The 276639-nt window shown below is 52.7% G+C and overlaps 15 protein-coding genes and 2 long non-coding RNA genes across 23 annotated transcripts in view; 9 read left to right on the top strand and 8 right to left on the bottom strand.

Annotated features, from left to right (window-relative positions):
- LOC101426390 (orphan sodium- and chloride-dependent neurotransmitter transporter NTT5-like) overlaps positions 1 to 4460 on the top strand; it is a 7491-nt gene extending 3031 nt beyond the window's left edge. The window contains exons 5-9 of the mRNA XM_058279144.1: positions 1 to 109; positions 2263 to 2449; positions 2810 to 3011; positions 3100 to 3259; positions 3597 to 4460. The exon at positions 1 to 109 is cut by the window's left edge and continues 130 nt beyond it. Coding sequence (XP_058135127.1) covers positions 1 to 109; positions 2263 to 2449; positions 2810 to 3011; positions 3100 to 3259; positions 3597 to 4383 — 1445 coding nt within the window. The 3' untranslated portion in view covers positions 4384 to 4460. The remainder of the gene's footprint in view (positions 110 to 2262; positions 2450 to 2809; positions 3012 to 3099; positions 3260 to 3596) is intronic.
- Positions 4461 to 49215: 44755 nt separating this feature from the next.
- On the bottom strand, positions 49216 to 84669 carry TRPM4 (transient receptor potential cation channel subfamily M member 4). 4 transcript variants are annotated; one of them, XM_058280560.2, is made up of 25 exons: positions 84514 to 84669; positions 84184 to 84251; positions 80082 to 80256; positions 79424 to 79604; positions 79166 to 79329; positions 78433 to 78616; positions 73161 to 73222; positions 72819 to 73010; positions 72424 to 72523; positions 67556 to 67668; positions 66939 to 67268; positions 66351 to 66485; positions 61128 to 61257; positions 60847 to 60992; positions 59779 to 59891; positions 59419 to 59493; positions 55909 to 56340; positions 51588 to 51720; positions 51338 to 51512; positions 51039 to 51216; positions 50521 to 50714; positions 50177 to 50309; positions 49957 to 50029; positions 49773 to 49878; positions 49216 to 49543 (listed from the first exon to the last, which is right to left on the bottom strand). In XM_058280560.2, exons 1-25 carry the CDS (start codon positions 84535 to 84537, stop codon positions 49539 to 49541), a joined length of 3621 nt encoding a protein of 1206 aa, XP_058136543.1. In that variant the 5' UTR covers positions 84538 to 84669; the 3' UTR covers positions 49216 to 49538. The 4 variants fall into 4 exon arrangements, with proteins under 4 accessions (XP_058136543.1, XP_058136544.1, XP_058136545.1 ...); XM_058280561.2 differs by lacking the exon at positions 59779 to 59891 and having other exon boundaries at positions 66982 to 67268; XM_058280562.2 differs by lacking the exon at positions 55909 to 56340 and having other exon boundaries at positions 84514 to 84668.
- A 1495-nt stretch (positions 84670 to 86164) lies between these two features.
- On the top strand, positions 86165 to 89607 carry HRC (histidine rich calcium binding protein). Its single transcript, XM_004479067.5, has 6 exons — positions 86165 to 87998; positions 88074 to 88144; positions 88468 to 88536; positions 88776 to 88830; positions 89286 to 89322; positions 89472 to 89607. Exons 1-6 carry the CDS (start codon positions 86378 to 86380, stop codon positions 89506 to 89508), a joined length of 1890 nt encoding a protein of 629 aa, XP_004479124.2. The 5' UTR covers positions 86165 to 86377; the 3' UTR covers positions 89509 to 89607.
- Positions 89608 to 89783: 176 nt separating this feature from the next.
- PPFIA3 (PTPRF interacting protein alpha 3) lies at positions 89784 to 110339 on the bottom strand. 2 transcript variants are annotated; one of them, XM_058280564.2, is made up of 30 exons: positions 109954 to 110339; positions 105549 to 105803; positions 105182 to 105283; positions 104690 to 104854; positions 104264 to 104338; positions 103662 to 103736; positions 103102 to 103323; positions 102058 to 102204; positions 101832 to 101966; positions 101616 to 101699; positions 101361 to 101492; positions 100918 to 100980; positions 100690 to 100769; positions 100276 to 100420; positions 99608 to 99795; positions 98382 to 98604; positions 97563 to 97726; positions 97302 to 97429; positions 96148 to 96241; positions 95754 to 95835; positions 94900 to 95100; positions 93547 to 93609; positions 93361 to 93387; positions 92170 to 92345; positions 91817 to 91914; positions 91495 to 91670; positions 91342 to 91410; positions 91056 to 91227; positions 90598 to 90669; positions 89784 to 90517 (listed from the first exon to the last, which is right to left on the bottom strand). In XM_058280564.2, the coding sequence occupies exons 2-29, from the start codon at positions 105786 to 105788 to the stop codon at positions 90611 to 90613; spliced, it is 3585 nt and encodes a 1194-aa protein (XP_058136547.1). In that variant the 5' UTR covers positions 105789 to 105803; positions 109954 to 110339; the 3' UTR covers positions 89784 to 90517; positions 90598 to 90610. The 2 variants fall into 2 exon arrangements, with proteins under 2 accessions (XP_058136547.1, XP_058136548.1); XM_058280565.2 differs by lacking the exon at positions 93361 to 93387 and having other exon boundaries at positions 109954 to 110246.
- Positions 110340 to 111162: 823 nt separating this feature from the next.
- Positions 111163 to 114384, bottom strand: LIN7B (lin-7 homolog B, crumbs cell polarity complex component). Its single transcript, XM_058280559.1, has 6 exons — positions 114321 to 114384; positions 114023 to 114141; positions 113741 to 113812; positions 112949 to 113158; positions 111591 to 111754; positions 111163 to 111271 (listed from the first exon to the last, which is right to left on the bottom strand). Exons 1-6 carry the CDS (start codon positions 114355 to 114357, stop codon positions 111250 to 111252), a joined length of 624 nt encoding a protein of 207 aa, XP_058136542.1. The 5' UTR covers positions 114358 to 114384; the 3' UTR covers positions 111163 to 111249.
- Positions 114385 to 114453: 69 nt separating this feature from the next.
- LOC131274258 (uncharacterized) lies at positions 114454 to 118192 on the top strand. The gene is made up of 2 exons (XR_009181469.1): positions 114454 to 114756; positions 115311 to 118192. It is a non-coding gene; the product is annotated as an uncharacterized lncRNA (long non-coding RNA).
- Positions 118193 to 120208: 2016 nt separating this feature from the next.
- SNRNP70 (small nuclear ribonucleoprotein U1 subunit 70) lies at positions 120209 to 141341 on the bottom strand. Its single transcript, XM_058280558.2, is given in 11 exon segments — positions 120209 to 120804; positions 120806 to 121007; positions 121118 to 121205; positions 125781 to 125882; positions 129070 to 129151; positions 131310 to 131372; positions 131526 to 131590; positions 137610 to 137664; positions 137791 to 137853; positions 140149 to 140305; positions 141042 to 141341. Coding segments are annotated over 10 exon segments (1299 nt in total). The 5' UTR covers positions 140296 to 140305; positions 141042 to 141341; the 3' UTR covers positions 120209 to 120372.
- A 9909-nt stretch (positions 141342 to 151250) lies between these two features.
- Positions 151251 to 154674, top strand: KCNA7 (potassium voltage-gated channel subfamily A member 7). The gene is made up of 2 exons (XM_004448105.3): positions 151251 to 151829; positions 152595 to 154674. The coding sequence occupies exons 1-2, from the start codon at positions 151266 to 151268 to the stop codon at positions 153402 to 153404; spliced, it is 1374 nt and encodes a 457-aa protein (XP_004448162.1). The 5' UTR covers positions 151251 to 151265; the 3' UTR covers positions 153405 to 154674.
- A 3316-nt stretch (positions 154675 to 157990) lies between these two features.
- Positions 157991 to 160498, top strand: NTF4 (neurotrophin 4). The gene is made up of 3 exons (XM_058280556.1): positions 157991 to 158077; positions 158877 to 159004; positions 159585 to 160498. Exon 3 carries the CDS (start codon positions 159597 to 159599, stop codon positions 160233 to 160235), a length of 639 nt encoding a protein of 212 aa, XP_058136539.1. The 5' UTR covers positions 157991 to 158077; positions 158877 to 159004; positions 159585 to 159596; the 3' UTR covers positions 160236 to 160498.
- A 107-nt stretch (positions 160499 to 160605) lies between these two features.
- Positions 160606 to 164748, top strand: SAXO3 (stabilizer of axonemal microtubules 3). The gene is made up of 5 exons (XM_004448124.4): positions 160606 to 162189; positions 162455 to 162655; positions 162753 to 162914; positions 163596 to 163723; positions 164185 to 164748. The coding sequence occupies exons 1-5, from the start codon at positions 161926 to 161928 to the stop codon at positions 164555 to 164557; spliced, it is 1128 nt and encodes a 375-aa protein (XP_004448181.2). The 5' UTR covers positions 160606 to 161925; the 3' UTR covers positions 164558 to 164748.
- Positions 164748 to 166180, top strand: LHB (luteinizing hormone subunit beta; the record flags this gene model as incomplete). The annotated part of the gene is made up of 3 exons (XM_058279143.2): positions 164748 to 164855; positions 165464 to 165631; positions 165863 to 166180. Coding segments are annotated over 3 exons (519 nt in total), but the record flags the coding sequence as incomplete, so codon positions are not given.
- Positions 166181 to 166225: 45 nt separating this feature from the next.
- On the bottom strand, positions 166226 to 177756 carry RUVBL2 (RuvB like AAA ATPase 2). 2 transcript variants are annotated; one of them, XM_058280553.2, is made up of 15 exons: positions 177624 to 177756; positions 174908 to 174962; positions 173849 to 173904; positions 173406 to 173547; positions 171259 to 171388; positions 171115 to 171181; positions 169946 to 170052; positions 169770 to 169863; positions 169305 to 169428; positions 168935 to 169029; positions 168729 to 168847; positions 167352 to 167471; positions 166898 to 167027; positions 166426 to 166540; positions 166226 to 166346 (listed from the first exon to the last, which is right to left on the bottom strand). In XM_058280553.2, exons 1-15 carry the CDS (start codon positions 177633 to 177635, stop codon positions 166321 to 166323), a joined length of 1392 nt encoding a protein of 463 aa, XP_058136536.1. In that variant the 5' UTR covers positions 177636 to 177756; the 3' UTR covers positions 166226 to 166320. The 2 variants fall into 2 exon arrangements, with proteins under 2 accessions (XP_058136536.1, XP_071065480.1); XM_071209379.1 differs by lacking the exon at positions 173849 to 173904 and having other exon boundaries at positions 177624 to 177655.
- A 412-nt stretch (positions 177757 to 178168) lies between these two features.
- Positions 178169 to 194242, top strand: GYS1 (glycogen synthase 1). Of its 2 annotated transcripts, XM_004448108.4 has the most exons (16): positions 178169 to 178510; positions 179847 to 180028; positions 181955 to 182146; positions 182937 to 183122; positions 183342 to 183486; positions 184240 to 184357; positions 184680 to 184800; positions 185015 to 185121; positions 186290 to 186349; positions 186440 to 186518; positions 187909 to 188022; positions 188266 to 188392; positions 191732 to 191827; positions 191979 to 192142; positions 192541 to 192621; positions 192770 to 194242. In XM_004448108.4, the coding sequence occupies exons 1-16, from the start codon at positions 178393 to 178395 to the stop codon at positions 193088 to 193090; spliced, it is 2211 nt and encodes a 736-aa protein (XP_004448165.1). In that variant the 5' UTR covers positions 178169 to 178392; the 3' UTR covers positions 193091 to 194242. The 2 variants fall into 2 exon arrangements, with proteins under 2 accessions (XP_004448165.1, XP_004448167.1); XM_004448110.5 differs by lacking the exons at positions 178169 to 178510; positions 179847 to 180028 and adding an exon at positions 181454 to 181606.
- Positions 194243 to 195459: 1217 nt separating this feature from the next.
- On the bottom strand, positions 195460 to 197054 carry FTL (ferritin light chain). Its single transcript, XM_004448112.5, has 4 exons — positions 196740 to 197054; positions 196422 to 196568; positions 195960 to 196085; positions 195460 to 195771 (listed from the first exon to the last, which is right to left on the bottom strand). Exons 1-4 carry the CDS (start codon positions 196839 to 196841, stop codon positions 195619 to 195621), a joined length of 528 nt encoding a protein of 175 aa, XP_004448169.2. The 5' UTR covers positions 196842 to 197054; the 3' UTR covers positions 195460 to 195618.
- Positions 197055 to 199591: 2537 nt separating this feature from the next.
- BAX (BCL2 associated X, apoptosis regulator) lies at positions 199592 to 203290 on the bottom strand. The gene is made up of 6 exons (XM_004448113.5): positions 203167 to 203290; positions 202532 to 202583; positions 202300 to 202446; positions 201840 to 201975; positions 200261 to 200365; positions 199592 to 199823 (listed from the first exon to the last, which is right to left on the bottom strand). The coding sequence occupies exons 1-6, from the start codon at positions 203258 to 203260 to the stop codon at positions 199719 to 199721; spliced, it is 639 nt and encodes a 212-aa protein (XP_004448170.1). The 5' UTR covers positions 203261 to 203290; the 3' UTR covers positions 199592 to 199718.
- An 85-nt stretch (positions 203291 to 203375) lies between these two features.
- LOC139436888 (uncharacterized) lies at positions 203376 to 228170 on the top strand. The gene is made up of 2 exons (XR_011646392.1): positions 203376 to 203606; positions 225976 to 228170. It is a non-coding gene; the product is annotated as an uncharacterized lncRNA (long non-coding RNA).
- Positions 228171 to 247226: 19056 nt separating this feature from the next.
- Positions 247227 to 256941, bottom strand: DHDH (dihydrodiol dehydrogenase). The gene is made up of 7 exons (XM_058280551.1): positions 256810 to 256941; positions 256304 to 256415; positions 255507 to 255670; positions 252947 to 253199; positions 249470 to 249594; positions 247635 to 247788; positions 247227 to 247381 (listed from the first exon to the last, which is right to left on the bottom strand). The coding sequence occupies exons 1-7, from the start codon at positions 256897 to 256899 to the stop codon at positions 247266 to 247268; spliced, it is 1014 nt and encodes a 337-aa protein (XP_058136534.1). The 5' UTR covers positions 256900 to 256941; the 3' UTR covers positions 247227 to 247265.
- Between the last annotated feature and the right edge of the window lie 19698 nt (positions 256942 to 276639).

Here is a 276639-nt window from a genome sequence, read left to right as displayed (position 1 = left end):
CCTTCTGGGTGGCCCTGGTCAACCTGCTCACCTCGATGCTGGCCGCGGCCACCGTCTTTCTAGTGCTGGGGTACTGGACCTCCACCAGCGGCCACGCCTGTGTCGAGAAGTGAGTGAGCCCAGCCTTGCGAGTCCCAGGCGACGCACCCCCACCCCGGCTTTACCGGTCCCCAGCCTCGTGCTCCCTCAAACTCAGGACCTCGCCATTGGAAGGGATAAGAACGTCCCATTTACTCTCAGAGAAAACAATCCAAGGGGGAGTACATACTCTAACAGGCACCACTCCATAGGTATGGCTTGGAGAAGAGACTGTCCGGCGGTTTCCAAAAGTTGAAGATGGACTGGAGAAGATCTGGGGATCAATTATTCAACTCTCCTAGGGGGCTGGTAGAACATTCTGGGCCACAGTCAGGGGTTGCCGGCTTAGGCTGCGTATTGCAATCCTTCGGGGAGCCTCAGAAAACGCTTACATTTGGGCCCCACCCTAGTGATTATAGTTTGCTCGGTCTGGGGTGCGTCTAGGCATTGGCTCCTCCAATGAAAGCAACAGCTCAAAGGAAAAGGACAAAGGCCTTGAACGGCACAAACCATCAAGACCGACACAAGAAGAAACAGAAAAATCTGAACAGCTCTATTTCTGAGTTGAACAATTAAAATCATAATTTAAGACCTTCCAACAAAGTAAGTTCAGGGCCTATATGACCTCACAGGCAAAATCTAACACTTACAGGAGTTATAATAAACACCAATCCAACACAAACTCTTTTGGGTAGTGAAGGAAGAGGAAACACTTTCCAACTCTGTATTTGAGACCAGCGTGACCCTGATACAAAAACACGTAAAGGGCATTATAAGAAAATAAAAGGACAAAACAGTACCCTTTGTCGACATAGACGAAAAAATTCTTAAGATATTAGGAAATCTAATCCATAAATATATAAAACAGATAGTCTACCTTATGAACAAGAGGGTTTATCCGAGAAATGCAAACTTATCTAACGTTGGAAAATGAATTAATATAATTCACCACATTAACAGATTAAGGAAAAGAATCATTTGACAAAATTCAATACCCAATCATGAAAAAAAAAACACCTCAACAAACTAGAAATAGGACAGAACTCTCTCCATCTGCTAAGGCATAGTTTCTCTAACTCGGCACTGTTGGATTTGGGGGCTGGATAATTCTTTGGTGTTCTGTGCTGTCACAAGACTGTGACATTAAAACATGAATAACAATTTCACAACAGTTTTACTCCTAATGGCCCAAACTACAAACAACCCAAATGTCCATCAACAGATGAACAGACAACAAACCTTAGCCTATTCATTCAGTCAACGCACAGGAGCGGACTGCTGATACATACTTGGATGAATTTCACAGGCAAACTATAGAATGAAAAAGACCAAGCACAGAAAACTCCATATTGTGAAACTCCATTTATGAGAAGTCCAAGAACAGGAAGAGCGAGTGTGAGTGATGGAAATCAGTGATTGCCTCTTGCGTGGACAGAATGCACTGGAAAGGAGCCCGAGGTCACTCTCCGGGAGTGATGGAAACATTCCGTATTTTGATTGGGGTGTTGGTTACACAGGTCACTGGTCAAAACTCATTGAATTTTACATTGACTACAGGTTCTTTTTATTATCTGCAAATTATAGCTCAGGAAAAACTGGGCGTTGGGTCGTTCTTGGCTCCCAGGTGATTCCGATGAGCGGCCTTGGCTGAGAACCACCATCTCCTAGGGCAGTGCCCTCTGCTAGAACACTGCCGATGCGGCGTCCCACGCTGGAGCTCATCCCCAGGTGTAGCCTAGAGCACTGCCCTCCTGAGCCCTGCGGTTCGATGGCCGTCTGAGGCCAGGGTGCGGAGGCCTTAGGTGGGAAAGCAAATACAAACTCGAGGTATACGTGGGCTCTGCAGTGAGGGTGGCCCTTAGAAGCAACAAAATAGATGCAAATTCAGCCACGTAGAAGAAGGAAAAGTTCACGCGGACTTCGCCCTGCTGTTGAAAATGCTCGATGAATAGGTTTGATTCCCCCAGTGCTCCAGGTCTGAGGTCTAAAAAGAAAGAGAAAATGTGGACGAATACAGAGGAGTCCTGGTGGGACTCGACCGCGTTCCTCTGCTTACCCTCCTCTCAGCCGCAGGCGTCTTGGGCAGAGCCCTGCCCTCTCTGGCCCTCTGGTCCTCAGCTTCCCTGGTGGCCGAGGCGCCGACTCGTTCTCCACCACCCTTCTGCCCCTCCCCTTCTCCTTCAGGAGCGTCTCCACGCTCAAGAACCTGGTAGCCAAGGGGGTGCTGCCGGAGGGGGCCCAGCCCCCAGAGAACATCCTGCTCCTGCCCGCCCTGCACTACCTGCACTGGATCGACCGCCTCCCCCAGGACCTCCAGCACCAGATCGTTCGCTTCTCCCCGCCCTGCAGCATCAAGGCCCAGAAGGAGAAGGTGCGTGAGCGGCAGGCAGGGGGGCCCTGGGAAATGGGTGTCTGCACAGCCCCAGGGGCCCCCGAAACACCTTTTGAGTTGTGTCCATGTTTCTGCCACAATTTCGTATGTGCCAGGCCCTTGCCAGGTTCTTGCTCTCCTGTCATTCAGCCCGAGGACCCCTCCCTGTTAAACTAGGAAACTGAGGTCCTAAAAGGTGACACTCATGCAACTAGCAAAACTTAGGAGGATGAACCCTCAGCACGTGCGCCTCTCACCGTTCCCAGCCCTTTCCACGCCCGAGACAGACATCGCTAATCGAGCCCGGACCAGCCCCACCGCCCAGACCCGCCTCTGCCTCAGAGCCCTTCTCCCCCGCAGTTCATGGACGGCCCCGGCCTGGCACTGGTTGCCTTCTCCCAGGCTGTCTCGTTGTTCCCGGGCGCCCCTTTCTGGACCATCATCTTCTTCCTGGCCCTGCTCGTCACTGGGCTGAGCACCTTGTTGAAGATCTCGGAGGGCGTCGTCCTGCCCCTCCAGGCGGCCATCCCCGCCTCCAGGAAGCATCCCACGCTGCTCTCAGGTGCCTGCCGCCGCCCGCCCCGCCGCCCGGGTCCCCAGGCCGGCTTTGGCCCCTGGACCTCAGCGTGGTCCCCCTTCCCGCGCCTCAGTGATCGTCTGCGTGGGAGGTTTCCTGGGCAGCCTCGTCTTCACCAGTCGCCCTGGCAACTACATCCTGTCCGTGTTCGACGACCACCTGGTCCCGCTGACCCTGTGCGTCATCGTGACCGTCCAGAACGCGGGCCTGGCCTGGATCTACGGAGCCAAGAGGTTACCTCCCAGCGCGGGGCCGCCCCCGGGTCTAGGGCCGACCTCGACGGGCGCCTCAGCGGGGCGGGGCGGCCTGGAGGGCGCCGGCGGGCGGGCCTGGGCGCGGGCGCCCCTGCCGTCGGGTGCCGGGCTAGGCTGAAGGCAGAGGGCCGGGGCGGCGCCGGGGCTCGCGGGGGCCCGTGTCGGGGAGCCCAGAGGCAGAGCCCAGGCTCGGGGGGGCGGGGGGCCCCAGTCGGACCCGGCAACCCCTAAGACTTGAGAGCTTCTGCGAGCGCCCAGGGACGAGGGCTCCGGGCTCCGGGCCCCGGCCGCTGGAGGCCCCGTTGTCGTCCCCCAGGTTCATGGAGGAGATGTCCAGGGAGCAGGGCCGCATCCTGTGGCCCGTGTTCACCTTCCTGTGGTGCTACGTGGCCCTGCCCGGGCTCCTGGCCGTCCTCGTCATCAGCCTCATACAGCTCTCCCAGAGGGTGCCCCCCTACTACGTCGCCTGGAACGCCAGCGCGGTGAGACGCGCCTCCCTGCACGCCCGCTCTGGGGGGACCACGTCCTCTCGGGCCTGGGCCCCCGCCCCCAGCGCCTGGGGCAGCCCGTGCCTGAACCCCACCCCCCGCCCCCTTCTCTGTCCCCAGAGCCAGGAGGTCCAGCAGCCCTACCTCAGGAGCACCCTGTGCTGGCTCTCCCTCCTCGCCGCGCTCACCCTCCTGCCCATCCCGGCCCACCCCCTCCACCAATGGTGGTACTTCCAGGACCCCATCATCCCCGAGCCCCTCGAAAAGCAGCTGCCCTTCAAAAAGTTGCCCCCCATGTCCCCCAAGTCCTTGCCGTGGCCCAAGCAGCCCTTGAAGAACGCCAACTTCATGGCCCAGGAGAAGACCAGCGACAGCTCCGTGCGGGGGCTGACCCTCCACCCCTGGCAGTGCGGGGGCCCCGTGCACCGGGAGGGCAGCCAGACCTCGTCCTGGTTCAGCCTGCCCCTGATGAGCTCCGTCACCTCCGGGCTCTCCCTGCGCAGCGTCAGTCTGCCCCCCTCCAGGCAGGTCAGCCCGGCCTCCAGGACCCCCGGCAGCGGAAACCTGCAGGCGGAGGCCGCGGAGGGAAGCCCGGCCGGGAAGCCCACGGGCTAACCGCGCAGCGCCCGCTCTTTCTCCAAGGCAGCAAACCCGCCCCGGGACTGGCGGCCGTCGGTGCCTGCTTTGCCGTGGGAATAATTGGTTCTGCCAGCAGGGAAGGGCAGGGGCACACGGGAAGTCTGCCCAGCAGCCGGGGACATCAGTGGCCTGGCCTTGGGAGGAGCTGTCCCCCTGGGGAGCTTTGCCCCCTCCGGGAGCAGCGCTGCTTCTGAAGGAGAACCGCTGCGCCATCGGAGCATTCGGAGGAGGGAATCAACTCGACTGCTCAGGGCTGAACCACGGGCCCCACTTCCCCGCCTGCGAAGTGGGGGCACCATGCTGGCCTGCTGGGGTGGGCGCCACCGCCCTCTCCAGGACGCGGCCTCCCCAGTGATCACGGCGATCGGCAGTGTTCTCTCCAGCCCCTCCACCCCCAGCACCAAACTGGGTTCCTGGGGCAGCTGACGTCTCCAGGGCTGCCCTCTCAGAATGGGACAACAATGCTTTGTGGGTCAATAAATGGGTCCACTAGGACCCCAAGCTCAGGCCATGAGAAGAGTGTTTCTCTGAGGGGCCCGGATGTCAGCCCCCCTTCCACTCACACATACGCCCCTTCCCAGCCAAGCTTCCAGTCGCCCGCCTGCTAACCCCAAGCTCCCTCTGCCTTAGGGACACAGACGCTGAGTGTCCAGACCCTCCTTGTCATGGGATTGAGCCAAACTGTGGGGAAACTGCAACAGTCAGCACCACTCAGTTTAAATCCACCCAGTAACCGGTGACCACACTAAACCCACCCCATGGCAGTGACCCCGCTCCTCCCACTTCATTTCCCACCACACTAGGACAAATCCCACACAGCGGGGTGCCTTCAGTGATGGCACTTACTGTCTCACAGCTGTGAAGGCTAGAAGCCCTGTCGGCGGGCTGTCCTTGTGGTCCTCTGGCGATCCCGTCACACGGGGATGTCCCCTCCTTTCTCTTCTGGGTTCCAGTGACTTCCAGCTTCCGCCTCCTCGCCCTGGCTTTCTCTGTATTAGCCTCCAGTAACGGGATTGAGACCCACCCCGATTCAGCTGGCCAATCTTAACATAAACAACAACCTCAGAAGGTCCCGTTCACCGCTGCTCACAGCTCACACCCGAGCGGCGAGTGGAGTTGCCATCAGGAGCCTGCTTTCCTCGGGTGTGTCATTCCCACCCACCGGGCCCGAAGAGCGCCTGCAGGGCCTCTCACTTCCGGGGTTCTGACTTGGAAGGGGGTCCCTCGTCCACTTGGGCTTTGGGAGGGGCCACCTGGTTTCCATGGGACCAAAGAACTTGGCGTTTTTAGGGATGTTTGTGGACACAGGTGAGGTCTCTGAATGTCCGAGGAGTTAAGGCAGCTCGGGGAGCGGAGCGCCTCTAGTTGCTTCTCGGATGAAGAGGTTTCCCCACCTCCACAGGTGGTGGCCGGGAGATCGAACGCCACCTCCCATCATTGCCTCCGCTGGTTCTCAACCAATTCCCAACTCACAGCCTGCCCTTTCACACCTTTCATTTACCACAGAGGTTTCCAAACAATCTTTATCCCGCTCCCTTATCACAGCTTTTTTTTTTTGAGGTACCAGGGCCGGGGATTGAACTCCAGACCTCACGTGTGGGAAGCCGGTGCTCAACCACTCGAGCCACATCTGCTCCCTTATCACAACGTTCTGAGTTAACTTTTCCAACACATGCAGAGAGTATGTGCCTGAACTACTGTCATTCTATATATTTAATACCAATAAAGCTTAATTTGTTTTGCTGATTTTTGTTTAAAATAGGTAGAATACAAGTTATGAGTTTTTTCTCCCTGTACCCCCAATATAATGCCTTCACCTACACAGTGTGGAGGCCCCTGAGCCTCTCAGGGGCAGAGGTCTCCTTTCCGCCCCGAGACCCCCACCTCCTGGCCTCCCTGCCTCCTCCCTCGCCCTCCAAGAACTCTTGGTCTGGGATGACCCAGCTCAGGGCCAGAAGGCGTGGAGCTGGCTGGAGCGGGGAGGGGGGGACTCCAGCAGGTGGACGGGCCCTCCCGCTCCTCCCCACCCCGCCACGCGCCTCCTCCCCTCTCAGAGCCCAGACCTGCCCCACCAGGCATCGTGAGCAAGGTGTCACCAGGGGCTGGGGGTGGCACAGAAGCCAGGGTCCAAGATGCTCCTAACACCGTTTGGCCTTTAAAGTCTGTTCGTTTGAGCTTGGGGGGCTAAGGGTCCCGGCCCTGAGGACACCAGCCACGTGCTGTGCTCACCCCATTGCCCTTGTTAACACCAGGTCAGGGCAACAGGCCTGTCCTTTGCCAGGGTCCTTCCCCCGGGGGTTCAGAGGAGAAGAGTGACCACCCCGGGGCGAGCAGTGCCTGAGCCAGCCCTGGAAGCAAGGACTTCTGGAGCTTACGCTGGGGTCAGCCCACTTGTAGCTTCTCCACTCAATTAAACGCTTCTTGCCCCTTGCAGGTGAGTGCCAGCATCGACCTACATTGCCCCATCCGAGGAGAATGTACGAGAACATGTGCGGTGACCTCCCCGGGTGGGGATCTGGCGCTCCCGGGGAGTGCGGCATTGGAAGTCTCCGGCCCTGTGGGGATGGCTGTGGCAGAGCAGGTCACATGTGGGAATGGCCACGCTGATAGGACAGCGTTTGGGTGAGTGTGCTGGCGGCGTGGCATCTGAATCTGGCTCTTCAGCCCATCTAGAGATGCTCTAATGTGACAGCATAAATCTGTTTCTGCTTAAAATAATGATTATAGAGGATTCTATTGTTTGCAGCTAAAAGCGTTGACCAATACAGGTTATTTCCAGATATCCATCCACCATGGAAGCATAAAGACATCTGCCCTAGAATTCATCTGAAAATAAATGACACCATATTCTCAACCTAATTCTGAAAGAAGAGTTCCTGAAATAGTCACAAGTCACAACAGTTTTGTTGGGTAAGAGTAGAGCTTTGCAAAATGACTCCTCTGAAGGTAAAGTGATCATCGGGATAGGTGAGTTTGGGTATTTTTGTTTGAGAAATAACAGTTTCTAGAGTCACACCTTTTAACGTGGCGTTGGAATGTGTTTGTCACATTGAATGTAGCGTATCTGATGTTCTATAACTTCCCTTCAAGGAAAACAGTAAAGACAGCTTGAAGCCTTCTTCAGATAGCCCAAGAGCCATCCAATTCTCCATCTTAATCACGGATCAAACCTTCTCTGAAACTTAGACAAGATCAAGAAGAGGAGATCAGCTAAGGTGATTCTATTAAGGAGGAAACATCAGACAAACCCAAACTGAGGGAGTCTACAAAATAACTGGCTTAGACGCCAAAACCGCCAGCGTGGAGGAAGACAAGGGCCAAGCAGAGCTGTCCCTGACTGGGAGGAAGAGGCATGGAAACTGGATGGCATGCTTGTCCTGGATTTGACCCTCGACTGGGGAAAAATGTTCTTTCTATAAAGGATATTATTGGAATAATTGGGATACAATGGATCATAGAGTCTGTAGATAATAGATGGATGTTGAGTTGTGGATTTTGACAATGCTGTGATTATGTAGATGAATGTACTTGCTTATTTAGGACTGAACAGGCATCATGTCTACAGCTTACTCACACAGTTCTGGAAAATAATATTTATTATGATGGTAATAAATGTGAATGATGAAGTGATAAAGTAATTGTGGTAAAATGTGACAACTGGGGTGTCTGGGTGGAGGGTGTAATACAGGAATTCGTTATCTATTGCATGAAGCGGAAACAATTTCAAATAAAAAGTTAACCACTAAAAAGGCAAAAAAAAGGATGCATGATAATTTCAATGAACACCGAAAGAGCATTTGATAAAATCCAACACCCTTTCGTAATAAAAAACACTCAGAAAACTAGAAATAGAAGGGAACTTCTTTAACAAATAAAGGGTATTTATGAAAAATCACAGCTAGCATCACATTCAATGATGAAAGACTGAAAGATTTCCCCCTAAGACCAGGAAAGAGAAAAGAATGCCTGCTCTCACCACTGCTATTCAACACTGGATGGAAAGTTCTACTGAAAGCAATTAGTGAAGAAAAAGAAATAAATTTATCCAAATTGGAAAAGAAATAACCTATCTCTATTCACAGAAGACATGATCCTATAGAGAGAGAAAACACTATAGAATACACACACACACACACAAAACAACCAAACAACAACAACAAAACACTACTAGAGCTAATAAACAAATTCAGCAAGGTTTCAGGGTATAAGGTCAACATTCAAAAATCAGTTGTATTCTATACACCAGCAATGAACAATCCAAAAAGGGAAATTAAGGAAACAATTACATTTGCAAAAGCATCCAAAAGAACAAAATACCCAGAAATACATTTCACTAAGGAGGTAAAAGACATGGACACACACAAACACTAAAAAACACTGCTAAAAGAAATAAAGAAATAGAAAGATATTCCGTGTTCATGGATTGGAAGACTTATTACTGTTAAGATGACAATACTACCCAAGTGATCTAGAAATTCAGTGCAATCTCTATCAAAATCCCAATGACCATTTCTGCATCAATGGAAAAGCCAGTACTCGAATTCTTATGGACCTGAAAGGGGCCCCAAATAATTGCTGTGGGTTTTTCATAAATTCCCTTTATTGTGTTGAAAGACTTACCTTATATTCCTAGTTTTCTGAGTGTTTTTTATCATGAAAGGGTGTTGGATTTTATCAAATGCTCTTTCTGTGTTCATTGAGATTATCATGCGTCCTTTTTTCTTTTATCATTAACCAATGAATGGATAAACAAAATATGGTAGATGCATATGATGGAATACTATTCAGCTATAAGAAGAAATGAGGGAAACGGACTTTGGCCCAGTGGTTAGGGCGTCCGTCTACCATATGGGAGGTCCGCGGTTCAAACCCCGGGCCTCCTTGACCCGTGTGGAGCTGGCCATGCGCAGTGCTGATGCGCGCAAGGAGTGCCGTGCCACGCAAGGGTGTCCCCCGCGTGGGGGAGCCCCACGCGCAAGGAGTGCGCCCGTGAGGAAAGCCGCCCAGCGTGAAAAGAAAGAGCAGCCTGCCCAGGAATGGCGCCGCCCACACTTCCCGTGCCGCTGACGACAACAGAAGCGGACAGAGAAACAAGACGCAGCAAATAGACACCAAGAACAGACAACCAGGGGAGGGGGGGGAATTAAATAAATAAATAAATCTTTAAAAAAAAAAAAAAAAGAAGAAATGAAATTGGAATGCATATGACAACATGGATGAACCTTGAGGACATAATGTAGAGTGAAATAAGCCAGACACAAAAGAACAAATATTGTATGGTCTCTCTAATATGACCTACATACAATGAATAAACTTAGGGAGTTAAAATCTAGAGTATAGATCACTAGGAGAAAGAATGAGCATTGAGAAGGGGGTACAGATGCTTAATATATGCAGAATTTTTAATAAGACTAATTATAATTGTTTAGAAATGGATAGAGTGGATGGTAACACAATATTGTGAGTATAAATAACACCACAGATTAATAAATGAGATTGTGGCTGAAAGGGGTAATCTAGGGATGTAAATGTCAATAGAAAGAAAGCTAGAGGAGAATCTTGGGACTGTATAACAGAGTGAGCTCAGTGGTGGATGAGGACTGTGGATAATAATACAAATACATGAATGTTCTTCTATGGACTAGAACAAATGTACATCACTATTACAAGGTTTTAAGAATTTGGCGATACAGGGAAAAATACAACTAATGTAACTTATGGACGATAGTTAACAGTGATAATGCAATGTTTTTGCAGCAGGGGCAGTGAAGGTACTGTATCATTGCCAAGGGTCATCAACAGGGGAATATAAGGGGGTGGGGGATTTGTCTTTCTGGCAAAATGAAAATTTTGTTGACTGAGGGGATGACAGCAAACTCTGTTATGAAACGGAGAGCCACTGAGTAAACACGTTGGATGGACTGTACGAGGCATGGGACTGTTTCACGCGGCGACCCCTGGGGTGGATGATGGACTGTGGTTAACAGTCTAAATGTGAGAGTGTTCTCTCGGGAGCTCTAACAGTGCACAACACCAATACACGGTGTAAATAACGGGGTGGTTTATGGGAAGTCTGCGTAACTTCCTTAGTATAAGCTATGGACTATAGTTAGTAATGTTTGGACATTCTTTTTCTCATTTATAACAAATGGGCCACAGCAAGGCAAGGTGTTGGTGGTGGGGTAGTATATGGGAATCCTATATGGTATGCATAATTGTTTTGTAAATTCATAATTTCTCTAATTTAAAAAAACACACACACATTGAGATGCCACTTCATACTCACTTGGATGGCTAGAATTTTTTTAATGGAAAATAGCAAGTGTTGGTGAGGGTGTGGAGAAAATGGAGCATTCTTATATTGCTGAAATGAATATAAAATGTGCAGCTGCTGTGGAAAACAGTTTGAAGGTTCTTCAAAAAGTTAAACATAGGCGGCGGTGGACTTGGCCCAGTGGTTAGGGCATCCGTCTACCACATGGGAGGTCCGCGGTTCAAACCCCGGGCCTCCTTGACCCGTGTAGAGCTGGCCCATGCGCAGTGCTGATGCGCGCAAGGAGTGCCGTGCCACGCAGGGGTGTCCCCCGCGTAGGGGAGCCCCACGCGCAAGGAGTGCGCCCCATAAGGAGAGCCGCCCAGCGCAAAAGAAAGTGCAGCCTGCCCAGGAATGACGCCTCCCACACGGAGAGCTGACACAGCAAGATGACACAACAAAAAGAGACACAGATTCCCGTGCCGCTGACAACAACAGAAGCGGACAAAGAAGACGCAGCAAATAGACACAGAGAACAGACAACCGGGGGGAGGGGAGAGAAATAAATAAATAAATAAATCTTAAAAAAGAAAAGTTAAACATAGGGAAGCAGACGTAGCTCAACTGATAGAGCGTCTGTCCACCATATGGAGGGTCCAGGGTTCAATCCCCAGGGCTTCACTAACTCATGTGGTGAGCTGGCCCACGCGCAGTGCTGCCACGCAAGGAGTGCAGTGCCACGCAGGGGCGGCCCCACGTAGGGGAGCGCCACACGCAAGAAATGCACCCTGCAAGGAGAGCTGCCCCATGTGGAGGAAGCACAACCTGCCCGGGAGTGGCACTGCACGCACGGAGAGCTGACGTAGCAAGACGACGCACGAAAAAGAGATGCAGTTTCCCAGTGCTGCCACATAATGCAAGTGGATGCAGAAGAACACACAGGGAATGGACACAGAGCAGACAGCGGGGGGAGAGAAATAAATAAAATAAACCTTTAAAAAGAAAGTTAAACAGAATTAACACATGACCTGGCAATTCCACTTCTAAGTACATACATAAGGGAATTGAAAACAGGTACCCGGGTTCTCACACACCTCTGTTCATAGCAGCATTAGTCACAGTAGCAGTTTGATGGAATTGATGAATTTTAAAAAGAAATATTGGATTATGCTTGTAATCTGTACCTGGGCGTGACTGAGTTATGCTTAGGGCTTTAATTGAGTCACATCGTTAGGGCGTTGAGTCTTCACCCCTTGGTGGGTGGAGACTCACAGATGAAAGGCATGACAAAGGACAGAGTTGGAGCTTTTGATGCGAGGGTTTTTAATGTTGGAGTTTTGATGTTGGAGTTTGATGCTGAAGCCGTAAACTGGAGCCCTGGGAAGTCAGCTCACAGAGGAAAGAGAAGCCAGCCCCAGGAAGGAAGGAACCTTGAAGCCAGAGAAAAGCAAGACCCTGGAGCGTAGGAGCCCAGCAAGCCTGAGCCCTCGCGGCCGTCGGCAGCCGTCTTGCTCCACACAGACTTCGGTGCGGGAAGTAACTTATGCTCTATGGCCTGGTATCTGTAAGCTCCTGCCCCAAATAAAGACCTTTTTAAAAAAACAACCAATTTCTGGTATTTTGCATCAGCACCCTTTGGCTGACTAATACCGTCACAATAGCTAAAAGATGGAAGCAACCCAAGCGTCCACCAGCAGATGAGTGGATAAACAGCATGTTGTACACGCATACAACGGAATGTTACTCAGCTGTAAAATGGGAGGAAGTCCTGAAACATTCTGCTAAGTGAAAGAGGACAGACACAAAATGTCACGTGCTGTATGACTCCATTTATATGAGAAAGCGTGGTAAGCCATTCCATAGAGACTGAAAGCAGAGTGGTGGGTGCCAGCCAGGGGCTGGGGGAGGGGGATGAGGGGCAACTTCTTTTTGTACACAGGGTTTCCTTTTGGGAGGATGAAAATATATTGGAAATAGAAATGGTTGTTGTGCAACATTGTGAATGTATTAAATGCCACTGAATTGTTCACTTAAAATTATTTGCTTTATGTCATGTGAATTTTGCCTCAAATTAAAAAAAAAATAGGAACTTGGGTTTCAGAGTGGAGCAAAGTACCAGGATAAACAGAATTGTTCTTTTAAACCCTCTGAAGTTAGAAACAACCTCAGTGTCCAACAAAAGTGGACTGATTAAATGCACCAGGGGGCATTCACCAGACAGAGACTGCCCTTAAAATTTTGATTAGATGTGTTGTCCTTGGCATGGGAAAGAGCCTAGATATATTGTCAAATTTTTAAAAACAAATCACAACTTGTACAGTAGACTCCAACTTTTATAAAAAATATTTGTATAAAATGTCTAGAAGGTTATAGAGGGAAACAGATATGGCTCAACTGATAGAGCATCCGCCTACCACATACGCGGTCCAGGGTTCAAACCCAGGGCCTCCTGGCCCGGTGGTGAGCTGGCCCACGTGTAGAGCTGATGCGCGCAAGGAGTGCCGTGCAGCGCAGGGGTGTCGCCCGTGTAGGGGAGCCCCCATGCGCAAAGAGTGCACCCTGCAAGGAGAGCCGCCCCACGTGACAAAAGCGCAGCCTGCCCAGGAGTGGCGCCACACACACGGAGAGCTGACGCAGCAAGATGACACAGCAAAAAGAGACACAGGTTCCCAGTGCCGCTGACAAGAGTGCAAGCGGACACAGAAGAACACACAGCGAATGGACACAAAGAGCAGACAGTGGGAGGGAGGGGAAGGGGAGAGAAATAAATAAACTAAAATAAAACAATAAAATAAAAAGAGGGGTCAAGGATATGAGAGAGTCCATTTTCCAGGAGTGCACAAGTCACAGTCCGGCAGGCAGTGGTAGTTTCCGCCTCAGAAACCCACAGTTCTTTCATCTGTGCCCGTTCCTGAGGGCAGATGTAGTCCAGCCGGGGTCAATGGCTTCATCTGCACTTGGCCACGCAGTGACCAGACTGTCGGGGGGCATTAAGGGGGGGGGGGGGGGGGGAAAGGGGGGGCAGTCCATAATCTCGGCTGTGGCCTTCCACGTGGGGGACCCGCAGTCTCGGCGACTGGCAGCAGCCCATGACGAGTGGGTCAAAGCTAGCTCCCGGGAGGAGCGACCCCGCGCGGGGCGCCCTTCACCCAGCCTCCCCGCGGGGCGCGCCCGCCCCCGCCCCCCGACGCCACCGCTTGGGGCCTTTCCCGCGCCGCCACGCCCGGGCCCAGGCCCCTGGGGACGCCCCCGGGCAGAGGGCGTGCGCGACCCGCGGCGGGGACCCGGGCCGCCGGCGGGGACGAGGCGACGCCGCTGCTTTTCTGGAAAACCCGAGAGGCCGCCGGGCCGGGCTGCCCGTGCTCCTGCAGGCATTCGCCGTTTCCGACCTCACTAGATGCCAAGTCCAAGCTGACGCTCCCCAAGAGGGGAACGGGGTGTCGGGCAGCCGAGGCAGCAGACCCCCGAGGTCGGGGTCCCCCTCCCCGAGCCTCCAGCCCGCGGAGCCGCCGTCGCGAGGGCGCCGAGGCGGCGTGTGGCGCCCGGCAGGGGGCGCTGCTGCCGAGGAGCGCGCTCGGGGCGGCCCCCGCGCCTTTCCAGCGCCACACCCGGGATTTCCCTCTCCTTCCGGGACTCTAAATTATTCCCGGTAGACGACCGTGGGGAGGACAGCACGAGGCGGTCCCCGAGTGGCGGAATCGCCCCTGGTCTCGGAGGCGCTCGGGGCAGACGTTCAGCGGTGCAGGCCGCAGGCGCGGGGTGAGGACGTGGCCCGCAGCCCCCGCCCCCCGGGCTCCCCCGCTCCCCTTCCCCGTGCCAGCTGCGCCCCGGCCTCATCTGCTGGATTCGGGGGCGTTTTCCCCCTCGGGGAGCGTGGACCAGAGAGTCTAATAAGCATGACTCGGGGACTACTGCCTCAGCCCCCTACCGCGCCAGCCCCAGCCAGGGGCACCAGGAGTGCGGAGGGAGGCCGCCCTGGGCACCGCGCACAGCGACTTTTTCTAGGTTTTTTGTTTTAATCCCTTGGTTCCTCCTGAAGCAGGCTGGATTAGGAATCAATAGACAGATCTGGAACCTGGCAGAAAAACTGCCGCCATTGAACACGTGGCCGTCGGTGTCCCGCGAGGTGGCTGCTGGAAGACCCTTGCGAGAAACTCCATTGGGAACAAGATTTCCTCTGGAATCAAGGAGAAGCCCCGGATCTTCTCCAGGGGCCTTATCACTGCGCCCTCCCCGGGGATTGAGGGGCGGGGTAATCAGTCAAAACGGCAAACACCTGGGACTCCTGCCCTGTTGTAGTTATTAGCAAAGGGGCAGAGTCATTAATGGGTCAAGAAGCGGGTGCAAAGGCTGAACCACCCTCTCCCCCCCCCCCCCCCCCCCCCCCCCCCGCCTGGGTCAGCACGCAAGCAACATGGGCTTGTGTGATCTGTCATGGGGACTGCAGGCTGTAAATCAGCCCTCTTTATTCCTTTTCAGCCCCTTCTCCTCTACCTGGGACCCTTAATCTGTTATTTTCTCCCATTTCTCTTCCCTCCCTTCCTTAATAAATGACTGGCCTAACTAACCTGGCTAGCTTTTGAAATTCATTTTATGTAGGCTAGCCAAGAACCTGGAGAAAATCCGGCAATACTGCAGGGTCAGTGCAGCTTCTGCTTCCTGCCCTGCACGGTGAGGCATCCTGCAGGTGCTGGGGTACAGGGACCCCTATCTGTCTGTCCCTGGGCATATGCCACCCCAGTCCTCAACACCCCTGAACCCAGCTGTGAGGTCCAAAGCAGACTGTGGCAGGGGCCAGGATCTCTAGCCCAGCTGACTCTACACTATTAGCAAGGCTCAGGCTCGAAGAGCTTCTAATGCTTCCAGGCCACGCAAAGGTCTGTATCAAATATCCTTTCTGATACCATTTCAGCTTTAGAGACCCCTTGACTCGGCAGCCACAGCCACAAGCTGCCTCTCCACTGGGGCTCCAGGGCTCGCGCCCTGTGTCAGGTTGGATCGTGTGCCCCAGTGAAAGGCACTCTCTTAATCTTCAGCCGCATTCCTTCGCTGGTGAACTCATGAAGAGGTTGTTTTTAAGGTGTGGCTGGGTCTTAAAGAGAAGAAACCAGCGGCCAGGAGTCGGAGAAGGTCACGTAGGAAGAAGCCGGAAGTCAGAGGAAACTGGTAGGGCAGATTTTAGGAGAGATCTCCATGTGACCCGGGAAGCAGAGCTGTAACCCCAGGAATCTCCAGAGACTGGGGGAAAAGCATGGCTTGCTGATGCCTTGATTTGGGGCTCTGAGCCTTACAAACCGTGAGCCAATAAATTTCTGTTGTTAAACAGCCCATTATGTGGTGTTTGTCATAGCACACCTGGCAAACTAAGACACACGCCCTTTCTCATTATAGCATGTCTTCCTCCATCCGCCTAGAGAAGAATGAGCAGCCACCAAAGCACCATTTGGTAAGCTTGTTTCAATACTACCTCTCACCATTCTACCTCATTAATAGGCAGGACAGTGGAGACCCTTATTCTCTCCCCTCTCCCTCCTCGTGGATTCCAGCGAGTCTTGTTTCCTTGAATCCAGCCCACGGAGCCCTTGTCCTTCCCATTCCAGAAAGCTGCGCGTCTGTCAGTATCCCGTCCTGATTGTAGTCTACTTACAAGCTCAGCCTCTTACTGTTTCTTGGATAGTGCCAAATGACACAAGATTCCTGGGTTAGAGACAAAAGACCTGCTACTCACTGCACAGGAAGCAGCGTGGGCATCAGCACATCGGCATCAGCTCCCCTTGTCGCCCCTGACCCGAAGGGCCACACAGAGGGCCCCGATGAATGCCTTCACACGCGGCGGGTGGATTCACAGAAGAGCAGCGTGGAACCTGGGGAATCCATTGCTTTAGAGCGAGCAAGAAGCAAGCCTGCTCCTTGTCTGCGGGTTGGCGCTGGGAGGTATTACCTCATCTTTCAAGGTTACCAGCTGCACAAATAACCCTGAGAAATGACCCAGGCAAAGGAGTGGCCAAGGCCTTCCTGTTTGGGCACATGCGGCACATGTGCACCTGCGTGAGAGACCAGTGAGAAGTGACTCTCAACCAGCTTTTGTCCTTAACCAAAGGTTTCATTCCATTTCATAATGGAAGATACTTGGGCTTGTCCCATGTTAGGGTACTTAGTCCAAGAGGACCCATCACAGATGAGAATGACAGTGTTTCCCTCCATGAGATGATCTGTCCCCATGAGGGCCCAGTACCAGGCAGGCTCAAGTTCAAAAGCCCACACATGGAGTCTTGTTGCCGAAGGTGCCAGGCAGCTAGCTGTGAGTCTGTCCAGACATCTGTAATCCCATGGGGGACGAAAAAGGGAGGGGCTCCAGGACAGGGCCTGACTGAAAGGGCTGCGCGAAAGGCTTCGTGCGAATGGGCTCCCACGCCAATTGGGCCACGCTTCTGGTAACTAGGTGGAGAGGCTCCAGTGATGTTCCCACGTGTCGGATGTACTACCACCAAGATGCAGAAGGGCTCTGTGGGCCTCCTTTGTAGTTACAGGCTGCAGGCCAGCGGTTGGTCTTTTCTAAGCTATGAGCTATAAACTAGAGAGTCCCCAGACTCATGATGTGGGCAGCCGGGCTTTCATTGTTGTCCTCATTCAAGGCCCATCGATCCTTAGGGAGGTATGATTGGGCAGCGAACAATGCAACTAAGCAGTGGAGGGCATTACCAAAAAGTCGTTCCTTCCAAAGAAGATGTACAATGGCCAACAAGCTCATGAATAGACAGTCATGAGGGAGATACAAATCAAAACCGCATTGATGGGAAACGGACTTTGGCCCAGTGGTTAGGGCGTCCGTCTACCACATGGGAGGTCCGCGGTTCAAAACCCGGGCCTCCTTGACCCGTGTGGAGCTGGCCATGCGCAGCGCTGATGCGCGCAAGGAGTGCCATGCCACGCAAGGGTGTCCCCCGCGTGGGGGAGCCCCACGCGCAAGGAGTGCACCCGTGAGGAGAGCCGCCCAGCGTGAAAAGAAAGAGCAGCCTGCCCAGGAATGGCGCCGCCCACACTTCCCGTGCCGCTGACGACAACAGAAGCGGACAAAGAAACAAGACGCAGCAAATAGACACCAAGAACAGACAACCAAGGGAGGGGGGGAAATTAAATAAATAAATAAATAATCTTTAAAAAAAAAAAAAAAAACGCATTGAGATAACATTTTATAACCACTAGGATGGCTGTACTCAAACTGGAAAATAACAAGTATTGGTGTATATGTGAAGAAATTGGAAACTTCATACACAGCTGGAGGGATGGTGAAATGATGAAGCACTGTGGAAAAAAAGCTTGGCTTTTCCTCAAAGAATTAAAGATAAAATGACCATTTGACCCAGCAATTCCATGCTTCAGGACGTACCCAAAGAACTGAAAATAGGATTCAAGCAAAAACTTGTACACAAAGCTTCATCGCGACCCTGTTCACAACAGCCAAAAGATGGAAGCAACCCAAGTGTCCATCAACAGAAGCATGGAGAAGCAAAATGTGGCGCATCCACGCGGTGACTATTATGCAGCCGTGGAAAGGAGTGATGAGCTAATCCCTGCTACCATGTGGAGAAACCTCGAAAACGTTTAGTGAAAAGTCAGACAAAAAAGGCCACGTATTGTATGATTCTACTTACAGAAATACCCATAATAAGCAAATCCATAGAGACAGAAGTGTTGGTGGTTGCCAGGCACTGGGGGGAGAGAAGACGGGGAAGTGACCGCTTCATGGGTACAGGTTTCTCTTTGGGCTGATGACAGTGCTCGGACTAGATGGTGACGATGGTGGCACAACATTGCGAATGTGCTGCATGGCACTCAATTGTATGCCTTAGGATGGCTAAAACGGTACATTTTATGTTATGTATATTTTACCACAATAAAATAAAATACAATTAAGTAAGAGGGTGTCTAATATCATCCACCAACACTTACCACTGTTTAGGGTTTGTCCAGTACACAGAGAATGCATCACTGGCATATCTCACCAGGGAAAGGCAAACTGATTTATCTCCAGGGAGGGTAGGTTTACTTTGAAGTTCAAGGGAAATAAGATGGATTGGTGGATGGATAGAGGGGTGGGTAGAGGAACAGATATGTGATAAAGCAAGTAGAGTCAACTGTTAACAGGGAGATCTGAGAGCGGGCACACGGTGTTCACCGTAAAATGCTTTCAGCTTGGCTGCGCGTTTGAAACGTTTTGTGATGAAACGGCTCAGAAAAAGGAACAAAGCATCAGGAATGTACGGGCCTGCATCCTAGGTACCGGTGGTTTTGTGATGAAACGGTGCAGAAAAAGGAACAAAGCATCAGCAATGTACGGGCCTGCATCCTAGGTACCGGTGGTTTTGTGATGAAACGGTGCAGAAAAAGGAACAAAGCATCAGGAATGTACGGGCCTGCATCCTAGGTACCGGTGGTTTTGTGATGAAACGGCGCAGGAAAAGGAACAAAGCATCAGGAATGTACAAGCCTGCATCCTAGGTACTGGTGGTTTGGTCGCCAACAGGATGGCCCATGAGAACAGGGTGGACCTGTTCGTATCTGCGTTTCTGCAGTCTACGCCACCCCTCCAAGAGGAACAGGTAACGTTGAAGACAGCGTTGCCCAGCATTCCGCCTGTAATAAATTTTATTTGAAAACACAAATTTTTTCTTCTCCAGGTGCAGATAGCTTGAAGTAGTATGTACCCCCAGAAATACAGGTTCCTAAATCTAATCCATTGTAAGAAGGGCCTTCTTTTTTTTTTAGGTACCAGGGGCCAGAGATGGAGCCCAGGACCTCCCTTGTGGGAGCTGGTCGCTCAGCCGCTTGAGCCACATCCGGTCCCTAGAAGGTCTTTTTTTTTAAAAAAAAAAGGTGTATTTTTTATGTATTTCTCTCCCCTTGCCACCCCCCCAAGTTGTCTGCTCTGTGTCCATTCGCTGTGTGTTAGAAGGGTCTTTTGATGAGGTCACTTCAGTTAGGGCGTGGCCCACCTCAGCCAGGATGGGTCTTAATCTTATTACTGGAGTCCTTTATAAATGGAATGAACATGGAGAGAGGAAGAGAGCGCCATGGAAGCAAGAAGCTGAAATCAACAAAACCCCAAGAGAAGGGAGAGACGGGCAGCTGCCGCCCTGTGCCTTGCCCTGTGACAGAGGAGCCACGTCTTCGGGAAGAAAGCGTTGCTCCAAAGATGACTTAATTTGGACTTTCTTTCAGCCTCAAAACCATAAGCTAATAAACTCAATCCATTTTGTGGCATTTGCTTTAAGCAGCCTACGAAACTAAACCACCAGGCCTAAGGCGTTATTGCAAATGTACAATCTTGGCAAAGCTTCACCGGTGGGGACCTTTCTTGACCGTTTTGCCGTGACTGTATCTGTGGGAGGCAGGATGACGGCCTCCAAAGATGTTACCGTCCCAATCCCTAGAACCCACGCATACGTTGTGTAACTGGCACAAAGCAGATGCTTTAACAATAGTTGTTGAGGGAAGCAGATTTGCTCAACAGATAGAGTGTCCATCTACCACATGGGAGGTCCGTGGTTCAAACCCAGGGCCTCCTTGACCCGTGTGGAGCTGGCCCACGCGCAGTGCTGATGCGCGCAAGGAGTGCCCTGCCACGCAGGGGTGTCCCCGCGTAGGGGAGCCCCATGCGCAAGGAGCACGCCCCATAGGGAGAGCCGCCCAGTGCAAAAAAAGTGCAGCCTGCCCAGGAATGGCACCGCACACACAGAGAGCTGACACAGCAAGATGACAGAAGAAAAAGAGACACAGATTCCTGGTACTGCTGGCAAGACTACAGGTGGATACAGAAGAATACGCAGCAAATGGACACAGCGAGCAGACAACTGGGGGGTGGGGTGGGGAAGGGGAGAGAAAATTTTTTTTAATTAAAAAAATTAAAAAATAAAAAAAATTGCCTCTAATTATAGACAGCATGGTTGTAAACAAAATCCATATAATCTTAAAATATGACACTAGAATTAATAAAGTGAGTTTAACAGTATAACAGAATACAAGGTTAACATACCTCAAAAATCCTTATTCTTCTATATACTTGTAATAGGGGAGTGGATGTGGCTCAGCCATTGAGCACCTGCTTCCCACATGGGCGGTCCCGGGTTCAGTCCCCAGTGTCTCCTGAAAACAAAAACAAACAATCAGCAAACAAATGAAAAAGCCAACTCAGGGGAGCAGACGTGGCTCAGTGGTTGAGTGCCGGCTTCCCACATACAAGGTCCCGGGTTCAATCCCTGGCCCCAGTAAATCAAAATAATAATTAAATAAATAATTGGGAATTATTTTTTTAAAAAACAAGACCATACACTACAGTATACTATATCAAAATAAATAAAACTTGCAAGATTTATATGTATATACTGCAAACCACAAACAAATGTGAAAGAAGTTAAAAAGAAGACCTAACTAAAATGAAAGATATACAACTTTCATGTTTCAGAAGATGTAATACCATTAAGACGTCAATCTCTCCAACATGATTTATCAAATCAACACAATCCCACATAAAATCCAAGAAGACTTTCTGGAGAAATTGATAATCAAAGGAATTATAGCAACCAAAATGATTCTTAAAAGAACAAAGTTGAAAGACTCATACTACCTGATTTTAAAATTTGATGTACATCTACAGTAATATACACTATACAATATTAAGGAAAGGTTAGACATACAGATCTACTGAATAGAGTGGAGAGACCAGAAATAAAAGGAGAGAGAGAGAGAGAGAGAATTGATTTTCAACAAAGGTGTCAATATAATTCACTGGACAACTCTAGGTTTACAAAGTTTTGCCTTGCTTTGTTTTTAAATTTGCTTTGCATTTAATTCCCTCTCATTAAAAGTCCTTCATATTTTAGTCCCTAATACAGTCTTAAGAAAAAAAAAGATAAGTCACTGGAGAAAGAATACTTTTTTTTTTTTAAGATTTATTTTCTTTATTTCTCTCCCCTGCCCCCCTTTGTCTGCTCTCTGTGTCCATTCACTGTGTGTTCTTCTGTGTCCGCTTGCATTATCAGGCGGCACCAGGAAACTGCATCTCTTTTTGTTGCGTCATCTTGCTGCATCAGCTCTTCGTGTGTGTGTGTGCACACTCCTGGGCAGGCTGCGCTTTTTCACACGGGGCGGCTCTCCTTGTGAGATGCACTCCTTGTACATGGGGCACCCCTACACGGGGGCACCCCTGCGTGGCACAGCACTCCTTGCACAGCAGCACTGCACATGGGTCAGCTCACCACACGGGTCAGGAGGCCCAGGGTATCGAACCCTGGACCCTGCATATGGTAGGCGGATGCTCTATCAGGTGAGCCATGTCTGCTTCCCAAGAATACTTTTTTTTTAAAGAGAGAATTTTTTTTTTAAGATTTATTTTTTTAATTTATTTCTCTCCTCCCCCTGCCCCATTGTCTGCTCTCTGTGTCCATTCGCCGTGTGTTCTTCTGTAACCGCGTCTATCCTTATCAGCAGCACTGGAAATCTTTGTTTCTTTTCCTTGCGTCATCTTGTTGTGTCAGCTCTCTGTGTGAGCGGCGCCATTCCTGGGCAGGGTGCACTTTCTTTCACGCTGGGCAGCTCTCCTTACGGGGCGCACTCCTTGCACATGGAGCTCCCCTATGCGGAGGACACCCCTGCGTGGCAGGGCACTCCTTGCGCGCATCAGCACTGCGCATGGGCCAGCTCCACACGGGTCAAGGAGGCCCTGGGTTTGAACCATGGACCTCCCATGTGGTAGACGGACGCCCTAACCACTGGGCCAAGTCCGATTTCCTTCCCCAGTATATTCTTTTTAATCAGTGGTCAATGGTGATGTAACAATTAGACTACCCATAGGCAAAAACAAACAAACAAAAAAAAAAAACCTTCAGCCATCTCTCACACCTTTTACAAAATTTGACTTGAAACAGATTACAGATCCAAATGTAAAATCTAGAACTATTAAACTTCTAGAAGAAATCATAGGAAAAAAAAGATTTCTCAAATAGACAAAAAAGTATGAACCATGAAAGAAAACATTAAGTTGGATTTCATTGTTATTTTAAAATTCTGTTCTTCAAAAATTCTGCTCTATTAAGAAAATAAAAAGACAAGCCACATATTGAGAGAAAATAGTTACAAAACACATATCTGATAGAAGCCATGTATCCAGAATTAATTATTAAAGAGCACTTACAATTCAATAATAAGAAAATAAATAACCCATTTTAAAAATGGGCAAAATGTTTGAAAAGACATTTTATCAAAGAAGATATACAGATGGCAATAAACACACGAAGAGATACTCAAAATCATTAGTCACTGGGGAAATGCTAATTAAAACCAATATGAGACACACTTCAGAGCTTCATCTCTGCCTAGATGGTTTGAACAACCAGAAAGAACTGGCAGAAACTATTTTTTCAAGGTTCAGAAAACAAAGGACTGCAGTAACAGGGTGAGTGCCAAATCAAGAAAAAAAGCTACTTAAAAGCAGTAGGGGAAGCGGATGTAGCTCAAGTGGTTGAGCACTGGCTTCTCATTTATGAGGTCTTGGGTTCAATTCCTGGACCCTGGTACCTAAAAAAAAAAAGCAGTAGGACCTCGTGGCTCCCTGGCTGGCCTTCTCCCCACCCCTTACTGCCCCGTATGAGGCTGGCCTCCCGCCCCCAGTACAGATCCCTGGTCCCAGTTCCAGAGGGAGCAAAGTAACCCTCACGTGCATACTGGGAGCATGTGTTTCTGGCCCAGTCCATCTGGTGGTGGCCTGAGGCGTGCAGAGGCAGCTCACGGAGCTCTCCTGCAGAACTCCGTGGGAGAGCTGTCAAGTGCTGCCAGGGCCAAGGGTTGGCCGACTGTAGGTCACGGAGTGCAGTTCCCAGGACCACAGAGAAGCCGTCTCCTAAGGCAGAAGGGACCACCAGAACCATGTAAATGGGAAATTACTAGGGCCACAGACACATGCTCAACACAGGAGCCACCCTATGCCTTGACCTCGAGCCAGTCTCTAAACTCGTTGTAGGGATAAGCCCTGACGGTGAGCACTTGCATGGGTCAATCTGCGAAGACTGAGAAAGGTGTCTTCTTTTTCCCTTCTATTTTTCTCAGCTCCTGGCTTTCAAGGAAAACTCTATCGGGAAGCAAATGTGACTCAAGTGATGGAGCTTCTGCCTACCATGTGGGAGGACCTGGGTTCAATCCCTGGGGCCTCCTGGTGAAAAAGATGAAGAGAAAGTGTGCCAATGTGATGAGCATGTGCCTGCGCCAGTGCCCACGTGGCGAGCCAGTGCCCATGCGAGTGAGTCACACAGCAAGATGATGATGCATCAAAAGAGAGAGAAGGGGAGAGTCAAGGCGAAGCACAGCAGAAACCAGGAACTGAGGTGGCGCAGTTGGCAGGGAAGTCTCTCCATGTCAGAGGTCTCCAGGATGGAATCCCGGCGAATCCTAGAGGAGAGAAAATGAGAAGACAACACAGACAGCAAAAACAGCAGGATGGAAGGAGGGGAAGGAGGGAGAAAAATAAATTAATCTTAAAAAAAAGAAGATATAACTGTAAAAACAAAACAAAACACCTCTGTCATAATACTAGCTCCATGCAAGCTTAAGCCTTCATCAAAAGGTCACAAAACATACAAAGAAATAGGAAGTGAGGCCAGGCAAAGAAGATGAACAAAGTGAAGAAGAAGTATAAAGCATGAGGAACCATCAATGAGAAGGACCAGACCTGGGACATACGGGATGAAGACTCAAAAAACGGTCCTAACCATGCTCAAAGTGCTAAAGGGAAAACATGGACAAAGAATTAAAGGAAATCAAGGAAATGACAGATGAACACAAAGAGAATGTAATAGAGATGAAAATTATGAAAAGGAACCATCAGAGTGAAAAGCACAGTAACAGACATTAAAAATCACCTAGGGGGGTTCCGCAGCAGATGGAGCTGGCAGAAGAAAGGGTCAGAGAACTTGAAGATCAGACAATTGAAATCATCCTGTCTGAAAGAAGAAAGAGATGTGATAAGAGCCTGAGGAACCTTGGGACACCACTGAGAGTACAAAGATAACACATCATGGGAGCCCCAGAAGGAGAGGCAAGAGAGAAAGGAGCAGAGAGATTATTCAAAGAATTTTTTTAAAAGATTTTATCTATTTATTTATTTCTCTCCCCTTACCCCCCCCCAGTTGTCTGTTCTCTGTGTCTATTTGTGTGTTCTTCTTTGTCCACTTCTGTTGTTGTCAGCGGCACGGGAATCTGTGTTTCTTTTTGTTGCATCATCTTGTTGTGTCAGTTCTCCGTGTGTGCAGAGCCATTCCTGGGCAGGCTGCACTTTCCTTCATGCTGGGCGGTTCTCCTTATGGGGCGCGCTCCTTGCTCGTGGGGCGCCCCTATGCGGGGACACCCCTGCATGGCAGGGCACTCCTTGCGCGCATCAGCACTGCGCATGGGCCAGCTGCACACGGGTCAAGGAGGCCCGGGGTTTGAACCGTGGACCTCCCATGTGGTAGACGGACGCCCTAACCACTGGGCCAAGTCCGCCGCCTATTCAAAGAATTTTGAGACTGAAAACTTCCAAAATCTAATGAAAGACATGAATATACACATTCAAGATGCTCAATGAACTCCCAACAGAATAAGTCCAAATAGGCCCACACTGATTATAATATGTATAATCAAATGTCAACAATAAAGAGAGAATTGTGAAAGCCATGAGAGAGAAGCAACATGTCCTGTACAAGGCAGCCTCAATGAGATTAAGTGTTGATTTCTCATTGGAAACCCTGCAGGCAAGAAGGCAGTGGGATAACATATTTAATGTGCTAAAAGCAAAAAATAAAATAAAATAAAATAAAATAAAAAATTACCAACCTACAATTCCTTGTTCAGTAAAACTGTTTTTCAAAAATGAGGAAGAATATGGGAGGTCCGCGGTTCAAACCCCGGGCCTCCTTGACCCGTGTGGAGCTGGCCATGCGCAGTGCTGATGCGCGCAAGGAGTGCCGTGCCACGCAAGGGTGTCCCCCGCGTGGGGGAGCCACACGCGCAAGGAGTGCGCCCGTGAGGAAAGCCGCCCAGCGTGAAAAGAAAGAGCAGCCTGCCCAGGAATGGCGCCGCCCACACTTCCCGTGCCGCTGACGACAACAGAAGCAGACAAAGAAACAAGACGCAGCAAATAGACACCGAGAACAGACAACCAGGGGAGGGGGGGAAATTAAATAAATAAATAAATCTTAAAAAAAAAAAAAAAAAAAATGAGGAAGAGGGAAGCATATTTGGTGCAACTGACAGAGTGTCTGCCTTCCACACTAAGCAAGCCCCAGGAACGTGGGAACCCAGGAAGCCTGAGCCCTGGCAGACGTCAGCAGCCATCCCGCTCCACGTGGCCACAGACTTTGGTGAGGGAAGTAACTCAGGCTTTATGGCCTGGTAACTGTGGGCTTCTACCCCAAATAAATACCCTTTAAAAAAGCCAACAGGCTTCTGGTATTTTGCATCAGCACCCCTTTGGCTGACTAATACAATCTCCAACACTGATAGCAACATGGGTAAATATAAATGCAAGTACTATTGGAGTTTGGGTTTGTAACTCCACTTTTTCTTTTTTAAAGATTTATTTTTTATTTATTTCTCCTCACCCCTCCCCAGGTGTCTGCTCTCTGTGTCCATTCGCTGTGTATTCTTCTGTGTCTGCTTGTCTTCTCATTAGGCGGCTCCAGGAACCAATCCTGGGACCTTCTGGAGGGGAAGAGAGGCGATCACTCTCTTGTGCCACCTCAGCTCCCTGTTCTGCTACATCTTCTTATTGTCTCTCCTCTGTGTCTCTTGTTGCATCATCTTGCTGTGTCAGCTCTCAGCGTCGGCTGGCACTCCTGCGCTGGGTGGCATTCCCATGCAGGGGGGCACTCCTGTACTGGGGGGCATTCCCGCGTGGGGTGGCACTCTGTGTGGGCCAGCTTGCCCTCACCAGGAGGCCCTGGGCATCGAACCCTGGACCTCCTGTATGGTAGACGGGAGCCCAATTGGTTGAGCCACATCTGCTTCCCCATAACTCCATTTTTTACTTCCTACAGGATCTAAAAAGCAAATGCATAAAATGTAATGAGCAGTCAGTGGTTTTGAACTCATAATGTGCATGTAATTTGTGACAAGAACTACATAAAGGTGAGGGGATGGAGGGTACAAAAGCGTAGTTTATGCATATTATTGAAATTAGGTTGGTATCAAAGCAAACGAGAGTGTTATAGATTTATGATATTAACCCGAGTCCCAAGGTAACTAGAAAGAAAATATTGGCGAGTATGCGAACTCCTAGGGGCAGGAACTAGAGCACAGGTTTCCAGGGGAGGCGGCAGAGGACATGGAGAGTTACTGGGTACAGAGTTTCTGTTTGGGGAGATGGGAAAGTTTTAGCAATGGGAGGTGGTGAGGGTAATGCAATATTGTGAATGAGATGAATCCCATTGGATGGAATGCTTGGGAGTGGTTGAGATGGGAATGTTCATTATATCCCCACAATTTTTTTTTTTTTAAAAAAAAGAGCGACTGAAGAGATAATGACAATTAAATACAATATATGATCTTTTTTTTTTAAGATTTATTTTTTATTTATTTCTCTCCCCTTCCCCCCAGTTGTCTGCTCGACCACTTCTATCCTTACCAGCGGCACCGGGAATCTGTGTTTCTTTTCATTGCATCATCTTGTGATAGTTCTCCGTGTGGGCGGCGCCATTCCTGGGCAGGCTGCTCCCTCCTTCGCGCTGAGCGGCTCTCCTTACGGGCGCACTCCTTGCGCGTGGGGCTCCCCTACACAGGGACACCCCTGCGTGGCAGGGCACTCCTTGCGCGCATCAGTACTGCGCATGGGCCAGCTCCACACAGGATACATGATCTTGAATGGAATCTAGCAAGGGAGAAGGAAAAACTCTAAGGGACATTATTGAGACATGTGAAAAAGTTGAAATATACACTGTAAGGTTTATATCAATGTTAAATTTCTTGACCTTGATAACTGCATTTAAGGTGATTACATAAATGAATGTCCTTGTTCTTGGGAAATGTACGTGGCAGTATTAAGTGTTCAAGGTGTATACACCTGACGAATAGCCCTGCACTCAAGTCTTCAGAAAAATGATGGATAAATAGATACAGATAAAATAATATGGCAAATATGGCAAAAATGTTAAATTTAGTGACTCTGGGTATCTGGGAAGGTAGGTGTGATGGTTTGAAGCTGTATGTTACCCCAGAAAAGTGAGGCAGGCTGGTAGGGAATAAAGAAATGGATCTGGAACCTGCCAGAAGAACCGCTGCCATTGAACGCGTGACCTTTGGTACCCCCAAGATGGCTGCTGGAAGACCCTTGTGAGAATCCCGTTCAGAATGAGATTTCCTCCAGAAGCCAGGAGAAGCCCCAAATATTCCCTGGGGGGGGCCTTACCATTGGGCCCTCCCAGGGGATTGATGGGTGGGGTAATCAATCAAAACAGCAAAGAGCTGGGACTCCTCCCCTCTCATTAGCAAAGGGGTGGAGTAATTAATGGTTCAAAAAGCAAGCTAGGGAAGCAAAGGTGGCTCAAGCAATTGGGCTCCCATCTACCAATGGGAGGTCCAGGGTTCACCAGGGCCCCTGGTGCAGGCAAGCCGGCCTGGGTGGCACACTGACCCACACAGAGTGCTGGCCTGCACGGAGTGCTGACCTGTGCAGAGTACTGCCCACGCTGGAGCACTGCCCCGTGCAGGAGTGCTGGCCCACGCAGGAGTGCTGCCCCGTGCAGGAGTGCTGCCCCACGCAGGAGTGCTGCCCCACGCAGGAGTGCTGCCCCGTGCAGGAGTGCTGCCCCACGCAGAGAGCTGGCGCAGCAAGATGACACCAAAAAGAGACACAGAGGAGAGATAATAAGAGACGCAGCAGATCAGGGAGCCGAGGTGGCACAAGAGCATGATCACCTCTCTCCTACTCCAGAAGGTCCCAGGATCAGTTCCTGGAGCTGCCTAATGAGAAAACAAGCAGACACAGAATAACACACAGCGAGTGGACACAGAGAACAGACAACGGAGGGAGGGGGGAGAAATAAGTAAATAAATAAATCTTTTTTTTTTAAAGGAACCGTAAAGGCCAAATGGGCCCCTGTTCTTGCCTTCTTCCCCCTGCATGGAATAGCATGCAAGTAAAACCTGGGCATTTGTAATCTGTGATGGGAATTGTAGTCTGTAAATCAGCCCTCTTTATCACTTTTCAGTCCCTTCCTCTCTATCTGGGACCCTTAATCTGTTATTTTCTCCCATTTCTCTTCTCTCCATTCCTTAATAAATTACTGGCCTAACTAACCTGGCTTGCTCTTGAAATTCATTTCTTATCTCTTAGCCAAGAACCTAGACAAAATCCAGCAACATAGTTGGCACTGCCAGCCAGGAGAAAAAAGGTATTGGTGAGTCAAATTACTGGCAAACTATGAATTACAGCCTGTTTAGTGCCCTCTTCTGGTTACCCATTTTAACCAGTGTGTCCTAGGGGCCCCCACAGGCCGTAATCCTGGGAGGGAGGAGGCCGGGGTGGGGGCCCTCTCCGGTGGCGCCTCCGCTCGCAGGCTTGATAGACCTGATCCCGCCGGGAGGCCTGGGGCACAGGGCAGGGGCCCAAACAGGGCGCTGCCTAGAGAGGGTTCCCGGACCAAGCCCCGGGTGCAGCGGAGCTGCTTTTTCAAACCTTTTTAGTAGCTGCCAGCCTTGCTCCCAGTGCGGGGGGCCAGGCAGAAAGCCAGGGCCTGTGGCTCCCTGCGGGGGGTTGCAGCCGCCTTCCCGTGGGCCACGCGCGGCTACCGGCAGGGATGGGTGGGAAGCGGCAGCGGGCTGGCCCGTGCTTCCCTGTCCCAGGGGGGTCTCGGGCCAGGTCTCTGTTTGTAATCAACCTTGACCCACGTTCAATCTTCCACCTCCGATGGCTGAATTTCTCACTCTGGGTTTGTAAAATACTCTGGAATGTCTAAGAAACTGTAAAACTGAAAATGCATTTGCTAGTGAAGTTCTAGCCCCACCCGTGGCCCCAAGGCCTGGGAGCTGCCGCTACGGCTCTCTAATCTCTTAATGACCTTTGACGGCTGATTAACTGGGCAACTCCCAGGCAGTGCAGAGTCATAGAACTAGGACTGCTTTTATTTTTATTTTTTTGAAATATATTTTAATGCATCTTAGTAGTGCTTTTTTTTTAAGATTTACTTTATTTATTTCTCTCCCCTTCCCACCCCGTCCCAGTTGTCTGTTCTCTGTGTCCATTTGCTGCGGTTTCTTTTTGTCCACTTCTGTTGTTGTCAGCGGCACGGGAAGCTGTGTTTCTTTTTGCTGCGTCATCTTGCTGTGTCAGCTCTCCGTGTGTGCGGCGCCATTCCTGGGCAGGCTGCACTTTCTTTCGCGCTGGGTGGCTCTCCTTACGGGCGCACGTGGGGCTCCCCTACGCGGGGACACCCCTGCGTGGCAGGGCACTCCTTGCGCGCATCAGCGCTGCGCATGGGCCAGCTCCACACGGGTCAAGGAGGCCCGGGGTTTGAACTGTGGACCTCCCATGTGGCAAACGGACACCCGAACCACTGGGCCAAGGCCGCTTTTAAAACCTCTGTAAGAAGGAAGCGGATTTGGCCCAACAGATAGGGCATCCACCTACGGTTGGAACCCCGGACCTCCTAACCTGTATGATGAGCTGGCCCATGCTCAGTGCTGATGTGCGCAAGGAGTGCCCTGCCATGCAGGGGTGTCTCCCGCGTAGGGAAGACCCACGTGCAAGGAGTGCACCCCGTAAGGAGAGCTGTCCTGTACAAAAAAAGTGCATCCTTCCCAGGAGTGGCGCCGCACACACGGAGAGCTGATGCAGCAAGATGATGCAACAAAAAGAGACACAGATTCACAGATCTCAAGTGCCGCTGACAGGAATACAAGCGGGCACAGAAGAACACACAGCGAATGACGGTGGGGTGGGGAAGGGGAGATAGATAGATAGATAGATAGATAGATAGATAGATAGATAGATAGATAGATAGATAATAAATAAAAATAAAACCTCTGTAAGAATAGGTTTTACAATATTGCAACCAAGAAGGAGCAATATTCGGCTTGGCAATCATTCAAAATCTTTTCAATCTATCTCCCAGAACGGCCCAGGCACCCCCTGCAGCAGGGGCTCTATGATTCCCGGGGTGCAGGCACCAGAGCAGTCAAACGGTCCCTTTAGCTCGGTTGCTTCAGTTTGGGTAATAGTGTACTCAGTCTCGGACCCAGGAATGTCAGGGGTGCTGGGAGCTGGAGGAGTAAGCTCTGAATGCCCCCCAAGATGTGCCTTGGGCCCCTTCAGTTCAGAGACCAAAGCAGTAAACCCTGCCTGCCCCCCAAGATGTGCCTTGGGCCCCTTCAGTTCAGAGACCAGAGCAGTAAACCCTGCCTGCCCCCCAAGATGTGCCTTGGGCCCTTTGGCTCGGAGGGCAAACGAACTTAGCTCAGGCACTCGGTTTGGAGAAATGCTCCCAGTGTCTCCCACCACTTCTTCAGCTTGGGCGCTTTGGTCTGGACTTTGGAGTTTTCAGGCACCCCCAAGACCTACGCCGGTCACAGGGATGCCCGCCGGCAGAGCTCTGGAATAACTTCTCAGGATGCTGAGACCAGAGGTCAGCTCCACATTGTTTGGGGTAATGAACGTTTCAGGCAGACCTGGACTCTGGGGCTCCAGGCCAGGCGACTGAAAGCACTTCTTCATTCTCCCTAGAATAGCGGGCATGGTCTCTAGCCCCCCAGCAGACTCCTCACAGGAGTGTTTTCTCTGGAATTGGGAAAACCTGCCTACTGCTGGTCTATGCAGTCACAGTACAGCTGAGAGCAGTCTCTGAGAGGGACCTTGAATTCCAGTTAAACCAGTGTAAAAGAGGAGGACGGATAGAGCTGAGGCCCAGAAACCTCATGTCATGTGTCCTTAGAAGAAATGAGGAAATACACCTCAAACTTCCATTAACTCCCTTTTAGAAATAGCCTTCTCAGTTTGAAACTCAGTTGTGCCTTTTCAGGGGTGTGAATAGAGATCAAGATCTGAAATGGTTACTAAACCTCTCCTGGAAAATAAGAAACCTCACATGCCATCAGTTAAGACCAAAGAGTTCCTAGAAATGCTTTGGGTATAAAATTCTCTCCTTTTTAAATCTATGTTTAACTTTGCATTCAACTTTGAGATCTGTGTTTATCTCTGTCAGTTTGCTTGTGCCTGGGAAATCAGATTTGGGACTCACCTGTTACAAATTGGATAATGGTGAAAGGTACCTTAAAAATTAGTCTTTAAATGTCAATACTGTCTTGCAATTAGATTTAATGTATAAATCACAAGTGGAATTGGTTCAACTGCTAGGAAAACAGAAAACTTAGCAAAGTTGTTACACATAAAATTCTTGTGGTTTAGTTAATAAAGGTACCCAATTCACCTTAAAGTAAAAACTTACTAGGAACTGTACCTACAAGTTAAGATCATTTATAGATGTCTTTATATTATAAATCAGCAGTAAAAGTATCTTCTGAACCGAAGCATTTAAAGGGATAATTCCAGGAGTCCATTACTAACTAGAAACCTAAATTAATATTAATGATAAAACAGTAACTTCAACCCAGGTCAGCTAACGGAGATGAGGATGGTCAACCACCACACCAGGGAACTGAGAAAGTCTACAACTACAAGAATCCCATCCATCAGTCACGTGGGATCTAAGCCCCATCTCAGTTTAGAGGTGGAGTGGACATCGCCATCCCAGGGTCCTCAGGATGGAGGAATAAAATATGGACTGTAGTGGGGGAAAAAAGTAACTTCACAGCAGGGAAACCTGTCAGAGTCCACCTCAATCAGCATATTCAAGTGGTGGTAAAGAAAGATAATCTTGACTCCATTGGAAATCTTCAGTTTTAATAAAATAATGGAAAAAGTAGTTTTTCCTCTACTGCTGAAGTAAAATACCTGTTAATTAACATCTTCATGGTAAAGGTATAGACGTAAAAAGCAAAGTACTAAAAAGGTAAGTTCATTTTATTTGTTATACATTGCATTGGAAGTGTTTAAAAAGTGCAAAGATTAAAAGAGATAGATTTCAGCATTGCCAGACTCTTGTGCATTCAAACCAGGCCTTCAATACACTGCAGGTTTCCTCTCCATTTGAGTTATTGTCTAGGTTGGTAAATGACCCCTAAAACAATAAAGGCATCTACTACATCACTGGTTGTGCTCCTGAAGGTGATGGAGACTATGTTGCAGTTTTGGATTCTTGCAGCAAGCAATGATGGCTTGATATAGCCAGATGTACAATGGCTATTGCCCCCAGACTGGCTCTGTTTCATGGTGCCAATAGGCACTATGCACCAGGCCAGTGGGATACAGGAGCCTACCTTCCTAGCTTCTTTCTAGGGCCAATGGTGCTGCAGCATGCTGTCTGTGTGAAGGGCATAACAAGTGGAATAATAATTACCAGAGTGATCTAAGTAGAACTTAAACACAATCGGCATTATGCCCTGCTCCCATGGAGAGATAACATGTAAGGTATTGCAAGCCTAGAGCTTAAAGCTACTAATTGCAGCTCAAAAAGAAACTTATGCATTGAGTGTTGCATTAATTAGTATTAAGTACAATACCTATAGCTCCTAGATATATGCCTGATGATTATGGTGATATCTTTTCTAGACCATATGCAAAGAGATATTGAACATGTTAAAAGTCCTGGTAAACTTCACTTCCTAAGTAGTTAATGAATGTTCCTATAAGGTTTAAAAAAATGTCCACCTTGCCTGAGAGCCATGGGGGCAACAGTCCTTTTAATTTAAAAAGTCACCAAATTAACTTGGGGGCGACCTCTTAGTCTTCGCCCCATACCAGGTGAAAAACATGCTTAGCCCAGGTCTCCCTCCTAGCCCTTATCCCAGAACCTGTCCCACTCATACCCTGGGGTGGACTGGCAGACCCACATGTTATCCTGCCAAGACCAGGCATTTCCCACCAGAAGGGAAACAGCAAATGAGGTGGCCAGGATCCACTCTAGCTCAGCCCCTTTGAGATGACCCATGGGCAACATTTCCTCACCCAAGACCTGGAGACCAGGTTCTGATCAAACCTGGCAAGAGAACAAGCCTCACTCTCAATTTGAGTCAAAATGGGAGGAACCTTACTCTAGTTCTGATCACTCCCACAGCTATTAAAGTTAAAGGAACTGCCCACTGGGTGCACTTATCTCAAGTGAAGCCAGCTGCCCAAGGAAGTGCCAGCTCACCAGAAGCACCTAATGAGAAGCATGAGTGCCAGTCATTGGACGGCTTGAAATACATTCAAGAGACAAAGCTAAGTAGTGTATGTATCAAAGCCAGCTGTTCCCTCTGACGCTAGCCCAGACACCTATTGCTAGGGGGAGGGCAAACCAGACAACCCTTACAAAACCTCCTCTGTTTCCATTTCCTGTATTTTCTCCCTATACAATAACTAAAAGGGCAATGTCTTTTCTCATCCCCCTCTTAGCGGTCTTAGACATAATCACCATCATGGAAAATTGGGTAATTGATAACCCCATTATCTATTACAATCTCTCCCTAAAGTTAACCAACAGCATTCAAAACATGCAAAATAAAGCCCACCAACTTCAGGAAGACACAGCCTTCATAAGCACTTGGCCTTTTACTTTTGTGGTCCAGTATCTTTTTAATAGGACCATATATCCTCAAAATTCTAATTAAACTTCTTTCTTCCAGAATCAACATCTTGCTAGCCATATGGGGCCTTCATCCAGTTTCACCCAGGATGCCAGATTTGTCTTCCTTCAACCACGGTAGAATAGCAGGAGGGTTGTACACATTGTCAGGTAAAAATCTACTGCCCCTTACCAGCAAGAAGTAACTACAGAATAATGGCCATCGTCCTTCAGCACCCCTTCAAGAATAAAGGGGGTGAGTTGAGGCAGGTTAGTTAGGGACTAAAGAAATGGATCTGGAACCTGCCAGAAAAACCACTGCCACTGAACACGTGACCATCGGTGTCCCCAAAATGACCACTGGAAGAATCTGTGAGGTTTCCCCATTCAGAACAAGATTTCCTCCAGAAACTGGGAGAAGCCCTGGATATTCTCCAGGGGCCTTACCATTGGGCCCTCCCGGGGGATTGGTAAGTGGGGTAATCAATCAAAACAGCAAACAGCTGGGACTTCTTTCCTCTCATTAGCAAAGAGGCACAATAATTAATGGTTCAAAAAGCAAGTGCAAAGGCCAAACCAGCCCCTGGTCTTGCCTTCTTCCCCCTGCTCTTGCCTTCCTCCCCGCTGCCTGGAATAGCACTCAAGTAACACCTGGCCATTTGTAATCTGTAATGGGGAATTGTAGTCTGTAAACCAGCCCTCTTTATCACTTTTCAGCCCCTTCCTCTCTACCTAGGACCCTTAATCTACTGTTTTCTCCCATTTTTCTTCTCTCCATTCCTTATTAAATTACTGGCCTAATTAACCTGGCTTGCTCTTGAAATTCATTTCTTGTAGTTTAGCCAAGGACATAGAGAAAATCCAGCAACAAAAGTATGTTCTCCAAGTAAATTAATCCATTCCTTTGGGTGTGGATCTTTTGGTGAAAAGGATCTTGAATTAAGATGTGACCCACCTCATTCAGGGTCGATCTTAATCCTCTTATTGGAGTTCTTTATAAGAACATGAAATGCAGACAGAGAGAGAAATCCACAGAAGCAAGAAGCTGGAAGTTATGAAACCCATAAGAGAAGGGAGAGACCAGACGCTGCCATGTACCTTGCCATGTGACAGAAGAGTCCAGGATCTCCAGAAGCTGGTCTTCAGGAAGAAGATACTGGCTTGATGATGCTTTGATTTGGGCATCTAAGGTACTTGCTAATTTCTGATAATTTGATCTAATCATCATCCTATCATCAATGTAGTGGACCACTGTGATGCTATGTGGTATGCTAAACTGATCAATATGTCTAAGGATAGGGAAGCGGATGTGGCCAAGTGATAGAGCTTCCACCTACCACACGGGAGGACCTGGGTTAGATCCCTGGGGCCTCCTGGTGAAAAAGAAGAAGAGAAAGTGTGCCTACATGGCAAGCCAGTGCCCGCGTGAGTGCCCACATGGTGAGCCAGTGGCCCATGCAAGTGAGTCACGCAGCAAGATGATGACGCATCAAAAGAGAAACAAGGGGAAAGTCAAGGTGAAGTGCAGCAGAAACCAGGAACTGTGGGGGTACAGTTGATGGGGAACATCTCTCCCATCAGAGGTCTCCAGGATCGAACCCCGGTGAATCCTAGAGGAGAAAAAATGAGAAGAGAAGACAACACAGAAGCAAAAACAGCAGGGCGGGAGGAGGGGAAGGGGGAGAAATAAATAAATAAATAAATAAATCTTTAAAAAAACAAAAACAAAAAATACAACGATGTCTGAGGAATAGAACATATCAGAGAACAGGAGAGCTGACATATTCCTGAGGCAAGATAGTGAGGGCATACTGTGGGCCCTTCCAGATAAAAGCTGACTCCTTCTGGTGAGTCTTACAAACTGGTATAGAGATGGCAAAAAAAGCACTTACCAGCTCTTTATCTGCATAAAAAATGCCAGGGACTGTGTCAACTTGCTCTGGTAAAATGGGACTTCCTCAAAATTAAAGCCTTCTGCACCTCAAAGAAGTTTGTCAAGAAAGTTAAAAGGGAACCTACACAATAGGAGAAAATATTTGGCAACCATATATCCGATAAGAGACTTATAACTTGCATATATAAAGAACTCCTATACCTTGAAAATAAAAAGATAAACAACCCATTTAAAAAATGGGAAAAAGATTTAAACAGACACTTTTCCAAAGAAGAAATACAAATGGCTAAAAAGCACATGAAAAGATGCTCCAAATTTTCAGCTATCAGGGAAATGCAAATCAAAACTACAATGAGATACCATCTTACTCCCATAAGATTGGCAGCTATGAAAAAAACAGAAGAATACAAATGCTGGAGAGGATGTGAAGAAATGGGAACACTCATCACCTGCTGGTGGGAATGCAGAAGGATCCTACCATTCTGGAGGACAGTTTGGCGGTTTCTCAAAAAACTAACCATAGATTTGCCATATGACCCAGCAATACCACTGCTGGGTATATACCCAGCAGAACTGAAAACAAGGACACAAACCGATATATGCACACCAATGTTCATAGCACCATTGTTCACTATTGCCAAAAGTTGAAATCAACCCAAATGCCCATCAACAGATGAGTGGATCAATAAAATGTGGTATATACATACAATGGAATACTACTCGGCTGTAAGAACAAATACACTACAAACACACGTGATAACATGGATGAATCTTGAGAACCTTATGTTGAGTGAAGCAACCCAGGCATTGAAGGATAAATACTACATGACCTCAATGATATGAAATAAGCAAGCTGCCTCAGAGAGCTAGAGACTGGAAGATAGGCTTAGAGGAAATTGGAGGGTAGAGAAAGGATGTAAGCTGACATCTACATGGGTGAAATCTATGATAAGCTGGAGGTAAGTATATGTACAAGGAAGAGATAAAATGGGGGCATAGGATTACCTTTGGGTGGGGCTTTGTGGGTTTGAGGGGGGCTGGGGATGGGTAATATTGCCCAAGAAATTGGGGGGAGGGTGGGGCAACATACAAACATAGGAGATTGTCAGGTGTTGGTTGAGAGTATAATGCTGAGAAAACCTTTTCAAAATATAATTAGGAAAGTTACTTGTTTAAGATACTCAATGGGGATAATCTGATGCAGGACAGACTCCTAGGGAATATCTGAATGCTCATTTTGCCAGAGTGGGTTATACCATTGGGTAGAGACCCATATAATGAGAGTGAAGGTAGACCCACATCCTGGGGAGGACTAATGCCATCAAATAGAGGGAACTGTATCTCTCAAGAGAAATGGTGGCTCCCAGGGCATTAGGGCAGCTGAACAAGTCAAGCCCTCAACACTGTTGCAAGTGTCTCTGAACATGGCTCCTCAAGAAATGAAGATTGACTGTCACTGTGGGGCCCAAGGGGAGGGGGAAATAGATATTGAATAGATGGAAGCAAAGTAAATGTGAAGTCAAAAGAAGTGTTTCACAAGAGTCCACAAGGATGGATATAAAACATGTAATATTACACCAAAAACATATAGGGGACGACAGACTAATAATGTAAACCATAATGTAAAACTAGGATAACTAAAAAATTTAGAAAACTGTATAGCCTAAAGTATAAACCACAATGTAAACACAAATGTTACCTTGTTTGAAAGCTATTGTCTCAATATCTGTACATCAGTTTCAGTAAATATGATATGAATAAGTTAAAAGATTATCGCTGTGGAAGGGAAAAGGTTTTATAATAAATATGTGGGAGTACTGTGTATTGTATGTATGAATTATTGTGATCTAAGGCTCTTGTGAAGAGAAGCTCAATAATTAGGAAAAAAGAAAAGAAAAAGATAGGATGTAGAATTTTTCCAAATCAATACGTATTCTAGATCTAACCTTTAAACTCATATTCCATTTTACTAGTAAGGGAACCTGACATTATATTGGGCTTCACTTTTCAGGAAGTTTTGGATCACAGAGTGGTTCAACAATGGCAGCGGAGGAATACTGGTATGGGATGTTATTGACAGGCGATATATGGTTGACAGGGAGTTATACAGGGCATATGTCCAGGGTGCATGGAAATGTTTGGATATACTCACAGTGGAAACAATTAAAAACAACAGCTGGGGGGGTACTGGGTTCCTGGCTGGGGCGGGGGGGGGGCTCTGTCGTGGTCCCTAGGTGAGCAGCGGCAGTACCCCAGGTGCAACGGTAAGGACCAGGAAGGAATGAGGGTCCAACAGTGAGCCCCTGATACTAATGACTATGCTTGTGAGCTATACGCCTGAAATAAGAACAAGGCCTAGAGCAGCACTGTGCCTAAGAGCTCCCTCCTGACAGGCTCCATGTTACTCAAATGTGGCCAGTCTCAAAGCCAAACTCAGCATGTAAATGCAATGCCTTCCCCCCAACATGAGACATGACACCCAGGGATGAGCCTCCCTGGCACCGAGGAATCACTACCAAGTACCAGCTGATGACGTAACTAGAAAACGACCTTGAATTAAAAGTTCAACACGGACCAGCAGAATATCCCTGTCTACATATAATAACAGGAGTTAAAAATGCTGTTTGACCTAAAGTAAGGGGGAAATGGAAAGGACAAATGAGTTCATATGGCTATGAGTCTCTAAAAAAGAGTCTGGAGCTTGTCAGAAGGATTGCCCTTATGCACACCTGAGCAGAGTCTCAGAGACAGATAAAGTAGATACAACCCCAGGTATTGGTCCTTTTGAGGGCTAAAGAGACCCACAGGTTCTATGGTCATGGCAGATGGGGTTCACTGCCATGTCAGTTGGCCCTTCTTTGGAGCTGGTGTTTCTGCGTGATGGAGCTGGACTCAGATGGGATCTCTTTTCACAAGCCTTTCATGCTACTTTACTGGAATTGTAGTTGGTGCTGGGGTTTAAGATATATCTAGGGAATTTGAATCTCTGGACTGACAACATGATAGCCAGGCCCTGAGCCTCAACAGACTTCAGCTCCTACACTCTGATTTATTGGACTTACCCCACTCAGCTAACATGGAGTTGAAGAATGTCAACCACCACACCATGGAGCCTAGAGTGCCTATAACTGAAAGCAGGAGGATTGCATCCAGTATCCATGTGGAATCTAAACCCCCTCTTGACATAGATGTGGAAAGGACACAACCAAGCCAATGTCCACAGAGAAAATGTGGCATGGGTGTGGGAAGGGTAGCCATGGTGGCTGCTGGGTTTGGGGAATGGAAAGAAGAGATGAGATGTGGAGGCATTTTCGGGACTTGGAGTTGTCCTGGGTGGTGCTGCAGGGACAATTGCCAGACATTGTATGTCCCCCCATGGCCCACAGAATGGAACGTGGGAGAGTGTGGGCTATGGTGTGGACCACAGGCCATGGGGTGCAGTGATGCCCAGAGATGTACTCACCAGATGCAATGGATGTGTCATGATGATGGGGGAGAGTGATTACTGTGGGGGGAGTGGTCGGGTGGGGGCGGTGGGGGTGAATGGGGACCTCATATTTTTTTTAATGTATTTTTTTAAAAATGAATAAATTGAGTAGAATTTGGAAAAAAAAAAAAACTTGCTCTGGTAAAGATACCACATCTGGAAAAGCCATTATAAGCAAAATCACCACCTGATTAAGTTTCTGATAACCTATAGTCATTCTTCAAGCTCCACACATTCAGCATAGGCCAAATAGGTGGGATAAATTAAGATTGATAATTATCATTACTCCTGCATCTTTTCAAGTGTATTCCCAAAGTCCCAGGGGCTGTCTCTTGACTTTTGCTATCATAATGGCCCCCAATCCAATGCAGAGAACTGAACCGGAGGTTCTACTAGTTGTCAGGTATGTCTGTGACAATTGTACATTCAGGAAATAAACTGTAGGGTAGGTTTATGCACCCACGGTGCACACCGTGAGACTGGACCAGGGACAGAATTCCATTTGTCACCTGATTGTCATAAAGCCTCACTTTGTTGAATCGCAGTGGCATTCGGGTCCCCAGGAAGTATTGTCAGCTCAGAGCCATTGTCTACTAATCCCCTTCTGCAATGCATAGTCACCCTTTAGATTGATACAGATCCCTTTGGGAAAGATCTGAAAGAAGATTTAAAGTATAAAGCTGTAGCAATGTTTTAGGGTAATTCCTCCAGAAGACCTGCCTTCCTCTTCAATCACGGGACTTTTTGTCTCCAATTTTTTTTTAATTTATTTTATTTATTCCCCTCCCCCCATTGTTTGCACTCGCTGTCTGCTCTCTGTGTCCATTTTTGTGTGCTCTCTGTCTGCTCGTCTGCTCTTTAGGAGGTGCTAGGAAACAAGCCTCGACCTCCCATGTGGGAAACAGGCGCGCAGTCGCTTGAGCCACCTCAGCTCCCTGCTTTGTTGCGTCTCTCATTGTCTTTCCTCTTTGCCTCCCTGTTGCTTCATCTTGTTGCATCAGCTCGCTGCGCTTGTCTGTTGCACCAGCTCGGTGTCTTGCTCATCTTCTCCAGGAGGCACCAGGAACCGAACCCGGGACCTCCCATGTGGTAGGTGGGAATTCAATCACTTGATCCACATCCACTTCCCTCCAAATTGGCTTTTGTGTGGAAATTGTGTGAGAAGTTGTAATTCTCCATTTTGGTTATTCATGTCATATTTCTATCTGCCAGACCTGGAGTTTTCCTGTTTTATAGATAAAGTAGTAGCTTAGGGGGTCGCTTATCTATTGCATTTCTAGAGACAAAGTGAGCATTAGTAACTGCCAATGACCTCTGAAGATCACAATCCTTGTATTACTACCTTGCCCCCCTCCCTGCTATTATGATAAATCTATTCACCTTGTCTCTGGCAATTAAGTCCTGCCACTTGGCTCCAATCATCCCCGTTGGAATCAGCAGCCTGTCTGAACAGCAGCATCTCCTGACAGCATTTCCAGCCAAGAAAGAAAATCCATCTCAGAAACATTCAAGAATACTAACACTCCCCCTCCCTGATGCATTTTTTAACAGAACAAGATGTTATTATTTTCATTTCTATTTTTAAATTCTATTAAAGTTAGTTCATGATCCAACAGAAACTTTTAATTTTGTTCTACAATTTCTAAAGATTAAGCAATGATGAAACGGCCCAACCTTATCACTGAATCCTGAGGGGGGAGAAAAAGAAAAAAGTGCAAAGTAGGACAAATACTCATACAAACTGTACATTGGCAATCTAACAGATGTTCGACCTTGGCCCTTTCGTTGGGCATGACAATTGAGTGCAGAGTCTGGCTGCCACACTGGAATTTGGTATGATATGGAATAAATAAAGCAAACCCCGTGACAGTGATGAAAATTAGGTCCATTTACTGGTGTATGTTTGCCGGCTTCTGCTTCTGCCAGGATAATTGCCGCTGCCAAGGCTTTACGTTCAATGAACTCCATCAACCAGTCCTCAGTCTTGCGATCGTGCCGAGCAATGGAGAGAGCTGCAGGAGACTGAGAGGAAAAAGCTCACACAGATGAGCTCTTGGACAGCACATAATCCCCTTGGAGGGACCCCTATCTTCAGAGAGCATACTGCATGGGGCTGAGAACAAGCCCTCGCTGGGCTCCTTTAGAGACATCCTGGTAAGCTTTGCCGTCACTGATGATACAGCTCTCATGGCAAAAACCTCTGCTGAGTGCCTGCTACCTGTCAGATGAGTTTACACCCAAAAAAACTTTCGCTCTTATTTCTTTCTCCAATTGAAAAAATCCCAAATTCTCCAATGTTTTTCCTATTGTTAACCATTCCCTTGTTTCCCACTTCAATATTGGAGTGGAAGAAAAAGAATGTATAGGAAAAAAGAGCATAAACTGCAAAACAATGAACGGATAAAACAAAAGTTTTTACCGTTGTCTTTTATATTCATTTTAGGATATGTTTTCATTTTGCCTATTATATATAATTGTTCACTTGATTTTTTTTTAATTTCTCTCCCCTCCCCTCCCCCCCACCCCAGTTGTCTGTTCTCTGTGTCTATTTGCTGTGTGTTCTTCTTTGTCCGCTTCTGTTGTTGTCAGCGGCACGGGAATTTGTGTTTTCTTTTTGTTGCGTCATCTTGTGTGTCAACTCTCTCTGTGTGCGGCACCATTCCTGGGCAGGCTGAACTTTCTTTCGTGTTGGGCAGCTCTCCTTACGGGGTGCACTCCTTGCACTTGGGGCTCCCCCAAGCAGGGACACCCCTCCGTGGCCGGGCACTCCTTGCGCGCATCAGCACTGTGCATGGGCCAGCTCCACACGGGTCAAGGAGGCCCGGGGTTTGAACCGCAGACCTCCCATGTGGTAGACGGACGCCCTAACCACTGGGCCAAGTCCACTTCTCTTGTTCACTTGATTTTAATTCAAAGAACACAGGAACTTTTTATTCACCCTGTATCCTTCCATGGAACTGAACACAAGGGCTACATCTTCTTATTCCACCTTTCCAAAATTATTTATAACTTCTCCCACTAACTTTTCATCACTATTGCTTTGGTATGTTGTCAATTCCTGCTGTAGTTGGTTTCTTGAGAGCCTGAGAAAAAGGAAAACGTTTGCTACATACACTGCTAAATACACCTCTCATTTATTCACCTTAAAATGACTTTTTGGGGAAGCGGATGTGGCTCAAGCAGTTGGGCGCCCGCCTACCACATGGGAGGTCCTGGGTTTGGTTCCTGGTGCCTCCTAAAAAATGAAGATGAGCAGACAGCAAGTGCAAAACAATGGGGCGGGGCGGGGGGCAGGGGAAGGAGAAATAAAATAAATCTTTTTTAAAAATGACTTTTTGTACTTCCTTAGAACTGATGGAGACTAGAGAAGGTTGTGGGTGTCAGAACAAGTTGGTGTAGAGGGCAGGTGAGGCCCTGCTGAGTGTAAATGCGGACAGAAGTTTCTCTTCTTGCATAGGACAGGGTGGGAGAGGGTTTCCCCTCAAGACTTGCCCACTGCCTGGAGATTAGTTTGCCTTATGTTCATCTGTCTGGGATGTGAGAGCTAATTCATTTATTTTCTCTTTAAAAGAAACCACAATTCTGGCACAGGTCTCATTGCTTTGGTCCTAAATCTTCCATTTTGAATCCTGTTGAATGTTGGTTTTTCATTCCATTCTCCACTGCAGATGGTCAGTCGCCTCCTTCCATTCTCTCCAAGATGTTGCAGGATGTTCTGTTCTCCTGGGCGCCCCCAAACAGATCTTTAGATAGCCTGGGCGATTACCAGCTGCCCTGGAGGATGAGCTGACTCTTGGAGCTCCTTGCTCTGCTGCCATCTTGGCCTTGCTCCTCCCCTAATGCTATGCTTTTTTTTTTTAAGATTTATTTTATGTATTTCTCTCCCCTTCCCTCCTGTGATCTGCTGTGTCCATTCGCTGTGAGTTCTTCTGCATCCACTTGCATTGTCACGCGCTGGGAAACTGCATCTCTTTTTTTTTTTTTAAGATTTATTTATTATTTATTTCTCTCCCCTTCCCCTTCCTCCCCCCAGTTGTCTGCTCTCTGTGTCCATTTGCTGTGTGTTCTTCTGGGACCGCTTCTATCCTTATCATTGGCACCAGGAATCTGTGTTTCTTTTTGTTGTGTCAACTCTTTGTGTGCGGTGCCATTCTTGGGCAGGCTGCACTTTCTTTCGTGCTGGGCGGCTCTCCTTACAGGGCGCACTCCTTGCGCGTGGGGCTCCCCTACACGGGGGACACCCCCGCGTGGCATGGCACTCCTTCCGTGCATCAGCACTGCGCATGGCCAGCTCCACACGGGTCAAGGAGGCCCGGGACTTGAACCGCAGACCTCCCATGTGGTAGGCAGATGCCCTATCCACTGGGCCAAGTCCGCTTCCCTGCACCTCTTTTTGTTGCATCATCTTGCTGTCAGTTCTCCATGTGTGTGGCGACACTCCTGGGCAGGCTTCACTTTTTTCATGCGAGGCGACTCTCCTTGCGGGGCTCACTCCTTGCACATGGGGACGCTCCTGAGTGGCAGGGCACTCCTTGCATGCAGCAGCACTGCACGTGGGCCAGCTCAACACAGGTCAGGAGGCCCTGGGTATCAAACTCTGGACCCTCCATATGGTAGGCAGACACTCTATCAGTTGAGCCACATCCACTTCCCTTTTTCATCACCGAATGAAAGGAGTATCCTACAGGTCCTATTGGTAAAGTTGGAGTGTTGGTCTGGAGTTCACATATTAATAAATTATCTCCATCATAGCTATTGCCCTTGACTTTGGATTTCATCCTGTGAGTTATACCTGGAAGTTCTATATCTTAACCTTACAGAATGTAGGTTTCTGTGGAGTCCAAGTTTTAGTCAACAAACCAAATAAATTGTAAAATCCATCCCAAGTTCATGAACTAACACATTAAATCTAGAGTCACTGGTAAGGGCAACCATTTTAGTTTTTCAGCTGCTAAAACACATATACACACACAATGGATTGGCTTAACACAGAAATGTATTGGATCACAGTTTCAGAGGCTAGAAGATAATCATCTACTGGCTGGCAGGCAATCTTTGGGGTTCCTTGACTTTTCTCACTCTCTCATGGCAATGCACAAGGGTGTACCTCCTTCTTTCTCCATTCTTCTAGATTATGGCTGCTCCCCATGGCTATTTGTTCTGTGGCCTTTTCTATAAGGTTCCCAGTAAGAGGTTTAAGATACATCTTGATTCATTTGGACCACACCTTAATCTCATCAAGAAGTCCTATTTACAATGGGCTTACACCCACAGGAATGGATTAAGACGAATATGCTTTTTTCTGGAATATGTAACTCGAAGCCACCAGAGCATCCATTTCAATAAATTTAGCTTGGTCCAGTGATATATTCAGCTCTTGGCCTACTGCCATTAAAATCCACTCCTGGGAAGCAGATTTAGCTCAACTGATAGAGTGTCCACCTACCACAGGGGAGGTCCAGGGTTCAAACCCAGGGCCTCCTGACCCAGATGGTGAGCTGGTCCATGCGCAGTGCTGACGCAAGCAAGGAGAGATGTGCCATGCAGGGGTGTTCCCCACATAAGGTAGTCCCACGTGCAAGGAGTGCGCCCCATAAGGAGAGCCGCCCAGCGTGAAAAAAGCACAGCCTGCCCAGGAATGGCGCCACACACACAAAGAGCTGACGCAGCAAGATGACGCAGCAAAAAGAGACACAGATTCCTGGTGCTGCTGACAAGAATGCAAGCGGACACAGAAGAACACACAGCAGATGGGCAGAGAGAGCAGACAATGGGGGGAGGGGAGAGAAATAAATAAAAAATAAATCTTAAAAAAAAATTCACTCCCACACACATTGTCCATGTTTCTACTGATTTCAATTAGCATATTTTTTACACTTCTCTGCAGTACGTGCTCTCTCCTTCAGCATCAGATATTGACTTGTCCCCTGGAGCACAGTGATCTCTGACCCTAGTCTAGAGTCTGGCAGATAATCCCTGTCAAGCACGTTTCCGCAGAGAAGATATTACAAGAGCTTCACAAAAGGAAAGGCTGGTCTCCTCATACATAGGTGGGCAGGGTGTTTCTGCTGGCAAGGGAGGTCCAGAAAGACTTGATGATTCAAATTCTCCACCTCATCTGACTCCATCGTTGTTCTTGCTACAAGTCTCAGGGTTATATATCTTTCCAACCATTGCGCTTAACTTTCACCTAACAGCCCTGACATATAACAGATCTGTGAACGCAACTTAGCCCATATTCTGCAATACACACCACTAAATTTTGGTTCTGATTTTCAGCAAGATTGGCCCTGCAGGTACGAGAAATAAGTATTCTTTTAGGGCCACCATAGAAACACTCTGGTGTTTTCCTGACTGGGATTTAAGCTGAAAGAGCTCTGGTTCTGTCATAAATAGCCAGCCCAGCCACAGTCCTGGTAGCCATCATGACTGCCATCACAGACAAGTGCAGCAGGCACTGGTCCCTGGAGGTACTTTCTTCAGCAGGTGCTGATCACAGTCAACCACAGGTGATAATTTAAGTGTGACACCAAGACATGCCATAGATCACCAGTACCCTGTTTCCTGAAGGCAAGGTTCTCAGCATCACCAATCCCAGAATTCCATTTTCTTACACCACTCCTGGTAACAAGTATTCTATCCCCCAGTGTCCAGTATGGAAAATAGAAACGACTCTAGATATTTTAGAGATAAATTAACACCAGGAATTAGTTAAATAGGTCTAGGAAAACTGGGAAAGGGATAAAAAAAAAACACAGAGTTAAGATAGAAATTGTAATTTCAGGAAGCAGAGATCATCCCCAGAACTGAGGGGACAGAGGGAAGAGAATCGAGTGGTCGGACCCTGAAATCCTGGAGAAGCGGCAGAAACTCAGACTAGGAAGGTAGGAAGGGGCTGCCTGGATGGTGCTGGGGTGACAGAAGGCAGAGCATACAATGAAACTGGTTCTGAGAGTGTGAACGTAAAAGGCTGAAAGCTGGAACCAACTGCTTCTATCAAATGAGTGTTTCACCGCGACACTCCGGAACCGGAAGCAAACAGGAAGGAGCATGGTCCTTCTTCCGCCTCCCGTAGCCAGCGGCCCGCTAGCGCCCCCTCTCGGCAGAGGCTAATAGGATCCCAGTTGGCAAAGCGCAAACATGGTTTGGAGTTACCATCCCAGCTTTGCAAAGCCCAGTATGGAAGGGTGGATTTGGAGTTAAGAAACGATTTCAATAATACCAATTGAGTGGGTTCCATGGCTTTGTAGCATTTGACACTTCTAAATATAATTAGTGTATTATAGAGGCTCTGGATCCAGACTGCCCAGATTCCCATGCAAACTCTGCCACTCTCCAGCTGAGTGACCTTATGTGAGTCTTTAACTTTTCTGTGCCTTGGTTTTCTCATCTGCAAAAAGGAAATCATAGTACCTACCTTACATGGTTCTTGTGAGGATGAAATTATGTATGAAGCATTTAGCACAATGCCTGACATAAAAATATTCTATATGTTTTAACTCTTTTATTACTATTATCATTATTATCCTCATTGCCATTATAATCACTATTTGGGTGACGAAGATTAATTCTGCATCTTCCAGAGAAATCTGGTTGCCTCACGACACTTGGCAAAGCTTCAAAGCTATTCTGCACCCAACGTGGCAGATATTTGGAACTTTTCCCGTTTAGGGGAAGGATGTTTTGCTTTTGGATTTTGGATGTTTGGGTTGTTGGTGGCTTCCTTGCTATTTAACCAATAATTGCTTTCAGTTCAGCCTTGCCATTAGCACTTTAGTTTGTTATGGGCGGTTTAGTTAAACCCTGCATGTATAATTAGGCATATTTGCCTCAACCCTGTGCATGCAAGGCCTGCAATTTTCCAATAATTAGGCTTTTAAAAGACACGTATGTATTTATTGAGTCAAGTTTGTATCATCTCTTCCCCTGCTGCCAAGGCAGATGTACGCAGGGCCCACCCACCCCTGACTCCAGAAATAATTGGCTTATCGTCACAGAGCAATTTGCTTATTGCAATGGAATAATTTTTTCCATTGGAAAGTAGAAGCCAGTGGGGGTGCAGGTGGTGGGGTCCCTGTCCCCCTGAAGTGAGTCCCATCAAAATAGTACAGATGAGAGGTGCTGGGTTTGAATGAGGCAAGAATAGCAGGGCTGACAGGTGGAACCAGGCCCCACCATGTCCAAGGACAGAACCCATGGCCGGGGGTTAAGTGGCAGAGAAGAGAGCCAAACACGAAGGCTACCTGGGTTTCTGACATTGCTGGGGAGTGAATCATAGCCCCCACAAAGGCACGTTCTTAATCGCCATCCCTGTGGTACGAACCCATTTGCAACTAGGACCTTTTGAAAATGTCAGTTCCGGCCTGGCCAAGCTGAGTCAGTGTAGACCGTAATCCCTATAGCTGGAGGCCTTAGAATGAGAGAAAATTTGGCCGCGGACTTGGCCCAGTGGTTAGGGTGTCCATCGACCACACGGGAGGTCCGCGGTTCAAACCCCGGGCAAGGAGTGCCCTGACACGCGGGGGTGTCCCCCACGTAGGGGAGCCCCACGCGCAAGGAGTGCACCCCCTGAGGAGAGCCGCCCAGCGGGAAAGAAAGTGCAGCCTGCCCAGGAATGGCGCCGCACACACGGAGAGCCGACACAGCAAGATGACGCAACAAAAAGAAACACAGATTCCCATGCCGCTGACAACAACAGAAATGGACAAAGACGCAGCAAATAGACACAGAGAACAGACAACCGGGGTGGGGAGGGGAGAGAAATAAATAAATAAATAAATCTTAAAAAAAAAAAAAAAAGAATGAGAGAAAATTTGGGGCAGGCAGAGAAGCCAGAAGTCAAAGGAGACCAGGGACATCACCACATGACAGGAGGACTGCCATCACCAGGATGCAGCCAATTCCAGGAGGAAGAATGCCCTTGCTGACATCATGATTTTGGACTTCTAACCTTCAAAACCTTGGAACAAAAAATTCTTGTTTAGTTCAACCAGTGTGTGCTATTTGTCATAGCAGCCCTGGCAAACTAAGACAGACCTATTTCCTTTCTAGGAGGTTAAGACCCAGCTTTGAAAACCCTGTGTGTGGTATGCCCTTTGCCAGGGTCACCCCTACCTCACCTGCAATGGGTAATTTTCTGGGTCCACTTGGCTGGGCTACAGTGTCCTGTGGTTTGGCCCAACACTAGCCTAGAGGTTGCTGGGAGGTGTTGTGTAGATGTGAGCAGGGTCACCTCACCGATACTGGAAAGTGGCTAAATTTTACAATGACTGACATCACAGATTCAACCAGGGCAATAAATCCACCGAGATAACTGGTAACCTCACAGACCATGCCAACAAGGTAAATCAGGCTGGGGACAGGACCCCAGAGAGATCCTGGTATATAGGAGCCAATGCATGGAAGAGCCCAGCCCCACTGCACCAGCTGGAGGCCCCATCCCAGAAGGATCCAGACACCCACCAATTCCTGAGAAGCAAGCATCCAGACCTGCACCTCAAGTGGCTTTATTTCCCCAGTGTGGGGAGTGTAAGTGGGATCTGTGCTCCCTGTACCCCAAAGGCTGTCCAGCCACCCCTGGCCCAGCCAGCTGTACCAGGGCCTCAGGGGCTGCTCCTCCCAGAGCGGGGCTGGTTCCTGGAGAAGCTGGGCCTGCCATGGTTCAGAAAATGATGGTCCCAGCCATGGTCCCAAGAATGGCCCAAGTGGCGGTCCATGGGCATGGAGGCCACCTCAAGGCCAAGGCCCAATGGGCGACGCGCTGGAAATGACGGCTGCCTGTGGGGGCTGCTCCTTGGAGTCCACCAGCAGTGCTCAGTCTGGGGAAAGACAAGGGAAGAGCAGGTGACCGGCCGAAAACATGAGCAAGTGGCAAAGAGAAGGAGAAGAATGGAGAAAGGACAAAGGAGACAGAGTGACCTGGGGACAAGGAAAGGGCGACGAGAGAAAACCGCGCAGAAATAAAGAGACCGGAGAAGCAGGGACACAGGCGCAGGTAGTGACAGAAGCGGAGACACACGAAGGGCTGGGGGTGCATTACCCACTGACCTTTGGACCCAGGCGGAGGTGGGGGCGGCGGCCCCCCTGGGGGCAGCATCGTGCAGCGGCTCAGAGCATCGGCCACCCAGCCCAGGACGCGGCCGCAGTGCTGGACCTAGGGTGCAGGAGGGACGTCAGGGCCGCGACGGCCGGCACCCCTGCCCACTCCCCCAGCCTGGCCCCGGGGCCTCACCTCCCGCTCCAGCCCTTTCAGACGCTGATCAAACTCGCGGATCTGTCGCAGCTGCTTCAGCGCTGTGTCCACCCTGGGGAGGGAGGGGGTCAGCCCGAGCCCGCAGCCCCGCCCACCCAGGAAGCTCCGCCCCCCGGAGCTCCGCCTTCCCCAGGCTCCGCCTCCAGCCCGGCCCAAACCACTGGACCGCCCCCCGGCCGGGAGCCCCGCCCCGCCTCACTTCTGCGAGGTGCGCTTCAGGCGCTCGGAGTCGCTCTCCCGCTTGTCCCGAGCGCGGGCCAGCAGGAAATTCTCCTTCTGCACCGACTCCCACGTCAGCAGCCTCCGCTCGGATTGTTTACTGAGGGAGACCACTGGGGGGCGGAGTCCCGGACAAGGTCAGAAGGCCCGCCCCCTCCCGGCCACGCCCCCTCCCCATTACGCTCCCTGCCCAAGCCCTTCCGTGCTTGCTCCCAGACTCCACCCCCAAAACTCACGGCCCCACCCCCGAAGTGCTTCTGGGGCCCCTCCCTCCGCCTTGCCACGCCCCCCGCCTCTCCCTCCTAGGCCAAGCCCCGCCCTCACGGAAATGCTCAGTCTCTGGCGAGGCCGACGAGTGGGCCCTGCGACGGCGCAGTCGCCTGAAGAGGAGGCGCGCGTGGGAGATGATGATGAGGGGCGGGGCCAGGGCCGGCCGAGAGTGGAATTCCCGGATGAGGCTGTAGCGCTGCGCCTTCCAATAGAGATCGCTGTTGCCCTGTACTTTACCGAACGTGTGGCTGCGGGGGCCAGAGGTCAAGGGCGGGAACCAAGGTTAGATGTCAGGCACTATCTGTTCGAAGTCCAAGGCAGCGGGCAGGGGTCCGGGATCAGAGTGAGTAAGATGAGAGGTTATTACAGCACGCGGACACAAGTCAGGCAAGGAGGACAAGGGTCAGATGTCAGAGGTCAAGTCAGAACTGGAGTGGGGCTTGGGGGTCGGGCAGGGCTGACGCCACAGTTGAGAGCCCGGGTCAGGCCCGGACCGGCCAGCATCAGCTCGGGGAGAGATCTCGGGCTCTCGGGCGCTGCAGGCGAGGGGGGCCGGGGCTGTCGGGCCTGACCTGAACATGGCGATGAGCAGATTGAGCAGCAGGATGTTGGCCACCAGCAGGAAGACGATGAGCAGCAGCACCACGAGCCAGTTGGCGTAGAGGGAGATGCAGGAGCCGGCCGGCGACGCCAGCGGGCCCGCCCAGGAGCCCTGCTCCGCCGAGCAGTTGACGTGCTCCATGAAGGCCGCTGCGGAGGGAGACGGCGGCGTGGGGCCGGGGCCCGGGCCCGGGGGCACAGGGACCCGACCGGAGGGGCAGGGCCCAGGGAGGGGCGCGGGCCGGCGGGAGGGGCCGCGCCGCGTCTCTACCGTCGATTTCGTCCTGGGGGATCTGCCCGAAGATCTGCAGGTACGGCCGGTAGAAGACGCGGCGCAGGACACTGGGGAGGTCGCTGTCCCGGGGCCGTAGGAGTCCCTCCGTGGCCACCCCGTAGGCGACCAGCCACACGCCGAGGAAGAAGAGGAAGAAGAAGACGTCCTTCATCTGCGGGGAGAGGCGCGTGAGCAGCCGGCGGCGCCGCCGCGCCCTGGCCCCGCGCGGCCCTCGCGGGGCGCTTACCATCTTGCTCACGATGACGATCTTGGGCCCCAGCTGCTTGTTGACGGTGAAGATGTGCAGCAGCCGCAGCGTGAAGACCATGAAGTCGAGGCAGAGGACAGTGCGGCCGAGGTCGTGCAGGTCCGGGCTCAGCCTGGGGAGCGGGCGGCCGGGGAAGGAAAACTCAGGGGCCGCGGGGTGCAAAGGGACACACCCCTGCACTGCAGCATCATAGCACATACAACTTGGGATGGAGAAAAACTCTAGTGTAAAGGCAAAGTGTTAACAAATAAATAATAGAGAAGTTCGTCATGACCTTGGGATAGGGTAGGATGTTATCTGCAAGATGCAAAATCACAATAAGGGAAAGACTGATGATTTTGACTGCTTTGATATCAAATTTCTATGCATCAAAAAACATAGACTGTAGTTAATAGTAAGCTTTTGACGATATTCTTTCATAAATTATAACAATCGTCACGTAACAATGCAAGGTGTTGGTGGAGGGCTGATACATGGGACCCCTGTATGATGTTATGCATGTTTGCTTTGTAAGGTCACAACTTTGACTATACACTTATTGTTTTTGTATTTTCATGTATAAGTGATATAAAAAAAATAGGGTGGGTTGGGGGGAAAATACACAAAATGTAAGATACTTTGGTTAATAATATTTTGAGGATGCTCTTTAATCATTAGTTAAAAATGTTTCACAACAGTGCAAGGTATTGGTGTCAGGGTGAGTTATGGTGTAATGTATGTTTGTTCTGTAAGTTCACAACTATTACTATACACTTACTGTTTATGTATGAGTGATATACTTCAATAAATGAAAAAAAAGACAACATATAAAATGGACTAAGACAAAACATCACATCTGCAAGTATTGCTACCAAAAATGTATAACCTAAATTTGATCATGAACAAACATCAGACAAACCCAAGCAGAGGAACATTCTACAAGATAACTGAACTAGCCTGGACTTCTCAAAACTGGTAAGGTCATGAAAGACAAAGACAGACTGAGGAACTGCCCCCGATTAGAGATGAGTAAAGAGCCATGACAACTAAATGGAATATGGGACCCAGGGCTGGATCCTGGACCTGAAAAAGGGCATCAGTGGAACAACTGGTGAAATTTGAATGAGATTTCCTGGGTGCAATAATGTAAGATGTTAACATTTCAGGAAACTGGGTGAAGGGAATATGGGAATTCTTTGTACTATTTTTTACAACATTTTTATGAATCTCAAGTCATTTCAAAATAAAGGATTTTTTAAAAAATGTTTAAGAAAACATACAAAAGTGAAAAGATACAGACTGAGAAGATATTTATAAGATCAAACTGGGTTAAGATTCAGAGTATAGAGAACCAAGACATATATATAGCCAGAGATCCATGAACCCAATAAAAAAAAAATTGGGCAAAAGATATAAAAAGCTAATTGACATAAGTACATGTAGCCATTAAACATTTGAAAAGATGCCCTACCTAACTAGTAATAACGGATACATAGATTAAAACAAGGAGAGGTCATGGTAACCAATCAGATTGGTAATAGTAATAATGGTTAAATTGAGAACTTCAAAATTATAAAGATTAAAAATACCAGGTATTGACAGGCATGTCTGAAAGGTGGCATTCTCTTACTGGGAGTGTAAATGGTTGAAGCCATTTTAGAAGGAAATCTCCCCACATCAAGAATATATCTATTCCGTGTTTATTGAAAAAATAAAAAATAATTATGTCTGGGGAAAAAAAGACTGTATCTACCCTTGGGCCCATGAAATTACTATCTGGGAGTTCAGCCTTTTACTATTTGGGTATAATCAAAATTTAGAAACAGCCTAAATGTCCACCCAGAGGAGCTGGTAAAAGTGAAGTATGATTCATCTATTCAATTCTGGAGATGAGTGGAAATTTCTCCCTTGCAAGCCAAGATCTTTGGATTTTTCCCATGCATTAATTCTTCCTTCACCTGAAAAGTTGTGGATTTGATAAAATACTAGAATATCACTGGCTTTCCTAGAGCATGGTGATGCACGACTTTAGCCCTTTCATCTCAAAAAATGTTTTATACAAAATAAAATGAGATTGCATAAATGACCTGCAAAACTTCTCTTTTGCTCTGTTTCATGTCAAATTACTTTGTAAATTTTCAAAGACAGCATAAAGGAAGCATACCTCTCAGTGCATGAATTGAGAAAAGTTTTGACTGGATGGTCATCACTGCCAACAATCCAGGTTATAAAAGGGATTTTGGGGTCCCTATGTCCCTTATGTATAGTCATTAGGTTGTGTTCGCAAAGCTCTCTCTCTGCTCTCCTCAAAAGGAGAGCTTTCTTAACTGTTCAACTTTCCAAAAAAAGCAAGAAGCCTCATCAGCAGAGGAATGGAACAGAGCAGCTAATATCTGATTACAAGTTAATATTATCTTGAGTAGAAAATGAAACTCTCTAGCTGATATCTCTCTTGAATTTCAGAATTTTTGCTCACTGCCCTGTGAAAAGAACTAATTCATTCATTAAATTCTGGCAAGGAGAAGGCTGTCTCATCTATTATCAGCCAACATGGCTAAAACTTCTAGAATCTGATGCTGCATTTTCAAAGAATAAGGTATTTTTGTAAATATTGACATGGAATAAAGAATGTCAGGAAACATGGAGAAAAAGTTGCAGAACAACCATGAAATATAATGCTATTTGGGTAAAAAAGAATTGTTATCTGTCCAAGTTAACAGACAGAAAAAGAATAGGCAGGATGTATGCCAAACTGTTGACAGCATGACCTCTGGAGAAGAGAAGATACTTGAAATGACTGAGGAATATCTATGGTTTCTTCATCCTTCTTATTTGTTTAATCTTCCTAAACAAAGGGCATATTTCTGCATTTCTTTGGCAACAGACTATTTTTAATAGATATTTTAAGTTGCTGGAAGATAAGGAAAATGTGGTTTGAGGAGTTTATGATCTTGTGTGAGGAGAGAGCCCAATCCAGGGAATCTCAGGGAGCTGAGGGAGCACAAAGAGGGGTCTCAGGTCTGGGGAAGATAAAGGAAAGCTTCTAGGTGCAGCGACAGCAAAGCTGAGGCCTGAGGGTATGTAAGTGTTAGCCTGGCAAAGGAGAAAAAGGAAAACTGTCTCAAGAAGCTAAGACCAAAACAAGAAAATTTGTCCCTGGTGGTTATTAGACCTATCCTATGCCATACCTTTGTGCACCAGACAGTAAGATCTGGAATCTTTGATAGAAGAAATGAACTAACATTATACATCCCAATCCTGATAACAGAAAATATATGAGGGGAATTCCTCACAACTTTTATCTTTATAAATAGCTAAGATATAAACAGAGATTAACATTCTTTCAATAAATTTATGACATAATATGCTGGTCAATGGAATCAAAAGAAAACTGATACCAGATGAAATAGTACCTAGTCAAGTTTCTACTGACTAAAGAGTTGAGAGAAGATTCAGGCCTCCCTAACAAAACTGCAATCTATAAAATTTGATCCAGGAAAACAGAACACAAAAGAAATAACTGACACAAAATAAAAGTTCACCAAGATAGACCCTAGACTTTGACAAAATTCATGATGGGAAAAAACATGACTTCAATAATACGTATCCAAGTTGAAATAATTTCAGAAACTGAGAATGAAAATAATTAAAATAGTTTTAACTGTCCTGCATAGGAAATTGAACAGGGAATTTCAGAGTCACTGGAAAATACTGCTTTGATAAGAATTCATTGGTATGGGTGGAATGCTGATTAAACTTTTTTATATTGACACAGACTCAAAGCTATGTGGGACTGAATATCAAAGTCAAAATCTCCTGTCCCCACAATGAAAGACCTGCTAAGAGCTCTGAAAGAGGCTGGAGTGTATTCGGGAGAAAAGGACGAAATTGGGAGGCGAAGGAGTGAGTGAGGGGGCAAAGGGGCCAGGCTTGGGCTATGGGGGAAGGGGAGGGAGGAGGCGAGGGTGGTGCCAGGGTCTGGCCTGGAATCTGGGGCTGGGGGGGCATGGGGCAGAGTGGGTCTGGGGGTAGAGGCCTGCGGCTCAAGGGCAGAGTCATCTGGTAACCTCCAGACCCCCAAGAAACAGCAGTTGAGGTGGGGGGGGGGAGCCAAGCGTGGGGCTCTCACCTCCACTCTGGCCCTAAACCCCATCGTCCCTACAGCGGGGTGTGGGCCTGTGAGCAAACGTCCTCTCCGCCCATCTTCAGGCGGGAATCTGGGTCACGGGGGGCCGGCTCGTCTGGGTTTTAGGCGCCGGCCTCGGCTGCCCCCCTCCCCCGAGAACCGCGGCCGAGGGGCGGGGGGGCCCGGGTCGCTCACCGGCAGCCCACGCCCAGCAGGAAGCAGGCGAGCGCCACCAGGTCGCACTGGTTCCAGGAGTCGGCCAGGTAGAGGCGCAGGCGGCGGCGCAGCGGCGCGCGCCCGGGGCCCGGCCCGGGGCCCCCCGCCGCCAGCCCGCCGCCGCCGCCGCCCAGGCCCTGGCGCAGCTCCTCGCAGAGCAGCGTGAAGGCCCAGAAGTAGAGCAGCAGCTCGGGCGCGCCGGGCGCCGCGGGCCGGCCGTCGGCGAGCAGCACGCGCGCGAAGAGCAGCAGGAAGAGCAGGTAGCTGACCACGTTGCCCACGAAGGCCGTCACCGGCGCCCCCCAGAAGCGCGGCCAGCGGCGCAGCCACGGGCGCCGGCCGCGCGCCCCGCAGCAGCCCCGGCGCGGCCTCGCGCCCCCCGGCGGCGGCGTCTCGGGGCCCTGCGGCGGCCTGCGGGGCAGAGGGAGGGCGGGGGAGCGCTGCGGCGACCTCTGCACCCTGACCTCCGCACCCTGACCTCCGCCCTCACGGCCGCCGGCCTCTGACGTGAAGCCTGACCTCTGCCACCCCCTCGACTCCGGACTCCCGTCTCTCACCTCTGCCCACCTCCCTCCACCTTTCCCGCCTCTCAGGAGCTTTTGACTCCCAGTCCTGTCACAGCCCGTGGCTCTCTTGAGGCTGACCTGAGACCCCAAATATGAGACCTGACTCTCTCATTTTCATGACCTCGACTCCCTGGATGTTAATCTCTGACCCACAAAGGCTGATCTCAGCAGCCAGCCTCATTTCCCCCCCTCGCTCTTCCTACCATGGTATTTGACTTCTGATTTCTGACTCTCCTGGTCCCCTCCATCTCTGCCTCTGCTCTCCTGAATCTCTGTCCCAATTTTATTCCAACTCTTAATTCTGACCTCAAATTAGAAACACCAAAATATTGAATAATACTAATAGTAATCAATTCAAAAGCTTAATAGAAAAAACAAACTGGCTGGGTGAGGCATCCTTTCTTTAAAAACCATGCAGAGGGAAGCGGCTGTGGCTCAATAGGTTGGGCCCCGGTCTGCCAGAGGGGAGGCCCTGGGTTCGCGTCCCGGGCCTCCTTGTGAAGGCAGGCTCGCCAGCATGCTGCAGGGAGCTGCCGGCCAGGGTGCTGTGGAGTGCCACCCAGCCCGCCAGTGCCGTGGAGAGCCGACTCAGCAAGGTGATGCAACAAAAAGGGAGACAAGCAAAAACACAGAAGAGCACGCAGCGAAAGGACACAGAGAGCAGACAGCAAGCAAGCCGCAAGGGGGGTGGGAAATAAATACAGACACACAGAAGAACACACAGTGAATGGACACAGAGAGCAGACAGCAAGCAAAATTAAATAAAAAGCCGCAAGAGGGGAGGGATTAAAAAAAAACAAAAAAAAACATGCAGAGCCAAAAGGTGAAAGCAGCCCAAGAGTTCAACAAATGAATAAACAAAATGTGGTCTCTCCATACAGTGGAATATTATTCAGGTATAAAAAGAACTGAAGTGCTGATATAGCCTACTATGTGAAGGAAAACACGTTACTAAGTGAATGAGGCTAATCACATAGGACCACATATTGTATAATTCCATGTGTTTACAGGAAATGTCCAGAAAATGCAAATCTATCAAGACAGTAAATTAGTAGTTGCCAGGGGCTGAGGCTTGGCTGGGGGGAAACAGGGAGTGATGCGAAGGGGTACAGGGTTTCCCTTTGGGGTGATGAAAATTTTCTAAACTTGATGGTGATGATGGCTGCACACCTTTATGGATATACTAAAAACCCTTGAATTGTACAGTGGGCTAAGTTAAATGGATGAACTGTATGGTTTGTGAATTATATCTCAATAAAGCCATTATAGAAAAATATGCAGAGGGAAGCAGATGTGGCTCGAGCAGTTGGGCACCCGCCTCCCACACAGAGGTCCCAGGTTTGGTTCCCATTGCCTCCTAAAGAAGATGAGCAAGACAGCAAGCTGATGCAACAAGATGATGCAACAAAGAGACACAATAACCAGCACCTCCCTCCCACATGGGAGGTCCCGGGTTCAGTTCCCAGTGCCTCCTAAAAGGAAGAGAACATTCAACGAACACAGAGAGCAGACAGTGAGTGTAAACAACAAGGGGAGTGGGAAAAATAAGTAAATCTTTTTAAAAAATGTGGAAAGAACAGTACAAGCTAGGGAAGCAGATGTGGCTCAAGTGGTTGATCACCTGCTTCCCACACGGGTGGTCCCGGGTTCAGTCCCCGGTGCCTCCTAAAAACAAAAAACAAACAAACAAAAATGTGGCTCAGTGACCGAGCATGGGCTTCCCACATACAAGGTCGTGGCTTCAGTCTCCAGCCTGGGTACCTTCTCACACAAAAAAAACAAAACAGTCCGAGCTAAAGAAATGAGGAGTGTTGGGGAAAGGCAATCAGATACAGAGAGGAGAAGCAGCTCCCTAAGGATGAGGGAAGCCCCGGAATTTCGTATCTCACCCTCTGCAGGGTCCTGGTCAGAGACCTGGTAACAAGAACGCGTGATGGGTACAGAATGCTCCCAGCATCTGCCATCTTGAATCACCCACAGCCAGGCCACATAATTCAGATTCCTGGGCCCATCTCCAAGCCCCCCGAATCAGAATCCCTGGGGGAGGAGCCAGGAATCTCTCCTTTTCTAAAGCTCTCCATAGCAGAAGAAATCACAGTGGCTAAGAACACAGGCTCTCAGTTTGCAGCTCTGCTATACCACCAGTTAATTTACCTGTAAAACACCTTGATGGGTATGACACAATGACTACGAGCAAGGGCCCTGGGGAAGCTGATATGGCTCAAGCAACTGAGTTCCTGCCTACCACATGGGAGGTCCCAGGTTTGGTTCCTGGTGCCTCTTAAAGAAGACAAGCAAGACGGCAAGATGATGCAATGGGCTGGCAAGTGAGCTGATGCAACAAGCGACACAAGGAGAAAAACATAATGAGAGATACAAGAAAACAGGGAGCAGAGATGGCTCAAGCAATTGGGTTCCTACCTCCCACATGGGAGGTCCCGGTTCAGTTCCCAGTGCCTCCTAAAAAAAAGGAAAATGAGCGCACAACAAACAGACACAGCAAGTGCAAACGACGAGGCAGTGGGGGAAAATAAATAAATAAATCTTAAAAAAAAAAAAAAGAGCAGGAGCCCTGCCATTAGGCAAAAAAAAAAAGGGGGGGGTGAAAGATCCCTCAATGGACCAAACCCATCCTATTCTACTTGCTAGGTAAATCTGGTAACTCTGAGATGCGAGCATGTATGGCATAAAGCAATTCTGCTTCCAGGGCGGGCCCCGTTGGTGGCAGAACTAAGCCCTGAGTCAGAGGGAAGCATTTTGGAAACTTTCTCAGGCTCGTTAGTGGCTCGGTGAAGTCACCATCTCCCAGAGCCCCGCTCCTCCCCTCTGGCCTTGCTCCCAGCCTCTGGTGCTCCTGAAGCGGCCCCGGGAGTCCCCATCGCACACGGAGCTGGGGTCTTCCCTGCCACCGCCCCCCGCTCACCTGACGGGCCCTTCCCCATTCATGCCCTTATCCAGGTCAAACCCCAAGCTCTTTGTGGAGTCCTCTTCTGAATTCCTGGGATGGAGGGAAGCAGAGCGAGAGATAAGGGGAAAGAGAGAGTGCGAGAGGAATCTCCAGAGAGTTCCACACCTCTTCACCCAGACTCACCCCAAAGGGAACTACCTGCCCCGCCACGCCAGAGAGCAGGAGTCAGCCCTAGAGAGCACCCCCCAGAAGCTCGTCTCCCAGCACACACCCCAGTCTGGGGAGGGAAAGAGGGAGCAGGGAGGGGAAGCGGTAGATAGGCCAAGTGGGAAAGGTGGGCTCCCCGCTCCTGGGCTCTGTCTCCTGGGGACTGACCTGAAGGTGATGAGGTTGGTGTAGATGAGTGGGGGGCAAAAGAAGGTGAGGACCAGGGCCCAGGTGGGCGTGGAGCTGTCCATCTCCCCCCACCACTTCTGTGTCAGCAGAGACTGCGGGGTGCGCGGAGGATTAGGAGCCCGCGTCGCCCCCACAGCCCCCTCCCGAGGTCCCCGGGCAAGGGGTGGCCACAGCTCCAGGGCACACAACACGTGCCCAGACTGCGGCCATAACTGTTAGGGGGAGAGGGGATAGGTGCTCACGAGGGAAGGTAGTAGTATTTTCTCCCTTTTCACAGATAAGGAAATTGAGGCACAGGGCGATTAAGGAGGTGGCCCAAAGAAACACGACCAGTCAGAATCCATGAAATTAACTACTCTTTAAAACAAAGGACTCTGGGTAATTGAAGTGTCAGCCAAGTCACTCCGCCAGGTAAGTTTGGGACCCCCTGTTGCGGCAAGCAGGACTTCCCGTTGGAGTGGGCAGAACTTCCCATACAGGGGGTGGGTCCCTGTGCAATTAAAATTTTAAAATACTGAGAAAGTTTCCAAAGTGTCAGGATTGGCAAAATGAGAGTAAATGAGAGTAACTGTGGGAAGAAGCAGGGCTTCCCAAGAGAAAGGATTTCCTAGAGGAAGGGTAGGATTTCCTAGCCCAGAGTTTGCCTGTGTCCAGAAATATGAGTGAATTGTCCAGTGAGGTCACTCTCTTTGTTGAGAACTGGAACTAGGGATGTCTTAAAGTGCGAAGGACTTCCTGGGGACAAAGAGGGACTTCCCAAGGGAGGAAGATTTCCCATGGGAGTTGGAAGGACTCTCAGTGCGAGAATTATAGTTGCCGGGAATTTCTGTATCCTGAATGGGTGGGCTCTGACGTGGGCAAGTCGTTTTCCTGTAGAAGGAATGGGGCTTCTTATGGGAAGAGCAGGAGGGCCCAGCCTTCCTGGCAGAGGAGTCACCTCCAGGGGAGGGGCTGGCCAGGATCACGCGCTTCCCACGATGGCAGGGGTGCATCCCCCCAGTTCCCAGGCTGAGTGCCGGCTGCGATGTTGGGGCTTTGGAGGCTCACCTGTACCCCATCCTGGGCAAAGAAGGCACGAGCGTCAGCCTGCATGGCAAGCTGGAGGCAGGTGGCATCTCCCCAGAGTGGGCAGCGGCGGAGGAGCAGGCGGGCAGCCCATCTCTCGTTGCTGCGGTAGCACACGCCGAAGAGGTCTGGGCGGGGAGAAGGAGGAGAGGAGGGGAGAGGGGGTTTAAAGGGAGGGGGCTAGGTTGGGAAAGGACAGACAGGGGGATGCCCACGTCCCTCCCGTAGCCACCCCCGCCTCCAGGCACCCCCCCGTTGCGCACCAACACCCAGCCCCTCAAACTTCGCCGCCAGGTCCTTCCTCCGCTCAGCCTCCTCAGCCTCAAACTCCAGGCGCGCCAGCACTCGGAGCAGCAGGCAGGCGCCCAGAGCTGAGGCCACAGCGTTGGAGCCCTGGAGAGACACGGGGAGGGGAGGTGGGTAGGGTCAGAGTCTGGGGTGAGGTTCAGAGCCGGGTCAGGGAGAGGGGTGGTAAAAGCCAGGGACTAAGGGCAGGGACAGGATCAAGGATCAGAAATCAAGAATCGGGAAGCAGACTTGGCCCAGTGGTTAGGGCGTCCGTCTACCACATGGGAGGTCCGCGGTTCAAACCCCATTAAGCACTTTCTTTGGCACTGGGCAGCTCTCCTTATAGGGCGCACTCCTTGCACATGGGGCTCCCCTACGCAGGGACACCCCTGCGTGGCAGGGCACTCCTTGCGCACATCAGCACTGCATGTGGGCCAGCTCCACACGGGTCAAGGAGGCCCGGGGTTTGAACCACGGACCTCCCATGTGGTAGACAGACGCCCTAACCACTGGGCCAAGTCCGCCACCAAGGCAATGTTTCTTGAGACAAGCAATAGCCAGACTGAAAAGTCTGGGAAGGAAGAAGCTGAAGAAGGTGGCACTTGGGAAAATAAGGGTTTTGAAAAGCTCCTGTGTATATCAGGGGATCCTGAAAGCAACATGTGTGACCAGGACTGGATACATGCTCAGAAAAGACCTGAGAAGACCCAACACTTTCACCCCTGCACACCATTAGGCTCTGCACAAGCAAGAAGTGAAAGTAAGGCAGAGCTGTAAATGGACTGTCTAAGCATTGAAAGAGTGCCTCGATACAGAACCAATCTGCAAAGAGTAGGAGAGTATTGTGGGGTTTTTGGCCCCAGGTGTTTAAAGATATTTCTGTCAAATCACTAGCTAACCACTAAGCTAAGGAATGGAGACTTCAGTGACAACACACAACAAAAAATACAGACTTTACAAAAATAATTTAGAGAAGTCACTAAATAAACAACGACAAACCACAACAGGCAACAACAACAAACCTGGGCAGGAGTGGAGAGAAGCTGATTTCCAGAGACACCACTTTATAATATTAAAAAATCCAGTTTTCGCGGTTCAAACCCCGGGCCTCCTTGACCCATGTGGAGCTGGCCCATGCGCAGTGCTGATGTGCGCAAGGAGTGCCATGCCACGCAGGGGTATCCCCCGCATAGGAGAGCCCCACACGCAAGGAGTGCACCCCATAAGGAGAGCCGCCCAGTGTGAAAAAAAAGTGCAGCCTGCCTAAGAATGGCGCCACCCACACAGAGAGCTGACACAGCAAGATGACACAACAAAAAGAGACACAGATTCCCGTGCTGCTGAAAACAACAGAAGCAGACAAAGAAACAAATAGACACAGAGAACAGACAACCGGGGGGTGGGGGGGGAGGGGAGAGAAATAAACAAATAAATCTTTTTTTAAAAATCCCATTTTCAACAAAAAATTCAAGGCATTCAAAGGAAGCATAGCCCATTCTCAGAAGAAATTAGTAGCTATCCCTGAGAAAGCCCAAACATTGGACTTAATAGACAAAGACTATAAATCAGCTGTACTAAGCAGGAAAAAAATCATTTGACAAAATTCCAACACCCTTTCACAACAAAAACATCCAACAAACTATGAATAGAAGGGGAATCTATTAACATGATACTACAAAAATCTGGGGAAGTAGATTTGGTCCAACAGTTAGGGTGTCCGCCTACCACATGGGAGGTCCAAAGTTCAAACCCAGGGCCTCCTGATCCATGTAATGAGCTGGCCCATGCGCAGTGCTAATGGGTGCAAGAAGTGCCATGCCATGCAGGGGTGTCCCCCATGCAGGGGATCCCCACATGCAAGGAGTGCATCCCATAAAGAGAGCTGCCCAGCATAAAAAAAGTGCAGCCTGCCCAGAAATGGTGCCACACACACGGAGAGCTGACCCAGCAAGATGATGCAACAAAAAGAGACACAGATTTTTGGTGCCGCTGATAAGAGTACAAAGCGGATACAGAAGAACACAGAGCAAATGGACCCAGAGAGCAGACAACTGGGGTGGGAAAGGGGAGAGAAATAAATAAAAAATAAATCTGAAAAACACATAGCTAACATTATACTCAATTGTAAAAGACTGAAAATTTCCCCCCTAAGGATAAGGAACAAAACAAGGATGCTTACTTTCACCACTGCTATTCAACATTCTACTGGAAGTTCCAGCCACAGCAATTAGGCAAGAAAAATAAATAAAAGGCATCCAAACTGGAAAAGAAAAGGTAAAACAATCTCTATTCACAGATGACATGATCTCATATACAGAAAATCCTAAAAAATACACTAAAGACTATTAGCATTTCAGCAAAGTTACAGCTAATTCAGCAGAGTTTCAGGATACAAGATCAAAACACAAAAACCAGCTGTATTTCTATATATTAGAAATGAACAATCCAAAATTCCACTTACAATTACATAAAAAAGAATAAAATATTTAGGAATAACTTTATCTAAGGAGGTACAAGACTTCTACACTGTAAATTATAAAACATTGCTGAAAGAAATTAAAGAAGACCTAAATAACTGGAAAGACATTCTGCATTCATGGGCTGAAAGACTAAATATTGGTAAAATGGCAATACCCCCCAAAGTGATACTGGAATTCAATGCAGTCCCTATCAAAATCCCAACAGCCAGGAGTGAATGTGGCTTACGCAGTTGAGCACCTGATTCCCACATGGGAGGTCCCATGGCTCCCTAGTTTGTTTGCTCATTTTTTGCTTGTTGTTTTGCTTGTTGTTTGCTTGTTTTCCTTAGGAGGCACTGGGAACTGAACCCAGGACCTCCCACATGGGAGGCAGGCACTCAACAGCTTGAGCCACACCCACTCCCCACCAATTGATTTTGTAAAAGATTTTAAAAATTTATTTATGTCCCCTCTCATTGTTTACACTTGCTGTCTGTTCTCTGTGTCTCCTTGTCTTCTCAAGGCATGGGAAAACAAACCTAAGACCTCCCATGTAGGAGAGAGAAACTCAATCACTTGAGCCATTTCAGCTTCCTTGTTTGTTATGTCTCTCATTGTCTTTCTTTTTTGTGTCTCTTTGTTGTAACATCTTGTGTGTCAGCTTGCTGAACCTGCCTGTTGCACTAGTTTGCCTTCTCCAGGAGGCCCCGGGAACCGAACATGGGACCTCACATGTGGTAGGCAGGAGCTCTATCACTTGAGCCACATCTGCTTCCCAGCAATTGATTTTTGACCAGGGTGCCAAGACCATTCAACAGGAAAAAGACAGTTTCTTCAACAAATAGTGCTAGAACAACTGGACATCTACATGCCAAAGAATAAAGCTGGGTCCCTACCTCACACCTTACACAAAAATTAAATCAAAATGTAGCAAAGACCTAACTGTATGAGTCAAAATTATAAAGCTCTCAGGAGAAAGCATAGGGGTATATCCTTATGACCTTGGATTTGGCAATGGTTTCTTAGATATGACACCAAAAGCACAAACAACAAAAAAAGATAAATTAGACTTCATCCTAATTTAAAACTTATGAATCAAAGGACACTATCAGGAAAGTAAAAAGACAACCTACAGAATAAGAGAAAAATTTTGTAGTCATCTATCTGGTCTAGGAGAAGAATATATAAAGAACTCCTACAACTCAAAATGGAAATGTCAAAACAACCCAATTTAAAAATGGTTAAAGGACTTGAACAGACATTCCTCCAAAGACATACAAACAGCACATGAAAAGGTGGTCAATGTCAGTAGCTAATAAGGAAGTGCAAATCAAAACGATAATAAGATACCACCTCATACCCTCTAGGATGACTATAATAATAATTTTTGGGAAGCAGACTTGGCCCAGTGGTTGGGGCATCCGCCTACCACATGGAAGGTCTGCGGTTCAAACCCCAGGCCTCCTTGACCCGTGTGGAGCTGGCCCACACGCAGTGCTGATGCGCGCAAGGAGTGCCATGCCACGCGGGGGTGTCCCCCGCATACGGGAGCCCCACGCACAAGGAGTGCGCCCCATAAGGAGAGCTGCCCAGTGTGAAAAGAAAGTGCAGCCTGCCCAGGAATGGCGCCGCACACATGGAGAGATGATACGGCAAGATGACGCAACAAAAAGAAACATAGGTTCCCATGCTGCTGACAACAGAAGCGGACAAAAGAACACGCAGCAAAAGGGACACAGAGAAGAGACAACTGGGGTGGGGGGGGGAGGGAGAGAAACAAATAAAAAATAAATCTTTAAAAAATAATTTTTTTAAGTGAGAAATTATGAGTGTTGGCAAGGATGTGGAAAAAAATGGAACCCTCATACATTGCATTTGGGAATGTAAAACGGTGGAACCACTGTGGAAAACAGTTTGGAAGTTCATCAAAAAGTTAAACATAGAATTTCCATATAACCCAGGAATTCCACTCCCAGGTACATACCCAAAAGAATTAAAAACAGGTGTCCAAACAAAAACTGGTACACAAATGTTCATAATATCATTATACACAATAGTCAAAAGGAGGAAACAACCCAAATATCCACCAACGATAGATAAACAAAATGTAATATATTCACACTTTGGAGTATTATTCAGCCATAAAAGGGAATGAGGCTCTGATCCATGCTGCAGCATGGATGAACCTTGAAAGCATTATGCTAAGTGAAAAAAGCCAGACAGAAAAGGCCACATATTGTAGTGTATGAGTCCACTGATATGAAATATGCAGAATAAGCAAAACCATAGAGGCGGAAAGCAGCTTAGAAGTTTCCTCCTACACCTGTTTCCTTCCCCACCTGTCTTACTCCAGGCCCTCACCTTGGCTGGCTGCAGGATACCTGCCTTACCCTCTTTTTTATCCCGTTCTCCAGTGCAGCCACGAAGATTATCTCAATTGCAAGTGTAATTATGTTGCAATGAGCTGTAGGATGAAGTCTAACCTCCTACGAGTAACCATTTTGAAAAAATTAAAGATGTACATGTATGGCCATGGGCAAGTGCCCAGTGGATATTGCCAAGTGTAGAAGCAAGTTACCGGAAAACGGATGATAAAGAAACAAAAAAGAGTTGGAGGCCCCTAGCAGGGACTGAGTGACGTCAGGGTGACGTCAGAGGCGAGAGAACTGTATGGGGGGCGGGGCCAGGCAGGGACGGGGACCTGGAGGTGGAGAATCAGAGAGCAGGGCCAGCACTCACCATCTCCCAGAAGTACAAGGCCATCTGAGCCCTGTTGAGCAGCAGCGCCCAGAGGAGCAGGTCGCTCCAGGGCGCCTGCCCCAGGACAGCGTCCAGCGCCAGCTCCGAGGCGGCTCTGTCGGTGAGGAGACACACCTGCAGGGGGGGGCGTGGTGAGGGCTGGCCCCTCCCGGCAGGCTGCCCCCGGCCCCGCCCCCCAGCCGGCTCCCCCGGCCCTACCAGCCCCCCGGCCCCACCAGCCCCCCGGCCCCGCCCCCCGTAGGCTCCCCCCGCCCTACCAGCCCCCGACCCCCCTGCAGTCTCCTCCAGGGCCCTACCAGCGCCCCCGGCCCCGCCCCCCAGCCGGCTCCCCCGGCCCTACCAGCCCCCCGGCCCCGCCCCCCGTAGGCTTCCCCCCCCCCCCCCCCGCCCTACCAGCCCCCGACCCCCCTGCAGGCTCCCCTGGGCCCTACCAGCCCCCCCTGGCCCCAGCAGGCTCCCTCCCTCCCGGTCCCACCCCCCCAGCAGGCTCCCCTGGGCCCTACCAGCTCCCCCCCCCGCCCCGCCCCCAGCACCCCCCCACCAGTCCTGGCCCCGCCCGGTCCTTACGCTCTCCCGGCAGTGGGGGTCGCCGGCGCTCGGGCGGGGGTACCTGGGCGCGCACGTCTCCCCCAGCAGCAGGCGCAGCACGTGCCCCACGTCGGGGGGCGAGGGCTGCGCGGAGGCCTGGGAGGCCGGCGCCTTGGAGCCCGCGCCCGGGGCCGCCTGCTCCAGCAGGCTGCTGACCACCGAGTTGGAGGGCGCCGCGCTGTAGAGCTGGGCCAGGCGGGCCGGCGTCAGGAAGTGGCCCAGGCTGAGGCCGTGGGAGATGAGCAGGCGCACGAACTCGGGCCGGTCGTTGAGCAGCGCGTCCAGGAGCGACGCCTCCAGGTGGAAGGACTGGGGGGGCCGGGGGCGGGGAGAGCCGTGAGGAGGCGCCGACAGACAGGCGGACGCCCAGGGCAGGGCAGAGGTGAAGGGCAAGGCGTGGGGGGGCAGCGCTGCGAGCGACAGACGGACGGATGGAGGAACGAGGAGAAAGGGAACACGATGGGGCCAGATGGGACAATCAGGTGCACGGGCAGTTAAGGGAAGGCTGGGCCCGTGTCGGACAGGCAGGACGGGGAGCCCCTCCCCCTTGCCAGGGTGCCACCTCCAGGCCCCCCTCCCTCCCAGGGCCCCCTCACCCGCCACTGGATGTCCCCCCGGAAGAGTTCGCTCTGCGCAATGTCCACGCGGTTCCAAGCCACAGCCAGGCGCAGCTCGTCCTGGTAGGCTGAGGCCTCGGAGCTCCCGCAGGCTGGAAAGGTGAGAGCATTTGGGGACAGGAAGTTGGGCGAGGGAGGGAACAGCTGGCGAGGGTCTGGTTTGCTTCTGTTTGAAATGCCTGACATTTTCAACTCTGTGTGGGGGCAGCGGTAGGTAGGGGGAGTATTGGTGGGCAGTCTGGGGTCTTTAAGTCAAGTCACATTATTACAGGCATAAAGTTATTTCAGGGTTAGAGAGCAGATCAGTGATTTAGAGCCCTCATGAAGGAAAGAGGATCATTTACTCATTTAACGTGTGTTGAGGCAAGTTATGGACCAGCAATGGGAGGAAGGGAGAGAAAAATCAGATTCAGTTCCTGCCTTCAAAGAGCTTGTTCTGCTGGGAGAAATCTGATCCAGACACAAATAACCACTCGTAGAGTGATCAAGGCCCTCAAGACGGACAGCCAATGGGATTTTGGCCCAGAGGAGATTGTAATCTCAGCGGCATGGCGACGTCTGGCCTCTAGAGGATGGCAAGAGCTTTTGAAGGGCTAGGAGGACTCAGAGGTGTGCGTCCAAGGTGGCCAAGGCAGCGGGAACAGCTTGTGCAAAGGTCTGGGATTTGGAAAGTTATGATGGCAGAGGCATGTCACTTTGATGCACTGAAACTTGAGAGGAAAGAGGGGACAGTAGGAGAAAATGAGGTTAGAAAAAAAATCCCAATATTAGAGGATTCCAGAGGACCCTGCCAGTCATTAAAAGGAATAAGATGTCTTTAAACTATTGATCCAGGAAGCGGACTTGGCCCAGTGGTTAGGGCGTCCGCCTACCACATGGGAGGTCCGTGGTTCAAACCCCGGGCCTCCTTGACCCGTGTGGAGCTGGCCCATGTGCAGTGCTGATGTGTGCAAGGAGTGCCCTGCCACGCAGGGGTGTCCCCCACGTAGGGGAGCCCCACGCACAAGGAGTGCACCCCATAAGGAGAGCCACCCAGCGCCAAAATGCAGCCTGCCCAGGAATGGCGCCGCCCACACGGAGAGCTGACACAAGATGACGCAGCAAGAAGAAACACAGATTCCCCATGCCACTGACAACAACAGAAGCGGACAAAGAAGACGCGGCAAATAGAACAGACAACTGGGGTGGGAGGGAGAAGGGGAAATAAATAAATAAATAAATAAAATATAATATTGATCCAACAACTGAATGGATCCAAACACGCAGTCAACAGGAGGGAAAGTCCTAAAGCATCGAGTGAATTCAAGGGGAAGTAGAGCAAGGCTTAGACACTGCTGGGTCTCAGAGCACATGTTGTGCCTTGGAGTTGGCTTTTCCTTCCACCTCCACTTGCTCCATATCTATCTCCAGAGCAAATTCATCTCATTTTGGTCGTTCCAAAAATAGGTATCACAGAACTAGGTGATCTAACGCAGTGGAGATGACCAGTGGGCTCTGGGGAGGGCAGGCCTGGACTCCAGTCCCAGCTCCACCTCTACCAGCTGAGGGCCTTCGGGCAAGCCATGGCCTTTGGGCGCCTCCCTTTCCTCATCTGTAAAGTGCAGGTCACAGTGGTGCTTGCATCAGTAATCTCAACTGCAGGAAGAAGCTCCAAGCTGGCGGAATCCACAGCCTCCCCGGTGGAACCTCTAAGATTGACAGCCGGGGAAGCCGAGGCCCGGAGGGAGGTGGTACCGTGTCAGACCACACAGCTCTGTATTTCTTCTCAAAACTCAGACGTAAATTCAGAGTGGCATCTTCTGAGACTCTACGATTCTACCCTGACTTTCCTTCCAGCTTCAAAAAAAGGAAAGAAAATGATTTACAACATCTCGCTTTATATCCTGCCTTAACACACACCGGTTATCCCTGACTCTTCTGTAGCCCTTCAGGCTTCCGTGCCCCACACTGAGCCCAGGGTCCTTCCCCCACACCAGCCTTCCCGCGGGGACCCCATGCCAGGGACGGCCCCATTGTCCACGCGGGTAATGAGCGGGACCGGGGGCCGTCCCTGCGCGCCTCCTTCCCCTCGCCTTGCGCAGCCCATCGTCCCCAGCTCCGGCCCTGGCACGGTGACTTGGCCCGGCCTCCAGCCCTCCCTTCAGGCCTCCTAGAACTCTCATCACATGGGCCCTCGCCCTCCCCACTCGATGCAGGGAGCTTTATGGTCACAGGGCCCAAACGAAAACCCGGACTCCTGCTACTGCTTTGTCACCTTCGGCAAGCCCCGTTCCCCCTCTCTGGGCCCCGGTTTCTTCATCTGCAGAAGGAGGGAGGTAATCGTTGCAAGAGGGCTTACGGGTAAGAAGGAAACATGCATGCCAACTGCTCAGCAATGCCCAGTCCTTACCAGACTCCTCAGGAGCCTTCATTCCTTTCCCCTCTTCCTCCTCACCTGCTGAAGCGCCACCCCTCCAACTGTTTATCACCAACCACCCAGGTGTCTCCAGTTTCCCCAGTGGAGTGCCATCCCTCCCACTCTGGCGGGCAGTGGACATAAACACACCGCCCCCTCAAACCACATCTTACAGACCCACCGCGTTTTCCCCCAGGAGACGGAGGAGCTAAATTCTGTCAAGGGAGTCCAATTTGCCCACTGACTATCGTCAAGTATTTAAGGGTGCGTCATATGGAATCGTATTAAGGAGATCCCCACTGGGGACCCTGGCACTGCTCAGACATTATCTCTCAGGCTCACAACCCTTCTACCAGGATGTTGTCTCCATTTTTCAGAGCAAGAAACTAAAGCTCAGAGGGGGAAAGTTGCTTTTCCAAGGTCACACAGCAAGGAAGGGGCCAAGCTGGTATGCAATTTGGCTCTGTCTGATTCCAAAGCCCAAAGTCACCGCTCTTCCTGCCGTACCACAGGACATGGTAGGTGCAACTGGGTGGGGCCTGGGGCTGAGAAGAGCGCTATCTATGGCCACAAGGCCATGGTGAGTTTTTATCTAAGTGGGCATTCTCCCTATAAAACTCTTCTAACACCAAAAACGACCCTCTCCGTGCACATCCCCAGCGAGCCCCCAGGGATCCCCCTTACCACTTCTCTCCCTCCCTGTCTTACTAAATCCAAATTCTCCCGACTCTTCAAGGCGCAGTTTAAAAACCACCTTCTCCTTTGAGCTTCTCCCTACTTACAGTGATCCTCCCCATACTTTGTCTTAAATTTTACTTAAGGTTGTGTCCAAATAGTCCTAATAGGATCTGGGGTCCTTGAGAGAAAGACATGGGTCTGGTTTAACCTCTCGAGCCTTGGACAATTCCAGGAATGTGGCCATTTTCACGCCTGCTGAATGAATGACCGAGCCCCCAGCCCCAGGGCACCCTGCCTTGGTTTTCAACATTCATTCCTCTCGGCAGCCTTTCTACATCAGCAGTTCCCCACTGGGAGGCAGGGTTGTGGTTACTCTCTGACTCCCCACCCCTCAATGCTGAATACATACTGGAGGAACATAGAAAAGGAAGGATGGTGGCTGGTGGATAGATGGAAGAATGGTTGGGTGGGTGGATGTAAAGGTGGATGGATGGGTGGGTGGATGTAGTTGCCAAGGGATGTGTGCATAAACAGGTGGAAGGATAAGTGGATGGAAAGAATGGATGGATAAGTAGATGGAAGAATGTTTGCTGGCTGGCTAGATGGATAAAAGAAAGGGTGGGTGGGTGGAAGAATGGGTGGGTGGATGAATGGATAGATTAATGGGTGGGTGGGTAGATGGATGGATGGATAGATCCAAGAAAGGAAAGGAGACAATGGAACATAATGAAAGCATCTGGAGAAAACTGTCCCAACAGAACCATGCCATGCCCTGAGAAACTGAAGAGGTGAACGACATAAGGAAAGAGATACAAGGGGGCACAGACTTTAGATAAGAGGATGGATAAAGTGCCCAGGCCAGGAGGTTGAGCTCAAAGAGGAAGAAAAGTTGGGGAGTGTTAGTATTGAATCACGTCCCGCACAAAAGACATGTTCAGGTCCTGTGGGTGTGAGCCCGTTTGTAAAAAGGACCTTTGGCTTTCCAGCGGTGACGAGCCCCCCACGAGAGCACGCCTCTCGCAGAGGACCTCCTCCATCCCTCTCCAGAGAGGAGAAGAGGAAACGCAAGGAGAAGCGCCTGTGCAGAGCCCCCATCCCTGCCTCCTGGGTGTAAAATGCCCAGGAGGCTGTAAAATCACCTCGGTCTGCAGCCACGCACAAGCAGTGGTTTAGTGTGTGGGCTGCTCCACTGTCCTCTGCCAACCTACTAGAGGAAAAGCAAGGCCCACGGAAGGATGCCCCTTCTCACGACGCAGCACTGAAAGCGCCCTGCGGGAGGAGGAGCGGGAGACCGCCCCAATCAACGAAGGAAACTGGACAGAGAGAGAGAAGGCATGGACGAGCAAGAGGCTGGACGTCAACAGAACCCGGGAGAGAAAAGGGAAGCCACCGCCCCATGACTGGAAAGTGACGGAACTCTAAGACTGCCAGCCGGCCACGAGAGACCGACCAGGAGGAAGACAGCCGGAACCGCACGCCAGGGACGCCCGTCGTTACGCCGACCCGGTGTGTGGTATTTGTTTTAGCAGCTAGGAAATTGGTACAACAGAGGATACGGCAGCAGATAAAGTAGCTGGTTTTACCGTTTTAGATTCAATAGTGCTTTATCAAATAGTCAATTATTTTTTAAAAATTTTATTGTGGCAGCAGATATACAACATGAAATTTCCCCTTTGAACCACTTTGAAGGACACAAGTCAGTGGTATTCATTACATTGGAAACGTTGCACTACCGTCACCCCATCCCTTACCAAAAGCGGGGTCCACGTCTTACCTTTCACAAGAGCCTTCAAAACGATGGTCTCAAACTCCTCGGGCCCATCCTCAGACGAATACACGGTCAGCAGCTCCTTCCGGCTCATGATCCTGTCCACCTGCAGGAAACCACATTCTCCACCCCAGCCCACCTCCCCCGGGGCCCCTCCCCACACACACACTCAGGAGGACCTTCTCCAGCACCTTGAGGCCTGGGTGCCCAGGACCCTCTACCCTCAGAACCTAGTTCCGGCCCCCCTGCCCACTCAGACCCCGAATTCCAGGTCTCCAAGGCCCACCTCCCTAAGATCTAGGACCCCAAGTCCTCAGCACCCTCATTTCTCAGGACCCAGGGGCCCGGATCCCCGGCCCCTTCCCATCTCAGGATCTAGCTTCCAGCCCCCAGCGTCCTACCTGAGCCTGCAGGACCTCGGGGTCCCCATTGGGGAAGAAACGCCTGATCCGATCTTGGGCCTCACCCCACCTGGTTCCCCCACTGCCCGGGGCCAGGGTGTCCTCCAGGGTCTCCGCCAAGCAGTCAGCGGCGCCCCCAGACCCAGCCACCAAGAGGCAGGGGAGCTGAGCCTGGGTGGCCTTCTCTATTCGCTGCAGGACAGAGGAGAGCCAGGGCAGGGAGGGCAGGCATTCACCCCCTGGACTCCGGTGCCCAAGCCCCCAGCCCCTTCCACCTCGGGCTCCAGGAGTGCAGGCCCCCAGCCCCCTCCCCTCTTAGGCCCAGACATCCAGCCCCTCTACCTTCAACATCCGCTCATCACCATTGATCAGGAGAAGGAGGACAGGGATGTCAATTCCAGTGCCTGGGGAGGGACGAGAGCGGGGGGCTCAACACCCGGGCCCCTTAGAGGGAGCCCCCGGAATACCTCGATCGCCTGCCTGTGCTGGGGATGGGAGAGAACCTCATATCCCAGGAGTCCCTCTCAGGCGCCGACGCTCCAAGGCTCACGGGACCTGTCACTTCCCTGAGCACTTTGGGAGGGGGCCACACTTTGACAACAGTGATGCTCTACTCCCCAAGGGAGGAGGGGCTGGGGGGCTGGACTCCTGGGTCCCTAGTTGATGGATGAGCCGATCCTGTGATTGATTTACCACCGGGAGAATGGGAGTGGGTGTCAAAGTTCAAACAGGAAATGAAGGAAATAGGAACAGGAGTTCTCCAAACACAATAAGGATGTTTGGGGAAGCAGACTTTGGCCCAGTGGTTAGGGCGTCCGTCTACCACATGGGAGGTCCGCAGTTCAAACCCCGGGCCTCCTTGACCCGTGTGCACCTGGCCCTTGCGCAGTGCTGATGCGTGCAAGGAGTGCCCTGCCACACAGGGGTGTCCCCGGCATAGGGGAGCCCCACACACAAGGAGTGCACCCCGCAGGGAGAGCCGCCCAGCGCAAAAGAAAGTGCAGCCTGCCCAGGGTGGCACCACACACACACGGAGAGCTGACTTAGTGGGATGATGCAAAACAGAGGGAGACACAGATTCCCGGTGCCGCTGCCAGGAATGCAGGCGGACACAGAAGAACATGCAGCAAATGGACACAGAGCAGACAACTGGGAGGGGGGGGGAGAGAGAAATAAACAATAATTAAAAAAAGAAAAAGAAACAGCATTACTATTCTTTGCGCTCGTCCTGGAGTTTTTAGGTAACATAATAAGGCAAAAAAGGAAATAATTGGAATGAACATGTATTTTTTAATAACTGGAAGAGACAAAGGCATCTATCGGAAACAATATGATTTATATTCCCAGAAAGTTGAAGAGATTCCACTAAAGAAGTAGTAATAAATAATAAGAAAATTTCATAAGGACTGATAGAAGAAAAGTATACAAAAATAAAAAAACTTTTCTCCAAACAAGGAATATGTATCATATTTATGTTCTGATAACAATTCTAAAATATCTAGGAATAAATTCATCTGGGAAGGTAAGAGATCTTTAGAAGGAAACTTAAAAACTCTGTTTAAGTACAAAGCCTGAATAAATGGAAACGCTAAAACCATGTTAACTTGTCGCAAATTAAGAATAAATTCAATGCACTTTGGAAAGGGAAGGTTGGGGGACATATGGAGGTGTTTTCTTCCTTTTTTTTTAATGAACAAAGTAATTTTAAAGTTCATATGGAAGTATAAATGTCAGAAAAGGGGCAAGAAATTTTTTAGAGAGAACAGTGAGGGGGAACTCCTCCTAACACATATTGATATGTCTTTAAACTGCTTTAGGGAAACGGACTTTGGCCCAGTGGTTAGGGCGTCCGTCTACCATATGGGAGGTCTGCGGTTCAAACCCGGGCCTCCTTGACCCGTGTGGAGCTGGCCATGCGCAGCGCTGATGCGCGCAAGGAGTGCCGTGCCACGCAAGGGTGTCCCCCGCGTGGGGGAGCCCCACGCGCAAGGAGTGCGCCCGTGAGGAGAGCCGCCCAGCGTGAAAAGAAAGAGCAGCCTGCCCAGGAATGGCGCCGCCCACACTTCCCGTGCCGCTGACGACAACAGAAGCGGACAAAGAAACAAGACGCAGCAAATAGACACCAAGAACAGACAACCAGGGGAGGGGGGGAAATTAAATAAATAAATAAATCTTTAAAAAAAAAAAAATAAAATAAAATAAACTGCTTTAACCAAAATATGGTTTTGGAGAGCAGATGTGGCTCAAGCAGTTGAGTGCCTGCTTCCCACACGAGAGGTCCTGGGTTCAGTTCCCAGTGCCTCCTAAAAACAAAAACAACAACAAGCAAACAAATGAAAAAACCAACTCAGGGGAGCCAATATGGCTCGGTGGTTGCGCGCCAGCCCCAGGTCCCGGGTTCAGTCCCCAGCCCCAATACCTCAGAAAAATAAAACATGGTTTTGGCATAGGGATAAACAGAGAGGTGGAAGAGAAAAAGCTTCAGAAAAAGCTTCAGAGACAAATGTCAACACATAAAGGAACTGAATCTATAACTGAAGGGCCGTTTAATTACTGGAAAAGGGTTATTTATTAAATGGCTCTGAAAAAAAAAATGGCTTCCTGTCTGGAAGAATATAAATGTAGACTCTCTACCTCAGTAACATGTAAAAGTTATTTTCAGATAGATTAAAGATTTAAATACAAAACTATGAGATATTAAAAGAAGACTTAGGAGAACAGTTGTATAGCTCTGAGTGGTAGGACCCTTTCTAAGAAGACAGGAAACCAAGGGGCTAGATAAGAGATGACAGACAGATCTAACCACATAAAAATGTGAGAATTTCTTTATGACAGTAGACACCAGACTCTTTCTTTTTAACTTTGTAATCCATCTGACAGTCAAACAATTACTAGCCACAGAATACAAAGAATTCCTACAAAAAGATAAAAAAGAAACAACCCAATTTTTAAATGCACGAAGGATATGAACAAGAGGAACTGAGGAAATCTGATTGGCCAACGACAAAAAATTTCAATACTGGTTAGATAAATACAAAATCAAATTAAAAGTGTAATGCCATTTTTTACCCATAAGAATGGCAAAATTTTAAAAGCAAGAATATCCAGAGCTGGTTGGTGCTAGATGGAAAATGATATTCTCACACATTCTTGAGGGGGTTGAAAATTGCTACAACTTTTTAGCAAGTTATCGAGCACTATCTATTAAAACACACAGCACTCTCACTTTGGGAAATCTACTGTGTAGACCTTAAAACACCTCTGTTTAAGAATGTCCATGTGAAGATATTCAGTATTGTTTATAGTGCCCCAAACTGCTAAAACCTCAAGTATCCATCAATTGGGAAATTATCAAATAAAAATCATGGTGCATCCATCCATTACTAAGAAATATTATGCAACTATTTGAAGGAAAAGAAAGAAATTTGGACCTAAAGGGATGGTTATGAGGAAAGTGTAATATGCATATTTATGAATGGTACAGAAAAAGAAGTCCCATGTAAGTGGAAATATAATTGCATGGGATTTTATAAGCATAGAGAAAGGTATGAAAGGGTAAACTCCAAACTATATAACACTGATTACCACAGTACAGGAGGAAGGGTTGGAGCTGGGAAGGGAAGACAATTACCTTTTCCTTTATATACCTTTGTATGAGTTTCTGTTCTAATGAGCTCATATTACAGTTGCCATAAACATTATGATAAGTGAAAGAAGCCAGCCTCAAAAGGTTATGGATGGGGAGTGGACGTGGCTCAGCTGATACAGCATCTGCCTACCATATGGGAAGGTCCAGGGTTTGATACCCAGGGCCTCCTGACCCATGTGATGACCTGGCCATGTGCAGAGGTGCCATGCGCAAGGAGTGCCATGCCATGCAGGGGTGCCCCCACATGTGGATGTCCCACATGCAAGGAGTACACCCCACAAGGAGAGCCACCCCGCGTGAAAAAAGCTCAGCCTGCCCAGGAGTGGCGCCCCACACACAGAGAGCTGACACAGCAAGATGACATAACAAAAAGAGACACAGTTTCCTGGTGCCACTAAGGGTGCAAGCGGGCACAGAAGAACACACAGAGAGCAGACAAAGGGGGTGGGGCTGGGAGGGTAAAAGGAGAGAGAAATAAATAAAAACAAATCTTTTAAAAAAAAAAAGGTTATGGATGGTATGATTCTATACATATGACCTTTTGGAAAAGACAAAACTACAGCGAAGGAGAAGAGCTCAGTGGTCACCAGGGGTTAGGGATACAAAGCAATGGCACAGGGGCTCCTTGGTGGCATCCAAACTATTCTATAACCTGATGCAACGATGGTTACATGGATTATACACGTGTTAAAATGTACTGAATTGTATACACACCCCCAAAAAAGTCAAATGTACTGTAAGATTATTTTTTTAAAGATAGAAGTTTGCAAAAAGCTAAAGAAAGTTTAAGAAGCTAGCAATGTTTTAAATACAGAAAATGTTTACCAAGAAGCACCTTTTGCTTTCATTGATTTTCTCCACTGTCTATTTTGTTTCTGTTTTATTGATTTCCACTCTTGTCTTTACTATTTCCTTGCTTCTGCTTTCCTTAGGTTGGATTTACTGTTCTGTTTCTAGTTTGCTGTTGTTTTATTTTTCAGATGGAAGCTTAGAAAGCTGGCTTTCCATCTTTATTTTTCAATATCTGTATTTAAATCTATGAATTTCCCTCTAAACATTGTTCTAGCTGCATTCTGTAGGTGTAGCTATGGCATACCTTTATAGAGGTCAAAATATTTTCTAATCTCCTCTTATCTTGTTCCTTCTTTCGACCAAAGGGTTATTGCCAAAGTACAATGCAAACAATGATACAGATGAGTATAATCTCACAGCCACAAGGTCGAATGTCAGAAGCCAGACTCAAAAACATACAGACCCGGAAGTGAACGTGGCTCAACTGATAGGGCGTCCGCCTACCATATGGAGGGTCCAGGGTTCAAACCCAGGGCCTCCTGGCCCGTGTGGTGAGCTGGCCCACACGCAATGTTGCCATGTGCACGGAGTGCCATGCCACTCAGGGGTGTCCCTGGGGTAGGGGAGCCCCACGCACATGGAGAGCCGCCCCGCGTGAAAAAAGCACAGCCTGCCCAGGAGGGGCGCTGCGCACATGGAGAGCTGATGCAGCAAGTTGATGCAACAAAAGGAAACACAGATTCCCGGTGCCGCCTGATAATGCAAGTGGATGCTGAAGAACACACAGCGAATGGACAGAGAGAGCAGACAACCGGGCGAAGGGGAGAGAAATAAATAAAATAAATCTTTAAACAAAACACAACAAAAAAAGCATACAGACAGTATGTTTCTATTCATGTGACGCAGGGAAGCAGCCAAAACTACTCCAGGCTGTTAGAAGCCAGGATTGCGTGATTCTTGGGTGGGGGTGTGAGAGACTTCTGGGGGGGGGCACATTCTGTTTCCTGCAGGGTGGGTTCAGCTTGCAAACGCTCATCAAGGGGTCCCCGGGGTGGGTTGTTCCGTAGGGTGTTAGATTTCGCGGTGGACATTCTGACGTTCACACAAAGCCACGGGAGGGCCCTTGACCAGGGAGGCTCCTGCTGGCCCCGGGCCCCAGCGGCGGCCACTCACCGCCCACGCCCGTCTTCTGCCGCGCGATGTGGGACTCGAAGCTCAGGCGGAAGCGCGTCTCGTCGCCGCGCCGGCCGTGCGTGCCGTCGTCCACCAGCAGGAAGGCCGAGTAATTGTAGTCGAGCGGGAACTGGACCCCGTCCTCGGTGTCGCCTCGCCACCGGTACCTCGCGGGGAACGAGCCCTGCGGACAAGTGTCAGACCGCGAGACTGCCCGGTAAGGCCAGTAAGGCCAGGAGCGGGGCCCAGTAAGGCCAGGAGTGGGGCCGCCTGGGACCCAGAAGGCCCGAGCCTGGGGCCCTCCTCCCTCAGACAGGGGTCCAAGCCCAGCCTCCTCCTCCCTCAGACCAGGGCTCCAGGCCCAGCCCCTCCTCCCTTAGACCAGGGGTCCAGGCCCAGCCCCTCCTCCCTCAGACCCAGGGGTCCAGGCCAAGCCCCTCCTCCCTCCTCCCTCAGACCCAGGGGTCCAGGCCAAGCCCCTCCTCCCTCAGACCCAGGGGTCCAGGCCCAGCCCTCCTCCCTCAGACCAGGGGTCCAGGCCCAGCCCCTCCTCCCTCAGACGGGCGTCCAGGCCCAGCCCCTCCTCCCTCAGATGAGGGACCAGGCCCAGCCCTCCTCCCTCAGACAGGGGTCCAGCCCCAGCCCCTCCTCCCTCAGACGGGGGTCCAGGCCCAGCCCTCCTCCCTCAGACGGGGCCCAGCCCCAGCCCCCTCCCCAGGGCCCTGGCGCCCACCTTGGGGTTGATGAGGGCCTCTCTATTCCGGACCACACCCCAGGGGGCCACGCCCATGGCCACCACCTTGGTGCCCCCGGAGCTGGCCATCTGGTGGTCGCGCACTGCCACGCCCACGTGGCGGCCGATGCCCGTGTGCAGCCCCCCGGTGACGATCCAGGCCCCTGCAGGGAGAGAGTGGTGAGGCACGGCAGAGACCTGGGGGGACAGGGCCGAGGAGGCGACCGGGAGCGCCGGGGAGACGCCCCGGCCTCGCACCTGTGCTCTGCGCAGCCCGCACCAGCCCGCGGCGCAGCAGGTCCTGCAGCCAGGTCTGCAGGGTGGGGTCGCCCGAGCCACCCAGCACCGACACCACCAGGTTCGGGGCGCGGAAGCCCCATGTGCGCGTGACCAGATTGTAAGCCGCACCCGGATCCGTGCGGTCAGAGAGCCGGAGGAACTGTGGACGCAAGAGGACGAGACCAGGGTGGGGCGAGAGCCAGGGAGGGGGACAGGGACCCAGGGAGGGGGCGAGAGCCAGGGAGAGGGGGACAGGGACCCAGGGAGGGGGCGAGAGCCAGGGAGAGGGGGACAGGGACCCAGGGAGGGGGCGAGAGCCAGGAGGGGACGAGAGCCAGGGAGGGGGCGAGAGCCAGGGAGAGGGGGACAGGGACCCAGGGAGGGGGTGAGGGCCAGGGAGAGGGGGACAGGGACCCAGGGAGGGGGCGAGAGCCAGGAGGGGACGAGAGCCAGGGAGGGGGCAAGAGCCAGGGAGAGGGGGACAGGGACCCAGGGAGGGGGCGAGAGCCAGAAGGGGACAAGACCAGAGCAACGCAGACAGGGATGGGCAAACGGGCGACAGGGCTTGGCCGGGCAGCCCTGGGCACCCACGGGCCCGCGGCCCCTGGCGGCTGGGACCCGCGCAGCCCTGGCTCACGTTTTTGGCCTTGCGGCCCGCGCCCTGGAAGTCCACATCCCCGAAGGCGTCGGTGGGCTTCTCCGTGGTGTGCGCGTCTCCGTCCCACGCGGTCACCACCGCCGCCCCAAACGCGTCCTCCACAGCCACGGGCGGGTGCGCGCTCCGGGTGCGTCCACACTGGCACAAGGTCCCCCTGGGCCACGGGGGGCGGAGCGTGAGCCCCAGGGGTGTCTCCCCACCCCCAGCATCCTGTGAAGGGCCTGTACTTCCGTTGTGGGGTCCACATTGACCCCACCCCCCCCAGAGCCAGCCATGCTCCATGCTGACCTGGGCGTGACCCAGAGAGACGGGACGACGGAGACCCAGAGGGAGGGGACAGGGACCCAGAGGGAGGGGACAGGGACCCAGAGGGAGGGGGACGAGGAGCCAGAGGGAGGGGACAGGGACCCAGAGGGAGGGGATGGAGACCCAGAGGGAGGGGACAGGGACCCAGAGGGAGGGGGACAGGGACCCAGAGGGAGGGGGACCCAGAGGGAGGGGGACAGAGACCCAGAGGGAGGGGGACGGGAACCCAGAAGGAGGGGGACGGGGACCCAGAGAGGGAGCAGGGACCCAGAGGGAGGGGACGGAGACCCAGAGGGGCTGGGGCCCGGGGGCCCAGGCTCTGATGGAATCACCCGGCCCCACCTGAAGGAATCTACAGTGGCTCAAGGAAGCTCAGAGACAGAGGAATCGACCAGCCCTGCCGGGGCAGCAGGGCCTGAAGGGGGAGATGCAGTGAGCCCTCCGGTGTCCGTGCTGCCCCCAGGGCACAGAGCTGTTATTCACCAGAACAGGGAGGAGGGAAACCCAGAGAGTAACTCAGAGGGAGCCCAAGTGCCAGAGGCAAAGGCGCTGTGTGACTTGCGGCAAGTGACTTGACCTCTCTGAGCCAAAATTTCCTCCTCAGATAGAGACCTTAATAGCACAGTCCACTTCATAAAACTGAGTGGATGCAGTAACAGTGAGTCCTGAAATGAGAACTGTGTGCTGGTCCCCCAAAAACGGCTTTTCAGCAACTCCACACACAGCCTTAAAAAACCTGAATAACACAGCGAGGAAGTCAGTGCTTTTTCAGTTCTCCGGGTTCGGGGAAGTAGAGGCCTGGCTGGGTGCTGAAATACCACTGCTATTCTTTCTTTTTAACAGAAAAAATGTGGGCCTTGGGCTCAAAACACTGGGTGGGCAACAGCATCCAGCCACAAGGAAATACCCTGATTTGCTTTTTTGTTGTTGTTTTTTTTAAGAGAAGTTGTAAGTTGATTGCTTTTACTCTACTTATATTTTTACAGCTTTTCTTGCTCTTTGTGGCAAAAAGAATTGGTCTTCTATTTATGGTGCTCGTATACAATTTTTTGCCGTAAATCAATGCACAGATATCCCTCGCTGCCTATTAGTGACCGCGTTTCAAAACCTGACAGGATTTGGAGTGGGGGGAACCCTTTGGAAATGTGTCTCAAGCTCTTCAGTCCCTGATTTCTAGAAAGATTTCAAATAGTGGGGAAAACATTGATGTCACGTGAGTAAGCCAATTTAAGGACTGGTTTTATGTAAATAATAGTTCAAAGGATATGTGGATTTGCACGAGTTGTGAAGGAAAGAGCGACTAAAATGATGCACACGTGGAATGAACAGGAATACCTTCACCCTTGACCCAGCTCCTGGCAGAGTGAGAATTACCACGCAGGCCACACCCCTCCGCGTCCTGAGCCGAACCCCAGGGCTCCGGCAGGCCTCAGTTTACCCACTTTCTCCTCTCTCCCATCTCGCCCCCCTCCCTAGAGCCCCTCATCCACCTCCAGCTACCTCAAGGAACGGTCTAGAGCGCGTGCCTTCCAACGTGGAACCCCCCCAAGCCACGTGGGGGGGGGGCTAATTATTCAAATTAATTAACATTAAACAATATTTAAAATTCAGGTCCACAGTCACAGTAGCTACATCTCAAGTGTTCACTAGCCAGTAGCTGCCGTACTGGACAGCACAGCTATCGCACATTTCCATCATTCCAGAAGGTTCTACCAGACAGCGCGGCTAGACCTCACGCCTCTCCCTCCCCGCCCTCTTCAGGGTGGCCACTGAAACTGATGTTGTTTTTGGTGAGGTCAGCAGGTGCCTCCATGTCCCCAAGTACAGCGGCCTCCATTGAGGTCTTATCTGACACTATCACGGAGTCGCCCAGAAAGCCTTGTCCCTGGGGAGAGGCGGCCGGCCCCTGGCGGCGGCCGCGCTGGCTGCCCTTTCCCTGCCTCATTTGTGGTTTTCTCTTCCTCGGCGCCTCCCGTCTAGGTAATTGCTCCCCAGAGCGGGATCTCAGGGGCTTCCCTGGAGCCCTCAAGCCCGACGCCCCCAGGGGCCAGGCAGGTAACACAGCAGAGAAGCACCCAGCAGAATGGGTGCTGGAGGCTGTGCGGGTCTCGACTGATGCGTGAATGTTGATCTTCAGCCACAGGGTTTTCAAAACACTTTTCCAGGCCAAAAACAAAATTAAGAATGGCCAGTATGCAACCTCCCTGGTGGCACAGTTTCTCATCTATGTCCCTGGTTTTGACTGCCACCTCAGCGGGGCCTCCTCACGTCTTGGGCCTAAGTCCAGAGCTTTCCTCGAATCCCAGACCCGGATCTCCACGGGCTTCTCGTGCAGGACGCAGCGACATGTCCCCAGCCTCCGGGGTTCCCCGCCTCCGGCGCCCCACTGCCTCCCAGTCACTAGAGCAGAGGCCAGGGAGCCATCCTTGCCTGCCTTCGACTCGCCCCCGCGTCCATCGGACCCCAAGCTCCACCCTCCTGCCCCTGAATCTCTGTCCTGACAGCCCTGGCCTGGCTCAGGTCTCTTCCCCTCCTACCTGGACCCCTGTCCCGACCTCCCTCCCAGCCTCCTGAACTCCTACTCATCCCACGCAGCCCCAGAGACTCTTTCCACACCCCAGAGCTGATCCTGCCCCTCCTGTGGCTCCTCAGCACCAAAGGATAAGGTTCCAACTCCTCGGGGTGCAGTTGAAGCCCTGCCTGATCCGGCCCCGCCCACCCCCGCGGCCTCCTCTTTGCTGAAAGTGCCCCTGGCACCCTGAACCTCCACTTTCAGGTCCCATGACCTTGTCATCTGAGGGGGCTGTGTGCATGCTCTGCTCGCTCCGGGAACCCCGCCCCACGCCCCTTCTCCCCCCCCACCTGCGACCGTCCAGCTCCAGCTCATCCTTCGAAAGTCGCCTCACTGTCCAGAAACTACTAGTGACACCCTGTGTCCCCTCCCGTCTTAGTCACTGACCTCCGAGACCCAGGCCAGAGGTTCCTAGACGTTTTGACCACACCCCCCATCAGCAGAACGTTTATGGGCACTTTCCCCCCCATAAAAGCCTATCTGCTAATTGACACATGCTTTGCAGAAGTCCTACAGCCCTAATAAAATAGCTTCAGAACAAAACACGCCCCAAATTGGAATGTTTACATCTCACACACCCCAAAGAGTGCAGCTGAGAAGGAGAAAACCAGAGCCCGGTTTGGAGGCCAGCTGGGGGCACGCGGGGGCCCTGGAGGCCCGGTGAGCTCCCGCGGGTCCCCGGGCACCAGCTAAGCACCTGCTCCCGGGAATAATTGCTACCTGCGAGCGGGCACTGCAGTTATTCTCAGCGCTGCGCCAGGCCCGGCGCCGATCCAGGAGTGTTAACAAGCATCAGCTTGTTTTAACGTTCACAGCTCCACAGGGCAGGGCCTGCTTGCCGGCCCAGAGCACAGACGGGGCCGAGACTGAAATGATTTGCCCAAAGCCACGCGGCACAAGTGGGCTCTGCGTGCCGGGAAGTCCTGCAGACCTGGCCTCCCTCGGGAGTGGCTGCGTGGAGGTTTCTTGAATGAACGAATGAATGAATGAACGAATGAAAGAGGGAGACAAAAGAACAAGACGAGACCGAGAAGGAGACCCAGAGACAGAGACACAAGGGAGAGAAAGAAACCGGCCGAGCCTCGGGTTTGGAGGTCGAGCGCTCCGGGAACGCCCTTGGAATTGTCCGCTGCGACTGCACTAGGGACCGGGCGGGGCCGGCGGGTCGGGAGCTCCCGGGGGTCCCCGGCGTGAACCTCTCACCCCGGATCCGTGGGGTCCACGATGAACGTCGTGCACGTCTTCTTCTTGAAGATCTTGGGGATCCAGCTCTGGGGACAGGAAGAGGAGGTGGGGACGGGGGGCAGAGAAATCCAGTTCAGTCTTCACGGGACGCTGAGTACCCCACCCCGCGCCCTGCCCTGGACCCAGGATTCCGGCCCCCAGCCCCCTCCTCCCCGTCCCCGGGGACCCGGGGCTCCGGGCCGCCCAGCCTCTCCGCCAGCATCTGGGTGTCCAGCGCCCTCCCTGGGGACCCAGGAGGCCGGGCCCCAGCTCCCTGTTCCCTCAGACCCCGGGGTCCGGCCGCCGTACCTGGTCCTTCTCGGCCCCCACCATGCTGCCGCAGCCGCCGCAAGCTAGCAGTCCGCGGGGCTCCCCACATTCCTTCCAGGAACCCCTCTTCCCGACCCGCCCAGGACAGACCGGATCCGCCACTTTCCAGCCCAGCCAGGGGCGGGCCGAGCTGGGGAGGGCGGGGCTCGCAGGGACAGGGAAGCAGGAGGCGGGGGGGAAAGGGCGGGGACTGAGGCGCGGGGGAGAAAGAGGGCCCGAGGCCGGGGGAATGGGGTGCGGAGGCCCAGGGTGGGGACGGACACCCGAGGGAGGGGGACGGAGACCCCGGGAGGGGGACGGAGACCCCGAGGGAGGGGGACGGGGACCCCGAGAGAGGGGGACAGGGACCCAGAGGGAACCCCGAGGGAGGGGGACAGGGACCCAGAGGGAGGGGGACGGAGACCCAGAGGGAGGGGGACGGAGACCCCGAGAGAGGGGGACAGGGACCCAGAGGGAGGGGGACGGGGACCCCGAGAGAGGGGGACAGGGACCCAGAGGGAGGGGGACGGGGACCCCGAGAGAGGGGGACAGGGACCCAGAGGGAACTCCGAGGGAGGGGGACAGGAACCCCGAGGGAGGGGGCGGGGACCCCGAGGGAGGGGGACGGAGACCCCGAGGGAGGGGGATGGAGACCCCGAGGAAGGGGTCAGAGACCCAGAGGGGAACAGGAAGCCCAGAGAGGGGGAACAGAAGTCTGGGGGGGGGGAATGGAGACCCAGGGGGCGGCCATGGGGAAGGAGTTACTGATCCAGAGAGCAAGGGAGACAAAGCCTGGGGGAAGGCTCAGAAGGAGGGAGAGAGACCTGGGAGGGTGGGAGAGCCAGAGGGGGGGGGGGTAGAACGGAGGCGAGGGGCCCTCCGCCCAGTGAGAGGGGAGACGAAGCCTGGGCAGACACGTGGGTGGGGAGACAGGCTTAGAGGGAGAGAGGACTGAACCAGGACCCCTGGGAGACAGAGACCCTTAAGCGGAGGGATGGACCCCCAAAGAGAGAGGGCGAGAGTGACAGCCAGGAGCGGGAGGTGTGGACACCCAGAGACGGGCAGGCTCAAGTCTCCTGCCAGCTCCGTGTGTCCAGGACAGCTGGGGCCTCGGTAAGCTGAGCCCCACGCCCGCTGGCCGCGGTATTTATAGCCCTGGCCTGGCCAGGTCCCTGTCCCCAGGTCTCCGAGTCTCAGAGGGAGGGGGTCACAGCTAGGCATGGGGGGGGCAGGGTTCCTTTCGCCCCCTTCCAGGGGCTCCGCCGGGCACCCACTCTCTCTCCAAAGTTTCCCACTCCAGTTGGCACCTCCCACCCTGGGAGCCCCCGTCCTGTGCTGGCAGGTGTCTCTCCTCTCAGATATGTCCCTCCTGCCCCCCAAGGTGACCCCGGATCCCCAACCCGGCCTGCTCAACCTCTAACCCTGGTCTTTGCGGCTGCCGCACAGGAGCTTGCTGGCAGCCCAAGGTCAAGTCCCTGGGACCCTGGCCCTGAAGAGACCCCTCCAGACAGCCCCCCGGCTGGAAGGAGCAGGAGGGGAGGGGCAGCGGGACTGGCCCAGAATAACTCAGGACTGAGTGTAAAATTAGCCTCGGGGAGGGGAGGGGAGAGACCCTATTGGCTGGAGGGTGGGGAGGGAGGGCCCAAGAGGGGGGTCAGGGGGCTGGCGAGACTGCCTCAGAGGGGTGTCCAGAGCCGGCCGAGAGGGCCAGAGGAGCAGGCAGGCAGCGACAGAGAGAGACGACGCGAAGGAGAGACACAGAGAGAAAGCAAGAGACCGACCCAAAAGAACACAAGGACCCCAGCGTGCACCCCAGAGGCCCCCGGAGCCCGCGCTGGGGAGACGCTCCTGCCCGCCCGTCCCCATGGGCCGCCCTGGGCCATGGCTGCCCACGTCCATGCTCTGGGCTGCCGTGGCCGGCCTGCTCCTCCCCCCGGCCGTGACCCAGCAGCCGAGGGGGGCGGGGCTGGGCCCCAGCCACTGGAACAACAACGCCGCGACAGAGGACAGGTCAGCCGAGTTTGATCCCCACGTCCACGGGCACGGAGGCCATCGAGAGGAGCGGGAGGATGTTCCCACCGGGAATGGACCTCGTTTCCCGAGCCACGGGGGCCACGGGGAGGAGGACGCGGACGTCTCCAGTGAATATGGGCACCGCCTGCAGGGCCACGGGGACCACGGCCACGAGGCTGGGGACGAGAAGGCCTCTGATGAGGATGTCTTCGCGGAGCACGTCTGGCAGGCCCATGGGCACGGAGGCCGGGGGGAGGAAGGCGTGGGTGATTCGGCTGAGCGGGGGCATCACCTTCCCAGCCACGGGAACCATGGCCACCCGGACGAGGACGAGGACGAGGTCATCTCCACTGAGCGCCACCGTCATGTCCTTAGGCACGTACACCGAGGCCACGGAGAAGAAGAAGAAGATGATGATGATGATGATGATATCTCCACCGAGTATGGGCCCCAGGCCCACAGGCACCGAGGCCATGGGGACGACGAGGATGAGGACATCTCCGATGAGCACCACCGTCGCGGCCACGGGCACCGAGGCCACAGAGAAGATGATGACAGTGACGACGATGATGATGAAGATGAGGATGTCTCCACTGAGTATGGGCCCCAGGTCCACAGGCACCAAGGCCACGGGAGTGAAGAGGGTGAGGACATCTCTGCGGAACACCACCACCATGTTGCCAGCCACAGGCACCGAGGCCACGGAGATGAGGAGGAGGAGGAGGAGGAGGTGTCCACTGAACATTGGCACCATGTTCCCAGACACGCCCACCATGGCCACGGAGAAGAGGAGGAAGAGGAGGAGGAGGAAGAGATCACAGTCACCGTGGACAGCCGCCACGCCCCAAGCCCCCTACCCCAAGGCCACAGGAGCGACGAGGAGGACTTCCCAGGTGATGACAGAGCAGCGGCCCCTGGCCATGACCACAGCAGCGTGCCCGGGGAGGAGGATGAGGACATGTCTCCCGAGCTCAGCCACCCAGCGCCCAGCCACAGGCACCACGGCCACGGAGACGAAGGGCTGAGCCGTGGTCACGGAGGGTCCGACGAGGAGGAGCTCAGCCCCCAGCCCCCAGAACACACGGGAGTCAAAGATGGAAGCGATCTGAGAGATTCCGAGGAGGAAGAGGAAGAAGAGGAGGACAGCCGTGGCTCCCGGGAGGAAGAAGAGGAAGGGTCAGAGCGGGGAGAGGAAGGCACCCTCCACAGTAGCTTGGACCAGGAGGAGGAGGACGACGAGGAAGGCCACGGCCTCAGCCTGAGCCAGGAGGAGGAGGAGGACGAGGAAGGGGAGAGCAGGAGGGAAGAGAGGGCTGAGGTTCAGGCGCCCCTGGGCCAAGGCCACCAGGAGGAGGAGGAAGAGGAAGAGGAGGAGGAGGAGGAGGAGCTCCCCTTCACCATCATCCCCAACCCACTGGACAGGAGGGAGGGGGCTGGAGGTGACTCCAGTGAGGAGGAGAGTGACGACGCCGGTAAGTGGGCTGGCCCCTTGGGGGCACGGAGGAGAACGGTCATTCCAGGTCACTGCTGCCCTCCTGTCCCCACAGGTCCACAGGATGCGCAGGAGTACGGGAACTACCAGCCAGGGTCGCTGTGTGGCTACTGCTCCTTCTGCAAGGCAGGTCCCCAAGCCCAGATCCACCCACCAGCCTGGCCTGGGAATGGTCCCAGGGGCCCTAGGCAGCCAGGGGTGGGCTCCGAGCAAGGGAGGGGCAAGAGGGGTGAGGCTGGGGACTGACAGGCCATGGGAGTGTAGGGAGGGCGGGGTGGAGAGAGCACTGACAATAGTCTAGCGGCTGGGGGGACAGGGTGGGGTGAGCTCAGTGCTGGAGGTAATGAGGTGTCCGCTCTGGGCAAATGCGCCGGGAGCGGGAACGGGCCGGTGGGTGTCTCCCAAGTGGAGTTAGGGCTTCTTTCTAACCGGGCTCCTCCGGTCCCCAGCGATGCACTGAGTGTGAGAAGTGTCACTGTGACGAGGAGAACATGGACGAGCACTGCGATGAATGCCAGGTGAGACCTCCCCCGGACCCAGGGCTCCAGCCGGGTCTCAAGTGGCCCTCAGTCTCGGCCTCCAACCCCAAAATGACCCAATCGCTTACCCTCACCCCCCACGCAACCTTGACTCCTCGCCCCACGGAGACTCGGCCCTTGACCTCGACCTAACCTCTGACCTGTTTCCGGCCCCGCCGGGGTCCTGACTCCGCCCCTGACCACGCCCTCCCGCTCACTCTCTCCCCTCCTCTCCCCAGCACTGCCAGTTCTGCTACCTCTGCCCCCTGGTCTGCGAGACGGTCTGCTCGCCAGGTGAGCGTGGGCGGGGCGAGACCAGAGGGGCGGGGCGGAACCAGGGGGCGGGGCGGAACCAGAGGGGCGGGGCACGCAGTGCAGGCGGGAGGCGGGGCCCAGGTTGGGAGCGTGTGGGCGGGGCGGGATGTGCGCCAAGGGGCGGGGCCTAGGCCAAGGGAAAGTTGGGGGGGCTTGCTGAGGCCCAGAAGGCGGGAGCGGGTGGAGAGGGGAGAGCCTAGAACGCCGCGGGCGGGGCCAATGCTAGGAGCTTTCACAGGCGCCGGGCGACCACGTGGTGAGCTTGCCCGCAGCCAGCAGGAAGGGAGGGGGCTTCCAGCAGTCCCGCTGGAGGCAACTCGGCCCGGGATAGGAGCTAGAAAAAAGGGGTGAGGCCAGCCCTGACACAGGACTCAGGGCAAAGTGCCCCCCGGATATCATCCATGGAGTACCCCCAAGCCCCTTCTCTCCCACAGGAAGCTACGTGGACTATTTCTCCTCCTCTCTGTACCAGTAAGTGAGGGGGGGAATTTAGGGCCCTGCATAGGGGGGGACTGAATCTGACCCCCCCCCAGAAAGGCGCCGTTCCCCCTGCGTTAGTGGACGACCCTGGGACCCTCGTGAAATGCACTTCGGCCGTCTGACCCGTGTCCTCCCCTCAGAGCCCTCGCGGACATGCTGGAAACCCCGGAACCCTGACCCGGCTGCGCGGCCGCGGCGCAGACGCCCCTCCCCGGCTCCAGTCCCTTTGCACAAGCCCTATTTATTTCTCAGAATAAACGTGCTCCCCGAAACTTCCATGTCAGGCGTGGAGTCTAGATTCCCAGGGGGATCAGGGGACGTGGGTGGGGCCTGGGGACTTGGACTCGTGGGCCTCGGGGAGGGGGCACCTGGGGGTCTGGATTCGGGGGGTCCTCCGGGGGCTGGCCGGGGTTTCTTACGGTCCTGACAAATAAAGCAGTCAACACGGGAGCTTTTTGAAACAGTTCTCTTTACCCGTGATCACTGAGTGACGCCCGGGGCAGGGAGGCCAACCGAGAGGCGGGGCCGGGGGCTCCCGCAAAGTCCCCGCTCCCCGCACGCCACGTCGCCCAGCGGCATCTGAGAAAGAGGATTCTCCCATGCAAACCCCGGAGCCCATTCCCCGGGGCACGGACACGGCCACAGCACGGGGGGGCGGGGGGTCCCTCGGACACGAGACACGGGGGAGGGGCCCCCGCCCGCAGCCGCCCTGGGTGGGCAGGGCCGCCCGCGGCGGGGCGGGGCCGAGCGGCCCCGGGGGCGAGGCTACTAGCAGCGAATCCCCCCTCCCCTCCTTTCCGACGAAGGAGGAAGACTTGGGCCCCACGACAGGGGAGGAAAAGGGGGAGGGGGCGGCCTCTCCTCGCCCACAGCCCAGGAGGGAAGCCCCGCCCCCTTCCGCCCGGAAAGGGCACCTGTCTCCCTCGGAAACTGAACAATAAGTTACAAAGTAGAGAAAAGCGAGGCGGGGGGCGCGGGGCGGGGCTCCTTCCTGCCCGCCTCGCTCCAGTTCCTGTGGGTTGCTCCAGGCCCAGTCCGTGGGCGCGGCGCACCCCCCGCTCGCCGTGCAGATGGTGCAGTCCTTGGCGCGGGCGCCCCCGCCCGCTCGCCCAGGCGAGACCACGCTCGGGGCCGGAGGGGGGACGGCCCCAGCCTCTGGAAGGCTCTTCCGTCCGAGGGAGGTCACCTGCATTGACGCCGGGCAGCGCGTGGAGCAGCGAAGACCCACCGTGCCGGCCCGCACCCCCCGGGCCGCCCGGTCCTCACCTGGAGGTCTACACTAGCAGGAATAGGTCCGGACCGAGACGCCGTCTGCCCGGGAACTCCCAGAGGACTGGCCTGGAGGGCGAGCGGCGCGCTTCAGCCCGGCACGCGCACACCGCCCTCCTCCCCGCGCTCGGGTCACCCCTTGGGTCTCCCCTCCCGCTGTCCCAACAACCCGCAGCCCACGACCCCCTGGGCCACGCCCGTGCCCCTCCCTCCCCCGCAGCCACGGATCCATCCCAGGCGGCACTAGGCGGGCTCGTGTGCCACCCCGGGGAGGCGGGACTCGTCTCCTCCACGCCCCGTGGAGGAAGCCGGTCACTGAAGAAATGCATTTGTCATGAGTGAAGGAGAGGGGGCTCGGCCGTCCCAGACCTGGACGGGGAGGCTTCTGGAAGGCTGGGTGGGTCCGCTGCCCACCCGGGGGGGAGGGGCTGTCGCTTTGGGGACCCCCCCCCCACCTTCAGGCTGCAGCTTGCGGAGCGGGAGTCCCGGCGAGCCCAGGGCTCCCGCTGCGGCCGAACGGAAGTTGGGGGGCAGCATCTCAGCCGAGTCGGGGGTCACGCCTCGGAGGTCCTTCTCTCTGAACATCTTCCGCCAGGACGGGGAGCGGCTGAAGGACTTGGAGCTGTCCTAGGGACAAGGGCCGGGCGACGGGTGAGGGGGAGCGGCGGCGGCCCGGTTACACCCCCTCATCCAACGAGCTCACCATTGGCCCCGCCCCCCGCCCTGACTCGAGGGACCCACCTCGTCCAGCCGCCGGTCGGTGCCCAAGGAGATGAGGTTGCTGAATTCCTTCTCCAGGAGCTGCCGGGCCTGGGGCGGGGAGATGGGGAGAGGGGGTTGGGGCGCACCCCCTGCGAGGTGGGGAGGCCCCGCGAGCCCCAGGCCCGGGCTCACCTGCGCGTTCTGCGTGGGGATCTGCAGGAGCAAGGCCAGGTCCGAGTAGTCGAAGGTCTCGTCCAGGGCGAGCAGCGCCCCGTGCACCCCGCTCTCCGTGAGGTTCGTGGCGAATTCCTTCAAGCCCAGCCCCGACACCCAACCCATGACCCGCTCGTTGGACCACACCATCACGTCTGGGAAAGGAAAGGACCTTCAGCCGCGCCCCTCCCTCGGCCAGCCCGCCCGGATCGGCCCACGCCTCAGGCCCCAATTTCCCTGTCCCGACCTCCTCCCCGTCGCCCCAGCCCCCCTCCTCCTGGCTCCCCCTACTCCTCCTCACCTCGGATTTGGGTCTGACTTTCCTCCCGCCTCCGCTCCAGGTCCTTCCGGTCGTAGTTGAGCCGTTTCAGGCACATGATCCCGTAATGCAGACTCACCCTAAGCAGCCGGTGGAGGCGCAGGTGAGCCTTGGCAACCCCACCTGCTGCGGCTCCTCTTGGGCCCCCCCCCCCAGTGGCTGTGGGCTCCTGGGAGAGGTTGGGTAGTTGTGCCACTGAGTCACTTCTACTGATTGGTGACCCTCCCAGAAAATGGGGCCTTGCAACAGGCGGTTTCTATTGCTAACCACTGGCCAAAGGCGCCCTGGGGGCGGGACTTCCCTTGGGCCCGCCCCTTGGGCCGCGCGGCCCCCACCTGTGGAAGCTGTCCACCATCTTGAGTTGGCCCCGGAGCTCCTTCTTGTTCAGGTGATCTAACATGCGGGCATCCACCAACGACTCCATGAAGTAGCTGCGATACTGCGGCAGCCCCAGGCTGGGCAGCCAGTCGTTCCCCACCCACTCGTGGTTCATGTCGCCATACGCCAGGATCTGGGGCCATAGGCAGGTGGGTAAGGGTCAGGCTCTCTGTCCCCCTCCCGTGCAAGTATGAAAGAGGTACAGTTCAGCCCTCCAAACCAAGGCTCTCCTTCCCCCAGCCCATACAGGGCAATGGGCCAATCCAAAGTGTGTCCCCTAGCCCTTCCTAATGGCAGGCAGATTCTTGGCTACTCAAAGCGCGAGCCTTGGACCCACAGTCTCAACATCACTTGTGAACTTGCTGGCATTGCGAATCTCCAGACCTATCAAATTAATATGTGTATTTTCACAAGATCCCCAGTTGATTTGCGCTGCAGAACAAAGTGTAAAAAGCACTGGCCTAGCACTGTCCCCACTCAGGACAGTGGATCAGTCCCACATCGCTGCTTCCCCACGCAGGACGATGAAGCCTGCTGACGGTAGTCCTCTCGCCCACAAAAGACAATGGATCGCTCCATCACACTTGCAACGTACCCAAAATACTAGTGGCATGCTCTGCCTGGCCCCAGACAACGTTCTGGATCAGCCCAAAGTCCTTCACTCATACTAACCCCCTGGCCCGAAAAAAGAGACCCCATTTCGCCGCATTTCTACCACCTCAGGAGCGTACACGCCTCCGCCTTCTCAGAACAAAGTGTAGCAGCTCCTTCTCCCCAACTTCTCAGCCTCACCTGCCCCGCACCCCGCACCGCCAGCGCTTCCGGCTTGGCCCCGGGGCACTGCAAGAGGCCCAGGTGCCCTCCACCCTGGGACAACAGGCTGCTCTGCGGCTACTCAGAGCAATGGACAGCCGCCAGCACCCCGTGACAATGGAATGCACCGGCCACCACGCTGGCAATGGGACCATCCGGGCTTCCCGCCCCCCACAAAGTCACAGTGAAACAGTCCAGGGCCGAGCCCGGCGCAGCGCCCCCGAGCGGGGAAGATGTGGGGTTCGGGCGAGGGCAGGAGCGGGACTGGGGGGGGGAGGCGTCCATGCAGCGTGCACAGCCTGCTCATGCGCCCGCGCCCGCCCCGCGCCCCCTACCTGCTCCCAGCTGATCTCCTTGGTCTCCTGACCCGTTAGTGGGAAGAGGGGAGAGAACGGGAGGGTTACGGGGCAAGCAGAGGAGGGCGGGAGCGACGCGCTGACTGACAGCCTCAGGCTGGGTCCCCGCCCCCACCCGGGGGAGGGCGGCTGCCACCCCCACGGCCGCCGGCAGGGGGCACTCACAGGCTTGGTTGTGGCTGTGAGGGACTCCATCTCCTCGTGCGTCATCCACACGTTCCCTGTGGACTGCGGGGGCAGAGTGTTACGGGAGGGGGGAGAGGGCCGTGCTCCCGGAGACCCCCGGCCTCGTCACGTGAGCCTGGGCTGCCCTCTGGCTCGGAAAGGGTAGTCACTGCTCTGTGCCAGGCAGGGCCAGAGGGAGAGGGAAACATCATTTACTGAGCGCCTACTGCCACCCAGGCATACAAGATGTGAGCCGGGCCTGCACAGGTCCAGGTTGGAATTTGCCTGCGGGATCCTGTGTGAATGAAGTCACCTTTCTGGCCCTCACGACAGGCTTATGGGGTGAAGAGTCAGAGCGGGACAGGGACAGCAAGGTGGTCAAATGGGTGGACCCCTTGCCCACTGCAGCTCCACTGTCGGAGACGCAAACACCGATTCAGACGATTACGTTCTTTCCTCCAGGAACGGGCCAGGCACCGTTCTGGGGTCTGGGATGCAGCAAAGAACACCACAGCCAAGGCCACCCTTCATGGTGGGGTAAATGTGACTACAGACTGAATATTAGATGAAATTCACAGCAATGCTAGGCTTCTTAGGTGTAAGAACAGCACAGCAGCTCTGCACAGGAGTTAGGTTCAGAAGAAGCCCCCTGAAGGAATGTTTTCAGCAGGATTGTCGTGATGCCTGCCAATTACTTTCGAGTCTTTCAGATACACACTCACACTTACGTATGTCAATAGCAAGTACCACAAAGGGGTGACAATTTCCAAATTAGGTAACGGGTACATGTCATTTTCTGTATGTTTGAAACTGCCTCAATACAAAGTTGGAACAAAAGGATAAAATATTAGAAGGCAGTAAATGCTATAGAGAAAAACTAGAAGGTGTTGCCGGGCAGGGGTGAGTGGGATGGTGACTTTGGCTGGGGAGTTAGAGAAGGCCTCTCAGAGGTGGTGAAATTTGAGCTGGAGCCTCAAGGAGAAGGAGGAACCAGCCATGGGGAAAACAGGAGAAAGAATGTTGCATACACAGAAAACAGCAAGTGCAAAGGCCCTGAGGTGGAAGAAGGCAATGTGCCCCAGAGCAGGAAGGAGGACTGGGGGCGCTGGAGCTGGAGTCCAGCAGGGGCTCCTCCTGTAGAGCCTCGTAGGGGACCACAGGGGCTTGGCATTTTCTCTGAGGTGGGTGCACAGGAGGTAGCCAAAATGAGTTTTGCTTTAGCGAAGTCCCTCTGGCTGCCGTGTGGAACACAGACTGGGGATCTGGGCTAGAGCAGGCCCAGGACTGGCCAACCTGAGGACAAGAGGCAGGTCCTGAGGCGGCCAGGGCTGGGAGTGGCCGCAGGGCCCTCACCGTGCGGGAGGAGGCGGGCGCCGAGGGGGAGGTGAGCGAGACCATCTCTTGGATGGCGAGGCGCAGCTTGAGCCGGTGCAGTGGGTTGCTGATGCCGATCTCCCGCTGGATCTCCGTGTCCGACAAGTTGGCCATGATGGCGCCGCTCTTGACATTGGCCCGGCAGGCGGCCACATACCACGCGGGCATGCCTACCCACAGCTAGGCCAGAGAGGGGAGGGAGAGGAGGGGGGAGGGGACCGAGATGCCGCACGGGAGAGATGGGGGGGAGACAGAAAGGAAGGGGGGAAGGAAGGCAGAGATGGGGAGACAGGGCAGTGGGGAGAGGCAGTGGGAGCAAAACAGACATAGGAAAGTTGGCAGGGAGGACAGACAGGGCAAGAAGAGACATGGGGGGGTCAGAGGGAGGCCCAGGGAGATGAACAGAAGGGTAGTGCCCAATCAGAGGGGAGAGACAGACGGATGGAACAGAGGTGCGAGAGAAAGGAGCAAAGACATTGCAGGAGAGATGTGGGATGGGAGACCCAGAGACGTGGGAGGAAATGTGGGGCAGGACGAAGACACAGAGATGGGAAGGCAGACAAAGAAAGACAGAAAATCCCACAGAGAGGGAAACAAGGAGGGACAAAGGGATGGAGAAAAAAAAACAGGAGACAGGGGAGCAAGGGGGTGTGGCCAGAGGGGCAGTGGAGGGTGGGAGGGGGAAGAAGCCATTTAGAGCAACAGGCACTCTGACCCCTCCCACTCACCCCCCACTGCCCAGGCTGGTGCTGTGATGGTGGGGCCTGGCCCTGTAGATGGGGCTGTCAGAGGGACTGGGGGTGCAGAGCTGGGACGTTGCCGGGCCCCAGTACCTCCAGCCAGGAGACCACGGTGGGCCCATCCCAGGCAGCAAATGGCAGGCCCTGGCGGCACGCCTCTTCCAGGAGTTCGTGTCTGGGGGTGGAGGGGGGAAGCGGGGAGGGACAGGGCAGAGGCTGTCAGGGGTGGAGACCTCCAGCCCTTCTGGATGTCCCCTTTCCCCACACCCTCCATAAAAAGCACTTTTTATGAATGTAGAAAACAGAATAGAAGGTTAAAAGTTACTTGTGTGTCTTTTCGTTGCTATTGTTTTTACCCCATCCAGAGAGCAGAAAACTCTGGGAGCCCCCAGGGTCCTAGGCAAGCAAGTTCAAGATCTCAGACCGCCCCCCCGCCACCTCGAGTATTCTGTTCTCACTGAGGTCTCCACGACACATGCACACTCACTTCCTCTTGTTCCTTCGGTCCTTGTCGCCGGGGCCTGTCAGCTTGGCTAGCCCCAGAGGGTCCGTAGCCAATGTCTCGTCTGAGGGCGTTCCAGCTGGAGGCAGGGAGGGGTCAAAATGGGGAAAGTCTCAAGGGGGATGCCAATCACTCAGGCTGCAGGTAGTGGGAAGGATTCCAGGAAGGCAGAGACCCCAGAGGAGGGGTGAGTGAAACCACTCCAGGGAGTGATAAACCCAGACAGGGACCGAGTCAGCTCCCCAGGCAGTGAAATGAGGACAGCCCCAAAGCAGGGCTGGATCCCCTTGGCTGGCCTTGGGGAGGTGGGGGAGGAGCCCCTGATTCATACCATTTGCCAATTCCCAGGATATAAATAATCCCTCTGGGGTGGATTGAATCATATCTCCCAACTCCCAGTCCTGTGGGTGTGAACTCATTTTGTAAATAGGACCTTCAAAGATCCTATTTGGAGGAGGCAAAATTGGATCAGGGTGGTCCTTAACCCAATATGGGGGAAGTAATTCTAAGCAAAGGACACCGGACACGGAGGAGAGAGAGACTGCCCTACAGTGGAGGCATGGATGCACCCACCGGCCAGGGAGCACCAAGGACTGCTGGCAAACCAGCACCAGGACAGGCTGTGGGAGAAGGCACGGCCTGGCGAGACCTTGATCTTGGACCTCTAGCCTCACGCTGTGAGACAATACCTTCCTGGGTTTAAGCCAGCCAGTTGGGGGTACTTGGCAAATGAAGACACCCACCATGGCCAATTTCAAGATACCAATGGGATGTCAGCCAGCTCGCAAAATTCCTGAAAATGCAACAGTTGTGTCTCTCAAGTCAATTCGAGCTGTCTCCGGCACCACTGCCGGGGGGCCTGGCCTGCGGGATGCTTCTCCCTCCTTCTCTATTTTAAAAACAGGTGAAAGGAATTGCGAATTCATCCAACGTGGCTGGTCACCCATGCAGGCCCCAGAGGACCCTTTCCTTTTCCCTCTTCCCCTAGACTTCTGCCAAGTCCTGCCTCTTCCATATTCTGACTGAATAGCAAATGAATGAAAACACAAATGAATGCTAAATGAATATGTAAGGAGAAGGAAGGAAGAAAGGGAGGGAAGGAAGAGGAAAAGAAGAAAGGGCTGGAATCAGACACTTACCCAGGGAAGAGCTGTCCCGTCCTGGAGGTCCCATTCGTCCCTTCTCCTTTTTGCCAAAGAGACGCCCTATGGATGACTTGATGCTCTTTTTCTTGGGAACTTTGTGCAGGGAATCTGGGGTGCCCTCACTGGATGAGCAGGACAGAGTGAGAACAGACCCCATCCAGGACGCCCCGTCTCCTCCCAAGTCCTTATCCACTTCCCAGTCTGATCCTCTCCCCCGCAAGCCCCTCCTTGATCCCATCCCTTGTCCCTGCTGACCTGCCCCGTGAGGGCCCCCCATCTTCCAGGGACCCCGCCTGCAGTGCCAAGGCCTGGGTCATTCTCTCAAGGCGAGCTGAACGGGGGGTAGGAGGTGGGGTGTCTCCTGGAATGGCTGGTGCTTCTCCTCGTGGAGCCCCAGATTCCTCCTTGGGGACGTGATTCTGGGGATGGAGAAGCAGAGACACTGGGTTGAGCTGGAGGGCTTATGCTGGGAACGCCTCACTGGAGGAATGTCTACTGGGGGTGTCTGGGCTGCCCCTGCTTTGGGGCACCATTTCTGAAGGTAGTCTAGGTCAAACAGAGGTGAGGTACAGAAATATAAAGGCAGTGAGTGAAGCTCCCCTGGAGCTTAGCAAGCTCTTGTTTACAGTAGATTAGTTTCTGGTGTCAAGAGTAGGATCTGCTTGGCCTTAAGGTAACCTAGGAAGGTACAGAGTTCTGAAAGCAAGAGAGCTGTGTTTAATTCAACAGGATAAGGCCAACACCTTCTGTGCCTCCCTCAAAGATCAATTAGGAGGCTCTAATGGTAATTCTAAGTATATGTTTATCACAGAAACATTAAAAACAAAAAAAAACTATGCAAAAACTTAACACATAAAACTGGTAAGAGCAGACCAGATCTGACGCAGGTCAAAGTAAGGATTCGAGAAGCAGAATCCAGGGGCTCGGCCTCCCCTTTGCCCTCTGAGTTGAGATTATTAGGGAAACATAGGGGTGCTTTTGGAAACCACTGGTGTTTGGGGCTGCTGTTCACTGGGGGGCCCTGTTTTGACTTCCTCCCTTACCCCCAGGCCGGGGAGACTTTAGAACACTCACGGCCTTGTCAGTGCCTTCACGGGCAGGGCTAGGAGGTGCCAGGCGGGGTGTTGAGTGGCCAGAGCTGGGAGGGGAGGGGCTGGCGAGGGTAGAGGTGGTGAGGGAGGGGGGCAGTGAGCAGCTGCTGCGGTAGCGGCCCAGGGAGTCCAGGCCAGAGCTGGACACCCGGCTCTCCAGCTCCTCTGCCCTCTGCTCTGTTGTTTCCTTCTCCTCTTGGATTAGCCTGAGGAGGGAAAGGAGGGAGAAAGGGTGACAGGGTTGAGGCTGACAATGGGAGAGGGAGTCCGGGGGTGACAATGGGTCTGGAAGTCCTGGTGGGGCAAGGGGAGTTTTGGGGAAGATAGAGTGAGCTTAGGAGTTCTTGGCAAGGTCACGATGGCGTTATGAGTTCAAGGGCAGTCACAGGGCCTGAGAGGTTCAGGAGGTCATGGGGGATTACAGATGTACACGGGGTTGGCTCTAGGGTGATCCCGATGATGACCAAATGGTTCTGGAAAATCACAAATGGATTGCTATGGGTAAGGGGGTAAATTCCAAGGATGACTGTGGGAGCAAGGTCATAACAAGATCAGGGCGAGCTCAGGGCCTCTGAGGTCAACCTAGGGTCTAGGAAGATCATGGAGTCATCCGGTACGTGAGAGATGGTGTGTCGGATCTGAAAGAGTCTGAATGGAAGTGGTGGTTGTATCGGTTATTTGCTGGGGACAGGTAGAGTGTGTTATTAGAGGACACTTGCTAAATAGGACCATTGCTGGGGAATCAAGGGAAGACTATGTCAGCATGGGATTACTGAGGATTCTTGTTTTTTCAGGTGGGAATTCTTGGTATATCAAGTTGTGGTGAGAGTTTTGGGTTTGGGGTTGGGACTTTGTATTAAGTTGCTTAGTATACTGGAAAACTCTGGGTACTGGTGTGCAGAGCCATAAAATACATATAGTGTGTTAGAGTCATCTTGAAGTACGAGCTTGAGATTTTTGGTAATTTGGGATGCAGGCTTTGGGGTAGTGGGAAATCAGGAGTACTGGCTGGGAGGTATATATAGCTCATAGGAGAATTCTGTATGTGTCCTGGGAATTCTTGGATACCAGACGAGGTGTTGCGATGGGAGAATTCCTTGAGGATGATGGGAAAGGAGATGGACTCAAGCCTGTGGATCAGTCCCCAGAGCCGAAGGGGAGGTGGAGTCAGCTTCAGGCCGGGCGGGGTAGGGCAGGGTCCGCACTCACTTGATCTCCTTGTTGATGGCCTCCAGCTGCTCCTGAAGCATGATGGCCAGCGTCTGCACATCGGCCTGCCCGCTCGGGGACAGCAGCTCGGCCCCGAACATCCCTTCTGCCTCCTCCTCGTCTGAACCATCCAGCTCCCCGGGGAACGGGGGTGGCATGGACCCCGCAGGAGCAGACCGATCCCACTCCTGTCCCTGTGGAGGGACAGAGGAACTCCGGGTAGATGGGAGCCAAGTCTTCTGACCTTGACACTGACTGGCCTCAGCATGTGGCCTAGCCCCGCACTCTTCCCAGTATGGCGTTCTCTCTTGAAACTTCCCTGTGCTGGATGTCCCCCTCTCCCCTACCCTGTCAGAAGCACAGCCACACCCATGGCACTCTCCCTCCCTGCCATTCCACTCTTTCCCTGGCCCACACACTCTGGGATTCTATTCCCCATGTCGCCCAGATTCCACCCATCTCCCCACCCCATCGGTCCTCTAAGGTTCTCACCAGGTAGCAGGACGTCCGCATGAAGAGACATGGAGGCAGGTGGGGACAATGGCGTGGCAGGAAAAGGAGAGAAGACGGCTGGGTCCAGGAGACCCAGCCTCTCAGCCCAGCCCCCTCCCAGAGCTCCACTGCTTGCCCGAGCCCCACCCAGTTCAGGCCCTGAGGCAGCTGCTGACCTTGGAGGGCTCATCTTTGACCCCTGACCAGCGGCCCCTCTTGCCCGCCCGGCCACTGCCAGCCCCGTAGGGGTCCAGGTGGGCGCTGGAAGGTAGTGTGGGTGCCTGGGAGTAACGGAGTTCCAGGGCACTGCCAGGGAGAGACCTGTGGGTATGGGGAAGGGAGTCAGGAAAAGGGAACAGAGGTCAGAGGTCATGGGCAGGAGCCTGGGGTCAGGGGACTGGGTGAGGGAGCCAAAGTCAAGGGTCAGGAAATAGAACCTGGGGTCAGAGTTCATGAGATCAGGGGTCAAAAATAAGAGGAGTGTATGTCTCAGGATGACAGGGAATGGGGAAACCTCCGGACCAGAAGGCATGATGGGCTTGGCCAAGGGGCCCATGGGCAGAGGAGGGTAGCAGGAGGACCGCTGTCACCTGGAGTAGGAGGAGGGCGGCCTCCCCCGCAGCTGATCGATCTCCATCTGCATCCGCTCCATCTCCGCCAAGAGCTGCTCCTGCGGGAGGGCGCGGGCACATCGGACCTGCCCCAACCCTGAGGAATGGCTCTGCCCCCAGCCTGCTTGGATTCCAACCTCAGCGGCCCCCAAAGGACCCTGCGTTCCCCTCCCGGCCCCAGCCCTCCTTACCCCCGCCCCTCCTTGCCTTGTTGAGAAGCAGCTCGTCCTGAAGCTTCTTCATGCTGGCAATCTCCTCGCTCAGGGAGTTCTGTGGAGAGCAGGGCGAGGTGAGGGCAGAGCTTGAGGGGGGCAGGCCCTGGGGCTGCAAGCAGCCTCCTGAGAGCAGAGGCAGGCCTGAGGGGACTCCAGGGAAAATGGGTGGGCACGAATGGTGAGCCGGGGGAGGGGAGGGCTGTGAGACCAAAGATACAGCTGGGGCGGGGAGTCTCCGGTGGAGCCCCAGAATTTGATGTAATCTCAGAGGACCCAGGGCTGGAGAGTGTTGAGGGTTGGAGGCTTTGGGTGCCCAGAATTCAGCCCTTGAGGTACTCAGAAGCAATGGAGCAGAGAGGACTGGGGAATTGGGGCTGCCCAGGTGGGAGGAGATTCCTACAATCCGGGTGGTCAGAGGCCTGGACCGGGGCGCACCTTCTCCTCCAGCGCCCCCATGCGCTCCTTAAGGTGCAACTGCAGTCGCTCATTGGACTCGCTCAGCAGCTTGTCCACGGTCTCGGACAGCCGCTTGTTGTGGTCATCGTTCATCTTCTCCCGCTGCCGCGCCTGTCGGAAGGAGAGCGGGGCCCGGATGCTCCAGCCGGCCTGGCCGGGGCGCCCCCTCCGCGCCAAGCCCCGCCCCGCCCCGCCAAGCCCCGCCCCGCGGCCCTCCCGGCCCCGCCCCCTCACCCGCTGCAGCTCCTGGTTCTTCTCCTCCAGCTGGGCCTCCAGCTGCCGGAGCCGCTCCTCAAAATTCCCATGGCGTTCCTCAGCCTGGCGGACGGAACCCAAGGCCTCTGACTTGGCGCCCCCGGGCCCCGTCGGGCTCCAGGCTCCGCCGCGCGCGGCTCCTGCGCCTCGGGGCGCGCCCCCTCCCCGCGTCGCCCCCGCCCCGCCTGCCCGCACCTTGTTGAGCGCCGCCACGCGCTGGGCCAGCTGCGCCTCGATCTCGGGCAAGGTCTCCGCCTTCTGCAGCGTCTGCTGCAGCTTCTGCTTGGCGTCGTCCAGCCACTCGGCCAGCTGACGGCTCTTCTCCTCGCTCTGGGGCGGGCGGGGGGCGGGGAAAGGGGCGGGCTTAGGTCGCCCGGGCGACGGCCCCGCCCCCGCCGCCCCGCCCCGCCCGCGCCCCCACCTGCCGGTACAGCGACTCCTTGCTGGCCAGCTCGTTCTCCAGCTTGTCGTTGGCGTCGTGCAGGGACGTGGCCTCGCGCTGGGCGCTCAGGTAGCGCTTCTCCAGAGTCGTGATCCGCTCCTCCATATCCTCGCGCTGCGCCAGCGCCTGGGGAGGGGACCGAGAGCCGCGTGGACTACAGCTCCCAGAAGCCCAGGGGCAGCCTAAGCTTTGAACCCCAGGCCAGGCACCCCAGGGTGTCCTGGGAAGTGAAGTCCCTTGCCGTCTGAGGGGTCAGCATGACGGTGACCATACCTCCCATGAGCTTCCAGGGCGGTACTGGCTTAGCCCCCCCCCGTGTGAGGCCCGTGGGACGGAAAGTCCCTACTCAGAAGAGTAGGGCCACTTTCCTCAAAATGCCAGGTCTCACGTTATCCAGCAACTTCTGGCACAGCTCGGGCTTAGAATCAAAGGGCAAGTGCCCTAGGGTCTCGGGGGAAACAAAATTCCCTTCCATCTAGGAGCCGCCAGAGTAGCACCGGTTTGGAACCCCAGGGGAGATGTTCCCCGGACTTAGGGGAGGTGGCTCCCGTCTAAGAGCCTGTGTGGTGGGACCACGTTTCCTGATTGCTTAAAATCCGAGGTGAAAGCCCTGACGGATGATGAGAAATAAAATGCTCACTCTTCTGTCTCATCCACTGCCTTTGAGAACCAGGCCCTACATTTCCTAGCAGTCCCTAGGGCATAAGAGCTAAGGTCAAGGGCCTAAGCTAGGAAGGGGTGACTTGCAGACAATGGAATTCAACTTAGAGCCCCAAGAGAATTCTCCAATAACCCATAATAACTACAACCAGTGGCTGGGTGCCTGACATGCGCCACACACCAACCCTCTGGGATGGGTCATAAATCCCATTTTACAGGAAAGGAAACTGAGGCTGAGAGGAGGAGAATCCACACAGCTTGTTCCACCATTCATGAGCTCTGTGGCTTTGGGCAAGGTGCAGAAGGGAGGGTTAGGGCTCAGGGAAGGGACAGAGGGCAGTCCGCCAGGGGCTCTGGCCTCACCTCCTTGAGGTCACGCTGCAGCTTGGTGTTAGCTTCCTCGGCCTTACCCAGCTCGCGGTGGGCGGTGCCCAGCTCCTCCTCCAGCTGGCTCATCTGGCGGCACAACACCGCCAGGCGCTCTCGCAGCTGGCACACCTCCCCGCGTTGCCGTTCTAGGGACTCCTCCAGCTCCGCCGTGCGCCGGTTCGAATCCCCGCCAGGACCCAGGCCATTGGCAAGGGTCTGGAGTGAGGGCAGTGAGGGGGAAAGGGGCAGAGCCAGAGTGGGGAAACAGGGCCCAGAGTGAGGGGACAGAGACAAAGAGAGAATGCAAGGAGAAAATCCATCAGTGAGGGTGGGGTGGAGATCAAAGGTCAGTAAGGGTCATGCAGGTCGGCACCCACAGGCCTCAGTGAGGGTCATGACAGTCAGATTCATAGGTCAAAGGTCAGTAAGAGTCTTAGGGGTTCAGATGTCATAGGGCTAGTGAGGATCATACCAAATTTTAGAAGTCAGGGGGTTGAGTGGAGGTACCAAGGACAGGAAGCCACCAGGGAGAGGGAAGGACTTGGGCCTCTCACCTGCCCTTCCCCATCCTTGCCCGGCTCCTCCAGCCCCGACCGTCGCCTAGACATCTGCTCTCGGAGGTTCAGAGTCTGGGAAAGTGAAAGGGGCATCAGGGCAAAGAGACTCCTGGAACCCCCCGCTCTGCTTCCCAGGGGTACCGGCACTGGCCTTCTGAAGAGGAAGACATAGGAGCCTCCATCTGAGCGGCCCCAAGTCCAGCTGGAGCCGTCACTCACCCCACCCCACCACCCACCTTTAGACACACCCTTATTTTATCTCGCCTTAGCTACCCCTTACCTTTGTCACTCAACCCCCCTTGTGGAGGTTTTCTCCTCAGTCCATCCCATTGGGTTTTTCCTTAGCCTAACCCTATCCTTGGATCAACTTGCCTTAGTCTCACTGTCACTGGGGCGCTCCTCTCCTCCGCTGCCCAATGAGTTCCTCCTTAGGTGCTCTCCAGAGTCCAGTCTCATTGGTTCTTTGGCCCAGTCCTGCCCGGGTTGATTCTCGCCCAAGCTCTCCCCACCCCTTATCTCATGCTGTCGCCTGTCTCCTAGGCCTTGCCCCGTTGGTCCCTCCCCATGGATTCCTCCTCCCCTCCTTGGCCACACTCCACCTCCTGATTGCTCAGCTCCAACTCCTCCTCCAGCACTGCCACCCTCTCCAGCGCCATCCTCAGTCGCTCGCGGACCTGGGGATGGACCAGGACAGGAGTGAGGCAGAGACCAGCCCCCCCCCCCCCCCCCCCCCCCCCCCCCCGTCTACAGTTGACCCCACCCGGAACACCCCTGGGATGGGCCTGATTGGGCAACGCCAGGATTCCTCCCCCCACAATGGGTGTGCAATCGCAACTAGCTACCCAGGCAGTCCCACCCACTGGCACTGACGTCCCCCTTCCCCTCAGGAGAGCCCTAGCCCACGCCAGCCAGCATCTCACTCATTCAGGACATCTCCAGCCAACCAGCCAGACTCGCTTCCACTCAGGACAGCCCCAGTCAACCGCGGGTTTCCCTTCCACGTCCTGGGTCTCGCGATCCCGTACCTTCTCATCCAGGGCCTTGTGATGCTCAAAGAGAGATTTTAGAGCCTTGAGCACTTCCACCTCGGAGGAGACCCCGCCCGGGGACTGGGCCTGGCGCTTCACCACAGTCATGCGCAGTGACCTCTCGTGCCTGGACACCAGGCACTCCAGGTGTTCCAGAAGGAGCTGCGGGGAGAGGGCACGGGCCAAGGGAAAGAGATAGGCCGGACACATGAGGGAAGAGGTGGAGCCAAGGAAAGGCGGATGAGCGAGGGATAGCAGAGGTCGGAGCGGGGCCACGGAAAGTGTGGTCCAAGAAAAGAGAAAGCGGAGGGGACGCGAAGGAAGGGACGGGAACAATGGAAGAGACCAGCCAGGAAATGGGGACGAGGAGGAGACCAGGAGACAGAGAGGCGAAACGGGGAGGGGGGAAGATGGGAAAGATGGGTCGGGCAGTCACCCCGTGACCCCGCCCGCCCCTTAGGCCCCGGCCCCGCCCCCAACACCTCTCACCCGCGTGTTGTTCCGCTCTGCCTTCAGCTCAGCAATCTCCTCTTCCCGCTCCAGCAGTTGCTCCCGGCACAGGTTCAGCTCCTTCGTCAGAGCCGCAAACTCCTGCCCGGGTGGGAGAAGGATCGGCATCATCAGAACAGCCCCTTCCGCATCATCTCTCATTCCCAGAGATTGGGAGTCGGCAGGCCCCGCCCCTCCCGGCTAAGCCCCGCCCTACTCGCCGCTCCGGCCCCGCCCATTACCGCCCAGCCTCCCACAGACTCCTCCCCTCCAGGCGCCGAGCCCGGCCGGAGTCGGACCGCCCCGCCCCGCCTCCCCGGGCCGAGGCCCCGCCTCCCTCAGGCCCCGCCCCCGGCCCCGCCCAGACCTGGGGCAGCGCGATGCTGAGCTGGCGCTGCAGCGAGTCCTTCTCGTGGCCCAGCTCGCGCAGCCGCAGCTGCGCAGTCGCCAGCCCGTCCTGCGCCTCGCGCAGCGTCTCGAGAAGGCGCTCGCGCTCTGTGAGCATCGTGACCATGAGGCGCTCCAGCTCGCCGCCGGTCTCGTCGGGGCCCAGCGCCGAGCCCCGCCGGCCGTCCTCGCTGATGGTGGGCATCACCTCGCACATCATGGCGGCGGTGCCGGCCTGCGGGTCGGGGGAGGGGGCAGAGAACTGAGGCCGGCCCCTCGGGTACTGCATAAGGGAAACTGAGGCGCGGCAACCCCGGCGTCGCACCGAAGAAGAAACAGGCCCAGCAACTCTGATCGTGGCCCGGGGAAACTGAGGCTTGGCCGTCAGGCTTCTCCACCGGGGAAGCTAAGGACCAGCCACCAGGTGCTGCCTGGGGGAAACTGAGGCCCATCGACTCCGCTTATGACACAGAATAAACTGAAACCCATTACTCCAAGGACAACAGGACTGACTACTGAAATGAGAGCATTTGGGGAAACTGAGGTCGGAGTCCATCTGCAGTAGCAGCAAAATTGAGACCTGACCCATTCAGGTAGAGCACTCTCCGAGAAGCTGAAGTCGGGTGATCCAGGCATTGCCGGAGTGAATGTGGAAACAGGTGCAGGCCAGGCCTCTTAGAATCATGCCCTTAGGAGGCCACAGAACCGGGGTCACAAAATTAGGTCACTGACATGTGATTACCTGTATAATGTCACATGGGTAGTCCTCACCTACTATATCCAGCCCAACTCCTGCCTCTCAATTTCCCAGATATTTGGACCGAAGAATCTAAAGATCCTCTCCCCTAAAAAAAACAAGTGTGCCCACGGTGGGGGTGGGGGGTGGGAAAATGCTAGCTCCCTCCCTCTACAAGAGTCAGAACCCAAGATCCAGCTCCTCCTTTCCTCGGGTTACCCGGTTACCGGAGCCTAAGCCTCCAGGCTCCTCCTCCCTTAGATCCAGAAATCCCAGCCTGCAGATCCCTCTCTTCCCAGGACCCTAGAGTCTGAGCCTACGGCAACTCCTCCCACCCTCATCCCCAGGCCCTCCTGAAGCAGTAACAGGAGGGGTAGGTGGAAGAGGCTGGGGCTGCTGGAGCGGGAGGGCAGACTTGGCTCACTGGAGCCAGGGCCAGGGTGCAGATGAGCAGACGCTCTCCCGAGCCTCTCCCTCCACAGATATCAGGTCTGACAGGTCTAGCTGGCCCAGCAGTCAGGACTTTCACTTTGTTCCCTCCCATTTCCCTCTCCCTCTATGGGCAGCAGCATAACCGGTTCTGAAAATGGATAATTCTCAGCCCCGCCCAATATGCTGACTGTCTCCAAAGCATGGGACTGGGCCTTGCACTCCTGTGAGGGTCCTGAGAGAGGAGGCGGCTGGGTGTCTATGAAGGGGTGGCTCTGGAAATCTAGAGGCCTTGAGCCCCCAGCACGCAGGCACCAAGATTCCAAAAATGTTTAGAGAGCAGGCAGCCCTAGGCTGAAGGACAGCACAGTATCTAAACTCAGAACCTACTCTGAAGATTTAGCACAGGACATTTTAGGGAGGCTACTCCAGAACCTAAATTCACTGAGAAGAAAGCAAAACACCAAAAGGCTGACCATAGAATCTAGAAAGCCACCGAAATGAAGACACACTACATAGAGCAGAAAGGACACATGTTTCCACATTTATGACATGACGGAGGTGAAGTCTATATATAGGGCCAAGTAGAAGGGCATATTCTAGAACCCAAGTCTAGAACCTATAACTCAGTCAAGAGCAATCTAATAACTTGAGTATCTGGGCTGCACGAAACCCCCAAACACAGAAGGGAACATGATGATAACCTAAGGACAAACCAAATGTAATGCATACCAAACCCAGCTAGGAGACATAATCTAGAAATCAGAGCCCACCAGGAATGCAAGTGGAACACAGAATATAGCAGGGGTCACATTCTTTATTTTAGCATGTGTCTGCATCATGCTAGAACCCAGAAGACAGAAAGCATGCTCTAAAATTCAGAATATGCCCTGGAGGCAATGAAAAACCTAGAAGCTAGCAAGGAGGTTGCCTGGAAGTTAGAAGTGCCTGGGGGAAATGTAGAAGGATACTTGCTCAGAGTTGAGAATTTCTTGGAGTAAGGACTGAGGGAGCAAAAGGAAGTTGTTGAAGATCCTAGAAGAGAAGAGAGACTAGAACATGCTTAGGACTCTGAAATGGCAGGTGGAAGAGGAAGCCCAAAATCCACCAGCAGACAAGTTCTAGACTAAAGTCACACTAGGGAAAAGATGGGTAGAGATGGCAGGAATGGATGACCCTAAAACCTAGAACTTGATAGAAGGCAGATATAGTGTAGAACGCTTCAGTGGGAATCTTCTAGATTTAAGACTGCAGAATTGGGTGGAACCTATACTCCCTAGAATTGTTAATAAAGTTTGGAGAAGGGCTAGAACACATAATTGGGACACACACATTTTAGAACTTAGAATGCCCCTGGGAAGAGAAATGGAACCTAAAACAAAGCCGAGGATGTGGCTGCAACAAGCGCACACCTTAAATGAAAATTTAGCAAAGAATTAGCAAGGACTGGTTTCGAGAAATTTAGAACATGTCTGAGGAGAAGATGGGATCGGAATTTGGTTTATCTGAATGCTCCTGGACAAAGACAAGCCTAGAATTTAGCATCTGGCCTAGAGCTTAGACTATGCCCTGGATGGCAATGGAACAGATACATAAGCTGGAAGTGTTCTAGGGTTTGGAAAAAAAATCTAGAGCCCGGAGCATTGTAAGGGCCATGTGTAACTAGAACTGTGCAGACAGCAGGTTGATCCTAGATCACCTAATAAGCCACAGAACACTTCTGGTGGAAGGGATGTACGTCTGGTTTCCAGGCCAGAGTGTAACTGGACGATAGGACATCATGGGCCTCGGGAGGCAACGGGATGCTGGAAACATTCCACAAAGCTGGAATTCAAGGAGTGAGTAGAACCCTGGTGACCCCAGCCTCTGAGTGATGTGGAGACAAGATGGGGACTGTCAGGGCCACGGGAGATGAGAAATCAATGGGAGGGGTGTCAAAAGGCCATGGAGACCTCGGACCCTAAGAATGAGGACTGAGGAGCTAGTTATGTGGGGGTGGGGGACAGAGCTGGGGACCTGGAGGAGCTTGTGGAGGCAAAGGACGGGCGCACCGGAAGCCTGGCAGCCTGAGTCCTCATTGGGAGAGAGGGCTGTGGCAGATGGTCTTGGAGAAGGCTGGTGGGCTCTTGCAAGGCTGGGGTCTGAACTCCTGCATCCCTGGAGGGATTGAGGCCTGGGGACAAGGTATCTAGGTCTCCATGGGGAGAGCAGGGTAAGCAGAAGCCAAAGAATTGCACTCATGGTCTCTGAAAGGGAGAAAGTCATGGCGACTGAATCTCTAAGGGGACAGGTGCTGGGGTGCAGCGCGGCCGGGTATATTTGTCTGAGGGGCACAGGTGCTGTTGAACCGGGTCTCCAAAGGGGGTGAAGGCTGGGAGGCTGGACTCCTTGGTCCTGAGGGGGTGAGGGCTGCGTCCTTAAGCCAGATGGGGTGAACCCCGGCAGGGCCCCCGGAGCAGGCTGGCAGCTGGATCCCGGGTTGCCAAGGTCCCTAAGGTTGACAGGGCAGGCGCCGTTCAGAAGCCCTCCCTTCTGGGGAGCAGTTGGGGTCCTGGAAACCGGGGTTGCCAAGGCTGTGGGCTGAGGGCAGAACCCTGAGGCCCGGGTGCCTGGGCCGGGGAGGGCCGGGGTATCCCCGGGTCAAAGGCGCGGCGGGAGGGATCCCGGCGGCGGCGGCGGCGGCGGGAGGTGGGGGAGGCGAGGCTGCCGGGTGCTGACCATGGACAGCTCCAGCGCGGGCCTGTGGCCAGGGCGGCCGCAGGGGCTGCCTGGACCGAGGGACGCGGCCGCTGTTCCAGCCGGCAGGGCTGGAGACCGAGAAACCGGGTGCGCGAAAGGGGGCCGATGCGGACGCGGCGGGAGGCGGCCGGCCGAAGCTGGGGGAGCAGGACACAGCCGCGGCCGGGCTCCGGGGCTCCCGGGACGGGGCCCAGGAAGGCGATCTAGGTTCGGAGGGGCTCCCGGGGCTGAACCGGGAAAGCCAGGCGCCTGGGCCCGCCAGGAGGCACCGGGCGGCAGCACGCCTGGGATTCTCGGGTTCGGTGGGGACCCTGGGCGCCGGCAGCGGCACGCCTGAACCCCCGGGCTTGGGCTATGAAATGTGGGCTCTGGGGTCCCCGGGGATGAGGAAGGGAACCCGGATCTCGAGGGGGCGGGGGAGGCTCGGCGAGGGGTCCCCGGGGCGGGCGCTGCCAGGCAAGCCGGGCCGGGCTCTACCTACCTGGTCCGCGGCGGCTGCGGGCGGAGCTGGGCTGCAGGAGGGACGTGGGGTGGGGTGGGGGGACCGGGCGGGGCCCCTGGCGGCGGCCGGGGCCCGGATCGGTGGCTCCGGAGCCCTGTCTCCGCCGCTCGCGCGGGCTCCGCGTCTCTTGCTCCGGCTTGGGCGCTGGGGACCCCCTCCCCCTCGCGGTCTCACAGTCCTCTGCCTCCTAAAATAGCCCCCTCCCCCTGTGACCGCTCAGCCCACCCCCGCGAGGTCGCAGCCGCCAGATCCAGGGGTTCCCACCAGCGCCCCCCAAATCCCACCTTTCCCCCCCCAAAAAAATTTCCTCCTCTCCCCCCCCACAGGCTCCCGGGAGGTCGTGGTCCCTTTAACAGGAGACTGACAGACGGCGCTGGTAGCCAATGGGAGGCTGCGTCGGCGCCGGCCGGCGGCTAGACCCCGCCCCCACACGGGCCGGGAGGGGTGGTGCGGGCGGGGAGCGGGAGGCGGGGCTCGAGGCGCGCTGGCCAATAGGCGCGCGGCGTGCGGCGGCTGGGGCGGGAGGCGGGGCCCTGCGGGGGATGATGTCACCTGGAGCGAGTGGCGCGCGGCGTGGAACGCGAGTCGCGACCCCGGGTCCCCGCGGCGGCGCGCGCCGGCTCTCGCGCCGCACGCGACGGGAAGGCCGGGTGGGGATAAAGGGGGGGGTTTCCAGGCGGGGGCGGCTCCCGGGGAGACGCGCCCTGGTTGGAAGGTGGGTGAGGGCCGGGTCGGCGAGCACCTTATTTCCGCACCCCCCGCGCGCGCCTCGGGAGCTGCACGCGGCACCCCACCCCCGCCTCCCACGCAGACCGTAGTGCGGCCTGCAGCGCCCCCCCCCCCGGCGGGCGGACGAGGCTAATGGTTCGTTCCGCCCGGCCCACACGGAGGCCGCCCACTGGCTCCTGCAGCTTTTCAGGACTCCTCCGTCAGACCAGCTACGGAGGAAGGGCCCCCGCCCTCAGGCCCTCTTAAAGCGCTTCAATCCCGCCCCCTCAGGCAGAGATAGATCCAGGTGGGGTCCCAGCCTCCGCCCTCGGACTTGTCCCTAGGAAGCCGGCCGGCCTCCGCCTTCGGACCTGAGGAGCGGTCTCTGCTGGGCTCAGTCCCCCACCTCAGCTCCTCTCCCTCCGCCAAACCTCCAGACACTCTCATCCAAGGATGCGGGACAGACACACAGGCACACAGTGAGGGTCAAAGATCTTTAAATAAGCCACCGTGACAATAAATACTGTACAGGGGAGGGGGCGGAGGTGCGGGTCCAAATCTGTGGTTTCAGCCTCGAGACTCCAAGGACCTGCAAAGGGGATGAAGAGAGGGGAGCCCGGCTCAGAGGCGGGGGGCCTGGGAAGACAAAGGAAAGGGCCAGATCCCAGATTCCAGAGGCAAGGCCTAGGGAAGTGGGTTCCAGATCTTGAGATAGGACTGGGCTAGGAGTCCCCCGAGGCTCCGACCAGAAGGGCTGGGAGTGACAGCCTGGGTCAGGGTGCCAGGGAAAAGAAGCCAGGGCGGGGGGAGGGGGGGCACTTAGGACCCAGGAACCATTGGCCTGGTTTGGGAGTCCAGGGTGAAGCGGGGCAGCGGAGGCCCCAGGGCTGTGGCCACCAGGCGCTCACGAGTAGCTCTGGTGCTGCTGGCGCCTGCGGGCAGAGCGCATCTTCTCGAAGCGAGCCTCCATCTCCTCCAGCACGCGGGGCGTGTACCGCACCACCAGCTTCACAGAGCCCTGGGCCGCCTTCAGCAGCTCCACCGCCTTCTCGTGCTGCTCGCCCTCCACACTCTGCAGGGCGGGGAACCCACAGCTGGGCCTGGGGCCCGGGGCCCTTTTCCTGTCCCCCCGCCAGGAGACGGACAGCTTGTGCCTGCCTCGGGATGCCAAGGCCTCCTGTCTCGGTGGGAGAGTTGTGAACTCTTGGCTCAGTGTCCTCCCCGAAAACCTCCCAGGGATGGCCCTCAGCCACTGACCCGGGTCTAAGTCCATCCTCATTCTCTTACTTCTCCCTGTCCCCAGTTCCCAGGTCTGTCCCTCCTGCATGACTCCCTCTTCTTTGTCCCTCCTTGCATGTCCCAGACCTCCAGCAGGGCCAAGCCCTTTTTTTCAGTTCAGAGGAGCACAGAGTCACAGCTCCTAACTGCAACACCTCAACCAGGAACATCCTTCTTCACCTTGCTTGCCTGGAGGGCTCCTATTCATCCTTCAAAACCCAACTCAAATGTTCCTTTCTCTGCCAAAAAAACTTCCCTCATCTGAATTAGTCTGACACCACATCTGCTTTCTCACAATCCTCTGTGCTTCCTCCGTTACAGCACACTATCTCCCTGGATTAGGACTATTTCAGTTGGGCCTATTGGAGAGGTAGTGTTTGAGTGTAGGAGTTGAGGCCACCTTCTCTCAGGAACTGCAGGATTGCCCAGCACAGGGCTGGGCATTGAGTCAGTCCTCAATCAGAGTGTACTGAGTGAATGAATGAATGAATGTCAAAAGCAGGCTAGCCGGAAGCAGATTTGGCTTAACTGATAGAGCATCTGCCTACCACATGGGAGGTCCAAGGTTCAAATCCAGGGCCTCCTGACCCGTGTGGAGCTGGCCCGTGCACAATGCTGATGCGTGCAAGGAGGGCCCTGCCACGCAGGGGTGTCCCCCACGTAGGGGAGCCCCATGCACAAGGAGTGTGCCCTACAAGGAGAGCCACCCAGCGTGAAAAAAGCGCAGCCTGTGCCAGGAGTGGCACCGCCCACATGGAGAGCTGACGCAACAAGATGACACAACAAAAAGAGACACAGATTCCCGGTGCCGCTGACAAGAATGCAAGCGGACACAGAAGAACACACAGCGAATGGACACAGAGAGCAGACAGCTGGGGTGGGGAGGAAGGGACGAGAAATACATTTTTCTTAAGTCTTAAAAAAAAAGAAAAGCAGGGCTAGCTACCTCCGACAGCCTGTGCCCCGGGGCGCCTCAGCCCCCACTCACCACACCGTTCACCGACAGCAGCTGGTCGCCGCGCTTGAGGCCCCCGTGGCGGTCGGCCACGCCCCCGGGGATGACGCGGGAGATGTAGATGGGGGAGTTCTGCTCTTTGCCGCCCATGATGTTGAAGCCCAGGCCCTCGTCTGTCTTGGGCAGCTCCACCACCCTGGGGTGCGCGTGGCCCTCGCTGGCTGTGAAGGCGGCCACCGTGGCCTGCGAGAGAGACGGCATCCGCGGGTGAGGCCCCTCCGTGGGGGACCCGAGCCAGGGGGAGGCCAGACCACTGCCCCCAAGCACGGAGCACCCGCGCGACCCCACCATCACCCTGCGATGCCCCCCCCCAGCTCACTCAGGGTGCTCCTGCTAGGTCAAACAAGAAGTCCCCATTTGTTGTGTCTCTGACACCCAACACCTGCCAGTCTTGTTGCCTAACACGGGGAACAAGCAAGGCCTAGAGGAAGCCGAAAGCCTCCCGGGAGCAAGAAACAGCATTTAACTATATGTTTTAACAAGATCTCAAGGTTTAATGGACGTCATTGTTTTCATCGGGTAGATTTCCACGGTTACCTTCCACTCAGGCGTGCTGCGCGGGTTTCCAGTGGTGGTTGTAACGATGCCTTTTACGGAACAAATTAAGTAAAGCACAGGAGAGCAGCGCAAGGACATTGTAACTAACGGGAGGGGTGGTACATGGATTTGGCCAGAATCGCGGAAGGAGGAGGCCGGAGCGCCGGGGACGAGGCGGGCCCGCGCTGGGCCCGGCAGCGCATTGGTGGCGGGCGGGGGGGCGCCTACCTTGGCGGTGGCGTGGGCCCGGGTCTCGGCGCTGCCGGCGATGTCGAGCGTGTCGTAGAGCTGCTCGTACACCTGGGCGAGGACGCAGCGGCAGCGGGGGTCGCCGGAGCCCCTCTCCCACTCCGCCGGACGGCCAGGCGCCCCGACCCCCTCTTCCCTCCCACTCGGGGGCCCGCGCCGCCCCCGCGCCCCGGGGCCCGCGGCCGCGACCCCCCGCGCGGAGCCCCGGGCGCTGCCGGGAGGCGTAGTCCCCGGCGGGGGCGGGCGCCGCGCGCCCCTCACCTCGCGGATGGCGGAGCAGAAGCGGCTCTGCAGGACCCGCTGCAGGGCCTGCAGCTTCTGCGGGGGCAGCTCCCCGCTGCGCTGCAGCCGCTCGAGGAGCTCCACGGCCCGGGACACGTCTGCGGGGCGCGGCGGCGTGAGCGCAGCCGGGGCGAGCGCGGCCGGACGCGCGGAGGACGGGGGAGACCCGTGGGCCCCCGGCCCCCCCGCACGGCCGCCCTCCCCCGCGGGGTCCGTCCGCCCAGCGCGCGGGCCCCGCGGGGAGGGGCGGGGGCGGCGGGGCCCCGGGCGCGCTTACCCCGCTCCAGCCCCAGCGGCTCCGCCAGCGCAGCCATGGCCGTGGCCCCGCCGCCGCCGCCGCCGCCCGCCCCGGCGCCGGCCCGGGGGAGGGGCTGCGCCAGGCCCCGCCCGGGCGACGCGCGCCCCCTGCCGAGGCGCGGGGCCCGGCACCTGCCCGCCGGCGCGGCCGCTGCGCCCCCGCCGCCGGCGGCCCCCTCCTGCGCGTCCTTCTCGCCACCCCGGCCGCTCTGTCCCTGTCTTTTTTCCACATTCCTTCCACAGCCTGTTGAACACCTGAGCCCGAGGCGGTGGGCGCGGGGTGAGCCGGGCGGGCGCCCCCTGCCCGCACGGAGCTTACAGTCTAGCGGGGCAGCCGCCACCTGCGCCTGCGCTGAGCAGGAGGCGGAAGGCCTTGGAGGGAAGAGCGAGCGGAGGCGGGCGAGGCGCCCCTCCAGGTGGGCAGAGCGGTGGGCTGGAGGCCCGGGAGGCGGGAGGCCCGGGAGGCGGGAGGCCCCGGGAGGCGGGAGGCCCCCGGAGGTGGGAGGCGGGAGGCCCCGGGAGGCGGGAGGCCCCGGGAGGCGGGAGGCCCGGGAGGCGGGAGGCCCCGGGAGGCGGGAGGCCCCCGGAGGTGGGAGGCGGGAGGCCCGGGAGGCGGGAGGCCCGGGAGGCGGGAGGCCCGGGAGGAGGGAGGCGGGAGGCCCGGGAGGCGGGAGGCCCCGGGAGGCGGGAGGCCCCGGGAGGCGGGAGGCCCCGGGAGGCTGGAGGCCCCGGGAGGCGGGAGGCCCCCGGAGGTGGGAGGCGGGAGGCCCGGGAGGCGGGAGGCCCCCGGAGGTGGGAGGCGGGAGGCCCGGGAGGCGGGAGGCCCGGGAGGCGGGCCCGCGGCACTGGTTTCAGATGGCGCGGGAAGGCTAGATGCGTGGCCTGGCCCGCTGCCATGTGCACGTTGAGGACGTTGGACTTAATGCGAACTCTTATGAGCGAAATGTGATATTCGTATTTGTATTTTAAGGTCACGAGCTTCCGCGCATGGTACCGCGCAGCCACCGTGGTGCGCATCCACGATGCCGAGAAGAGCGGCCACCGCCAGGTTCTTATCACGCCGTGCTCCAAAGTCACAGGTTTCTGTGAGGATGAAGCATGGTTACATTGGCGAATTTGAAATCATAGATGATCACAGAGCTGCGGAAATTGTTAACAGGCAAGTGAAATAAGTGTGGAGCGGTTAGTCCCAAATTTGATGTGCAACTCAGATTTTTTTAAAATGGTAGAATCATCTGCTCCCATGCCATTACTTTGGTTTCATTGTATTGAGGACCTCAGCTGTCATCATGTAAAACACACATGCAGATAAAAGGCCTCCTGGGACAGAAAGGGAAAAAAAGATCACGGGGGCCACTGTGTGGAAAGTGGATTGGATGCGAGCAGGAGTGGAAGCAGGGGGCGCAGTTAGGGGCTCTTGCAGTCACCTTGGTGAGGAACGTGTGTCCTCACCCAGCAGAGGACTGATTTGGAAGCTATCTGGAGAAGTCTTGGTGACTATATGTGGAAACTGGGAGGTGGGGGAGAAGGGGTTTGAAGGTGCTTGGTGGTGTCGTGGTGCCATTTGCTAAGTCAGGTGCGCTCTGCCGGAGGAGGGCCAGTGGGTGCTGTGAGTGAGGAGCCTGTGCTCAGATACCTGTGGAGAAGCTATCTGGGTCTAGAGCCAAGGCCCATCTGGCTGGAAGGCAGTTTTGAGAATTTGGGCATAAGTGGTAAATTAAGCCATTGGAGTGTCCAAGGATTGAGAACATAAAAGGAAGATGTCCTAACCTGAACCCCCAAACTCCCAACATTTAAAAGTCAGAAAGAGGATAAAGAATGACCAGAAAGGTGGAAAACCAGGCTGGAGAAACCACAAGTAGGGAGCAGTTTAAAAAAGGAAGTCTGGACAGTGGTGTCAAATGCCAAAGGTAACTAGGAAATGTTCACTGGAAGGAGACAGAGTCTTTAGGTACTTTAGGAAGAACATTTTGGGGAGATTACTGGGGAATAAGGCCAGATTGAAAACAAAAAAATGGGAACAGGAAATGCATACAAAAATTTTCAAGCAGTTTGGCTCTTGCCCCATCAACAAAGCCAAAAGCAAAACCAAATAATACAGAGGATCTCATAGTGAAAAGCACCAGTCCCTGCTCATCTTATCCACTTCAAAAGACAACAGTTTTTAGATGTTTAATCTGATAGTGGCTTCTGTATCTAAAGAATATGCTTTTTAAAATTTTATGGTGACATAAATACAACACAAAATTTCCCATTTTAACCCCTGTAACGTGTATAATAAAGTAATATCAAGTGTTAAAATATTATGCTACTACCACCACCATCCATTACCAAAATTTTAGCACCCCTAACAGAAACTCTGTACCCAACAACTTCCCATTTGCCCACCACCTGGCCCTGGTAACCTGTTTTCTACTGAGTTTACTTATAATTTATGTAACTGAAAGCCATCTGTCCTTTTATTTTACTCAACATGTCTTCAAATTTCATCCATATTGCAGCATGTCCCAGAACCTCATTCCTTTTTATGCCTGAATCCCACTGTATCCATTGTATGGCTTTCCCACATTTGTTTACCCCTTCATCTGTTGGTGAACACTTGGGTTGCTTCCACCTACTGGCTATTGTGAATAATGCAGTGAACACTGGTGTTCAAGTATGTGTTTTCAATTCTTTGGGGCATGTACCTAGGAGTGCAACTGCCGGGTCATATGGACCAACTGAGGTGTTTCCCACAGCAGATGCACCATTTTACATTTCCACAAGCAATGCACATTCTATGCTTCCTCACCAATACTTGTTTTCATCTTTCTTCATAACCATCCTAGTGGGTGAGACATGGTATCTCATTTTAATTTCCATTTCCCTAAAGCCTCATGATGTGTCACTTCATTTGTGTACTGGTAATTTGTCTTTGAGAAATGCCTACGTAAGTCCTTTGTGTTTTTTTAAATTGGGTTTTGTCTTTTTGTGGGTGAGCTGTAGTTTATATATTCTGGATATTGGTATGAAATCCCCATCAGATACATTTCCAAATATTTTGTCCCATTCTGTAGGATGGCTTCTCACTTTTAAAAATGCCCTCTGATGCCCAAGTTTTTACTATAGAGGAAGTTCAATGTATCTTTTTTGTCGTCCATGCTCCTAGTGTGTATCAAAGAATCCATTACCTAGTATAAATCCTGAAGATTTCCCATCTTCTAAGAGATTTATGATTTTAGCTCTTATATCTAGCTCCTTGATCCAAGTTTTTTATGTATGGTGTAAGGTGGGGGGGGGGAGATCCAACCTCATTCTTTTGTGCTTATTTTTAACTGTACAATCTCATCAATTTCAGATGCTAATATATATTACATATTGGTTTTCTGCTCTTACAGGCATTCCTCTCTTCCCATGATAGTTTTATGGTTTTCAGTTGTCAATAAAGTGCTTACATTATGACTGTAAATATTGTCTGGACTACCTGCGCTCTAGAAGTCTTTGGGACTTCTCTCCACTGCCCTGCTGAACTGGACCCACCATTTCCCTTTTTAAATGCCTCATTTTGTTGAATAACTGCAGAATAAAAAAAGTTTTCTTTTTACAAGACTTCCCTTATTTTCAATAAAACCCATTTTTTCCTAACACTTCTAGTGTTTGTAACACAGATTGCCAGTTATCTAATTTATAATATTGTCAAATGGACCTATTTGTGCCTTTCTCAGTCTTGTTATGGTTGGAAGACCTTTGTATTTTTCATCTTTTTCCCTCCCCTCTGGGATGCAACCCAAATGCTTTCTACTCATATGTCTGTGATTTACTAGTCTTCTGCTGTGTCTCATCAATTAATAAATCTATCTACTGAATTCTGAATTTTTTTTTCAATTCTAGAATTTCCATGATTTTTTTCCTTGTAGTAGATTCCAGATATTAAAATTCTCCATCTTAAATACAATTAAAAATTTTTAAATTGTCCATCTTTTCCTTATTTTGCGATTAATCATAATTATTTTAAAGTCTCTAGTAACTCCAACATCTGAAGCATCTTTGGGTCTTTTTCTATAACTTATATTTGGTTTCAATTCATTCCTCTAATGTACCTGTTTTTTTTAGTAAATGGTGAACACTGTGTATTAGAAATCAGAGGCTGGATATCTTCCTCTAGTTTTCTTCTGGCAGTCAGCTCACTTAAATCCTCATGAGATCTGTTTTAGGGTTCCCTTAGGCCTGGCCTATCTCAGTTATGCCCCTACTCCTAGATGGTGGCACTGGGAAGCTCACACAGGATCCCTCCACCGTGGCAGGCCCTGAACTTGTCCTTCCCAGAACTGCATGGTGTGCAAATCAATGCTCAGGTGTTTAGATTCCCACTTACTGCTTTCTGGCGAGTTTCTAGAAGGTCCTGCAATAAACACAAGTTTAGGTGTCACAAGTGAGACAATTCAATGTAGAATTGAGTGTTCAAGTCTGAGAACTTTGCTCTCAGGACCCAGCTGCTGCTCAAAGTCCTGTAAGCTCAGCCTAGTGGAGGACTGCCACTTTCTGGTAGGATAGACGTCTAATCCCCACAGTAACTGGGTGAAGACCCTCCAGGAGATAGCAAGGGTGAATAAGGAGATCACATCTGCGTACTTCCCCACATTGATTGCTCTCCAATGTTTTTAACCAGTTGTCTTTAAACATTTTGTCCAGCCTTCATAATTGGTCTGTGCCAGTTACTCCAACACAGACTTTTCTTCATTACCAATACCAAAAGTCTACCTGCTAAAGTATAAAATTGTCATTCTCTGAATTGTTTCTTCCAGACAAGGCCAGTTTTTCAATTTATCTCTGCAGCCTCTTGTTGCAGGATTTTCTCAAATGTCTGGTGGTCCTTGGTTATATGCTTAAAGACTGAAGCAGCCACAAAAAAAGTCTGTGTACGTTAGTCAGATTTATCTGACTGCCTCTTGGTTATCAGGCAGGGAGTTTACCTTTTAGACTGGGGAACTCCTAAATGACCGATATCAAGTCTTAACTTTCATTTGCTTGGCAGTAAATGCCTACCCCCCATGCATCCTGAGTGCTGGAACAGAGGCTGATTTTCCTGTATACAGACTATTTTCTTTTTCTTGCCTTTATTATACCTAGAGTTGCAGTCTTGAGCCTCTCTAGGGTTCGACAAGGCTGGTAACCCCTCCACACTTAACTCACTTCTTATTCAATCATTTGTCTAGAAATTTGTTAAACTCTCAATTGCTGATGGCCTCTCCTCATTGTTTCTACTTGTTAATCCTTATCATTTTAATAAGCCTCAAGTATAAATGCAAATACAATGTTATCACGAACCACAGGCACCTTTTTCCATCTTTGCCCTAGTCCAGCTTACTTTCCTATTTCATTTACTCATCCTTTCCCCCTCCTCCCCAAATCAAGAAAACAGCTTCCTTCTCACACAAGGCTAAAGCTCCCCCTGGGTAATGTAGTCCTCTTCCAGTAACCCCACTCCCACACTATCCCCAAGTCAGGGGTGTAAAGAGCCCCACAAGGAACTTGCAGAAAAGATATAAAACTGGAGCAAGTAAAACAAAAGGATCACGGAATCATTGTGGAGGACTTCCTCAACCTGCTTTTTGGAAGTACCGGGGATTGAACCCAGGACCTTGTATGAGAGGCAGGTGCTCAACCACCAAGCTACATGTTCTCCTCCCTCATCCTGTTTTAAAGAGCTCTGCTTGTATGAAGTGTAGCCTCAGACTTAGATCATAAAGTTCAAGTGCTCAGCATGCCCTGGAAAAGCTACACCAAAAAGACAACGCGACCAGATAGGAAAAATGAAAAGGTTCAGGTGACAACCTTCTAAGGAAAGATATTAAGAGTAATCAAGAAAAAACCAAGATGGCCACTATCAACAGGAAATTAAGTTTATTTTGAAATCCAAGGGGCCAGAACAAATCATGAGTCTCCTACTCTTGGCTGGCAAACTTAAGTGGCCAACAGGAGTGGGGGGAAAGAGGATGACAGCAGGGGGTGGGAAGGAACACGTCCAAACAAAATAGGTGGAGAGGACCTTTTCACTCTGGTGCAGCCTCCATCAAATACCCGTTCTCTGGAGCAAGATACCCGTCCCCTGCCTCAGACTCCATGTACATGTCTCGGCCATCGTTGCCCAGACCCTCCAGCCCGTTGTCCTGGCCACCGCCACCTCCACCTCGGGCCTCATCCCTGCCCCGTTCACTACCCCGCTCCCCCCGCTTGTGCTCGCGATCCCGGTCGCGGTCGCGGTCCCGGCGCCGCTCCCGCTCGCTCCGGTGGCTCCGACGTCGTTCCCGGTCTCGATCCCGGCCCTTTTCCTCTGGCCCGTCAGGGCCATCGGGACCGAGCTCGCCGGGGGGCCCATCATCAGGAGGTGCATCCCCAGACTCGGAGGGCTCCGCCATGTCGCCACCACCGCCACCACCGCCACCACCACGCAGCTCCTCCTTGCGCTCCCGCTCCCGCCGTGCCCCGCTCACGGCTCCGGCTGCTTCGCCGCTTACGTTCCCGGTCCTTGTCCTTGCTACGCTCCCTGGAACGCCGCCGCTCCTCCTTGTCACGACTCCGTGATCGCCGCCGCCGGTCCCGAGAGCGGGAGCGTCGCCGTTCCCGCTCCTTGTCTCGCTCCCGGCTGCGCTCCCTGCGCTCCCGCTCACGGTCCCGGTCTCGGTCCCTGTGGGGAAGCGGGGAGGGGCCGGGCCTGGATGAGGTGGGCAGAGGTTTGCGACAGGGATCCCCCAGGTGTCCACCCCCATCCCAGGACACCGGATGCCCAATTCTTACCTTTCATCGTAGCGGGAGGTATCGTCACGGCCCGAGTGCCGGATGTTCACGTCAGCCCCACCTCTTCTGGTACCACCCAGGCCGCCTCCTGACGGGGGGAGGGGGGTAAACCGAGGGTCAACCTGGGCAGAGCACCAGCACGCGGAAACAAGCGCTATCAAGGGGCCAAGGGAAGGAAACCACCACCCTTGCTGGGCACCTGTGAGGGCCAATCCTGGCATGATCATTTTGCACGCATGCTCTCTTTCAAAAAATTGTTATATTTTCACGGCCTCTGGGAGCCTCTGATCTACTTTCTGTCACTGAGTTGATGTGCACTGTTTCTCAACATGACAACCACACTTGAGAGTAAACAACTTCCTCAAGGTGCCAGGTGGGACAAGACTACTGTACTCACAATCCAAGTTTGGCCCCAAAGCTCCGATTCCGAAACACACCTTACTCCTGCCCATTATGTACTACCGTTTTTTTTTTTTTTTGCGGTCCTAGGGCCAGGGATCGAACCCAGAACCTCCTATGTGAGAAGGTGGTGCTCAACCACCGAGCCATATCAGACTCCTAAGTTGTTTTTGTTTTTTCAGGAGGCACCAGGAACCAAACCCCGGACTGCCCGTGTGGGAGGTGGGAGCTCAGCCACGATGGGCCACATCCCCTGCCCTGTGCTGCCTTTTACAAAAAATGTTTCCCCCTCTTACCCTCCCCTCCCCTGCTGTTTTTGCTGTGTCCATTCACTGTGTGATCTGTATCTGTTTCTCTTTTTTGTCTTCTCATATTTCTCCTCTAGGATTCACTGGGACTCAATCCTGGGAACCTCTGATGTTGAGAGAGGTTCCCTGCCAATTGTGCCACCTCAGTTCCTGGTCTCTGCTGCGCTTCACCTTGACTCTCCCCTTCGTCTCTCTCTTGTTGTGTCACCATCTTGCTGTGTGTGATTCACGTGCATGAGCACTACCTCTCCACGCAGGCACGCTTTCTCTTCTTTTGCACCAGAAGGACCCAGGGATCAAACCCGGGTCCTCCCATGTGGTAGGCAGAGGTCCTATCACTTGAAACACCTCCGCTTCCCTGTACTGCCTTTATAAAAGCAAAAAGAGGAGGAAGAGGGAAGCAGATGTACTTCAAGCAACTGGGCTCCTGTCCATAATGTGGGAGGCCCCGGGTTCGACTGCTAGGGCCTCCTGGTGAAGGCAAGCTGGCCCACACCGTGGAGAGCTGGTGCAGAAAGATGATGCAACAAAGGGAGACAAGCAGAGTACGCAGCGAGTGGACAGAGAACAGACGGCGAGTGCAAGCAGCAAGGGGGGTGGGTAAATAAAAATATTTGAAGAAGAAAAAAGGAGCAAGTGCGACTCAGTGTTGCCCAGTGCCTCCCGGTGACATCGTTCTACCACAGCCCCCTTCTGCTGCAGCCTCCCCTCCAGTCACGCCCACCCTCCCACCACCCTGGAGTCACCATGGTCTTTCTGAATATGAACACCAGTCATCTGCTCAGAAGTTTTCCAAGGTTCCTCACCACCCTCACGTCCCAAACTCGAGGCCCACTGGCCCCAGGTACCTGTAAGAGTCCCTGCCTGTCTTTCAATCATGGGCCCCCGGCTCTTTCCTCTTCTGGGCAGTTTTTCCTCTTCTCATTCTTGCCACCGTCCTCCTCCAGCTTTTGTGCACATCCTCTGGCATTACCGTCCCAACCCTCCCTTGTCTAGTTATCTCCGACCTGCCCTGCCTGAGTGAGGCCACGTGCCATTTCCTCACCAAGCCCTCCCTGACCTATACTAGGCAGTCAAATCCCCCTCTATGTATCACAGCATCAGACACATTTCCTTCTCAGAACCTACTGAGTTTACAGATTTCCAGTTTGGTGGTGTGTCAACCTGGCTCTCCCATCAGACTGTAAAGTACAAGAACAGGAGGGGCTATGTCTGGGTTTACTCACTGGAAATGACAGATCTCACATATAAAGGTACATGGGGATTTGTCACACAAACAACCCACCCCAAATGAAGAAGCATACCCAGATAAAGTCACCCACCCACGGTGACTCAGCTAGGAAGATTCAGAGCTGGGATGTAACTCCAGCCTGACCCAGAACCTGCTTTCTTGAGCTCTCTTCCATTATCAAATTGCCAGTAGAAAGTTTCAGTGAGGCAGGTGAGTTCTGTACAAGAACAACGTTGAGCAGTGAAGGTGAAAATGCAAAAGGCTCTTGGACGCCAGCCAGACATTCTATAAGGCATTCAAATTGGTAGGTGGGCAAACGTCAAAGCCTCAGGAATGGCACAGGTACAAGGCAGATTAGTGCTGTCAACTCTCAGGTCAAGACCCAGCAGCAGGTGGTGTCGTCAATCTGATGGATTGTGCAACCAATGTATTGAAGAATAAAACAGAGCAATATAAAATACTAGTATGTGTAGTATGTGTTACACGTAGAAAAGATAACTACTAAAGGGTCCCAGAGTTTGTGGGGAGTGGTAAGTTTCAGTAAAGATGGCGGTATATGAGTTGTATTGGGAATATAATTACTATTGCTGACTTGTACGCTTGAAAGTGGCTAAAAAGGAGAAACTAAGCTGTATGTATGTTACAATAAAAAATTTTAATGGGAAACGGACTTTGGCCCAGTGGTTAGGGCGTCCGTCTACCATATGGGAGGTCCGCGGTTCAAACCCCGGGCCTCCTTGACCCGTGTGGAGCTGGCCATGCGCAGTGCTGATGCGCGCAAGGAGTGCCGTGCCACGCAAGGGTGTCCCCCGCGTGGGGGAGCCCCACGCGCAAGGAGTGCGCCCGTGAGGAAAAGCCGCCCAGCGTGAAAAGAAAGAGCAGCCTGCCCAGGAATGGTGCCGCCCACACTTCCCGTGCCGCTGACGACAACAGAAGGAGGACAAAGAAACAAGACGCAGCAAATAGACACCAAGAACAGACAACCAGGGGAAGGGGGGAAATTAAATAAATAAATAAATCTTTAAAAAAAAAAAAAATTTTTAAGTCAATTTCTGTTCCATAAAACTCATGTTTTTGGTAAAAATTTTTTTTTTAACACATCTACTGGGTCAAGATGTACTACTGAGTATTGGGAAACGGACTTGGCCCAGTGGTTAGGGCGTCTGTCCACATGGGAGTTCTGTGGTTCAAACCCTGGGCCTCCTTGACCCGTGTGGAGCTGGCCCACGCGCAGTGCTGATGCACGCAAGGAGTGCCGTGCCACGCAAGGGTGTCCCCCGCATAGGGGAGCCCCATGCGCAAGGACTGCGCCCGTGAGGAGAGCCGCCCAGCGTGGAAAGAAAGTGCAGCCTGCCCAGGAATGGCACCGCCCACACTTCCTGTGCCGCTGACAACAACAGAAACGGACAAAGAAACAAGACGCAGCAAACAGACACGGAGAACAGACAAGGGGGGGGGGCGGTGGATTAAATAAATGAATCTTAAAAAAAAAAAAAAAAAGATGTACTACTGAGTATCACCATCAAGACCGAAAGCCAGTCCAACTAGAGGATTCTGGGATTCCAGGATTTTACCACAACAGAAAATAATGAGTAAGAACCCACTCCACCACAGAGTAACCAGAGAGGGAGACAAAAACATGTCTATTAAATCCAGAGACTCAGCAGAAGGGTGTGTGGTGGAGCAAGCACAAGCCAATCAAGAGAGAGAACGGAGGGCTGGCAGGTGGGACTAACTGCAGAGGGTAGACTCCCCCTGGGGTGGGCACACAGCAACAATACCTCTGAAAACCGTCACTCACCCTCGCAGGACTGGGTCCTCAGCAGGTATGTCTGAGGGGACAAGAAGACTTCCGGCTCAGATCTAGGCCCATGCTGATCCAATCAGACCCCACCCCAGGGAGGAGCTGTGCCGGGTGTGAAGCAGGGTGTGGTGGAACGCCACACTGGGCCGGTGCAACTCTGCATAGACCACCACCAAGGCAGAAGCGAGGCCAGGGTGGAGGGGGGCTGCCTCTGCTCCTGGCAGCTTGAAGGTCCAGCTACCAGGTCCTTCCGAGGTCCACCAGTACCATATGCCTTTGGGCTCCAAAAGGCACCCATAATTCTCTGTCAACAAGTCCCTTTATGCTTTAGGAAGCTCAAATGTATTTCTGATACTTGCTAACAAGCAGGCCTTGACTGCAGTGAACGACAAAGACACAGAGAACAATGGGGAGTGACTATAGAAGGCTCTGAGGCCCATGTCCTGCTCTCAACCAGAAGCCTGATAGACAGCAGGTCATCAACCAAGTATTTGCTGAACCAATGAAAGAACGAACAGGAGGTAAGTGGAGAGTGTGAGTGTGTGACGCCGACAAGCCCTCTGTAAGCCACGCTCCAAGCTGGGCACTGCGAACGACGCAGGAACTGAGGTCATCCCCACTTTCCTGGACGGAAGGGCAACTAGCCAGGCAGTAAGCACTAGAGGCCACCTTTGACCCCAGATTGGACACTGTAAGTTGGGTGTCTTACTACTACTCAGTAACAGCAATGAGAAAGAAGACACTGGGAAAACGGTGGCAGGAGGATGAGCTGGAGGGAGGAGAAAATGAACACTGCCACAGAATGAGACAGTAAGAGGAAGTTCATTTGGAAGCAGGGGGTGCAGAAGAGGTGAGAACAAAGCCACCAAACAGAGTCCCCTGAGCCCAAGCCCCGGCCCCGGCCACGGCCAATGCACTCACCTAGCCTCCGGGGCCTCCAGCCCTTCACAGTTCGGCCCCTCTCCACATCCACAAGGACTCTCCTGCCATCAATCTTCTTGCCATCTGCGTGCTTGTAAGCGGCTGCAACAGATGTGGGGAGGGGGTGGGGGAGTCCCCAGAGGGTCCTCTAGTCAGGACAGGGCCTCCTTCTGCAGCGTCCCCACCCTCAACATCCCCATCTACGCACACTCACACTTGCCCACCAGACAGCCAGGCACCCAACAGCCAGACCAACCCTCTCCCAGTGCGGTGAGGGGCCTGCTCCATTCCAGCTGTGTCCTCTTCATCCCCCAATCACGGTGGGGGGTGGCAAGACAAACCCCTCCACCCCCACCCCCACCCCCCGGTTCCCAGGCTCTTCCTACTCCCACAACAGAGCAGCCCCCTCCCGCCAGGGGCGGCCAAAGTTGCTGCAAAGAAACTGGAGGTTAACTTAATGCTGGACTGTGCTGTGAGGAGGGGGCTCCTCCACAACCCCGGCATGCATCCTAAAACATGCTGGGGCAGGAGCCCAGCTGGGTCACTCCACACCCCAGTTAACACCCGTTTCCTTTTTCTCTTTTTTTTTTTTTCTTTTCTTGGAGATGGGGGTGAGTGTTGGGGGTAATTAGAACAGACATAAGAACAGAAAATGAACCAGAGCGGGGTGGGAGACATTTTTAGGGCAATGGCAGGGAGCAGAAAGGGTTATGGTGCTCCCAGGGGGCCTGAAGGGGCCCCTGCGGCAGGTAAGGGTGGGGAGAAGTGGGAGGAGGCCTGGGAGACGTGCGGTGCTACTACAACTTCCTGCCTTACCTGAGACGACTGACCCTGCCACCGGCCCCAGCACCCAACCCATCTCTCCCTCTAAGCCCCAGCTCCACATGGGCTAAGGGTGGAGCCCCAGCCCGAGCACCTCAGGGAGGTGAGGGGTAGAGGAAGAGAGGAGGGGAGAGGCACGGTCCTGCTCTTGGCCAGGGCAAAGAACAGGGCACGCTGCCCCATTACCTGGCCTGCTGTCCTGGGGGGCTACTGGGAAGGTCCAAAGTCCTCCCCACAATCTGTCCCCCACCCCCAAGCCCTGGCCTCGGGGCTTGTCCTCAATCAACCGTAATACCCTGCCCCTCCCCAGCCCGCTCCCTCCCAATAACAACCAGAGGAAGAGAAAAAGGTGCCATTTACCGATGCCGGCCTTGCGGGTGTCCAAACCGAGCGGGATGGGGGGGGCTCGGCAACTCCTGGGGGCCTGGCGAGGAGGCGGGCTTCCCGGGGGGGGGACACGGGACCGCTTACCTGGAGCCCCCAAGCTTACCTGAGCACGCGCAGAGACCCCACACCCACCACCATGGGGTCAGCTAAAGCTACAGGGAGGGGAGATGGGGGATTCTAGGGAGCCACGGAGGGAGAGGAACCACATCTCCTGCACCACCTGGAGACAGGCCGAGGAAGTGGTGGACCCCAAAGAAACCTCATGGAGCACTTGAAAGAGGGAAGCCAGGGCTAACATCCAATCAGGGAGCTGGAAAGCCCTGGGACTATCTTGTTGGAATTTTAAGAGGCTGGGGAGGCCTGGATCAGCCCTCACCTAGTCCCAATAAAGTCCAAGCTACAGCAGGTGCACGCCCTGCCCCTCAGTCCATGGAATGAATTCTCCCACCCTGAGCATCACGCTTCCCCCCGCCTCCCAGCTGCTTCAGCACAAAGGCTGGCACACATGGGGACAGACTGGGGTCCAGGAGATGGAGTGCCGCCTGTGCTCTGAGGAGGGGCCACCTGGCCCCCGAACCCAGAGGCGGGAAGTAGGGGAAGGAATTTCAGGACTGGGAACAGACAAGCAAAGGAGCCCTGCTCTGGTTCAGCATCCCAAACCCCAGAAGAGGCCCAGCCCGGGAGGAACAGCAGAGAAAATGTGAAGTACAAGTGTGTGTCTAGGCTTCTCTCTCTCTCTCTCTCCCTCTCCTAAGTTCTAGACAGTGCAAGGACCTTAGGGAAAGTCCACAACACCTCCAGCCATTGGCAGTCTGCCTCTTGAGCCCTCCCACCCCCCAATACCCCATCTCATGCATTTGGGGGTGCTCCTGACCACCTGTGGAGAGGCCAGCCCCCCTGGGAGGCCTCAAAACTGACAAACACAGGAAGGGACAGAAAACCCTGAATCCAGAAGCCAAAAAGACCCTCCAGGGCCACCACAGTGATAGTCCACAGAAGGCCTGGAGGGAAGGGGCAGGGAGTGGAAGGTTTAAGGGCTCCGCGTGGAGCCCTGGCCCTTGTGCGCCCCACCTTCGGTACTCCCGTCACCTTGCTGCTCACGTCCTGAAGCCAGGTGGTCAAGGGGGTGGGTCGAGCCCCAGGAAAGGCCAGGCGCCTTTCCCCTCAGGGTTCATCCTTCCCTCCTGGGGTCAGCAAGAATAGCAGGGAGCTTTTGGGGGTGGGAGGGGCAAGGGCACCCCAACAAGGAGAGGGTTCTGGGTGTGGGGAGGCTGAGGGGGAAACTGGGGGTGGGAGGAGGGATGCCTCGCTACTCCTGAGCTGCCTGGCTAACTGGGCTGGTGTGCGGTGCTGAGTGATCTTACCCATGATACAAACCCTTATACCAACCATACACTGAGGTGTTGTAAGGGGAGCGTAAGCATCAGCTGCAAGCCAGCTGCGTGGTGGCTGCAGTGACAATAAGAACAGTCAATTAATACGGCGGCCCCTGGACACGCCGCAGCCCTGCCCGCCCCCACCCACCCATCCCTGCCCACGTGGACGCCGTCGCAGCCTCAAAGGGGGCTCTGGAGACGTGGGGGCGGGCACTGAACAAGCCCACCATCCCACTGCCCACTGAGGAACAGGGTGGGGGGCCAGGGGTGGGGAGGCGGAGGGTCGGGTGGCCCAGCCCAGCTCTGCTGGGGGGAGAGGGCAGGTTCAAAGGCCAATCCTCATTCCAGGTTGGCTGCCCCCAACTCCAGTGGGGGGAGAAATGGGGAGAGGCTCCCCAGAAATCCGACCCCTCCCCCCACCTCCAGCTAGCCCCAGCCCCCACCCAGTTCCCCCTTCGCCCCCGAGGTTCAACGTGTGACACTTACCTCCCTGGGATCACACACACACACACACGTTGTAGGGGATTTGATTTTTGGTTTTTAAAAACACATATATAAAAAAAAAAGATATATCAGAAACAGGGAGAAGAGACATTGCTAATGTCAGGTTTGGCAGGGTGGGAGACAGGAACAGATGACAGGGTCTGGGGCAGCAGAGAAGTGAAAGAGGGTCAGAGGGCAGGGCTCAGGTGGGCAGTACTCACAGTGCATGTCCCGCTCGTGCTCATACTCGATGAAGGCGTAGCCCCGGGGCTTCCCTGACCGCTTACTGTAGACCATGTGTATCTGCGGAGCAGCGGGTGGGTGTGTAGGATTAGTTCCACGATGCAGGGATAGCCCCCACCCATCAGCAACACAGCCGTGGGGGCAGGTCCTGCACTGGCCGATGCCAGCGACGAGATGCCGCCAATCCTCTCCCCGTCCTTCCAGTTCCCAGAGTGATTTATATCCTAACAGCAGTAGCAAAGGACATGGTGGAAACCAGAGAAAGTAATGAACCCTGTTTCCACGGGTCAGAGAATGCCTCCTGGAGGAAGTGACACTCACACTAAGTCCTGAAGAATGAGCAGGGATGCGCTAGGGAACTGCCAAGGGTGAGAGGAAGCGTGTGCTTGTCAAGTGCAGCAGCAGCTCAAAGGTTCAAGGGCTCCGGGGAAGTAGGGGGCTAGAGGCTGGGCGAGGCGGTTCAGTGTGGTTCCAAATACCTGGATGATGGCGGAGCCTCGGGATGAGGCCACAAAGGTGGCCAGGGCCCAGACCATTAAAAGCCCCAATGCTAGACAGCAGAATGTGGCCTCCAGGGAGGCGTGAAGGGCTCTGAACAAAGGAGGGGCAATGTAGGTAGTGTGTGCCGAGCCAGAGCAGTGGGAGAGAGAGCATCAAATGCTGACGGAGAGGGCTGCTCTAGGGGACAGGAAAGCAGAAGGGCACATCCAGACAGCCTCCAGGGAGGCTGGTTAAGAGCGTGGTCTTCCAGGGACGCACCCTGCCATGTGAGTGGCACCAAGGGGAATGCCGCAGGTGGGCAGACGGGACAGTCAAATCCTGAAATGTGCAGCTGCAAACAGGGGAGATGGGGTCACCTCCGGGTGTCAGAAAGAGCCCTCGGGGACCACGTGGGGGTGGACTAAAGGCCCAAACAATGATCTAGGCAGGACCCCTGGGACCGAGGGGTCAGGATGAAGTAGGTCAGGCTGTTGGGGAGCGAGGACATTGAAGTTGGTCCCCAAAGACGGACTCCCCATCCACATGGCTACCAGCTCAGGGGTGACCAGCCCACGTCTCAGCCAGCATGGACCTGAGGGCACGGGGCTTAGGGCTCAGACCATGTGGCCCAGCAGCCTTCACAATCCCACTGAGATTCCAAACTGACCTGAAGCAGGTTCAGGGAACCCCTAGAAACAGCCTTGGGATCAAGAATCCAGCATGAGGAAAGCGGCCATGGCTCAGCTGACAGAGACTCTGCCTACCATATGGGAGGGTCCTGGGTCTGATACCCAGGGTCTCCTGACCCGTGTGGAAAGCTGGCCCAAGCGCAGTGCTGATGCATGCAAGGAGTGCCGTGCTGTGCAGGGGTGCCCCCATGTGGGGGTGCCCCATGTGCAAGGAGTGTGCCCTGCAAGGAGAGCCACTGGGCGTGAAAAAACTGCAGCCCACCCAGGACTGGCGCCGCACGCATGGAGAGCTGACACAGTAAGATGACATAACGAAAAAAAAAAAAAAAAGATGCAGTTTCCCAGTGCCATCGAGGGTGCAAGCGGACACAACACACACACAGCGAGTCAAAACAGAGAAAATAACGGGGGAGAGAAATAAATAGTGAAAAAAGAAAAAAAGAATCCAGCGTGGGCCCACAAACAAACGTCTGGCACCAGGCACAATGATTAAGATACACAATGACTTCAAATCATCACTCCACCTAGTGAGGGATAATGTCTTCTCATTTTGGAGACGCAGAAATAAGGAACAGTGCACTTAAGTGACTTTTAAATTAAATGAGATAATGCCAGTTAAATGTAAAACTTTGCTCTAAAGCAGGAATTGGTGTACCTTTTCTGGGTAGGGTCAGAGGGGAAACCTTCTGGTTTCTGTACGATCTCTGCAGAAACCAGTGAACTGTGCCTCAAAGTGCAAAAGCAGCCACAGACTCCACGTAAACCAATGTGCACGGCTGTGCACTGATAAAACTTCATTTCAAATTGTGTATTTGCAGCTGGCCGACTCCCTGCTCTAAATGACCACCAAGCACCATGATTTGTACTTCTGCTCCACAAGGCCTGCTGTGGGCTGTGCATTCAGATCTAGCCCCAGGACACCGAACACCAAAGCCCGGAAATGTGGGACATGTGGGAAATGTGGGATATGTGGCTGGAGTCCAGGCAGGCTTTCCCCTCCCCACCCCCAAGCACACCCATCCAAGTAGCCACAGACCCAATCCACTCACTCTTTTGATGGGTCCGTACACCTCAAACTCTCTCCGGAGCTTGGATTCTGTTGTGTCGTAGTTCTGCAAGGAGACAGATATGAATGGGAGCTGTCCCAAAGATTCCCTGGGATTGGGTTGGCTGTCTTTTGTCCCAGAATCCAGGCTCTCACCAGCCCAAGATTCCAGCCTCCCCTGGGGCCCTGGGGTCTGAGAGCACGGCGGGGGGGCACTCACCACTCTTGCCACAAAGAGAGTCTTGAAGGCATCACCCTGAGCGTTGGGGTCATTGTGAGGGTCCCCTGTGCAGGAAGAAGAGGATCTGTGAGTCGACATGTCAACAGTTTTGTGGAGCAGGACACTCATGGACAGATGGGCAGAGGCCAAGAAGGCAAGAAGGAACTGGGTTAGGAGACCACCAAACCACAAGCTGCAGGCCCATGACCAGCGGACAACAGCTGGTGACCTGGTGACTTTGGTGGCATGTCCCTTACTGAGCCCCAACATCTCTGAGGCAGAGCTGCCTTTATCAGAGCGGCGGATTGAGGGGCTTGAGTGAAGGCCCAGATGCTGGTGGGGGGCAGGGATGGGCCATCTCAGACCTCCAGCTCCACAGGACCCAGTCCCTTCCATGAGGCCATCCAGTGAGGGAAGAGGATCACAGCCGCAGCAGAGGCCCAGGGGGCTCTGCCACCCACTGGACACAGTCTGCAACTACAAGCCCAAGCCCAAGCCCACGCTGCGGCCCAGGAGCGGGGTGGGAGTGCCCTGTCCAAGCTCTTCTGGCCTTGCTGTCCTGTGCAGCACGTAAAGAGGCTGTCCAGCACCAGACCAGACTCTGCCTCCTGGGGCTACCAAGAAAAGGAACCGTCCTATCTGGCCGTGGAGGGATAACAATTTCCATAACCAAAAGCCAGGAATCTATCGAAAAACCATCTCCACTGGGGATTCTAACAGGTCAGGCTAGGGAATAAGTCCCTTCCACCAGGACTGATGGCTCCAATACTCAGGCTCCTTCTTCCCGCCAGAGTGCTCTGCCTACCACACAGGAAGGGGACAAATATCTGGTGGCATTTCTTCCACAATATCATCTTACCCCTCAGAAAGGTCCATCATACTCTGTCTGGGAGACTCTAAGAAGGGAACAAGAGTACTAACTTACTGAGCACACACTTCGGCCAAGACACTGTGCTGAAAGCTAAAAATTATTTATCATCATTTTACAAATGAAATAAAAACCAGGGAGCGGAGGTGGCTCAAGCGACTGAGTGTATCTCTCCCACATTGGGGGTCCTGGGATTGGTTCCCAGTCCCTCCTAAAGAAAAAAAAAGAAGACAAGCAGACAGAGAAGAAGGCACAGCAAATGGACACAGACAGCAGACAGTGAGCGCAGCGGTGGGGGCAAAAAAATTTAAAAAATAAAAAAAATAAACCAGGGAGCAGAGGTAGCTCAGGTGATTGGGCAATGAGATCCCAGGTTCGGTTCCTGGTGCATCCAAAAAAAAAAAAAAAAAAAAGATGACCAACGGACAGAGAGAGCAGACAATGAGCACAAAATGAGGGGGCAGGAATAAATAAATAAAAATAAACCCTAAAAAAAAGAAAGGAAAAAAACCCCACAAAAACCCTAAAGCATAGGGAAGGGGAAGTCTCAGAGTAGCGAAGAAGCCAGGCCAGGCTTTCAATTCCAGCCTGGTCTCAGAGTCCAAGCAACCTAGATTCGCAGGCCCCATCCAGAAATGCCAGGGCTCTGGGGGTTCACGACAGTTTTAGGCATTGTCTGCACAACAGAAACAAAGACGCAAGCCCGTTTCCTATGAGTGGGTTTTGCTGTAAACATAGACTAAGTTCAAAATGACCTTAGGAAATTTATTTCTTAGAGAGCGGAAGCAATCTAAAGTAACAACTATTTGGAGACCAAAGCTAACCTCTAAAGACAGTTTTGCCTTTGTGCTCCCCCGTTTTTCATTCTCGGGCCAGATCCCTCAATCTATACTGGGTCTCTCATTCATTTGCTCATTAAATATTAAGCACCCGGTGTAGATGCTGGGGTTAAAGCACTGATCAAAAATTCTGACCCCTGGGGGCTCACACGGAAAGGTGGGCAACCAACGTTAAACAAGATAAACAATCAGTATAGTTACAGTAGATGATGACGGGTGGGGAGAAGAGTTGATTTAAAGAGGGAGGTCAGGAAGGGCCTTGCTGAGAGAGTGATAGATCTGAAGGAGGGGATCAAGGCCTGCAATTTGCGTGGAGAACTTTGTAGGCTGAGGGAGAGGACGCGACGATGAGCGCAAGGCTGCTGTGCTGAGGAATAGCAAGGCAGTCGGTGAGGCTGGAGAGGAGCATCTGAGGGGAGGACAGGTGAGGTCAGAGGTCTTGAGGGCTAGATCATGGGGAGGGGGATCTCTGGGGACCGTTACAAGGACTGTGCGTGTTACTCTGAGACGGGAACCACAGGGAGGTTCTGTGTATAAGCATGACAGGACTTTTTGATTTAGGGTCAAGCAGGGTCTCTCTGGCTGCTGCAGCCAGGCCAGGGGGGGCGGGCGGCGGAGTGAGGACGACGGTGGTCTGGACTTTTAGGGAATGGTCAGATTCTGAGCCACCTGGTTCTCAGTGTGGCAGTTTGAGATCACTTATGAATCCCAAAAGGAGAAGGACTTTGTAAACTAAACTATTCTGGGTGTGATACCCTTTGATTATACTGGATTCAGCTGAGGGGCCCTGATTAAATTATCTGTTAGGATTAGGGCTTTGAATTCAGTAAGGCGTGACTCAGGTTGAGTCTCTGCCCACTTGGTGGCGGATATAAATGGGGATACTTACTAAAGAAGACACCCGGAAGAGGAGAGAACTTGGGTCATTTCAGTCCAGCCATTGTGACAGAAAGGAAAAGGTTCAAACAGCTAAAGCCCCAGGAAGAGAGAGGAGCCATTTGCCTCAGAGTTTGCAGCTGAAGAGAATGGAGCGGCTGAGCAGGCCTGAGGGACCAGGCAGAGATCAGTGACCATCTTGTTCAACATGTGGCAACTGACTCTGGTGAGAAAGCAGTCTTGAGTTGGACTCTTTAAGGTCTTGTAACTGTAAGCTTTTACCCCAAACACCCTTTACAAAAACCAACAGATTGCTGGTACTTTGCATCAGTACCCCTTTGGCTCACCAATACACTCAGTATCCTAGAGGTAAGACCAGCAGACAAGAGTCAACCACCAACAGCTCCTGAGGCGCACTACAAACCTGGCCCTAAAAAATAAATAAATAAATAAAAACAAACACCTGGCCCTACTTAGGACCCAGTCCATCTCCAAAGCTTCCCAGCCTGAAGGGGCACTCACACCCAGGCTTCACTCACACTATCTCAAGCCTCACAACCCCGCCAGGGGCACCATCCCCACTTTACAGAGAAGAGAAAAAGAGAGAGAAATGACCTGCTCAAGGCCACCTGGTCTCAAGGCTGACCCTAAGCAACTACTTCAATTATTCTAAGTTTGGGAAATGAGAAATTAGAGCCTTCTCCATACCAGGCACTCCCTGGACATTTGAGACACTGGGGTTAAAAGCAGGGCCTCCAGCGGGAGGACATGCACTTCACCAGGTCGACTAGCACCACTGTACTTCTCAGGGTAAAAGCACTGCATCCAGCTTGCTGCCTGACTCCTCGACCTTCAGGAATCTGTCTGTCATGTTCTCTGCAGCCTCAGCACAGAGCCCAGAACTGAGCACCAAGAAGATTCTCAAGCTGAGTTAGATAAACAAATGAATGCCTTGCAGCATTGCCCAAATTTATTTGTCTAAAGTATCCTTGGGTCATGCAATGTCTACTAGTACGAAATACCAATTTTTTTTTCCTTTTTTTGGAACACCAATTTGGAAAATACAACAGGTACCTTGTGGGGTAAACAGAGAGTAACAACCCCACCAAAATTATCCATAGCCTAATTCCCAGAACCTATGAACACTCCCTTACATGGCCAAAGGGGCTTTGGTGATATCATTCAATTAAGGATCTTGAGATGTGGAAGATTTTCCAATGCACTGCATCTACACAGTGTCATTTAACATGCAATAATCTCATTTTCAAGCATGAAAAGTAACTTTCAAGGGGAGAAGTGACTTGCCCAAGACCCCATGGTTACTAAACAGCATAACGGGGTCTAAATTCTACATGCTGCCAACAAGTCTATAGCCAGATCCTACATAAGGAGTGGGGGCCATGATGGTGAGCAAATTCCATCGGAACCATGTGCTCATGACGCAGGTGGGAGGAAGTGGACTTGACCCAGTGGTTAGAGCGTCCATCTACCACATGGGAGGTCTGCGGGTCAAACCCCGGGCCTCCTTGACCCGTGTGGAGCTGGCCCATGCACAGTGCTGATGCGCGCAAGGAGTGCCATGCTACACAGGGGTGTCCCCCGCGTAGGGGAGCCCCACGCGCAAGGAGTGAGCCCCATAAGGAGAGCCGCCCAGTGCTAAAGAAAGTACAGCCTGCAGAGGAATGGCGCCGCACACACGGAGAGCTGACACAACAAGATGATGCAACAAAAAGAAACAGATTCCCGTGCCGCTGGCAACAACAGAAGCGGATAAAGACGACGATGCAGCAAACAAACACAGAGAACAGATAACCAGGGTGGAGGGGAAGGGGAGAGAAATAAATAAATAAATCTAGAAGGGAAAAAAAAAGAACACGGAGCAAATAGACACAGAGAACAGACAACTGGGGCGAGGGGGAGGGGGGAGAGAAATAAATTAAAAAAAAAAAAAGGGAGAAGGAGGGAGCCCACAGCACGGATGGATATTTATCAACCAACCCTTGCAGCACAAAATGACTGACTTCCAGCAGGACCCAGAGTCACGTAAGTAAATATGGGACCCAACCAGACCCAGGAAATCAGGGCAGGCTTCCTTGAGAAGTAACAACTGAGTTTAAGTATGAAGGAGAATTAAGCATAAATTAGGGCAGGATTCGAGGGTGGGGGGAACCACTTGTGCCGAGGCCTCATGACAGGAGAAAAAAACAGCAGCCAAGTTAAGTACAGAAAGGAGGCCAGGGTGGCTAGAGCAGAGTGTGAGGGGAAGCATGACGCAAGGCAAGTCTTGAAGAGTAGGCAGTAAAGATCTGGTCTTTTGCTGAAAACAAAAGGAACTTGTTAGAGAACTAACAATCCAAGAGACCCACAGATCAAGATGGTGGAACGAATCACTTCAGGGCTCTATCTCCCCAGAGAAGCTTTGAACAACCAGCAACAACTGGTAGAAACGTCTTTCTCAAAGCTCCAGAAACAGTTAAAGGACTGCAGTAATGGGGTGAGTGCAAATCAAGAAGAAGCCTACTTAGAAGCCACAGAAGAACAAAACACAACCAGAGTGGTGGGATCTCCTGAAACCCTGGCTAGCCCTGTCACCACCCTTCACTGGCTCAGCGCTAAGCCCGGTGCAGATGTCTAGACCAAGATCTGTGGAGAGCAGAGTAACCCTCGCGCATGTTCTGGGAGGTGTATTCATCTTGCCCAATCTGCCTGGCAGTGGCTTGAGGAACTCACCATCCCAGAACTTGCTCTGCACGGTTAAGGCAGTTCACAGAACTTCAGCTCCTACACAGCACTGTGGAAGGGCAGTTAAGTGGCTGCCTGGGCCCCGTAAGGAGAGCCGCCCAGTGTGAAAGTGCAGCCTGCCCAGGAATGGCGCCGCACATACGGAGAGCTGACACAGCAAGATGATGCAACAAAAAGAAACAGATTCCTGGTGCCACTGATAAGGATAGAAGCAGTCACAGAAGAACTCACAGTGAATGGACACAGAGAGCAGAAAACTGGCGGGGGGGGGGGGGCAGGAGAAATTTAAAAAAAAAAAAAAAAAAAAAAAAAGGTCAGCTGGGGCTATCTGACCTTCTTGTGAGTGGTGAATGGCTACAATGTACTACACATTCCCCCAATTCCTCCTGTATCTGGAGCAACACCCCAGCCCAAGGGTTGAGGAATTAAGGGTTGAGCCAGAACTGACTCCCAAGTCTGTGTCTGCCTGACTCACCCTATGAGATGCAGCTGGGCTGTGTTAGCCCCTCCAAGGGGGGGTCCCACCCGGAAGGCCAGGCCTGAAGGGACCAAAGATTGCCCTTCCTGCCAATCCTTACCCCATGCTCCCTCGCTTCAACGCCTAACCCAAACCCAGTGTCTGGCAAGTGTAGGAGTTTTAGAAGCAAACTATCAACTCTACTTCCCAAAAATGGAAAAAGCAGGTCCTGGATTTGACCTGGGGAAAAGAAACATAAGAGGATTAGGGGGAGAAATAAGGTGAGAGGAAGAGAGACTTACACATTTTTAGCTCAGTCTCCACTTCCTGCTGTCGCCGCTCAATCTTTTCCCGTCTCTGTTGGGAGAAAGGAGAAGATGGAAAAATGAATGCAGAGAGAAGTGCCACGATGTTAGGGACCATCACAGATAAAGCAGCAAAAAGGAAATACATGCAAGAGACAAAAATGACAAAATGACATACCTTCCTCTCCATGCGTTCCTCCCGGGTTTCTGCTCGAGTTGGGGGAGGGGCATCGCGAGGGTCCTGAGAAAAAGCAGAGAGGTGACAGGGTGGGAGGCACTGGGGAAAAAGGCAAGGGACACCCACCAAGGAAATGAGGATCTCAACACTCCCTACCTACAAAGCAAACAAACGTGGACAGTTCACGTGTTGAGGTGGAATCAGGGGAGCGGCATAGATTAAAGCATGGTCCATGAACCAGTGCTGGTCCATAAACTGGCTGCCTGTGACAAGGGAGGTTCAGAAATTAAAAGGATTTAGAAACTTCTGTACTATAACAATTTGACAAGTAGAAGCTAATAATAAAAACTTGGTCTTATATTTTATACATGCCTTGTTAAAAATGAATTACTGCACTTTCAAACATGCTTCTAAGGGATGTCCCTCAGCTGCTAAGCAAGCATTTGTAGCTGGCATAATGGCAGAATGCGCCAAAACCTTAGTGTCGTGACCTATTTTAAAAATAAAAGTACCTTGAAATAAAAAAAAACACAAAAAATAATTACTAGAAAAACTAAAACAATTCTACCATATTTATAAAAGTATCAATCTGGAAGATTGGCTGTGGCTCAAGCAGTTGAGCTCCTGCCTCCCACATGGGAGGTACTGGGTTCAGTTCCCTGTGTCTCCTGAAAAAAAAAAAAACAACGAAAAGCTAAACCAATGAAAAAAACCAACTCAGGGAAGCTGATATAGCTCTGTGGTCGAGCGCCGGCTTCCCACATACGAGGTCCTGGGTTCAATACCCAGTCCCTGGTACCTCAAAAAAAGTATCTATCTGTAATAGATAGAAAAAAGAAAAACTTGGTCCTTCGCCAGATAATTTTTTTGTTAGTTTTGTTTTACTTTGCTTTGAGGTATTGGGACTGGGGAATGAACCCGGGAACCTTGTAAGTGGGAATTCGGCACACTACCATTGAACTACATCGACCCTTTCCTGAGTTGGTTTTCTCCTTTGCTTGTTTTATTTGTTTTTTTGTTTTTTCCATTAGGAGGCACTCAACCGCTCGAGCCACATTCACTCCCCCACCAGATAGTCTGAAAAGCGCTGGCACAAATGACACCAACCTTAAGAAGAGAATATCAAAGGCCCTCACCCCTCTCATATTTTTGAGAACGCCCTGCATCTCACAGTCCCCAAGCATCATTCTGTAGTGAGCAGAGTAACCTAGGCTGCTCTGTGATGTATAAGAGAGCCCTTTCTTATGAGGTTATGAGGGTCAAGGAAGTGGGACCAGGCCTGCAGCAAAAGGAGCAGACCCTGTAGTGTTCAGAGGCAGACAAATGGATACCATCTGAGACAAGTTCATGAAAATGTCCCCAACCACTGATTAACTGGCACATAACCCACATCAGCGGGCACTACTGACTGTTACCCATTAAAGTAGTTTAACTGGCCAATAACATTTCCCAGGTACTGCTTCAGTGAAGGTGGCAGATCCCACTAAAAATACACCTTTTCGGTTGCCTCTACAAACCACTGCTCTACAACTCCCTCCAATTCCAGCTGTCCTTCCCCAAATGGATGAGAATTTCCTGCCCACCCATCCAATACCAGAACTTTCCTCTTATAACTTCAGGCTGAATGCCAGCATTTCCCAGGTATGTTTTGATAGACCTTAAAAAGTGAGTACCATTAACTCAATTTTAAAAATGAAAAAAAATCTGAGGCCCAGAAGCTTAAGTCACATATTCAGTTTTAACCTGCAAGTGCACAGCTGAAATTCCAAAGCCCATGGGCTTAAGACCTCCAGTACGCTGCTCTAACCCTTTACTGATGTCATCCTATCAATGATAAAATTAGTAAATACAACACAAATGTAGGCATTACTGATTGCTTGATGTCAAGCCCTGTGACAAAAATTTTGCCATTTAACTCTCCATCACTCTTATGAGAAAATATTGTCTTCTTGCTAAAGATAAACCAAGGCATTAAGAGGATACACCTGACGTGAGGCATTTGCGCCTCTGGCACCTGTGCTGTGCTGCTGGGAGTTAAGCTGCAGCACGAGAACACATGCTTGCACAAACTGGGGCTGCCCGTCCTTCCGGCGGGACCTTTAACAGAGAGGGAAAAGGCTGCGTGGGGGTGGGGATACATCTGCCCATTGTGTGCCATTGTGTGCCATTGTGTGCCAAAGTCTACTACTTATGAATTTCCACACTAGTCCTACAGGGATGTACTATCAACATGATTTAAGCCGGGAAGCTAAAGGAAGGATAAACCACCAGCTCGAAAACGGCCAGACTAGAATTCCTAAGTCTGGCCCACTGGCCCCCAGAACCCAAATCACTCCTCTGTCCATGCAGTGAACTCACCTCAAACTCTCGGATGTAGGGTGCAATGCCACAGTACGGCTGATTGTGGTGCTTTTCATGTGGCAGTTTCTCCAGGGGTGGCAGGTATGGGATTGGGTCACGGGGGGCAAAGAGGGCAAGAAGGTTGGGTGGCAAGAACTGGGTCATCTTGCCAAGTCTGTGGGTAGAAACAAGAGAGTCCTAAGTTAGGATGGGTTGGGAAGAGATGAAGGCCCTATAATCAATCCCTTCACCGTCAAGAGAAAGAGAAATCTGTGTTGAAACACTTAGATCATAGGTTATACAAGGAAAAAGGAATAAATCTAGACGAGAAGGTGAACTCTTGGGAGGAGGGTCGCTGGGAACGGGGGATGAGGCCTGTAAGGGAAACAAAGACTGGAAAAGGATTTCTGAGGAGAGAAGTCTCCTGAGCAAGGAGCTGAGAGGATCCCTGGGGGGCTGTGGAGGTAGCAAGGACCTTGACGAAGGAGCCCCGGAGCAGTGGCGACTGGCAGTCCCGTACTTTGGGCAAGAGATACAGAGCAGGAATCGCACGGGGTTGGGAATAAGAAATCCCGGATCAAAGGTCGTAAATAGCAAAGCTCTCAAGGTGGGGGCTTGTGGGTAATAAGGCTGAGCCCCCCCCCAAGGCGAAAGGAATTATGGGTAAGGGTCCAGGATGCCAAGAAGAGGCCGGGAAGGAAGCAACAAACCGCAAGGGCCTGTGGGTAGGGGGCCGCAGGGAGCTGTGGGAACAGAGCCTGAGTGCCCAGAGGGCTCTGGGTAAGAGGAGCCGCAAAGTGCGGAGCCGAGGGCGCGGGAAAGGGGCCCGGCTGCGAGGAAAGGAACTGGGGCCCACCGCAGAGCCTTGTGGGTAGCGGCCCTGCTCCCGGTAAGGCCAGTCAGAAACTCACCCGCCGCGCGGCGCCCTCCTCGGCCTGACGTCGGTCCGGGGCCTTGCGGCGGCCCCTCAGTAACTGGGACTCCTACTCTAGACTCGACTCCTGCGGTGGCCGCGTCCGTCTGCGCCCACCTACCTCCGTCTCCAGCCGAGCGCGAGCACCAAGCCGCTGCTCACGAACCCGCGCGGCCTCGGCTACCGACGGGGGCAAGCGGTGGGGTCCCGCCTCAGATCCCTCCGCCGACCGCACTGCGCACGCGCCGCGCGGGTCGCGAGCGATGCGCGCACAGGGATCGGGCGCCGCTGCGGACACAGCGCATGCGCGCGGCTACTGCTCCGCCTTCCGGCCCTTGAATGGCTTTGCCGCGGCTGGCTGGCGTCCCCACTGCGCACGCGCGCACCTCACAAGCCACTCTCATCACCTCGCGCTCTACGCTCCAACTGCTACTGTCCGCGAGATTCTTCCCCGGCCACTCCGCCCCTTAACGCACTTCCCGGATCCTTGCACGCATGCGTAGAACGTTTTGCCGCATGTACTCTTCCGCCAACTAGCAAAGAGTCCCTATATGAAAGGTGATACTGTTGGTATCTAGTCTATTTAAGCAGTAAGTTTGGCCAGAGGGTGATATATACCAGACGCTGTTTGGGACGCTGATGGAGACTGACTAAAACAATGTCTTTTAGCTCATGGAATTTACATTCTCCTGGGGAGAAACAATAAAGACATTTAAATGAATAAAGTAATTTCAGACCGTGGCAGGCACAAAGAAAGAGCAGAATAAGAGGATGCGAAGTGAGGGCGGGGCTATTTAAGAGAGGCTTGTGTTCTGGGAGGGGGCGCGGGGTGACGCGCGAGCAAAGGCCGGGTTCGAGGAAGACCTGGGCGGGGGTTACCAGCAAGTGCAAAGGCCCTGGGTTGGGGCGGCGTGGCCCGAGCCCCCAGCTGTGGGCCGTGAGGGCCCTGGGCCGGCGGCCATGTTGCTTATGGCCCTGTCCGTCTGTAACAAAGTATTGTACTCTGCATGCATTCCAATTGCCTGTTTAGTAGTTACAGAAGTTATTACAAAACTTGAAATACTGATTTGGTGTTTCCAGAGACAACAGATACAGCAGCACATATTTTAAAAAATATTTCTGACAGATTTGCTTTTCTTGTATGCAGGTGTACATTACCTGTATATTTTTTCTGAACAAGTTGAAAGCAGCCCCTAAATGCTTCAGCATGAAATTTCCCAAAAATAAGGGTATTCTTCTATATAGAGACAGCCACAAAATCACTTTCACCCTTAAGAAAATGTAGCCAGCTCCCATTCAGAGTTCTCCAATTGACTCGAAAATACCTTGTTTTTACCAGAGCCAGGATCCGCTGTGGTTCACACTTTGTGCTTGGTTGTCATGACGCTGTACTTTACTGCGTAGACTACCTTACACACAAGCACTTGTGTGTGTGTGTGGAGTTCAGAACAGTTTCCTGTACAATGTACCACGTTCTGGATTTGTCTAATTGTTTCCTCATGGTTTTTGGTTTATCCCCCTAACCCCCTTTGCCTGTAAAGTGGAAATAAAGTCCAAAGGCTTGAGTAGATTTAATCATTTTGGCCAAAACACTTCTGAGGTGGACTTCACATCCTGAGGAACATGACAGGTGGTCAGTCTCTGCTGAGTTTCATCAAGGGACTGGTGATCAGCAACGAATCTGAGCCATGAAACTCCTTCACGGGGCAAATATTCTGTTCCCCAACATCTTGCACCTAATGACTGTAGCAGCTATTGCTGATTCTTGCCAATGAATCAAGTATTACATGGGGGGAGGGGAGAGTGCAGATTTTATTTAAAATAAATTAGGAAGTAATGAAAGAGTTTTTATCAGGGAAAGGACATAACCTAATCTGCGTTTTTAAAGGATCACTTCCATAGCAGTAGGCAGAAAAAAATACAGGCGGGGGTGGGGGTGGGGGGCAGGAGGCGCTGAAGTGGAAACTGGGACTGGCTAGGAGGCTACAATTTCCAGGCAAGAGGTGGTAGCTTGGCCTGAGCTGATAGCAATGAGATTGTTAAGGACTAATAGGATTGAGGATATATTTTGAAGCTAGAGCTTGCTTTTTCAGACGCTGTAAGACTGGAATTAGAGTGTGTCGAAAAGAGGAAATTAAGGAGACATACAACTAAATGCAATATAGAATCCTGAACTGGATTCTGGACCAGAAGAAAGACATTAGTGGAAAACTGGCTGAAATTTAAATAAGGTTTGCAGTTTATAGTATTATGCCAATGTGAATATCCTGGCTTTAATAATTGTACTACAGGAGGTTACATTGGTGGGAGCTGGGTGAAGGAAATATGGGAACTCTGTACTAATTTTGTAACTTTTCTGGAAATCTACAATTATTTCAAACTGAAAAGCTTTTTGGAAAACAAGCAAACATGATCAATCTAGCCTTAATTTAAAAAAAGGAAAAACACCTCACTCCTGGATTTGTAGGTTAAGTAACTGGGCAATTGGTGGTGCCATCGACTTACAGAGAGGACAGACTTGGAAAAGGACAGGATTATTGAAAGAAAACAAAGAGTTCTGGATTTGGACATGTGGCAAGGAGCCTGGGAGACACTCAAGTGAAGATGAGGATATGAAGGCTAGAATATATGGCAGTCACAGAAAAATTTGTGGCTGGAGACCTAAATTTGGGAGTCATCAAAGTAGAGATGGTATTTGAAGTCAGGCAACTGGATGAAATCACTGAAGAGAATGAAAGAAGATGGAGAAGGGATGAGGTTCCATGGACAATCACTCAAATAAGGCAGGAACAGCCTGCAGAGGGAACTCAGAAGACATGATCAAGAATGTAGAAGCAAAGCCAGAAGAGTGGGCATCCTAGAAGCTAAAGGAGGCACTATTCAGCTGGGTCAAATACTGCTGAGAGCTGTATTAAGATCAAGATCAGAGTTGGGCAATCACTGCAGCAAGATAAGATCGTGGGTGACCTTAACAAGACAGTAGAGGTGCAGAGGTTGGGAAAACTCTTCGGAGCAGTTTTGCTATAATGAGAGCCAGGAGAGGAGGGTAGTAGGGTCAAAGAAGGTGCATTTTAAAACACAAAGTATTATGACATGACTGCATACTGATGGCAAAAAAGTGTACACTCACCATACCATCCAGTAGTCCCACTCTTAGCTACTTACCAAAGAGAACTGAAAACTTATGTTCAAAAATAAACATGTACAAGAGATTTTACAGCATTTTTATTCACAGTGCCTGAAATATTACTGAGCATTAAAAAGGAACAGCTGGGGTGGTGGGGGGTATGTGGGGACCTCATGTTTTTTGAATGTAATATTAAAAAAATGAATAAAGACAAAAAAATTAAAAATAAATAAATAAAAAGGAACAGCTGGGGGAAGCGGATGTGGCTCAAGTGATTGGGCTCCCATCTACCATATTGAGGGGCCCGGGATCGATTCCCGGGGTCTCCTGGTGAAAAGGAAGCTGGTCCGTGCAGCACGGACAGCTGCCACAACAAGATGACACAACAAAAAGAGATACAGAGGAGGGACAGTGAGAGACACAACAAACCAGGGAGCTGAGGTGGCCTGGGCAATTGAGCACCTCTCTCCCACACTGGAAGATCCAGGATCGGTTCCCGGTGCCTCCTAAAGAGAAGACAAGAAGAGAAGGCAATCAGACACAGTAGAACGCACAACAAATGGACACAGAAAGCAGACAGTGAGCACAAACAACAAGGTGGTGGGGATAAACAAATCTTTAAAAAAAAAAAAAAAGGAACAGTCTGGAATGAAAGTGGACCCCTATCTCACTCCCAATACAAGAATCAACTCAAAATGGATCAAAGACCTAAATATAAAAGCCAGGACCATAAAACTACTAGAAGAAAAGGTAGGGAAACATCTTCAAGACCTTGTAATAGGTGGTGGTTTCTTGGACGTTATACCCAAAGCATATGTAACCAAAGAAAAATAGATAAACGGGATCTACTTGAAATTAAACATTTTGCATCTCACAGAACTTTCTCAAAAGGGTGAGAAAACTGCCCACTCAATGGGAGAAAATATTTGGAAATCACATATCTGATAAGGGTCTAATATCCAGGATATATAAAGAGATGTTACAACTCAACAATAAAAAGACAAACGACCCAAAAATGGGCAAAAGATTTAAATAGACATTTGTCCAAAGCAGAAATACAAATGGGGAAAAAAACACATGAAGAACTGTTCAGCATCACTAATGATGATTTGAAATGCAAATCAAAACAATGAAATATCATTTCACACCTGTCAGAATGGCCATTTTAAAAGACAGAACTACAAGTATTGGAGAGGAGGTGGAGAGATAGGAACGCTTATTCACTGTTAGTGGAAATGCAGAATGGTACAGCCACTGTGGAGGACTGTTTGGCAGTTCCTAAAGAAGTTTATATAGAATTGCCAAGTGACCCTGCAATACCACTACCAGGTATACCCAGAAGAACTGAGAGCAGTGACCTGAGCAGACATCTACACACTGATGTTCATAGCGACATTATTCACAATTGCCGAAAGTTGGAAACAACCCAGGTGTCCATTAACAGATAAATGGATAAACAAACTGGGGTGAACTCACACGCTGGAATATCATGCAGTGGTAGGAAGAAATGAAGTTGTAAAGCATATGACAACATGGATGAACCTGGAGGACATTATGTTGAGCGAAGCAAGCCAGACCCAAAAGGACAAATACTGTGTGATTACCTTATATGAACCAACTATATTGTGTAACATATTGTATGATTCAAAAAAATAATTTATATGTATCCAGTATATCTAACTGAGAAATGTATGTTTAAAAAAACAGGAACAACTGGGAAACTCAGAAATAATCATTTTGCAGTGGAGAAAACCACAGTCACCATCCTAACCAAGTGATCAGAGTCAGCATCATCAGTGAGAAGACACAGCAACACGGTGTGCCGATATGATGTGACGGAAAGGGCATTGCACCTCTGGGTGGTCTCCCTCCCTGCAGCAGTTTGATATTATTGGTGAATTCCAAAAAGGAATATTGGATTATGTTTGTAAACTGGTCTTTTCCTCTGGGCATAGGAGATTTTATTGCCTTCTGAGGTTTACTGGATTACTTAAACAAGTAAACCTCTTATGTCAGCAGGGCGTTGAGTCCCTGCTCCTTGGATGGTGGGGATCCGCAGATAAAAGGCATAGTAAAAGACAGAGTTGTAGGGCTTTTAATGTTGGAGTTTTGATGTTGGAGTTTGATGCTGAAGTCTTAAGCTGGAGCCCCAGGGAGAAAGACAGAGCCGTTCACCTGAGAGTCTACAGCTGACCTTGTGGAGAGACGCAAAGCCTAGAGAGCCTCATAGTCTACAGCTGACCTTGCAGAGAAAACAGAGGCACTGAGCCCAGAGGAACCCAGGAAGCCTGAACCCTCACAGACGTCGGCAGCCATCTTGCTCCAACACGTGGAAATAGACTTTGGTGAGGGAAGTAACTTATGCTTTATGGCCTGGTATCTGTAAGCCCCTACCCCACATAAATACCCTTAATAAAAACCAACCAATTTCTGGTATTTTGCATCAGCATCCCTTTGGCTGACTAATACACTCCCCCAAAATCCATTGCCTCAGTCTAATCAAGATAAGCCACCAATAAGCCCAAATTGAGCGACAGTCTACAAAATAACTGGCCAGTATTCTTCAAAATGCTGAGGTCAGGAAAGACAGAGGAACCGTCACAAATTGGAGGAAACTAAGGAGACATGAAAACGACATTCAACATGGAATCCTGGGTTGGATCCTGGAAGGGTAAGGATGGTAGTGGAAAAATGAGTGAGTCCTTCACTTAGTAGTTCTGTACCGATGTTCCTTTCTCAGTTTTCATAAATGCCCCATGGCAATGTAAGATGTTAGCATTAGGGGAAGCTGGGCGAAAAGTATTTGAGACTCCTGTGCTATCTCTGCAACTCTTCTGTAAATCTAAAAAATATTTCTGCAAGGGACAAGAGCCCATCTAGCACAGGGTGGGGAAGGATAATCCACTGAAGAGATGGAAGCAGCTGATGGCATGGACTGCCAACGAAGTGTTCTTCTGGTAGCGTCTTTATTTTTTTCAGCGGAACAAGGAGTGAGGTGACCAGCAGGCTGAAGGTGAGGAGAGACGGGGCTGTTTGAAGAGAACGAAGATAGGGAAGTTGTCTTGGAGAGGCTGAAGGTACACTGATGATAGGACAGGTGCCAGGGTGGCAGGCAGGGCTGAGATTTGGGGTCACACTATAAAGTGATTGGTATGCTGGTCCTTGGCCAGCCCCCAGGGCCAGGGGTGGGACAGGCCCAGAATAGCTGAGAGGACTTGCCCAGGTAGGGGTTTGACCAAATGAGTGCCCCGAAGGAGATGGACAAGGAAAATGAAGGCGTGAAAGGTGATTTCATTGTTGGACCATGGAATGTAGACAGGAAAGGAGGGGAAGGCGGGCATGGAGGGGACAGCCAGAGGCAGTGGAAGGTAACAAGGTTGGTGGGTTGTAGAGATTGGAGGGCTTGAGACATTTTTAAATTCAGTCGCCTGGAAAAAGGAGACCATAGTCAGAAGAATGGGATGCCTAAAATAAAGATGTGGGAAGAGGTGTGGTAACTGGTTGTGGCAATGACCAGGGTACAACCATAAAAGGTGGTGGCAGAATTGGGGGGTGATAGCTTAGGGGTGCAGGATTTCTTTTGGGGATCATGAAAATGTTCTAAAATATGATTTTGGTGGTGGTTGAACAACTCTGTGAATATACACAAAGCAGCTGAATTAACTTAAAAAAAAAAAGATTTATTTATTTCTCCCCACCCCCTTGTTGTTATTCACTTGCTTAGTCTGTCTGTCTTGTTTCTTTAGGAGGCACCAGGGGTGGAACCTGGGACCTCCAATGTCGGAGGGAGGTGTCTAATAGCTTGAGCCACCACCATTCTCCGCTTTGTTGTGTCTTTCATTTTGTTTTCTCCCATCTCTTGTTGTGTCATCTTGTTGTATCAGCTTGCTTGCTTCTTTAGGAGGCACTGGGAACCTCTGCTCTCTGCTCTGTTGAGTCTCCCATCACGTTCATTTCTTCTTGTGTCTCTTGCACCAGATTGTTCTCTTCTTTAGGAGATCCTAGGATCCAAACCAGTGACCTCACATGTGGTAGGCAGGAGCCCAATCGCCTGAGCCATATCCGCTTCCCTGAATTAACTTTAATGGGTTAATTTTATGGCATGTGAATGATTATCTCAGTCGAGCTGTTTAAGAAAAAATAAAAGAGAGTGGGTAACTGAGGTAGGGTGAAGGGCAAGATCGTTGGAAGTGATGAGACCAGGCATTGAGAGGCCACGTTGTGTAGTATGTCACTGCCTCGTGACAAGCCACTCCAAAGCTGCCTGGCTGCAAGCAATACAAATCATTTATGGGGGCGGCAGACTTGGCCCAGTGGTTAGGGCGTCCGTCTACCACATGGGAGGTCCACGGTTCAAACCCCGGGCCTCCTTGACCCGTGTGGAGCTGGCCCATGGGCAGTGCTGATGCGCATGAGGAGTGCTGTGCCACGCTGGGATGTCCCCCGCGTAGGGGAGCCCCACGCGCAAGGAGTGCGCCCCGTAAGGAGAGTTGCCCAGCGCGAAAGAAAGTGCAGCCTGCCCAGGAATGGCACTGCACATATGGAGAGCTGACACAACAAGATGATGCAACAAAAAGAAACACAGATTCCCGTGCTGCTGACAACAACAGATGCGGACAAAGAAGATGCAGCAAATAGACACAGAGAACAGACAACTGGGGCGGGAACGGAAGAGAAATAAATAAAAAGAAATCTTTTTAAAAAAATCATTTATTTCACTCACAAGTCTGCAACGTGGGCAGGGCATGGAGGGGAGGGCGTGTCTGTGCTCCGCTCAGCCTCAGTGGAGGTGTCACCACCACGGCTGGGGGATCTGCTTCTAAGATGGCATATGCACATGGCTGGGGGTTCCAGCCAGGGCCCCAGGGGCCTCGCCGTGTGTTCTGGACAAGTGAAAAAGAGTGAAGTGGAAGTTGTATCGCCTTTTACAACCTGACCTTACAAATCACCTGGCGTGACTTCTGCGGTCATCTGGCCATTGAGACAGTCACCAAAAGCCATTCTGTTTAAGGGGAGAGTTCCGAGGTTCCACATGACGGTGTCCGGCAAGGTTCCAGAAGACCATGTAGGACAGGAAAATACGACTGTGGCCATTTTTGGAAAAGACAAGCTACCACAGGCCAGGCGTGAGGATTCATCTACTGACATTACTGACATTAGAGGAGGCGGACAGGCTTGTTGTGACTGCCGGGGAGCCAGGATCTAAGATCTGCCATGAACGAGCAGGAATAGCTAGAAGGTGAACAGGTGGGCCCCCAGGAAGGAAGGGAGGAGTCCGTGGATAGCTGGAGTTTCAGAGGAGCCGAAGGGTCTGGGAGGGGAGGGAGATTTGTCTGGAAGGGTCAAGAAGGAGAAAGGAAGACACCTGCCCCACCGTCAGGCCCAGTGGCAACGTGACAGGGCTGCAGGGAAGCAAGGTCTTGGGGGGGGGGGGGGGAACCTGTTGGTGTGACCGGGTAAGGAGGCCCGTGGAGAGAGGAGGGGACCGGGGTCTCCCTGACAGACCAAGGGAAAGGCCTGGGTCAGGGAAGGAAGGGAAGCTGTGTGTGCAGAGCTGGGTGGGAACTGAGGGGCCACATGGAAAGAGCAGCCTCCTCCACTCAGAGGAGAGACTTGGGATCGCCCAGGGAGCTCTGGCTTCATTTACGGAAGATTCTACCGGCAGAGAGCACTGCGACCCACAAAGAGAGGGGCGAGAATGAGAGCAAAGAGAAGGGAGAGGGTGGACCAGTCCAATGGGGCTGACAGAACCCAGGAGAAGGGAACAGAGGTGCAGAGGCAGGGACGGTGGAAGACTCTGGGGGAAGGAAACAGACTCAGCGGGAGGGGAAATGAGCCCCAGAGAGGTGTACACGGATGTCTAGACCGAAGGCGACAGAGCATTCCAGACAATATAGTTCACGGGGAATTAGACCCTTCGGCACCTCTCCACTCCCCCAGCAGAGGGCGCCCGAAACCCCAGTCCCCGCTTTCGGGGTGGACCACTCTCCGCCACTTCGCCCCAAGCACCACCCCCACCACGGGGTTATTTTTACGCGGTGTCACCGAACACCGATGACTGGAAGGCCAACGTCTGTCTGCCCTTCGGCTCCTGCGAGTGACCCTGCGGCACCTGCCCGGCCCACCCTCTGCTTGTTCCTGGCAGGCCCGGCCGGGCAGTGTTCAGGGCTACCGCTCAGCACCGCCCCCCCCCCCCCCCCCAGATCTCGGGAAGTCAGGCAGAATTCACGGGGAGCCCCGGCGCAGGGACGGGGCACGCATGTTCAGTGGTCTCCAGGCGTCAGAGCGTCCCCAGGATGGGGCAACTACCTGGGCAGGCGGCGGAGCCATCAAAGGCTTGGTGACAAAAAGCCTGAGGCAGAGCCCTAGACAGACACCCACAGCCACCCCGACTCAGAGCGGCCAGCGGGATTCCCAGCCAGGACTCCACACCCGAGTCCCCCAGGGCCTCGGAAACGGAGGGAAGGACAGAGGCCCAGGACAGGACCCCGAGGACAGAAGCCCGGAGGGCTAGGAGAGCCAAGGGACCCAGAGGGACAAGAAACAGGCGGCGGGGAGAGGAGAGCGAGCGGCAGGCAGGCAAGGACAGGCAGAGCCCCAGACTCCGGACCCGGAGACTGACACCTGGGGGGCCCCAGAGCCACAAAACCCAGAGAGAATTGGCCCACAGACACCTTCAGAGACAGGGTCCCGGCAGAGACCGAGGCCGGCGCGATGAGACAGAGCCACCCAGGGACCGCGCGCGCCAGGCGTGGAAAGGCGTGACCCCCACGCCCACCAAGAGACGCTGGGGGCCAGAGACACGCGCGGAAACCCGGAGAGACCCGGGGCAGAGATCCCGGGCGACACCGAGACGGAGGGGGCGGGGCCCCGAAAGGCGGGCGGGGCCGGGGGCAGGGGGGCGCGCGCCCCGGCAGAGGGCGCCCTCCCGCCCGCGGGGGTCACGGCGCCCCCGCCCCCGCGCCCCGGCCGGCCCGGCTATTTTTACGCGCCGACACCGGACACCGGGCTGGGGCGGCGGCGGCGGCGGCGGCCGAGGCGGGGCGGGCGGCGGGGCCACACGTCCGTCGGCGGGTGGCCCGGGCGGCGCGCGCCATGGAGCCGCGGGGCCCGCCGCCGTGCGGCTGCTGCGAGCGCCTGGTGCTCAACGTGGCCGGGCTGCGCTTCGAGACGCGGGCGCGCACGCTGGGCCGCTTCCCGGACACGCTGCTCGGGGACCCGGCGCGGCGCGGCCGCTTCTACGACGGCGCGCGCCGCGAGTACTTCTTCGACCGGCACCGGCCCAGCTTCGACGCGGTGCTCTACTACTACCAGTCGGGCGGGCGGCTGCGGCGGCCGGCGCACGTGCCGCTCGACGTCTTCCTGGAGGAGGTGGCCTTCTACGGGCTGGGCGCGGCGGCGCTGGCGCGCCTGCGCGAGGACGAGGGCTGCGCCGCGCCGCCCGAGCGCCCCCTGCCCCGCCGCGCCTTCGCGCGCCAGCTCTGGCTGCTCTTCGAGTTCCCCGAGAGCTCGCAGGCCGCGCGCGTGCTCGCCGTCGTCTCCGTGCTCGTCATCCTCGTCTCCATCGTCGTCTTCTGCCTCGAGACGCTGCCCGACTTCCGCGACGACCGCGACGACCCGGGACTTGCCGCGGTGGCCGCCGCCGCCGCCGCCGGCCCGGTGAGCGGCGGGGCCCGGCCGCGGAGAGGCGGGGCCGGGGCTGGGCGGGGCCCCGGCGTCGGGCTGGCGGACCTGGCCAATGATGAGGCGGGGCCTCGGTGGTGGGCGGGGTCGGGCTGGGGTGGGGCGGGGCCTGGCGGGCGACCCTGGCCAATGAGGTGGGGCGAGGGACCGGGTGGGCTGGGCAACCCAGGGGCGGAGCCGACTGCACCTCCTCCGCTAAAACAGAGCTGGGGGCGGGGCCTGAGGATGCCGGTAGGAGGACCAGTCGGAGGAAGGCGGGGTCGAGGTAGGTGAGAAATTCGGAGGGGCGGGGGACAGCCTAGTTGACAACCTGGAGAGAGAGGTCCCGAGGACGTGGCCAGGAGAAGGGCTTTAGGCATTAGAGTCTGGGCTGGGGTGGGAGAGGGCAAGGAGAAGGGGAGGCACAAGGGGGCGGGGCCAAGGCCGGGACCCACCCCTAGAAACATCCATGCTGGTGGGGGCTACTTTGGGAGGAAAGAGGTCCAACCCCATATCATTTCCGAAGGCCGGGCCAGCGAACCCGGGTCAGGAGATTATCTGGTCAGGTCTTCCAGGGCCCATCCCTGGGGTCCTGGGAAAAGAGGAGTCTAGGACCCCTAGGGTCCCCGTGTGGGGGGGAGCAGGGGCTATTGATCATTCTGTAGAGAAGGACAGAGTAGGCGCTGGCTGTTTAAACCACCAACATGGTGGCCCCAGGACCAGCCCTGGCCTGGTCCTCCCTGAACCCCTTCCTCCCCGCAGTTCTCTGCTCGTCTGAATGGCTCCAGCCCAGTGCCGGGACCCCCACCCCGCGTGGAAGACCCGTTCTTTGTGGTGGAGACGCTGTGCATCTGTTGGTTCTCCTTCGAGCTGCTGGTGCGCCTGGCCGCCTGCCCCAGCAAGGCGGCCTTCTTCAAGAACGTGATGAACCTCATCGATTTCGTAGCCATCCTGCCCTACTTTGTCGCCCTGGGCACGGAGCTGGCACGGCAGCGGGGGGTGGGCCAGCCGGCCATGTCCCTGGCCATCCTGCGAGTCATCCGCCTGGTGCGCGTCTTCCGCATCTTCAAGCTGTCCCGGCACTCCAAGGGCTTGCAGATTTTGGGCCAGACCCTGCGGGCCTCCATGCGCGAGCTAGGCCTCCTCATCTTCTTCCTCTTCATCGGCGTCATCCTCTTCTCCAGCGCCGTCTACTTTGCCGAGGTCGACCGGGCGGACACCCATTTCACCAGCATCCCCGAGTCCTTCTGGTGGGCCGTGGTCACCATGACCACAGTGGGCTACGGGGACAAGGTGCCCCTCACTGTGGGGGGCAAGATAGTGGGTTCGCTCTGTGCCATCGCCGGCGTGCTGACCATCTCCCTGCCCGTGCCGGTCATTGTCTCCAACTTCAGCTACTTTTACCACCGGGAGACAGAGAATGAAGAGGATGGCATGTATAGCCACGTGGACACGCAGCCTTGCGGCACACTGGAGGGCAAGGCCAATGGGGGGCTGGTGGACGGAGACATGCCTGAGCTACCACCTCCACTCTGGGCTCCCCCTGGGAAACACCTGGTGACCGAAGTGTGAGGGACAGTGAAGGTCTGCAGGACCTCACATCTCCTTGGAGGGAGGGAGGGAGGGGAGGAGGAAAGGGTCAGGGGGAGGGCACTGGCTTTAGAAAGAACTAGGTTAGGTGGTATCAAGTGGGAGAGACCGAAGCCTGTTGGGTCTTGAGTTGTGTGATTTGGTAGCTCCTGTGAGGACCTCCTTAGTGGCAATGGATGGCACTGCATCGTGTCGCGTCAAGTTGAGCTGTGGCATCTCTGTTAGGGGTGGGGACAATCCAGTGGTTTGTGTTGCACTGAGATGTGCAAGGCTTGTGGGGCCTTTTAGGGGAAGTGTTATTGAGGTTGGTTTGGTCATGTAGATTTGTGAGTTGCCTAGGTCCGTATTGGCTTAGGGTTGGGTTGTGAGTCCAAGAGGGTCTTGGGTTGTGCAGGGTTGATTCTGTGGTTTTATGAGTCCCCTGGGGCCATGGTGGATCACCTTAGGTGGTTACTCGTTGCACTGTTGGAACTGATTGTGTGAGCGTGCATGATGTTGTTGAGTTGAGACATGTTGGAAATTGTGAGGCTTTGCAATTCTTCTAGGACCATGTTATTTTAGATTCTGTGAACTTGTGAGTCATGTTGAAATACTGAAGAGTCAAGTGATACGAAGTGCGCCTTCTAGATCACGTTGGGTTAAGTTGGGTTGGGACGAGTGTCTTAGGGTTCTGTTGGCTTGAGTTGTGTAGAGTTAGTTGGCTGGACACCTTTCAGGGACACATTGACTTGAGCTGTATTGAGTTGCATAACCACGTGAGTCTTGTACGTCAGTTCAGTGGGGTCATATGGCTGTTTGAGTTTCGTTGGACCATGCCAAGGTGAGTTACATTGAGTTGTGTCATTGTGTGGGTCCTTTAGGAATGTTGGGTTGAGTGTACTTTATGTATCCATTGCATCGGGTCACGTGGGGTTGTTTTGGGTTTAGTGGGCGCATCAGGACCCAAAGATAACAGCATCAGGAAGCGATGTACCAGGGAGTGAGTGTGGTGATGGGGGTCCTAGAAAGAAGTACTAACTAGTACTATTCACTGTAGCGGGAGAGGGTAGCTTCTGTGTCTGTAGATTCAGAGGTCCATCCAAAGGGGCTCTGGGTGACCTAGGGACATGTAGACACTCCTCCCATTTACCCCATACCTGCTTCCTTTTGCCATTCAGGCCCTCTCTCTCTCTGTCCTCCACTGCATTTTTGCTTCCAGATGGAGATCTGTACTCTGTCCAGACATGACGGGGAGGGGGGCGCAGAAGCCTAAGCGGGGGGGGGGGGGGGGGGGGGGGGCGGGGGACACATGACGAAAGAGATCCCAGAAGGGGTCGAGATCCAGAGAGAGGAAGGGAGCGAAACCCAGAGAGGAGGGGACAGAGACCCAGAGAGAAGGGGAGAGAGCTACTCAGGGAGAGGGGGCAGCAAGAGATGGACAGACATCCGGAGTTGGAGACAGACCACAGCATCCCAGAAAAGGAGAGCCAAAAAGAAAAAAACAGACAGAGACTGAAAGATTCCGTGCCCCTGAAACCCAGGGAGTCATTGTCTCTGTTCCGCAGAACCACAGACTTCCTACTTCAGGGCATGTCACCCTGTCTTCCCCGCTGCTCAGGAAGGCTGTTGGGTAAACGGGGTGTCTCACCCTCTTTCCCGGTCTCAGGGAAGGGGAGTGGCTTCCCAAGGTCGCACACCATGTCCCTGGAGACCAGGACTTGTGGTGGGCTGCCAGACTCCCCAAGCCGCCATCTGACTAAAGGCACACACAGAACCTCCTTAGTTCAGAAGCCAAGGAAACTGAGGCACAGAGGGGCAGATGTTACCCAAAGTCACGCAGCCAAACATTTTCAGAGGACTTTCAGAACTAAAAGGGCATTTAGAGGATGATGATGGTTCTAATCACAAACACATATAAGGCTTCCTAAGTGCCAGGTGTCATTCGAAGTACCTTAGTTGTATTAATTTATTAAAATTCATCCAGTGGTGGTAGTGTTGTTATTTTTAGTCATAAGCCCCCCTTCTTTTTTTTGGCCAAATGAAAGCTTTTTTCGAGTCACCAATGTGAAACGCCAGAGGGGAGCTGGTTGGGGGGAAACATACCTCCTTTCTTTTTGGCAACTCAAAATGCAGCTGAGAAATTCCGTTTGGGAACCACTGAGCTAGTCCACCCACTTTATATGCATAGACATATGCAGAGAGAATGAGGTGCAGGTTCTGGAAAAAGTGTGGTAAAGGTGGGAATAATACAACCTTTAGGTGCTTGCTTGTCCCTGAAACGGAGAGAAAGGCACCTTGAGAGGCAGAACAGAGAAAGCCCCCCCATGTGGACAGCGACCAGGCACAGACCAAAAGAGGGGGAGACCGGAGAGGGGACAGCCAGCCAAGAGGAGGAGGGAGAGCAGGAGAGGAGGGCAGAGCTGGAAGGGGGGAGTAAGAAACCCAGAGAGGGGGTAGGAGAATCAGCCCGGGGTGGGGATCAGGCGAGAAAACACGGGTGACAGACAGAGACCCGGAGGGAGCAGGGAGACTTAAGGAGACCTTCCCGGAGTTTCCCGTCACCCTTAGAACCCTCTCCCCTCCCCTGCCCCATCAGCAAGTGGAAGTTGCAGAGTCCCTCTGGGTGCTAGGGATGGGGAAAGTGAGGAGACATCAGGGAGCTGACCCTGTGGACGCCCTAAACCTGGGAAGGTGCCCCTCCCCCGCCCCAGGAGCAAGTGCAGCCGCCTCGGCTGGGGGGGGGCAGGGGAGGGGGACACCCGGATCCGGGGACACCCTTCCTGCCACCTTGCCATGCTATATTTAGGTTGAAGGAGGGGTACGGGATGACCCTCGCCTCCAAAGGCAGGTGTCAGCTTTCCTCCTGAAAATAGCTCAGGGGGAGGGGAGCCCAAGTGCGGGGGTGGGGGGGGGGGTGAAGGGCCCTGGAAAGCGCCTCCTGCCTGGCCTCCGTCCTTCTGAGAGTCTCCGTCCCTCTCTCTCTGGGTCGCTGTCCCCCTTTCTCCCTGTTTCTGTGCCTTTGCCTTCTTCTCTCCCCTCACTTGTTTTTCTAAGCAGGTCATTCTGCTCCCAGCACCTCCCTTTGTCTACCTCTGCGCCCTACAATACCTTGAATTTCTCTTAGCTGAGCTCCGACAAGACCCTCTCCGCAGTCCCCACCCAAGAAACTCCAGTAGAGAGACCTAGGGGGAGAGCCCCCACATCCACTGCCCCCCCAGCCTTATCGCGGTGCACGGCCAGCTGGATAGTGTCTGTGCTGGAGCTCCTGGGAGCGCGGGGATGAGAACAGCGGGTGGGAATCTGCCCCTGCCCTGGGAATGACACTTAATTGGCAAAAAAAGGCAAAGGAATCCTAAAGCCCAGACTGCGGGGTCCGCGGGAGGAGGGGCGGGTGTCTGGCTCCCGGGGCTGCACGGGGTCCTGGGACTTCAGACTCCTGGGATCTTGAGGAGTGTGACCTGAAGCCCGGGGCTCCTGGGTCAGGGGAGGAGGGGCTGGGGCCCGGACCCCCGGGTCTGGGGAGGAGGGGCTGGGGACTTGGAGCCCCGGGTCTGGGGAGGAGGGGCTGGGGCCCAGACCCCCGGGTCTGGGGGAGGAGGGGCTGGGGCCCGGAACCCCGGGTCTGGGGGAGGCGGGGCTGGGGCCCGGACCCCCAGGTCTGAGGGAGGAGGGGCTGGGGACTTGGACCCCGGGTCTGAGGGAGGAGGGGCTGGGGCCCGGACCCCCGGGGCTGGGGGAGGAGGGGCTGGGGCCCGGACCCCCGGGTCTGGGGAGGAGGGGCTGGGGACTTGGAGCCCCGGGTCTGGGGAGGAGGGGCTGGGGACTTGGAGCCCCGGGTCTGGGGAGGAGGGGCTGGGGACTTGGACCCCCGGGTCTGAGGGAGGAGGGGCTGGGGACTTGGACCCCCGGGTCTGGGGGAGGAGGGGCTGGGGCCCGGACCCCCGGGTCTGAGGGAGGAGGGGCTGGGGACTTGGACCCCCGGGTCTGAGGGAGGAGGGGCTGGGGACTTGGACCCCCGGGTCTGGGGGAGGCGGGGCTGGGGCCCGGACCCCCGGGTCTGAGGGAGGAGGGGCTGGGGACTTGGACCCCCGGGTCTGAGGGAGGAGGGGCTGGGGACTTGGACCCCCGGGTCTGGGGGAGGCGGGGCTGGGGCCCGGACCCCCGGGTCTGAGGGAGGAGGGGCTGGGGACTTGGACCCCCGGGTCTGAGGGAGGAGGGGCTGGGGACTTGGACCCCCGGGTCTGGGGGAGGCGGGGCTGGGGCCCGGACCCCCGGGTCTGAGGGAGGAGGGGCTGGGGACTTGGACCCCCGGGTCTGAGGGAGGAGGGGCTGGGGACTTGGACCCCCGGGTCTGGGGGAGGAGGGGCTGGGGCCCGGACCCCCGGGGCTGGGGGAGGAGGCTGGGGGAGGGGGCGGGCGCCCGGCCCCCTGGGACCGAGCGGGCGGGAGCCGAGCGAACCAGGCCGGCCCCCAGGTCCCGGCGGGCGCGGGGAAGGCGGGATCCCCGGCCCCTCCCCGCCGTCGGGCCCGCCCCGCCCCCGCCCCCTCCCCGGCCCGGGCGCTCGGGAGCGTGTGCAGCGCGGCGGGCGGGCGAGCGGGCGTCCGCGCAGACAGCGAGCGGGAGGAGGAGCCGCGCCGCGCCGGGGGCAGCCGGGGAGCCCGGGAGGGCGCCCCAGGTGAGAGCCGCCGCGCCTCCGCCCCGGGATTCCGGCGCCCCGGCGGGGAGGGGCGGGGGCGGGGCCGCGGGGCGGGGCTTGGCGGAGGAAACTGAGGCAGGAGGGAAGTGAAGTGTCCCCGACGCCGCGCTCGTCCACCCCGAACGGGGTCTCGCGAGTGCAGACCCCAGGCCCCAGCCCTGGCGGCTGGGGAGGGGCCTAGGAGTCCGGACGTCTGGGTCGCCGGGGAGAAGGGGTCTGAGTCCCCGAGCCCCGGCGTGGGAGGGAGGCGGGGGCCGCGGCCTGGGTTCTCGAGTCCTCGGCAGGAGGCAGGCTCCTGGGCTGAGGGAGGGGGCGGCCGGGACTGGACGTCCTGGTCCTGGCTGGGGCACCCTGCGCCCCCTCCGCACCCCCCTTCCCCTCTCGGCGCCGGGGCAGGCAGCCACTCCAGGTATGTGCAGCAGAAGGCTTGGACGGGCCCCGGCCTGTCCCGCGAGGAGGGAACATTCCAGGAAGCGGCCCCGGGGACCCAGGCCTCCTCGACAGCGGGCCCTCGGGGACCCGAGTGTCCAGGCCGGCCCCGCCCCCGCCCATCCGGGAGATGAACGAGCGAGGAGGACGGAATCTTTTCCCGCCTCCTCCCCCGGCTGCTCCCCCCCTCAGCCAGGAGCCCTCACCTGGGCGGGGAAGAGGCCTCTGGGAAGGGGGCCCCGACGGCGGGTACCCTGCGTGGCAGAGGAATGCTGGGAAGCCGGGGCCCGCGGGCTCAGCGCCCCCTCCATCCGCCCATCTGACCTGGCTGTCCCCTTCTTTCCCCTAGGTGGTTGCCCCCCTCCCTCTCTTGAGATGTCAGGGAGAAGGAGACCACCTGTGTCCCCCACGGGGGCCCCCCGGAGCCGGGGGGGCCCCAGCCCCAGAGCTCCGAGGAGGAGGAGGAGGTGCTGACAGGTCTGGTAACCTCCGCTGCTCCCCACTCCTCTTCCCGCTGCCCTTGCCCAAAAGCACAGGCTGCCAGAGTGTTGTGGGGAAGCTGCCATAGCCCGGCCCTGCCGGCATTTTCCAGGTGTGATCAGTTTCACAGACAGGGAAACTGAGGCCCCGGCTGGGAAAGGAAGTGTTTTTTCCCGTGTTAGTGGCAGTTTGGAACTGACCTTGGGTCTCCGCAGAATTCCAGAACTTGTCCTTTCCCCCGCCGCTAACCTCCAGGCTGTGGGACTTAGAGTTCTTCTGGGCTGTAGTGGCAGGACAGGAGTGGCCCAGCCTGGGTTGGGGTCCCGCCTCTGCCACTTGCTGGCTGTGTGACCCGGTGCCAGCCACTAACCTCTCTGAGCCTGTTGCCCCATTTGTTTGCTATTATTAGTGATAGTAGTTGCCTAACCGTTAGTAAGCTAGAAGTTGCGAATTACCAAGTCCCAGAATACAGACTACCCCAAGGTTCTAGAACAGAGGCCACCTCTCTGGGGCTCCCAAATTCTGTCCCCACCCTCAGCTTCTCTAACCCCAGCCCTCCCCCCACCTCTTTCCTCAGGTGCACAGCGAGATGCCCCCCCACCCTGCAGGCTCCCTCCCCATCCTCATCCTCCTCGTCCTCCCCCCCAGCACCCCAGTGGGGCCCCCTCCCCCGCCCCCAACACTGCTGCCTCCGTTTCTGGCCCCTGAGTGGGACCTCCTGTCCCCGCGAGTAGCCCTGTCCCGGGGCGCCCCCGCAGGGCCCCCGCTTCTCTTCCTGCTGGAGGCCGGAGCCTTTGGAGAGCCAGCGGGCATCCCGGCCAACCGCAGCCGGCGCGGGGTGAGCGAGACGGCCCCGGCCAACCGCCGGGGCGAGCTGGCGGTGTGCGACGCGGTCAGCGGCTGGGTGACCGACCGCCGGACGGCCGTGGACCTGCGTGGGCGCGAGGTGGAGGTGCTGGGCGAGGTGCCCGCGGCTGGCGGCAGCCCCCTCCGCCAGTACTTCTTTGAGACCCGCTGCAAGGCCGACAGCGCCGGCGACGGTGGCCTCGCCGGGGGTGGGGGGGGCTGCCGGGGCGTGGACCGGCGGCACTGGGTGTCCGAGTGCAAGGCCAAGCAGTCCTACGTGCGGGCGCTGACCACCGATGCCCAGGGCCGCGTGGGCTGGCGTTGGATTCGAATCGACACTGCCTGCGTCTGCACGCTTCTCAGCAGGACTGGCCGGGCCTGATGCCCATGCCCGAAAAGTGGGCAAACTGGAAAAGAGAGCTGGGCCCCGATTTACCTTGGGAATGGCCTGGCTACTCTGGGGACCTCAGTTTGCAGACCTGTCCAAGGGATGCAAAATTCTAGCTCTCTGATTTTGAGCACTCAGTCTGTGCAGACAGGTGGTGAAACCAAAAGGGGTTTTGAAAGATGAATAGGAGTTCTGCTGGAGCAACTTGAGGGTAATAATAATGGTGGTGGTGATGATAATAATAATAGCCAATTTTACTGAGTGCTTCCTGTTTATCAGCCCCAATACATAACTTGCCAGATCATCTCTGGTGGTTTTGACTATTGGAGGCCCTTGGTTTCTAAGTTGCTGACAACTCATATTCAGAGGACACTGCTTAACCCACCCTGGAGAGAGGGTCAAGAAAGGGAGAGTCAAGAAGTAGGTGGGGCCACCTAGACACTGGAACATGCAAGCAACAGCTAAAGATGATGGCCCATGGAAGGCACCCCGTGGGCCTCCCACCTTGGAGTATGTGGGATCTAGGACTTGAATGAGAAGTCTTGGTTAGAAGGGGGCAAGCATTGGCTTAGAAGTCTGGATCTCTTTTGTAAGGCAGTGAGTCACCCGTCACAGGGGGAGCACAAGCAAGTTGGATGCTACGAGGTCAGGATGCTGAAGAGTCCAGTTTCTTGCCCCCACCTTTATCCCACATTGGGAAAGAAAGAAGTAGATCTCAACATTGTCTGGCTTGAGTAGGGCGTGAGGTTGGTGGGATGAGATAAGAGGGGTAGAGAAGGCAGAGGCCTTGACGGAAAGATCCTTGAAGTGGGGTGAAGCTGTGGGCAGACCCTACACCCCCCACTCCAGAGCCTCACCCCTGTTGCCAACACACATGCCCGACACACACGCAAACGCACACACTCATGTGGTCTTTTAGCACCGCCCCGGCCTTGGTCAGGGCCTCCTCCTTCCCCTGCCCGCACAGCCTGGCCCCTGAGAAGGAGCGGGAGCAGGCAGGGGGCTCTCTGCCTCCGTTTCTCCATCCTGCCTTCCGGGGCTCTGGCCCCCCTGCCTCCCTTGCTGGCCCCACCTCCCTTTCTGTCCTCCTGTGTTTCTTGTCTCTGGTCCGTAGCTCTCTCTCTGTCCCTGTCTCTTTCTCACTCGCCGTGTCTCACCCACTCTCGTATTTCTTTCTCCTCGAATCGCGTTCTGCCTCCCTCCCTCCCGGCGTCAGGGTTTTTCTGCGGGCGCTTGTCTTCGCCCACTCCCGTCGCCAGGTGGAAGTTTTCAGCCAAGTCAAAGGCAGGCCGGACAGCAGAGGCTGCCTCCTCCGGCGCACACGGGGCCAGGGCGGCGCGAGAGCACGGGGCAGCCTCTGGGAGGTCTGGAAATCGTTACCCAGGAGGTGGGCAGGCCTGGCAGAGGGAGGAGGCAACCAAGAGGGCTGGCACCCTGGCTGTAATCCCCGGCGCGGCTCAGTGGGAAAGGGGGCTGGGTTGTTTCTCATGGATTCCCTCGGTGCTGAGTGGTCTCTGACCGCCCCCCCCCAACTCTGCCCCCTCCCTCTGGTATCTGTTCCTCTTCTCTTGGTCTCTGTCCCTCTCTGGGTCTCTGTCACCCCCTCTGATTCTGTGCCCCTCTTGCTGGGTGTCTGTCCCCCTTCTCCCGAAGTCTCTGTCCCTGGGTCTGTTTCTCCTTTCCCATGGCTGCAGGTCCTCCATTGGCTGGCTCCGCTGTGGGCAGGTTCTGTCACCTGGGGCAACAGCGACAACAAGCTGCTCCTACTTGGCCTTGGGGCGGGGGTGGGGCCATGGCTGGCCGGCCCCTAGCTCTGGGCTGTGGCCCCCTCAGGTCCCCCGTTTCTGGGACGGAGGGGGCGGGGTCCTGGCCCGCCTGGCATCTCACCAGCAGTGGCGTCGCCCACCACATTATCCCACCGGCACCCTTTCCTCCGCCCACTGTGCAGGTGAGAGGACCCTAGTTTCTGGGCCGAGAGGGGACTGGGGACCCAGACTCCTGTGTTCCAACAAGGAGGGGCTGGAGATCCAGGCACCTGGGTGCTGACAGAAAAGGGGGGTGGGGGCTGGACTCCCGCACAAGGAGGAAGGTCCAGGGAACTGGACGCCCCAAACTGGAGGGAGGGAAGGGCTGGCCCTGGCCTGGGAGAGGACCGGGCTGGAGGTCCCGGAGGCCAGGGTCTTTTTCACTGCCGTCGCTTGCCTTCACCCCAGTCCACGGTCGCAGAGCCCCTAGCCCCAGCCGCTAAGCAGGCTCCGCACATCTGGGCTTTCGACGAGGTCCTTAGCAGGTGGGAAACGACGACCGGCTCGGCACACGTGCCCAAGACCCACGGCGGTCCCTGCGCGCAGCCCAAGGCGCCAGAGCCTGCGGACCCCACGCGAACTGTGGGCATCAAGGATCTAGGTGAAAAGGTAAGGTTTTGGGACACTGCGTGCACAGGGGGCAGGGCTGGGGACCGCACTCGAGTCCCCCGCGCCCTCTGCGGGTCCCTGTGTTGCCTTCCTGCAGCTGAGACACCGCGGCTGGCACCTCCCTCTGATCACAAAGCACCATCTCAGCGAGACGCGGGCGCAGTACGCGGCCCGGCCCGGCCCGGCCCGGCCGGCCACCTCCTTCGTCGGGCCCCAGCCCCTGGAGCTGGCCGATCACCACCGCGGAGGCCCTTCCCAGGTAGCGGCGTGGCAGGCGGCGCGGGCCGCGGTGGGGGAGAGCTTGGAGCACCTGGGGAGGGTGGCAGGGCCGCGGGGCCGGGGCGGGGTAGGGCCCTAGGGCAGGGCCCTGGCGCGGCCGGAAGGAATTTTGTGATTGGCGCGTGGCTTAAGGGTCTGGGGCGAGATCAAACCTTTTAGGGTGGGGCCAAAGGGAGGCGGGGACTGGAGTCGGGAAATCTGGCTCTGAGGGGACGGGGCTCAGTGATGGGGGGCCCTGCCCTGAGGGCCGGGGGGCAGAACTAGAATGTACCGAGACCGCGTGGGGGGTGCTGCTAGGGTAGGAGGCGGGGTTCGGCTCTCTGAGATGGGAATTAATTGTTGCCCAGGACGAGGCTGAGCTCCAGAGGCGGGACCAGAGCATCTGGGGGTGGGGCCTGGGGGTGGGGCCTGGGGGTGGGGCGGGGAAGGTTTTGCGGCTGGGGACTTGGGTTTGGGTCCCTTGCCCGGGCCGGGAAGGGTTTGGATTTTGAAGACGCCAGTAGGGATTTTGATTTGGGGAGGGGAGCTAAGGTACCTGGTGTGCGGGCCGGGTCCAGAAGGGCTGCCGGGCGGAGGGGAGAGGGATCCGGAGTGTGCGGTCGGGACGCAGGCTTGGAACGAGTGGGAGACCTCTTTTTGCGCCTCCCCCGGCCCGCCCCAGGCTCTAATCCCCTGGGGCAGGAGCTCCGAGCTGGCCGGCCGACCTTTCACAGTATCCGACCAGGGGATCCTGGACCGTCAGCAGCTCTACCTGCCCACCTCGGCCCGGGACTTCAGAGCCTACCCGCAGTGAGCCCGCGTCCTGGCTCCGCCGTGCACCGCCCCCCGCGGCCCGGCCCGCGCCCCTGACTCAGAAGGCGCGGCCCCGGCTCGTGCACACGCGGAGGCGGTTCAGACCCCTGCCCCTAGCCCTTGTAGCGCCAGGGAAGCCTGCAGAGGCCCGAGAGGCCGTCCTGCACCTGCCGCGGGGCCCCGGGCGTCTAGGGAGGCGGCTTTGGGCCCCCAGATACTCCTTCCAATGATGCAAAAGCCCGTGTCCGGGTCCTTAGTCCTCGAGGACCCAGGAATCTGGGCTGCGAGTCCTTGGACCCCAACTTCCCAAGGGGTCCCGGAACATCCTGGAATCCTACATAGGTGTCCTAACCTCCAGAGTTGGGGCCTGCAGCCAGCTCACGAGCCAAGTCCTCAAGGGTCCCACGCTTGGGGATCCCGCTGTGCCCCCGCGCCCACGTCGTGTCTGCCCTCCACAGGAAGGAGCTGTCTGGGTACCCCCGCAAGGACCTGCTGACCTACTGGAGCTTGGCGGAGATGCCCCGGGTCTGGGGCCACGGCCCGCAGAAGCCGCCCTGCCCGCGCCCCTCTCGGCCGCCCCAGCCGCGCCGACCCCGCGTGCCCTGCGCGCGCCCCGCCACGCCGGCCGTGCCGCACCGCGGGGCGCTGTCCCTGGCTCAGGAGTCCTACGGCCCCCCGCTGCACCCACTCCGCCGGCTCGACCGTTTCTGCCCGGTGGAGGCGCCCTGGGGCGGCCCCCACTGGAAGCCCGTGCCCGGCATCTACAGCGTGCCGCGGGCCTACCGCACCGAGAGCTCCGGCTACGGCAGCGGGAAGCCCGCGCGTGCCTGAGCAGGCCCGGCCAGCCCCACCCCGGCGCGCCCCTGCGCAGCGGGGACAGAGCGGGGCCGGGACCAGGCCCCTGCTGGCGGGGACCTGAGGCCCAGAAACCCGCCTGGCTGTGGCAGTGCCGAAATGACCGCGGGGGACCGCACCGCCGGCGGTGAAGGGACAGGAACTTCTTAGACCAGGGCACAGTTAAATAGCCCCAAGCACGTCCATTTCGGGGAACCGCTCCGGGCTGTCTGGCTTCTGGGCCAGGCGAGGGGCACCCGGGGCTCCGGCTGGCTCCCTCAGGCGCTCGTCTGGGGTAGGCAGCCCCTCCTGTGGGCACAGGGCAGGGGGAAGCGTCTCGGAAGGGTCCAGTTGAAGGCCTGCTGCACCCCACATCCTGGGTCCCAGCACCACCCTAGCACCTGAGGACTGAGCTTGAGGTCAGCGTCATTGAGGACATCTCACTGCGGGGGGGGCACCCAGGGCTCCTGCGCTTCCCTGGCCTTGTGGGCCGCCGCCCCCGGGGGGATCAGTGTCCAGGTTACGCCACCATGCTGCCGCCACCTGGTGGCCTTGCCGCCCCCACAGGGCGCAGGTATAAGACCAGGTAGGGTGAGGTAGGGGCAGCCCTGAGGATGGAGACGCTCCAGGTGAGACTGCGGGGCCCTGGGGCTCTGCCCCCTGCACCCAGGCCACAATTGGGACGAAGACCCGGGGCAGGGGGAGGTGGATGGCCCCAGGCTCCTGGGGGGGAAGGGGGACAGGGCCCGCGGGGGCGGGGCACCTGCACCCGCTGTCTCTGGTCCTCTGGGTGGCAGAGCTAGACCCTGAGGACAGGCACGGGGAGGGGACCAAAGCCCCCGCTGGCGGGCAGGGGCCGCTCTGAGGCCTCGGGCCGCGCCTGAGACACTGGCCTTGCCCCAGGGACTGCTGCTGTGGCTGCTGCTAACCTCCAGCGGGGTGTGGACGGCCAGGGGGCCCCTGCGGCCGCTGTGCCGGCCCGTCAACGCCACCCTGGCTGCCGAGAACGAGGCCTGCCCCGTCTGCGTCACCTTCACCACCAGCATCTGTGCCGGCTACTGCCCCAGCATGGTGAGGGGCCACAGTGGGCCAGCACGGCCGGTGGGGTGGGGGTGCCGACACGTCCGTTCCAGGCAGGGCCACCTGGAGCCATACCCTGGGGTCCCACACAGGGTGGGGTGCCAACAAGGGCAGATGGGCGGCCTGGCCCCCCCAATGCCGGGGCGGGGGAGGTGGAGTTGGCGCCGGGTGGGTGGCAGGGGGCTCCTCAGGCATGCCCTGTGCCCTGCTTCCGGCCTCCAGGTGCGGGTGCTGCCGGCCGCCCTGCCACCTGTACCCCAGCCTGTGTGCACGTACCGCGAGCTGCGCTTCGCCTCCGTCCAGCTCCCCGGCTGCCCCCCGGGCGTGGACCCTGTGGTCTCCTTCCCTGTGGCCCTCAGCTGCCGCTGCGGTCCCTGCCGCCTCAGCAGCTCTGACTGTGGGGGCCCGAAAGCCCAGCCCCTGGGCTGTGACAGCCCCCACCTCCCAGGCCTTCTCTTCCTCTAGGGGCCCCCCCCCACCCCACGCCTGGGCCGGCAGATGCTCTGATCCCCCTCCCAATAAAGGCTCCTTCAACCTGCACTGTGTGTCTTGCTGCAGACTCGGGGCCGCAAGGCACGCTCGGGGCCAGCTTCAGAACCATTTTATACAAAATCAAGGGCCAGAACTTGTAGAAAACGGAGCGGGGGTGGGACGGCGATGGGGCGGGGGTGCCCGGCGGCTCAGGAGGTGTCCATGGTTTCGCCTTCTGTGGGGGAAGCAAGGCTGGGGTCAGAGCAGTCCAGAGGATGGGGCCCGGCCCGGCCCGGCCCCCAGGAGGTGCTCACTGAGCTCGTTGAAGAGGAAGGCGTCCTGGTACTCCTTCATGTACTGCGTGGAGCGGGACTCGTCCAGGAAGAGCGAGTAGACCCGCTTGATGTCGTCCACCTGCACCTCTGTGCCCTGCGGGGAGCGCCAGGCCTCAGTGAGGGCCCCCACCCCCCATGCGCCCACCACACAGACCCCAGCGCTCGCCACCTCCATCCCCAGGCAGCAGGGAAGTGGGCAAGGGCAGGACTCGGAGCTCGGGTCACTGGTTCAAACCTGGCTCGGCCACCTCCCCGCGGCCGGCCCAGCCTGTCCAGCCTCAGCTGCACCTGTAAAACCGACCTTCCAGCACCCTCTCTCCTTCAATGACACTGACTGGGCCCAGCTCTGGGCCTGGCCCGGAGACACCAAGAGCAGGGGCTGAGGACTGAACGCACGGCCTGCTCTGCCCAGGAGCAGGGCTGCTGGGCGCCCAGGCCACCTTGGGCTGACCTTGCGCTTCCGGCACACCAGGCTGGCGGCCGTGATGAGCTGGATGGCGTAGCGCAGGGAGGTTTCCAGCCCGATGCGGGTCAGCACCGTGTAGGCGTCCTCGCTCATCTCCACGTCCTCCTCCTCGCACCTGCAGGGGACAGGCAGGGCTGGCTGAGGCAGGCTGGGCCCCCGGCCCTTCCTCCAGGGCTGAGGGCCAGTCTGGGTTCTCAGAACCACAGAGGGCAGAAGTGCAAACCTGGGCCTCAAGACCCCCTGTCCCGGGCTCTTCCCCATGCCAGTCACCAGTACGTCCCCTTCCCTTTCTCGCAGCGGTACCATCTGGCATCAAGGGCTGCTGCCTGGATCCCCAGTCCCGCCACCCCAGGCCTCAGTTCCCCATTTGTAAAACAGTGCCCTGCCCCCCAGGCTCCAAGCTGGTTGCACTGTGGACGCCCAGCAGCCCTGCCCGCACCGGATGCGAAGGATTTGCTTCGTGTCTTTCTCGCTATAGGGGGACGTGGAGACGATGAGCAGGCGGTCCAGCAGGTCGATGGGGATGCCGTGTGGGCTCTGGTAGCTGGTGCCCCGGATCCTGGGCAAGGAGAGGAAGGGGGTTTGTCAGGGGAAGTCCCAGAACCCAGCAGGGGCCCGACTCTCCACTGGCTCCATCCGGAACGTTTCCGCCCCCACTCTCACCTCAACCCAGGTAACCTTCAGCTCAGGGCTCCCGTCACGGCCTGGCTGCTGCCTCCCCGACCGCGTCAGCCCCCAGGCCGGGACCCACGGCGGCATCACTGGCTCAAGGTCCTGCGGCTCTGCTCATCACTAAGCCCCACGGGGAAGGTGCCTGGGGCGCCTCATCCTGGACCCCGGGTCCAGACCTGGCGGCTGCTTGGCGGCACCCAGAAAACACGAGCACCCCCTCCCCCGGGTCCCCTTGGGCAGGCCCCCACTTCTCTGAGCCTGGACAGCCGCTCCCAGCCCCGGGCCTGCCTCTCCCAGCGCCCAGTGGTGCTGGCATCACATTCCAGCCTCGTCCCCTCCTAGGCACGCGGCCTTGGGCCAGGCCCTGGGCCTCTCTCTGCCGCGGGTCCTGTCCTGCGAAATGGGGCTTCTTTGGCGGGTCCTAGCAGTCAATCCAGGGAGGAGCCCAGCACAGAGGCAGGCACACCTGCCCCCTGCCCCAGCAGCCACCCCTGCTTCTTGCCCGCCGCCCAGAGGGCTCAGGGCCACCTTCTTCAGCCTCCCCTGCAGCCAGGTATGGCCAGGTGCCCAAGCAGCGCTGGGGAGCGCTGGGCAGAGCCCTGGAGCACAGCCGTGCAGCGAACTGCTCGCCCCCCACCTCCGCGCCCTTCCTAGGGGCTGAGACGTGGCCAGGGGAGGACAGCGAGCTGGAGAGCATCCAAGCTGAGCACGTGCCCGTCGTGTCCCAGAAACCGCTCCATCGCCTTTTGGCCTCCTTATGCCAAAAGAAATATTGAGGGTTCCGCTGATGAAGCAATCAGCTCTAAACAGTGTCATTGCAGTGCTTGATCTGGTGTCCCACAGATGTCACTGTGCTTCCCTCAAAATTAAAAAATACCCCTTAGTGCCCTGGCGGGTTGGCCACAGCGCCCCGGGGTGCCTGGGCGCACACTTTTAGAACTGCAGCTCTGGGGGCCAGGGAGCAGGGCAGCAGGAGTGTGGCGGCTGCACTTCCCTGCCCGCAGCCTCGGGCTCGCCGGAGGGCAAAGCAGGCCCTGCTGCCTGAGCCCCCCGGGTCTGGGCATCTCTGCCTCACGTGGCCACACTGGGCTCCCCGCTGCTGCCACCCGGGGTCAGGGTGCAAGGGCGCCGGCGGCCCGCTCACCGGGTGATGCCGCGGTTGGTGGCCATGATGAGTACGGGTGCCATGTCGCTCTCCAGGGCCCGGTTGAGGAAGGAGAAGCTCTCGATGTCCAGCATGTGGACCTCGTCGATGAACAGCACCTGGGGCCATCGGGGCGAGGGTCAAATTCACCCTCATGACTACGTCCCCGACCCAGCCCCCAGCCCGGCCTCAGCCTGGGACCTCACCCCAGGGATGATCTCCGCCTTGCCCTCCTCACGCCACTCGGCCACCTTGGCATTGATCTGCTCACGGACTTCCGACTTGATCTCCCCTGTGTCGCCTGTGGGAGGCAGGAGGTGGAGTGGGTGGCCGTCAGGGGGAGCCAGAGAGGAGCCAGGGACCCAGGGCTGGCAGGAAGTCCATGACAGAGCAAAGAGGGACAGAGATGGAGTGGCAGGAGGGCCAGGGCATTGGAAAGGTCCCCGGAGAAGTGGACAGCGACAGGGAACATAGGAGGAGAGAGGGCAGAGACACCCCCGCCAGCCCTGCTGAGGAGGGACGGCCTGACGGAGCAGGAGAGAAGACAGCAGTGGGGAGGGGGGCAGAGGGCCTCACCCGAGAAGAGAGCCAGGAAGCCCTGGGTGCGGGAGTTGATGACATCAATCTCGTGCAGGGACACGGTGTGCACCACCTCCTTGCGCTTCTGTAGCTCCCCATCCGGGCACTGCACGAACTTGGTCTGTGGGGCCCCAGGGGTGGGTGGAGAAAAGGCAGAGAAAGGCATGAGGGGGGCCCACAGGGGCAGCTGGGGGTGAGCGGAGCTCCCTGGAAAAGGAGCTGGGAGGGAGGAGAGGACAGGGGTCACCTGAAAGCCCGGACACAAGAGTCAAGACCAGGGGCATTCACGAGTGTGAGGGGACGGGGCCCGCCTGGAGGCCCTCAAAGACCTCAGGCAACGGGAGAAACGGAGTCCGAGGGTCAGGCTGAGGGGGTCCCAAGAGCACCAGGGAGGTGGGGTCAGGGAGAGACGACCCAGGCGCCCTGGACCCTGGGTGGAGGAGACGGAGACGCCCCGAGCACCTGGGAGCCCATGGCGTCATAGTCGCGCGCACGCGTGAAGGAGCGGCCCAGCTTGGAGATCTTGCCCGTGGCCTTGTCGATGGTGATCACGTCCCTGCAGGGGGAGGGGGCGGGAGTGAGGAGAGGAGGGCCCCGAGCTCCCTGTCGCCCGCCGCCCTGCCAGGCACACCGCTCACCCGGCCTGGACCTTGTCCTTGGTCAGGGACTCGATCATCTTGGTGCCCAGGTCATAGATGGTCTCCATCTCCGTGGTCTTGAGCGTCAGCTTGCCCACCTTGGAGCCCTGGGAGTGGACACGGGCCAAGCACGGGGCTCAGACAGGGCCCGGGCACCTGTGCCGGCTCCCACCCAGCTTCCAGCCCAGCCAGGCCTCTCCTCAGACAGCGTCGGGATGGGCGTGACAAGAGGCAGCTTTCGGGGTGGATGTGTCACCCTCACAGCTGTCACGATGGCCTCGTGGATACGGCAGAACTCAGCAAACCGTGCACTGCCACTTACTGGACAAGTCACATCTAGAAGAAGCAGCTAAGACCAACACAAGCCTCATGTCCCACAATATAGCAAAAGTTCCTTTTTTAGGGCCCCACAAAAAGGTGTGTTTTTTTGTTTGCTTTTTAAATCACGAGATCAGAAAACACAGCCAAGCCAAAAGATGGAAACAAAAATGCCACATCCTCTCTCCACAGATAAGCACAGTTAAGGTCGTTCAGGTTTTTTCCAACATATCTAACAATCTGTTTTCTGGAATTATATCCCAGTTATCCTTTTTCTTGAGTCTACTTTGTTAGATAAATGGGTGCTGAGAGAGAGAGAGAACTACAGGTATATTATATAAATCTTGAGCAATTATGAAAGTTTTTTTCCCTGTGGGCACTGCCTGGGGTGGCTGGCAAGTACGAAGTTTTGACGTTGGTAGTGATTATGAGGGCATTGCCCAATAATAATTTATTAGCTGACACGTTCATTTCACACTATCTATTGTATAATAAAAAGATATCTTTCTATCTATTGTATAATAAAAAAGCTAATTAGAATATCTCAGCTAAAATAATAACAGAGAGAACCCACAGGTAACCCACAGGCTGGGTGGAAAGCGCCTTCTAGTACTAACTTGCACAAATCGGATACAGTGGTTAGAGAGCCTGTCAGCCGCTACCTGCTTCTCTCTCCCACCTTGGTTTCGACAGTGGGGTCCCTCAGGAATGAGTAAACTACGGTCAAGCGACGGCCCCCACTGTTGGTGCAGATGGCCCTGACATTCCAGGGGATTCTGCGTGCACCGTGGACTCGACACCTCCCTCCCGCCCTGGGACCTGGGACGGCCGGGGCTCGGGAGCAGACTCACCGTCCCCGTGGCTGGCCGGTCGATCTGGACCTCCACCACCTCCCCTTCGATGATCTCAGTCTCCTCCCTGAGCCAGAGCAGATGTGAGGAGGCGGACCTCAGGGACAGCGCCTCCCGCAAGCCCCCGCGAGGACCCGTGCTCACTTGATGCGCACGCCGATCGAGCGCCGGAAGGCCTGCGTCAGGGCCTCTGTCTTGCTCATCTCCAAGGAGAAGATCTCGCTGCCGGCGATGGCTGTGAAAGGGGTGTCAGGGCCCAGGGCCTGCGCCATGCCTGGGGGGAGGAGGTCTGCGTAGGTGGGGGTGGTTCTGGCATCGGGCCCCCCACGTGCCCTCACGGCACACCAGCACCTTTCCTTACACAGGAAGGACAAGGGGCCGTGGAAGAAGTGTCCCCATGCTCCCTAGAGGATGACCCTATAACCCAGCCACCTCGCTGGCTGAGCCTCAGTTTCCCGAACTCAGAGCTCTTCAGCCTCGGGGGCAGGGGCGAGAAGCAGGGTGGGGGCCAAGGAGAAAGCACAGTTAAGAGTGCTGGCCCTGGAACCAGACCGCCTAGGTTCAAATCCCGCTCCGCCACTTAGCACTGTGTGATCTTAGGAAGCCCACCTGCTCCCTGAGCCTCAGTTTCCCACTCTGTAAAATGGGGATAACAGCAGAACAAATGAACACGATGTGCCTGTCACAGGACTGCGCTCAGCACAGAAGGAAATGCGTGGGCAGGCCGGCAGGTACTGGCGCTCAAATCACGCTGCTGGAACCCAAGGACGGGCCTGGAGCTGGGGCCCACAGGGCTGTTTCCTGCTGTTGCTCCAAGGTCTGACCCCCTCTCCAGCTGCCCTGCTTAAGGGCTCAGAGGGTGTCCTCAGGCAGGATATTACTGAACCCTCCTGACTGGCCAGGAGGCAGGACCTCATCTTATTCCCCTTTCTCTAAGGAGGAGGGGACTGAGGCGCCAAGCGGTGTGGCCTTCCCTGGCGCTCTCTCCACGACCATCAGCACACAGCTCAGCAAGCATCTGCGCAACAGACGAGCAAGGGACGGGGGCGTCACAGCACACCGCGCCGCGCTCCGGGCCTTCTCTTTGTCTTTCACCATGAGAGGGATTTCTCCTGGGTCAGGGCCAGGCCTGCGGGAGGCCTCACCCCTGGAGACATGAGAGGAACGGTCAATGACTGGCCGAGGAAGATGCCGGGTTTGCCAAATTCGGGGCCTGGATATCTTGGTCCCCACAGTCTGGCAGCGTCCAGGATAACTTCTCTGGAAAGCCTCCCTGACTTCTTGTCACGTTAGCCACTGCCCTGCCGTTAGGGCAGGGGCCTCCTGTCCTGTGCTGCCTCCGTCGGAGCGCATGTCACCCTGGAAGTGACCGTGCCCATGAACAGCTCTCCGGGACGGGAAGCTCCTGGACGTCAGGTCCTTGGTCATCCCGACACCCCAGTGTCTGGTCCTCGGCCTGGGACACCAGGGTACCCAAGTGGAGGCTGCTATGTTGGAACTGAAGGCCTGGCCGTTCCCGTGAGTCTCCCTGCCTGCCCCACTATCTGAGCACAGGGCCAGGAGGGAGGACTCGAGCTCACTGTGGGAAGAAAGGGTTTCAAGGAAAGCTTCGCCCAAGTGCAGATGCCTGGGGAGGGCTTTATTTTTTGGGGGCGGTAGGGTTTTGAAGGACGGATGGGAGTTTAACAAGGACAACAAGAAGCAGATTGTCTGTGGTTTGCAACAAGAACTGACAGTTGTCTACCCAATCCCATCGTCCCCTTCTTCCTTAGCTCCATAACTCCCACCTTAATAAAGCAGCAATGACCCAAATTAAATAATTAAAAAAAAAAAAGAGTTTCATGCCCCACCCTCCCTTGCAGCAGTTTGACCATATAATTAAATTCTGGCTGATGAGATATAAGCTAAAGTGTGTAGTTTTGCCCGAGTGGCTGTTTAAAGGGAGGCACCTCTAGGTACACCCTCACTGTCATTTCCCTCTCTTGCTGCTATTGGGAGTATGTATGGGGAGGCTGGAGCTTAGGCAGCCCTCTCAGAACATGAGGCAGTGCTGACACAGAAGCCAGTGCAGGATGATGAGCCAGGAAGTAGACGACTTCAGAGAACTGTTGTGCAAGCCTGAGGGAGCCTGCCTCCAGGCTCTTCTCTGTGAGAGAAGGGCCCTTGGGCATTTAAACCACTACCATCTTGGGTTTGCTGTTAAATGAAGCTGCCCCTGCCCTACCCCTGACCGAAATAGGAGGCACCACGTGGCAGAGACCAGGAGAGCGCCAGCACAGCAAGCCTCTTACCCATGGCGATGGCTGTCTTCCCAGTGCCCGGCTGGCCGGCGATAAGGACCGCCCGCCCAGCGATCTTCCCTTCCCGGATCATCTCCAGCACCACACCGGCTGCCCGCCGGGCCGCCAGCTGACCCACCATGCCCTGGGAAGCCTGGGGGGTGGGAGACAGGAGAGGAAATGAGGTGACTTCCTGCTGGGGTACCCACTGCAATTCCCGGCCAATCGAGAAAGCAGACGCTGTGGGCTGGGACTTGTGGAAAAACCCAAAGGGGCACAGGTAACTGACAGGCTATTCTTTTGCCTCCTCCACCCCAATTTTTTAACCCCAAAAAACTCCACATGTGCCAAGGGTCTGGGAGCTAGTAGCAAGTCCCTACACTCCCCAGACCCCGGGGACCGTCTGCCCAAGCCTCCTCGGTGCTGCCTTCACACCCCAGGCCCCTCTGCTCTACCTGCCGTGGCTCCAAGGCATCGTCCAGCCCCAACCCCCGGATGTGGGAGTGAGCGCCTGCATGCAGGGAAAGAACAAGGAGACGCGGTTACTGGCCAGCTCTGTGGACCGGGTGGCCTTAGGTGAGGGGCTTCCCCTCCAAGCCCCGGTTTCCTCTTGGCCAAATGAGGGACCAAATCGCCACCGCACAGGCGACTCGACACAGTAAATGCTCAGTCACCTGGAGCTGCTCTCAGGAGGACACCCTAACTGGACTATGGGCACGGAGACTTGGTTAACCGCGCAATCTCACCAGGAACGCAAGGGCTGCCCATCACGTTTACTTTGTGCCCATGGCCTACGCGGCACGCAGGGGCCCTAAAGTTCTAATGTCATTTGCTCTAACCCTGCAAAATGGGAGCTCTGGCGCGATCACCTGAGAGCACCTGCAGGGTTCAAAGGAGGTGGGGGTGACACTCAGAGAGATTAGGCCCTTGCCCAGGAATGCAGGCCAGTGAGAGGAAAGGCGGGAGGCCGCATCTCACACCTGGTTGGGGCAGTCAACGGCAGCCTGTGGGAAATCAGCAGAGCTGAATCACTGCTACTGCAAAATGATCTATTATCTGGCCATTTAAGAAAAAATTTGCCAACCCCTGTACTTGACTGGGAGCACCTCGAAGTGGGGTCAGGTGCAGCTGGCTTGCCCCGTACCCTCAACTCCTAGCAGTCCCTGGCCCTTTAAGAGCTGAAACGGGGCAGGCATGTCCAGTGCTTGACCGAGACTGCTTTATCCAATCTTACAACCAACAATGTGTGACTATCTTAGCTCCATTTTGCAGATGAAGAAACTGAGGCACAGCCAGCCATACAGCTTGGAAGGGGCAGAGCTGGCCTTACAGAATGCAGCAGTGTGCCTCCAGAGCCCACGCTCTCAGGGACAAGCCCCCCTCTTTTGGAGGCACTGCGTGAGTGAACCCGTGGAAGGAATGAGGGAAAGACGGAGATGAAGTCTCCTCCCTCCAGGGGCCCAGGGAAGATGTGCCTGTCAGGACATGCAGGGTAGGCGGGCTCTAGTGCTCACCGATGCGCTCGATCCTCGTCACATCGCGGATCTCCGGGACCTTGGTGGTGGCCGTCTGGGGGTGCAGGAAGACATGTGAGGAGAGCCTGGTGGGCCCAGCTTTCACCAGCTCCTCCTCTGCCCATCCTGCCCACCTCCCACAAGACTCCTCTTTGTTCCTTCTCCTCCTGGGCTCGCCAACCACCCAGCTACCGGTCATTCTCACCCTTCCCCGTCATCTGCCACTAATGCTGCCTGGTCGACCTCACTATACTGGGAGTCCCAGGAAGACAAGGACTGGGCCCGTCTCACTTGCAGCTCTGTCCCCAGGGCCTAGCACACATCCAGTGCCTAAGACTATCGCCAAGTGAACGAAGTCCCCCCTAACTGTGAGCTCCTTATGGACAGAAACCAGCGCAACCCAATGTCATGCTGTACCCCTGATTTCCAGGTCTCCTCTCAAAAATTAGCTTAGGTGTCACCTCCTCCAAGAGGCCCTCCCCTTGGCCTCTCCTAGAGCTTCTGGATGTACAGGCAGGAGGAAAGGTCTTTCTTTGGAGTACTGATCACCCTTTGTAATTTCACATTCAGGCAGGGGGACTGTTGGTGTCCTTGACTCCAAAAGACTGTGAGCCCCGTGAGGGGCACGGCATGCAACTCTCGTTCACCTCGGGGTGTGATGTTTATGGACTGAGGAAAAGACACACTGAAGTGTCCAGTCCTTCTGAAAAGAGCTCATCCAACAAGCGTGTACTGAGGCTTTGTGGGTACCCTGCTCTCCAAAGAGAAAGCCAACTACCCCTGCTTCTCATTTGGAGACAAAGATAAGAAAACACCATGTGGGACAATTCAAGAACTCTTCTGAGAGCCACACAAAAACCTGTGCTCGATAGTCACTGCAGCACTATTCACAATTTTAAAAATGCAGAAACAACTCAAATGTCTTTCAACTGATGAAGACATAAACAAAATGTGGCCTACCCACACAATGGAGTATTATTCAGCCGTAAAAAGGAATGAAGTCCTGATACAGGCTATATAGCATGATGAACCCTGAAAACATCACGCTAAGTGAAAGAAGCCAGACACAAACGACCATATGTTGTATAACTCCATTTTTATGACATGTCCCATAGAGGTAGAGACAGCATGCAGATTAGTAGTTGCTTTGGGCTGGGGTTGGTTGAGGGGGGGAGAGGGAGATGGGGAGTGACTGCTAAAGGACATGGAATTTCTTTTGGGGATGATGAAAATGATCAAGAATTGACTCTGGTGATGGGGACACAATTCTGAATGTACACCAAATTGTATGCTTGGAAATGTGTGAACTGCATAGTATTCATTACTTAAAAGGATTAAATTACATATATATAAAAAGCAGCAGCAGCAGGTGTGCTAACCTAACCTTTCCCTCTGCCACCTGCCCCCACGCCTCCTGCCTTCCCGCAGGTCTCTCACCACCCCCTTTTCTTCCACCTGAATGAGGCACTGCAGGCACCCAACCAGTGGAAGCCCCGTCTCTCTAGCACACAGGGTTGAGTCTTCTGGGCCAGGACAGTCACAGGCCTTCCACCCACTCTCCTCAAAGGAGGCTGGAACTCAGGAGGAGCAGGGAACATCGCCCCCAAGCCTCTATCAGACCCTCCCGCCCCCCCACACACACACCATGGCCCATTCTGGCCCTACTCAAGGGAAAAAGAGACATGGACCCAGGAATGCCATCCCTTAGCTCTCCCAGCATGGAGAGACCTCTCACCAGGGACGGCCTCCACAAGGCCCTCCCCTCTCACGGTAAAGTGACCCCGTGGAAACAGGTCATTTTTAAAACGCAGGCACCCCCATCTCCTCATACTCCCAATACTTCCTCCGCGCCCACGGGAACTGGGTTTCAGGAGTTGTGAGCTTTTCTCTTCGACTTCCCTTTCGAATGCTTGCCATGGTAACAGCACAAACGTACACCTGGCCCTCTAGCCACCCGTCCCCCCATCTTGACTGGCGTCACGGTCACCATGGGAGCCGAGGCATCCAGAGGCCCAGCTCAACCTCAATCTCAAGCCACACCCTTTCTTCATTCAAATCTCTCACTAGCAGGTACTTGGGGCCAGGCCCGGCGCATCTGGTCGCTCCTTCATGGAGTTCACATTCACTCATGCGGTCAAACATTCAAGAGATAGTTTAGTGAGTAGGCACATGGTGACAAGGGCTGTACAGGAAAATGGCCAAAACGTTCCCGTGACAAGATCCCAAGCCTGTGGGCCACTGACCAGCCCTCTTCCGGTCGCCACAGGCAACCTTATGGTCCTCAACACTGTCTCACGGCTCAAAGCTCACTAAGCGACTTCAGCTCTCGATATGAGAAGTACCCCGCGGGCGCTTCTCCGTTGGAACTAAGGTGACATTCCCACCATCGACAACCCCAGGCTCTCAGATGGCTTGGATCCCGAGCACCATGTGCCTACAGAGCAGCGCCTGCAGAACTGGCCGCTGGTTGCCCTCACAGGATCCCGGAGCTCCTACAACGACGACGGCGCCAGTTCTGACTACTGAGCCCAGAAAGAACCACTTGAACCCCCAGAATTCCGGGATCCCTAGTCCTTCTTTTCTCCTCCCTCAGACCAGGGGTCCGGGTCGTCGGGCCCCTCCTCCCTCAGACCCAGGGGTCCGGGTCCTCGGGTCCCTCCTCCCTCAGACCCAGGGAGCGGCTTCACGCCTCCGTTCCCCGCACGCCAGCACTTACCACCGTTGCCATGATGCTCACCAACCGCCAATGTCCTAGCGGAAACGGAAATGCTTTAGGAAAGAGGCGCTCTGGCCCCTCTAGGAGTACAGATCCTCCAGAGATCTCTATGGTCCCTGATACATATGCAAACACTCCCTGCGGGGGCGGGGCGTCCCTTTGCGGCCCCTCCCAGCAGCGGAGCGACTGAGCTGGCGGCTCCTCCTTTTACCCAGCCCTCCTTGCTGAGGCCGATTGCAAAATCCTTAGCTCTTTGAGTAACACACGTCCCTCACGCTCCCTTTCCTCCTTGCCCACCCCACCTCCCTCACCCGGGCTTTGGGGCCTCCAGCTTCACACTGACAGGCCTCAGGGCCAATCGAGTTCCTTTAACCGCATGGATAAGTCCCGCCCCTCGGAGCTCGCTTGGCCCGCTAAGGCCCGGCGGGACGCCGCGTGCCCGACGCTGTTCACCAATGAGGAGACGCCGGCGCCCCCGCCCCCGGGCACGGACCAATGGCGCTGGCCGGGGGGCGGGCGCCGCCTCCTGGCGGCCGCAGTCCTTCACTGCAGGGACGCGTCTAGGCTCAGTGACGCTGCTGCCGCCTCCTAGCGGGTTCCAGCTTTGCGGTCGGGAGGGGGCGGGCGCGGTCGTGCAATAGGAAGCCGAGCGAGCTGCAAGTTTCCCGTCGGGCATCGGCTACCCGGATCCACGCCCTGCCCGGTGCATTCCTAGGACAAGTTCCGAGCCGCCGCCTCTGGCCCCCGGAGCCCCCAGCCCGCGCCGGCCATGCCTCTAAGCCGCAGTTTGTCCATATCCTCACTGCCAGGACTGGAGGAATGGGAAGATGAGTTCGACCTGGAGAACACGGTGCTCTTCGAGGTGGCCTGGGAGGTGGCCAACAAGGGTGAGCGTTCCAGGAACCGCGACCCCGGACGGGAAGGGCAGTCGCCGATCGGGGCCTGGAGCCAGGAGTCGTGGGGGGACGGGGCCCCGTTGTCGCGACTCTTGAGTTCTGGGCAAGGAGCCTATGACTCCTGTGTCCTTGGAGAGGGCCTGGGTTGTGTCTGCCCCTTGGGGGTGGGCCTTGGAGGGAGGGCATGGGTCTCCCGACTTAAGAGGAAAGGAGGCTGGAGGCCCAGGTGCTGGAAGAGAAGGGGCTGAAATGAAAGACTCCGATGTCATGGAGCGGGCTTCCCAGAGACCAGAGACTGGGATCCTGAACCGAGAGGGGCCGTGGGACTTCTGTGTGCAAGCCTGGGAGGTGCCTGAGCTTTCAGACCCGAGGTCCGGGAGGCAGGGACAAGGCGATGGAACTCCTCGCTTGGGGGAGAGCCGACTGGGAGATGGGATGGTTGAGTCCTGGTAGCAGGATCTGGGGCAGCGGCTTCTGGGGGCCAAGGATGGGGAGGGTGTGCTAGGTGCTGGAGGAGCCAAGCGCCTTTCTGAGCCGAGGGTTCCTAGGAGCAGGAGAGCCTGCGGCCTTGGGCACACTCCTGCTGAGATGAGGAAGGCTGGCAAGTCCTGATTTGGTCAGGGGCCGGGTCCCAGAATGGGAGTGGCTGTGGGCCTGGCATTCTGTGTCCTGGGCTTCGAAGGTCCTGAGGTTCTGATTTGGAGACTTTGGGGCTGGAATCCTGGGAGCTAGGCCCTCTGGACCCTAAGATGGGAGGGAGCTGGGGTTTGCTTTGCCTGGTCTTGGGGGAGAAAGGGAGTGGGTCTCACATCCTGGGAGGGGCGGATCTTAAGAAACTTGGCCCCTGGGCCCAGGCTCTGGGATGGAGTCTGGACACCTGGGTCGCCACTCTGGGAGAGGAGACCCGGGGGCAGGTTGGCAGGGTCTCTGGGGGGTGGGGAATGACAATTCAGGCTTCTCTTGGGCAACAGTGGGAAGCTGAATGGGGCCATGAAGAGGGATTTGCTCCCACCTTGTCATGGAGCCTGAGAGAAAAACCCAGTTCCTCCAAGCTGTGAACCTGGGAAGCCTGGGTCCTGGTGACCCGCAGCCCTTGTCGTCCTCGGGCTGCAGCCCCCTCCTCCCTAAGACCAGGAGCCCAGCCGTCCACCCCTTCTTCCCTTGAGCCCTGCCTCCAGCCTCCGGCCCGCTCCTCCCTCTGGTCTCCCAGCTCCCTCTCCCACTGCCCCAGGGGTCCAGGTCCCCATCCTCCCCACATCCCCGCCCTGCCCAGGCCCCAGGTTCCCGGGCCTGTCGGGGGCCAGCCCTCACGATCTTGGGCCCACAGTGGGCGGTATCTACACGGTGCTGCAGACGAAGGCCAAGGTGACGGGGGATGAGTGGGGCGACAACTACTTCCTGGTGGGGCCCTACACAGAGCAGGGCGTGAGGACCCAGGTGGAGCTGCTGGAGCCCCCGACCCCGGCCCTGAAGAGGACCCTGGACTCCATGAACTGCAAGGGCTGCAAGGTGGGACCCAGCCCCCCTGAGGGCAGGGAGGTGGGTGCCCCCCGCTGGGTGGGAGCAGCAGGTGGAGGAGGGGGTGGGGATAGGCCGGCCCAGGTCCCAGGGGGTGAGGGGGTGATGGGCCGAGACACGGGGCGGCGTCTTCCTGGGCAGAGACTGATGGCGCTCAGGTAGATGCAGGACCCTGAGGAGTGGGTGGCTCTAAGACATTGGGAGATGGACAGACGGACCCCAGGCACAAGGCAGACTGACAGATGGTGCCAAGAGGCAAAGAGAGAGACTGAGAGAGTGAGCGAGCGAGCTAGGTGGCCAGGCAGGCGAAGCCCAGGAGAGGGAGGCTTGGGCTCAGGCAGGTGTGCAGGGGAAGAGGTGCTGGAGCGCCAGGTTCAAGTTCGGCTTCTCCGCTGCCTGGCAGTGTGACCTTGGCTGATGCCTCCGTCGGGGCTGCAGGCAAGACGAGAGCGTGTTCGTAAATGGTCAAGGCCTCAGCACAGTCCCTAGCACCCACGTAGCACCGTCGAAGTGTGAGCTGGCATCATGGTCATTGCCACCAGCATCATCAGCTGATGTACCACAGGCAGCCCAGCGTGGAGAGTCGCGACAGGCAGAAGGGGAGAGATGGGCAGACAGAGTGTCCCAAGAGGTGACAGCGACCTCGAGGGTGGGGCAGGAGGGAGACAGACAGACTCTAGGTACAGAAGAGAGACTGCCAGCTGTTTGCCGACAGGAAGTCGGGCCTAGAAGGAGGGAGAGAGATGGAATACCATTGAAGAGACAGACACACACCCCCGGGATGGACTCTAGGAGGGGCAGATCCAGGGATCAAAGAGGAGGAGAGAGCCCGGGCCCCGGGCAGGGACCCAAGGATGAGCACAGAAGGAGAGGCGGCTGCGATGCCAGGACAGGCCCGCGAGGCAGCAGGCTCAGGCGCAGACTGGGAGGGAGAGGAAGGGTTCCTTCATTCATTCACAGCCTCTGGTTTGGGGTGGGGTCTGAGGTCCAGGCAGGCCAGACAGTGTCCCTAAAGGACCCTGGGGCAGCCCAGTCCCTCCCCCAGGGCAGCTGCTCCCCACGTGCTGGGGTCCTAAGAATAGCCCCCCCAGCAAAAGGGCAGACAACAGCTGGGCGGGGGAGGCACCCCGGGGACAGGCTCCCTCCCGTGGCAGGAAGAGCCAGGCTGCGGAGGTGTGACTCCTTGCCGACTGGAGACAACGGGCAGCAGGCCCAGGCCCAGGCCATGGTCTAGGGGCGGAAAGCGCAGACCAGAGAAATGTGGCAGGGGCCGAAATGAGGCAGCGAGGTCTAGAAATGGGGTGGTGGTGGGAGGGTGCAGCTCTGGGACATGAGTAACAGGACAGGCAGTGTTAGAAAGGTGGCCGCAGAGTACAGAATGGACCTGTGGGCGTGGAAGAGAGGCCACAGGTGAAAAATACATGGTGAAAGGGACAGAAACAAGGCCACAGGCCAAGGCAGTAAAAGAAGAACCCAGTGGAAGGAATTAGCAGAAAGAAGGCAACGGGAGAAAGCAACATGGCGGGTGGTGAGAGAAATGAGGCAGCAAGCACAGAAATGAGGCAGCAGGTAGGAGAAATAACCCATTAGCAGGATGGAAAAGCAAGGCAGTGGGGACAAAGAAACAGGAAATGGGAAAGATGTGGTTAAAGTAGAAAAAGAAGGCAGTGGAGGGAAGTTAGAAGGCAGCAGTTATAGAGACTAAGCAAGGGATGGGGGAAATGTTGCAACAGAAACGGGATCAGGCAGTGATAGGAAAAGCTAGCAGCAAATAGAGAAATAAGGCAGAAGCTGAGAAATTAGGAGGGAGATAAAGAAACAAGGCAGAGGGTGGGAGAGGCAGTGAGCGCAGACATTGGTTCCAGAGACACCTGGCAGAAGCCCTGAGCCTCCTATGGCACCTCCTCCCCCCATCAGGTATATTTTGGGCGCTGGCTGATCGAGGGGAGCCCCCTGGTGGTGCTTCTGGACGTGGGGGCCTCTGCCTGGGCCCTGGAGCGATGGAAGGGGGAACTCTGGGACACCTGCAGCATCGGGGTGCCCTGGTACGACCGCGAGGCCAACGACGCTGTCCTCTTTGGCTTCCTCACCACCTGGTTCCTGGGTGAGGTAGGCCCCACTGCCGGTCCCCTGTTCCTTGGCCAGAAGGTGTCTGGGTGGGCTTCCCCTGGGGCGCTCTGGGAGCTGCTGCTCTTTTAATCCAAGGATTAGCTCTGCCCTTTGGGGACAGGGACATCGAGAGGCCCAGGCCCTTCTTTCCTCCGAGACCCGAACTCACAGCCCCAGCTTCATTCATGTGTGTCCTTTCAGGTGGGTCAACTGGAGAGCTTGCCCCAGGGAATTCTGGGAGCTGTAGTTCTGGTGGAGGCTGAATTTAAGCTCTCAGATGCAGCATTCTGGGTATTTGGGGATTGCCAGTCTCTGAGAGCCAGGAATCCTGGTTCTGACCCACTTCTAGGTTTAAAAGGGCTGAAGAAACCTCCTCTCCCATGCCATTTATGAACTGGCTGCTCCTGGCCCATTCTGGGAGTTGTCCTTTCTGCCCGTGGTGAGGGCAGAAGGCTGACTCTTGATTGAGATGAACGCTCTCTGGGAATTGTGTCCAGGACTTGGGGACACAGAAAAATCAGACTTTCCAATTCAACCTTGCTGGTTTGGAGAAGGCCTTGGCCAAAGAGGCCCAGCTCCCACCAGCCCCTGGGGCTGAGGCCTGCCCGTCGGGCTTCCTCAGGGAGGTCGAGTTCCTCGCCCAGTGGAGACAGCCGCAGTGGGCCGCCGCCCCGCCCTACTCGGTAGCCCTGAGGCTGAGCTCTCCTCTGCGTCCTCGTCCACCCTGGGGACTGCCCATTCTCTTCACAACATCCGAGAAACCCACTGCCCTGTCCCCGTCGCCCCGCAGTTCCTGGCACAGAGCGAGGAGAAACCACACGTGGTCGCGCACTTCCACGAGTGGCTGGCGGGTGTGGGGCTGTGCCTGTGCCGCGCCCGGCGGCTGCCCGTGGCCACCATCTTCACCACCCACGCCACGCTGCTGGGGCGTTACCTGTGTGCCGGCGCCGTGGACTTCTACAACAACCTGGAGAACGTGAGCTGGGATGGGGGTGCGTGAGTTTCCCACCACTGTCCAGAGGGCCCCTGGGAGCCCCAGAGGTCAAGTTCTTCTTCTCTTAGGACCCAGGAGTCCAAATCCCTAGTCCCAACCTCTCCCAGGACCCCAGAGTCTGCACACCCTCTCCTCCCACCCACCAGTCTTCCTGGTCCTTCCGGAGCCTCCTGACCTGGCTGCCCTCCCCTTCCTGCCCAGTTCAATGTGGACAAGGAAGCAGGAGAGAGGCAGATCTACCACCGCTACTGCATGGAGCGTGCGGCGGCCCACTGCGCTCACGTCTTCACCACGGTGTCCCAGATCACGGCCATCGAGGCTCAGCACCTTCTCAAGAGGAAGCCAGGTAGGGGCCGAAGGGGGAAGGTGAGCGTCTCTGCCAAGGTGGTACCGTCTTTTTTACTGCAATCCCAGAGGCTATTGGGAAGTCTGGTTTATTTGATACCAACTTCAGAGAGGGTGAAATTCCACCATTGCCTAGTATGCACATTGGCCTTTGGAAAGGGCGATGGAGGTACAGTGGACCTTGTTTTTGAGGAAAGCAGGACTGGGACCAGCCATGCTTCCCAGTCCATGGCGCCCCTTCTCAGTGGGGGGTAAGGGGAGAACTACAACTCCCAGAAGGCCTTTGGCCAGTCAGCTCCCTTTGTTCCTGGAACTTTACCCAAGGAGCTGATGGGGGTTGTAGTTTTTCACTGATATGGTTACACTTCTGTGAGGAAAGGAAATGGTTGAGTCCCTGAAAGAGGCTTGGAAGTGGAGGGTATATCCTGGGAGAAGCAGAGCTTTGGGTATGTTGAGTCAGTCCCAGTTCAAGGTGAAACAAGAGAAGCACAACTCCCAGAATCCCTGATGTGGATCAGGTCCCTGTCTGGCTGGCTGCTCGCAGGGCCTGCTGGGCACTGTAGTTGTGCACGTGAACACAGTAAGTAATAGTAGGCACGATGGCACCTGGTGGTGGTGCAGTTGGATCACAAAAGGGACTCTCAGAAGAAGTTGCAAAGGAGGGTTTTCCTTCCTTTATTCCCTCAACCAAATTGATCTGAATGAATAAAGAGAATGAGAAGAATTAAACAGGGACCTTCTCCCCCCACCCCAGATATCGTGACCCCCAACGGACTGAACGTGAAGAAGTTCTCGGCCATGCATGAGTTCCAGAATCTCCATGCTCAGAGCAAAGCTCGGATCCAGGAGTTTGTGCGGGGCCATTTTTATGGGTACATGGGCCAAACACCAGGGTCCGAGGGAAGGGGTCCTGGGGGCCTGGACCCCTGGGACAGAGGGAGGTGGGTGCTGGGGCCAGGACCCCTGGGTCTGAAGGAGGAGGGGCTGGGGGCTCATCTCCTTGGGTCCCTGAGCGACAGAGCAATGGAATGAGTATTGAAGAAGATCGCCACCTAGAGGGAAAACCACAATTCCTGGGAATCTCCTCCTTGTCTAAGTTGCTCTTAGACCCTGTCCCTTCTGGGGTTTGCAGCTTCGAGGCCAGGTGTCAAGGGTGAGGGTCGAGGATTTCACCCTGCCTTGTGACTCCTTCAGGCACCTGGACTTCAACTTGGACAAGACCTTGTACTTCTTCATCGCCGGCCGTTACGAGTTCTCCAACAAGGGGGCCGACGTCTTCCTGGAGGCCTTGGCCAGGCTCAACTATCTGCTCAGGGTAGGTCTGGGGCGGCGAGGAGGGACGAGAGGGGGGCAGGGGCCCGGAAGTGGGAGGGGGGAAGCCCGTGCGGGGTGACGGGGCTCAGAAAGGAAGTCGGCATCCCAGGAGGCCCTTAGCTCTCTCTTAATTCTTCCTGACGGGAAGGAGAGCAGCGGGGTCCTAGTGGTTTGGGGGATGGGAACCTGACTTCTGCCCCTTCCCCCCGCCCCAGGTGAACGGCAGCGAGCAGACGGTGGTCGCCTTCTTCATCATGCCAGCTCGGACCAACAATTTCAACGTGGAAACCCTCAAGGGCCAAGCCGTACGCAAGCAGCTTTGGTCAGCAGCCCTCGGGGTCCCCGCCTGCCCCACTCCCGGCTGGGCGCTCTGGGTCCACTGTATGTGCTGGAGTCTCATCGCCATCTGTAGCGTGATGAGCCTGGTCCCCAGTTCCTAGTGATGTCACTTGCTTGTGACACATCCAGCTCCGGGGAGGGAGGGCAGTACGAAACCACAAGCGGGATGCGTGTAAGAGAGCAAGAACTCACAGGCAGGGCCAGGCTCTGGGGTCAGATGGGCGAGGTTCCCTCCACGGCACTGGCCCTTGCTGGCTTTGTGGCTTTAGGCAAATCACTGCCCCGTGAGTTCATCCATCAGCCCTCCACTGAACACACATATTGTGTGCCAGGTGTTTGTCCAGGTACTGGGAGCACAGCTGTGAACAAGAAAGATAAAATCCCTGCCCGCACGGAGCCACATCCTGCTTGGGGGAGGCAGGCTCTACACAAAATTAGCAGATTCTTGAGAAAGTGCTCTGGCAGAAAAACAAAGCAGGACTGGAAAACGAAACAGGGCTGTCAGGACAGGCCACATGGAGGAAGTGCCACTGTGCAGAGATGGAGAGGAGATGAGGGAGGGGAGCTTCTGGGGAACAGCATTTCCAGCAGAGGGAACAGCAAGTGCAAAGGCCCTGAGGCATGTTTGAGAAACAGCGGAGGAGGCCACCGTGGCTGGAGCAGAGCACCCAAAGGAGGCAGAGGAGTGGCTTTGGGATCTAGGGTGGCACCATTCGCTAGCTGTCCTGTTGTATATACATGTTCTCTCTCCAAACCTTATTTTCCCTTTGCATGATGTGGGGCTCAGCATTGCCACCACCCGGACTAGTGCAAGCACTAATAATAGCTGACATTTCTGGAAGGCTCAACAGCGTGTGCCAGGCGCCATGCACTTACTTGCCGTGATCTCATTGAGTTCTCAGGGCAGACTTCCGAGGTCGGTTCTATTTTTAGCCCCATCGTCTGTCACCCGGATGAGTCACTGAAATCAGAGAAGAAGGGCCACCTGCCCCGGGCCACACAGATGACACAAGGCACAAGGGACCCCAGCCTTCCCCAGGGCCCCATTCTCCATCATGGAGTCCGCAGGGCACATCTTCCTTGCACCGGCCTCAGTTTCCCTGAAGTCTAACACACGATGGCAACTGGTGCTAATGCTCTCTTCCTCCCAGGGACACGGCCAACGCGGTGAAGGAGAAGTTCGGGAGGAAGCTTTACGAGTCCTTGCTGGTGTGAGTGCCTGCCCGCAGCCCTGCCCCCTGTTGCGTCCCAAGGCCTCCCGCTGCCCTGTTCCTGGATACACACCACTGCCCGCCTTGCAGGGGGAGCCTCCCAGACATGAACAAGATGCTGGACAAGGAGGACTTTACCATGATGAAGAGGGCCATCTTTGCCACGCAGGTATGGTTTGGGTCTCTGGGCAGAGGTGGCAGTTCCCAGCAGCCCTAGAGGTAGCCTGCCATGCTGGCTCTGTCCCCAGAGAACCCTGGGAGTTCTGCTTTCTTAGGTGGCATTTATTGTAAGGGGACCAATTCTGAGGGCCACAGAAGGTCTGACTTGGGCAGAACTTCAACTCCCAGAAGCCCTTAGGGCAGCCTGCTTTGCTGTAGGTTGTTCTGCCACGTGGGCCACTAGGAGTTGTGCAGTTTTTTGGGGGAGTCCCCAGGGTCAATGGAAGGGATCTGCTGGGAGGGGTACTTGGTGCACTGGGCCACATTAGGACAGTGCCAGGAGGTCAGCTAAAACGTCTTGTGCATCCAAGAAATCATCAGATACTCCCAGTTGCCCCTATGTCTTTTCCCACTGGCTGTGTCTTATCCCTCATACATCCCTGGGAGTTGTAGCTTCTTTAGACTCCTAAGGTTAATAGAACTAGGTGGGTGGGAAACTTTAGAGAGAAGAATCTGTAGTCACAAAATGAGAACTACAACTCCCAGCAGCCCCTGGGGCTTTTTATGTTGACTCTTCTCTTGCCCCAGAGGCTTCTGGGAGTTAGAGTACTTTTATTCCCTGGGACCTAGGGACTTTGGTAGCTGGGTTCTGGGGGGCAGTGGGCGGGAGTGGAAACCTGGACACCCAAGTCACACAAACAAGGTGTGAACTGCTTTGACCAGGCTTTGATTTACAATAGTCCCTAAGGCAGCCTGCCTCTCAGGGCTTTTCAGCTATGAGACTGCTGGGACCTGTAGCTTCTCTGGGCCACTGGAGTCAGTAGACTGAAGGTAAACCTTCAGAAATCATGGCCAAGTTGCAAAGAACTACAGTTCCCAGGAGCCTCTGGGACTTCCAATTGGCCTAGCTTTGTCTTACTCCAAAGACTCTTGGAGTTTCCTGGAGCTTCTCTTGGGGTGAGGGTGGGGCCAGTTACAGGTTTGAAAGTAAAGAGTACTTGGAGAGACAGTGGGCCAGGATTGTTGTAAGAAAACTACAACTCCCAGTAGCCCCTGAGAATTGCTGCCATATTGGCATAGTCTCTGTGCCCCGTTGACTGCTGGGCATTATAGTTCTTGTGTAGCAGCAGAGCCAAGAGGACAGAACACGACAGCTAGGACACATTAACGCCGTGGCTCTGCTCCCAAAGAAAGCTGGGAATTGTAGTTTCCTTTAGGATCTTGGGTGGTTAAGGGACAGAGGGGAAGAGAACTTGTGCAGACCGGGAGCCAATAAGGAAATCTACATCTCCCAGCAACCTCTTGGGCTTGCTTGGAGGGAATTGTGGTTTCCTTGGTCTCCCAGGGCTCAGAGCCCCCTGTCCCTCACCTGAGCCCCACCCTACTTGTGGCTCCTATAGCGGCAGTCTTTCCCTCCGGTGTGCACCCACAATATGCTGGACGACTCCTCGGACCCCATCCTGACCACCATTCGCCGAATTGGCCTCTTCAATAGTAGCGCCGACAGGGTCAAGGTGAGATACTGGCTGGGGATGGACTGGATGTGTGGGAGACTCTGGACCTCTCACTCCCTAGCCCCCTGGTTTAAAGGACAGAACCCTGGTTTCTCAAGCAAAGAGATTAGGGTTCAGTTCTTTGCCCTGCCACCAACATGCTGTGTGATATTAGACATGTTTTTACCCTCTCTGGGCCAATATGGGCTCTCAGGGGGTAGATAGATAAGATGTTCAGGCCGAGCCCTTCTTTTTCACTGCCAGGTGATTTTCCACCCGGAGTTCCTCTCCTCCACGAGCCCCCTGCTTCCCGTGGACTATGAGGAGTTTGTCCGTGGCTGTCACCTCGGGGTCTTCCCCTCCTACTATGAGCCTTGGGGCTACACACCAGGTGAGTGCAGTGGGCAGGAGGGATAGGAGAGGGCAGGGCCGGGGTGGCATGGCAGATATTCTTGGGGCAAGGGACTCACCCTTTCTGAACCCCAATCCTTGCAAAATGGGTGCACTGGTGGTAAAAGTTCTACAGGGAGCACAGGTAGCTCAGGTGGTTGAGCACCTGTTTCCCATGTACGAGGTCCTGGGTTCAATCCCCAGTACCTCCTGAAAAAAAAAAGTTCCACTACAGCTTGTTTCTGTGATACGCAGTAGCTCGTGAGACATAACTGGAGGACAAACGTCAGTCTCCAGTAGATGTCGTGGTTCAACTGTGCTTTCTCTCCATTTCACTAAAGTTTGCTCCCCTGCCCTCCACCCCCTGAGAACCCAAGTACCAGCCTCTGATGCACAGTCCTCCAGCACAGCGGAGGGCGGCCACCTCTCCTTCCTCTTCCTGGCTTCCTTGGCCCACACAGTCTGAGTTGGAACTGATTATCTGCACTTCTCCCTTACCTGGGGATGTTTTGTCATTGCCCCCAAACAACCCTTCTTCCATCTCCGTTCAATCACATTTCTTTCCTGTGTTCTCTTTTGTCCTTTTTTAACTTCTTCTTTTGAAATACTTTCAAACTTACAGGACAGTTAATAATGCAAACTCCCTGCAGAGAACTCAACCATCCTCCGTCCTCCCCCCAGACACCCAAACCCACATATTTTAAGTGTGATGTAATTGGGCTGTCATCCTATCAGTCTGTGTCTGTCTATCCATCCATTTTCTGACTTGCGTGTAGGTTATATTCACTACGCTCCTTGGACACTTAATACTGCCTTGTACATTTCGTGAGAACAAGGATATTCACTCGTGTAACCACCTTAAGTGCCATTATCAAGTTCAAGCAATTTAGCATTGCTGGAAAGCTGAAGTCTGTGTTCCAGCTCCTTTATATGTCCTAATCGCATCCTTAGAGCCTCTCCTCCTCCCGTGCTGGATCCATCCAGGATGATGTATTATGTTCAAATGTCATTGTCTCTGGTAGCTTTTTTTAAAAAGTGGTTTTTAAGGTTTTTTTAAAATTTGTTTTTAAGTTTTAAAGACTATCTGGTATATCCCAAGTCTCCTCCTCCTCACTGCTGGTTTCTAATGCTTTAATCTTCTCATTGTCTGAGCTCTTGCTTCCTTTTCTTTGTTTTGTGACCTTTTATTGAAACCTGACCATTTTGATATTTTAATGTGTTATCACTGGAAGTTAGACTCTGAGGCTTACGCTTGTGTCAGCTAGTATTATGACACTAGCTTGAATGCCAGGAGCTAAGAAAAAGACGGAGCAAAAAAGAAAATACCTTTCCCCGTCTTTGCAGATGGACCTATGGGAGTTCTCTCCCTCAGAGCTTATCCATACAATGAGTTTAGAGAACAGCTTGAGGCCAACGCGGAGGGCCTTCTTTGACTCTTTCTGTGCATCTAATCTTGGGCATACTTGGACATGCCCACATGCACATGGCCCTAGGAATTCCCCCTTAAATGGGGTTAGGGATGTCCCCTCTTCCCTAAAAAATAGTGTCCTCACAGTCCCCAGCCCTGCACTCTATATCTATATCCACCAGTCCCTTGCCCCAGGAAACATGCTTTCCCACACGGTTCTGGAGGAGAGTTCAGCGAGCTACCTTCTGCATGAAGGGCACAAGCTCTGGGATCCTCAGGCTATCACCAGACAGTGGGCCAGATATACATGCTCCCAGTCCATGGGTTCACTCTGCTTCCTTTGGCTCTGGGACCTGACATCTGCGCTGGGGAGCCAGTGAGAGGTGGGAAAGGACCAGCCAGGGAGCCACGAGATTTTACCACTTTTAACTGGCTTTTTTCTTGATTTACTGCTCACCCTGTTACTGCAGTCCTTGATCTGTTTTCTGGAGTTTGAGAAAGATGTTTCTGCCAGTTCTTGCTGGTTGTTCAAAACTTCCGTGGGGGCAGGAGCCCCAAGTGTTTCACACTGCCCTCTTGAAATATGGCAGGGCCCACTTTTCATGTGCTGTTATAACTAAACAGATACTATACTTGCTGTTGTATTTCTTTTTTTTTTTTTTTAAGATTTATTTATTTATTTAATTCCCCCCCCTCCCCTGGTTGTCTGTTCTCAGTGTCTATTTGCTGCGTCTTGTTTCTTTGTCCGCTTCTGTTGTCGTCAGCGGCACAGGAAGTGTGGGCGGCGCCATTCCTGGGCAGGCTGCTCTTTCTTTTTCACGCTGGGCGGCTTTCCTCACGGGTGCACTCCTTGCGCGTGGGGCTCCCCCACGCGGGGGACACCCTTGCGCGGCAAGGCACTCCTTGCGCGCATCAGCATTGCGCATGGCCAGCTCCACATGGGTCAAGGAGGCCCGGGGTTTGAACCGCGGACCTCCCATATGGTAGACGGACGCCCTAACCACTGGGCCAAAGTCCGTTTCCCTGTATTTCTTAATTCAATACTAGTTTAACAAGCCTTTTTAACTGTGCTTGTATAATAATTAGGAATTTTACCACTTCCATCTCTTTTGCAGTTACAGTGGTGCCATAGGTTTTGAATGTCCCAATCCCATTTTTGCCACAAGCCCTTCTATAGTTAGTGTCTGGTTCTGCAGCTTACACAGGTTTCTAGGAAAAGTAATACAAGAATTACAATGAACTCTTTGAACCATTTCGCACAGTTAAAGAAAATAAAATGGACATAGTAGGTGTTTTGTAAACAGCACCTGAGAGACATTCTCTTATTTCCTGTCAAAACAGTCCTGTAAAGCTATGATAATTAACCCAGAATGGGGAGCAAATGTAGCTGGAGCAGTTGAGCATCTGCCTCCCACAGAGGAGGTCTTGGATTCTGTACCTGGCGCTCCTGAAGAAACGAAGACAAACAAGTAAAACAGAGGCTTAAACCAACCTAGGGAAGCCCATGTGGCTCAGTGGTTGAATGCCAGCTTCCCACATACGAGATCCCAGCTTCAACCCCCCCATCCCAGGTACCTTAAAAACCAAAGCCAAACCAGAATTGTTCTGGCAACAAAAAAAAGCACCTTACAGGTTGTGAAGGTTTAGTAAAATGATTTATATTGGCCCAGATTGCCAATAAATTAGCCAGCCGTCCTTATCTGGAATTCTGCTCATCCTGAGGCCTTGGGCCTTTTCTGAGCCTCATATTTTCCCCTGGGAAATACAAGGGAAAAAACAGTCCAATGGCCAAGTGGGCTCCGACTTGCTCCGCACAGCGCCCGGCACTTTGGGAGGGCGCCAGTAGAGGGCGCTGTGGAGGCTTTATTGCGATTTAGCCGGGGGATGGGGGTGGGAGAGGGGCTAAGGGCCTTGTCTCCCGCCTTTCCGCAGCTGAGTGCACGGTCATGGGCATCCCCAGTATCTCCACCAACCTCTCCGGCTTCGGCTGCTTCATGGAGGAGCACATCGCAGACCCCTCAGCTTACGGTCAGCGCCCAGACCCCCTAGGGTTGGGGAAATGGGACTCACAGCCAGGGTCCTGGGTCCCCGGAGGAGGAGGGGTCCTGGTGCCAGCGAACCCTCGGGAATGACGGTACCCCCTAGCCCTTATTCCGAGCCTGGGTCCTGGTCCCCGCAGGCATCTACATTCTGGACCGGCGCTTCCGCAGCCTGGACGATTCGTGCTCGCAGCTCACCTCCTTCCTCTACAGCTTCTGCCAGCAGAGCCGGCGGCAGCGCATCATCCAGCGGAATCGCACCGAACGCCTCTCCGACCTCCTGGACTGGAAATACCTAGGCCGGGTAAGGCCCCGTTCCTTAGCCCCTGCCGGCTGTGCCTTTGGCTCTGCAGCCTCCAGGGGCTGGCGCCGGAGGCAGGGTCTCCTACAGGTTCCAGTTACTGTCCCTTTAAGACATTGCTCGGCTCCTCCCGGGAGAGCACATTGGTGGAGAGTTTGCCTTATTTGCATAGGGGTGTGGTCAAGGGTGCCTGAGAATTCCGGAGGAGTTAATAGAGTGTGGCTCCGCCCGCCCCTCCCCGGCCCAGCTTATCTGCATAGGGGTGGGGCCAGAAAGGCAGATAATTTGCATAGGGGCCGGTTCGCGGGCGTGGTCTGTCATCTGCATAGGGGGTGTGGCCAGGGCCTGGGGGCGGGGTCCTGCGCCGCGCCCCCGACGCCCCCTCCCCTGCCTCTCCGCAGTACTACATGTCCGCGCGCCACATGGCGCTGGCCAAGGCCTTTCCCGACCACTTCACCTACGAGCCCCACGAGGCGGACGCGGTGAGTGGACGCGGGCTTTGGAGCACCGGGCGCTGGGGGGCGGGGGCGGGAGGGGGTCCCGGAGACCCCGAGGGCGGCGGGACACCGGGGCCGGGCCTTGGGGTGCCCGCGGCCCACTCTGCGCCGTGTGCCCGCGCCCCGTTCGCAGGCCCAGGGCTACCGCTACCCGCGCCCGGCCTCGGTGCCGCCGTCGCCCTCGCTGTCGCGACACTCGAGCCCGCACCAGAGCGAGGATGAGGAGGAGCCCCGGGACGGGCTGCCTGACGACGGCGAGCGCTACGACGAGGACGAGGAGGCCGCCAAGGACCGGCGCAACATCCGTGCCCCGGAGTGGCCGCGCCGCGCCTCCTGCGCCTCTTCCAGCGGCGGGAGCAAGCGCAGCTCGGTGGACACGGCGCCCTCCAGCTCGCTCAGCAGCCCCAGCGAGCCCCTCAGCCCCGCCAGCTCCCTGGGCGAGGAGCGCAACTAAGGCCCCCGCCCCACACTCCCCCCTTGGAGGGTGGGTGCCCGCGGCGGTGGTCCTCAAGTCCACTGCACCTCAACCCTCTGTGGGGTCCACGGCCCAACCCCACTGCCATACACTCCAGCACCCCCAGCGCAGCGCGCAACTCCCCACACTCCAGAATCCACAACGTCGTGCCTTCTTCCTCTGGTTCCAGAAGGCATCATGTGTGCCCTGGAGCTCCCCCAGGCCTGGCCGGGGTCCCGGAGGCCAGGAATCTGCCATTTGCCCTGCAGTGCCAGAGGTTTCAGTAAACCCTGCCAGCTGCCTTCCAGGCTGGACTTCTAGAGCTCTTTTGTGGCTTGCAAATTCTAGACCCTGCAGAGCGTGCCATGCCCTAGCCTGGCCTGGGAGCCACCAAGCGCTGGCTTCCCTGCAGTGTCTCTGCTAATGGGACACTACATCCAGAGATGGGACATTTTCAGGGACTTAGGATACCTGGGTGCAGAGGTCCTCCTTTTCAGCCCCAGAACTCAGGCTCCAGCACAGGGCCCTCAGGTGTTCTCGGCACCAGTCCCCCCTGGGTGCTCAGCTTGGCTGGGGGATTCCTCCTCCCAGCCTCTACCCCCTCTGTTAGGGCCAGTGCCCACCCAGGTCCCATTGCCACACACCCCCACTTTGGCCAAGCAAGGAGTGGCAGAACCACTTGGCCCCCTCATTCCTGCTGGAGAACGCTCAGGACCGCTTTCTGGCCTTTTCTGGACCAGACCCTACTTGTTCCCTGAGTCTGAACTCCCTCCCGTGACTCCAGACTCCAGTGACTCCATCCAGACTCCTGTGTCCTCGGGGAAACCCCCTGCTGAGGACAGAACTGGCTGTTTTCCCCCCTAACAGCTCAGTCCACCAGGAAACCACTTGCGTTCTAGGCCCGGCTGCTGAGCCTAGAACCTTACACTGTGTTGCCTCCCATCCCCTTCCCATCCAGAGCTCAGCCCACTGGGTTCTAGACTCCCATATTTACCTTGAGGTTCTTCCATCTCCAAGCTCTGGTGACAGGGAGGGCCCCCTCACGTGCGCTGGTGCACTGCTTGGTTTGCAGTGGGGGGAGAGGGGGAGGGCGGAATGGGTGTGATTGAAGTGTGTGTCCAGAAATGAAAAAAATACATCTATATTTAAGGATCCCAGGTGTCGTGCAACATGGGGGCTTGGTGGACCTCTATACAGGCCCCTCCCTCCCTCTTGGTTTCAGATCCTCCAACCCTCCCCCGCTTGCTCACCTATGGGTCCCCAGTACCTCATTTCATCCTGATGTCCTGGAGAGATTTGGATTGCTGTTTGGAATTCAGTGTTATTTCAAGGAAGGAAGACCTCTTGCCTGCTTGGGACTTGCAAGTGACAAACACATGGCCCAAGCTCTCTTTGGCAGGGAAGAGCTGTGTGATGAAGGAGGCTCCACAGAGGAGCCACTTAGCCACATGTGGCTACAGCACAGATGTAGGCCATTTCTATCATGGCAGATCTGGTGCACTGGCTTAACACATCTTTTCAGGGCTAAAAAATAAAGACAAAAACTTTTCCTTATAGTTCTAGGCTCACTAGGCCACATGTGCATTTCTGAGCACATCATCACCAACGAAGGGGACAGGAAGCTCTGAGTGAGGACTCTTGGGTGCTGGGTCATCATCCTTGTGACAGACACAGGAGCCCCCACAACCAGATCATATGTACAGAGAGCAAGAGGGCATGGTGCTGAGCCAACAATACCCAGCAGCCACTTCCCGATTTCTCTTCTACCAAAAACCAAAGGCACGGGGCAGGGGGTGTCAGAGCTGACACAGCAGTTTGCTTGCTTGCCCCAAGATGCTGCAAGCTTCTTCAGTTCTCTTTCAGAGAATATGAACCCTACTTTCACCTCTCCTTTCTCAACTAAGACCCGAAACCCCAGCTCAGCACTTCTCGTACATCATAAGCTCCCAGCTGCTCACTGAGAACGTGCTTTACATTGGAAATACCCTAATGTTCAAGACAGGCCTGATCTCTTACAAGCCGGGGCGGGGAGGGGGGAAGCTGCCCTCATAGCTAGTCTTGTATGCTTGCTTACCATAGTTAATTTACATAATAATTTCAATGTGCCCATATAATCTGGAAAGAACTACCTACCTCCCAGGGTTGAACCAGAAACAGTATCTCAGAGCTTGACAGAGGCCTGGCCCATTATTCATTAAACAGGACCCCTTTCTGGTTACTGTTACTGTAAAACTCAGTCTGCTTCCTGCTACCCACTTAGTTCAACCCTCCCTGTAAGAGCTAGGCAAGAACTGGCTAGAGCACACCACCCACAGGAGAGGGTTCAAACCTTCTATATTCCCCACACAAGACACACACACCATCACCACTGCTGCAAAAAGCTTTATTGTTTACACTTGGTTCAGGGCTTGTTAGAGGGCTACAAGATGGCAGTTAGAAAGATGCCTCCTGGCTGGAGGGGCTCAGGCAGAAGCCTGGATGCTGGGGGAATAGAGCCCTCCCCCACGGCCTTGGGGCTCCGGAGGCTCCTAGTCGTGCTTGAGGGTGAGCCTTTCAAAGAGATACTCGCCCAGCCCGGCCTGCGGGCCAGCAAGCCTGCGGAGGTTGGTCAGGTGGTCGCCTATCTTTTTGATCAGTTTCACCTCCTCATCTAGGAAATGGGTCTCCAGGAAGTCACACAGCTGAGGAATAGAAATGAAAAATTCTACTAAGAGATAATATGAGACAATAGGCACCAATGTGGCAGATGTGGGAAGCGAGGCTCGGCAAGGAATTTCCCTGGACAATCAAAGTCAGTCAAGGCTTAGAGTGGAGGCTTCACCCAAGGAAGGTCTGAGTTCGGGTACCCATGGAGGAGGGCGATACTTACATGGGGGTCTGTGTTGGCAGATCCCAGGGCATGCAGATCCAAAAGGGCCTGGTTCAGGGACTTCTCCAAGACAAGGGCAGCTTCCATGGCGTCCAGGGTATTGCCCCACTCATCTTTGGAAGGCTTCTGTCCATTAGACAGAAACAGGTTCAGTGCTTTCCACACGCATTTCCCAGCAGTCCCGGGCGGGAAAGAGTGGAGAAGGGATGTAGCCCCCAAGCGGATCTGCGAGCGTCTTTGCACGACCCCCAGTCTCCTGCAACTACACCGCCCTGGAAGAGCACGGAGCTGTCTGGACGCCATGTCTTGCGAGAGCGCCTCCACTTGAGCCACCATAAACAACCCACATAAAACTGAACTCAATCTCCCAGGAGCCCGCGCGGCGCCAAAAAGGCCAGAATCAAGGAACGTGGCGCGCACGGCCTGCTGAGAGGTGTAGTCCGTTGTCTGCACACCACTTACCTGCACATCCTGGAAGAGGGCGCGGCCGCCGCGCTGGTTTTGCATCTTCAAGAGATGCTCGGCGCCCTCCCGCTTCTCCTTCGCCAACTCGCGGAAGAAGTGGTCCACGCCCTTCAGGGCCACATCGTCCCGGTCGAAATAGTAGCCCTGCGGTAAAAGATGGAGGAGATAATGGTCAGCGCGAGGCGCGGCGAGGCCAGGGCGGGGGGGACTCCACCATCCGACCAACCCGCGGGACAAAGAAGGCACGCGCATGCGCAGAGGGCCGGAGGCGCGCAGTTGGGGGAAGTGGGCCGGGGGCCTCCCGGGAAAGCTCACCAGAGAGAGGTAGGTGTAGGAGGCCTGCAGCTGCAGGTTGACCAGGCGGTTCACAGAGGCCTCCACGTCGGCAGAATAATTCTGACGGATCTGGGAGTTCATGGTTGGTCGACAATGAGGAGCTAACCACAAAAAAGCGGTGTTAGCTGGTCCCGGCAGCGGGGGATGGCCGAGGAGTTGGTCCCAGAGGTTGCAACTGGAGAAGCAGTTGCAAGGTGGTCAAAGCCGAGGGTGTGGGGAAGAGTCCCCGGGTCTGTTCCGTTCAAACACTGTTGAAGCAAGAGACAGATCCGCGGGACAACCAGGCGCGCTGTGGAGGGGCGCGGCCAGGGCAGCGCCTTTTGTAGCGCGCGGGCCCTACGGGGGTGGGGTGGGCGGAGCGAGCAGCCGGCCAATCCGTGGCAGCAGGAGGCGGGGCATAGACACTGCGCATGACCACTCCAGAGCAGATCGGGGGCTCAAGGGCCGCCCTGGCGAGGGTGGGGTTCGTAAGTCACGCGCCTGGAGAACAGAGGTTGTTGTGAAATAGGGAATTGGGGTGAAAGTGGAGGAGGGTCGGTCTTGGTTTGCTTGGTGGGATGCAGGGGTCCCCAGGCCGATTCTGGGAAGTCAAAAGGTTCTGGGAGGTGGGAGAGTTATGGGGACATTGGGAATCCTGGGGGGTGATGATTCTGGGGTGCGGGGGGTGGCGCAGAAAGTAGGTGGGCTTCTGGGGTTGTCTCTGAGAGTATGGACTTGTCTGGAACCCCGGGGGTATTCCTCAGAAGTGTGGAGGGGACCTCCAGATAACTGGGGTTTGCTCTGGGGGATAAAGTGCGGATCATTGGGAGGTTTACAAGGCTGTTACAGGACATTTCTGGAACCCTGGGAACTCCCTGAGGTGGGGTGGGGGACCTGGAGCCCTGGTTTACTCAGAGGTGAAGGTTTCATAGCCTTAGAGTTCACTCTGGGAAATCTTCATTTCTCTGAAGCCCAGAGGGGCCTTTGAGATGATCTGCAGGATGAGAAGGGTGGTAGTTCTGGAGTCTTGGGGTTCACCCTGGGGTTGGGGGTGGGTGGGAGGTGGAGTAGTTTCTGAAATCTGGGGGGGTTGGGAGAGGAAAAAGGTCCTGGAGCCCTTTGGAGCTCTGGACTGTGTAGGTCTCCTGTGTAACTTAGTTTCAAGGGCCCAGGGTTTTGCTGGGAGCTAAGATCTGGAAGGGTGAAGTGGCAGTACAGCCCTGGGGGTCTTAAGAGGGTTGCATTTTGGAGGCAGCCCAGGGACTCTGGGAGTTCACTCAGGTCCTGAAGGTATTGGTCTGAAGGTGTCCCAGTTGCTTGACTTGGGCATCTTCAGGGCTTCTGGGGAAACGGGTTGGAGACCTCCGGCGCAGATGCTTGTCTTCACTCAGTATGCATGTTTTTGAGTGTGCCCAAACCAGGGCCCTCCTGCCTTCCAGAAGTTCCAGGTTGTAAAAGGGAATGAGGCACAAAAGAGAGCCGGTTGAGCCCCCCAGTGGAGGCCCCCAGAGTGTTGTGGGAGGCGAGGGGAACCCCTGGGGAGTGAGGCCCCTCCAGCCGGCCCAGCTAGGGTGGCCCCTGACCGAGGGGATCCGGGGCTGCCAGGGACTGGGCCAGTATCTGGGGTCCTCAAGGGGTGTCTGGGCCCGTGGCCAGGCCTGCAGCTGTGCTGAGTCATGCTGAAGTCAGCGCGGGAGGGGCCCAGGTCCCGAGGCCCAGGGGCCTCCGCTGACCTCATCCCCCATCCCCCCGCCCTGGCTGCGACTCATCCGGCTGGGACCGTGTGGGAACCCGCTGTGCGCGCCGCTTCCCTTCCTTGTGCCCCAGTTCCCTTGCAGGCGCTCCCTGAGCTGCTGCCCATTGTCAGCCATGTTGCCCCTCTCGGAGTTGGTGGCTGTCTCCTCCTGTTTGCTGACCCTCTCCTAGAGGATCTGACATCTCTACCCTGACTTAGTGGCTCTGGGTAAAGTTCACTGAGGGGGAGGGGTGAGTCACCTGGTCGGACTGTAGGGCCTAAGTTACTAATTTACCTACTTTCAAACCTCAACCTTTGGCCTTCAGCCTCAGGCAGGCCCCACCTGTAGAGGACTTTGAAAGTGCCACAAGGTGGAGGGGGAAGTGGGGACCGAAACTCGGTGCAACTGGGTGCAGGGGGCAGAGATGCGGGGGAGACCCAGAGGGAGGGGGGGGAAGGGGGGGCGGAGTGGAAGCGGGGGCAGGCTCCTCAGGGGGAATGAGGGGTGGAGAGACCCAGAGAGGCGGCACCAGCGCCGGAGCGTGTCCCAGGGTGAGCTCCCGCTGACCTTTCCTGGGCTCCACGGGCATCTTTCTAACTTGCCTTCCAGCAGGCCCTTCTCATCCCAGCCCAGCAGCGCCCCAAGCCCGCAGGGCCATCAGGCCGTCAGGTCCAGCCCCCATCCCGCTCCCTTCTCCCCGCAACCTCCACCCCCTTCAACAGGGAACTTGCTGGGTCCCATGTGTTGGAGCTTCCGGGCCCAGGCCCTGGCTGCTGGCTCAGTACCCCCGGCTGTGGCCCCAGGGCCCCCCTCCCCACCCCAAGCTTCCTCTTGCCCCAGGCGGGGGCAGGGCCTGGAGAAGGTGGTGGCTGCCTCCAGTCATCCCTGCTGCCCTGGGGTCTCCCGGGGACAGCTGTGGGGCGCTACTCATTCAAGCCCACGGGCACTGGAGGGAAAGGGGCGCGCGGGACCCCTCCCCGGCAGCGGGCACCACAGCGGGCACCCGGAGGCTGCGGCAGGGTCGGCGCAGGAAGCCTGCCTGCTGGCTGGCAGCCAGGGAGGCGAGCGGCCCAGAGACGCAGACTCCAAGTGTGGCCGGAGGAGGTTTATTGCCCCCCAGGGCCGCCCCCCTACCCCCAATAATTATAAAAGTAAGAAAAATGCCCTTTGTCCCCCAGTCCCACCCCGTCCCGGAAAAGCGCCATAATTTATGCAGAAAAGACACAGTCCAAGGCAGCGGGCCTCAGCCCATCTTCTTCCAGATGGTGAGCGAGGCGGTGAGCACTCCAGCCACCAAGATGGTGACCGTCTGCCACGTGGGGGTCCCAAAGTAGGAGAGGAGGCCGTCCTGGGGACAAGGACACCAGTGAGTTCTCTAAGAACCCGGCCTGTCCCAGGCCCGCACAGAAGGGACCAGGCCAGGGGACAGCAGCGGTGTCAAGCAGAGGTCAGGGGCGATGGCAGGGCAGGTCCTAATGGGAACCGAGGAGTTGGAGGTCACAGGGTTCTCAGAGAAAGGGGGGGAAGCAGGGAGGGCAGAGGACACCAGTGGGGCCAGGGGTCACAGGGAGGTCAGATCACCAGGAGGTCATGAGGTCACAGAGAGGTCAGTGGGCCGCAGACAAATCAGGGACCCGCCAGACACCCTGGGAAATGAGCGTCAGAGACCACGTTCCAGGAGATGAATGGGGTGGGAGGCGGGGCGGGCACCCTGTGGTGGGCTGGGGGAGGCCCAGGGTCTCACGGGAACGAGGGAACGGGGGACGGGGGAGGTTAGGGCCTCACCCAGCCACCCTGGTCTTGGATCCAGCCCAGCAGCCGTTCTCGGAGAAAGTCCAGCGTCCAGCCCATGATGGTTTTGATCAGCTCGGGCACCTTCGTGCACAGGGCCTGAGAGGAGTGGGGTGGGTGTCAGGGACTGAGCCTTGGGACGGTGGCCCCAAGCCTCCGCTCTGTACTTTCTACCTCCCCTCTTTCCTCCTGCAGCCCGTTTTCCAGCCACAGAGCTTCATGAATTTCAAACTGGGTCCTGAGATCCATCAATTGCCCTTGCCCATGAACATTCCATGGCTCCCTACTGCCTGTGGGATAAAAACCAAAAGGCATGGCTCAGCCTGCAAGACCCTGTGGAGAGGATCTGACCAGATCTCATTCCACTTCCATTCTTCTGCTTCTCTTCTTGTCATGGACCTACTTCCATTACTTCATTCACACCAAACCCATCCCTGCCTCAGGGCCTTTGTGCATGCAGGTCCTTTGGTCAAGGGAGTTCTCACCTACCCCTCACAGTTCAAGTCATTTCTCTTTCCCCAGAGACGGCTTTTCTGACCACCAGACCAGTTAAGATGCTTCCTACAAACGCAGGACCTGCTCTCCTCACTTCCTCAACTTCCCTTTCCAAGTCTTTATCTGGCTGCTGGTCCCACAAGCCCTTCCCCTCCAACACTCAGGCCCCACCCATCAGTTCAATCTGGAACATACATCCAGACTCGACTTCCCCACCTTCCCTGCTACCACCGGGGGCCAGGCCAGCCATCTCATGGGACTACCGCAAGCCCCTCCTCCTGGCCTCCCAGCTTCTGCCCTTGTACCCCATCATCTCTTTTTCTACCCACAGTGGCCAGAATAACTTTTTTGCACTGACCCTCCCCCACAAGAGTTTGAGAATCCTCATAGAGAAAACTTGACCGCTTAGATTCTACGATTCACATTTTACTGCCCTAGCTAATTTTTTGTGTGTGTGTGGTTATTCTGTATCTCTTCTAGAGTAATCTTTAAATCTATACATCAGATATCACTCCCTGGCTTAAAACCAGTCAATGACTCCTGTTTGAGCCCCTTCCATAACCCCTTCCCAAGTCTGCCCTCATCTCCCACCATCTCCCCTTTGCTCACTCTGTTCCAGTCATAATGGCCTCACTGTTCCTCAGGATACCAGATTGGCCCTACCTCAGGGCCTTTGCACCTGCTGTCCCCTCCACCCAGATGCCTTTCCTCCCTGGTCCAAATACCGCTGCACCCTTGTCATTCCAGCTTTGGCTTTCATGTCTTTCTTCTTGAGGTCTTTCCTGACCACTTTGCTCAGCTCATCACCCTCTTATTTTGCAGCTCATCATACAACCAGACCCCAAGAGCGCCTCGCCTCTTTCGCTCACTGCCATTTTCCTAGGGTCGAGGACAGGCCTCATTCTTAGTAGGCCCAATAAATGTTTGCTGAGCGAATAAATAAAGGAAGGAGCAGACACCCGGCCCCCAGTCGTCTCTCTCCATTCCCTTGATGGCTTCTGGGATGCTGTGGGGAGTGACTCCATGACTCCCAGGTTCTCACGAGTCTGCGGGAAACACCCCTGGGCTCGCTGCCCACCTTGAGCACCAGTTTGCTGGCAAAGTAGAAAAGGGCAACAACCCGGCCCCAGTTGAAGTTGCCATCAGCAAACATTTCCGCTGCCACTCGGAAAAAGACCTCACGGGGGGAATCTGTGTCCACAGCCGCAATCATCCTGCAGGAAAGAGAGCCAGTGCTGGGCGTGAGGGCCGGGTGCGGTGTGCAAATCCTGGCGTGCACCCCATACCACAGATCAGGAAACTGAGGCGCAAGCCAGACTAACATGAGAAACAACAGGTCACGTGGGGCAAGGGAAGGGGACAAGAGGGAGATTTAGGAAGGGGCGGGGGGAGAATTACTCCCCGTGGGAAATGCAAGATCCTGCGGGAAGGCAGGGCTGGGAGTCCAGAATACAGAATTGAGGGGCATGGCCCTGGACTCTTGAGATCTGCGGGAGAAGAGGAGAGGGGGCTGGAGCCCTGGGTCCCAGCGGCCGCACCTTTGGAGCTCCATGTTACTGTCCAGTTCGTCCCCGATGCGCTTGAGACACTCGCTCAGCTTCTTGGTGGATGCATCCTGGGGTCCCTGCTCCACGGCCAGCTCAGGTGTGTTCCCCCCTATTCGCCCTGCTCGGTCCTGGATGAAACTAGAGTGGGGGAGGGGGGTTGGCCGAATCAGAATAGGGTGTCACTCCTCAAATCCGCTCCCCAACAATCAGACCTCAAACTCACCCCTGAAGCAAAAGGGCCCCTGTCTTCATGATCTGCTCAGAGCTGGTGGGCCCTAGAGGAGAAAGGAGGGAAGAGGTGCCTGGACTCCTGCTTGGTAGGGGATCACAGCACTAGGGAGGCTCATGGTCCCCAACGGGGGACAGGGCTGGGGGGACCCTGGACGTCTGGGTCCCAGGCAGATAAATGGACGGGGGTGCCCGAGTAACTGAGTCCCTGCTGAAGAAAGGCGCCGGGAGCCTGCGCTGGATTCCGACAGTCTTCCGGGAGAGGAGGCGGAGGGCACATCCACTGCAACCAGACTCCTAGCCTCAGGGGGCAGGGGCGAAAGGCGCCCCTCCTACCAGGGGCAGAGGCAGGAAGTGGTGCGAGCGACAAGCCCGGGCCTGCCCGGGGGCTGGGCTTCTGGGGTCTCCAGGTTCTCGGGGGTCCCAGAGCGCCCGCCACGAAGGGATCCGGGCGCGGAGGCCAGGGGGCCAGGCATCCCTGGGGAGGGAGGGGGCTGGAGGCTGGCAGCGCCCGATCCGGGACTTTTGGCCCCGGAATGCGGGGCGAGCCCACGGGCCGACAGGAGACACCCTGAGGCCGGCCGGGGAGGGGGGCTCACGCTCCTCCCGCCCGCCTGCCTCCCGCCTCACCCGCGCCTCGGGGCTGCTCCCCAGACTGGTCCATCACCGCCGCTCCCGCCGCCGCCTCTCGCCGGGTCCGCCCGGGGCGGCCGCAGCGTGCCATGGTCACGTGAGCGCCACCCTGAACGTGCGTCCCGTCACGTGGCCGCCCCGCAAAATGGCTGCGCCCCGCAGGGCGGCACGGGTCACGTGACTGGACAGGCCCCGCCCCCGGGGGCTCGGCGCTGGTCAGAGGACGGTCCGGTGGGCCCTTGTCCAGTCAGGCTGGCCCCGGCTTCCTTCCCCCCGCCGTCCTGTCAGACGAAGCTGTAACGTTCATTCATTCATTCAACCAGGATTTTCAGAAGCTTGGAGTGTGCCTTGAGCAAATGCCCAGGCGCAGAAGCCAAAACCACAAAAACAAAACGAAAACGTGTATTCAAGTCGGACGTTTCAAATGACTAAGGCCTGTGAGTGTTTATTGGTGGGTGTGAAAATAAAGAGAATATGTAGTTGGAAAAGTGGCAAAAAAAAAATCCCCAAAATTATGATGATAGATTGGCAGGGTATGGATAGTGAGGGGACACAAGAGAGTGCTCCGGGTGCCTTGATTCTTAGGTATGTGCATATTTCTCCACATCCTCTGTAACACTTGTAATTTTCCATTTTTTGAAATAATAGCCATTTTAGTGGGTGTGAAGTGGTATCTCATTGATATGCATTTCCCTAATTGCTGATGATGTGGAGCATCTTTTCATGTGCTTTTTCACCATTTCTAGATCTTCTTTGGCGAACTGTCTACTCAGTCTTTTACCCATTTTTAAATTGAGTTATTGGTCTTTTTTGTTGTTGAGTTGAAGAAATTCTTCATAGTTTCTGGATATTTAGTATACCTACCCCAGCTATCTTTTGGTTACTACCTGCATGGTGTGTATTTTTCCCATCCTTTCACTTACAGCCTACTTATGTCTTTGATATTATGGTGAGTTTCCTGTACACAGCACAGAGTTGGGTTCTGCTTTTTGATCCATTCTGCCAATCTCTGCCTTATGACTGGAGATTTTAATAAATGTACTTTCAAAGTCACTACTGATAATGCAGGACTTCTGCCATTTTGCTCTTTAGTCTTTTTCAGTCTTATACTTCTTCTATCCCTCAAATCTTCTATTAATGCCTACTTTCATATTTATTTGATTTTTTTGTACTGCACTGTAGCAGTTTGATATAGTTATGAATTCCAAAAATACATATTGGATTATGTTTGTAAACTGTTCTGTTCCTGGGTGTGATTAAATTATGATTAGGTCTTTGATTGGGCCACGTCAGTAGGGTGTTGAGACCCCGCCTCTTGGTGGGTAGGGACTCACAGATAAAAGGTATGGCAAAGGACAGAGTTGAGGGTTTTTAATGTTGGAGTTTGATGATGAAGTCTTAAGCTGGAGCCCCAGGAAATAAGTCCACAGAGGAAAGAGAAGCAAGCCCCAGGAAGAGAGAACCCAGGAAGCCTGAACTCTTGCAGATGTTGGCAGCCATCTTGCTCCAACCTGTGGAAATAGACTTTGGTGAGGGAAGTAACTTATGCTTTATGGCCTGGTAACTGTAAGCTTCTACTCCAAATAAAAACCCTTAATGAAAACCAACCAATTTCTGGTATTTTGCATCAGTACCCCTTTGGCTGACTAATATATGCACCATACTGAGTCTCTCTCATTTCGATCTGGATATATTGTTCCCATATTTTCCTGTGGCTACCATGGGATTAAAATTTAGCATCCTAAATATTTAGCAATTATACCACCTTGACTTAAGTAGCATACACATACACAGTTCATATTCCTTTCCATCCCCCATCTTTTTTTTCACTTCTTACAGATTATATCTTTGTACACTCTATGTCCAAAACCTTAGATTTATCATTACCTTTAATCTGTTTGCATTTCATCAGCTGTCGGAAGAAGTGGAGTTAAATACCAAACAATACAATACAATTTATAATTGCATTTATAATTACCCAATTGGTTACCTTTAATGAAGGTCTTAATTGCCCTATGCTGCTTTAAACCACTGTCTAGTGCCCTTTCCTTTCAGGCTGAAGAAATCTTTTAGCATTGCTTGTAGAACAGGTCTAGCGGTGATGAAATCGGTCAGCTTTTGTTTTTCTAGGAATGTCTTATTCTCTCCCTCACTTTTTTTTTAAACAAATCAATTTGATAGGTACATATTAATAAAGTATACAGTTTATCCAAACTGTATGATCAATGGTATTTTGTATAATCACATCATTGAACATTTATCACTTTAATCATTATTAGAGCATTTTCATTATTTCAGAAATAATAATAGTAATAATAAACAAACAACTAGAAAATTCTTCACCTCTCGATGTCTCTGTGTTTGCCCTGCTGTACATAGCTGCTATTTCTGGCTATTCTTGAACATTTATTTATTCAGAAGTTTTGCTGAGATATAGTCACATACTGTATGATCTATCTAAGTGTATAACCAGTGGCTTTTAGTATAATAACAACGTTTTGCATTCATCACCACAAAAAAGTTTAGAACCATTTCATTACTCCAGTAAGAAAGACTCCACACCCCTTAGCATGCCTTCCCTAGCCCTGTATAACCAATAATCTAATTTCATCTTTATAAATTGATTTGTATTTATATTTTATATAAATGAAATCATGAAATATGTTACATAATATATTTAGTTCATAGTCGCACAATCATACAATATTTATCCTTTTGTGTCTGGCTTGCCTCACTCAACATAACATCTTCCAGTTTCATCCATATTGTCATAAGCCTTATGACTTCATTTCTTCTTAATGTTGTGTAATATTCCATCATGGGAATACACCACAGGTTGTTTATCCCTTCATCAGATGATGCACACCTGGGTTGTTTCCAACTTTTGGCAATTGTGAATAATACACTATGAACGTTGGTCTGCAGATGTCTGTTCATGTCACTGCTCTCATCTCTCAGTTTTTTTGGGTATATACCCAGTAGTGGTATTGCAGGGTCATGTGGCAAGTCTATATTCAGCTTCTTTAGGAACTGCCAAACAGTCCTCCAGAGTGGCTGTACCATTCTGCATTCCCACCAACAATGAATAAGTGTTCCTATCTCTCCACCTCCTCTCCAACGCTTCCAATTCTCTGTCTTTTTAATAGCAGCCATTCTGATGGGCACAAAATAACTCACTGTAGTTTTCATTTGCATTTCCCTAATCATTAATGATATTGAACATTTTTCCTGTGTTTTTATTTTTTGCCATTTGTATTTCTTCTTTGGACAAATGTTTATTCAAATCTTTCACCCATTTTTTAATTGGGTCGTTTGTGTTTTTTTTTTTTTTTTTTTTTTTTTTTTTTTTTAAAGATTTATTTATTTATTTTAATTTCCCCCCCCTCCCCTGGTTGTCTGTTCTTGGTGTCTATTTGCTGCGTCTTGTTTCTTTGTCCGCTTTTGTTGTCGTCAGCGGCACGGGAAATGTGGGCGGCGCCATTCCTGGGCAGGCTGCACTTTCTTTCACGCTGGGCGGCTTTCCTCACGGGCGCACTCCTTGCGCGTGGGACTCCCCCACGCGGGGGACACCCTTGCGTGGCACGGCACTCCTTGCGCGCATCAGCGCTGCGCATGGCCAGCTCCACACGGGTCAAGGAGGCCCGGGGTTTGAACCGCGGACCTCCCATATGGTAGACGGACGCCCTAACCACTGGGCCAAAGTCCGTTTCCCCGTTTGTGTTTTTATTGTTGAGTTGTAGCATTTCTTTATATATCATGGATATTAAACCCTTACTGGGGAAACATGTGGCTCAAGCAGTTGGGTGCCAGCCTACCACATGGAGGGGAAGTCCTGGGTTTGGTTCCCGGTGTCTCCTAAAAAAGAAGACACTCACAACAGAATGGACATGGAGCAGAAAGCAAGTGCAAACAACAGGGTGATTTATTTATTTTATAAATCTTAAAAAAAAAACACAACCCTTATCTTACATGTGATTTCCAATTATTTTCTCCTATTGAGTCGGCTGTCCTTTCACCCTTTTGAAATAGTCCTGTGAAGTGCAAAAGCTTTAATTTTGAGGAGGTCCCATTTATCTATTTTATCTTTTGTTGCACATGTTTTGGGTGTAAGGGTCCAAGAAACCACCGCCAGTTCTTGAAGATGTTTCCCTATGTTTTTTTCTAGTAGTTTTATGGTCCTAGCTTTTATATGTAAGTCTGTGGTCCATTTTGAGTTGATTCTTGTATTGGGAGTAAGATAGGGGTCCTCTTGATTCTTTTGGTTATAGATATCCAGTTCTCCCAGCACTATTTGTTGAAGAAACTGTTTTGTCCCATTAACATGGACTTGGTAGGTTTGTCAAAAACCAGTTGACCATAGAGGTCAGGGTTTATTTCTGGACTCTCAATTCTATTCCACTGATCAATGTATCTATCTTTATAACAGTACCATGCAGTTTTGACTACTGTAGCTTTTTAATGTGTTTCAAGGTCAGGCAGTGAAATTCCTCCCATGTCGCTCTTCTTTTTTAGAATGCTTTTGGCTATTTGGGTGCACTTTCCCTTCCAAATGAATTTGTTAATTGCCTTTTCTAATTCTGTAAAGTAGGCTGTTGGAATTTTGATGGGTATTGCACTGAATCTATGGATCAGGTTGGGTAAGATTGACATCTTCACGATATTTAGTCTTCCAATTCTTTTTTTTTTTTTAAGATTTATTTATTTATTTAATTCCCCCCCTCCCCTGGTTGTCTGTTCTTGGTGTCTATTTGCTGCGTCTTGTTTCTTTGTCCGCTTCTGTTGTCGTCAGCGGCACGGGAAGTGTGGGCGGCGCCATTCCTGGACAGGCTGCACTTTCTTTTCACGCTGGGCGGCTTTCCTACAGGCACACTCCTTGCGCGTGGGGCTCCCCCACGCGGGGGACACCCTTGCGTGGCAAAGGCACTCCTTGTGTGCATCAGCACTGCGCATGGCCAGCTCCACACGGGTCAAGGAGGCCCGGGGTTTGAACCGTGGACCTCCCATATGGTAGACGGACGCCCTAACCACTGGGCCAAAGTCCGTTTCCCTAGTCTTCCAATTCTTGAACACAGATGTCTTTCCATTTGTTTAGGTCTGTTTAAATTGTTTTTAGCATTCTTTTGTAGTTTTCTGCATATAAGTCATCTCCTTCTTTGGTTAAATTGATTCCTAGGTATTTGAATCTTTTTGTTGCAATTGTAATGGAATTTTCCCCCTGATTTCCTCCTCAGATTGTTCAGTTCTAGTGTACAAAAACATTACTGATTTTTGTGTTTTGATCTTGTATCTTGCCACTTTGCTAAACTCATTTATTAGCTCAAGTAGCTTTGTCGTGGGTACTTCAGAATTTTCTAAGTACTGGATCATGTCATCTGCAAACAGGGAGAGTTTTATTTCCTATTTTCCTATTTGGATGCCTTTAATTTTTTTTTTCTTTTTTTCTAATTGCCCTAGCTAGAACTTCTAGTGCAATACTGAATAACAGTGGTAACAGTGGGCAACCTTGTATTGTTCCAGGACTTAGAGGGAAAGCTTTTAACATTTCCCCATTGAGTATTATGTTGGCTGTGGGTTTTTCATATATGCCTTTTTTCATATTGAGGAATTTTCCTTCTATTCCTATCTTTTGAAGTGTTTTTATCAAAAAAGGGTGCTGGATTTCGTCGAATGGCTTTTCTGCTGTGATTGAGATGATCATGTATTTTTTCTCCTTCAATTTGTTAATGTGGTGTATTATGTTGATTGATTTTCTTATGTTGAACCAGCCTTGCATACCAGGAATAAATCCCACTTGGTCATGATGTAGAAGTCTTTTGATATGCTGTTGGATTCGATTTGCAAGTATTTTGTTAAGAATTTTGTGTCTATGTTCATTAGAGAGATTGGTCTGTAATTTTCTTTTCTTGTATCTTTATCTGGCTTTGGTGTTAGGATGATGTTGGCTTCATAAAGCATACTGGGTAATTTTCCCTCCTCTTCAATATTCTGGAAGAGTTTTAACAGGATTAGTGTTAATTCTTTTCTAAATGCTTGGTAGAATTCACCTGTGAAGCCATCTGGTCCTGAACTTTTCTTCCCTGGGAGATTTTTGATGACAGATTCAATCTATTTAGATGTGATTGTTTGTTAACTTCTTGTATTTCTTGTAGCATCAGTGTAGGTTGTTTGTGTATTTCTAGGAACTTGTTTATTTCATCTAGGTTGTCTGGTTTGTTGGCATACAGTTTCTCATAACATCCTCTTATGATCCTTTTTATTTCTGTGTGGTCCGTTGTAACTTCCCCCTTTCATTTCTGATTGCATTTATTTGCATCTTCTCTCTTTTTCTCTTGTTAGTCTGGCTAGGGGGTTGTCAGTTTGATTGATCTGAAAGAGCCAGCTTTTTTGGTTTTGTTGATTTTCTCTATTTTCTTTTTCTTTTCTTTTTTTTAAAGATTTATTTATTTATTTATTTCTCTCCCCTTCCCCCCGCCCCCCACCCACCCCCGGTTGTCTGTTTTCTGTGTCTGTTTGCTGCGTCTTCTTTGTCCGCCTCTGTTGTTGTCAGCAGCATGGGAATCTGTGTCTCTTTTTGTTGCGTCATCTTGTTGTGTCAACTCTCCATGTGGGTGGCGCCGTTCTTAGGCAGGCTGCACTTTCTTTCGCGCTGGGCGGCTCTCCTTATGGGCGCACTCCTTGCGTGTGGGGCTCCCCTACGCAGGGACACCCCCGCGTGGCACAGCACTCCTTGCGCGCATCAGCACTGCGTATGGGCCAGCTGCGCATGGGTCAGGAGGCCCGGGGTTTGAACTGCGGACCTCCCATGTGGTAGACGGACGCCCTAACCACTGGGCCAGATCCACTGCCCATCTCTATTTTCTTTTTAAGATTTATTTTTTATTTCTCTTCCCCCCCCCCCCCCCCCCCCCCGTCTGCTCTCTGTGTCCATTCTCTGTGTGTTCTTTTCCGCTTGCATTCTTGTCAGTGGCACTGGGAATCTGTGTCTCTTTCTGTTGCGTCATCTTGCTGCATCAGCTCTCTGTGTGCAGTGCCACTCCTGGGCAGGCTGCGATTTTATTGCGTGGGGTGGCTCTTCTTGAGGGGCGCACTCCTTGTGCATGGGACCCTCCTACACAGGGGATACCCCTGCGCAGCATGGCACGCCTTGCATACATCAGCACAGTGTGTTTCTCTATTTTGTTGTTGTCGTTATTCTCAATTTGATTTATTTCTGGTCTAATCTTTATTATATACTTCCTTCTGCTTGCTTTGGGATTAGTTTGCTGTTCTTTTTCTAGTTTTTCTGGTTGTTCAGGTAAATCTTTGAATTTAGGTCTTTCTTTTTTAATATAGGTATTTAGGGCTATTAATTTCCCTTTCAAGACTGCCTTCACTGTATTCCATAAGTTTTGATATGTTCTCATTTTCATTTGTCTCAATGTATTTACTGATTTCACTTGCAATTTCTTCATTGAGCCGCTGATTACTTAGGCGTGTGTTGTTCAGCCGCCACACATTTGTGAGTTTACTTTTTTCCTGTCTATTATTGATTTCCAGTTTCATTCCATTATGATCTGAGAAGGTACTTTGTATAATTTCAGTCTTTTTATATTTATTGAGAGCTTCATTGTGCCCTAACATATGGTCTATCCTGGAGAAAGATCGATGGGCACTTGAGAAGAATGTATACCCTGCTGAGTTTGGATGCAGCGTTCTGTTTATGTCTGTTAGATCTAACTTGTTTATCATACTGTTCAAGTTCTCTGTTCTTTAAAGATTTTTTTTAATTTAAAAAAAATTATTTATTTATTTATTTAATTCCCCTCCCCTCCCCCGGTTGTCTGTTTTCTGTGTCTTTTTGCTGTGTCTTGTTTCTTTGTCTGCTTCTGTTGTCGTCAGCAGCATGGAGAGTGTGGGCGGCGCCATTCCTGGGCAGGCTGCACTTCCTTTCGCGCTGGGCGGCTCTCCTTGCGCGTGGGGCTACCCTACGCGGGGGACACCCCTACGCGGGGGACACCCCTACGCTGGGGACACCCCTACGCTGGGGACACCCCTGCGTGGGGTGGCACTCCTTGCATGCATCAGCACTGCATGTGGGCCAGCTCCACACGGGTCAAGGAGGCCCGGGGTTTGAACTGCAGACCTCCCATGTGATAGACGGACGCCCTAACCACTGGGCCAAGTCCATTTCCCAAGTTCTCTGTTCTTGTTCATCTTCTTTATAGTTATTCTGTCTAATGATGTGAGTGGGGTGTTGGTTGAAGTCTCCAGTGATTACTGTATTCCTATCTTTTGGAGTGTTTTTATCAAGAATCCAGTGATTACTGTAGATATGTCTATTTCTCCCTTCAGTTTTGCCTGTTTGTCTCATGTATTTTGGGGCACCCTGGCTAGGTGTATAGACATTTATGACTGTTCTATCTTCCTGGCGGACTGTCCCTTTTATTAATATTAATGGCCTTCTGTATCTCATACCATTTTTTTTGCATTTAAAGTCTCTTTTGTCTGATATTAGAATAGCAACCCCTGCTCTTTTTTGGTTACAATTTGTGTGCAGTTATCTTTTTCCAATCTTTTACTTTCAGTCGGTTTGTATCCCTTGGTCTAAGGTGAATTTCTTGTAAGCAGCATATGGGTGACTACGAGATAAAGAATTCTTGGCTGGCAATTTTTCTCTTTCAATATCCTAACTGGGGAAGCAGACTTGACCCAGTGGATAGGGCGTCTGTCTACAACATGGGAGGTCTGTGGTTCAAACCCCAGGCCTCCTTGACCCATGTGGAGCTGGCCCACGTGCAGTGCTGATGCGTGCAAGGAGTGCCATGCCACGCAGGGGTGTCCCCCGCATAAGGGAGCCCCATGCGCAAGGAGTGTGCCCCGTAAGGAGAGCCTCCCAGGGCGAAAGAAAGTGCAACCTGCCCAGGAATGGCGCCGCACACACGGAGAGCTGACACAGCAAGATGACGCAGCAAAAAGAGACAGATTCCCGTGCCGCTGACAACAACAGAAGCAGACAAAAGAAGGTGATGCAGCAAAATAGACACAGAGAACAGACAACTGGGGCGGGGGCGGGGAGGGGATAGAAATGAATAAATCTTAAAAAAAATAAAAAAGTAAAAAATAAAAATAAAAAATATATCCTAATTATATCATACCACTGTCTTCTTTTTTTTTTTAAGATTTATTTATTTATTTTTAGTTTCTCCCCCCACCATTGTCTGCTTTCTGTGTCCATTTGTTTTGTGTTCTTCCATGTCTGCTTGCATTCTTGTTAGTGGCACTGGGAATCTGTCTCTTTTTGTTGCATCATCTTGCTGCATCAGCTCTCTGTGTGTGCGGTGCCACTCCTGGGCAGGCTGTGCTTTTATCGCGCAGGTCAGCTCTTTGCGAGGCTTACTCCTTATGCGTGGGGCTCCCCTACGCGGGGGATACCCCTGCATGGCAGGGCACTCCTTGCGCGCATCAGCACTGCGCACGGGCCAGCTCCACACGGGTCAAGGAGGCCCAGGGTTTGAACCACAGACCTCCCATATGGTAGGTGGATGCTCTATCAGTTGAGGCAAATCCACTTTCCACCACTGTCTTCTTGCTTCCATGGTTTCTTCTGAGAAATCCACACTAAGTCTTACTGGGCATCCCTTGTCTGTGATGGCTTGGTTCTCCCTTGCTGCTCTCAGAATTTTCCCTTTTATCTTTGACATTTGACATTCTGAGTAGTATGTGTCTTGGAGTAGGTCTATTCAGATTTATTCTGATTGGGTTATGCTGCACTTCTTGGACATATGAGTTCATTTCTTGTAAGTCACACCTCACTGATACAGTCCAGTCAAAAGTATCTGACACTTAACAGGAACTAATTAGTTCAAAAACATAATCTTTCTGTTTTTGGATTCACCAAATTCAAACTGTCACAGTTGGCAATTGTTTTCTTTCAGTATTTTAAGTATTTCAGCCCATTGCCTTCTTACCTCCATGGTTACTGATGAGAAATCAACACTTAATCTAATTGGGACTCCCTTCTATGTAACATATGCTGCTTTTCAGAACTCTTTCCTTGTCCTTTGCATTAGATAGTTTGATCAATATGTGTTGGGGCATATTTGCTTTCAGGTTGATACTGTTTGTTGTTCTTGGGATCTCTTGGATGTGTATATGTATGTCTTTTTGAAGCCAGCTAGTAAGATAGGGAATCAATAGATGGATCTGGAACCTGGATATCAATATCCCCGAGCTGGCTGCTGGAAGACCTTCCCCAAGATTCTGCCACTCAGTACAGGATTTCCTCCGGAAGCCAGGAGAAGCCCTGGATATTCCTCAAGGACTTTATCATTGTACCCTCATGGGGGAATCAATCAAAACAGCAAACAGCTGGAACTCTTCCCCTGTCCTTAGCAAAGGGGTGGAAAAATTAATGGTTCAAAGCAGGCACAAGGTCTGAACTCTCTCTTGTCTTTGGACCCGTTCCTGCCTCCTGTGCCCTGTTCTCACTGTTTTTCCCCTGCCATGTGGCCACGCAAGTAAAACCTGGGCATTTATAATGGATAATGGGGAATTGTAGTCTGTAAATCAGCCCACTTTATCACTTTTCAGCCCCTTCCTCTCTGTCTGGGACCCATGACCTGTTATTTTCTCCCATTTTTCTTCCCTCCCTACCTTAATAAGTTACTGGCCTCACTCACCCGACATGCTCTTGAAATTCATTTCTGTGGCTTAGTCAAGAACCTAGACAAAGTCTGGTAACATTTGGTTGAGTTTGGGAAGTTTTCTGTCCTTATTTCTTTGAATATACCTTCTGTTCCTTTCTCTTTTCCTTCTCCTTCTGGGACTCTAAAATGCATACTTGGCATGTTTAATTGTGTCCCAAATGACTCTTTGTCTGTTTTTACTTTTTAGAATTATTTTTTCTTTTTGCTCCTTAGCCTAACTCCTTTCAGTTGTCTTGTCTTCAAATCACCCATTCTTTCTTCTGCTGGCTCCAATCTGCTGTTAAAACCCTCCTGGGAATTTTTCATTTCAGTTATTGTGGGCTTCATCTACAGTAGTTTTGTTTTGTTCTTTTTTTCAAATTTCTAACTTTTTATTGAGATTCTCATATTGTTTAATCATTATTTTCCTAATATCCTTTACTTCTTTTCTGTATTTTCCTCCATCTCCTTGAGCACACTGAAGATGATTTTTTAAGTCTTTGTTCAGCAAGTCCACAGTCTGGTCTTCTTTGTTGCTGTGTCCTGGATTTTTATCCTTTGCCTTTGGATGGGCCACCATTTACCGTTTCTTTGTTTGTTTTGTGGCCTTTTGTTGGACACTATACATTTTAATATTTTAACACTTTAACTCTGAGATTTATTCTGAGAAATCCATTTCTTGAGCTTGTCGTCAGCTGGTAACATGACAGAGATTTTCTTGAGTGTCAGCCCTTCTATCAGGAAGGTATGTCCAAGGCAAATGTGAAGCGCAGGTCCTCCCTGTCTTTTCTGGGCCTTTGTCTTGTCCTGGGCTTGTGCTTGCTAGTGGCTTGGGTGTTCCCCTTTTTATAGGAGTTGAATGCCCCTCTATTTCCCAGGAGACAGACCTTCTCCCTCTCCCAGGTATTCCACCATGGGAGTTAAAGCAGGTAAACCTTTGTCCTAGGCTGTCCACCTCAGTTGTTTCTTACACAGCTCTTGTTCTCTCAAGCTGCTTTTGCCTGGAAGGCAAATTCTGGGAGGGGAGGACATGCCTGAGAGGAGTTTCCCAAGTTCGTGTTTCCCAGTCATAACCGGGCCAGGGACCCACAAAGGGGGTGCAGACCAGCTCCAGACTGCCCTGGGGTGGGGATGAAAGAAGAGCCAGGAAATAGGCCAGGAACTTCTTCCACAGCTCCCTGAGCCTTTGCTTTCTTGACGTGCCCAGGAAACGCAGCCCTTCAACTGTCTTCCACAGCTCTGAGGAAGTCACAGTCTTGATGTCTTCTCCACCGTCTTCGCCCACAGCAGGCTGCAGCAATGGCTACCCTCAGAGCCAGTCCCCCAGCCATCTGAAGTAGCTAATCAAAAGCCAGGATCAACTATGGGCCCATGCTCACCTTGGATCTTGGGGAAGTGGGATTTTATGTCCCTTTCTGGCCATGGGCCAGACTGACGGTGGCCTGCCATGAGAGTGGGGGATGGGCTCTGGTGACCGCCATGCAGAGGGAGCAATTTAGTGGTATTTACTGTAACTCGTCAGCCTTATACTTCTGCTTTCCCTGGATGATGTACAGTGTTCTACTGGACTCTGGAATTTCAAAATTGTTGATTCAGACAGTTCCTATGTGCTAAAAGTGTTCTGGTGGACAGACTGATTCCTGGAGCTTCCTATTGCACCATATTCCCTGTAGTAGTCAGCCAAAAGGGTGCTGATGCAAAATACCAGAAACGGGTTGGTTTTTATAAAGGGTATTTATTCGGGACAGGAGGTTACAAATACCAGGCCATAAAGCACAAGTTACTTCCCTCACCAAAATCTATTTGGAGCAAGACGGCTGCCGACGTCTGGGAGGGTTCAGGCTTCCTGGGTTCCTCCCTTTCAGGGTCTTGCTTTTCTCTGGCTTCAAGGTTCCTTCCTTCCTGGAGCTGGCTTCTCTTTCCTCTGCGTGCTGAATTCCTGGGGCTCCATCTTAACTCTTCAAGCATCAAACTCCAACATCAGAAACCCTCAGCTCTGTCCTTTGCCATGCTTTTTATCTGTGAGTCCCTATCCTACAAGGGGTGGGGACTCAATGCCCCTAATCATAACTCAATCGTGCCCAGGCACAGGTCAAATTACAAGCATAATCCAATATCTATTTTTGGAATTCATAACCATATCAAACTGCTACACTCCACCCTCTGAATTCCAAAAAGATATTATAATATTAAAAATAAAACCTTAAATCAGTAACAATACAAGTACTAAATCATATCACAATCAATTTAAAGAAATACAGTTTGTCTTGGGGCAAAGTCCTGTCTGCTATAGACCTCTGAAACTTACAAAACAATTTCTCTTTTTCCAATACACAAATGGACAGACATAGGATAAACATTTTCATTATAATAAGGAGAAATCAGGAGGGGAAACATGAGTCACGGGTCCTCTACAGTTCAGCAAACCTGCAGGGCATCCTCCATTCGATTTCAGTCTGAGAGTCATTCTTAAGATGATGGTTTCTTCTCCTTGGGACCAGATGGGGACCCACCCTTTCCACATTCTTGTCCATTGGTCATTTTCTTGGTTCCACCCTCATCAAGCATTTGGGTGTCAACCAAGCTCCAGACCTCTCCCTCCAAGAGTGTTGGGGTGCTTGCCACACCTCACCCAATCCTTGGGTTAGAGTCTTAACCCCCCTAGTACAGTGATGTGAAGACAACATTCCCCCTAACCTTTGGCATAAGGGCTCAACCCTCTCAGAGCAACAAGTTGACTCCCTGGCCTTCCTTAACCTTTAGGGAACAGTTTCACCCCTCTCAGACCTGTGGGGTGCTGACCTTAATTGCCCTAATCCTTGGGGAATGTGCCCCACCTTCTCTGTACCTTGGGGCAGCAAAACTCTCCCAGAACATTGGACAGGAACATTTACCCTCTTCAACTGCTGGGGTAAACTCACCCTCTCTGTACACATGGGTGGGGTTCCTCTCTTGGCCCAAGGTTATGTCCTAATTCCAGATCTCAGCTTCCATGGTTTTCCTCTTAAAGCTGTTTCTCCTTCAATCTCTCCTTTCCATGTCCTTTTTATTCCAGGCTGACGGTGGTTTTGTTCATACAGCTCTCTCAAAACCCTTGTTGATTTGGCATGCAGGAAGCAGGGGTCCAAGCCATCAGACAGTGAGACTTTCCAGAAGTCTTTCTGACATAACTGCATCTTCCCTTCTGATTTACCAGTTCCACGTTTAGTTAAGTCCTCCAATGGGGCACTTTCATCTGGGAGCCTGATTTCCAGAGGCTTGGAATTTTCAGAATCAGTTTCTGTTTTCTTCGTGCCCAGCAGTTCAGTTCTCGGCTTATCTTGCTCATCTAGCATTTTGCTATAAGCTGCAAGTAGAAATGAAGCCGCATTCTCTGGGTTTATTTTGGAAAGTTTTTCAGCTAAATGCCCAGGCTCACCATTTTCAAATTTTGGCTTTCATACAACACCAGGAGTTAATCTTGCTAAGTTCTCTGTAACTTTAAAACACTGATCGCCTTTCCTCCAGTTTCCAATAATAGTTTCATCATTTACTTCAAAACCATCATTAAAAAGTCTCTTTAGCATCCATATTTCTATCAACAGTCTCTTCAAATCTTTCTAGACCTTTTCCATCAAGCTTCTCACAATTCCTCCAAAAAATACCCCTTACCCATTTCTAAAACCGTTCCAGCATTTTGGTAATTGCAAAAGCACTTCCCCACTCCTCGGTACCAAATTCTCTATTAGTCAAAGGGGTGCTGATGCAAAATACCAGAAATTGGTTCATTTTTATAAAGGGTATTTATTTGGGGTAGGAGCTTGCAGATGCCAGGCCATAAAGCATAAGTTACTTACCTCCCCAAAGTCTATTTTCATGTGTTGGATCAAGATGGCTGCTGACGTCTGGGAGGGTTCAGGCTTCCTGGGTTGCTCCCTTCCAGGGTCTTGCTTTTCTCTGGGGTCAAGGTTCCTTTCTTCCTGGGCCTGGCTTCTCTTTCCTCTGTGAGCTTATTACCCAGAACTCCAGCTTAAGTCTTCAGCATCAAACTCCAACATCAAATCTCCAACATGGGAAACTCTCTACTCTGTTCTTCACCGTGCCTTTTATCTGAGTCGCCACCCCTTGGTGAGTGGCGACTCAACACCCTAATCATAACTCAATCATGCCCAGGTACAGATCAGATTACCAGAATAATCCAATATCTAATTTTGGAATTCATACCCATATCAAACTGCTACAGTCCCCCTTTCTCGTTTCTGATGTTAGTCATTTGTACCCTCTCTTTTTTTCTTTGTCACTTTAGCAAAAGATTTGTCACATTCAGTGTAGTGCTCTACACCACCCAGGGGCTTACACAGGGCAGGAGCAAGGATGGCGCAGAGCCAAGCCAGCATTCTCAAGACCATAAGCGTATTTCTTTGAAGTTACTGATAGGCAGTAGGAGTAGTTTAGTAGTTTGCTAAAAGCTGCTGGAAGCGAAATACCAGAAAGGAAATGGGTTGCCTTTTACAATGGTGATTTATCATCTTACAAGCTTATGGTTCTGAGGCTGAAAAAATGTCCAAGCCAAGGCATCATCAGGTGATGCTTTCTCCCTGAAGAGCTGCTATTGACAATCCTGGACTCCTGTCGTTTGGCAAGGCACATGACGGCGTCTGCTTCTCCTCCAGGTTTCGTGGCGTCAGCTTCTGGCTTCCTCTCAGTTCCTGTGGCTTTCTTTCTCAGTTTCTATAGCTTTTTCTCAGTGTTGGGTCCCTTTACAGAGGACTGCAGTAAGAGGATTAGGACCCACCCTGAGTTATGCCCTACTGAAGTAACCTTATCAGAAGAAGGTCCAGCCTACGAGAGGCTTACACCCGTAGGATGGTTCAACTCCAAGGACCTGATTTCCTGGCGTCTGCAAGAGCCTTAAACTACCACATGCAGAGAGACATCGTGTTTAGGATTGTGCACGTGTGCTTTAAGATCCTCCTACAGGGTGAGGTTTTTTTGTTGCCTCATCTAAGAATTGCTGGCTTCTCTGGTTTGTGACCTCATGCTCCACCCCTCAAAAAACTTCACTTTTACGTTCTACCCTCTCCTCTTACACGAATATCCCTGAGTGGCAATTGAGGAGCACATCTGGAGGTAGAATCCATAAGAACAACATGAGATACATACACCAACACCTATGCCTGCTAATGTCAAGAGGAAAATTAGTAAAGCAGATCCCCAAATGCCCAGTAACTGATGCAACCAAGTGCTGAAAACATCAGAGACCCCCATATTGGTGATAGTCAATTTTTCATTTTCCATATATGTTAAAAGATCAGTGATACTAGTGTTTTTATCAGGTAGATGTGCTCAACAACTAGTTGGTTTTTTTTAAGTTTTATGTTATTTATTTATCTCTCCCCACCTCCCCACTGTTTGCACTTACTGTGTCTGTTCATCTTTCCTTGTTTCTTTAGGCAGCACTGGGAACCAAACCCAGGACCTCCGATGCAGGAGGGAGGCACCTAATCGCTTAAGCCACCTCCATTCCCTGTTCTCGTTATGTTTTTCCTCTTGTGTCTCTTGTTACAGCATCTTGTCTCACCAGCTCACTGTGCCTGCCTGTCTTGCCAGCTTGCTGTCCTGCTCATCCTCTTTAAAAGACATCGGGAACCTCTGCTCCCTGCTTTGTTGTATCTCTCATTATGTTTTTCTTCTTGTGTCTCTTGTTGTGTCATCTTGTGTCAGCTCACCGTGCCTGCCTGTCGCACCAGCATGCTGTCTTCTTTAGGAGACACTGGGAACTGAACCACAGACCTCCCATGTGGTAGGTGGGAGCCCAATTGCTTGAGGCACATCTGCTTCCCAACAGCTAGTTTTAATTAAGGCACAAGTTTTTCCCTGTGCCGCTGTGAGAATATCTAAGGCCATATACAATTTTGCAGGATTATCTTGTGCGTCTGGGTGGTTTCTTTTGTTAATTATTGAAAACTTTGCTTACTGTCATTTAAAGCTTTAGCAAGATACCCATCTCTTTGTAAATTAGCATCAAAGCCTCCTGCTGTTGAGAGGAGTAAGGTCAGGGTCTATTCCCACCAAGCTATACCACGAGTTTGGAGGGCTTTTAGGGCTTGAAAGCTATAGGGATCTTTGGTGACGTTTTTAGTATTTGTCCCCTTTAGAGAATATCCTCGTGCACATCGCCTGTGCGGCCATAGGATAAATACGGCCATAGACGGTTTCCACATGCCCACATACCCTGTCGAGAGGCCAAGGAAATGCCACGGGTATGGTTTTTGTGCCTGTATCCTGTGTTCCACGTATCAGGCATGATACACATTCAAGGGCGGGCTCGCGTGGGAGGCATCCTAAATGGACAGGAGAGTTATTACTTTTAGTTTCGTCTCGCTCTAAGCATAGGGGTGCCGTCTCCCAGTAGACACCTGGTTCAGCCTTGACTCATCCCAGTCCGTCCCCTGTTGAGTGCCCTAAGGGCAGTGGCCGGTGTTCAGTTGATTTCCCCGAGGTGTGTGCAGCCTTAGTTGTTGGACGGCGTGAGCCGGTTAGAATAGAAATCGTTAGGTTAGTTCACGGTGAATTCCAGTCGCCTGGAGACTTGGTCAGACCCAGCTTCCCCACTGCGTGAGGTTAAACGCCCAAGGCGTTCCCTCCGTGGAGGAAGTCGGGCCCTGCCCGCACACCCAGCTGTCAGTCCAGTTATTATGGGTTGTGCTACTTTGGTTGCCCAATTCAGTAATCCATTTCTTTCCGCTGTAAGGACCAGAAACATTAGCCTTGGGACAAAGTACAGGAGGTTTACCAGGAACTAGGGAAGGTCATGACTGTTCAGGAATGTGCACGTCCCACGCCCATCGCCTGACAAGCCGGTTCCCAACCCTGGCTTCTTCCCCGGCAGGCGCACCCCCTTTAGCCCATGACCCGGGTAAAATGGTACATAAAGGAGCCTGTCCATTAAGCCGTAAAGGGAGAGTGACCTCCGTCCCGGCTTCTGTAGAGAAGGCTGCCTGTGGCCTAGAGCAGCGGGACCTGCGACATAAGAAATAGGAGTCAGGGCCACTGCTAAGTCCCTCCCCCGTCCTCGTACCTCCCCACTCGGGTATTTCCCGCATAAACCCCACCAAATTCGCGGGGGCCTTTGGGGATGGCCTGTGGACCTTCGTTCCCACATTCCTTCTCTTCCACGGTGGCTGGATGGACGTGGGGGCCCGCGGCGATCCGGCGTTGAGGTTTGGCCAGTCGTCGGTGCACTATTTTTGAGCCATTTGTTTCCTGCAGTGAGGTGCCCGCCCCTGTGGTTTGGGGATACCTGCTGCAGCCGCTGCTCTAAAATCCCAGCCCTCCTCTCCGTCCAGCCAGCAGCTGGGGGCTGGCGTGGCACACGGAAGCGCCAGGCGATTGCTCTTTCTTGTACCCAGTCCTGGAACTTGGTGACCCTAAAATGGGTGCCCTGGTCTCTGTCAATGGCTTGTGGGTACCCAGACATTAGGAAATGTCTCGAATCCTTGTATTGCTGGCGCTCGATTTGCTCATCGACTTCCAAAAGCCTGCAGAACGCCCGGAGCAGCGTCCCCCCAAGCTAGGGCGTCCTCTTGTCCATCTGCAGGGGAAGGGGTCCTAGAGAGTCAGTTTGCCAGCATTGGCCATGACGTCTGCCCCGCATTGCGGGGTAGGGGGTGCCTCTGGGGAGCGTGTGTAGGATAGGACTCCCAGGCTGTAAGCACGTCGCTACGTTTCAGATGGAGAGGTCACTTTTTACGTTAACTCCCACCCAGTCGAAGGACCCTCGTGTCCCGATTTACCACGTCGCCAATCTGCTTGGGCATGTTTTTCATCCACCCATCTAGTTTTAGCTAAGGTTTCCTGGAGGCGTGTGTGAGGTATAGGCTGGAACGTGCCGGAACATGCCGGATTGTTATTTTGGCACTTGGGTTTTATGCCCTAACCCAGATATCTTCCCCAGGGCTTTACCCCGTACGCCCTTATTAGCTAAGGTCTGTGGCGATCAGCTCAGCCATAGGTTGGCTTGAAGGGAAGGCAACGTAGAAGTTTATGAAATAAAGGACAGAGAGAAAGACACAAGAGGGGAGATAAAGATGGGACCAGGGGACTCAGCTTCTGGAACTGAGAGCCTCAACCCTAGTTTCCACCTTGTATTTATTGGAAACTACCAAGCAGCTGTTTGCTATTAGAACTGCAACAGCATCTACAATAATAGGGAACAACTGCAACATCTACAATAGAACAGGTGTAACATTTACAATAAGGAACAGGTCATACAAAGTTCAAATGCTATCTAAACTCTTTTTCCCACAAAGGTCCTTTCTCCTGTGGCCACTGTCCCATCCAGAGGCAGACCACGATACACGGCCCCACTGTCGGTGCACGTGGACTCTAACCAGGCAGACAGCTCGGAGCTCAGCCCATTGACTGCTCCGACGTTCTCCGTCCACCCGCGTGGTGTCTGCAGCTATTTGAACTGCTATTGCTCGCCACTGGTGGGCGGAGGGGGCTGGCCTCTGCAGGAGCCACCCATAACCCAGGCATCCTCCCAAGGGCTCCTGCACCCCCTGTAATTGATGCCACTTTCTCTACCACTGGCAAGGAGGGTGGGGAAGAGCTTGGATTCTCTCCTTACACAACTGGCCCCAGTAATTTGTGTAACTCCTCAGAGAGCGGCTAGTATGGAGAACTCCTTTGTTGTCAAGAAGCATGACAAGACTGAAAAAAAAAAAAAAGCATGCCATTTTTGTAGTGTGCTAGCCTGTGCACAAACACTCCGGTCAAATTACAAGTGTATTTGATCCATCCACTTACTGGCAAAGACATTTGCACAGTTATTGGCCAAGTCACCGGTAGAGGCTCAGTTTGCATAAGAGCTAGAGGTACTGCCGAGAGTTGTTCGATAGTGCTATATCATTGTTCTGGTCCTTTCCGTTGCTGGGACCAGAATCTGAGCAGGATTCGCTTCCAGTTTTGTTTTTGGCACAGGCCCCGCCCAAACCCTTCTGGGTAGCTGGCAACACCCAATCCACAAGCTTGCCCTGCTATTAAAGTACCCAGAGACCAGATCTGTTCCACAGCTCTCTTTGCCTGTCCACATGCCTGCTTGGCCTCAGCGACCCAACGTCACTGACCCCCTGTATCAGACAGGGTTCTCTGGGGAAGCAGAACCAATAGGAGATATCTGTAAATATTATGAGATTTTATACAATTATCTCACGTGACTGTGGGGAGACACAAGTCCAAATTCTGTGAGCTAGGCCACATGCCAGGAACTCTGAGGAAGGTCCTCAGTGAGTTCCCCAGCAGGAACTGGCCGAAGCAGAGATGAAAATTCTCTCTTCGACAGCTGAGACCACCACGGCTCCTCTGAAGGCCTTCGCCTGATTGGCCGTCACTGCTGAAGGCGGTCTCCGCTAATGGGAGATGTCCATCAGCTCTTGCTGGTTTAGGTTCACAAAGTGTCCTCATCTTCACATTAACAGTGAGCCCAGTGCTTGCTTGACCATCCGGGCACCACTACCTGGCCATGCCGACACACGAGCCTGACCGCCACACCCCCTCTTCAGTCTGCGTAATGGTTGAAGGATTTGACCTAGGTGGGGTATAAAGGGTGTCCAGCAGTCTGATAGCCATAAAGGCTTGCAGTTCCTTATTGTGTGGGTTGGGTCCATTTGCTCCTTACCTATGACCGCTGCCCGAACTACCTTACCCGATCAACCCCCCCAGGAATTTTACACACTGTCCTGGGCCCTGGATCTTGGCTTCGTTGGTGGCCCGTCCTCAGCTCATTAAACGGCGCTGTAATGGCAGGGCTGTCGTGTCTAGAGATGTCATAGCCCGGGAGTCAGCATCCTATTGTCACTATGGTGTAACACAGCATCTGGCAGCTTTTCCCATCTTGCTAGGTCAGCTGCCACGTTTGTGCCAGGTGGCGAGGCCATGTGGGTGCCCTTGTGGCAAAACCTGGGAAGTCCGCTGCCGCCCTCCCCACGCCAGTGCCCACCGACCTTGGCTACCTTCAGCTGGTGGCTCCTGAACAAGGCGTTAGCTAGGCCTGGTGTGTCATGGAACTCTGCTAACTGGTCCGATAAGTTGTCGAGAAGCATCGCAACCTCAGCACTGCAGTGTGTCCGGGAAGAACCACCTTATCCGGGTCTCGTTGTCCTTCCGTCGTCCTCCAACAGGCTTTGATGCCGACCGTACAAGACTGTTACTGAACGGGCTCCGTGCGGCCAGGAGGAGCCCCTCCCGCCAGTTCTTGTAACGTTTCTCTGATTTCAGCATGTCCACTCGGAAGGTGATGTTGTTTGTTATGGGTGACCCCCCTGGGTGGGGCAGGTGCACTGGGGACCGGCGAGCCGCACCCCGTATAACTGAGTTCACCGTGTGGATGAGAAGCGGGTGGCGGTCAGGTCTAAGTTGTGTGACACCTGCACCCCTAATGTATATGTGGGAGTGGGAGAGTGGGGAAATACATGCAGTGTAACTTCTGTGGGTGAGGGGCCCAATCTGCAATGCTAGGGTGGTTTGCGCTCTTTTGGGCTTTCCCCCCGTTGAATCTCCAGGAATCCCCACAGAGGAGCATATATTCTGCTCCAGTATCAATAAAGGCTGTGATGCGGGCTATGGGTGGCAGGCTCTTTGTCTCTTCAGAGATAACCTAAACTATCTGTGACTTGTGGGTGTGGGATCATAAAAGGCTGCAGTCCAGTCCTGCCCTTGGTGAGCAGGAAACAGTTTAACAATGCAAGGTCTATAAACTTTAAGTATTCAGGGGAAATGCAAAGAAAATATGCTAAAAGCTTATCGAATGCCTGAGGTCCATGCTAAAAGCTTACCTAAGATGTGGAAATATATGCTAATTCAAGCCTATTGAGAACTGAAACAGAAAGGACCATTTGGCCTTTCCTCTCTGTATAAAAGGGACTAAAAAGTCTTGTTCGGGGCTGGGGATTGAAACAGAAAGTTCCCGAGTCCGGCCCGCTGTCAATAAACCATTTTTCCTTCTCAAAATCATTCCTGAGTCCTGGCCTCTCTATACTCAAATAATTGAACTCTCGAATTCTACAACAGCTGCAACGTGCACACGGCTTCTTGGAGACGGGTGGATAACCAGCGCTCCAGGGGGCCTCCCCTCGCCTGTGGTCACCTGTATCTGCTGACGACCGTGGCCCCACCCCTAGTCTTCAAGGCAGGGGGGTTTCTACCCCCTTAGACCAGACTTACTTTCCTCAGGGGATGATAACTGTGGTGCAGATTTAGACGTAGGCAGAGGCTGATAGCTTTCCTCCTTAGGCAGCTTTTGCCAGAATCCCACTCCTAATAGCAGTAGGTGGTTTCCTCTCTCTCTTTTCTATTGGAGTGTCTGTGGCAACTAGATGAGCCCGCAATTGTTTGCGAGTTAGGTGTACAAAGACCTGCCCCTTCCCTTGCCAGTCCTCCTTGGTTACTTTCCTTACGCCTTTCGACCTTATTCTTTCCATCTCACCCACACATGCGAGTGCCTGTGCCAGCCAGTGAGCGGCCTGGTGGCCAGTGCGCTGAGAGCAACCGCTGCCGCCCACACCAGGTTGGGGGCGTGGCCTGGAGGATTTCAGTTTTCACACTGGCAGTGAACAGCTCATCAGCAGGTCCCCGGAAGTGTTCAGTGTATGCTGTGTGCTTCATTCCTAATTCTCTGGCTATCTCCTGTAATTCTTCCATAGATGACCATCTGCCTATAGTGGTAGCATATCCAACTTTACAAACACACCATTGTGGGAAACTGGCGTACCTGTTCCTTATTGTAAATGTTACACCTGTGCTATTGCAGATGTTGCAGTTGTTCCCTATTATTGTAGATGATGTTGCAGTTCTAATAGCAAACAGCTGCTTGGTAGTTTCCAATAAATACAAGGTGGAAACTAGGGTCGAGGCTCTCAGTTCCAGAAGCTGTGAGTCCCCTCGTCCCAGCTGTATCTCCTCTCTTGTTTCTCTCTCTCTGTCTTTTTGTTTCTTAAATTTTGCATTGCCTTCCCTTTGAGCCAACTTATTGTGAGCTGATCACAGCAACTGGCACCCAATCTGGGGACCTGAAGGGAAGAAGGATTGCCGCGAGGGAAATTAAAGTGGTTGCCCCGAGTGATTTGGAAAGCCTTGGAAGTCCTTGCTTGTATTTCCCCAGGAGACAGAGAACGTCCTGTGTGGGTACCAGCTCATTGGATAAAACCATATCGTGAACGCCAAGAGACAATGAAAGTTCCTGTGAAACCCAGAACCTCCAGTCATGCAGATGGAGAGAGATGGAAGCTGGAACCTGCACGGCTGGGTCTCATTCCGAAGGCTAAAATGGCTTTACATCAAAATATCTAAACTACAGAACTTGTTCAAGCACGGCATCATAAAGCAAGTATGGCTTGGGGACAGAAAGAGATTAAGAAAGAAATTGAGAGGAAGAGAACTGGGAAAGTAATGTTGAATTATAAAAGTAAGCAATGAAGAATTCTAGATCTATAGATTTGGAAATGTTTTTGTGTTTGTCTATTTGTTCAGTGTCAGTGTGTATGTTGTAATTGTTTCAGTGTGTGTTGAAAAGAAAAAGAAAAAGAGAAGGGCGGGTGCCCAGAGAAGGGTGGGTGCTGCCCAGAAAGGAAAGAAAACCAAAAAAGAGAAAAAGGAAGGAAAAAAAGAGAAAGAGAAAGAGAAAAAGGAAGGAAGAGAAAGAGAAAAAGGAAGAAAAAGGGGAAAAAAGAAAGGAACGATAAAATGAAAGATATAAAAGTTAAGCAAATATTGAAAAAGGTAAAAAGTTTGTAGGCATGCTAACTGAAATGTTATAAGGTGTATTTTGTCCTAAAATAAAATGGTTAATATGGAGATATGTGAGACAGAACTAGTATGCATATAGCAGGTTGTAAAAGTATTGTGGTAGCATTCAGTGAGATATGTTTCGTAAAAGTAAAACAAACCTGAATGAATACAAAAAGTGCAAAAACTGTGTGAAAAGGTCAACAGTTCCTCAAGGCTCTCTGCCCTGGCCTGATGGCAATGAGTCTGGCTGCGTGGAAGAAACCTGTGGCAGTGACCCTACTAAAAAACATCAGAGACAATGGTATTTTAAGGGCTTGGAATAGGCAAACAATTGGGACAAGCTGTAAGGTCCCTGCTGCTCAATCAAATTCATAAATGTTTGGGTAAGACAAAACTATATTCTCTGCTGTAATTGATAAATACAATGTGTTCTCATGTGAATGGAGTTTGTAATGACGTAGCCTGTGAATTGGATGTGGCCAGCACTAATATGCAGTACTGGCCTATATAGCCTTGCCAGTTGGGAATTTTAAGCCCATGAGAAATGAAAGTCTATTCATTAAATGTCTGCTAGTTGGAAACCTTATTGTTTGTTGTTGTATTGTTGTAGAATTTGAGAGAAGTTCAATTATTTGAGTATAGAGAGGCCAGGACTCAGGAATGATTTTGAGAAGGAAAAATGGTTTATTGACGGCCGGCTGGACTTGGGAAATTTCTGTTTCAATCCCCAGCCCCAACGAGACTTTTTAGTCCCTTTTATACAGAGAGGAAAGGCCAAATGGTCCTTTTGTTTCAGTTCTCAATAGGCTTGAATTAGCATATATTTCCACATCTTAGGTAAGCTTTTAGCATGGACCTCAGGCATTCGATAAGCTTTTAGCATATTTTCTTTGCATTTCCCCTGAATACTTAAAGTTTATAGACCTTGCATTGTTAAACTGTTTCCTGCTCACCAAGGGCAGGACTGGACTGCAGCCTTTTATGATCCCACACCCACAAGTCACAGATAGTTTAGGTTATCTCTGAAGAGACAAAGAGCCTCCCACCCATAGCCCAAATCAGTATAATCTACAGTAGTTATGGATTATGTATAAAATGCTTGAGTACTAATCAGAACTTTAATAATGTAACATTGTGTACTTAAGTGATTTGATGAACTGTAATGTGATATATATATATATATATATATGTACCTTGTTGAATATATAAATCTCTTGTTTTAAATTTGAATAATCCTGGAACCAAATGTATTTAGAAAAAAAATTAATGAGTATTGTTCAAAACTAAAAGTGAAAATATCATGCAGGAAGCTTTGTTAATTGGTGAAACATCATTTGCATAGACTTTGCAAAAACAAAATGGGGGAAATGTGGGAAACTGGCTTACCTGTTCCTTATTGTAAATGTTACACCTGTATTGTAGATGTTGCAGTTGTTCCCTATTATTGTAGATGACGTTGCAGTTCTAATAGCAAATAGCTGCTTGGTAGTTTCCAATAAATACATGGAAACTAGGGTCGAAGCTCTCAGTTCCAGAAGCTGTGAGTCCCCTGGTCCCATCTTTATCTCCTCTCTTGTGTCTTTCTCTCTGTCCTTTTATTTCTTAAGTTTTGCATTGCCTTCCCTTTAAGCTAACTTATTGTGAGCTGACCGCAGCACACCACCCTAATAAATTCTGATTGCCAGCAGGTCTTTGCCGTGCCTGGTAAAGACGCTGATGAGGAGAGGGATGTGGAATTCTCCTAGTCGTTTTGGCCATTTTCACTTCTGAAGGCATAATACCATCTTCCCCTACATCCCATAATCTTAGTAACCAAGTTGCTTCACAATCTGGCCTTTTTGTTTAAACTTTCCTGTTAATTCTAATCCCGCAGGGGTAGACTCCCTTATTACTGGGTGCTTCTGAGTGGGGATCTCTTTGTGAGGGTCTTTGGGACGCCTGTTGGCTTTAATTCTTGTAGTTACTAACGATCTTGCTTGCCTAGGCTTATCTTCAGTTTCAATTTCCTCCTCCCTTTCTCCCTCTTCTGCACTCTTCCAGGAGTCCCACACCTTCAGATCCCAGCCTTCCCTGTGGATAACTGCTGGGACCTGCTGCCACCTTCCATGCCTTTTGACCACTTTACATGCCATTACTTCTAATTGTCCCCCTTGAGTTTGCACATGTTTTGATAATACACTTAGTGTTGTTGGAGCATGCTAACTGAATATCCTTCTCTAGAGCTAAAGCCTCTTCTAATCTCCTTATTTCAGTTTCTGCTTTGAACTGGGCTTTGGAAGCATATCTATCTGCCCATAACAACGGCCACGTGGTGGCTGCAATCACTTCTTTGCCTTGAGATTTCCATTTACCCCTCAGGTTCCCCTTTAGGGGCTCCACCTGGTGTTTTTAGGGTATCCTGCACTCATGCACTGAGCTGCACTGTCCTGAAAGATGGGCTACCTCCCCATGCATAAAGGACATCAGCCGCCCCGGCATTTCCCCCACAGCTTTCCATTGCCCTTGGCTTGTTTTCCCTTTGGTCTCCTGGCTGGCTCACCAAGTGTCCAGCTGTGAACCTACAGAAGAGATTCCACCAATGTTTGATGGACACTTAAGATAAAAAAATGAAGCAGACCTCTCCATATAACAAAATTGTAGCCGTTTATTAGGACTCTTACAAATTAGGAAGCTGGTCCTGGGCAGCTGTGGGCTGTTCAGTGCAGTGCTCTGTACCACCAGTAGGTTTCAGGGGATCGTCTCAGACAGGAGCAAGGAAGGCACAGAGCCACGTTGGGATTTGCAAGATCAGAAACATGTTTCTATGAAGTAACTGATATGTAGACGGAGTAGTCTACTACAGATAGCTATTGTGCTTATGAGTGTGCTTGTGCACTTTGAAATGCACTTACAAGGTTTGGTTTTTAGTGGGTTTTTGTTTGTTTTGCCTTAGCTAGGAATTTATGGCTTCTCTGGTTACTGCCACACAGGTTTTATTGTTTATTTATTCTCTATTTCTGCTATGATCTTTGGTGTTGCCTTCCTTCTGCTCACTTTGGGTTTACTTTGCTGTTCTTTCCCTGGTTCCTCCAGCGGTGTGGTTAGGTGTCTTATTTGACCTTTCTACTTTTTAAATGTAAGCATTTGGGGCCATGAATTTCCCTCTGAGCACCGCCTTTCCCATGTCCCATAAGTTTTCATATGTTGTTTCATTTTCATTTTTTTAAATTAAGATTTATTTTATTTATTTATTCCCCTCGCTGCTTGTGCTGTCTGCTCTGTGTGCATTCGCTATGTGTTCTTCTGTGTCTGTTTGTCTTCTCGACTTCTCTTTAGGAGGCACTGGGAACTGATCCTGGGACTTTCCAATGTGAGAGAGTGGCACTCAATCACTTGAGTCACCTCAGCTCCCTGATGGCTGTGTCTCTCATTGTCTTTTTTTTTTTAAAGATTTATTTATTTATTTTAATTCCTCCCTCTCCCCTGGTTGTCTGTTCTTGGTGTCTATTTGCTGCGTCTTGTTTCTTTGTCCACTTCTGTTGTCGTCAGTGGCACGGGAAGTGTGGGCGGCGCCATTCCTGGGCAGGCTGCACCCTCTTTTCACGCTGGGCGGCTCTCCTCACGGGCGCACTCCTTGTGCGTGGGGCTCCCCCACGCGGGGGACACCCTTGAGTGGCAAGGCACTCCCTGCGCGCATCAGCACTGCGCATGGCCAGCTCCACACGGGTCAAGGAGGCCCGGGGTCTGAACCGCGGACCCTCCATATGGTAGACGGACGCCCTAACCACTGGGCCAAAGTCCGTTTCCCTTTTTTAATTTTTTTTTCTCTGTACCCCCCCACCCCCAGGTGTCTGCTGTGTCCATTCACTGTGTGTTCTTCTGTGACCGCTTCTATCCTTATCAGCGGCACCGGAAATCTCTTTTTTTGGTTGCATTATCTTGTTGTGTCAGCTCTCCATGTGTGCAGCGCCATTTCTGGGCAGGCTGCATTTTCTTTCGCGCTGGGCGGCTCTCCTTATGGGCGCACTCCTTGTGCATGGGGCTCCCCTACGCGGGGGCACCCCTGCATGGCAGGGCACTCCTTGCGTGCATCAGCACTGCGCATGGGCCAGCTGCACATGGGTGAAGGAGGCCCGGGTTTTGAACCGTGGACCTCCCATGTGGTAGATGGACGCCCTATCCATTGGGCCAAGTCCGCTTCCCTCATTGTCTTTCTTCTGTGTCTCTTTTTGTTGCATCATCTTGTTGTGTGAGCTCTCTGTATGGATCAGCTCTCCATGTGGGTCAGCTTGCCTTCACCAGGAAGCCCTGGGAACCAAACCCGGTATGCCCCATATGGTAGATGGGAGCTAATCTCTTGAGCCACACCCGCTTCCCTTCATTTTCATTTGTCTCAAGACATTTCCTAGGAAGCGGATGTGGCTCATCTGACAGAGCATCTGCCTACCACATGGTAGGTCCAGGGTTCAAACCCAGGGCCCCCTGACCCGTGTGGAGCTGGCCCATGCGCAGTGCTGATGCACACAAGGAGTGCCGTGCCACGCAGGGGTGTCCTCTGCATAGGGGAACCCCACACGCAAGGAGTGCGCCCTGTAAGGAGAGCCGCCCCATGCGAAAAAGTGCAACCTGCCCAGGAGTGGTGCTGCACACACAGAGAGCTGACGCAGCAAGATGATGCAACAAAAAGAGACACAGATTCCCCGTGCCACTGACAAGAATACAAGCAAAGAAGAACACACGGCGAATGGACAGAGAGCAGACGACTGCGGGAGGGGGAGGGGGGAGAAGAGAGAAATAAGTTAAAAAAAGGTATTTCCTAACTTCCCTTGTGACTTCTATGATCCACTGATTATTTAAGAGAGTGTTGTTCAACTTCCATATATTCGTTCTCCCTCTGTTGTTGATTTCTAGTTTCATTCCCTTGTGGTCAGAGAAGATGCTTTGTATAACTTCAGTCTTAAAATTTATTCCTAGAGCTCCATCAGATGGTGGATTGGAAGTACCCAGGACTCTCTCCTCTCACAGAGAAATAGCCGGAGGGTAGGCAGAAATGGCCGGGGCACAGGAGAGAGGGGCCCAGCCCTGGCTGCTTCAGCTTCTGACTCTCAGGCTTGGTCTCCTGTGTCCAGGAGCCCTTCCAGGCCGTGGGGCTGTGCCATGTTTACCCGGGAGCTGGCACCAGACCAGACCTCCTCCCTCCTGGCCCGGATGCTGGCTGAGGACGCAGAGGGGAGGGGAGTTATTTCCTACCCAGGAAAAGAGAGGGGGCTGCCAGCAAGGGTTGGGGAACTGTTTCTGAGAAAGTTGGGTTTGTGAGGCTCTTGGCCTCCAGGCAGGACCTGTCACTTTGCTCCAGACCTTGTCACAGTGAACACCCGCCCAACAGGCCATGAACTGAGAGGGGTGTCAGAGAGCACCCTCTCCTGGCAGACCAGAGAAGTGCCTGTGAGGAAATGGAGTGAAAACAGCTTTTCTGGCCTTTGCAGCCTCCCTCCCCAAGGCCCGAGGAAGCGGGTCTGCAACATATTACTGGGTCCATGGCACAGATTTGAGCAACTAACAGGGACAATGCTAAAGACCTAGAACAGGTTGAACGAAGAATCAAAGAAGGGTAATAATACTGTCCCGCTATGAAATCCCTACAAGAGAGAAATGGACCAACAGAATAAACTCACTATCAGATGTCTAGAGATCAGCAAAAAATTACAAGTCATACTGAGAAAATGGAGGAAATGGCCCAAGCAAAGGAATATATCAAAGACCCAGAGGAGACACAGGATTTGAGACAATAATCAATGAGATACACAGAGATTTCTGAAATCAGATTGAGTTGAAAGACAACATGGCTAAAGAGACACTTCCCTCAAGAAGACAGTGAAAGAAGCAGATGTGGCTCAACAGATAGAGCATCTGCCTACCGGAAAGGAGGTCCAAGGGTTCCATACCCACGGCCTCCTGGCCCGTATGGTGATCTGGCCCATGTGCAGTGCTGCCATGCGCAAGGAGTGCCGGCCCATGCAGGGAGGCCCCCACATAAGGGTGCCTCCATGCAAGGAGTGGCCCCTGAACAAGGAGAGCTGCCCTGAGCGAAACCACCGCCCGCCCAGGAGTGGCGCCACATACATGGAGAGCTGACGCAGCAAGATGACGCAACAAAGAGACACAGATCCCCAGTGCTGCCTGATGAGAATACAAGTGGACATGGAAGAACACACAGCAAATGGACACAGAGAACAGACAATGGTGGTGGTGGGGGAATAAATAAATAAATCTTTAAAAAAAAAACACACTGAGTGAGCATAAAGAATTTGAAAACCTGAATTAAAACTAACCGAAGGGGAAGTGGCTGTAGCTCCATCCTACCATGTGGGAGGCCCTCAGCATCCCGGGACCTCCTTGTGAAGGCAGGCTTGCCTGCACGCTGTGGAGCGCCACCCAGCCTGCAGATGCCGCAGACAGCACCGACTCAGCAAGGTGACACAACAAAAAGAAGGGAGACAAGCGAGAACACAGAAGAGCCCACAGCGAATGGACACAGAGAACAGACAGCAAGCAAGCTGCAATGGGGAAGGGGATAAAATACAGACACAGAAGAACGTAGAGTGAATGGACACAGAGAGCAGACAGCGTGCACACACACAAAGCTGCAAGGGGGGGATAAAAAAAAATGTAACTGAGGGAAGTGGATGTGGCCCAAGCAATTGAGCTTCTGCCTACCACATGGGTGGTCCCAGGTTCAGTTCCCAGTGTCTCCTGGAGAGCATGAGCAAGACAGCAAGCGGGCATGATGGGAAGGCATGGTGAGCTGATGCAACAAGATGATGTAACAAGGAGACAAAAAGAAGAAAGACAATGAGAGTCACAACAAAACAGGAAGCTGAGTTGGCTCAAGTGATTGAGCACCTCTCTCCCACATAGGAGGTCCCAAGTTCGTTTCCTAGTGCCTCTTAAAGAGAAGGCGAGCACACAGCGAGCACAAACAAGGGGGAGGGGATTAAAAAAAAGTAAACTGAACTTGTGGGAATGAAAGACATGATAGTTGAGGGGCTCAAACGGTTGAGTTCCTGCCCCCCAAATGGGAGGCCCCAGGTTTGGTTCCCAGTGCCCTCCTGAAAAAAACAAAAAGCAAAACAAATAAAAAAAACATCTCAGAGGGAAGCAGACTTGGCCCAGTGGATAGGGCGTCCGTCTACCACATGGGAGGTCCACGGTTCAAACCCTGGGCCTCCTTGACCCATGTGCAGCTGGCCCATGCGCAGTGCTGACACACGCAAGGAGTGCTGTGCCACGCAGGGGTGTCCCCTGTGAAGGGGAGCCCCATGTGCAAGGAGTGTACCCCGTAAGGAGAGCCGCCCAGCGCAAAAGAAAGCGCAGCCTGCCCAAGAATGGCGCCACCCACACTCAGAGCTGACACAACAAGATGACGCAACAAAAAGAAACACAGATTCCGGTGCCACTGACAACAGAAGCAGACAAGAATGTGCAGCCAATGGACACAGAGAACAGATAACTGGGGGGAGGGGGAGAGAGAAATAAATAAAATAAATCTTTAAAAAAAAAAAAAACTCAGAGAAGTCGATGTGGCTCAGTGGTTGAGTGCCAGCTTCTCACATACAAGGTCCTGGGTTCAATCCCCGGTACCTGGTACCTCAAAAAATATAAATAGGGAAAACGGACTTTGGCCCAGTGGTTAGGGCGTCCGTCTACCATATGGGAGGTCTGCGGTTCAAACCCCGGGCCTCCTTGACCCATGTGGAGCTGGCCATGCGCAGCGCTGATGTGCGCAAGGAGTGCCGTGCCACGCAAGGGTGTCCCCCACGTGGGGGAGCCCCATGTGCAAGGAGTGCGCCCCATAAGGAGAGCCGCCCAGCGTGAAAGAAAGAGCAGCCTGCCCAGGAATGGCGCTGCCCACACTTCCCGTGCCGCTGATGACAACAGAAGCTGACAAAGAAACAAGACGCAGCGAACAGACAACCAGGGGAGGGGGGGGAATTAAATAAATAAATCTTTAAAATATATATATATATATATATATATATATATAAATAAAGGGGAATGGTGGTCGTTCAAGTGGCTGAGCACCTGCTTCCCATGTATGAGGTCACAGGTTTGATCTTTTTTTTTTTTTATTTATTTCTCCCGCGTCCCCCGTTGTCTGCTCTCTGTGTCCATTCACTGTGTGTTCTGTGACTGCTTGCACCCGCGGCAGCACTGGGAAACTGTGTCCTTTTTTTATTGTGTCATCTTGTTGTGTCAACTCTCCATGTGTGCGGTGCCACTCCTGGGTGGGCTGCGCTTTTTTCATACGAGGTGGCTCTCCCTGTGGGGCACACTCCCTGCACATGGGGCACGCCTACGCAGGGGTGCCCCTACACGGCACGGCACTTCTTGCGTGTGGCAGCTCTGCACATGGGCCAGCTCACCACACAGGTCGGGAGGCCCTGGGTATTGAACCCTGGACTCTCCCATATGGTAGGTGGATCCTTTATCAGTTGAGCCATGTCCACTTCCCCAAGGTTTGATCTTATTGGGGAGTGAATGTAGCTCAGTGGTTGAGTACCTGCTTTCCATATAGAGGTCATGGGTTCAATTCCTCATAGCTCCTAAAAAAATTTAGAGGCATAAGATAGCAAAAAAAAAAAAAAAAAAAAGTGATACTAAAGACAGAAATGAAACTGAAGAGAGAGAAGTACAGAGAAAAGAATAGAAAAAATTGAGCAGGGGCTCAGGGACTTGAATGGCAACAACAAAACAGAACAACATATGTGTCATGGGAGTTCCAGGGGGAGAAGAGAAGGGAAAAGGGGCAGAAAGAGTATGTGAGGAAATAATGAAGGAAAATTTCCTGACACTCATGAAAGAAATGAACTTACATATTTAAGAAGCTCAGCTTATCCCAATAAGAATCAATCCAAATAGACCTACTCCAAGACACATACTTCTCAGAATGTCAAACATCAAAGATAAAAAGAAAATTCTGAGAGCAGTGAGGGAGACACAAACCATTACATATGCAGGAAGACTTATCAGAAACCATGGAGGCGAGAAGACAGTGGTATGATTCAATTAAGATACTGCAAGAAAAAAACTGCCAGCACAGAATTATTTATCCAGTGAAACTGTCCTTCAAATATGAAGGTAAGATTAAAATATTCACAAATAAACAGAAACTAGGAGAGTTCATAAAAAGAATCCACTGTTGCAGGAATTACTAAAGGGAGGCTTATAGCCCAAAAGAAAAAGACAGGAGAGAGAGGCTTGGAGGAGAGTGTAGAAGGCAATAGCAGAAAAGAAAACCAAAATAATAAAAAGACAGGCAAAAGTAAGATATGACATATGAAAACCAAGGAATAAAATGGTGGAAGTAGGTAAGTGATGTGGCTCAAGTGATAGAGCTTCCACCTACCATACGGGAGGACTGGGTTCAGTCCCTAGGGCCTCCTGTGAAAAAGAAGAGTAAGCATGCCTGTGTGGTGAGCTAGTGCCTGCATGAGTGCCTGCGTGGTGACCCAGTGCCCGTGCGATTGCCAGTGCCTGTGCAAGTGAGTCACACAGTGCAATGATGACGCATCAAAAGAGAGACAAATGGAGAGTCAAGGTGAAGTGCAACAGAAACCAGGAACTGTGGTGACGCAATTGACAGGGAACCTCTCTTCCCATCAGAGATCTCCAGGATTGAATCCCAGTGAATCCTAGAGGAGAGAAAATGAGAAGACAACACAGACAGCAAAAACAGCAGGGCAGAAGGGGAGAAAAGAAATAAATCTTTAAAAAAAATGGTGGAAGTAAAGAATGCATTTAAAGAAATATCACTAAATGTGAATGAATTAAACTCCGCAATCAAAAGATATAGGCTGAGAAATAAATTTCTTAAAAAAAGAAAAGAACAAAATGAGAAAAAGAAAAAAAGATAAAGGCTGACAGAATGGATAAAAAAAAGAACATAAGCCATTCATATGCTGCCTACAAGAGACTCACTTTAGACCTAGGGATACAAACTGGTTGAAAGTGAAAGTTTGGAAAAAGATACTCCATGCAAACAGTAACAAAAAAAGAGCAAGGGTAGCTATACTAATATCAGACAAAACAGACTTCAAATGCAAAAATTTGTAAGAGATACAGAAGGCCATTATATATTAATAAAAGGGACAATTCACTAGGAAGATATATCAGTCATAAATATCTATGCACCTAACCAGGGTGCCCCAAAATACATGAGGCAAACTGGCAAAAGTGAAGGGAGAAAGACATCTCTAAATAATAGTTGGAGACTTCAACACCCCACTCACATCATTAGATAGAACAACTAGACAGAAGATGAACAAGGAAACAGAGAACTTGAGCAATATGATAAACAAGTTAGACCAAATAGACACACACAGAACATTGTATCCTAATTCAGCAGGTTATACATTCTCTTCAAGTGCTCATGGCTCTTTCTCCAGGATCGACCACATGTTAGGCCACAAGACATTTCTCAGCAAACATAAAAAGATTGAAATTATACAAAGCACCTTCTCAGATCATAATGGAATGAAACTGGAAATCAGTAATAGATGAGAAAGGGGGAAATCCACAAATGTGTGGAGGCTGAACACCACCTCAACAATCAGTGGGTCAAAGAAGAAACTGTAAGTGAAATTAGTAAATATATTGAGACGAATGAAAATGAGAACACAACTTATCAAAACTTACGGGATTCAGCGAAGGCAGTGTTGAGGGGGAAAAATATAGCCCTAAATGCCTATATTAAAAAAGGAGAAAGAGCTAAAATCAAAGATCTAATTGAACAACTGGAGTCACTAGGAAAAGAACAGCAAACCAATCCCCAAGCAAGCAGAAGGAAAGAAATAAGAAAAGATTAGAGAAGAAAGAAATGAAATTGGAAAAAAAGAGAAAATCAGCAAATCTAAAAGCTGGTCCTTTAAGAAGATCAATAAAATTGACAAACCCTTAGCAGACTAACAAAGAAAAAAAGAGAGAAGATGCAAATAAAATCAGAAATGAAAGGGGAGAAGTTACAGAAATCAAAAGGATCATAAAAGGATATTTTGAGAAACTGTATGCCAACAAACTAGACAATCTAGGTGAAATGGAAAAACGCCTAGAAATGCACAAACAACTGCATTTGATGCTACAAGAAATACAAGAACTGAACAAACCAATCATATTTAAAGAGATTGAATCTGTCATCAAAAATCTCCCAACAAAGAAAATTCCAGGACCAGATGGCTTCACAGGGGAATTCTAACAAGCATTTCAAGGAGTGTTAACACGAATCCTGTTTAACCTCTTCCGAAAAATTGAAGAGGGAAAGAAATTTGAAGAGGATGGAAAATTACTCAACATATTTTATGAAGCCAACATCACACAAATACCAAAGCCAGATAAAGATAGTAGGAGAGGGTGGCAGTAGCAGCGGCGGAGGAGCCCAGGCAGTGGCGCCGAGCAAATCCTGCAAACCTGGGCGCCCGGCGCTGGCGCAATTGCACCCCGGGGTGGAACCATGAAGACGGTCGCGCCCTGGGCGCGGTTCGGAACAGCTGCTGCCTGCTGCCCTGTGCGCACCTGACGAGAATGCCCTGGTGCTGTGGATTTTACTGAGTGCCCTGGCTGATGCAGATCAGTGTCCCTTCTCACGTTCTGAACGAGGAGGTGACTTTGAGCTCGTGGATGGTGCCCACGTGTGCATCCCCATCGCCATTTCCCTTCTCATGATCCTGGTATGTGCGGTGGCTACTTATGGAGCATGCAAGCACATGCCGCCTGGAGCATCCCCTTCTTCTGTTACCAGATCTTCGATTTTGCCCTGAACACCTTGGTTGCCGTCACAGTGCTTGTTTATCCAAACTCCATCCGGGAGTACATACGACAGCTGTCTCCTAATTTTCCCTACAGAGATGATATCAAGCCAGTGAATCCTACCTGTTTTGTCCTGATTATACTTCTGTTTATCAGCATCATCTTGATTTTTAAGGGTTACCTGATGTATTAGTCAGCCAAAGGCGTGCTGATGCAAAAAACCAGAAGCCTGTTGGCTTTTATAAAGGGTATTTTTTGGGGGTAGGAGCTTATAGATACCAGGCCATAAGGCATAAGTAACTTCCCTCACCAAAGTCTATTTTCACATGGTGAAGCAAGACGGCTGCCGACGTCTGCGAGGGTTCAGGCTTCCTGGGTTCCTCTGGGCTTAGCTCCTGTTTTCTCCACAATGTCAGCTGTAGACTAGGAGGCTCTCTAGGCTTTGCCTCTCTCCACAAGTTCAGCTGTAGACTATGAGGTGAACAGCTCTGTTTCTTTTCCTGGGGCTCCAGTGTAAGACTTCAGCATCAAACTCCAACATCAAAACTCCAACATTAAGAACCCTCGCATCAAAAGCTCCAACTCTGTCCTTTGCCATGTCTTTTACCCTTGGTGGGTGGGGACTTAATGCCCTAATGACGTGGCCCAGTCAAAGCCCTAATCATAACTCAATCATGCCCAGTAATAGACCAGATTACAAACATAATGCAATATCTATTTTTGGAACTCATAACTATATCAAACTGCTACACCTGATTAGCTGCATTTGGAACTGCTACCCAGTCATCAACAGTAGAAACTCCTCCGACGTCCTGGTTTACGTTACCAGCAATGACACTACGGTGCCGTTACCCTCATATGATGATGCCACCTCGTATGATGATGCACGGCCAAGGAGCCACAGCCATCTTACGTGTCTGCCTGAGCCTGAAAGGGGGCAGACCCAAGCTGCAGCTTGACTTCAGAATATCTGAGCAATAGTTCTTCAATTTCGTTTCTGAGATGAGCTGAGAGTATTTGTAGCTGAAATGCTACAGCCTTAAACTTTAGGTGTTGAGTTGTTTTAAACATACACTTTAGCTAGAGCACTGATAGATTCGCTGTAGGGGTGGGATGTAATGGGCTTCGCTTGCCTTCCCTAAGCTTTGGAACATCTAAAAAATATGGATGGACCTCAAATCAGAGAAGTCTGTTTTTATACAGGCTGGGCCCTCAATTTGGAAATTAGTCACGCTTTCTCTCCATTCCTTCTGTCTCTTTTGAGACTGTAAAATAAAAATGAGGCAATGCTTTCCTTAAACCATTCCGCTGTATAGAACAAACCCTCCTGAGAACAGGAATGTTCATTGTATAACCATTGCTCTAAGTAGGTAAATAGGAATCTTTATACATATCACGAGAATTTCATTAAGGTTCTTTGACTTAAATTCCATGACAAACAAATTTGCTGGCCAAGGATTTTCTCCATGGGCTGAATTAACACCATTAGACAGCACCAGGCAGTGACAGCAGTAAGTATCTGATGGCTGTCCTCGTCCGTCCCATGTCTAGGGTCACGCAACCACAAGCCTTGTTTGGGTTTAGGGGATGGGAATTAGTTTGGTTGGCGCTGCATACTCTTTGGTGCGCCAGGGTCCCCCTTTTACTAAGTGCTCTGCCCTTGCCTGCTCCAAGGAGGACATCCAGCTCACTTTAGCAGCTGGAACTGCCAATATGTTTTTGCCTAATAATGTTAAGAATGGTTTCCTCCTTTTTCTGCAAGGAACATCCTACTTCTCTGAATTACTGAGGGTTGCTTTCCTTGTTGAATGCTCTTATTTTGACTACCTGAATTTCAAGGGGTTTTATGTTCATATGTTCAAACATCAGCAGTTCTTCTGTTTGTTCATTACTGAATGTAATGTAAATGAAGACTTTAAAGTGAGATTTGCCCACACGCACAGACAAAAAAGATACTACAAGAAAAAATTACAGACCAATCTCTCTAATTAACATTGATGCAAAAATTCTCAACAAAATACCTAACAAATAGAATCCAACAGTATGTCAAAAGAATTATATACCATGACCAAGTGGGATTTATTCCTCGTGTGCAAGAGCAGTTCAACAATAGCAAATCAATTAATGTAATACAGCACATTAACAAATGGAAGGAAAAAAACACACAATCATTTCAATCAATGCAGAAAAGACATTCAACCAAAATCCAGCATCCTTCCTTTACAAAAACATTTAGAAAGATAGGAATAGAAGGAAAAATTCTCAATATGATAAAAGGCATATATGAAAAATGCACAGCCAACATCATACTCAGTGGGGAAAGGATGAAAGCTTTCCCTCTAAGATTGGGAACAAGACACTGTTCCCATTTTCATCACTGTTATTCAACATTGTGCTAGAAGTTCTAGCGAGAGCAATTCAACAAGGAAAAAAAAGTTCCAAATAGGAAAAGAGGAAGTAAAACTCTCATTCTTCACAGATAACATGATCTTATATTTAGAAAATTCTGAAATGTCTACAACAAAGCTATTTGAACTAATAAATGTATTCAGCAAAGTAGATCACTCCCCCCACAGCAACACTCTCTCCCATCATCATGACACATCCATTGCATTTGGTAAGTACATCTCTGGGCATCGCTGCACCTCATGGTCAATGATGGACAACTGATTTTTGACAAACCTATTAAGTCCAGGTTAACAGGACAAAATGGTCTCTTCAACAAATGGTGCTGGGAGAACTGGATATCCATAACCAAAAGAATCAAAGTGGATCCCTATCTCACTCCCTACACAAGAATCAATTCAAAATGGATCAAAGACTTACATGTAAAAGCTAGGACCATAAAACTACTAGAAGAAAATGTAGAGAAACATCTTCAAGATCTTGTGGTAGGTAGTGGCTTCTTGGGCCTTATACCCATGCATGAGCAACAATAGAAAACAGAGATAAACGGGACCTCCTCAAAATTTAACACTTTTGCACCTCACAGGACATTGTCAAAAGGGTGAAAAGGCAGCCAAATTAATGGAAGAAAATATTTGGATATCACATATCCAATAAGGGTTTAATATCCATGATATATAAAGAGATGCTACAACTCAACAATTGAAAGATAAACAACTTGGCTAAATAATGGTCAAAAGACTTGAACAGACATTTGACCAAAGAAGAAATACAATGGTGAAAAAACACATGAAAAAATGTTCACAGTCATTAGTGATTAGGGAAATGCAAATCAAAACTACAATACAATAAGGTATCATTTCACACCTGTTAGGATGGCAACTATTAAAAAGACAAAGTACAACAAGTGTCGGAGAAGATGTGGAGAGACAGGAACACTTATTTGCTGTTGCTGGGAATGTGGAATGGCACAGCCACTGTGGAGGACTGTTTGGCATTTCCTAAAGAAGCTGAACATAGACTCGTCATGTGACCCTGCAATACCACTACTGGGTGTATACTCAGCAGAACTGAGAGCAGTGACACCAACAGACATCTGCACACTGAGGCTCATAGCAGCGTTATTCACAATTGCCGAAAGATGGAAACAACCCAGGTGTCCATCAACTGACAAATGGATAAACAGTGGTATATACACGTGATGGACTATTATGCAGCTGTAAGAAGAAATTAAGTAATAAAACAATGAAAACATGGATGAACCTAGAGTACATTACGTTGAGTGAAGCAAGCCAGACACAACAGGATAAATACTGTAAGACTGTGCTATTGTGAACTAAATATATTGTGTAATCTTACGGCATTAATAACTTGTATATGGGTCATCAGAAAATAGAATTTGTTAATTAGCTCAGAATTTGTAAAAAGGATGTGTGTTAATCCTTGCAAATGAATAGAAAAGGTGAAGCACAACATAATGTTTGTAACTAGCAGTGCTATTATATGGGTATGACAGTGGTTGAAAGGGAAAGTCTAAGGTCATGAAAATTACTAAAAGGAAAGCTAAAAAATGTAACATGGGACTGTGTAGCACAGTAAAACCTCATGTGAAATACAAATATGGGTGATATTGCATATATGACTTTTTATTTGAAACTTAACAAATGTATGTTAATGTTAATATCAGACCAAAAAAATCACATTATGCTAAGTGAAAGAAACCAAGTACAAAGTACTATGTATTATAAGATTCCATTTATTAATCAGTTTATAAAAATGGAATTATATTAGTGGTTATGTAGGGCTCTGGAAAGATAGAGGGATAGAGAGGTGACTGCTAAAGGGTGTGGAGTTTTTATTTTTGGAGTAATGAAATTGTTCTAAAAGTTTTTTGGGTGAGAAGCGGATTTGGCGCAACTGATAGTGTCCACCTACCATATAGGAGGTCCAGGGTTCAAACCCAGGGCCCCCTGACCTGTGTGGTGAGCTGGCCCATGTGAAGTGCTGCTGTGCGCAAGGAGTGCCATGCCACACAGGGGTGTCCCCCGCGTAGGGGAGCCTCATGTGCAAGGAGTACGCCCTGCAAGAAGAGCTGCCCTGCACGAAAAAAGCGCAGCCGGCCCAAGAGTGGTGCCGCACACACGGAGAGATGACACAGCAAGAAGACGCAACAAAAAGAGACAGATTCCGGTGCTGCTGACAAGAATACAAGTGGACACAGAAGAACACACAGCGAATGGACACACAGAGCAGACAATGGCAGAGGGGGGGAGGGGGAGAGAAATAAATAAATCTTAAAAAAAACAACAAACTTTTTTTGGTGATGAATGCACAACATAGTGATTATACTAAGAGCCAGTGATTATACACTTAGGATAGACTATGTGGTATTTGAATATATCTCAATAAAACTTCTTTAAAATAAATAATTAAATATGCAAGAATAGCCAGAAATAGCAGCTATGGACAGCAGGGGAGGCCTAGAGAGATTGAGAGGTGATGGATTTTTTTGTTTGCTTATTGTTTATTATTATTATTTAAATAATGAAAATGCTCTAATAGTGACTGAAGTGATGCATGCACAACTAAGTGATTATACCAAATACCACTGATTGTACACTTTGGATGGATTGTATGCTTTACTACTATGTATCAATAAAGATGGAATTGTTTAAAGAAGTTTATTCAGACTAGTTTTGTGATCTAACTTGTGGTCTATGTTGGAGATTGATTAATGTGTAATTGAGAAGAATGTGTATTCTGCTCTTTTTGGTTGCTGTCTCCTGTATATGACGTGTCAAGTCTAGCTCATTTACAGTATTGTTCAAGTTCTCTTTTCCTTACTGATATTGCCTAGATGTTCTATCCATTGATGAAAACGGTGTCCTGGAATCTTCAACTATTATTGTGGAGGTGTCTATTTCTCCTTTTGTTTTGTCAAGGTTTACCTCATGTATTTTGGGGCACTGTTGTTAGGTGCATGAATGTTTATGACTGCTAGTTCTTCTCAGAGTATTGACCCTTTTATTAATGAATCGTGTCCTTCTTTGTCTGTTTTAACAGTTTTTGACTCAAAATCTATTTTGTTCAATATTAGTTTAGCTATCCAAGCTCTTTTTTGACTACTACTTGCATGGAATATTTTCTTTCTATCCTTTCACTTTCAACCCATTTGTACCTTTACTAAAGTGAGTCTCTTTTAAACAACATATAGGTGAGTCATGCTTTTTTATCCATTCTGCCAATCTGTGTTTTGATGGGGAGTTTTGTCCCTATACATTCAGTGTAATTATTGAATGGCTGACTTCCTTCAGCTATTTTGTCCTTTGTTTCTTTTTTTTCTTGTCTTTATTTTTTTAATGTTACATTAAAAAAATATGAGGTCCCCATATACCCCTCACCCCTGTCCTTTGTTTCTTGTATGTCTTATATCTTTCTTATTCCTATTCTCCTTTATTACAGCCTTCTTTTGAGTATAGTTGATCTTTTGTGATGTAACTGATTGATTCCTTTCTCATTTCTGTTTCTGTATATATTTTCAAGACTTTCTTTGTGGCTATCCTGTGTTTCGATTTAAACAACCTAAATTTATAACCTACTAGCTCAGAACTTAAGTTTATAACCTACTACTTCAACATCATATGCAATCTGTGCACCTATATCTTTTTCCCCTCTTTATGCTGTTTTTGTCACACATTGCCTCTTTATATTTTGCATGTTCCTTACAAGGAAATATGATTCTTTCTTATTCGATTGAATTCTAAATCTTATGAGATAGGGAGTAGAGGTGGCACAAGAGAGTAATTGCCTCTCTCCCACTCCAGAAGGTCCCAGGATCGGTTCCTGGAGCCACCTAATGAGAATACAAGCAGACACAGAAGAACACACAGTGAATAGACAAAGAGAGCAGACAAAGAGGGGAAAGGCAGGACAATAAATAAAAATAAATCTTAAAAAAAGTATTTAAAAATATAAATCTTATGAGAAATAAACAGTAGAGTTACATATTGAGGCTACACTACTAGAGTTTTGCATATACCCATGTAATTACTTTTACTAGAGAACTCACTTCTTCGTTCTGCTCCAAGCTACTATCTTCTGTCCTTTCAATCTTTAGTATTTCTTGTAGGGCACGTCTTTTGGTAATGAACTTTCTCAGTTTTTGTCTTTCTGCAAATGTCTTAAATTTCTTTTTTTTTTTTAACCCATATTCATATTTCACATGAGGTTTTTATTTATTCATTTTTTATAAACAGTATTTATTTGGGGTAAAAGCTTATAGTTACAAGACCCTGAAGAGTCCAACTCAAGGCTGCTTTCTCACTAGAGTCAGCTGCCACGTGTTGAAGCAAGATGGCGGGCAATCTTTGCCTGGTCTGTCCTTTCTGCTTCCTTTTAAGGCACCATAGGCTCAGCTTCTTCCAATCCACATGAAGTTTCACTATGCTATATATTCTCATTTTAAGGACAGCTTTGCTGGGTACAGAATTTTGGGCTGAAAGGTTTTCTCTCTCAGTACCTTAAATAGGTCATTCTACCGCCTTCTCACCAACATGGTTTCTGATAAGAAATTGGCAGTTGGTCTCATCAAGGATCCCTTATCTGTGACGAATCACTTTTCACTTGCTGCTTGCAGAGTTTTCTCTTTGTCTTTGGCACTTGACTGGGTTTCTTGTTTGTTTGTTTTTTTGAGATACCGGGGCCAAGGACTGAACCTGAATTGTATGTGGGAAGCTGGAGCTCAGCCACTGAGCCACATTGGGTCCCTGGCATTGGACATTTTGATTAATATGTTTCTTAGACATAACAGAAAAACTTAGGAAGTTTTTTCTTTTTGGAACACGTTTTACTTCTTGGACATGCACATGTTTGTCTTTTGTAAGAGCTGGGACATTTGGTCATTATTTCCTCAAATATCCTTTCTACTCCTTTTCCCTTCCTTTCTCCTGGGACTCCATATTGTGTATGTTGGTACACTTCATGTTGTCCCACAGGTCCCTTCGGTGCTGCTCACTTTTTAAATTTCCTTCCTCTATCTGTTCTTCTGACTCTATGATTTCAATGTTCCTGTCTTCTAGTTCACTGATTCTTTGTTCTGCCTGTTTAAGTCTACTGTTGTATGCTTCCTGTGTATTTTTAATTTCCTTACTGTGTTTTTTATCCCCATAAGTTATGTTCCTTTTTCTAATTCTTAAAATTTTGAATTCTTCTTTGTTCACATTGTCTTCTTAATATCCTTTAGCTCTATATCCATATTCAGTTCATCTCTGTCCATATTTACCTTGAATTGATTTAGATTTGATTGAACATCTTTGATTAATTGCCCCAATGTCTGTGTTTCCTCTAAAGTTTTAATTTGTTACCCTGAATGAGCTACCTCTTCCTGTTTTCTCCCCATGGCCTGTGACCTTTTGTTTATGCCTGGGCGTTTGCCTGTTTGGATATGCTGACTCTGAAAGTCACTTTCTCCCTCTTGCCTGGGGTTTCAGTGTAGACTGGCACAGCATGCTAAGGCTCTTCCCCACCTGATCGGGTTCACACTGAACCTTTAGAGCAGGCTGTGTGCAAGAATTCAGATTTCCTCAGGGCCTGCCTCTTACCCTGGCATGAGCAGCAATTTTAAAGATCACCCTTTTACGTGTGACTGTTTCCCCTCCAGAAGAGGATTTCCTCTCCTCTGTTCCCCTCTGGGAGTCCTGGGCTGTTCTCTTTGTTTTATGTACATTTTCCTCCCAAGCTGCTGTGATTGGCTTAGGACCAGCCTTTCACTACAGCTTTCAGGCCTGGGTCTGCCCTGCCTTACCGCAGTTCAGGTTCCCTCCTTCTCACACACCTTTTCTGCCTCCATTAACTTCCAGGTTAGGTGATCCCACCCCACGGCGCCCAGATGGGGCCAGTGTCCAAAACCGTTCAGCCCTCTCTGGGGGAAACGCTCCCGGGACGCCGCCATCTTGATGAACTCCCCGTAACTGCTCTTACCCAGAGCTGGAGAAACCCACGCCAAGGAAAGAGGACAAGATGGAGAAGGGCAGAACCCTGGTCTCGCACCAGCCTTGCTCGAAATTTCTAGTTCCACAAACCAGTGCATTCTGCTTTCTGTCCAGCTGCATTTCTGACACTTTCAAAAATAGCAGCCTGACTAACATAGCGGGATTCAAGGAAAGGCAATTATAGGTAGGGAGAGCAGCCAAGAGCAAAGGCTGCTTGGCTTTCAGGATCCAGAGTCAGGATGATTTCTTAGGGGAGGAATCAGGTGGCCGTGCAAAAATCACTGAGTCAAGGGGGCTGGGGCAGGCGAAGCACAGATCTGCCCCGCAGGCGTCTGCCCCAGGAGGTCCGGGCCTCTCCTTCCTCCCCTTCCCCCCCTCCTCCCACCACACACTGGTTCCTTGGATGGTGGGCTCTCGGCTCCCACCAAAGCACCATAACCAAAGTCTCTATGGGAGAAACCATGTCTTTATTGATTTAGAGTGTTCCTCAGTGGTTGGGGAAGTCTTGGGGAAAGGTGACGCCAATGATTTTCCTCACCTCCTCAATGATGTCAGCTATGAGCTCACTTTCTGCCAGGGGTATCACAGGACTTTCCTTCAGGCCTGGGGGAGAGTACAGTGAGGGGCCCCTCCAACCCACACCCCACTCCCTGCCTTCAAGAGTGTGCAAGAGACCAAAGAACCACAATTCCCAGAATCCCATGAGGCACAATTACATAAGAGTCAGGCAGATGGATGACCCAGAGGCTCCTGGGAGCTGTAGTTCTAAATGCTGGTGAGCGTCTGAGGGCGTGGGGAGGGGCCTGCCGCCCCATGGGCCTGGGCCTGGGCCCCCCACCCTGCCCTGTATCCTTACCCTGGCGCAGGCACTCCCGGACGTGCTGGGCCTCGTAAGCCATGCCTGTTGGGTTTTGGTAATTGAACTCCCAGTGCAGGCCTGGAGGCAGTGGGAACTCCTTATGCTCCCCGTTCACCACCAGTTCCGTGGGGCACCAGCATGGGTCGAGGATCTGGGGGTGGGCAGAGGTGGCCGTTGCCCTCACCGACAGGCTGCGGCGGCTCCCCCAGAACGAGCCTGCGCCACGCAGCGGCCTCCTCAGCTCCTGGCGAGGGCGGGCTCTCCAGGTCAGGCCCGTCCTCCGCCGGCTGCTGGGGATTTGCTCCTCAGCAACAAGGCCTCCGGCCTCCAGCCCCCTCGGTCCTCCTGACGCAAACCCATTCTCCCCTGAGAGCCAGGGACTCAGCTCCAGAGCCCCCAGGGAGCTGCTGGCTGGGTGCCTCTGTGCCTCCCCTTTGTGAAGAGCGAACAATCTGGCACTTTCCAGGCCCCCAGAAGCCCCATGTATCTGGGAAGGCTAATTCAGCCCCAGACCCAAGTCTAGGCCAAAATGGAAACGAGGGCCGCGGCCCATCTCCTCAGGAGAATGGAGGCTGAGGGTTGAGGCCCCGCAGAAGCCCGTGCTGGGCAGTTCGGATGCCCCAGAGCCAGGGATTCTTTCTGGCAAGAGGGCGCCGGGAGGCCTGGGGAAGCTGGCCTGTGGCAACACCAGTCCTGCCCAGGAAGCAATTCCAGAGGTCACGGCCGCCCTCTAAGCAGGGCCGAGGAGGGCTGGTGCCGCCCTCTGAGCAGGGCCGAGGAGGGCTGGTAAGGGCATTTCAGTGAGATCGGGTTCACTCTCAGGAGGGACCACGGGGCCCCAAACCCCATCCCTTGGCTGGTTGCTAAGGAGTAGGGAGGGCCCTGCCTCCACCAGACCCAGGCCCAACAGCCGGAGGCGGCTGCTCCTGTCGCTGAGCGCCGTGCCCCCTCACCTGGACTGTGCCCCCTCACCTGGACTGTGCCCCCCTCACCTGGGCCGTGCCCCCTCACCTGGGCCGTGCCCCCTCACCTGGGTGCCCCCCTCACCTGGGCTGTGCCCCCTTACCTGGGTGCCCCCTCACCTGGGCCGTGCCCCCTCACCTGGGTGCCCCCCTCACCTGGGCCGTGCCCCCTCACCTGGGCCGTGCCCCCTCACCTGGGTGCCCCCCTCACCTGGGCCGTGCCCCCTCACCTGGGTGCCCCCCTCACCTGGGCCGTGCCCCCTCACCTGGGTGCCCCCCTCACCTGGGCCGTGCCCCTCACCTGGGTGCCCCCCTCACCTGGGCCGTGCCCCCTCCCCTGGGTGCCCCCCTCGCCTGGGCCGTGCCCCCTCACCTGGGCCGTGCCCCCTCACCTGGGCTGTGCCCCCTTACCTGGGTGCCCCCCTCGCCTGGGCCATGCCCCCTCACCTGGGTGCCCCCCTCGCCTGGGCCGTGCCCCCTCACCTGGGCCGTGCCCCCTCACCTGGGTGCCCCCCTCACCTGGGCCGTGCCCCCTCACCTGGGCCGTGCCCCCTTACCTGGGTGCCCCCCTCACCTGGGCCGTGCCCCCTCACCTGGGTGCCCCCCTCACCTGGGCCATGCCCCCCTCACCTGGGCGCCCCCCTCACCTGGGCCATGCCCCCTCACCTGGGTGCCCCCCTCACCTGGACCGTGCCCCCTCACCTGGGCCGTGCCCCCCTCACCTGGGCCGTGCCCCCTCACCTGGACCATGCCCCCTCACCTGGGCCGTGCCCCCCTCACCTGGGCTGTGCCCTCTCACCTGGGTGCCCCCCTCACCTGGGCTGTGCCCTCTCACCTGGGTGCCCCCCTCACCTGGGCCGTGCCCCTCACCTGGGCCGTGCCCTTGGTGCCGTTCACAGAGGCTGTGTTGGAGAGCTGGGTGGAGATGCTGCAGGTGAAGCTGCCATGAACCCCTCCTGGGTACTGGAGGACAACAGTGACGGTGTCGTCCACACCTGGGGGCGGGGCACAGGTCGCGGCAGGGCAGAGGTCAGGGCAGGGCTCAGTCTCTGGGGCAGGGCACAGGTTGGGACGGGGCACAGGCTGGGGCGGGGCACAGGGCACAGGTCGGGGCAGGGCACAGGGCACAGATTGGGGCGGGGCACAGGTCGGGGCGGGGCACAGGGCACAAGTCGGGCGGGCACAGATCGGGGCGGGACACAGGCTGGGGTGGGGCACAGGTAGGGGCGGGGCACAGGTCGGGGCGGGGCACAGGTCGGGGCGGGGCACAGGGCACAGGTCGGGGCAGAGCACAGGTCGGGGCGGGGCACAGGTCGGGGCGGGGCACAGGTCGGGGCAGGGCACAGGTAGGGGCAGGGCACAGGTCAGGGCAGGGCACAGGGCACAGGTCGGGGCAGGGCACAGGTCGGGGCAGGGCACAGGGCACAGGTTGGGGTGGGGCACAGGTCAGGGCCGGGCACAGGCTGGGGCGGGCACAGGTCGGGGCAGGGCTCCGTCTCTGGGACAGACTGCACGGGCCTCAAATCCTGCCTGTGTGACCCGGGCCAGGGACCCCGCGGCTTCTGTGGCAATAAAAGGGACGGCAGCCCTAGCACACGCTGTACCGGGGATGGTTTGGCAGATGTCCCCCTCAGGGAGAGAAGGGGCCCCCAAGGACCCCGTTACTTGATTCCATTTCCATGAGATGTCCCAGATAGGCAAGTCCACAGTGACAGAGAGTAGACTAGAGACTGCCTAGGCCCCAGGAGCTGGGAGGGTTGGCGTGACAGCTAGGGCGTGGGGGACTCTGAAGTAACCAAAATGTACTAAAATGGATTATGGTGATGGATGCACAAGCTAGCGAATATACTAAATTTAAATCCACTGAAGTGCACACTTGAAGGGAATGAATTATATGGCGTGTGAATTATAGCTCAATAAAGCTGGTACCTAAATAAATAATGAGCAAGCAAGCAAGGGACCTGGCTTCTCTGGACCTCAGCTTCCTCCTCTGTAAATAACTTTTATAGGTTTGAGACAATTGGTTTCTTCACTTCTAAAATGGAGAAAATAATAGATCCTACCTCATTGGCTTGTTACAAGTATTACATTAAATGATTTAAAATGCATACAGCATTCAGAAGAATATCTGGACAAGTGGAAGTGCTGTGTAAGTGTTAGCTGAAAACAGAATTAAAGATAGCAAGGAAAACCCCGGCATGCTTCGGGGAACTCACCAGGCGTGCTGCGGAAGGAAGGACCAAGGGACTCAGTTCTCTTGGATTTCAGACAACCCTGAGCTCTTATCTTGAGTTTGCTCTGTGAGCCTGGACAAGTGATTTCACCCTTCCCAGTTTTGTCACCTTTAAAATGGGGGCAAGCATACTTACGTCGGGGAGATCAGGCCTCTAAGAACCCTAAAGCACAACAGTAGTGGGAACTACTGTTAGAGCTACTAATTAGCCTAGAAATCAGCCCGAGAGCAGGCAGAGACCGTTTTCTAACGTGCTGCCTGGAACCCACGCTTGCCCCCTTTCCACTGCCTTCTGTTGTACTGTTCGCAAAGACAGTATCTTAGTTTGCCACAACGCTGCTGAGGCAAAGGTCGGGAAATGGGTCAGCAAGCAGGTCGGGAAATGGGTCAGCGGTTATAAAAGAATTTACTGGAGGTAAAAGTTTACTGCCCTGAGGCCGTGAAATGTCCGGATCAAGCCATCAGCGGAGGTGCTTTCTCACCAGCTGGCCGCCAGCCTCCGCCAAGGTCGCTGCCCTCCCCTCCAAAACCTCCTGTCTCTCGGAGCCCCGCTGAGGACGGCCAGGCCCCGGCTTGTCTCTTACGGGGGCCCCCTCTCTTTCTTCCCGAGTTCAGCCGCGAGCTCGCAGGCCTGCGGCTCGTCCCTCCCTGGCCCCAGCTGCTTGGGCCTCTGGGGGCTTCTCTCCTTGACTCAGCCGTGGGCAGACCTGGAGTCCTTTCCCTCCTACGGCAGGGTCAGTACAGCGGCTTCCTTTCCCTCTGTCTCTCTCTGTGCCTCCGTTTAGATCACACCCAGCAAGAGGGCGGAGACTCAACCCGCGTCATGCCATAGCGACGTCATCCAACCAAGAAGGTCTACACACAGGGATGGATTAGTTCAAAAACATAATCCTCCTCTTTTTGGGATTCACCAAATTTGCGCTGTCACAGACGGTCACCACAGCTCCTCCCTCTCCTTTCCGAGCGCCCCTTTGCAAGGTGACCGCAACTTCTTCCTTCTAGAGATGCGATCTGAAACCTGAGCTGAGCCCACCTCTGAAATCTGAGTGCCTGTGAGTGGAACCTGCCCTCTTTTTGCTGCACCTGGAACGCTAAGACCACGAAGGGAAGGAGCCTGAGCTGGCCGGCTCACTAGCTTGCACCCGCAACACATGGGAGCACAGCCACCCCAGACCAACCAGCCCCAGCCACACAGCCAGCTGACTGCCGCGACAGTGAGACCTAGAGCTGGCCCTGTCTCACCCCTGCTCAATACCCTTCTATGGCTCCCCATTGCTCAGGCTGAGCCCGGCCATAATCACCGACCCACAGAATCACAAACTAATAAATGACTGTTATTTTAAGTCACGAAGTTTGGGGGAAGTTTGCTATGCGGCAAACTGAGACAATGTCAAAAAACAATATTAATATTTTCTGTTTATTAACTGCATACTGTTTGCCTCAACTGTTACTTCAATAAGTCCGTTGGAGAACCCTAATTATTGACATTTTACTAGTAAAATAACTACGACTCAGAGAGGTCGAGTCCCTTGACCAGGTTCACACAGCAAAGTCCCACTGCAGAGCCTGCCCATGCTCTCAACGCTCACTTCATGCAGGAAGTTCCTCCAGCTGTCTACCCTGAGTCTTGTGGGCTAGGAGACTGGTTGAATTATGCACATCAATTGAGACGTGTTCTCCATTTTAATCTACATCCCGGTGGGTGGGAGCCCCCTGTCAATAGGACCTCTGAAGATGTTGATTTTAGTTAAGGTGTGGCCCGACTGAATGAGCGGGAGTCTCAATCTGGATTACTTGCAAAGCAAAATGCCCAGGAAGGAACCAGAAGCAGAAGCTGGACGTCAAGGGAATAGGGAAGAGAAAGGAGAGGACGTTGCCAGGTGAGGCGACGCAGGGACCCCCCAGATGGCTGGCAGCCAGCCCCAGAATGTTACAGAGTCTGGGAGAAAGCATTGCTTTGCCGACACCTTGATTTTGGACTTCTCCTGGTCTCAAAACTGTGAGCCAACAACGTCCCATTGTTTAAATCAGCCCACGGTGCAGTAGTCGTCATAGCAGCTCTCACAAACTAAGACGACAACTATTGCTCTCGGCTGGTCCAGGATAGCCCGTACCTGTTTCATGACGCCTGCCCACAGCTAAAATCTTCTCAGGCCTCTGCCCACCGAAGACCATGGAGAGGAACTGGATGCAGTAGATGCCGATGTCCAGCAGGCCGCCTCCGGCCTGGGCCCTGTTCACGGCTCGGGGTACCGAGGTGAGGTCCTTCCCAAATTCTGCCCGAGCCACCCGAAGGTCCCCCAGAGTTCCCTGGGCCAGAACGGACCTCAGAGCCTCTGAGGCAGGGAAGAAGCGGGTCCAGATAGCCTGCAGACCACAGGGGGGGTTATTAAAACACGGGAGAAGGGAAGGACGGGGGTCGGGACCAGGGGTTAAGTTAAGCGGTCAGGTCTCGTCCCAGTTGGATTTCTTTTGGGGTCCCAAACGAAACAATGGGAGGGGGCACCCATTTTCTCCACTCTCCGAACCAGAGCCTGCCCCTTCCTTTCCACAGCTCATTAGCCCCAGCCTGCCTACCCCTGCCTCTCCTGCCCTATCCCTCCTCTCCGTTCCCATGGCCTTGGCCCCACATCATGCCTGATCCTTTCTCAGTGGCACCATTCCCCCCGCCTCACAGCCTCCAGTTTATCCCCTCCTGTCCAGCCCCCGTGGGGCCCCACTTTCCCTTCTAGACCTAGCCGTACTTCACCCCTGCTTCATACCCTTCTATAGCTCCCCATCACCCAAGGTCGATTCCCATTTATTGGTTATGTGTTATGGGTAATATATTTTGCACACTCTTTGCTTAATGAATCTTCCTGACATCCCTGCCAGCTGGCTATCGTGATGTCCATTTTGACAGATGAGAAAAGGGAGGCTCAACCAAATGAGGCTGCTTGCCCAAGGTCACACAGCTAGGACATGGGGAGCTGGAGTCTTGAGTCCTCACACTCTAAAGCCAGAAATCTTGACCTGTTCAAAGCCAAGTTCTTACTGTGCACGCTTCCTCTGCCCTCTGTTTTCTTGAAGTCTTAACTCTGCTTTCCCCATCTGGCCCTATTTACCTGTGCAATTTATTTTTTTAGGTACCGGGGCCAGGGCTTGAACCCTGGACCTTGTATGTGGGAAGCCAGCGCTCAACCACTGAGCCACATCAGCTCCCCTGAGTTGTTTTTTCATTTGTTTGCTTTTTGTTTGTTTTTGTTATTTTTAGGAGGCACCAGGGACCAATCCTGGGTCCTCCCATGAGGGAAGCAGGAGCTCAACCACTTCAGTCACATCTGCTCCCTATGCAATTTATTTTGCCTTCAAAGCTCAGGTCAGCCCCCACCTGCAAGAAACCTTGACCATCCCCCGGGCTTGTTTGGGGGCCTCTAAAGTTCACGCAACTGGGCACTGGAATCACCCACTTCGGTGACCCTACCAGCTCTTGGGCTCCTCAAAAACCAAGACTACATCTCCAGCCAATGCTGGGTCCTCGATTCCTATTGTAGCATCTGGCACACAGTAGTTGCCAAGAAAATTGAGGTAAACAATAAACTCAACTGAATTTTGGAAACTGACCAGGCACAGAAGGGGCCAGAAGGCATTGAGTAACTACCTTAAATCTTGACTTTCCACTTCCTGGGCATATGGAACTTTGCAAACTGGGAGGTTCAACAATCCTGGGTAGAAACCAGCTATTTGGGCCATGGGGAAGCCTGTGGCAGCCATCACCAGTATTGGCAGAATGTACCACAAGGTATTTTAAAGGCCTTAATCCTCCCTAACATGAAAATAGCTCCTGGGTACTGTTTGGTGTCCATTTCTCCCTCCACCCCCTCACCGAGATGGCTCCCTCATCTGCTTGCTAGCTGGGTTTTTTTGCTCATTGTTCCTGCTTGTTGTCTGTTTCTTCTAAGGAGGCACCAGGAACCAAACCTGAGACCTCCCATGTGGTAGGCAGGCACCCAACTGCTTGAGCCACATCTGCTCATTTGGTGTTTTTTTTGGTCTGTTTGTTTTTGCTCACTGTCTGCTCATTATTTGCTAGCTGTCTTGCTCGCTTTTTTGCTTGTTGTATGCTCGTTGTTTGCCTGTCTTCTTTAGGAGGCACTGAGAACCAAATCCAGCACCTCCCATGTGGGAGGCAGGCACCCAAATGCCTGAGCTATATTCACTCCATTTGCGTCCACCTTAACTGCCGGTAAAGTCGAGCAAACAGTCAAAGGACTCCCCGGGCAGCCATGTTTGCTAAGGGTAAAGGCAATGGCCACTGGATGTTGAGCATTCCTAGAGGGAGAGCTTTGTCCTTCTCACCTGAATCCCTCTACTGCCACCAAAACCAAGCCTCTTGCCACCCAGCACCACTTTCACTCCTAGCATCTCTCTCCGAAAGCTTGCCAACAGAGCCTTCACGTGGCCCTGTTTGCTCAGGGCCACAATCAATGGTCCCTACTGTGACAGTTGTTGCCGGTAGCTCCCCTGACACTGCTCCACTATGTCCTGGGCAGAACCCCTGACCCCAGCTCATCCTGTGGCCATCTTGACTGTGGGCAAACCTTTTCCTGTTCCTCCAAAAATGTCCCCCGACAACCCGGTGTGGCAGTGGCCAGCAGGGCCAGGGCGGGTGTTGGACGACTCCTCTGCCCTCACCTCCATGAGGAAGAGGTTTCGGGTCCGGGCCGTGGCAACCATTTCGCGGACTTCCGCCGCGTTCACGCCCATCGGCTTCTCACACAGCACGGCCTTGCCCGCCTCCAGGGACAGCAGCACCGACGCCTTGTGCTGGGGGTGCTGGGTGCCAACGTAGGTCACCTCTAGGGCGGGAGGAGGGAGGTCCAACGTCAGCGGCCCCGCCCACCGCCCGGGGCCCGCCCACCGCCCGGGGCCCCGCCCACCCCGGAGGCCCCGCCCACCCCGGAGGCCCCGCCCCCCCAGGGAGAAGGCCCTCGCTCGGTGGTCAGACCCTGACTCTTTTTCCAGAGGAAGGCGCTCAGCAGAACTGCCACCTAACCATTCCCCAGTATCACCCTGTTTTCTTCAGATCGTTGCCAGCTCCCCCAAATGAGCATAGCTGGTCCTTTATCCTCACACCCACAGCAAGAAGTGGATACTATTATTTGGCCGGGTTTGCAAAGGCGGAGTCGGAGAAGGACCAGCAGAAGAGGCAAGTGGGGATTCAGGAGGCCTGATTCCAAAGTCCACGCCGCAGCCCTGCCTCCGGCCCCAGGGTCCTCCAGGCCCCAGAAGCCCACCCACCCGGCGCTCGCGGGCTCTGCCCAGCACCACCTCGACTTCTTTAGAAATTAAAGGCCCGCTCCTTGGCGGTGGCCTGGCCCCTCAGCACAATTTAATTCCAGACAGCCAATCCCGGGCCACCCCCATGCCTGAAACTCCGCCCCCACCCCAAGGTCGCCCCCAAGCCCAGCGTCGTCGTCCCCCCCACTCACCCACGTTCGGGTCTTTAACCAGCTCCTCGTAGGAGCCGTAAGCCTTGGGGATGTCGTATTTGCGCGCAAACGCCATCGCCCGGCTCAGGTCGCGGGCCGCCACCGCCACCACCTGCGGGGACACCGGGGTCGCGCTGGAGGGGTCAGGTCTCAAGGAGGGGACGGGGTGGGGGTAGTGATGGGGGCTCCGGGTAGGAAGAGATGAAATCTCCCCCCTCCCCGGCTGGGGGATGTAGCCCTGGGGAAGGAGGTGCCTGGGGAGTGGACACGTGGGTCCTGGGGACAAAGATGATTAAATCCCCCGAGGCCTAATTTGCTCCTCTACCCAGCAGCTCAAGGCCAAGGACGTGGCACTTACAGGGCAGAGGTGGAGAAGGAACGAGTTGGGCATGAGCGGTCTGTTCCCAGCCTTGGAGGCTCGGAAACCCGGACCCCTCCCCGCTCAGACCCCGGGATCCGGGCCCGCCCGAGCCCCTCTTCCCTAGGACCGCGGAGGGAGGGCGGACCTGGTGCTCGGAGCGAGGCAGCGTCCGCAGCACGGCCGTGAAGTCGCTGGAGATGAGGCCGGTGGACACGATGCCCCAGCGCAGCGCCATGCCCGCCGCGCGAGTCCCACTGCCTCCTGCTGCCCGGCGCCGCCGGCCCGCGCCATTTATACCCGGCGCGCCCCGCCCACCGGGGGCGGGGCCTCCCCAGCCCGCCCCCTCGGCGCCTACGCCGCTTCTCATTGGCTACCGGCATCGAGGCCCTCGGCGGAGTCACGCCTTAGTAACTTGGCTCCGGCGGCCGCGCGGGAGGAGAGCGAGGTAACCTTCGCCGCGGGGGTCCCCGGCGCCGGCTTCTGGGCGCGTGACTTCGAGGGGCGCTAACCCCAGGGTGTAGGCTCAAACCTGCTGCCCCGCGGCCTTTCTTGGGGCCCTCCCCGTCCTCTCGCCGCTCCCATCCCCCAGACCCCCGGTTCTTTCAGAAAGCCCCGCGCCCCCTCATGTTGTCCCGAGGGAGAGCGAAGAGAGTAACGACGAAGACAGTTCACAGCGCGGCGGGGGGGGGGGCGGGGGGGCCGGGCTCGGAGCTGCGCGCTGCGCCTTCCACACGCAGCCCTGCACAGGAGGATCTGTTACCCCCAGTTTTCAGAGGAGGAAACTGAGGGCCAGAGAGAACCTCGGGTCATTTTTCCAAGGACTCACAGCCGGGAAGCGAAGACCTGCAGACGGGCTGCGAAAGAGGCCGAGGTTTTAAAACCAGTCTGGACTGCTGCCTAAGTACCCTGGAGCCAGGCTGGCGGGTTCCGGGCCCTTCTTTGGGGCTTCCCGGCTGGATTCCTTTGGGCAAGGGGGTTCCCTGTCTGAGCCCCACTTTTCCATCCTGAAAATGGAGGTTACAATACGGTGTTAAGATGAATAACTGGTTGTGAAATAGAGTAAATTATTTCCTAAATCAAATAGTAAAAACTTGACCCAATTTCACCCACTGGCAGGGAATTGGACAATTTCCCTTCCCTTGGAAACATTTACATTAGGATTTCGGGTCACGTGGGGTTACATGACCCAAGGCCGCACAAACTGCTGAGAAAGAGCATTCATGTGAAGCCCTGGAAATACATCCACTATTGTGAAGAAATAAGTAAATTAAAAGATTGATGTTCACAGGAGCTGATTTCACAGTAGTTCAAAGCTGGAAACAACCCAAATGTCTTTTAGTGGGCCAGTGGATAAACGAACTGGTGCAAAAGTGAAGGAGGGAGCGGATGTGGTTCAAGCGGTTGAGTACCTGCCTCCCACGTGGGAGGTCAGGGGTTCAGTCCCTGCACCTCCTAAAAAAAAAAGAAAAAGCCAACTCGGAGGCAATGTGGCTCAGTGGTTGAGCTCCAGCTTCCCACATAGGAAGTCTGGGGTTCAATCCCCTAATTGCCTGAGCCACCTCCACTCCCTATTTTGTTGTGTCTTTCGTTGTGTTTCCTCCCTGTGTCTCTTGGTTGCATCATCTCACTGCATTACCTTGCTGTGACAGCCCGTTGCATCAGCTTCCTGTGTTGTGTGTCTTCTCTCGGAGGTGTTGGGAACTGCCCCAGACCTCCCGTGTGGTAGGCAGGAGCTCAGTCACCTGAGCCACATCTGCATCCCATGATAACATTTTGAAGCTGCTGCTTCCCTAACCCCTGACATAAGTAACCTTTCTTACTGATTCATTAAAGTTTTTATTTTCTTAGTTTTAAACTCCACCCCTTTACAAATATTACTAGGAAATTTATCTCACTCTATGCATTGTGATAAAACAGATTATCTAATCCCCAAATCCAGGTTAGATCCTGTTTTGTCTTTCTCATTAAAACTAGAATAAACTAGTTCTGGCCACTAGGACATGCTCAGTTAAAAGAAGCTCGAGGGAAGTAGATGTGGTTCAAGTAATTGGGCCTCCACTTGCCACGTGGGAGGTCCGGGGTTCGGTTCCCAGTGCCTCCTAAAGAAGACGAGCAAGACAGCAAGCTGACACGACTGACTGGCACAGCAAGCTGACACAACAAGAGACACAAGAAGGAAAACATAATGAGATATACGTCAAAGCAGGGAGCAGAGGTGGCTCAGGCTATTAGGTGCCTCCCTCCCACATGGGAGGTCCTGGAGAAGGTGAGCTGGCGTGGTGGGCAGGTGCAGCGAGCTGACGCAACAAGATGATACAACAAAAGAGACACAAAGAGGAAAGACAATGAGAGAGACACAACAAACCAGGGAGCTCAGGTGGCTAGGTGATTGAGCGCCTCTCTTCCCCATGGGAGGGGGTTCGGTTCCCAGTGCCTCCTAAAGAGAAGACGGGCAGGCACAGGGAGCTCACGGTGAATGGACACAGAGCAGCAGTGACCTCAGACAAAGGGGGAGGGGGATAAATAAAATAAATCTTAAAAAAAAAATAAAGACTCATGAGAAGTTATGAAAATTTTGTAAAAGCAGACTTATATATGCAATATCACTGATATTCATGTTTTACATGGGGTTTTACTATCTTATACAGTCTTATTTTATGGTTTTTCACTTTCCCTCTACTAATATACATGTCCTTAGACTTTCCCTTTCAACCACTGTCATACTCACACAATAGCACTGCTAGTTACAAACACCACGCCACGCTTTCACCATTTCTATTCATTCCCAATGATTTACAAACAACTTTTTTACCAATTCTGCACAGATTAACCTCCAGCTTTCCATTCTCTACCCTCCTTCTATTTCTGGTGATCTATGTTCTAATTATTAACTCCATGACTTTACACAATGTATTTAGTTCATACTAGAGCAGTCGTACAGTATTTGTCCTTGAAGATGTCATTTTTTTTAAAGATTTTTTTAAAAAGATTTATTTATTTATTTCTCTCCCCTCCCCCCCACCCCGGTTGTCTGTTCTCTGTGTCTATTTGCTGCGTCTTCTTTGTCCGCTTCTGTTGTTGTCAGCGGCACGGGAATCTGTGTTTCTTTTTGTTCCGTCATCTTACTGTGTCAGCTCTCCGTGTGGGCGGCGCCATTCCTGGGCAGGCTGCACTTTCTTTGGCGCTGGACGGCTCTCCTTATGGGGCACACTCCTTGCGTGTGGGCTCCCCTACGCGGGGGACACCCCTGTGTAGCAGGGCACTCCTTGCGCGCATCAGCACTGCGCATGGGCCAGCTGCACACGGGTCAAGGAGGCCCGGGGCTTGAACCGCGGACCTCCCATGTGGTAGACGGACGCCCTAACCACTGGGCCAAGTCCGCCGCCCTGAAGTTAGGTCTTAATCCAAATTGCTGAAGCCCTTTATAAGCAAAATGAAAGTCAGAGATAGACAAAGCCACAGGGGGGCTGGATGCTAGAAGCCAATGGAACCAGGAGAGAAAGGGCAAGATGCCTCCATTTGCAGCGCCAGGTGCAGCACATGTGCTGGGAAAGCCAAGGAAGCCCGGGTCGCCCGCCAGCCAGAAGGCCACCAACCCCGGGGGAAGGAAGCCTTCCAGGCTTCGAAACCGGGAGACGATAAATTCCCTCGTTAAGCCAATACCCACTGGTGGTGTTTCTCCAAAGCAGCCAGGAAACTAAGACAATTGGTAAAGTGGAAAATGGCATATTCTACAGCCCAGCAATTTCTGTCCTGGGTAGAAAATATATACCCTGGACCAACTCTCCCACCTCTGCATGAGGAAACATCTAGAAGGACGTGTTGCAACGTTGGATGTGATAGCTCAAAATTGGCAACGACCACCAGTAGAAGAATGGGTGGGTCAGCTGCGACAAATTCTGATGGCCGGGTAACACAGAGCGAGGGAAATGGGTGACCCAACCCCAGGAAGAAACTCAAGTGACATCCAGGGGTCCCGTCCAGTCACAGGAAGCTCAGGAACGTGGTTCATGCATTATGTGCAGGGACGTTCGTGTGGACTCAAGAACTGGGGTCATTTCTGGGAATGAAAAGCCCCACGTTGAGGATAGCAGTTTCCTCTGAAGCCAGACAGAGGCAACGTGCCTGGAGGCGCCCTCCGGGGCTTCCACCCTAGCCACAGCGTGTTCGTTTTTTTTTCTAACCGCACGTGGGCCAGCTCCACACGGGCCAGGAGGCCCTGGGTGTGAACCCGGCGCCTCCCGAGTGGTAGGCGGGTGCTCTGTACGTTGAGCCAAGTCCGCTGCCCTCCATAGTGCTTTTATCTCTTAAGAAATGAAGTCTGAGTCTGGATTTCTTCAATACACCTTTCAAGGTTTTTAAATTGTTCCAGAGCTGGTCAAGTTGAGATTTTTAAGAACCTCATTTTTAATTTGTAACGAAGGTTTACAACTTGATTTTTTTCAAAAAAGTCAACACACTGCAAGCACCTGTTAATAAAGGTCTTAAATAATAATAATAATGATAAAAAAGAAGCGAAGTCTGAAACGAGGCGGGCGGTGTGGCAGGCTGGGCGAATCTGGGCCCTGACCCGTGAGTTCCTGGCTTTCTCGGGGCGCCTCCGGCCCGGCCTCTCTCTGCCTGGGGAGCTCCGCAGCCGCCTTCCCGCGGCCGCGCCGGCTGGCCCTGAAGCCTCCCTGCCGAGCCTCACCGCCTCTGCGGCGGTTCCTCCCGCCCTTAGCCCCGCTCCCTGGAGGGGGAAGCCGCCGAGGCCCGGAGGGGCGAGCATGTCGCCCAAAGCCCCAGAGCTGGCCCTGCGGGGCCGGGCGGCAGCCCCCCGCGCTCTGGCTCCAAAGTCCGCGCTGAGCCCTGACCCAGCAAGCTCGCTGACCCGGGGCCTCCGCGCGCGAGGCCAGGCGCCTTCGGTCCCCGGGGCAGGGGGGGGAGCGCCCTGGGGGCCTGGAGCGGGGTTAACAGAGGGTACGGGACACGGCAGGGACGAGGCTGAGCCAGGCCGGGTGCCCTGGGACTGGGTGGGTGGTGACGCCCCAAAGGGTCGCTGCGCTGCAGGCGGCCGGCCCGGGCCTCCCCGGCCCTGGCTGCGGCCCCGGGAGCGGCCAGCAGCTCCTGCTCGCTGCGCGGGGGGAGGCGCACGTGCAGGAAGGACCTGCGGGGACAGGCTGGCGCGGCCAGCTGTGACTGTCGTTGAAAGCCTCCTCCGCTCCCCACTCGGGCGGGGGTTTACCGACTCCTGGGGACGCGGCGCGCCTGGGCTCAGGCTGGACTCCAGAGGCGGGGGCTCGCAGAGAGGGCACCGGTTCTCGGGGCCTGTGGCCGGACGCCTGGCTGGGGTACAGCTTGCCCCACGGGGCCAAGCGAAACGGTGGCTTCATAACTGTGGCAAACCCGTCCTGAGCTTGGGGGTGAAATCGGCCCAGCTCTGGTGCCCGCACCCAGCAGGGCCTGCCGGATCCCGGGGCTCACATTAAGAGAACTTGCAGGAAGTTTAAATCCTAGGGAGAGGGGAAGGCTGGGTCCCAGTCGGGTCACAGCCAGGAATCCTGCAGTGAGCCTCCCACCCTCTCCACGGAATGCAAGTATCTATCTACACTGTGCCAGGACCTGGGGATACCTAAGGGCGAAAAAAAGCACACCCTTCCCTCTGTCCTTATGCAGCTAGCAGTCCAGGGGGGGTCAAAGGCTCAAAATTAAATAGCTACTCAGGCAATGACTTAATTATACCTAGGCATTTATAGTTTAATTAGAAATTATATCCATCTGGCTAGGCTGGGTTTGTGAGCATTTGTTACAGCAGCAATAGGAAACAGATACATAATCCCACACTGTCACAGTTCCGGAGGACTTGCACCGTAATGAGGGAAACACCAAGCTCTGAGGGCCAGGGGAGGCTGCGCAGAACAGGTGACAATGGGACTGCATCCAAAAAGAATTTTTTAAAAAATTGTGGTAACATATACATGATACAAAACTTGCCCATTTTAACCAGTTTTAAGTGTACACTTAATATTAATTATATTCCACTGTTGTGCAACCATCACTATCTTTTTTTTTTTTTAACTTATTTTTCTCCCCTTCCCCAATTGTCTGCTCTCTGTGTGTTCTTTGTGACTGCCTCTGTCCTTATCAGTGGCACCAGGAATCTGTGTTTCTTTTTGTTGCGTCATCTTGTGTCAGCTCTCCGTGTGTGCGGCGCCATTCCTGGGCAGGCTGCACTTTCTTTTGCGCTGGGCGGCTCTCCTTACGGGGCGCACTCCTTGCACTTGGGGCTCCCCTACGCGGGGGACACCCCCCGTGTAGCACGCATGGCACTCCTTGAGCGCATCAGCACTGCGCATGGACACGGGACAAGAAGGCCTGTGGTTTGAACCGTGGACCTCCCAGGTGGTAGGCAGACGCCCTAACCACTGGGCCAAGTCTGCTTCCCTCACTACCTTTCTTGACCAAGACTTTTTCATGATCCCAAACAGAAACTCTGTCCCCATTCCGCAATAACTTCCCATTTCCCCCCTCTTCACCATCTAAACTCTAATTCTACTTTCTGACTCTGGTCCTTTGCTTATTTTAGAACTTTTATAAAACTAGACACATGCAATATTTGTCCTCTTGCATCTGGTTTATTTCACTTGACGTAATGCTTGCAAGGTTCATCCAAGTTGTAGCCTGTATCAGAACTTCGTCCCTTTTTTACAGTGAATGATAGTCCGTGGTGTGGACAGACCACACTTCGTTGATGCATTGATGGCCCCTTGGGTTGTTTCCACCTTTTAGCTGTTGTGCATAGTGCTGCTATGAACATCGGTGGACAAGTATGTTTCAGTTCATATTTTTCAATTTCTCTGAGTATACACCTAGGAGTTGAATTGCCAGTCGTTTGTTAATTCTGTATTTAACTTCTTGAAGATCGCCACACTGCTTTCCACAGACTCTCTGATTTTACATTCCCATCAGCAATGCATGAGGGTTCCAGTTTCTCCTCCTCCCAAACATTCGTTATTATTATTTTAGTAAAAGTCATCCTAAGGGGTGTGCAGTGGTGTCTCACTGTGGCTTTGATTTGCATTTTCCTGTCTGCATCTTTTCCTGAGCTTATCGGCCATTTCTATATTTTCTTCGGCTTCGCCCATTTTTTGATTGGGCTGTTTGTCTTTTTCTTGTTGTAGCTTGAAGATTCTAAGAGAGGTTGGCCAGGTGTAGGGAGAAAGGTGGCCTTCCAGTCTGAGGAAAGAGCCCGGGCAGGCAAGGAGAGAGGAGGAAGCTGGGTGCATCTAGAGCCGTGAGACGAGGCTGGAGCACAGGGTGGGAGGATCCCAGGAGAGCGGGGGGTCAGCTGGGTTCTTTGAGAAGGATCCAAGAATTCACCAGCGGGCAGTGGGGCGTGAAGCCGAGGTGGGTGGCAGTGAGGGATGAGATGGCATTCAAGTGTTAGAAAAACAGCCTTGAAATCAAAGGTCATGCAGCCACTGCCACCCAGCAAGGGTGTCAGGAAGTGAGAACAGCATTTGTCCATTAACCCATCTGTTCATGAGAATTTTTTGAGCATAGATTCGGTGCCAAGACGAACATTGTTTGACAGTTAAGAGCATGGACTTTGGATCTGGTCTGCCTGGGATCCAGTCCCCGCCCTGCTGCTTACTCCTGTGGAATCTTGGGCAATGATGAATCAGCCTCCCCCAGTTGTCTCACCCGTAAAAGAAGAGTGATGACGGTAACAGCCTCTGAGTGTTGTGGGGAGGATGAAATGAATTGTTATTTGTGATTTTTAACATGCCTGTCATGGTACTGGCACATACAAAGAGCTACACAAATGTTAGCTACCGTGCATTAGTGTGTATTTGTTTCCGACTGTTGCTGTAACAAGTTACCATAAAAGAAAAAAAAAGGAAAAACAAAAACAAAAAAACAACAAAACAAGTTACCATAAACTTAGTAGTTTAAAACAACCCAAATTTATTCCCTTACAGTTTTGGAGGTCAGAAATCCAAAATGGACCTTAGATGGGAAACGGACTTTGGCCCAGCGGTTAGGGCATCCGTCTACCATATGGGAGGTCCGCGGTTCAAACCCCGGGCCTCCCTGACCCTTGTGGAGCTGGCCATGCGCAGCGCTGATGCGCGCAAGGAGTGCCCTGCCACGCAAGGGTGTCCCCCGCGTGGGGGAGCCCCACGCGCAAGGAGTGCGCCCGTGAGGAGAGCCGCCCAGCGTGAAAAGAAAGAGCAGCCTGCCCAGGAATGGCGCCGCCCACACTTCCTGTGCCGCTGAAACAACAGAAGCGGACAAAGAAATAAGACGCAGCAAAACAGACACCAAGAACAGACAACCAGGGGAGGGGGGGAAATTAAATAAATAAATAAATCTTTTAAAAAAAAAAAAAAAATGGACCTTAGAGTTGAGGGCAGGACAGGATTTCTTCTGAAGGTTCTAAGGAGGAACAGGTTTCCTTGCCTCTTCCTGCTTCTAAAAGCAACCTGCATTCCTTGCCTTCTGGCCCCAAAACATCTTCACATTCCTCCCTGACCCTGAACCCCTTGCCTCCTTACAAGGACTCTGGTGACAGTTGCCAAGCGGGGCTCACTGCCTCATGCACACAATAAACTGATCCTGCAATGCTGGGGTTTCCAAGACAGAAAGAGATTCATTCCAGAGCGTCGTGTCAGGACGCAGTTGGCAACGCCTGAGCTCTGTCCCCAGAGTGGAAAGACTCTGAGGCTCTTACGGCCATGGGCCAAGGTCACGAGCACAGCAGTCTGAGGCCATCGCAGGTTGAGCCTGGGCAGCTTGCCTGCTTGGTCATAGGACGTGGGTGCGGAAAGGGTGGCCCTGACGTGAGAATGGCATCATTTTTAGTGTTGTGAGGAGGTCCAGGTAGGCTCCTGTGCTCCTGGGCCTGTCTGCAGGGCCAGTTCTGGCCGAAACTGGCTTGACGGAGAAGGGAAACCAGCCCTGGGAAGGGGTGACTCAGGTTTCTTCCCTCATAAACCTGAGGGGTTGTTAGCAGGATCATGAAACTAGGAAGTTACAAAAGCCAAGAGGATTCTCAGGGGCCAGTCCTTTGCCAGGACTAGGGGAGGCGTCTGGGTGACAGTCGGTGTTTTTCTCTGTTCTGAGTTGGGAGCAGAGGCAGTTAGCTCCTGGCTGCATGGCCGTCCTGTGCCCGCTCGGTCATTCAGATTAATCTTCTCATCTTAAAATGCTCCACTTTATCACATATGCAAGAGCCTTTATTCCGTGTTATGAAACAGATTCCCGGTGGCTCATAGGGACTAGGGCATGGATCGTTGGGAGTCATTATTCTGATTACCTCGGAGACCCCTAGAGAGAGGGAAAGAGACCCAGAGGGAGGGGACAGAGACCCAGGGGGAGGGGAAGGGAGACCCTGAGGGAGGGGGACAGGGACCCAGAGGGAGGGGGACAGAGGGGGACAGAGTCAGAGGGGCGCAGAGCTCATAGCTAGGGGAACCCCAGGCGGCCGTTCCCTGGCTCCCGCTCTTGTCTCCTCCCGGAGATCCCGCCTCCTCTCAGTCTGTCCGCTCCAAGCCCCCTCTGTAGCACGAGCTTCAGCTCCTTGCAGGACAGGACACTCTGTGGAGGTAGTCGTCGTCGTACGTCCTTCCACGTATAGTTTTTTTTTTTTTTTTTTTTTAAAGATTTATTTATTTATTTAATTTCCCCCCCCCTCCCCTGGTTGTCTGTTCTTGGTGTCTATTTGCTGCGTCTTGTTTCTTTGTCCGCTTCTGTTGTTTCTTTTGTCCGCTTCTGTTGTCGTCAGCGGCACGGGAAGTGTGGGTGGTGCCATTCCTCGGCAGGCTGCTCTTTCTTTTCATGCTGGGCGGCTTTCCTCACGGGCGCACTCCTTGCGCGTGGGGCTCCCCCACGCAGGGGACACCCTTACATGGCACGGCACTCCTTGCGCGCATCAGCACTGCACATGGGCCAGCTCCACACGGGTCAAGGAGGCCCGGGGTTTGAACCGCGGACCTCCCATATGGTAGACAGACGCCCTAACCACTGGGCCAAAGTCCGTTTCCCCCACGTATAGTTAATAGCACAATCATACAAATGTTCTTTCGCGAGTTCTAACAAATGTGCCAGGCTAAGGCAAGGTGTTACTAATAGGCTGGTGGGAAGCGGATGTGGCTCAAGCGGCTGGGCTCCCATCTATCATATGGGGGTTCCAGGTTCGATTCCCAGGGCCTCCTAGTGAAGGCGAGCTGGCCTGCACCGTGGTGAGCTGGCCCGCGCCGTGAACTGATGCGACACGATGATGCAACAAAAAAAGAGACACAAGGAGAAGACAATGAGAGACGCAGCAAACCAGGGAGCTGAAGTGGCTCAAGTGATCAAGTGCCTCTCTCCCATGTTGGAGGTCTCAGGATGGGTTCCTGGTGCCTCCTGAAAAGAAGACAATAGACACAGAAGAATGCAGAGCGAATGGACACAGAGCAGACAGCGAGTGCAGGTGGCAAGGGGGGGAGGGGAATAAAGAAAATAAAATGTCTTTAAAAAAATAATAGGGGCGGCGGACTTGGCCCAGTGGTTAGGGGTCCGTCTACCACATGGGAGGTCCGTGGTTCAAACCCCGGGCCTCCTTGACCCGTGTGGAGCTGGCCCACGTGCAGTGCTGATGCGCGCAAGGAGTGCCCTGCCACGCAGGGGTGTCCCCCATGTAGGGGAGCCCCACGCGCAAGGAGTGCACCCCGTAAGGAGAGCCGCCCAGCGCGAAAGAAAGTGCAGCCTGCCCAGGAATGGTGCCGCACACTCGGAGAGCTGACACAACAAGATGACGTAGCAAAAAGAAACACAGATTCCCGTGCCGCTGACAACAACAGAAGCAGATAAAGAAGACGCAGCGAATAGACACAGAGAACAGACAACCGGGGTGGGGTGGTAAGGGGAGAGAAATATATAAATAAATAAATCTTAAAAAAAAAAAAAGGCTAGTACAAGTAGACGGGAACTCTGTAGTTTATGCATTTTTCAGTAAACCTACAACTTCTCCAATAAGAAAGCCACGCCTAGCGCTGTGTGGCTTTGGGCAAGGCGCTTCACTCACGTGCCTATTTCCTCGTCTGTGAAATGGGGATACTAATAGTAGCTCCCCACTGAGGACTGTTTCATGGAATGAATGACTTTCTATATATCATTTTTTTTTTTCGATTTTGGTTTACATTATGGTTTATATTTTAGACTGTACACTTTTTAAAATTTTTAGCTTCCTCATGTTTTACATTATGGTTTACATTTTAGCTTATAGACTCTTATACACTTTGGTGTAAGTTAACATGTCCTATACCCATCATTCATGATCTAGTGGAGCACTCCCCTTGCCCCCCAGCTCCCTGCTTCCATCCATGCTGTACCTCTCTCCCCCTCCCTTCAGGGCCCACATGACAATCAATCTTCACTACTTGAGGGACCAGATTTACAGATACTGCAACAATGCCGAGGGCTTGACATACTAGACTGCCCTAACAGATTGGGAGCCCCTGATTCTCTCGAGGGACACAATTCTCTCTGAGAACACCAGGCCTCCCCAGGATGTGGGCACACCTTCCCACTCATTATGTGGGCCTCCACCCAATGATATAACCCACTATGACAAAATGAGCGCTCACACACTCCCTAGCGGCCTGCCCCTGCACCAGATGCCTTCTTAAGAACATTAAACATGTAATCCTTCCTTATTATATTTTCTAAAGAGTTTTCTCAACATTATAGTTTCTTTTTTTTTTTTTTCCCACTTCACATTATCTGTATTTTTTTTGTTAGGTGAAAATTTTTTAAAATTTATTTTTAATTCATTTTTAAAATATTACATTAAAAAAATATGAGGTCCCCATATACCCCCCACCCACCTCACCCCACTACTCCCCCCATAGCAACATTCTCCTCCATCATCATGACACATTCATTGCATTTGGTGAGTACATCTCTGAGCATCGCTGCACCTCATGGTCAATGGTCCACATCATAGCCCACACTCTCCCACGTTCCATCCAGTGGGCCATGGGAGGACCTACAATGTCCGGTAATTGTCCCTGCAGCACCACCCAGGACAATTCCAAGTCCCCAAAACGCCTCCACATCTCATCTCTTCCTCCCATTCCCCACACCCAGCAGCCACCATGGCCACTTTCTCCACACCAATGCCACATTTTCTTCGATTACTAATCACAATAGTTCATGAATAGAATATCAGTAAATTCACTCTAATCCATATTCTATTCCTCCATCCTATGGACCTTGGATTGGTTGTGTCCATTCCACATCTATGTCAAGAGAGAGTTTAGTTTCCACATGGATGCTAGATGCAATCCTCCTGCTTTCAGTTTTAGGCACTCTTGGCAACCTGGTGTGGTGGTTGACATTCTTCAACTCCATGTTAGCTGAGTGGGGTAAGCCAATAAACCAGAGTGTAGGAGATGAAGTCTGTTGAAGCTCAGGGCCTGGCTATCATATGGTTAGTCCAGAGATTCTGATCCCCTGGGTATATCTTAAACCCCAGCACCAACTACAATTCTGGTAAAGTAACAGGAAAAACTTATGAAAAGAGATCACATCTGAGTCCAGCTCCATCACACGGAAACACCAACTCCAAAGAAGGGCCAACTGACATGGCAGTGAACTCCATCTGCCATGACCATAAAACCTGTGGGTCTCTGTAGCCCTCAGAAGAACCAGTACCTGGGGTTGTATCTACTTTATCTGTCTTTGGGACTCTGCTCAGGTGTGCATAAGGGCAATCCCTCTGATAACCTCCCGGCTCTTTTTTAGAGACTCATAGCCATAGAAACTCATTTGTCCTTTCCATTTCCCCCTTGATTTAGGTCAAAAAGCATTTTTAACTCCTGTTATTATATATGGACAGAAATATTCTGCTGGCCCGAGTTGAATCTTTTATTCAAGGTCATTTTCTAGTTACGTCATCAGTTGGTACTTGGTAGTGATCCCTCGGTGCCAGGGAGGCTGATCCCCAGGAGTCATGCCCCACGCTGGGGGGAAGGCAACGAATTTACGTGCTGAGTTTGGCTTCGAGACTGGCCACATTTGAGCAACACGGAGGCTCTCAGGGGGTAACTCTTAGGCACCCTGATGCTCTAGGCCTTGTTCTTACTTCAGGTGCACAGGCTCACAAGCATAGTCATTAGTATCAGGGGCTCATTGTTGGACCTTCATTCTTTTTTGGTCTTTGCCATTGCACTTGGGGGATTGTTGCTGTTCCTAACATTATAGTTTCAACCACATACCTGACAGTCTCCCATATTCAACTGTTCCCCCAAGCCCTCCCCCCAATTCCTTGTGCTTTCTGACCCACCCTCCCATCCCTAGCTCCCTCAAGCCCACAAAGCCCCACCCAAAGGTATCCCTATCCCCTTCCCTGTACAAATACTTACCTCCAGCTTTTCATAGATTTCATCCATGTAGGCATCAGCTCACAAACTTCCTCTCCCCTCCCCTCAAATTCCTTTAAGCCTATCATCCAGTCTCCAGCTCTCTGAGACAGCTCAGTTTGCTTGTTTCATATCAGAGAGGTCATGTCGTATTTGTCCTTCAATGCCTGGCTTCCTTCATTCAACATAAGGTCCTCAAGATTCATCCATGTTATCACGTGTTTGTAGTGTATTCTTTCTTATAGCTGAGTAGTATTCCATTGTATGTATATATCACATTTTATTTATCCATTCATCTCTTGATGGGTATTTGGGTTGATTCCAGCTTTTGGTAATAGTGAATAATGCCGCTATGAACATTGGTGTGCATATATCGGTTTGTGTCCTTGTTTTCAGTTCTTCTGGGTAAATACACAGCAGTGGAATTGCTGGGTCATATGGCAAATCTACAGCTAACTTCTTGAGAAACTGACAAACTGTCCTCCAGAATGGCTGGATCCTTCTGCATTCCCACCAGCAGTGGATGAGTGTTCCCTTTCCTCCACATCCTCTCCAGCAGTTGTAGTCTCCTGTATTTTTGATAGCTGCCAGTCTTGTGGGAGTAAGATGGTATCTCATTGCAGTTTTGATTTGCATTTCCCTAATAGCTAGTGATTTTGAGCATTTTTTCATGTGCTTTTTAGTCACTTGTATTTCTTCTTTGGAGAAGAGTCTGTTCAAATCTTTTCCCCATTTTTTAAATGGGTTGTTTGTCTTTTTATTTTTGAGCTGTAGGAGTTCTTTATATATACAGGATACAAGTCTCCTACCAGATATATGGTTACCAAATATTTTCTCCTATTGGGTAGGCTCTCTTTTCACTTTCTTGACAAACTCCTTTGAGGTGCAAAAGGCTTTAATTTTGAGGAAGTCCCATTTATCATTTGTTCTTTTGCTGCTTGTGCTTTGGGTGTGAAGTTCATGAAGCCATTTCCTATTACAAGGTCCTGTAGATGCTTCCCTACATTGTTTATGGTCTTGGCTCTTACATTTAAGTCTTTGATCCATCTTGAGTTGATTTTTGTATCGGGTGTGAAATGGCAATCCCTTTTCCTTCTTTTGTATATGGATATCCAATTCTCTAGGCACCATTTGTTGAAGAGGCCATTCTCTCCCAGTTGAGTGGGCTTGGTGGCCTTGTCGACTATCAGATGAGTGTATGTATGAGTATCAACATCAGAACTCTCAATTCAGTTCCATTGGTCAGCGTGTCTATCCTTGTGCCAGTACCATGCCATTTTCACTACTGTAGCTTTGTTGTATGTTTCGAAGTCAGGTAGTGTGATTCCTCCAATTTCATTTTTCTTTTTCAATATGTCTTTGGCTATTTGGGGCCTCTTTCCTTTCCAAATAAATTTCATAGTTTTTCTGGTTCATTAAAAAATGCTGTGTTGATTTTTATTGGGATTGCATTGAATGTGTAGATCAGTTTTGGTAGGCTAGACATCTTAATAATATTTAGTCTTCCTATCCATTTATTTAGGTCTTCTTTGATTTCCTTGAACGGTGTTGTATAGTTTTCTGTATATAAGTCTTTTTACATCTTTAAATTTATTCCTAGGTATTTGATTTTTTAATTTCCTATTGTACATGGTATTTGTTTCTTGATTTCCTCCTCGGATTGCTCATCATCAGTGTACAGAAATGCTACTGACTTTTGTGCATTGCTCTTATAACCTGCAACTTTCCTGAACTCATTTATAAGTTCTAGAAGCTTTGTTATAGACTTCTCAGGGCTTTCTATGTATAGGATCATGTTATCTGCAAATAGTGAAATTTTTACTTCTTCCTTTCCTATTTGGATCCCTTTTATATCTGGTTCTTGCCTCAGTGCTCGAGCAAGTACTTCTAACACAATGTTAAATAGAAGGGGTGATAGTGGACATCCTTGTCTTGTTCCTGATCTTAGAGGGAAAGATTTTAGAATTTCACCATTGTAAATGATGTTTGCTGTGGGTTTTTCATATATACCCTTTATAATGTTCAGAAAATTTCCTTCTATTCCTATCTTTTGCAGTGTTTTAATCAAGAAAGAGTGCTGCATTTTGTCAAATGCTTTTTCTGTACCTATAGATATGATCATGTGATTTTTGTCCTTCCGTCTGTTTATGTGGTGTATTACATTAATTTATTTTCTTATGTTGAAACATCCTTGCATACCAGGAATGAAACCCACTTGGTCGGGGTGTATAATTCGTTTAATGTGTTGTTAAATAAAATTAGCAAGTATTTTGTTGAGGATTTTCACATCTAGGTTCATTAGAGAGATTGGTCTATAATTTTCCTTTCATGTGGTGTCTTTGGCTTTGGTATTAGGGTAATGTTGGCATCATAAAATGAGTTAGGCAATGTTCCTTCTATTTCAATTGCTTGGAAGAGTTTAAACAAGATTGGTGTTAGTTCTTTCTGGAATGTTTGGTAGAATTCACCTGTGAAGCCATCTGGCCTAGGGCTTTTCTTAGTTGGGAGGATTTTAATGACCGATTCTATCTCTTTATTTGTGATTGGTTTGTTGAGATCATCAATTTCTTCTTTCATCAATGTAGGCTGCTTATGTGTTTCTAGGAATTTGTCCTTTTCCACTAAATTGTCATTCTTGTTGGAATATAATTTTTCAAAGTATCCTCTTATGATAGTCTTTATTTCAGTTGGGTCAGTGGTGATATCCTCTTTCTCATTTCTTATTTTGTGTATTTGCATCTTCTCTTTTTTTCTTTGTTACTCTAGCTAAGGGTTTGTCAATTTTATTGGTCTTCTCAAAGAACCAGCTCTTGGTTTTGTTTATTTTCTTGAGCACTTTCTTATTTTCTATTTCATTTAGTTTTGCTCTGATCTTTGTTATTTCTTTCTTTCTTCTTTCTTTGAGGTTAGTTTGGTTTTTTCTTTTTCTTTTTTTTTTTTTTTTACTAACTCCTCCACTTGTGCAGTTAGTTCTTCAATTTTAGCTCTTTCTTCTTTTTTGAAGTAGGAATTTATGGGTATGAATTTCCCTCTAAGTACAGCTTTGCTGCATCCCATAAGTTTTGATATGTTATGTTTTCATTTTCATTAGTTTCAAGGTAGTTATTGATTTCTGTTAAGTTTTTCTCCTTGACCCACTGTTTTTCTAAGAGTATATTGTTTAACTTCCGTATCTTGTTGCCAAATCTGGGTCTCTGGCCCTTGCAGATTTCCAGCTTCATTCCACTGTGGTCAGAGAAATTATTTTGTATGATTTCAATCTTTCTGAGTTCACTGAGACTTTCTTTGTGGCACAGCATGTGGTCTATCTTGGAGAATGAGCCATGTACACTTGAGAAGAATGTATATCCTGCTGTATTTGGGTGTAATGTTCTGTATATGTCTATTAGGCCCAAATCCTCTAATATATTATTCAAGCTCTTTGTTCCTTTATTGATTCTTTTTTGAGATGTTCTGTCCAATGGTGATAGTGGTGTGTTAAAGTCCCTCACTATAACTGTAGAGGCATCTATTTCTTTACTTAGTTTCTCCAGTGTTTGCCTCACATATTTGGAGATGCCCTTGTTAGGGGCATAAATATTTATGATGGTTCTTTCTTCTTGAAAGACTATCCCTTTCACTAATATGTAGTGTCCATTTTGTCTCTCACAATAGTTTTGCATTTAAAGTCTATTTTGCCCAATATTAATTCAGCTACTTCTGCCCTTTTTTGGTTATTGTTTGCCTGTAAGATTGTTTTCCAGCCATTCACTTTCAATCTCCTTGAATCCCTGGGTCTAAGATGTGTTTCTTGTAGACAGCTTATAGATGGATCATATTTCCTTATCCAATCTTCCAATCTGAGTCTCTTCACTGGTGAGTTTAATCCACTGACATTCAATGTTATTACTTACAAGGAATTACTGATATCAGACATATTTTCTTTGTATTTGTGTTTGTCATATGTTGTTTTCCTATTTATGTTGTTTTAGTTGTACTTACACTCTCCTCCAACTCTCTCTGTCCAGCTTTTTTCTTTCCTCCTGCAGAACTCCCTTTAGTATTTCTTGAAGGGCAGGTTTCTTGTTGGCATACTCTCTTAGTTTCTGTTTATCTGTGAATAGCATTTTTGAATGCTAGCTTTGCTGGATAGAGTATTCTTGGTTGGAAATTTTTTTCTTGTAGTATCTTGACTATGTCATACCACTGCCTTCTTGCCTCCGTGGTTTCAGATGAGAAATCAGCATTTAATCTTGTGGATTATTATTATTTTATGGAGTCTCCGTTGTATGTGATGGTTTTCTTTTCTCTTGTTGCTTTTGGTATTTTCTCTGTCTTGTACATTGGAGTTTGACAAGTATATGTCTTGGAGTAGACCTGATGGGATTTATGCTGTTTGGGTGCATTGTGCTTCCTGGACATGTGCATGCATCTCCCTCAATAGGTTTGGGAAGTTTTCAGCCATTATTTGCTCCAACACCTCTTCTGTCCCCTTTCCCTTCTCTTCCCCTTCTGGGATGCCTATAATGCATATGTTTGTGCATTTTGTGTTGTCATTCAGGTCCCTAAGTCCCTGCTGGATTTTTTCTATCTTTTTTATCGATCAGTTCTACTATCTGTTTGATTTCAGATGTTCTGTCTTTCACATTACTAATTCTTTCCTCTGTCTCTTCAAATCTGCTATTTGCTGAGAGTATATTTTTGATTTCTTGGATTGTGCTGTTGATTCCCATCACACCCATTATCTTTTTGGGTATGATTACAATTTCTTCTGTATGCTCTCCAAGTGTTTTCTTAATATACTTAATCTCTTTCTTCACTTCATTGAATTGGTCCATGATACATGTTTTGAGAGCCTTAATTGTTTGATGTTCCACTCCTCTTCCTGGTTTTTATTTGTTCATTGGATCGGTCCATGTTTTCCTGATTATTGGTATGGTCTGTAGTTTTTTGTTGCTGTCTGGTCATCATTTTATCTTGTTGGGTTTATTCAGTTGATTAGCTTCTTTGTCTTGGGGTTTAATTAGTTGTTTTTTTGTGTGAGTGTTAAATCTTCTCTTTGTCACTTTGTTCTTCTTATTCTATTTCCTTGTTGTTGGCTAAGTTCCCTGGAACATGCACTAATTTTGTTGTAGTCTCTCCATATCGGCCTCCAGACACCTCCTGCTTTGTAGGTTCTCCTTTTATATATCTTGATCATAGTCATAGCTAAATGGCTTTATGCATTAGTCAAACCTCAAGCTGCCCACTTGAAAAGAGGATGTTACTCTGTGGAAATTATCATTTAATTTAAAAAGCTCATTAAAAAACCCTTAAATGCTGCCTGGGACATGGGACATGGAAGAGTACTTAAAAAAAAAAGGTGCATTCCCCCCAGGATGGGACATGACTCCCAGGGATGAGCATCCCTGGCACCAAGGGGTTACTGCCAAGTATCAACTAGCAAAGCAAATGGAAAAAGACTTTGACCAAAAGGGGGAAAAGGTAAAGACAAATGAGTTTATATGGTTGAGACTTCAGAGTCAGGAGGTCATTCCAGAGGTAATGCTTATGCACATCTCAGCAGGATCTCATTGACTGCCAAATTCGACACTACGCAAATAGTGGGGCTCCTGAAGACTATGTCTCCAGACTCAGGCATTATGGTCAGGGTAGATAGTGCATGAGTTTGGTGCCTTGCCAATGGCTCCTACTTTGGGGTTTGTGCTCCCCAGTGTGACAGAATTGTACTCAGTTGTGGTTTCCCTACACATGGCTCTTCAGTCCCTTCTATTTGAACCTATAGCTGGTACTGGAGTTGGCCCAAGAGACTTGAATCTTTGGACTGTCCATGTGCCAACTGGGCCCTGAGCCTCAAAGGAGTTGCAACACCTATTCTCCAGTTCATTGGATTCACCCAGGACAACTAAGAAGGAGGTGATGATGGACAACCACAATACCGAGGGACCAAGTGAACCTACAACTGCAAGCAAGAGTCCCATCCATAAGCCATATGGGACTGAAGCTCCATCTTAATTAGAGGTGGAGTGGGCATCACCATCTCAGAATCCTCTGGATTAGGGAATGAACTATGGACTGGAGTGGACTTACTGGTACTCTACTATAGACTTATTGTGATTCTAGCAATGGAATAAATTATATCTTTGATGTGGAGGCATTGGCCACTGGAGGTTCCGAGGTCAGGGAGAGGGAAAGGTGTTAATATGGGATGATTTTTGGGACTTTGGAATTGTCCTGAATGACATTGCAACAACAGATACGGGCCATTATATATCTTGCCATAATGTACAAAATTGTGTGGCAGAGAATGTAAACTACAATGTCTATTATAATCCATGCATAGTGGCAATGATCAAAAATGTGTTCATCAATTGCAATAAATGTACCACACTAATGAATGGTGTTAATGCGGGCGAATGTGGGTGGTATGGGGAGCATATGGGAATTCCCTGTATTTTTTATGTAACATTTATTGTAGGGAGCCACCCGCTGTGAGACCTATCTACAGCCTCCCACAACATGGCGGAGTTCACAAATCTGCCCTGTCATCTCCTTATTCTTCTCCTCCCTTCTTCTTTGTTCTCCCCCTCCCGCCACTACTCAGGTGA

The sequence above is a fragment of the Dasypus novemcinctus genome, chromosome 18 (assembly GCF_030445035.2).
Source record: "Dasypus novemcinctus isolate mDasNov1 chromosome 18, mDasNov1.1.hap2, whole genome shotgun sequence".
NCBI classification, from domain to species: domain Eukaryota; kingdom Metazoa; phylum Chordata; class Mammalia; order Cingulata; family Dasypodidae; genus Dasypus; species Dasypus novemcinctus.
This window is presented reverse-complemented; position numbering and strand designations above follow the sequence as displayed.

What these genes read in the sequence shown, in the direction of transcription:
- RUVBL2 (XM_058280553.2), bottom strand. An exon ending in GACGAGGATCGAGCGCATCG is followed by an intron (nt 173,905 to 174,907) that starts GTGAGCACTAGA and finishes CCCTGCATGCAG; the next exon opens with GCGCTCACTCCCACATCCGG. An exon ending in ACCAACCGCGGCATCACCCG is followed by an intron (nt 167,472 to 168,728) that starts GTGAGCGGGCCG and finishes CTCCTTGCCCAG; the next exon opens with GATCCGGGGCACCAGCTACC.
- DHDH (XM_058280551.1), bottom strand. Translation starts at nt 256,899, where the DNA reads ATGGCGCTGCGCTGGGGCATCGTGTCCACCGGCCTCATCTCCAGCGAC. An exon ending in GAAACCTCTTCCTCATGGAG is followed by an intron (nt 253,200 to 255,506) that starts GTGAGGGCAGAG and finishes TGTGGTCTGCAG; the next exon opens with GCTATCTGGACCCGCTTCTT. An exon ending in GCACCAAGGGCACGGCCCAG is followed by an intron (nt 247,789 to 249,469) that starts GTGAGGGGCACG and finishes GCCCACCCCCAG; the next exon opens with ATCCTCGACCCATGCTGGTG.
- TRPM4 (XM_058280560.2), bottom strand. Translation starts at nt 84,537, where the DNA reads ATGGTGGGGGCCGAGAAGGACCAG. An exon ending in AGGCCCTCATCAACCCCAAG is followed by an intron (nt 78,617 to 79,165) that starts GTGGGCGCCAGG and finishes ACTTGTCCGCAG; the next exon opens with GGCTCGTTCCCCGCGAGGTA. An exon ending in CCCCCAGGACGAAATCGACG is followed by an intron (nt 51,217 to 51,337) that starts GTAGAGACGCGG and finishes CTCCCTCCGCAG; the next exon opens with CGGCCTTCATGGAGCACGTC.
- KCNA7 (XM_004448105.3), top strand. Translation starts at nt 151,266, where the DNA reads ATGGAGCCGCGGGGCCCGCCGCCGTGCGGCTGCTGCGAGCGCCTGGTG. An exon ending in CCGCCGCCGCCGCCGGCCCG is followed by an intron (nt 151,830 to 152,594) that starts GTGAGCGGCGGG and finishes TCCTCCCCGCAG; the next exon opens with TTCTCTGCTCGTCTGAATGG.
- GYS1 (XM_004448108.4), top strand. Translation starts at nt 178,393, where the DNA reads ATGCCTCTAAGCCGCAGTTTGTCCATATCCTCACTGCCAGGACTGGAG. An exon ending in GTGCGGGGCCATTTTTATGG is followed by an intron (nt 184,358 to 184,679) that starts GTACATGGGCCA and finishes TGACTCCTTCAG; the next exon opens with GCACCTGGACTTCAACTTGG. An exon ending in CTTTACGAGTCCTTGCTGGT is followed by an intron (nt 186,350 to 186,439) that starts GTGAGTGCCTGC and finishes CCCGCCTTGCAG; the next exon opens with GGGGAGCCTCCCAGACATGA.
- BAX (XM_004448113.5), bottom strand. Translation starts at nt 203,260, where the DNA reads ATGGCACGCTGCGGCCGCCCCGGGCGGACCCGGCGAGAGGCGGCGGCG. An exon ending in GGAGCAGCCCCGAGGCGCGG is followed by an intron (nt 202,584 to 203,166) that starts GTGAGGCGGGAG and finishes TTTCTCCTCTAG; the next exon opens with GGCCCACCAGCTCTGAGCAG. An exon ending in GGGGCCCTTTTGCTTCAGGG is followed by an intron (nt 202,447 to 202,531) that starts GTGAGTTTGAGG and finishes CCCCCACTCTAG; the next exon opens with TTTCATCCAGGACCGAGCAG.
- LIN7B (XM_058280559.1), bottom strand. Translation starts at nt 114,357, where the DNA reads ATGGCTGCGCTGGCGGAGCCGCTGGGGCTGGAGCGGG. An exon ending in GGGCCCACGCCACCGCCAAG is followed by an intron (nt 113,159 to 113,740) that starts GTAGGCGCCCCC and finishes TCTCTCTCGCAG; the next exon opens with GCCACGGTGGCCGCCTTCAC. An exon ending in CAGCAGCACCAGAGCTACTC is followed by an intron (nt 111,272 to 111,590) that starts GTGAGCGCCTGG and finishes TCCCCTTTGCAG; the next exon opens with GTCCTTGGAGTCTCGAGGCT.
- PPFIA3 (XM_058280564.2), bottom strand. Translation starts at nt 105,788, where the DNA reads ATGATGTGCGAGGTGATGCCCACCATCAGCGAGGACGGCCGGCGGGGC. An exon ending in TCAGCATCGCGCTGCCCCAG is followed by an intron (nt 105,284 to 105,548) that starts GTCTGGGCGGGG and finishes CCACCCGGGCAG; the next exon opens with GAGTTTGCGGCTCTGACGAA. An exon ending in CCGTGGTCTCCTGGCTGGAG is followed by an intron (nt 95,101 to 95,753) that starts GTACTGGGGCCC and finishes TCTCTGGCCTAG; the next exon opens with CTGTGGGTAGGCATGCCCGC.
- HRC (XM_004479067.5), top strand. Translation starts at nt 86,378, where the DNA reads ATGGGCCGCCCTGGGCCATGGCTGCCCACGTCCATGCTCTGGGCTGCC. An exon ending in CGAGACGGTCTGCTCGCCAG is followed by an intron (nt 88,831 to 89,285) that starts GTGAGCGTGGGC and finishes TCTCTCCCACAG; the next exon opens with GAAGCTACGTGGACTATTTC. An exon ending in TTCTCCTCCTCTCTGTACCA is followed by an intron (nt 89,323 to 89,471) that starts GTAAGTGAGGGG and finishes TCCTCCCCTCAG; the next exon opens with AGCCCTCGCGGACATGCTGG.
- SAXO3 (XM_004448124.4), top strand. Translation starts at nt 161,926, where the DNA reads ATGGCTGCAGGTCCTCCATTGGCTGGCTCCGCTGTGGGCAGGTTCTGT. An exon ending in TTCCTCCGCCCACTGTGCAG is followed by an intron (nt 162,190 to 162,454) that starts GTGAGAGGACCC and finishes CCTTCACCCCAG; the next exon opens with TCCACGGTCGCAGAGCCCCT. An exon ending in TCAAGGATCTAGGTGAAAAG is followed by an intron (nt 162,656 to 162,752) that starts GTAAGGTTTTGG and finishes GCCTTCCTGCAG; the next exon opens with CTGAGACACCGCGGCTGGCA.
- FTL (XM_004448112.5), bottom strand. Translation starts at nt 196,841, where the DNA reads ATGAACTCCCAGATCCGTCAGAATTATTCTGCCGACGTGGAGGCCTCT. An exon ending in CCTACACCTACCTCTCTCTG is followed by an intron (nt 196,569 to 196,739) that starts GTGAGCTTTCCC and finishes CTTTTACCGCAG; the next exon opens with GGCTACTATTTCGACCGGGA. An exon ending in CTGCCAACACAGACCCCCAT is followed by an intron (nt 195,772 to 195,959) that starts GTAAGTATCGCC and finishes TCTATTCCTCAG; the next exon opens with CTGTGTGACTTCCTGGAGAC.
- NTF4 (XM_058280556.1), top strand. Translation starts at nt 159,597, where the DNA reads ATGCCCCCCCACCCTGCAGGCTCCCTCCCCATCCTCATCCTCCTCGTC.